The sequence below is a fragment of the Temnothorax nylanderi genome, unplaced genomic scaffold, assembly GCF_030848795.1.
Source record: "Temnothorax nylanderi isolate EJ_2023f unplaced genomic scaffold, tnyl_v1.0 TNYL_tig0311_pilon, whole genome shotgun sequence".
NCBI classification, from domain to species: domain Eukaryota; kingdom Metazoa; phylum Arthropoda; class Insecta; order Hymenoptera; family Formicidae; genus Temnothorax; species Temnothorax nylanderi.
The window spans coordinates 1-226181 of record NW_027249373.1 but is presented as its reverse complement, the minus strand read 5'-3'; the positions used below and the strand labels follow the sequence as shown (position 1 = coordinate 226181).

Sequence of the window (226181 nt, the reverse complement as noted above, 5' to 3'; positions counted from 1 at the left end):
TTTTTAGAAAGAAAACGATTTAACGGAGGTACAAACGGGTACAAACGATTCTCCTTCGAATGGCGTTGGGCGTTTTCTGATATCTTAAAGTTGGGGGCTGGCGTTTTTTCACCCCCTCTAACTCTTAACCTTTAGAAACACTAGCACCACAGACGCGCGCTTTGCGCGCGCTTTTAGCTTTAACCATTATGCTATTACTATTACACTATTAATTTCTTGATACACACAACTGTCAAAATATACGAACGCTGCAAATGAAGTAAGCGCAGCGAGAAACCAATCAGCATCGCGGAAAAGCGGCAACAATAAATTCGACTATCGACTTAACATGCCTTTTTTTTAGAAGAAAACGATTTAAACGGAGGTACAAACGGGTACAAACGATTCTCCTTCGAATGGCGTTGGGCGTTTTTCTGATATCTTAAAGTTGGGGGCTGGCGTTTTTTTACCCCCTCTAACTTCCTTAACCTTTAGAAACAAACGATTTAAACGGAGGTACAAACGGGTACAAACGATTCTCCTTCGAATGGCGTTGGGCGTTTTCTGATATCTTAAAGTTTGGGGCTGGCGTTTTTTTACCCCCTCTAATTCCTTAACCCTTTAGGAACAAACGATTTAAACGGAGGTACAAACGGGTACAACGATTCTCCTTCGAATGGCGTTGGGCGTTTTCTGATATCTTAAAGTTGGGGGCTGGCGTTTTTTTTCACCCCCTCTAACTCCTTAACCTTTAGGAAACAACGATTTAAACGGAGGTACAAACGGGTACAAACGATTCTCCTTCGAATGGCGTTGGGCGTTTTCTGATATCTTAAAGTTGGGGGCTGGCGTTTTTTTCACCCCCTCTAACTCCTTAACCCTTTAGAAACACTAGCACCACAGACGCGCGCTTTGCGCGCGCTATTTAGCTTTAACATTATGCTATTACTATTACACTATTAATTTCTTGATACACACAACTGTCAAAATATACGATGACAGCTGCAAATGAAGTAAGCGCAGCGAGAAAACCAATCAGCATCGCGGAAAAGCGGCAACAATAAATTCGACTATCGACTTAACATGCCTTTTTTTAGAAAAAAAACGATTTAAACGGAGGTACAAACGGGTACAAACGATTCTCCTTCGAATGGCGTTGGGCGTTTTCTGATATCTTAAAGTTGGGGGCTGGCGTTTTTTTACCCCCTCTAATTCCTTAACTTTTTAGGAACAAACGATTTAAACGGAGGTACAAACGGGTACAAACGATTCTCCTTCGAATGGCGTTGGGCGTTTTCTGATATCTTAAAGTTTGGGGCTGGCGTTTTTTTCACCCCCTCTAACTCCTTAACCCTTTAGAAACAAACGATTTAAACGGAGGTACAAACGGGTACAAACGATTCTCCTTCGAATGGCGTTGGGCGTTTTCTGATATCTTAAAGTTGGGGGCTGGCGTTTTTTTACCCCCTCTAATTCCTTAAACCTTTAGGAACAAACGATTTAAACGGATGGTACAAACGGGTACAAACGATTCTCCTTCGAATGGCGTTTGGGCGTTTTCTGATATCTTAAAGTTGGGGGCTGGCGTTTTTTACCCCCTCTAATTCCTTAACTTTTAGGAACAAACGCTTTTAAACGGAGGTACAAACGGGTACAAACGATTCTCCTTCGAATGGACGTTGGGCGTTTTCTGATATCTTAAAGTTGGGGGCTGGCGTTTTTTTCACTCCCCTCTAACTCTTAACCCTTTAGAAACAAACGATTAACGGAGGTACAAACGGGTACAAACGATTCTCCTTCGAATGGCGTTGGGCGTTTTCTGATATCTTAAAGTTTGGGGCTGGCGTTTTTTTACCCCCTCTAATTCCTTAAACCTTTAGGAACAAACGATTTAAACGGAGGTACAAACGGGTACAAACGATTCTCCTTCGAATGGCGTTGGGCGTTTTCTGATATCTTAAGTTGGGGGCTGGCGTTTTTTCAGCCCCCTCTAACTCCTAACCTTTAGGAACAAACGATTTAAACGGAGGTACAAACGGGTACAAACGATTCTCCTTCGAATGGCGTTGGGCGTTTCTGATATCTTAAAGTTGGGGGCTGGCGTTTTTTTACCCCCTCTAATTCCTTAACCTTTTAGGAACAAACGATTTAAACGGAGGTACAAACGGGTACAAACGATTCTCCTTTGAATGGCGTTGGGCGTTTTCTGATATCTTAAAGTTGGGGGCTGGCGTTTTTTTCACCTTCCTCTAATCCTTAAACCTTTAGGAACAAACGATTTAAACGGAGGTACAAACGGTACAAACGATTCTCCTTCGAATGGCGTTGGGCGATTTCTGATATCTTAAAGTTGGGGGCTGGCGTTTTTTTCACCCCTCTAACTCCTTAACCTTTAGGAAACAAACGATTTAAACGGAGGTACAAACGGGTACAAACGATTCTCCTTCGAATGGCGATTGGGCGTTTTCTGATATCTTAAAGTTGGGTGCTGGCGTTTTTTTACCCCCCTCTAACTTCCTTAACCCTTTAGAAAACAAACGATTTAAACGGAGGTACAAACGGGTACAAACGATTCTCCTTCGAATGGCGTTGGGCGTTTTCTGATATCTTAACGTTGGGGGCTGGCGTTTTTTTACCCCCTCTAATTCCTTAACCTTTAGGAACAAACGATTTAAACGGAGGTACAAACGGGTACAAACGATTCTCCTTCGAATGTCTTTGGGCGTTTTCTGAATATCTTAAGTTGGGGGCTGGCGTTTTTTACCCCCTCTAATTCCTTAACCCTTTAGGAACAAACGATTTAAACGGAGGTACAAACGGGCTACAAACGTTTTTTTTACCCCCTCTAATTCCTAAACTTTAGAAACAAACGATTTAAACGGAGGTACAAACGGTACAAACGATTCTCCTTCGAATGGCGTTGGGCGTTTTCTGATATCTTAAAGTCGGGGGCTGGCGTTTTTTTCACCCCCTCTAACTCCTTAACCCTTTAGAAACACTAGCACCACAGACGCGCGCTTTGCGCGCGCTATTTAGCTTTAACATTATGCTATTACTATTACACTATTAATTTCTTGATACACACAACTGTCAAAATATACGATGACAGCTGCAAATGAAGTAAGCGCAGCGAGAAAACCAATCAGCATCGCGGAAAAGCGGCAACAATAAATTCGACTATCGACTTAACATGCCTTTTTTTTAGAAAAAAAACGATTTAAACGGAGGTACAAACGGGTACAAACGATTCTCCTTCGAATGGCGTTGGGCGTTTTCTGATATCTTAAAGTTGGGGGCTGGCGTTTTTTTACCCCCTCTAATTCCTTAACCCTTTAGAAACAAACGATTTAAACGGAGGTACAAACGGGTACAAACGATTCTCCTCGAATGGCGTTGGGCGTTTCTGATATCTTAAAGTTGGGGGCTGGCGTTTTTTTTCACCCCCTCTAACTCCTTAACCCTTTTAGAAACAAACGATTTAAACGGAGGTACAAACGGGTACAAACGATTCTCCTTCGAATGGCGTTGGGCGTTTTCTGATATCTTAAAGTTGGGGGCTTGCGTTTTTTTACCCCCTCTAATTCCTTAAACCTTTAGGAACAAACGATTTAAACGGAGGTACAAACGGGTACAAACGATTCTCCTTCGAATGGCGTTGGGCGTTTTCTGATATCTTAAAGTTGGGGGCTGGCGTTTTTTTCACCCCCTCTAACCCCTTAACCCTTTAGAAACAATTCTTGATACACACAACTGTCAAAATATACGATGACAGCTGCAAATGAAGTAAGCGCGCGAGGAAAACCAACAGCATCGTCGAAAAGCGGCAACAATAAATCGACTATTGACTTAACATGCCTTTTTTAGAAAGGAAACGATTTAAACGGAGGTACAAACGGGTACAAACGATTCTCCTTCGAATGGCGTTGGGCGTTTTCTGATATCTTAAAGTTGGGGGCTGGCGTTTTTTTCACCCCCTCTAACTCCTTAACCCTTTAGAAACACTAGCACCACAGACGCGCGCTTCCGCCGCTATTTAGCTTAACATTAGCTATTACTATTACACTATTAATTTCTTGTACACACAACTGTCAAAATATACGATGACAGCTGCAAATGAAGTAAGCGCAGCGAGAAAACCAATCAGCATCGCGGAAAAGCGGCAACAATAATTGACTATCGACTTAACTGCCCTTTTTTAGAAAAAAACGATTTAAACGGAGGTACAAACGGGTACAAACGATTCTCCTTCGAATGGCGTTGGGCGTTTTCTGATATCTTAAAGTTGGGGGCTGGCGTTTTTTTCACCCCCTCTAACTCCTTAACCCTTTAGAAACACTAGCACCACAGACGCGCGCTTCGCGCGCGCTATTAGCTTTAACATTATGCTATTACTATTACACTATTAATTCTGATACACCAACTGTCAAAATATACGATGACAGCTGCAAATGAAGTAAGCGCAGCGAGAAAACCAATCAGCATCGCGGAAAAGCGGCAACAATAAATTCGACTATCGACTTAAATGCTTTTTTAGAAAAAACGATTTAAACGGAGGTACAAACGGGTACAAACGATTCTCCTTCGAATGGCGTTGGGCGTTTTCTGATATCTTAAAGTTGGGGGCTGGCGTTTTTTTCACCCCCTCTAACTCCTTAACCCTTTAGAAACACTAGCACCACAGACGCGACGCTTTGCGCGCGCTATTTAGCTTTAACATTATGCTATACTATTACACTATTAATTTCTTGATACACACAACTGTCAAAATATACGATGACAGCTGCAAATGAAGTAAGCGCAGCGAGAAAACCAATCAGCATCGCGGAAAAGCGGCAACAATAAATTCGACTATCGACTTAACATGCCTTTTTTTAGAAAAAAAACGATTTAAACGGAGGTACAAACGGGTACAAACGATTCTCCTTCAAATGGCGTTGGGCGTTTTCTGATATCTTAAAGTTGGGGGGCTGGCGTTTTTTTCACCCCCTTCTAACTCCTTAACCCTTTAGAAACAAACGATTTAAACGGAGGTACAAACGGGTACAAACGATTCTCCTTCGAATGGCGTTGGGCGTTTTCTGATATCTTAAAGTTGGGGGCTGGCGTTTTTTTACCCCCTCTAATTCCTTAACCTTTAGGAACAAACGATTTAAACGGAGGTACAAACGGGTACAAACGATTCTCCTTCGAATGGCGTTGGGCGTTTTCTGATATCTTAAAGTTGGGGGCTGGCGTTTTTTTACCCCTCTAACTCCTTAACCCTTTAGAAACAAACGATTTAAACGGAGGTACAAACGGGTACAAACGATTCTCCTTCGAATGGCGTTGGGCGTTTTCTGATATCTTAAAGTTGGGGGCTGGCGTTTTTTTCACCCCCTCTAACTCCTTAACCCTTTAGAAACACTAGCACCACAGACGCGCGCTTCGCGCGCGCTATTTAGCTTTAACATTATGCTATTACTATTACACTATTAATTTCTTGATACACACAACTGTCAAAATATACGATGACAGCTGCAAATGAAGTAAGCGCAGCGAGAAAACCAATCAGCATCGCGGAAAAGCGGCAACAATAAATTCGACTATCGACTTAACATGCCTTTTTTTTAGAAAAAAACGATTTAAACGGAGGTACAAACGGGTACAAACGATTTCTCTTCGAATGGCGTTGGGCGTTTTCTGATATCTTAAAGTTGGGGGCTGGCGTTTTTTTACCCTCCTCTAATTCCTTAAACCTTTAGGAACAAACGATTTAAACGGAGGTACAAACGGGTACAAACGATTCTCCTTCGAATGGCGTTGGGCGTTTTCTGATATCTTAAAGGTTGGGGGCTGGCGTTTTTTTCACCCCCTCTAACTCCTTAACCCTTTAGAAACCAACGATTTAAACGGAGGTACAAACGGGTACATACGATTCTCCTTCGAATGGCGTTGGGCGTTTTCCAATATCTTAAAGTTGGGGCTGGCGTTTTTTTTTACCTCCTCTAATTCCTTAAACCTTTAGGAACAAACGATTTAAACGGAGGTACAAACGGGTACAAACGATTCTCCTTCGAATGGCGTTGGGGCGTTTCTGATATCTTAAAGTTGGGGGCTGGCGTTTTTTTCACCCCCTCTAACTCCTTAACCCTTTAGAAACAAACGATTTAAACGGAGGTACAAACGGTACAAACGATTCTCCTTCGAATGGCGATGGGCGTTTTCTGATATCTTAAAGTTGGGGGCTGGCGTTTTTTTTCACCCCTCTAATTCCTTAAACCTTTAGGAACAAACGATTTAAACGGAGGTACAAACGGGTACAAACGATTCTCCTTCGAATGGCGTTGGGCGTTTTCTGATATCTTAAAGTTGGGGGCTGGCGTTTTTTACCTCCTCTAATTCCTTAAACCTTTAGGAACAAACGATTTAAACGGAGGTACCAAACGGGTACAAACGATTCTCCTTCGAATGGCGTTGGGCGTTTTCTGATATCTTAAAGTTGGGGGCTGGCGTTTTTTTTCACCCCCTCTAACTCCTTAACCCTTTAGAAACAAACGATTTAAACGGAGGTACAAACGGGTACAAACGATTCTCCTTCGAATGGCGTTGGGCGTTTTCTGATATCTTAAAGTTGGGGGCTGGCGTTTTTTTCACCCCCTCTATCTCCTTAACCTTTAGAAACAAACGATTTAAACGGAGGTACAAACGGGTACAAACGATTCTCCTTCGAATGGCGTTGGGCGTTTTCTGATATCTTAAAGTTGGGGGCTGGCGTTTTTTTCACCCCCTCTAACTCCTTAACCCTTTAGAAACAAACGATTTAAACGGAGGTACAAACGGGTACAAACGATTCTCCTTCGAATGGCGTTGGGCGTTTTCTGATATCTTAAAGTTGGGGGCTGGCGTTTTTTTACCCCCTCTAATTCCTTAAACCTTTAGGAACAAACGATTTAAACGGAGGTACAAACGGGTACAAACGATTCTCCTTCGAATGGCGTTGGGCGTTTTCTGATATCTTAAAGTTGGGGGCTGGCGTTTTTTCACCCCCTCTAACTCCTTAACCCTTTAGAAACACTAGCACCACAGACGCGCGCTTTGCGCGCGCTATTTAGCTTTAACATTATGCTATTACTATTACACTATTAATTTCTTGATACACACAACTGTCAAAATATACGATGACAGCTGCAAATGAAGTAAGCGCAGCGAGAAAACCAATCAGCATCGCGGAAAAGCGGCAACAATAAATTCGACTATCGACTTAACATGCCTTTTTTTTAGAAAGGAAACGATTTAAACGGAGGTACAAACGGGTACAAACGATTCTCCTTCGAATGGCGTTGGGCGTTTTCTGATATCTTAAAGTTGGGGGCTGGCGTTTTTTTCACCCCCTCTAACTCCTTAACCCTTTAGAAACACTAGCACCACAGACGCGCGCTTTGCGCGCGCTATTTAGCTTTAACATATGCTATACTATACATATTAATTTCTTGATACACACAACTGTCAAAATATACGATGACAGCTGCAAATGAAGTAAGCGCAGCGAGAAAACCAATCAGCATCGCGGAAAAGCGGCAACAATAAATTCGACTATCGACTTAACATGCCTTTTTTTAGAAAAAAAACGATTTAAACGGAGGTACAAACGGGTACAAACGATTCTCCTTCGAATGGCGTTGGGCGTTTTCTGATATCTTAAAGTTGGGGGCTGGCGTTTTTTTCACCCCCTCTAACTCCTTAACCCTTTAGAAACACTAGCACCACAGACGCGCGCTTTGCGCGCGCTATTTAGCTTTAACATTATGCTATTACTATTACACTATTAATTTCTTGATACACACAACTCGTCAAAATATACGATGACAGCTGCAAATGAAGTAAGCGCAGCGAGAAAACCAATCAGCATCGCGGAAAAGCGGCAACAATAAATTCGACTATTGACTTAACATGCCTTTTTTTTAGAAAGGAAACGATTTAAACGAAGGTACAAACGGGTACAAACGATTCTCCTTCGAATGGCGTTGGGCGTTTTCTGATATCTTAAAGTTGGGGGCTGGCGTTTTTTCAACCCCTCTACTCTTTAACCCTTTAGAAACACTAGCACCACAGACGCGCGCTTTGCGCTGTGCTATTTAGCTTTAACATTATGCTATTACTATTACACTATTAATTTCTTGATACACACAACTGTCAAAATATACGATGACAGCTGCAAAGGAAGTAAGCGCAGCGAGAAAACCAATCAGCATCGCGGAAAAACGGCAACAATAAATTCGACTATCGACTTAATATGCCTTTTTTTTAGAAAAAAAAAAAGATTTAAACGGAGGTACAAACGGGTACAAACGATTCTCCTTCGAATGGCGTTGGGCGTTTTCTGATATCTTAAAGTTGGGGGCTGGCGTTTTTTTCACCCCCTCTAACTCTTTAACCCTTTAGAAACAAACGATTTAAACGGAGGTACAAACGGGTACAAACGATTCTCCTTCGAATGGCGTTGGGCGTTTTCTGATATCTTAAAGTTTGGGGCTGGCGTTTTTTTACCCCCTCTAATTCCTTAAACCTTTAGGAACAAACGATTTAAACGGAGGTACAAACGGTTACAAACGATTCTCCTTCGAATGGCGTTGGGCGTTTTCTGATATCTTAAAGTTGGGGGCTGGCGTTTTTTTCACCCCCTCTAACTCCTTAACCCTTTAGAAACAAACGATTTAAACGGAGGTACAAACGGGTACAAACGATTCTCTTTCGAATGGCGTTGGGCGTTTTCTGATATCTTAAAGTTGGGGGCGGGCGTTTTTTTCATCCCCTCTAACTCCTTAACCCTTTAGAAACACTAGCACCACAGACGCGCGCTTTGCGCGCGCTATTTAGCTTTAACATTATGCTATTACTATTACACTATTAATTTCTTGATACACACAACTGTCAAAATATACGATGACAGCTGCAAATGAAGTAAGCGCAGCGAGAAAACCAATCAGCATCGCGGAAAAGCGGCAACAATAAATTCGACTATCGACTTAACATGCCTTTTTTTAGAAAAAAAAACGATTTAAACGGAGGTACAAACGGGTACAAACGATTCTCCTTCGAATGGCGTTGGGCGTTTTCTGATATCTTAAAGTTGGGGGCTGGCGTTTTTTTCACCCCCTCTAACTCTTTAACCCTTTAGAAACAAACGATTTAAACGGAGGTACAAACGGGTACAAACGATTCTCCTTCGAATGGCGTTGGGCGTTTTCTGATATCTTAAAGTTTGGGGCTGGCGTTTTTTTACCCCCTCTAATTCCTTAAACCTTTAGGAACAAACGATTTAAACGGAGGTACAAACGGGTACAAACGATTCTCTTTCGAATGGCGTTGGGCGTTTTCTGATATCTTAAAGTTTGGGGCTGGCGTTTTTTTACCCCCTCTAATTCCTTAAACCTTTAGGAACAAACGATTTAAACGGAGGTACAAACGGGTACAAACGATTCTCCTTCGAATGGCGTTGGGCGTTTTCTGACATCTTAAAGTTGGGGGCTGGCGTTTTTTTACCCCCTCTAATTCCTTAACTTTTTAGGAACAAACGATTTAAACGGAGGTACAAACGGGTACAAACGATTCTCCTTCGAATGACGTTGGGCGTTTTCTGATATCTTAAAGTTGGGGGCTGGCGTTTTTTTCACCCCCTCTAACTCCTTAACCCTTTAGAAACAAACGATTTAAACGGAGGTACAAACGGGTACAAACGATTCTCCTTCGAATGGCTTTGGGCGTTTTCTGATATCTTAAAGTTGAGGGCTGGCGTTTTTTTACCCCCTCTAATTCCTTAAACCTTTAGGAACAAACGATTTAAACGGAGGTACAAACGGGTACAAACGATTCTCCTTCGAATGGCGTTGGGCGTTTTCTGATATCTTAAAGTTGGGGGCTGGCGTTTTTTTCACCCCCTCTAACTCCTTAACCCTTTAGAAACAAACGATTTAAACGGAGGTACAAACGGGTACAAACGATTCTCCTTCGAATGGCGTTGGGCGTTTTCTGATATTTTAAAGTTGGGGGCTGGCGTTTTTTTACCCCTTCTAATTCCTTAACCCTTTAGGAACAAACGATTTAAACGGAGGTACAAACGGGTACAAACGATTCTCGTTCGAATGGCGTTGGGCGTTTTCTGATATCTTAAAGTTGGGGGCTGGCGTTTTTTTTCACTTTCTCTAATTCCTTAAACCTTTAGGAACAAACGTTTTAAACGGAGGTACAAACGGGTACAAACGATTCTCCTTCGAATGGCGTTGGGCGATTTCTGATATCTTAAAGTTGGGGGCTGGCGTTTTTTTCACCCCCTCTAACTCCTTAACCCTTTAGAAACAAACGATTTAAACGGAGGTACAAACGGGTACAAACGATTCTCCTTCGAATGGCGATGGGCGTTTTCTGATATCTTAAAGTTGGGGGCTGGCGTTTTTTTCACCCCCTCTAACTCCTTAACCCTTTAGAAACAAACGATTTAAACGGAGGTACAAACGGGTACAAACGATTCTCCTTCGAATGGCGTTGGGCGTTTTCTGATATCTTAACGTTGGGGGCTGGCGTTTTTTTACCCCCTCTAATTCCTTAAACCTTTAGGAACAAACGATTTAAACGGAGGTACAAACGGGTACAAACGATTTTCCTTCGAATGTCTTTGGGCGTTTTCTGATATCTTAAAGTTGGGGGCTGGCGTTTTTTTACCCCCTCTAATTCCTTAACCCTTTAGGAACAAACGATTTAAACGGAGGTACAAACGGGTACAAACGATTTTTTTACCCCCTCTAATTCCTTAAACCTTTAGGAACAAACGATTTAAACGGAGGTACAAACGGGTACAAACGATTCTCCTTCGAATGGCGTTGGGCGTTTTCTGATATCTTAAAGTTGGGGGCTGGCGTTTTTTTCACCCCCTCTAACTCCTTAACCCTTTAGAAACACTAGCACCACAGACGCGCGCTTCGCGCGCGCTATTTAGCTTTAACATTATGCTATTACTATTACACTATTAATTTCTTGATACACACAACTGTCAAAATATACGATGACAGCTGCAAATGAAGTAAGCGCAGCGAGAAAACCAATCAGCATCGCGGAAAAGCGGCAACAATAAATTCGACTATCGACTTAACATGCCTTTTTTTAGAAAGAAAACGATTTAAACGGAGGTACAAACGGGTACAAACGATTCTCCTTCGAATGGCGTTGGGCGTTTTCTGATATCTTAAAGTTTGGGGCTGGCGTTTTTTTACCTCCTCTAATTCCTTAAACCTTTAGGAACAAACGATTTAAACGGAGGTACAAACGGGTACAAACGATTCTCCTTCGAATGGCGTTGGGCGTTTTCTGATATCTTAAAGTTGGGGGCTGGCGTTTTTTTCACCCCCTCTAACTCCTTAACCCTTTAGAAACAAACGATTTAAACGGAGGTACAAACGGGTACATACGATTCTCCTTCGAATGGCGTTGGGCGTTTTCCAATATCTTAAAGTTGGGGGCTGGCGTTTTTTTCACCCTCTCTAATCCTTAACCTTTAGGAACAAACGATTTTAAACGGAGGTACAAACGGGTACAAACGATTCTCCTTCGAATGGCGTTGGGCGTTTTCTGATATCTTAAAGTTGGGGGCTGGCGTTTTTTTCACCCCCTCTAACTCCTTAACCCTTTAGAAACAAACGATTTAAACGGAGGTACAAACGGGTACAAACGATTCTCCTTCGAATGGCGTTGGGCGTTTTCTGATATCTTAAAGTTGGGGGCTGGCGTTTTTTTCACCCCCTCTAACTCCTTAACCCTTTAGGAACAAACGATTTAAACGGAGGTACAAACGGGTACAAACGATTCTCCTTCGAATGGCGTTGGGCGTTTTCTGATATCTTAAAGTTGGGGGCTGGCGTTTTTTTACCTCCTCTAATTCCTTAAACCTTTAGGAACAAACGATTTAAACGGAGGTACAAACGGGTACAAACGATTCTCCTTCGAATGGCGTTGGGCGTTTTCTGATATCTTAAAGTTGGGGGCTGGCGTTTTTTTCACCCCCTCTAACTCCTTAACCCTTTAGAAACAAACGATTTAAACGGAGGTACAAACGGGTACAAACGATTCTCCTTCGAATGGCTTTGGGCGTTTTCTGATATCTTAAAGTTGGGGGCTGGCGTTTTTTTCACCCCCTCTAACTTCTTAACCCTTTAGAAACAAACGATTTAAACGGAGGTACAAACGGGTACAAACGATTCTCCTTCGAATGGCGTTGGGCGTTTTCTGATATCTTAAAGTTGGGGGCTGGCGTTTTTTTCACCCCCTCTAACTCCTTAACCCGTTAGAAACAAACGATTTAAACGGAGGTACAAACGGGTACAAACGATTCTCCTTCGAATGGCGTTGGGCGTTTTCTGATATCTTAAAGTTGGGGGCTGGCGTTTTTTTACCCCCTCTAATTCCTTAACCCTTTAGGAACAAACGATTTAAACGGAGGTACAAACGGGTACAAACGATTCTCCTTCGAATGGCGTTGGGCGTTTTCTGATATCTTAAAGTTGGGGGCTGGCGTTTTTTTCACCCCCTCTAACTCCTTAACCCTTTAGAAACACTAGCACCACAGACGCGCGCTTTGCGCGCGCTATTTAGCTTTAACATTATGCTATTACTATTACACTATTAATTTCTTGATACACACAACTGTCAAAATATACGATGACAGCTGCAAATGAAGTAAGCGCAGCGAGAAAACCAATCAGCATCGCGGAAAAGCGGCAACAATAAATTCGACTATTGACTTAACATGCCTTTTTTTTAGAAAGGAAACGATTTAAACGAAGGTACAAACGGGTACAAACAATTCTCCTTCGAATGGCGTTGGGCGTTTTCTGATATCTTAAAGTTGGGGGCTGGCGTTTTTTTCAACCCCTCTAACTCTTTAACCCTTTAGAAACACTAGCACCACAGACGCGCGCTTTGCGCGCGCTATTTAGCTTTAACATTATGCTATTACTATTACACTATTAATTTCTTGATACACACAACTGTCAAAATATACGATGACAGCTGCAAATGAAGTAAGCGCAGCGAGAAAACCAATCAGCATCGCGGAAAAGCGGCAACAATAAATTCGACTATTGACTTAACATGCCTTTTTTTTTAGAAAGGAAACGATTTAAACGGAGGTACAAACGGGTACAAACAATTCTCCTTCGAATGGCGTTGGGCGTTTTCTGATATCTTAAAGTTGGGGGCTGGCGTTTTTTTCAACCCCTCTAACTCTTTAACCCTTTAGAAACACTAGCACCACAGACGCGCGCTTTGCGCGCGCTATTTAGCTTTAACATTATGCTATTACTATTACACTATTAATTTCTTGATACACACAACTGTCAAAATATACGTTGACAGCTGCAAATGAAGTAAGCGCAGCGAGAAAACCAATCAGCATCGCGGAAAAGCGGCAACAATAAATTCGACTATCGACTTAACATGCCTTTTTTTTAGAAAAAAAAAAGATTTAAACGGAGGTACAAACGGGTACAAACGATTCTCCTTCGAATGGCGTTGGGCGTTTTCTGATATCTTAAAGTTGGGGGCTGGCGTTTTTTTCACCCCCTCTAACTCTTTAACCCTTTAGAAACAAACGATTTAAACGGAGGTACAAACGGGTACAAACGATTCTCCTTCGAATGGCGTTGGGCGTTTTCTGATATCTTAAAGTTTGGGGCTGTCGTTTTTTTACCCCCTCTAATTCCTTAAACCTTTAGGAACAAACGATTTAAACGGAGGTACAAACGGGTACAAACGATTCTCCTTCGAATGGCGTTGGGCGTTTTCTGATATCTTAAAGTTGGGGGCTGGCGTTTTTTTCACCCCCTCTAACTCCTTAAGATTTTAGAAACACTAGCACCACAGACGCGCGCTTTGCGCGCGCTATTTAGCTTTAACATTATGCTATTACTATTACACTATTAATTTCTTGATACACACAACTGTCAAAATATACGATGATAGCTGCAAATGAAGTAAGCGCAGCGAGGAAACCAATCAGCATCGCGGAAAAGCGGCAACAATAAATTCGACTATCGACTTAACATGCTTTTTTTAGAAAGGAAACGATTTAAACGGAGGTACAAACGGGTACAAACGATTCTCCTTCGAATGGCGTTGGGCGTTTTCTGATATCTTAAAGTTGGGGGCTGGCGTTTTTTTCACCCCCTCTAACTCCTTAAGATTTTAGAAACACTAGCACCACAGACGCGCGCTTTGCGCGCGCTATTTAGCTTTAACATTATGCTATTACTATTACACTATTAATTTCTTGATACACACAACTGTCAAAATATACGATGATAGCTGCAAATGAAGTAAGCGCAGCGAGGAAACCAATCAGCATCGCGGAAAAGCGGCAACAATAAATTCGACTATCGACTTAACATGCTTTTTTTAGAAAGGAAACGATTTAAACGGAGGTACAAACGGGTACAAACGATTCTCCTTCGAATGGCGTTGGGCGTTTTCTGATATCTTAACGTTGGGGGCTGGCGTTTTTTTACCCCCTCTAATTCCTTAAACCTTTAGGAACAAACGATTAAAAGGCAGTACCTCTTTCTGGAACTCACATTGTCAAATTCGTAGTGTCAATTATACTCAATTTGAGTCATTTTGAACCACTCCTATAGGTCGCCACTGCTCATACTCGATATGTCGTTAATTTAACTAAGACAATGTTAATTTAACTAAACCAATAGAGTTAAAATAATACTGTTAATAAAATAATAAATTTTAATACACATGGTAATTAATAATAACAAAATGTTTTCCAACTTAGGATATTGGTTTAAATTTCATTCTTTAACATTTAACAGTATATGTAGAACTATAAATCTCTTGAAATCTGGCAAAAACTATGATGTGCTTTGGCCCTAAACTTTCGTAAGACAAAGTAAGACGTGAACCTGGCATCTCAGTTTGTTCTTAAGCAATTTCTTGCCTTAACGGCCAGAACTATATGTTTTAGAATTATTTGACATGAAGTTATTCTTAATAATTAACGAATTTCTGCGAAATAATACGCCAGTTTTGCACATGCGCGTTTCATAGAAATAAATCCGCTGAACAAGAAGCGGAGATTCATTTGAGGAAACCGCGATTCGTAATCGTTTTACATCCTGTGTACTGAAAGTAAAGTGGCTTTTACACGTCGCCGAGACCAGACGTGCGCGCTTTCGACGCAGACGCTATTACGCGCGCTCAGAAGTGCCGCTCTTCCGACGTGTTCGCTACGAAGACAGAGAGAAAACGCGCCTTTATCGGCTAAAAACGTGTTCCCTTTACGAGCCAGAAGGCGTATACGCGCGCGCGCGGGGTCTTGCTATCGGCATCCGGTCCGTCCATTTCCGTCCCGGCTCCGGTAACGCGGTGATGAAACATCTGTATCCTTCTCGTCGTCGTCTTGCTCGTCTCTTCGATCTCTCCCCTTCCTCTCTCTCTCTATTTCTTTCTTTGTTGCCTTTTCTCACTATCTTGTTCACCCGCGATTAAAGTTTTCACCGCAGTCTCGTTACGAGACGCGCGAAACAATGCGTTCTTTCATTGCACGCTTGTCTAATTTGTCCAGCTTATCGAACGTTGAACAAAAGAAATACATTATTAATTTGTAGTTATAACGTCGGGTTTAATGTCATTTACCGTGCTTCGATGTAAAAAATGCATTATTGTATCTCGGAACACCCGCAGAAAATTTGTCGAATTAAAAGACAGAAACGCGTATTGTTACGGAAAGTAGCTCGAGCCGTGAGAGATAACGAAAGAAACGTTTCGCGATTTCGCCATTTCCGCCGAGGGAACTGCGAGAAGGTACGCGATGTAACGTCATGTCTCTCTCATGTCATTCTCATTTCGGCGGGAACGAGCGAATTTGATACGAAGTAAGAACGCTTCAAAGGCGCAGGTAATCGTACGCTACGTCGTGACCGCATAGTTTCCCAATCACGTCTCTACCGTGACATCATCATTACTATCATCGCCGTCGAGGTCTTGCGGTTCTCGTCATTATCCGCCGGTTATCATCGCGACTTTCGCGACTTCGGAATCCGCGAACAAACGGACTTCGCATCGCGCGCCTCCCCGAGTCATCTCCCCCGCATTCTTCCTCTTTCGCGCGCGAGCTTCTCTTGCGGAAGTCACGAAATGAAACGTTGACGAAGAAGAATGGCTTAATTTCGCTTTTGTTATACTTGTCCGGGAGATTTCTCGGCGCGTGCACGTGGTTTAAATTAGTTGTGTCTGTGTTTTGGAGTCGCCGATTCAACAATGGTCACCTGCGTTTCCGCGATACGATCGATAGAGCACGAGGGGTGCGAGGGTGCGTGCCACGCTCGTCGCGTGAGGTCCCTCTCCGGCCTACGAAGGGTTCCTTTCTGGCCGAACCATCAACCAACCCCCGCGCTGGTCGATATCGTTCCTTCTTTCACGCGTGTTTCGTTCGGTGGCGACGCGAGCGATGGATGCATAAATGGTACTTAATTTTGAAACGAAATATTCGTTGAAAGAAAGTGTTAGAATGTTACACGTGATGTGTTGCTTTTGTATCGAGGATTTGCTGATAGTTTCCGGAAAAAGCATACATACAATATATATAAAAATGAGAAAATCTTATAATAATGTAGAAAAGTTAAAGAATTAAAATACCAAAACATCTTTCCGATTTTATTTCGGATGTTAAATTTCGTAATGTTAACGTTCATTCTTTTACTTTTGTGAATCTAGCATCTTTACTGGTTAAAAACAAATTCAGGTATATAGTGTAATTAAGTGCTAATTTATTACTCTACAGTCTCGAATTTATTGCTCCTGCCATTTTACATTAACGGTTAACACACAATTTTCTACATGTAGATTTTCTGTTACAAGCTACCCGTATGATATTACAATCATCTTTAAAGTCAGAGAATCACGTTATATATGAGTTTCTTTAATTCCTTACGTTTCAACAAAATTACTACTTCTTGAAAACTCGCAATGCTTTCGCAAGAGAGCAGAAATATATTTTAATTGCAGAAGTCGCATTAGCGTCTATAACAGGTACAAGTATAGATACTCAAGCAAATGTTTACTCGATTATAAACAAAGGTGCTCATACTTATGTATACTTCGTAACACCTGGCGATGAATTATAACTGTACATTGCTGGCGGGGTCCCTTCGCGATATAGAGGCATCGACATTAACCAAGTTACGTAATGGCCGATTCTCTATACCTTTCTCGACGAACGACGACGGTACCCGTGGTGCATGTCGTTCTCTCTCCATCTCCGCGTATTTGTCTACCATCTCGTTGTGTATCGACGGGCCCCGCGCTCGGGCCCCGTTCGCTCGCACGCGCGCCTCGCGCGGAGGAGTAAATCGCGAAGTACAGTTATCCGTTTGTAGGAGCGCCGTAGAGAGGACTCGGGCGATAGATACCCGCGGATCGCGTTAGCTCTTTCAGCACCGCGTCTTTGTATAGCGGGACCATGAAACATTACGGGAAAAGGATTAGTAAATTGTCGAAACCTCTCGCGCGATATTAGAATATCACTGGAGACATTCCGAAAAATTCCCGTGAAAATATCACGCTTATTATAGCTATTGGAATGTGGAAAGTTTGAGTTTTTGAAATTATAACACGCTTTGAAGTGAATAGAAAAACAAAACAAGTACATCTTGTTAAAGAAAAAGTAATCTTTGATGAGATTATGATAGATCGCGTTTCTCTCGTACAAATTTTCTACTCATGGTATTGTTCATGTTCCTTTACGATGTTTAATTTATTCTGTATCCTGATTTAAAGTTTAAAGTACGTGCTTGTAATTATAACGGGCATGTCCTGCCGTTTTAATTTTTATTGTTTATTAAGAGCAAAATGTAGCACACATTTAAAATTCCTCGCCAAGAGAAAATCGATTTTCAGACGTCGGAGTCGAGAATAGAATCATGCCACGTGTGCAGTTTTCTTTATCAGTCTTTAAGACTGCTGTAGATCAAATTAGAGATTATTCCGCAGCGAGCGTACGCCATGAAATAGTCTTTTTGTGTTCAGAAACGACGGTAAACCCGTTGTGCCCTCCGCGGCAATTAGCTTCTTTCATCTATTTCAATTTACGTCGACCCACTTCTGACGTTTAACAGAAAACTCGCTATGGACCGAACGGTTCATAAGTCGCGCTTCAGAAACGAGTTCGAATGCATGCAAATTGGCCAGACCGGGTCTCCCGTTTTTCAATTTTCCCTCCCGATAACGATCGCGGATTTAATTTCGAATTATTAAACGCATTACGACATCGCGTCCGCACGCTTTCCCAGAGTTTAATTGGTCTCGCATGCATTAGCGTGCAATAACATTTCGCGGTTCGTTGCGACAATTTCGCGAAATAAGAAGGAAAAAGATGAGCAAAAGGAGGAGATGCGAGAGCATATTAAGTGCACGCTCGGTTTGATGTGGCAATCAGACGGCATGATACGTGCTATTCGTCGCGTCGTGCGAAAGCGAGGCCGTTTCGCAAAAGAGGAAACGTTTAAGAGTTCAAGTATGGCAGTTCAAGTCCGATACGTTGCATCGTCATTTCAGATTGACGAATAGCATTGAAAAAACGAATCGGATTTCAAAATTCTTAGATCGAATTGATTCTGATTGAATTTATACAGGATTAATCTTATAGTCGTCGGAAAGTAATCCTATAATCAATTACTGTAAATAAGAACCTCCAAAAGTTTAATTTCTCCCATTTACCTATCAACTGCGTTCAATCACCGTTGCTAAAAAAAATTTGCTATTCAATCACGCGCCTACGAAATTGATTTAAAACAAAAGAAATTTGCGGTCGACACGTGTGTATTTATCTTTCATCAAAACGGCATGATTGAAAATTTTCGTGGATTATATCGTGCGGAAAGATTGAAATAGATTTCGCATAGAAGTAGATAGGCGAAGCGTTTATTGATCGTAAAATTTTCAGTCTGTTTAGTACGTACGTACGTGTGCGCTTTGTGATTTAAACAGGGTAACATATAGGTAGCGTAGCAGTAGTGTGCAATTTTCCATTTAATTACTCGTTACTAATTACCGGTGAACTAGTGGAATTATTTTCCTTCGGGCATGCTCTTAATTGCCGAGTATGAGTGCATTTTATTGTGTTTTTCAAGAGAAAACTGTTTTAGAGGGAGCATCCAATTTGTAGAGTGTATGAATCCTCGTTTTATTATAATATTGTACCAACGATTCGAAAGAGAAGCATTTTCGTTTCTCGCTATTCTATTTCACATTCGATGCCGTACATCTCTGAAAAAGCAAAAGAGAAAACAAAGAGAAATGAAAGCGAAAACTTTAAGCACAGACAGAAAGATTGTTTCTTCGATTTTCTTACAATGCTCTCGAGTCGAAAATACGTATCTCTTCTATAATCCCGCGTGATGTCGAAACGGCATATTTTAATTGCGAGGCATAATCGCAAACATCGTTGGATTCTCGAAGCAGGCGTTACGTAAATGAGCCGTAATAACCAGACAGTACGAATAATTAGTGTCTCGTCGGCTGTGAATTCGCTCCGAGTGTTTCTCGGGAGGGAGACGGGAAACCGCGGAATTAAGTTTCGCAAATTCACGGGCCTACCGCGCGAGACAAGGGGGGCGATCGTGCGCTTTCTCGTAACGACGTTCGCCCATCGCCCCCCTCGCGAATTCGTGCGGGATATCGGAAAGCAAGAGCCTTGCTATTCGGGCTAGTCCGATACAAGTTACATTAGACACGCCCAGTGACCAGGCCGGTTTATCAATCGATGCAGTTCGGACTTCAATTCGACTTTCGTCGCGTTAAAACGAACAATATTTTCTTATAGGTCACAAATCTCTATAGAACTTTACAATACAAGAGACAATACCTATTTCAGATCACACATATATTTTAAAGGATAAAACCGATCGTACGTAATGCAAAAATTATCGATCTCCCGATATAAATAATTCTTCGCGCAGAAGAGAAAGTACAAAATGCCATCGTCGAGGTATTTTCAGCGCGATCTTTTAATCAGCGTATGAATGGCGTCTGCATATCGTCGCGGCCGCGAGAATGACAAGTCTGAGCCAAGTCCGCTTATGACTTAGCAGGGGGACTTGGCGATTCCGTGAAGTCGCCGAGCGATGGCTATGCGCGATAAACACGTTTGTTCATGGAAAATTAATTTTGCTACGCTTTCACGTCGCACGTAAGCACGTTCACGTCGTGATTCCGTCCTGTCTGATGCGATTTGAGCGATGAGCGCATCGTTCGCATCAGGTCACCTCGTGAAGACCTTACATCCGTGACGTAAGGCGGCACTTATAGGCCGCGTTATGACCTTCTGAAATTATGCGCGTGATATCATCGGGATGTAATCGAATTTGACATTTACCGACGAGTGAAATTCTTGAGGAAATTTCGCGTGAATTTAACTTACGTAATGGAAAATATATATATGCGGACCTGATATGAGATGGTTCTCCGAGGCTCGAATATATGCCAATAAATGATTGAGACTGACAAATAATCGGCGCGCAGTTTGCTGAGTTGGAAAAAGTACAAAATTCACGCAAAATATTAAGCTACTGAGATCCAGCCCGACCGAAGATGGGCGACTTCTCTCTGCTTAAGTGATTGAGTATAGTGATATTTTAGTTAAATTTTAGTAGTATAGATTATAACATTTTTCTCATTTTCAATTGTGGGACGGGGAAGGTGCGAATTTACTTTATATCTTGAGATATTTAAGCAATTTTGTAAAATAATACAATACTACTGCAATTAATTAAATGAATGTATGTTTTGGATAAATATATATTTTGCGTTAAAGTGAATTATTTAAAAATGTATATTAAACATATATTCTATAATGGCACGCACGAAATAGGTTTCAGCTTGACAAAAAGAATACGGCTATCGGATAAACTTGCGATTGCCTCGCAATCGTATGTAGCCAATTGGTTATATTCAGAAACGACCTACTAGAAATCGTAGGGCGATAATTGCAACGTCGTATTATCTAAACATGGGAAAACGACGGTTCGCGTATCGCATTGCACACGTGCAAATGACACATGCGTGTGCGGGAGGCCCCGAGCATCTGCCGACCATCCGTTCGGTCTGCCAATTGTGGCTTGTTAATTTCACAGCGAGTCGTTGCCTCGCGCTAATTGAGCGCCTTGACGAATTTTAAACGGGACCAAGTGCCAAAAAGGCACGACGATCCGCCGTATTCGTTTAAGCCTGTTATTACGAGAGAAGGTCTCATTTTAAAAAATCGTATTGATGTCATATAAACGTATTATTTAACGGCAACCTTGACACCGAATTAAGTTAATTTCCTGAATTTATTTTCTTATTATCTAATTATTTAGTATATTACGTACATTTAGGTGTCTTTGAAGAAGTCCCTTGAGAACGCTCGGACTTTTGTCCGTCTCGCTGCCACTGCACATGGTGCATCCTCGCTCGCTCCATTACCGTAAAATTACCGTATGCAGAACAACATCCGCACTTACCTGACGCGTTTAGTGTTTCCCGCGTTTCGCATTTTACTTTTGCGATAGAGTCGTTGCAATCCACGGCTTATTGGCCTCCCCGGCGGCCTTGCAGCGGTGCTCAATCGGCGTACTCGAAAGTGTGTCGACTGTTCGAATATCGAGCAGGAGGTGAATGTACCTGGAGTGGACCTGTGCACCAGACGGTCGAAAAACCCGCGTACATTCGCATGTCACCCATTAAGGTGGGTGCACACCAACGAACGCAAATGTTCGCGTTCATGTTTGTTTCTTTTGCGTTTATCCCGAATTGCATTCGGCTAGATTCGGTCAAAATTCGGTATTCGCAGCTATCAAAGTATAAAAATATTAGACGGTACATTGATTATTACGAATGCAAGTTTCATTGCGTAATTACGGATTTAAATAAAAAAGGGAGAAAAGAAAGGTGAGAGTGAATGCCATTATTGTACAAAAGTCGTGTGCAATACAGAGGAAATGACCTAGTAACTGATTTAAAAAAAAAAGAATATGTAGAACAGTTTCGCAATTTTTGTAGAATATTTCTAAATAATTTTAAATTATTGTTACACAAAATTGTAAAATATTTAAGCAGAGTACAACGTAATTGAATTGTTTTCTTCAATCCATTCCCTCGTTTTAACTTCGCTATACACACGAAGAAGATTTATTATATGTACACCGCAATGGCGAACAAGCAAATATATCGTATTTCCGTCTACATCGCGCACGGACTTTCTTTGAAGTACCGCTTTATGAGTGAATCGATCCAAACGCGAATCGAACGCCGACGAACGTTGTGCTCGCATTCGTCACAGCGTACTTACACATCTTTCGAATTCTAATAGCGTTGTTCGTTGTATACGCTTGTTCAATGTGCACCCTTTAGATACACGTGCGAAAAAGCGTAGCCTTAGCATTTAAATCTGGAAACTATATAAGCAATATTTTATGAGTCTTTTAACAATTTCTAAGCTTGTAAAAAAAAACTTGGGAAATCCTTCAACAGATTTATAAACGTTTAACATTTTACTTGTTGAAACGTTTTTGCTAAAAGATGTTGGAATATTTTATACCCGTCGGAAATTGTAGTGGCATCGCTTGCATTATGATAAAACCTCACAATAAAAGTGAGCTGTTATTTCTTAGAAAGTAACAGCATCAATCGGTGTATCGTTTGTAGTTCACGCACATCTGATCTTCTATACGTGTAACTTTTATTGGGGAAAGTTTGATGCCACGTTTGAAAAGCACTGCAAAAGAAGGCTACATGACGAGCAATTTCGTGTTGGCGCTCGTAAATTGGTCAGCGTCGTAAACTATCCGTTTTACTTAAAAGGCGGTGAAAAGACGCTGGAAAGACTAAAACGCGCGTCGCGAATATAATATCACGGGATTATTTTATTAATATAGTGCACATTTATAGATAAGTGGGTCCGCCAGTTTCAAGTTTCACTTATATAATGCGCTGTGTGCTTTCGACGTAAACAAGGAACTAAAATCACGCGATATATTTGTCGGCTAAATGCACCGATTTAATATTTGCGGACGTGAAAAACGATCTCGCGTAATCCATATCTTCTGAATTGAATTATGACAGTTATCCGTCTTTGTCACTTTGAGTAACTTTAGCACATAACTCCTAAGAGAGGAGAGAAGCCGAGAGAAGCGTCTTTCTCTTAAACGGAAAATTCTTTTTAACTTTCCCGTCGGCATTATCCCCAGAAAGAAACGTCTTAAACAAACCTTCACATAATATCTTTAAATATTCTTCAATCTTCATAAAATTCGCACGTCAAAAAATGATTTTGAGGACGTGGCGGCTTCTTCTCATTTTTTCAAAGTCTCTTCTTCGCTGTTGAGTTCATTTCACTTTAGTCGAGAGTACATCCTACATTTTCACATGCATAATTTAATACTCTGCATCGAAGTAAATGATTCAGAGAAATTGCCAAAGGGAAAGTCCTAATCAGCGTATGTCGTCGTCGCAAGAGAAGCGCCAGCGATCTGGGTTGAGAGACTCTGACGTAAATCACTGCTAGTTCGTATCATGAGCGCTGCGCCAATGATCGGCAATAGTGCGTTCCGATCGTCGGTCGAGGGAGAAAGAGAGAGAGAGAAGTTTCACCTGGCCAGTAATGGTACTTCCTGATAGTCAGGTGGAAGTGCCTCGGTCCGACGCAGGCAGGTATAATACGAACCGTCAGGATATATCGGTCCCGACCGACCGCTGGAACGTAAATAGCTCCCAACGATCCGCGAAATATATCGCCGGAATTTGTTCGGAACGCAATGATATAGCGTTCGCCGATGGTTTTTGTCGTGCGGAAACCGCACGCGGAAGCATCGATCCTCGTTGTCTGCATACGTCTCGCGAACTCCATAACTCTCCTTTTTGCGGCTCACCAGTTCTCTTTACTCAACTAAAAACACATCAGTCTTTACTTTTATATTATTCCTCATGTATCTTGGAAATAAACGCGCGATCGACCGTGGCACTTTATACTGTTCTCCGTCCTGCCTGTGTCTGTCCATAAAAGGAATTTTTGAGCGAAGGCTTTTTATTTGGATCTCCGCGCAGGTCACTTCTCGACGACTAAGCCGGTGTTTGTGAATATTTCTACCTCTCTAGGCTCCTCGCTGTGGTCGCCTCTGGAAAAACTAGAAATACTGGAATAATTCTGGGCCTTTCCCGCGGACGCGACATCGGCTCCAAATTTGGAAAGCCTGGAGATACCGTATACACTGTTAATTATTAAAAGATGAAATTTAAACTAATGTACCTTGAGTTAAATAACATTTTGTTATTTTTAACTGTGTGTCGAAATTTATTATTTTAACACAAAACTCTATTGATGGTTTAAATTAACGACATATTTTGAGTAGGAGCAGTGGCAACCTATAGAAATGATTAAAAATAACTCAAATTGTATAATTTTACACTACGAATTTAACAGTGTATTGTATGATCGTACGTCCAACACTGACATAGTTCGTTCCAAACTCAATTTGAATTTCTTTGACGAATTAATCTTCAATTAAATTGAAGCAAAGATTTTCTTGCTCGATTATTCTAATTTAATTAGCAAAAGAACGGACTTTATTCTCAACTGCCTAGAAAATGGGGTGATATTTTAATTGAGGAAAAGCCGAAATTGATCAAAGTGTAAATTAAATTTCTGTAATATTTTGTATAATATCTCCGAGCTCATAAAATATCTCGTGTGTTAATACCTGTTTACGTACGACATGCGGAACTTTTTGACGGTTGTTAAACACCGTGACGAGACGGGAAATTTATGTTGCACTGCGGAGATATATTCTTTAATGTATGTCGTGTTCACTTTTTATCCATCTATCTAGACGGCGGTCGGATTTTTTGAGCCTCTTTTTATGCATGCTGTGTAGTACGTGTTCACTGTATGAACGCTTTGAATGCACTTTGCCTCTAATGAAACTTTTTATCAGAGATTACGGAAGACATGCACTTCCGATACTCGATGTCTATGCGACAATGTAGCTTCAATATTGCGTCATCCTCTTCGATCTCTGAGTACATGATGAGAGGGTAATTGTCTCGACAAGTAACTGCAATTTTCAGCCAATTTTTAACCAATATGTCCAATATTATCAGCGATTGCGTAATGGCAAAATAGATATCTTGGTGTATCACGAGTTACTCTTACGCTTATTGGATAATATTGCGCTTTATTATGTAATGAGTTCACGAATAGAAAGTGCAATATGCGGATTGCTTTATCCGGTGTCTATATATTCGATTGCTGTGTTTTCTTTTGCCTTATAGGAATGCAGTATACAGATATGAAACGCAATTTCCACTTACAACAATTCAGATTCAACTCATAAAATATAGTTTTTACTCTACATATTTATCTATTTATTTTTACTGCGTTATTTTTATTGTTTGTCTATCCTTTGTCACGTCTTTAATTGTTTAGAAAAAATTCAAAATAATGGAATTACGAAAAATTTCAAGTATTGAAAATTTAACGTGGCTCGAGCTAATTAATGCACGCTTCTTTTAATAATTTCGCGAAGAATATCAACGTCGAAAGCAACGTATTTGGCGTGGAAAGATTTAGGTCTCGAGATTCTGCGAATGTAGGTGAGGAAGAAAGAAAACGGAGAGAGAGAAATACGTTACTTTTAATGCGTGTGTGTTTCTTACAAATAGTATGTTCTAACGTAATATGAAGAATACAAGATAGAATTCCGCAAAAATTTAATTTGTAAAAACGACTTGCATTAGAATTTTTTATTTAATATACATATATAACAAAGAGATGTAACTTAAAAAAAGATGCTATGCAATGAATACAGAAGAACCGCTTTTGAAATCCAAAAATGTCTTACGCGTGCTTTTCAAGATTAATTAATCGTTACTTTATTTTATTAAAAAAAACAAATGTAATTTTTAATCGAAGAATTAATCATGTGATAATTTTGGAAAACGTAGATAATGTCGGACAATTTAATATTAAACACTGTAACAATAAATAACAAGTTTAAAGAAAGACATAATGCAATCATAATATAAAAGAATATCTCTCTATTAGATTCTGTTATCTCGTACAAGTCCACTCCAATTATCCAAGTCTTGCTCCGTGAAATTTACGTATGTCGTAAAAATATCATGAAAGCCGTTACTACATTTGTACTTTCGAAATACTTGGACTAAACAAGTTCTTTGATAAAACATCGAAACCCAGCACGATTTCAAGAAGAATCTTTTGCGAGTCAAAGAAGCACGACGATTTCATGGGAAACCTGCAACAATAATGAACAGGAAGTCATCGACATATGACAATACGGTAACGCATTGTCAGGAGATTCGAGCCTAGAAATGGGAGCCTTTAGGTCCCGGAGCATTTAGGGCCGTCGCCTTCGTTTCTTTAAGTACCCTACAAAAGATTCGAACTTCCAACTTCTCCATTCTCCAGGGCACGTATTATGGAACTTTTCGGAATGGATTCCGATCAGAATTATTCCGCTTGCTCTAGAAAACACAATAGAAATCTAATAGAAAGTAACTAAACAATTCCGATTGGAATTCATTTACCAAAGTTCCATAATACGTGCCCAGGTTCGATTCCACTTGAACGCACCACTTCGCTTCGTCTCACGATGCAATCGTACATATAAAAATAAAAATAAAGTTCGAAACTACTCGATCAGGTTCGCACCTACTTGCGCGATACTTAAAATCCCGTCTCTCCGGGTGTCGCGCGTCGGACGTGCGTACACCGCACACGTGCGTGCGTCGCGGACGCGAGTAACTGTACTCTCGCGCGTACCGGAGCGCATACGGGCGACTGACACACGAGCCTCGTGTGTGCTGTGCGCCCGAAAAGAGTCCATGCCCCGGGATTCGCTATGGGACACGACCGTGTGAATTTATCAGTCCTCCGTAATTCGGCGACGACGTTTACGGCGGCCATTAAATACCGAATGTGAATCGACGCTACGCACGCGAGCCGGAAAGTTTGTCTCTCCGCCGATGCGTATGTGGGTTAGTATTATAGAAAAGGCGTAGCGAAAAACGAAGCTGACGATGCGACAGGACGGGCGAGAGACCCACTTTAGTCGACTCGGCTTGGCGTTCAATAACGATATTGAATATCTTCACCGTTTCTACGTTAGACGTTAGATATCGTAAACTCGATCGCAATTGAAGCTCATCTCTCTCGTTTAAGTTGTATGATGTAATACTGATCAGTGTTATTTTTTGTATCTACAAAGGACGCGCGTTAAATTACATTGTATGAGGGATTATAACGTATATAATGAAACTGAGGTTCTACGTTTTAAGAAAATATCTCGGTTGCATAGGAAACGAGTTGAATTATACTGGAAAGTCGGCACACATAGTCACGTGTGCCTCGACGCGACATAATATCAAAGATTACTCCAGAACTTCAGACATATGAGTTATTAAGTGTAGAAACGTCAGCGGTAGACAATGGACGGTCTAGTTAACTACACTAATTAATAACGAAAACGAGTGCATACGTGCAGCAGCTCCACGGCTGCAAACATCCACGAGTTCCTTTGTAAACGGTTGTTCGTTACATCTCGTGAAATTATCAAGTTTCGTGCTGAATAAAATTCTCGATATTACGTTCTACTAACAAACGAGACGTTTTTCCTTCCCGGGGCTTTCCCGGGTAAAAAAAAACGACGGGAAAGACTTGTCCGCGGGGAGATGGAAAATTGCGCCGATTCGATCGCGTAGGCCGTTCGAAGCGGCGACTTCTCTCCTCGACCTTTAATTATCTAATTAAAACTCAACTCGTAAACCGACTAACAGCTCCCCGACGCGCAGATGGACATCACGGAAAGTCGTTTATCGATGGAGACCGATTTGAAAAACCACACGAGAATGTAGCGCGATTAATTTTAAATCTGGAATTGAAATAATCTTTAAGAATATGAATTTCTTCTGCGATCGCATTTTTGTTATTGTAACATTTTTATTTTACGTTAATTTTTCACTGTTAAATTTGTAGTATCAAATTATATCCAATTTGAGTTATTCTTAATTATTCCTATAGTTCACCATTGGTGTCTATTCAAAAAATATATCGTTAATTTAATTAAACCAATAAAGTTAAAATAATACTGTTTTGTGTTAAAATAACAAATTTTGACACACAAGGTAAAAATAACAAAATGTTATTCAATTCGAGGTATTGATATTGGTTAAAATTTCACTCTTTAATATTTTACAGTTCCAGTTTATCGACTCGTTCCAGTAACGCAAATATCCGTTTTTTCCTCGTCCCGAACTATTTATCGGCGGACTTTCAAAACTACGTCACGCATGACTTTCCATTAAATAATATTAAATTATCGGCAGTACTTTCCATCGAGATAGCGCGAGATAGAAATCGATCGTCGTTAACGCGAATAATAGTCATCCAATAATAGAACGTAATTTCTTCTTGCGATCGTAAGATCCTCTGAAAGCAGTGCTTTCGTCGACGAATCGCCCGTCCGGCACATTTTCCGAAGAGCTGAACCATCTGTCACGCGCGAGAAAAGCGCATAGAAAGTCGATTCCCCGGAGGGAATCGCGCGTCCAGAAGTGTTCCCCGTCATTCGTCGTCGAGGGAGTCGTACGATATTGACGATAAAATAAATAGGCGACCCCGTGATTTTTTCATAGAGCACGCCACGTCGGAGAAGGGGACCCCGCGGGGCTCCGACCTAGTGTTCTCAACTTGGAGAATGTGTATGACCGGCCGCGCGGTCGTGTGCCGGTCGTCTCGAAGTGCACGGAGCGGGTGCGCGCGCGTTTATAGACCCACATAATCGAGAAACCAGCAACCGCATTCCTCATACACGTACTAATGGACCGCGGTCTCTCCCCCTTGTGCAAGCACGAGGTCTTTCAATTTTCTCGCTCGCTGTCCATCCGGCACTCTAGCGTGACCCCGCGTGATGTATATCTGGTCACCGAGCATAGAGGAAGAGATGCAACTAGGAAGAGAAAGGGAACGAGAGACGCATACGGCCGGGAGAGGAGAAGATACGCCAGCGTGATTACGAATGAGCGTCCCGCAATATGCCGCGATAAAGATGTTGTTGAAAAGCGTATTAAAAATATCGGGGGAATACTGCGAAGTATATCTTTCTTCGGAAGCAATGTATAATAAACGATACTTAGAAGATTGCAACGTCTAAAACGATGTCCAGGAAAAATAGCAGAATTCCAGCGAGAAAAAGAAGAAACAAAGATATATTAAAAAACCTAATATCAAAGAAGTACTTAATTAGAAAGAGAAAGGGAACGAGCCGGGCCGAGACGAGAAAATACGCCAGCGAGATTACGAACGAGTGTCTCGCAATATGCCGTGATGAAGATGTTCTTGAATAGTATTAAAAATATCGAGGGTACTGTGAAGTGTATCTCTCTTCAAGAGCAGTGTAAACGATACTTATTGCCAAAAGATAATAACGCTTAAAACGATATTGAGCAAAAATAGCAGAATTTGAGTAAAAAAAGGAGGAGCAAAGATATTAAAATAATATCAAAAAAGTAACTAGAAAGAGAAACGGAACGAACCGGGCCGAGAGGAAAAAATACGAGATTATGAAAGAGTCTCGCAATATGCCGCGATGAAGATGTTTGTTAAAAAGTATTGAAAATATCGAGGAGTATCTTTCTTCAAGAGAGTAGTGTAAACGAATAAACGATATTGAAAGATGGCAATGCCTGGAGAACGATATCCAGGAAAAATAGCAGAATTCCATCGGGAAAAAGGAAGAACGGAGATATTAAAATAAAAACGTAATTGCGCCGATCGAGTGCCGCGGGGAATACGAGGAAAGTAATGTGCGAATCGAATTTCCGTCGCGGTCGATGATCCACAGCCCCGAGCAGTGGCCCAAATGCTTGACACACATAACGCGTAGCTGCACCACCTAGATACTTTTAGAGAATTTTATTAGTCCCCGGCCGAAAGATTTTCCTGTTTACAAACCATCGCGTGTTGCATTATTCACGACTCCCGTAATCATTTGAATCGTAACTCTCTATGCATTCTGAATGCGACGTTTCTGCTAAAGAAAAGTTGGCTCCAAATTGGCCGAAGAAAATCCGCGGGTAAAAAGTGATTCTCTCTAGGTCTCGAACATCCTGTATATTTAATTTGCCTTACAACTCGCGACGCAACTGCAATGCACTTATAGAAACATCGGAAGGTGTTACGGCGCTAGAAGGTCACACGTAGAAGGGATAGGAAATGGTAGTGTAAGGCACAGAGTAGCTACGCCACTCACACTTCGATCCACGTCTGCATCTCACGCCGTTATGTACTAAACGAAATGAGACGGTCGCAAATGGGAATGTTAGGCGATCGCGGAACTCTTTTTTTCCCTGGCAATGACCTATCGTGAGAGTGGCAGGGTACGTCGGTCAAAGTTGCCGAGTGCACCGACCTTTGCTAAGGCCAAGTATACGCTCGAAAGTTTAGCTAGTATAAGAATATCGTTCCCGGAGAGACTTCGCTCGCAGGTAGATCCGTTTGCGTTGAAAGACACTGTCAACTCCGTTGTATGCGGCGCAAACTTCCACCGCCGAGAGCGACTGCCGGAGAGTAAAACTCTAAAGTTTACAGTTTACACCGTGAGATTCCGACCCAAGTTAGGCGATCGTTAACGTCAACAGGAGCTCCGAAAAGTTTAGACAAATCGAGCAATTTCGAGCACGCGGTTCGGAAAGCTCGGCGAAATTCCTCGTAGAGGAGATCAATATTCTCGTTCGACATCTCTCTAAGCTATTTTTAAAGAACAATTCTTTACACGTTCCTCGAAAGCTCCCTGTTTCGATTCGATTAATAAAAGATTGCGTTTCACCAATTGCAGCTGGAGAATGCATCGAGTCCGAGACGGGATGCAAGAGATGCAGGGACGGGACGTGCGCCAGATGCGCCGTGCTGCTGTATCAGGGTACCTGTGTGCATACCTGCCCACCGGGCTTCGTCGCCGACTGGTCCACCCGGGACGAGTACATGGGCCGCATCTGCCGGGAGACCGGCTACATGTTTGGCCTCACCGGTAGCCAGGTCGCGATTCTGGTGGGGGTGGTCTCCGGCGCTACCATCTGCATCTTCATCATCCTCTGCGGCGCGATAGTTGTGCATCGGCGTAAGAAGAAGGCGGCGAAGCTGGCCCAGCAGTTCGAAGACAGGTACTTTTCATGATTTCTTCGTCACTCTGTCGCTCTGTCCTACGGCGACATTCATTGAGAGCGTTCCCGTGCATTTCAGCGCGGAGAGGAGAGAGTTTCTGAAACACCTGGCGACGCTCCGTGGAGAGGCCAATACTTTCCTCGCTATGCTCAACGACACCAGAAGACAGGTTCGAGAGTTGTACTATTCGGGAGGTAACGGAGACGGTGCCGTCGGAATTCAGGCCTACAGGTACAAGCGCAGTAGAGAAATCGGGTCATCGAGTATTTTTTCTAATTGTTACTCCGTTGAATCATTGCGGCAGAAATTAATCTGTCGCGCGTTAAATAAAATATTCTGGAAAAGTATGCTCGATAGTGGCTTGTATAATTTGATAAAAATGTATCATTAATACTTAACATTTTATGGTGGATCGTCTTAAAGAAAAAATTGAGAAAAAGAGAAATGCTGTCATTTTTCTAATAAAACTCTTGAATATATCTTTTTAATAAAAAATTGTGTATACGATATGCGTATACCCCTATTAATCTTCATTAATATTGTTGCAGACCAGTGCTACGTGACCTAGCGAGGATATTGGTCCTCGTGAACAGGAGAGATGATGAGATACCACTTCCGCCCGACGATTGGCAACGATTATTCTCGTGGGCAGAGCGGCTGCTGAGAAGATACAAAAGGCACAGTTCTCCAGAAGTAAGATCGTTATTCTCGCGAATATTTCTGCGTGAAACGAAAACGAGCACTACCGATATTATCTCACACTTTCAATTCTTTTTCACGCCAGTCTCTAAAGCACTTTGGTGAGTCACATACCCAGCTGTATGCGAGAAGTGTAGCGTTAGACGACAATGTTTCCCCGCGTAAAAGCTCCCTTCTTCCTCTGAACGGCAGGCTGTTTTCTTTGCATAAAACATGTATGAAACAACGTTCAGAGTCGTGTAATATTTATCGTCGTTTTATAACTTCAAGGTGGCTCAGCTCGTGACGTTCCTGCAGCAGCCGACGAGCAACCCCGTCCAAATGACCTCGTCACCGGCGCAACCGATCGCGGCGTCGCAACCGCCGCCTCATCAGCCCGTGTACGAGCCGCGAAGCACCCCCACTAATCTCACCACATTCCAAGCGAATGTGCCGCTCGCGACGTTTCAAGCTAGCGACAAGTCGAGCATCAGTCCGGCGAGTTCGAGCCTCGGCTACACGAAGGACTGCAGTCCCCTCGGCTCGAGTTTGGGTCAGAACAGCGCTTCTGGCGTTTACAACAGCGAGAAGCTCAGCCCGAACGGCTCGACAATCGGCCAAACGACACCCCTCGTCTACGGTAGTAACCTGAAGCGAGGAGAATCGAGGACGACGAGTGACTCGCATTTTCAGGAACTACAGACGATTTCTGCGTTTAATCGCAGTTACAATGGTGGCGCGCTACCCTTGGAGACCAACAGCATCCGTGCGTTGCACGACGAGTGCGAGGTGAACGACGGCCTGGACCGCGACTTGAATCCCCAATGGAAGTTTCAGAGCAGCCCCGTAGAGGCGGCCAATTACACCATCCTGTCAGACTGGTCGCCCGCTCGCGACTATCTCATCGACGACTTTACGATTCTTGGTTTTCGACCACAAGACGAAATCACCACGGAATTGTAATATCGACTGGTAGTGATACATATCCAAACAAGACTTGTATAGGGGTGGTTACGAATGCTCGCATGTTCCAAATGTCGTCGTTTAGACAATCGATTTCGACTTTCTTTTCCTCAACAATTTTTTGACAATCCTGTAATGGTGTTACGATATTTGTCAGTTGTCTTACTCGTGAAAAAATATCGTACGAAATAAAAATACCTGCTACATCTGGACAGTTTATACTCAATAATCGGCATATATTTCCTAATTATCGATATTACCGGTAATATCGATAATTAGGAAGTATATGAGTAATAAATGATTCCATGGTCAATGTTGAGACACAGATAAATATCGTTAAATGTACGAAGAACTCTCATTACACCACTGTGGAAGAAATAACCATATAAAAAGATTTGCCATCTGTAAAATCCAAGAGTAAACTCCAGGTCTCCATTTTATTTCTTTAGGACGATCTCACGTGAAATGTTGAGTATTAATGATACATTTTCATGAAATCTTGTTGGATTTCTACAAAACTGTATTTATGTTCTAAATATTGAATTATTTTACAAAAATTATATCTTTAATTTGTATATATTCAAGTACACTGTGCAATAGAAAAGATACAATGATACCAAATTGTAAGAGCTTTATATAAATATTGGTCTTTATTTAATTCCTCTGCATTGTACACGTCTAATAACAATCATTGTATATTATATAGTGTACTAGTCAACGTTTCCGTTTGTTCATTCGAAGCGCATCTTTGCGATTTTTATATTTATTTGCTTGCTTCACATCTGCATTTATGTATTTGACTATAACGACTCATTCGACTTTGTTCTCGTGACAAATTTGTAATTGTACAAATTTGTATGCAATCAATGACAATGGAACTGATCACAGTGTCATGTGATTTCCGATAATGCGCACTATAATGTTCATTATAAACTGCGTTTTAAGAACTCGTCACATTTCACTCGGGTTGCCGAGTGGATGCTGTGTAGCGACGACAAACATGATGACAAAGTGGGGAAAAGCGAATTTTACAGTTACAATTTTATTTATATATGAACGAACACATATATATACACTACACACACTATTGAGTTGAACGTGTCATTATATATACGTATGACCAAAGTGGTCACTTGTACAAATTGATGTAAATATTGATTAATATTTTAGTAATAAATATAAGAAAGAGTATCAAATATATATATTCTTTGCCAATGTTTGAGAGTTTAGATTCGTCACATTTGCGAACCTTCAGATTTAATTAAATTAAAATTTTTCGAATTTTTGTAATCACAATTTTTTGAATTTCAGCGACTTCTTACCTTATTATATATTCCTAAAGTTTTCTCCTAAAGTTATTTTTTAAGAATTTATATTTTTACGATTCCAAGACTTAAAATTCAGATTTAAAATTCTTGCAATTATGTTTCTTAGAATTACTATCTCTCACTTTATTACGTATATACTTTTAACGGTTTGCCAACTTTTAAAAGTTTCGATTCTTAATTTTAATTTTTAAATATGTAAGTTGTAAGATTCTTTTTGAAATTTTATTTAGCGTAATCTCTTGCCTAATTATATTTTTCTGATACTTGGAAAGTCTGAGAATTAAAATTCTTATCCGTAACTAAGAATCACAATGATTATCGTCAATCAGTAAAATTATTAGTTCCTTTACCGACCGTTTGTAATTATCTCAATTATATATATCTATATAATTACCGACAAAAATTCAATATATCTTAAAAGTATCAGGAGAATATAATCAGGCAAGAGGTCGCACTACTAAAAAGCCTAAAAATTTTCCGATTTGTAGACATTCTAAGAGCCTTCTAAAAGAACTGCAATTCTAGGAATTCAGGATTTCGAATCGCGAAAATCAAAAGTCTGAATAATTGACAAAGAACGGAAAATATAATAAGCAAGAAGACTGTATTATCTAAAATTGCAAGAATTGCTTACATATCTCCAAGAATTTTCTAATAGCGTTTTCTAAAAATTGGGGATGTTGAATCACGAAAACCAAGAGTATCGAAAATCGATAACAAAATATCAGTAAAATCAATAAGAAGACGCTATTATAAAATCAAGAATTTTATAAAAATTTCAAAAAATGCAATTTCGAGACTTTCTAAGATCTTACGTTTGTTATCTCGAATCGCGAAAATCTAAATTTTTAAGATCGACAAAGTGTACTTGATATTTAAGTATTATTATTGACGCATCAATATATATTTCAGGTTTTGTCTCCTTTTTTTCCATTCTTCTTTCTGTTAACACATTTGAAACTTTTCTTTAATTATGTCGTTGTGATATTGAAATAATACCTACAAAATATCAGTAGAGTACCAAAATTTAATATCAAAGAATGATATGACAGATATAAGAATTTCTTATGTCATATGTTCTTTCTGAAATATAATACAAGGCATCATAAAACAGACTAAGGTCTCGCTTCTGAGTAAAGTCCGTATTCCGTATAAAACCCAGCCAGACTACGGATTAAGATCCGAGTTTGAATTGAAATTTGAATCAGAGCAGTTCCCTAAACGTCAAATTAATTTTCTTTATTCCGATCGATTAAATTTCAATGCAATCTCAATCCCAATCCGTAGTGTGATACAAGCTTAACGAAGCAACGAGATTTCAACGCGCTTTCGTAATACGCGCGGTATTCCCGCCACCGGAAGTGCGCAATTCGCGCGCGCAATCGCGGACTGCGCGCGCAGCCACGGCGGGACGAGAGGGGGGCCAGCAGGCGCGTTTCCTCCAAGGAATTCAAACAAATGCGCGACTTTTCGTCGCAAAACAGGTCGCATAATTAATTTTTCGACATCGCCGAGTCCCCCCAGTCCCCCCCGCCGGGCGAAAGCCGGCCGACCGACCGGTCTCGCGCGACCCGCGCCTCGACAATGCCCCGCGCGCGTAAGTTCCTGCGGGGTGGGCGAGGGGCCGCCATGACAGTTGTCGTATTTTCTGTAAACCGCGAGCACACGTAGGCCTCGCCGGCGACGTTTCCCGTGAAATTCTCGCGCGACCTGGCATCCGCCGCGACCGAGAGCGACGGTCCCGCGTCCCGGCCTCGTCGGGCTGCCCGTCGCGGCTGTCGGGAGTGTCGGGGAAGACGGTAGCGAGGACGCGTAGCCATTATTCGGGATTTGCTTGTGGGCGCCAGTGGCGAGGTGAGACGTCAAGAGAGGCGGTGGACAGGAGCCGAGCCGCGGCGTGGCGCGGCAGGCGGCCCGTGCGGTGCGGGTCTCCCCCTTCCCCCGGTGATCGGTGACGACGACCAACCCCCCCCGCGTCCCTCCCCTCCGCGTGCCGTGCCTCTCCCCGCGCGTTCCCTGTTTCGGGAGGACGGGCGCGCGTCTCTCCCCCGTGCCGCGCGTGTGTGTTTGTGCCAGAGGAGGCGAGGAGGAGGCGGCCCCCGGAGCCGACGGAGAACCGAGATGCGAGAACCGCCGACGGCACCGCGCACCACGTGAGTTTCCAACCCCAAGCCCGCGTGTATCCGTTCCGGGCACCCGGGGGAGCTCGGGGCCGCGGCCGCGTAGCGCCGCGGCCCTCGCGGCTCCGCGCCACACCGCGCGTCCATAATCCCCCTCGCCCCGAGTCCGCGTAAGCGCCGTCCATCTTGTGCCGCGGCCCCTTGTCCCCGTTGCTTCGTTGCTTGTCCGCGGACACGAAGGAGCGAAACGAGGCGAGCGAGGCCAGCCGCGACCAGGCCGACGGCGAACGATGACGATGACGTTGCGCCGCGAAATCGGGCGACGCGGCGTCCGCCGTCCTTGCTGGTCCTGCCCGCGCGCTCGCTTCCGTCCTCCGTTTCTCCGTCGCAGCCCCGCGCCATTACCAAGACCAACGGTCCCGTTCCCGATCCCGCGCCTTCCGCGACCCGCGTCCCGTCTCTTCGACCTCGCGCTCGCGCCCGCGGCGATATCGGGCACAATTTTATTCTAACCGCGGGAGAGAAAAAGGGCGCGGAAGCGGGACGAGGGAAAGAAGTCGGGGCTAAAAGGGACCCCTCGAGTCTTTTCATGTCGTCGCGTCGCGCGACGCAGCGCGGCGCGGCATGGCGCGTAGCAGTCGTTAGCGGAGGATGACTCACCCTTTCCCGCTCGCGACCGTCGCGACGAGTCTCTCGAGCGGAGAAGAGCCGCCGCGCGAGGTTAAAATCGTGAGATCGCGTATATCGACGCGGCGGCGGCGGCGTTCCTTCCCGCTCGTCATCGTCGTCGTCGTCATCGGCGCGAATGGCGCCTTCTTCCCGCTTCTCGCGCCGAATGTTTACGCGGACTCGGGCGCGATTACGCGCGACCGCTCGCCCGTCGCCCGTCGCCCGCCGCCTCCGTGGCACGGCTGGACTTTTCGAGGTTAAACGGACGATAAGCACGTTTTTCGCGAGCGGTTCTCGAATGGCGCGACGGCCGACCGCGCCGAAACCCACGCTCTCTCGGAGTATCCGAGAGCCGCGGATTATCGGGAGCGCCGAGGCATCTTCCCGCGATCTAGCAATATGGTGCGCACTTGGATATCGTTGCGAATCGATATCGCGCGAGAAATAGTCGTTACAATACTCAATACGCCTGCCGTTGCGCATTATTTGTCTAATTAGCGCGCACGCCACTTTCGCACGCCAATCAAAGCCTGTGTTAAAGGTCGCCGATCGGTTCCTTCAACCTCGAGTAAACTCGCATTCACGTTGACCCGTTCCCCCGCGTTAGTCATTATTTTTCTCAGATGCAAAATCGATCCCGAGATTAATCCTTACATAATGCATTTTGCAGGATGAGAAATGAAGTATGTCAGACACGTTTAATTAATATTCTTCAGTGAGCGAAGATGAATAGTGAGCAGCATGCATTGCCAGCGACTACGCAGGCACAACAAGAGGTGAGGTACCTTCCAAGTCGCAAACAGGCTATACACCAAACTACAAATGCGCAAATGACGATTACACAGATGCACCATGCTGACGTTAGATATATTGAGACATTTGTATAATGGAGCTTTGTTGATTTACGGATTGTTTCACTTTCAGTCTGCTATGAAACGAATTGCGGCCCCCGTGCCAGAGATTAGATTTCTTGATTTTACAGAACTTTTTTGTAAAGCTCGCACACGACGTTTGGTTATTGTTTCAACGCAAAGTTTTTCAACGTTTTACGTTTCGTTGCTCCCAATTATCTTATCCTACGATAAATGCCTCTAGAGTATATATTTTTTACTTTTGCGCGGCTACACGAGTCAAACTGCTGTGATCTATAGCTCTTAGATTAGAAATGCTTGTAGCGTACATATATCCATATACAAGACGGCTTACGCTTTCTTCTCTACTCTTCTTTACTCTTCATAACTCTAATACATTTGCTTTTCTCCCGTTTTCTTCGTACGTAATATCTTAACGTATCGAGTTCTAACAGATTGCATGTACTTAAGTTTGAAAACCGAGTGCCCCTTTACGATCACTTCGTACGGCCCGACACAGGTGTGGATATAGAGCGTTTTCCTCAAGGTTCACATTCTGTATATAACACAGAAACACCACTGTCTCCGGTAGACCAAGTTCTTCGATAACGAATATCCGTGGAATCCTTCATGTCGTGCTAGAGAGAGAGAGAGAGAGAAAGAGAGGGAGAGAAAGAGAGAGAGAGAGAAAGAGAGAGAGGGAGGGAGAGAGCGAGAGAGACACGATCAAAAGTGGCGCATTTGTCGATTGGATTTCAGCCTGGTGCATGCCGCTGCATGCCCTATCAATGTTGTACAAATGTCTGAATGTATATCGGTAGGATGTAAACGCGGGTCAAAGTGGTCGTCCTTCATACCCAGGTGGTTTGGCTACTGCGACCGCGAGTCTTGGCAATGTAGGGAGTACTCCCCATTCATCCGCGGACCTGCGTGTAGGTACTGCCGTAGCGTTAGCCTCCTCGGTAGCCTCCTCGGTAGCTAAGTATTGGGTCCTCACCAATCTGTTTCCTCCCGGACCGCTACCTCAAGTCTCGGTCTACCACCATTCCCACCACAACTCCTCGCATAGGAGTGGTGGCGGTGGGGAGGCATCATCCTCCAAAGAGCCAGCCTCTTCACTGAACCAGGAAATGGCGTTGACTTCCAGCTCGCATCATCAGCAACAGTCAACAGCCGCGCATCATCATCATCAGCCTTCAGTTAGCAGCAGCAGCAGCCACCACAGTTCCCTGCAGTCGAATCCACAGGTTTGTTAATGTGTAGCGGCACGTGTTTTGTGTAACGACAACAATGACTGAATGCGGCTTACAGATTACTCCGATCTGGAGTAGTTAGATTTACGCTTTTGCAGGAGTTGAGGTGACACGCACCTCTTTTTTTTTATGGGGATGCGTGTGACGGCGCACATGTAGGTGCACAATTATAGGCAACTGTAACGATCGAAAAGCGCTCGAATATTGGCACTTCATATTTCACTTAAATTTCCATTTTTCTCGTAATTTTACAAAGAACTTTATTTTGTTATACATATTCCATTTTGTATAGTTTGTCACATCACATACAAAAACTACTTTTTAAATATTATTAGTTATTATTCTACTTGTTCCATATAGTATGTTTTGCGTGCGCAAATTATTTAGGCCTCTCTAATGAAGAATGCTCGATAAATTGTATATTTTAATGTATCAAAGAAAGCCGAACAAGTTTAATCCTACATGAACTGTTTATTTAAAACTCTTAATTCCTAATCGCACAAGCAAAGTGTATCATATAATTATATATAATTACAAATATATATATTTTAAATATTACGTTGTATTACATAGGCCTCTTTATGTATGTTTGGCAGATTCCTGTATCTCTTCCTGGCCTTAATTTAGACGGCGCACATATACCAGCGAGTGTCAGTCATCTGGCTGCACATGCACAAATGCAACAACAAATGCAGGCGCAAGCACAGCAGCAGCTGCATCAGCAGCAACAGCAGCAGCCGCAGCAACAGCAGCAGCAGTCTCATCATCAGATGCCGAATCATCAGAACGCTCAGAACAATGGGCCGACGGCGCATAGCCAGAACGCGCAGCGAGACGATAACAAAGTTAAGGACGAGGGCGGTAGTTGCACCACCGAGCGTTGCAGCGACAATCAGGTTCATTGTCAAGTTCAATGCGATCTGCAATTACAACCACCCCAAGATCTTCAACAGAGCTTGATGCAACAGCAGCAACAGCAACAGCAGCAGCAGCAACAGATCGGGGTCAACATCAGCGGTAACTCCACTACCGAGGGAGGAAGCCAGAACAACTCCGAGAAACCCGAGAAAGAGAAGGAGTTGCGACAACTGAATATGACCCAGTATGTGCGAAGACGTTTAACTTTTTTAGTCGTTATTGATGCTGGATAAATATATAACTGCTATTTTTATAGATTTCAAGTCCCTGACTTGAAACCAGGGGGACACATGATGGACGTGAGGACAGCAGACGGATCGGTTGTCAAAATCAGCGCAGGAAACGAGCAAGATTTGGCCAAGACTCTCGGCGTCGAAATGGTACAAAATATGTACAAGGTACGCGATATCGTGAAAATCACCGTAATAATTATATTTAAGATTATTAAGAATGTTGCATTTGTTTTCTTCTGCTCGATAGGTTAATGTGGAAGATATTAACCAACTCTTGGCGTATCACGAGGTTTTTGGAAAGCTGCAGAGCGAGATTGCAGCTGGAACGACTTTAGTGGGCAGCACTGTGCCTACACAGACAGTTACCACGATACAGAATGGCACGCCAATCGTGCAGCAGGTCCAATTGAACAAATTCGATATAAAGTCGAGCGACGGCGAAGCAACGCCTGGCCCGAGCGCATCGCCCGTGTCGGTTGGCAGCCACGCTTGCGAGATATGCGGAAAGATCTTCCAGTTTCGTTATCAGCTTATTGTACATCGCAGATATCATACCGAGAGAAAGCCATTCACGTGTCAGGTATACAACGCGACGAATCTTTTATGTGTGTAGCAATTCATTCGAAATACACAGATCGGTATTGAATGTATAACTATTTCAGGTATGCGGCAAAGCGTTCTCAAATGCGAACGATCTGACACGTCACGGCAAATGTCATCTAGGAGGATCCATGTTCACCTGCACTGTTTGCTTTCACGTTTTTGCGAATGCGCCTTCGCTGGAACGTCATATGAAGAGACATGCCACCGACAAACCGTACAATTGCACGGTCTGCGGTAAGAGTTTCGCGCGCAAAGAGCATTTGGATAACCACACGAGATGTCATACTGGCGAGACGCCATATAGGTAGGTCCTTTGTTCACTCATATAATTTATTCAGGTGCCAAGTATGATGATTGAAGCTAGTCGATAAATGTAGTAAATGACAATGTGACTTCTCAACAAAAATTGGCATAAAATTAGTAATTATATGCCGATATCATTAAAAGTCGTACAGCTTTGGAGATAACAGAAAGGAATATCCTGACATGATTCTTGCAGATGTCAATACTGTTCGAAGACATTTACCCGAAAAGAACATATGGTAAATCACGTTCGCAAGCACACTGGTGAGACTCCACATCGATGTGATATTTGCAAGAAGAGCTTTACTCGCAAAGAACACTTTATGAACCATGTTATGTGGCATACAGGAGAAACCCCTCATCATTGCCAAGCTTGCGGCAAGAAGTATACGCGCAAAGAGCATCTCGCTAACCATATGCGCTCGCACACAAACGACACGCCGTTCCGTTGTGAAATATGCGGTAAGTGGTCTGTCCTTCATATTTTTCTGCCCATAATCGTGAACGTAAGTTTTAAAATTAATTCGCGCGAACAAGAAAAGTTTCTATTGTATAAGATATAAGTAACGAGACAAATTACGATATTTGATGGGACGATTCCAGAAGCTTTCTGAATTGACGCGATCATTTTCTTTCTCTAAACTTCCCGCGAAGTCAATATTTAATCTAAATCGAAAAAAAAATTGATTGGTATTTCAGGAAATAAAAATAAAAATAAAAACTGATTAAGGCAACAAAATATGAGTCAGCAATCGCAAATATATGCAATAATACGCATTCAAACCATCGGCGATGTTGAAAATAACATTTTGATTCTTTCCGATTCTTATTTAGGACCTTTTTAACCGAAATACAGATGTTATTTTTATAGTCATCATGTATCACGGTTAAAGTAAAACCAAATAAGAATTCGATATTTCTCAATATTGTTGATGAAACTTTTGAGTGTATTATTGCAGAGATATCTGCGTTTGAGGTCTCGTTGACTTTACTCTTAGCTATTCAGATTACATCTTAATTTTCACTCCATAAAGGTAACACGTTTGCGTTCGACGTTAAAATTAGCGATTTATAATAAAATAAAAGATCGCGAATTGTTTTATATAGTATAAAAAGCGTGTTACCGTTATGACTATCGATAGATTGTCACCAAATACTTTATTACGAAAGACGAATATACTGAGATATGATCAATGTAGATTTAGTGAAATTTGAAGCATTAACAAGGTAAGTATGCGATATTATTTAATAATGTATTATCCGACAAAATACTATTTATATCATTAATCTATTTTCAATTATTAGTCAAGTGTAAATACAGAAAAATTCTTGAAGCGAAAATGATTTAATTAGAAGCTTAGATTCAACCTTAGAAATCTACAACGAATTCCCGCTATTTTCCGATTTGTTGCAAATTTTTGAAATATCTATTCTTACCATGAAATGTTTAACTGTATTTGCTGGAGTTAAAGTATTGTTAAAATTGCGATCTTGTAAAACTTGCCGAATTCTGATGCACCTAATGTTATTTCAGGGAACTTGGAGTTCTAGGGTTTAAAAAAGCAACTGGAATGAAAATTCACTAATTCTAAACTTTTTATGTCATGTACTAGATTCAATATAACAAATTGCTTATTATGATTTTTACATACAGACATGAAAAGTATACGCTTCTCAATTTACGTTTGCGTTGAAAAAACTGATACAGTGTGTACATTTTTTCAGAGAACGCATTGTAAGCTTCGAAGTACTGAGATTTCTTTTATTGCCGCATATATATTTTTTTGCGAATTTATCCTGATCAATATTAGATAATAAAACAGAATATTCGGTTATAGAGATGCACAATCTATTCCAAGGCTGATAAATTAATGCAGATTGAAAGAAAAACTATATTAATAACTGTGAAATTGTTACATTGCTCGAATATCTCTACTATTAAGCATTAAATTAATTTGATTTTACGCATCTATTAATAGATTCGTGTCTATTACAAAAAGTTTGTCTTTATAATTGGACAACAGAATTTCTAAATCAATTTCAACATTTAAGGTATCGATTTTAGTAAGAATCTCATAATTCATGCATGTGAGAGATTTCGAGTGAGGACCAAGGAGAGTTGTGCATCTCTGAGATCGTTGAGCTTATCGCGAGCGAACGATTTCCCCGAATCGCAAGAGCAAAAAAAAGGGAGAGAAATCGACGCTGCCGCGGACCGGCGTCGGCGTAGATGCGCGCGATCGATGAGATTTGACAAGTGTGTCTCTCTCTCTTTCTCTACTCAAATCGAGCACGCGCTCGGTAACGCGAGCGGATGCGACGCGGACGCGGGAGTTACGTCGAACGCGCTCTGTGCGCGCGTACATACACACGTGCGCGTGCACGTGCACACACATATGAATGTGTGTGTGTGTGTGTGTGTGTGTGTGTGTTCAGCCGCAGTCGCTGCCGCGGCGGTGAAATAAAATTCGCGAGAATTGATCGCGCATCGCGAGTAAGCCGCCCCCTCCTCGCCCGGTCGGCCGGCCGGCTCCCGCGGGTCGTGCGCATTCCTTCGCGATGGCGCGGAGGCGAGAGGAGGCGCGCCCCTCTAAACCTTAGGAGGAGAGAGAGTCGCGTCGCGTCGGTGCGCTTGCCCTCGCCCGCCCAATCGCCCCGACGGCGACGGGGGATACCCCTTTCTTCCTTCCTCAGTCCTCGGGAGTCGCGCGAGGCTCCAACCCGCCAGCCGGCTTTCTACAAGGGGGCCCTTCATTTCTCACCCAACGTCTGGCCGTGAACTGTGATGGCATGACTTGCTATTTCGTAAATTTAAGCGGTTCGTACGAGGTCTTTGCCTACCGCCTCTCTCTCCCCCCGTTTTATCAGTCAATTCGCTCGCGTGTCGACCTCCCGGGTCGTTTCCCCGATACGGATCACGTTTTGCGTGTGCCATTTTTATCGGCGATGCGTCGAATTTAATTCCGCCGGCAGATCGCCGTCTCGCGGTTTTCCAAGCGGCGCCAGGACGTTGGTTCTCGTGGAACTCTTCATACGATTTTGTTATCTTCGTCTGAAACCAAAATCGCGGTAGTTGTCCGCAAAGTGTATCGTTTAATCGTGTTGCTGAGAAAAAAAAAATATTAAAATCTTCGACGTCGCACGGCACGGAGCCCGATTTAATTCGTTCTTCCCGCGAGTGTCGAGAGTTCGATATTTGGATGCAAAATGTAATGTTCCAAGATACGCGTGGATCGTCGATTGTGTTGAGGCAGCGATTGGTTAATTGCGCAACGTGTTAATTACGCTCGTTGGTGATTACACCTCGCGCTATCGCGACGCCGAGCGGAAATCTCGCGTCCGTAAAGTGTGGCGAAATTCGAAATTTGTATTTTCGTTCTACGGAGTCGCAGGCATGCGCGCCGATCTATACATGTCACGTGACACGTGTATACGTACAAGCGCGCGTTGACCGCGGTCCGACGTTCGTTTTTCGAAATGGGAGAAACCTCGCGCACGACCACGATTTTGTTCGTCAAGCGCGCGCATTTCCCGCACGGAAAGGAATGGTTTTACTGGTGTCTAAAAATTTTGCTAGATACTAATCTGAAAATAATTTTGTCGCACAAAACAATTGTAGTAGAACCCTTCAGGTATAATGATAATGCGCTGCAAAAAGTTTTGATAATATCTATCAATCAATTTCAGTGTCCTACAGAATTATCTTTATAGTCCAACAAAATTATTTTCAGATCTGTACCTAGCTAAATTTTTAGATACTTCAGCAGAACCATCTGTCCGTGTGAGACTTTCGGATCGATGGATCTTAGACGAATGAAATCCGGGGCGTTTTCCAGCGTTCAGAGATACAGATTAGGAAATAATTTCGTTGCACCATCAAAATAATTATAGTAAAACGCTCAAGCTAGACAATAATGCTGCAAAGTCCTATATAATTATTTTGATAATTTAACAAGATTATTTTTAAATCTGTATCTATAGCTAAATTTTTGGATACTTGGACAAAATCGTTCTTTCCGTGTAAGACCTCCAAGATTTGTGGATCCGCGAGTGAAATCCGGGGCGTTTTCCAGCAAGAGCAAGCGTTTCCATCCTTGTTGTTTGGCTGTGAATGTTAAACAAGGATGAAATAATTCACTATGTTGCACTGTGTCAACTATGTCTCTCTTGCTGAAAAAGTTCCCTGGATAGTCTCGAGCCGCTTGGAACGTCAACCGAGATCTCGGTGATCTCGCGCTTCCTTGCAATTTACTTGTAATTTTAAGTAATGTTTGCTTCACCTTTCGAAGGATGTGGCTCGGCGTGATTCGGCGAAGATCAACCGTAACGATCGCGATGAGCACTCGCGCCTCGCGCGTGATTGATTATTAGTAATGGAAGATTAATTGCGAACAGCCCCCCGTGTCTTGGAATCGTCCCAATCGCGCGATTTGCAACGCGTCTATCATATAAGAAAAATCTCCCTGCGTGTCTGACAATCTAATGAAACGCGCCTGTTCTCGGTGCTTTTCTTTCTGTTTAACGCTGCCGTACGCAGGTAAGTCGTTTACGAGGAAGGAGCACTTCACGAACCACATAATGTGGCATACGGGCGAGACGCCGCACCGCTGTGACTTCTGCTCGAAGACGTTCACGCGAAAGGAACACCTCCTGAACCACGTTCGCCAGCACACGGGTGAGTCTCCACACCGATGCGGCTTCTGCTCCAAATCGTTCACCAGAAAGGAACACCTTGTTAACCACATCCGCCAACACACAGGTGAGAGCGGTTGGCAGATGTTCACTTCACGGGCAACCGATATAATCGTTGTTAAGAGTATCTCTATTAAAAGTAGTTGTGTTTTCGTGATCTTATTTATATATACATATATATATATATGTATGCATTGAGAAAGAGAAAAGAAGATTCAGACTTCATCTTGTCCTTTCTTCTTCTTTTTTTTTTTCTTTTTTTTTCTCTCTAGAGGCTAAGAGATCGATATTGTAGGGGAGGGACTGTGAGGGTAGTCACACCTCATATAACATCAGGCAGCGCATTTAGGTGGTTCGATCGAACGCGAGTCGAGACACGCATCTCTCCACACGCTTCCGGTTTCACACATCTGGCTTTACACGCAGGCTATTTTACTTCTACTGGATTCACGGCTTTAACGGCGCGATCTTTCGCGAGCTCTTTGGAGCCGTTTATCCCCTCGACGAGAATATCGTGCGCGATCGTTCCGCGTCTCTGAAGTAGAAACGTGAATTTGGATAGCAGCTCCGCTTGAAATTAAACGAATTAATATCGGAATACAATAAAAGCGAAATTATTTGATATTCTAAAGCTTGCATCGCGGAAGTCCTTCATTGTCATTCGCTAACTCAAAGACTGTATCACGGTTATTTTGAATATCAGACCTGTCGTCGTTACTTAAGAGATTCTATCGTTAACGATCATTGATCCGCTAGAAGTGGGACACCCTGTACCGTTGGCGCATTCAGCTGAGGTTCGGGACACTTGCATGGGAATTGATTTTCATTTAGACGGGATCGCCATAAAGTCTCGCTCGCTCATTCAGTCGCTCTCATCGTCACTTATCGTTTTACACCGTCGCGCGTTTACACCTAACACGATCATCGCATAAGCTCCCATCATCACCGAATCTCCCAGGGACATTTGCTGCAGTTCTGCCTAATACACCGCTCTCATTGCCACGCCTCCTATTAACAGTAGTACTTCAACGTTCATTTTTAAGTGTTCACAGCTCTCATTCCGCATTCCCGACAAAGTTGCCATATAAAACGAACTTTATATCTCACACTGTCGGAGACTTGTAAATAATATCCATAGCTTTTGTAACTTTGTCTTCATTATCGTGGGTGGCACAAGTCTCGAGTTCCGTTTTAGTTCAAATATATAGCTAATGTAGAATGTCAATTAGATTAGATGTGAGATTCAAGAGAGGAATCGATACGTACTTGCTTTTAATATAATCGCGAAATAGAAAGTTTCATGCTTAAAGTAATGGTAGTGTGATAGCATTTCAGTATTTGATACACGAAATTAGAGAGTATCTTATATCAGAGTACACTGTAGTATATTGCTGTACAAGCTGACTTTCCTTCGATGTAACGTAAGGACATGGCAATATCGAATATCTGTAAACACAGAATTTTTCCCCTGAGTAACAATAAAGATTCAATAATTTCTTGCAACGATGAATTGTTTAGTGATTCTAAGCAATTCAACTAGATATTTTAATGCTACATAAGTCTAAAATTTGTTTTTAATTTATTAAAAGAGACCACAAAAAAAAAGCAACACAACGTGCTTTTTGATTGATCCTCTGATCTTCATTGTCCAATTTTAGAAGGAATGTATATTAACTTCGATATAAATTTTATACGTTCGATACGTAGATTTATCTTTTACTTGGATGGTATCGAAATTTCTGCCCCGATTTCTATCCCATTCGATATTGTGCCCTCTCTATTGCGTTGCGTCAGGCAAAACTCGCCTTGTGCAGGATAACTCCACTGAGTTCTGAATGACGGAAACACATTTTTTTTCTCAAACCTTGCGAATTCGCTTGCAAAATGTGTACAGGGGAGACGCCCTTCCGCTGTTCATACTGTCCGAAAGCATTTACGCGGAAGGATCACCTGGTGAACCACGTCAGGCAGCACACGGGTGAGTCACCGCACAAGTGCCAGTATTGCACCAAATCCTTCACGCGGAAGGAACATTTGACCAATCACGTGCGTCAACACACAGGCGAATCGCCACACCGATGCCACTTCTGCTCCAAGTCATTTACTCGTAAGGAGCATTTGACGAATCATGTGCGCATCCACACTGGCGAATCTCCACATAGGTGTGAGTTTTGCCAGAGGACGTTCACTAGGAAAGAACATCTAAATAATCATCTCCGTCAACATACCGGAGATTCTTCACACTGTTGCAACGTATGCTCCAAACCATTCACAAGAAAGGTACGTTGGCTTCTTTATTATTATTATTATTATTATTTTATTAAAATATTTGATCATGGTTTACATTAATGGTTTACATGAAAGAGAGAAAGATAATTTTGTCTTATGATACTCGCTAAAGAATAAAATACTCAGATTTCTTTGTATCGCGTAAAATTTTGCATTATTTTTAATGTTATCATAAATATAAACCTATTTCATAACTTTTAATTGCGTCTCTCTCTCTCTCTCTATCCAATGAGTCTCCTTAATCATAGGCAATATTCATCATGTCCCTTTCTTAATTCTCTGTTGCAGGAGCATCTCGTGAATCATATGCGTTGCCATACTGGTGAACGTCCGTTCGTGTGCACAGAATGTGGCAAGAGTTTCCCGCTGAAGGGCAATCTCCTCTTCCATATGCGCTCGCACAACAAGGGCAGCAACGCCGAGAGGCCGTTCCGCTGCGACCTGTGCCCCAAAGATTTCATGTGCAAAGGACACTTAGTCTCGCACCGGCGCTCGCATTCAGACGAGCGGCCGCACAGTTGCCCGGATTGCGGCAAGACCTTCGTCGAGAAGGGCAACATGCTGCGACACTTGCGCAAACACGCGGCCGAAGGGCCACCGACACAAGTTAGCACACCGTCGGCTATACCGCAATCCGGTGTCCTGCCGATACCGGCAGCGGCGGCAGTCCTGGTTGGACATCCATTAGCACCGCCGGCACCGCCTGTTGTGCCGCAACATACGGTGGTCGTGCCGACACCGCCCGGTGTCGGATTGGCGTCGTACTAGATCGTCATACCGGAAAGAGACAGATAGAGAGAAAGAGGAAAAGGAAAAAAAACGAGAAAGACGAAAACTAAAAAAACAAACTAAGAAGGCATTTGAAGATGATACATGCTGTGTATACTTAATATATGATTGCGTCGAAGAAGTGTGAAGATTGTGCGCCATTCATCGTTTCCTTAAGGACCTGGATTACAGTGGATTTATCATGCGCCATTTGAATCAACGGTGTCTCGCGTGCTGATTCAATTCGCTTCGTGATGCCGCAGCAGCTGCACACCATTTTCGTTTCGTAAGATTCACAGTGAACTTCGTTCGGGACGATGTGGAGCGATTGCTCGTAATACGCGCATAAAACGCGCATTAGAACGTTGATGACTGTTTATTGCTACGGCGATTATTATCCATAACCATTATTATCCAAAGTTTGATTTTGCTTCGTTTATACTTGTACTTGATAAGTCGATTGTGGTAACGAGCATATTAATGTATTCGCTCCAAATTTGTGCAAGTGGGGTATCCTATTGTAAAAGAATTTTGCGACTATATGATGAACATGTAATAATTCTTCTTCGTTATTACTTTAGTAACCTTCCATAATTTTAACAAAGAGGCACTAATTATAATGTCAATATCTCGGATTATGTTTGTACGTTATTTTCATGCGAGGAATGTGTCTGCGTGCATTCGCCAATTAATGAGGTGGCATAGTAGTGTCGGGCAAAATATATTTGCAAGTAACGGAAATAACGACTTTAATTATATGTATATTTTCCTGTGAAAATATGTATTAGAAAATAATTATTTGCAAATATATTTCAGCCAATATTGGGACGTACAGGCGATTATCCAGATGCAAATCAAGGCGAATGCAGTTTAGCCATGATTATAGCTAAGATTATAAGTCATATTGATTGCTTTACATTAACACTGACGAAATACTATCAAAGACCATCAGATTTGGATCAATTACGAAAATAATTTCGTAATTGAAGAGAGTATAGATACCGATACTGCATCTACAGCGATGATTTATTTTTATATATATGCTTCATAAATAAACGTATTTTTGTTGCAACGCAATAATATAATGCTGTGAAATTACATTTCTATTCCGTAGTTATTATTTGTATGAATATTCAAACACGGATGACAATAGAAATGCAATTTTGAATAAAAACCTAATATTTCGTTATAATTATATGTGCGTATATCTATGAAACATCAGGATAAAAGTCAATATTACACTATGAACTAGTCCTCCAAATTTTATCAACCGAGCGAACTTCGGTCCTGTGATCACTGTCGGTCTTTAATAGTACATTGTTAGTGGCATTAATTATTGACTTCTCCGTAATTTTTGTATGAAAGTGTATCGTTACTTTCACAAGAATTTCATTCGATCCGGAGTGGTATTTCGAATTGTGAGTTTTATTTTTATATCTGCACAGATATACTTTTATATAGAGAGTATTATAAAATGCTTTTGGCGTTGATTTCTCGCGAGGAAAAAAATTACTACATGATTATATATTCACTCGTACGATTCTGAAATTCTAAACTGATGTTTCTTGTCTAAATATCTTGATGTTTAATAAAATGGCAAGCGTATAGATTTTGCTATCGTAAAATATTATGAAATTGTAATATTTAGCTGCAAGGCTGTAAAACGAAGGATTGTGTTCTATTTGGAAAAATATTGCATTTTTACTTTGGAAACACGATATATAAACACTTATGTCCAATCCTTTGACTTAAGCGTTATTCGCTGATTTTTAGTTTTAGTTATTATAATCGAGTGCAATATGGCTGAGCCGCTAATTTTGTTTAAGGAGGCAGAAACAACTGCAAACGAATACCACTGTTACCGGATCCGGTAAACCGGCAGGATAAACAAATAGTAAACTGATGTATGTGTGAGTAGAGTTTCACGCGTTACCGAGAGCAAATATTCACGTTTTAAGTTTCGTTATTAAGTTTAACTAATGATTATCTTTTTTACCATCTATCACGAGAAGGGAGGAACACTATCACTGTAGCGATCATCCTGTAAGGCCATGTATTTCGTATTTTACCGTTAAGCTAAAAGTAAAGAGAGATAAATAAGTGCGACAGCGCGGTAGACGATTACGCGCGTATACCGAGTCCCGTGTGAAATTTCAATCGGGTTTCAGTGTTCGGACATGCGGAGCGATGTAAGAACGGAGATAAAATCGCGTCTGATCGATCATCGCGCCGTCGCGTTTGCGTTAAATATATAATTATGTATAATATTAATAGTACCTATCAAATAGGCATTATATAAAGATGACGACAAATTTATTAATGCGCGTTTGGGCGTCACGCGTGACCCGCGTGCGACGAAAGTTCGCAAGTCGGTAGAAATCTAGATTATATTATATATAATGAATATATATTATACTATAAGCATATTGAGAAATACAGTTTAGATATCATATGTACTATTTAAAGTAACGAAACAGTGAAAAACTTGAGTGTACTGCAGGGTCATCTTATATATGAAATACCGTGCGGAATTTACCTACATTATGCGTAGACCTTTGTTATATTCTCGGGAAAAAAAAATAAGAAAGATAGGTGAGGGCGCGGTAATAGATAAGCATAGATAAAGAGAGAAAAGAGAGGACACGCGAGTCATCGCGGAACTTATACACTTATACATGGGATGGACAAATATATATGTATAATATATATACTGCTCTCGTGCTTATATACATTATGTATATATACTCTGTAACATACACAAGTGAGGCAATCGCCGGGGGAAAAACGACCAGAGCCATTTTTTTTTCCTCGGATGGGGGGAAACCATAACTCCGACGAGACACATACGTGTAAAGAAAGAGAGAAGGATGGAAGAAGAAGCAACAATTCCTCTGCAATTGACCTATGCATCCCGCGCGACGACATTGCTAAGAAGAATATGTAACAAGGAATAAATAGAAATAATGTTTATATGAATTATTATGATTATTAATAATGATACTATCATACGTTACGAGGATAAAAACTAAGAGTTGATTCATGCTTTTAAGAGGTTTAGTTTCGTGCTTGTTTAAAGATAAAGATGAAGATTAACGGCAAGCAGTCAGGATCCAAGCGTTCGACGTTTTGGGTCGAAGTGAGTTCGCACAATGCCCCGGTGATCTGGGCATCGTCGTTCCCCGTCGTCCTTCGTCGCGACGTTACGTTGCACCTTAGAAGTCGCAGCGCAACAACCTATGCGTCCGCAACGTACGAACGTAGTTAACGGCCGGCGCTTCGGCTCAGAGCGAGAAAAACGTGGTGAGGGAAAAAAAAAGATTTAAAAAAAATATTATTTACTTTAGATAGAACAAAAATATGTATAGAATTTTATTATGCACCATTGTAATATTATGTATCCCAGTTGTGACACAATATACACTGGTGTTATGTTAAATGTGGAAATTACGCGTACCAATCTTCTTTTGTTTGTGTGTTTCCCCAGTGCTGTCTCATCGTACTAACGACACTCGATATTCCATCAAATTAACAAACTGTGGTTTTTTCGTCTGTCATGCGTCGATGCGAGTAAAAGTTCGTCGAGTTCGTTCACGTCGTTTTTGTACAAGACGGGTAGAGAAGATATGATACTTGTCACATAGAAAAAGGTACGACGTGTGTGTTGTTTCCTACTTTTAAGAATAAAACTTACGTCAAGTCCTACACATCATTCTCTATAAGGAGGCTATTGCGATCGCTTTTCTTAAACATGTAACACTGCTGGAAAGACGAATTCCACAGCGCTGTGTAAGTAACAGGGTAGTTGTAGATCAGACTCCGTTCCTCCTCCTCTTTCGTCCTAAATTCGTGCGAATTCTTACGAGCTACGCAAGAAAGAAAATCAATGTTATCTCTTCTCCGCGCGTAACAAAATTCAGTCAAGTCCGATTGTCACTTACTCTCGTTAACGAAGAAATTGGCGAAGTATTGAGATGCTACAGTAGCATTGATCCCGTGAGGAATATTCTTCCCGGTCACCCATTCGTAAAGGTTCTTCTCCGGATGGAATTGCAATCCATAAAACGGGAATTGCCTGTGCTCCAGCGTGGAGACGAATTCCAAACCCTCTCTATCGCGATTCAGCGACAACACGTGAAATTCGTCGGTTAAATTGACACGGTGTAAATCCTGAAGAAGCGGAAAACGATATATGCACGTTAACTTAATACTGTAATGATCCTTTATAGAATTAACAATTTATATTACACGATTGCTTTTCTTGATTCGCGTTTTCCCAACTAATAATTTCTAAGGAAAATGCTTGCCTTCCTCGTAACGCAAAAACGATGATAATTCGCCGTGACGTACTCCTCGGCCAAGATCCCCAAGACATCCGGCGGAGCGTTCTTAAACAAATTGCTTTCTCTAAAGTCTGAAAAAGAGAAAACTTTTACATTTCTTGAAGAAACGGGTCTTTAAGCGGCTTTTGTTAAAGATATAACATTGTAATCCGGAAAGAATTCACCGATATTTTATGTGCAAAAGATAAAAGTGACAGGAAGAATAAAAAAAATTCGGAACAATAAATAGCGGAAGAGAATATGTGATTTCTGATATATCTCGAAGGAAGTGTTTACCATCTGTGAATTCTAGCGGAAGGGGCTGATTTTTACTGGAGCAATTCGATCTGTGCTCGACGCGATTCGCCGCGGCATACGTCAAGAGCTCGAAGCCAAGGCAGATACCAAATATCGGGAAGTACTCGCCTCTCGCGTTGATCTCCTTCGCGATTCTATCAACAAAACAGATAGGAAAATGTATAATCGAATAACTGAAGTCGCTTTCACAATCTTTTATTTTGTAGTGACCTGTAAATCACAACGCCCGCATCGGCGTATCCTTCCTTCTGAAAGAAATACGTCGAACCTCCCGGCCAGAGAACTCTAGAAAAATATGCGCATTTAGAAAATGATTATGCGTAAGTAAAAACAGCGAAATGTTTTAAAAGTAATAGAATACTGCGTACCCGTTGACTTTGCTCAGGATATCTTCGTAGTACGAATCGTTTCTGCCAATCCTATACAAAGTTTTACGTCATGTTTTGATCCATGTATCCATGAATTAAATCTGATAATACCGAGGCATCTTTTATATCTATGAATTATATTAATCTAAACCGAGATACTTTCTACAACTATTTGTACGTTTGTATTATACCAAAGACTCGTTCGATAAGCATTGCTTGCTTAATTTCGAGGCTCATTAAATTATTTTATTCATTAATTGTGACGAATTCATAATATGTCCTGTTCTAAATAATGTAGTTTTGTTACAAAGTTGATTTTTTTTTTAAAGTTGGATTGCAGGGAGAAGAGCATTTAAGCTGATCAAGTCGATGATCGAGGATAATGACAGAAATATTTGTGATTACCAAATCGGGACGGGTCGAGCGCCAGCACCCTCCACGAACTTCACGTACGACGCGGCGATGTAGCTGTGATACTGATTGGGAAACTTCTCATTTAATTTATAATCTATCTCCTGCGTCAGAATACCTTGAAGGAACAAACGAGGCACAATGTTATTTTAGCGCGAAAGATATATAAAATAAAAGATACTCTCTCTCTTTCTTTATTTTTGGTTGAATATAAAGATCAGACTATAAATCGCCTCTTTTTAATTTAACGTTACTAAAAAAAATGAAGGGTACTATAATTAATATATTTTAAAAAGTTTAATGTTATTATTACGATTCTTAAATTAACTGGAGTTTAATAAATCCCAATTCGGTAATCATGTATATTACATATTTTCTCTTCATTAACGGCAGAATAATGAGAATAATATGCCATTAATTAGATAAATGAGATTAATGAAATGAAATATATACATGCAAACGAGATTGCCGATTGGTTCACACATGGGCGTGGACAGTCCTTTTCTTGATGAGTTTCGGAATGTAAGAAAGTCGAAAGCTATCTCGCTGATAGTGCAGATTTTTATTTTTGGTGCGTCTGAGTAATTATTTCTACCGTATAAAAATACAGACAAAACGACTTTGGCGACTTTCTGATAATCTCCATGACAATTATTCGATTCGTTTTTTTTTTCGCACAAAAAACCGAATTCTCTCCACCTGGGCTGCGTTCGAAAACGTCACCCGAGTGCACACAAGTATACTCCCTTCTCTTTCTATCTCAGCGAGTTAGAAGGAGAAAGGAGTATACCCGGGTGACGTTTCCGAACGCAGCCCAGGAGGGAGAGAGCTCGGAGTTCGGAGACGTTCGTCTCTCGGCGAACCCTAACCTCTCCCTTTTCGCGACGAGACCAAAGGTACATTGGCGATTTACGTGAATTCCTTTGGAACGACTTACCGATAATGGGCCGATTGTTCGATTCTCCTTCAGTCCTCGCGACTGTAAAGACAAACGCCGTAAGTAGAATCGGCCACAGAACGCTCATCGTGAAACACATGATAAGAAATGATAAGAAAATCCTAGACATTCTCTCTAGCGACACTATCTCGAGGAGAAGGGAGTGGAAGGGAGTGCGCGCGTTCTCGTCGCTCCTAATCGAATAACGACAAGCTCATCGTGTTAATTAATTCATGCAATCGCGTTATCGGCCGTGTATTGTCGTGTCGTGCCTTATCGTGCACGCGTGTATCAAATCAGCGTAAACTGGTATAAACTATGCCAAGTTCATGCCAGTCTATGCCCTACCGAGCTCGCCGAGATAATCTCAATCGAAAAAAAAACTGGCCGTGCCGGTCGTGATGCCGCATCGTGGTCGCATCGATCGATCGCGTTTACTCGTGTCATATTCCGGAGAATTTGATGCAACGAGCGCACGGCATTTGCGACAATTTGCGACGGGGGTTTCTGAGAATTCTAAGGGCGAGATTCAATTCTAGGGCAGGATATTCACCAGACATCGAAAAGAATGGCTTCTTGAAATAAAACCGAGCGAATGTATACTCGTAACGAAGTTTCGTAATTGTCGCTGATTATCTCTGAACAATTTTCCTTCTTTTCCTTTTTTCACTACACTGCACCGCTGCCATCTGTTTCCCGATAATAAACAGCGTGAGGATAAACCCAAGCTTGTGTGGTAAATTTCAAGATCATATGTTTACGTATTGTTTATACATTATGTTTACATAACAATTGTAAATTATTAGATACATGATGCTAATATAGAAATATCTTATTGGTAATATGAGAAAATACCTTTTTTCAGTAAAATAATTTTCTGTATTTATACATATTAAAAAATGTTATAAAAGAAATTTAAATACAAGTTTAGAAAATTTAAACGCTAATTTTTTCGTGAAAAAGTTATATCATGCACTATAGAGACGGTTTACGTTTAATAAACGTAATCACATTTGTATTTAAGTAATTAAAGTATTTGTAAGATTTTAAAACTATTTAAAATATTTATAATAAAATTCTATCCTGAAATCTAATAGATACTATATAGATCGTCTAAAATAGATTTTTTAGTTAAAAAAAAATTATGTAATACTGTGTAATGAAAAAATCTCATTTTAAAAAACTTGATCATCAAAAAAAGAAAAAAAATCTGCAAAGTATGTTGAATTTAAAATTAAGGCGAAACTTCCGAAAACGTCCATGCTCAGATTTAGGTCAAACTTTGTAAATAGATTACTTTTAGATAAAAAAGACATATAGGTATGTCTATTTTATCTAAAAGGAACCTATTCACAAAGTTTCACCTAAATCGGAGCACGAACGTTTTCGGAAGAACAGCCGCGCAAGATCATTATTTTGAATCGAGAATTAATCGCGTGAGCTTATCAAAATGCGGACTGATTTATTTTTTAGAAACTATCCTATCAGTCCCAGTGTGTCAGAAACAGAAGTGAGACGAGAATGAGTCGTGAAAGATATCATTTTGACGTCAAAATGACGACAAATAACGTCAACTTGCTGCTTGACGAAACAGCTAGAGTGACATTTCGCGAGGTCGGCTAAGTATCGGCGTTTAATGAAGACCGGAACTCGTTCGACCTCAGAAAGATTGAGAGGAGGGAATCGCTCTAATCGGGGCAAGCAATTTTATAATCGAGAGAAATACCCTCTCTCGGTCACCGCGCGGAGGGACCACCGCTGGCGACGAGACACGGTACGACCAATTCAAACGATGACGTAAGCTCGTTCCGTCTTCCTCTTTCGCTCTCGTCCATCCTCCCACCCCTCGAGCTCGCGCAGCATCTTTTCGCCCGACGCGACGCGACGTAGCTGCGTGACGTTCGCTGATCGAACGAGAAACAGAGAGATGCGATCTCTCCTTTCTTTCTCTACCCTCTCTCTCCTCTTTCTCTCTTTCTCTCTCGCGTACGCGCCTACCCCTTTTTCTCCTTTCTTTCTCTCTTTTAACATTTATATCGCGCTCCATCTCTGTCTTATCGGCAATCATCTATCTCGGTCGTTTACCGTACCGGTCGCGCTGTAGCTATCTCCCTTCGACCCTCCCGTATTCTCTCTCGCTCCCACATCCCTCTCGCTACCTCTTTCTATTCCACAAATATACTCCACTCTCTTTATTCTCTCCCTCTCGTTTCCTTTCTTTGAAAAGCGGCTCTCATGCAGAACTCTCTTGCTCTTATCACTCCCACCAATTCTCGATCGCCTTATCGCTGTCTTTGTTCTTTTCGAGACTCAAAATGGCATATCTCTCTTTCTATCTCTATCTCTTTTTCTCTTCTCTCTCTTTCGACGAGTGTTTCTCTCTCGCGCGATTGGATAGTTTATCTCCGTTCAATGCGATCATCCCTCGCGCTCTCTCTCTCTCTCTCTCTCTCGCGCGCAGTTCGATCGTTCGTTTCCGTCCGACTCGGCCCGGCCGTTCCTCTCTCCCCTCCCACGCTCCCGTGTGAGCGACGCGCACTGCGCGCGCGCGCGCCCCACGAGGAAGCCCGAAGTGCGGCGCCGCGAGCCGAACCGAACACGGCCGTTCAAGTTTCAGTCAAGTCGTCAAGTGAAGTCAGTCTCGAATCTCGCGTCGGTTGGCGTCGGTCGTTACGGGTTTCTCTTCCGTGGCGCGTTCCTTCGCCGTCCGTTCTCCGCTCGATCGGACCCATGGAGAGCCGTGGGCCTGACAGGTGTAGTGCGGTGTGACGAATATAAGAGGACAGGTAGATCGGAAAAGATCGGGGGGTGGAGACGGCTTCGACCGAGCGAGGGATGAAGGATGGATGAGAGACACGCGCTCGCGACGCGGACGGCAACGACTCGATCGCGGTAATCGACTCCGACTTCTCGGCATATCAAAATATCCGCTCGACATATTTGTTTGCCGAACAGCACTCCGCTGCCTGACGTTCGAGTGAGAAGGAGGAGAAGTCGACGCGCAATCTTTCGATGATCTTTCCCGCACGATCGAGATCCCGATCGAGACGACTCTGAAATTCGAACGATTCGGAGGACACCTATCGCGCGCGAGGAGGGTGCCGTTCGAAAAGGTCGGCGCCGCGCGCGTGCGGCGTCGCCTGTGCAAACGATTCAGCTGATCGAGGGGGAGCAGCCACGTTTGGATAATCGGCTCGTCGCCAAATTGATTAGTTTCACGAGAAACGATCGAGATCGGCGCGTGGCCGCGCGTCAAGTGTACGGTATTTGGAGGAACGATCGGGGAGAGGAAGCTCGACGCCCGTGGGAGAAGCCGAGCTCGCGAGAAGCGGGGAAATTAGTGAAATTTTCGGGAGCGGTGCGGAAACTGAGAGGTGGCAATCCTTCTGGGATGTCGGCGTACGGTGGGTGGAGTCTGCGGCCGGCGAGGACGCGTTTTCGACACCTGACAAAATCGCCGACGATCCGTCGCGGCTGAGAGATCGCCCACGCCGGATTGATTCGAGGACGTTATCACGGCGGAGCTTTTCGACGCCTCTTCGACACCGTCTGTCGACGGAAAGGGATCTCTCGGTGTTGAGCGGTCGCGTTAAGCGGCGCTGAGTAATCCGGAATTGTTCTCGGGAGATTCGGGAGAAAAAGGTGCAGCAGGTAAGAATCATTTATTATTGCACAGCTACTACTGTCCGCAAAAATCTCGAATTAGATTTTAGGCTAATTAGATGTATAATTAGATATTGTTTCGAATTATGGGATATTTTTTCAATTATGAAATGTCTTTAAGATTAGGTAGTCATATTGTAAAAATTATTTTAAATTGTAGGATGTCTGTTCAATTATCAAATTTTTTGAAAATTATGGAAGTAGTTATATTAATTATAAAAATTAATATTATACTTTCTTATTTTATTAATGGCAATGTTATATTAATTTAGCAAATTATGATTTGCACTTTATAATAGAGATATTTATTAGTGCGATTAACTTGCATGCTCGTTCGATTCATATCCACGTGATGAATACTTTATAATTACGAATGTTTATAATAAAACGAATAAAAGAACTGAAACATTAAAATATTAAATCGTCGCAGAGTTCTGATTCACTGATTTACAGAATAACAGAATATTAAATCGACCTTAGATCTTCCAGGCGCTTCGACAAAGTATTTTGATTACTTAATTTTTTAAAATTGGTTAAATATCGGATCTAAATTATGGCGCGGTATTTCTTGAAAAAATCCCGCAACGATTACGTCGGCGGATGTTCAAGGGCGGCGCTTGCAATGGCTACCTCGATTAAAGTGATTAAAAGATAGAGTATAAAGCAACATATCCGCTATTAAATAGTTAAGAAATAATGAAGATTAATTTTATATTTCTATCAATTTATACCCTGATTTAATTGTGAATCTGATGCACATTATAATATACTTATTTATAAAAAAGCTTATATTTTAAATTTTATGCAATTCTCAACATTTCTAATTCTCTTTACAACCTCCTTAATAATACACAGCATTTTAGATATGTCAAGATACATCTTTTATTTATTTTTTTATTTATAAATGTTGCTATCTAATTCGCATATATTTCTTCGATTTTACATAAAGTCAAACTTTTTATAAAATCAGACAGAAAGAAATCTGTTCTAAAGGAATTATATTGTTTATATCGATCGATAAAAATTTTGACAATTTGGCATAGTCTTCGACATAATAAAAATAACTTTGCGAAATTATTGATAGCATCCCTAGATAAACGAATATCCGAAAGGTATGCGCAATAATTAATTAATGGCCGGATAGATAATGTCGCTTTAACGACCATTTCAATACATTAAACATTAAACATTAAACGTTATGCAACGGAAACGGGCCCAAGGTTTCGCCTGTTCGAGCTCATCGCGTTGTGGGCGAGCCTTAACCAAATATGTAAGTATCAAGGCTCAGATTCTACGAAGCCGTGTCGGATAAATATTACAAAGTTATATTATGAAGTTATCATGAATATGGAAAGCGAAGTTAGAGTGGGCTTATGGTGCGCAACAAAGTGATTGCAAATGCTCGATTTATTTTCCAAACGAATACGTGTTTATAGTGTTGACTTGTAGAATAGACGATAATTTTCCCGTTATGCAATTGAGGGTAAATGCGATTCGTGGAATGGGGCGAGGAGGAAAAATGCAGACTTATATATCGTTGTAGAAACCGCGGCATTGAAGTCTCCGGAAATTTCTTCATTTTGCGCACCTTGGCGTGCAGGCATCGACGTTTCCGGTGACTTTAACGCTTTGTGCTATATTTAGCACAGATATCTGGCACAGATCCGGCAGCCAAAATGTTCTTATATTAATTAACCCTTAAATGCCACACCTCTCAAGAATCTCGTAAATGACACATGGGGTCTAAAAGACCCCAGCATGAAAAATGTCTCCTTACTTATTGATTTTTTGATATTTAGTTATGAAAATTATTTTCAATGTTGTTCAAGGCTTAGAAAAGAGAATAAAATGCTTATATTGTTAAAATTTCAATTTCAACATAGTATAAAAAATTAAGATCGCCAACAGTTAAAATGTTGGCTCCAAAATCAAAAAAATAATAAATAATAAATAAATAAATATGAGCTCCATATTTGGCGGGAACATTTAAAAATATATCATTCTAAAGGGTCTGGGGTCCGCTGGACCCCGGGTGACATTTGAGGGTTAATCGTTTCACCTTTACTAATTTTTGGTCGTATTATTTCTGTTATGATTATTATTTCTAAATAATATTTATTCAATACATTACGCTGAATTGTAATATGTTTACGAATAATGGAAATATTAGATAATACGTGTACGTAAATATAGCTGGATTCATGTTTAAAAACAACTCGAGTCTTAATGAAAAATGCAATACATAAGTTACTACTATTTTCCCCGTAATTTTTTGAAAGAGAGAAGAAAATTTACAGGTGTGGAATTCCCACATAAATACCATTATACTGTCCTTGAATATTTCGATTAGTGATTCTCCCGCAGACGAACCGACACTTTAAATCACCTGCGCGACAGCTGTTTCCGCTGTCAAGATACCCGTCCGCATTCGTTGCTCAAATCATTCGATCTTGTTGGTATACGACTCTATTGATGTATCTATAAGATGTTTTTAAAAAGATTTTATAAACTATGCCAGTAGAAGAGAGGCAAATAATTTATTTTTTAAATAATTTTAAATATAATAATAACAACAGTCTTCCTCTCGGTAATAATCTGCTATCAATATATCATCATTTCGTTCTTTTATCTCTCTCGGAAGATGCACGTTGCGTTTTTTAAAGAAAAATATTTTCTCGCACCACGCGAGGAATCGCGCGCCACGAGGGACACGTCCCTGGCCGCGATCGCCGATCCGACCGGTGTGTCCTCTCCTCCCCGTACCGCAAGAAAGGTGGAAGCTGCGGGGACCACGGGCACATCCTCGCCGTGATGTCGATCTCCGGCGGTCTCGTAAATCACGCCGCGATACACATCCGGCGCCAGGCCATCGAAAAAGGGCTTGGCGCGCGAAAATGGCGGCCGCACGGCCGCCCATAGCCGACCATGGTGGTCCGGTGGTGGTCGAGGTCGACCGCGTGCTCCACCGCCGTCGCCGCTGCCTATCGTGGTGTACTAAAAAGTGAACGTTGCATCGTGCATCGCCGCCGCCGCCGCCGCCGCCTTCGCGAACAAGCGTGTCGCTTTCTCGACGGGCTGCGAGCGCCTGCACCCGAACGGAGCGGGGGGCTCGGCGATACTAACCCGCCTGAAAACGTTCACCGGCTACCTCGACGCCGAGATTGGCCTTAACCCTCGCTCGGGGTGACGTCACGATGCGGGGAAGCGCCGCGATTATTTTTTTTTGCCCGGCCGCAGCTACTCCGGACTGCGATTCGTGGAATGGGGCGAGGGAGGAATGCGAGAGGCTATATCGTCGTGTACCAAACTGAGTTATAGAACGGAGGAATGCGCTAGGTGTTTTTCTGCACGGGCCCCCCTTTCTGTATTAGATTAGATAGAACTGGTATGAGGATAGAGGATATGGGGGTACAATTGGAAACGAGCTCAAGGTCGATAGAGAGAGCGACAGGGTAATAAAGAAAGAATGATCCGGTTTGCGGAACGAAACTGTTTCACTGTTAGGTCTTTTAAAGTGTGTTTTAAATAAATAAATGCACAAAGCATCCGTACCCTTATTCTGATAACATAACATAATACAAGGAGTTTCTTATTCGAAAAACGGAACTTCAGAATCCGTCACACATCTTTATTACTATATATAATAAAATACTTGGAAATATTGTGTTATGTACAGATTCTACTATAATATTTAATAATTTCTTAATAAATATAACGTTTTTAAGATGTTTTCTTAAGAAGAGACTAAATTATATTAATAAATTTGTTAATTAATGACGTTAACTGCCGCGAATAGTATCGATAAGGGATATTTTTCGAACGAGCATGCAAGCTTGATAAGAAGCGGCGAATCTTCGAATCTGCCGCCTCTCGTGCGACGGAGACGATGTTTGCGCGATCGATCGTACCTTGCGCGAGTTCGACCCAGTTATTAATAAGACTTTCTCTTTTATTTTAGCCATGGACTGGAGGGGGTTCGCGCTGGCATTTCTGGTGGTGAGTAAACACAAAAAATTATTTCTTTCGACTGCGTGCAAGATAGCTCACCTTGAACGAATGAGATATCTTAACCCGGGCGACTTTTGATTCTTTTGCTTTCTTTTACCTCACATTCGCTCACATTTTTACAGAATACAAATTAAAATATATCTGTTTATGTTATAGAATTACATTATTGTATATAGAAACATTATTACTAAAAATTTTCATGTTATAAGAAAAAATATTGCACCAACATCTGGCTGGATATAGTTCGAATAAAAGGTCGCTCTTTTTTATTTTATTACGCAATGCTATTAAAGAATCAATAGTTTCAGTTTATTTTATTATATATTTAATCTAAAAATATATATATCAAACTTCTGTTCCTTCTCTTTTTCGCATAAAATACGCCTGCATAACGAATGTACGATATTCATCTTAAGTGTAATCGCTTAAATTAGATTTAAACGCAATTGTTCTAAATTTATTTTCGTTATGTAATTCGCGTGGAGGCGAAGCTGATATAACGTTTAATAACATTGTAGAAAATACTCGCTCAAAACGGTAACGTTTATCGTGCGATTCCATCATTAATAGTTCTGTTTGAAAAAACCGGTTGATGGATTATGGATTTGCGCTTGACTCGACAGTACTGAAGTCGAAGGGCGAGGGGATAATGTATAATCGAGAATACGCGGCTCTCGCCGTCGTTTCGGGTAGGCGCGGATTAATAGCATCCGTAATATGTACACACACTTTCTCCCGTACGTGCCGCGTCGTACACGCGTGTGATTTACAAAGATATGCGGCGCGTTATGTAATCCTTTGTTGGCGCACGACACATCCGAGAAAGGTGTCTGGTTGTGACTGCTGAACCGCATCGGCGCGCCAAACGACCGCGGATTCTTAATGCTCGGATCGACGCGTTCGTCAGTGGAAATTTGACAAACGAGCCTCTCGCGAGAAAGCAGCTGGACGGCTTTCGAGCGATTTTCAGGCATACAACGACGGAATACGCGTACGATATTTTCTCTCTAATCGCGCGTCGTTGCTTAGTTTTTCGAACTGTCAACGGAGAAGTAAGTCCGACTGATATTTGAGTCTCTCTCCTCTCGTATCAGATATTAATGTTGCTCTCGAAAGTTTCTTAATTACGGCAGAAATAGCATCGAGCATGAAAGTGTAGAAAACGACTGAAATAGAGAAGAAAAGTAAATTGCAAACGTTTTCTGGCTAATGAATATCCTGTTAATTAGTGGATAATTGCGTTTTATAACTGCAAAAGGGAAAGAGAGAAATGCCAGGGGAAAATTTTTTACTTACGATAAAGTATTTAAAATTTATAACGCAATATAACCAATTTTTAAAGCAAAAATATTTTACGATGGCATTGAAAGACGACGTCGAAGATAAACAAAAAGTGCGGTAATACAGGTATTTAAGTATGACGGTGTCTTTCACGGCGGTTTCGGAGAACGTTATGTCACTGTACCGACAATAGTCGTGGGATCGCTTTCTGGATGAGAGGCTGACGGATCTAATGTCGTTAACCCATTCAAGAGGCGGCAATCCCGGCGTTACGTAACATATAATAATTGACAATTACGCTAAACTTGGCGTTTACGTGTAGCTTAAGTTTCCACGACAGGAGCCTCGAAACGTGTGTCGTTAATACATGCCATAGAAAACAACCGAGTGCCACCGTTTATTATCACGGAACTTTTTATTGTTAGCACATATTACTTTGCACAAGACACGAAATCAAATCCCAAAATTCAAGCCGTCACAGTTAACTTTTTTATCTGTGTCCCAGTTAGAGAATGCCATAAAAACACATGTATATATTCAACAGTATGCAAATTTTAATGACTACGAATATTCCTCTATGGGAAAGAAAGATACATAAATTAGATTTATTTATTTTTTCCAATTTTTATTTATTGTTTCCAGTTATCATAAAAATATATCCCATAAAAATTATATTAAAATAAATAAAGAAACTGAAACCCCTTTTCTGACAAATTTATCAATTCCATTATTTCGAATGTGATTATCGAAAAAGCTTTCCTTAAATTATATAGAAACTCCTTTTTTTTCGTTGATGAATCGTTGTAGAATGCAGCGAATCCGCGTACCGAGCTTGATCGGAACACCCCGTTGCACGTAAGAAGAAAAGACAATCCGTTCAAAGTCGCCACGCCCACTTTTACTTCGCGTTCTTTTAAATATCGACGCGAGATCTTGGCAAGCCCGACGCTCGCTGGCGCGTTTCCATAAACGTTTCACTCCTCGGTCGATGGAAGACCGTCGATAACCGGAAACGTGACGCCGAATGTGCGCTTCGTAATGTTATGCGTTTTCGTCCGTTCTTTTATTTCTTTATTATATAAGTACAACGAAACGAGAACCTGCCGATTGAATTCTGCAAACAACGTGAAAATTTCGACATATATTACGTCATAATTTCGAAACAGGTTCCCTTGAAAGCGGAAGATTATGAATATTTCTAAATATTTTCTTTCAAAAAACATCAGGGATTATTCTTCGTTAATATCTTCTCGTCGAAAGGATTCTTCAAACAATTCGTGGGCTGTGCTCTCGCTTAAGAAATACCAGAAACGCAAATACGATAACGCAAACATTTAATATGACCAAGTCCAATAGAAACGTATAATGCCGATGAAAAGAGGAGAAAGTAAAAAAAACTCTCGTCCGACAAATCCTATTTCTTTCCGCGAAATAAACGTCATCCGATTTAAGTGTGTTGACTAAGAGATGTGAATTTACTCGTACGCCCAAATTAGGATTCGCTGACGCGAGTCATCCGTTTCGATTAGAGATCGGTGAAATCGCGTGGTATATTCGATCGATACGATTCGGAGGACTCGCGTGGGCGCTCGTTTTAAAGTTCGGAAGTCATTGCGATTAAGTCGAGTGCAATCTCTTCGCCCACGCGCGTAGCGACAGTCCTCCCGAGAGTCCTTCTACAGAGCTTCACGTCTACATTAAATGCTTAAATACCATCGTGACATAATCGCGGCTTTGCTCGCGGCGTCAGATCACGACGTCACGGGAGCACGCGCCGCGATTGCGTACGAAAGTGACTAACTAGCAAGAGTCGCGGACTGTGTGTCTGCAATAGCGAGTAATGGGCGGCGATCTCAAGGAGATCCCGGCCCACGTTAGATCCGTGTTGGATGACGGCTGTAGATCGTAGTCCGCCGCTCCAATTACCTATTGAACTACTTGACGTCCAAGGATCACGCTCTGTCGGGTGACGCGACATTAGTATCAATCTTAACTAGCATATGTTGCATTATTATTAAATTCATATGCTAATTAACATATGCATAACCGAGGAATACGTCCGAAGGCAATATCAGAGCTAATTTTAGCCAACATACGTCGTATTATTAACGAAAATTCTTATTTTAATTAAATCCAAGGATTACGTCTCACAATCAGTGCTAATATATCGTATGATTATCGGAAATTCTTGCTACAATTGAACGATTAATGTTATCAGTCATAGACGATAAGAAAATCGGCAATTAACCGATTATCAACATTGAAGATTTCACGAGCGATTTCTTTTCGGTTTATGTTAGTGAAGATGCGCGTTTCGCGAACAGAGCGAAGCGACGGAAGGAAGGTCAGTCCTCGATGGATTCCATCGGACGCGGAACGTCGCGAACCTTATATGGTCCGGTCTTGTTGCTGGCGGACCAACTCCGCGCACCGCTGCGCTTTATCGTGGTATCTCCGACTCCGCGTTTTGCGTTTGGATCACGTCCATCGCGTTTCGATCCAATTGTACCCGTGTATCGGGCAGCATCGATCTCACGATAATCTACCTCGCCACGGGCGCTCGTCAAATTAATGGGACACAGTGCTCCGCAATAAAAGACGGCCAGCAGCCGGTATAAAGCAATAGTTCTCTCGCTATCGCCTTCACTTTGGCGCTCTAGTATAAATATAGTCGCAAATATAATCCGCAAGAGAGGGAGAGAGAGAGAGAGAAGTGCAGGGGCCATGTCGTTCCGAGTATGTATACACTTGAATGGCCAGTGACTCGTTAGACCACTTTCATTGCACGGACGAACAAGCGCCGGCCATACTGACGTCAGCGTTCGCCGCGGAGACTCTTGTCGTGAAACTTTCCGTAGCGTTAAAGCGAACGCGCGAAGCGATTGTTTACCGCCGCTGTGCACGCAGGAGAGATAACTTTTATCCCAGTTACGCGCGCGCGAGATCGTCCCGCGTGGGAAAAAGAAAGGCGAGAGGCGCTTCGCGGGAGAGCTTCTGCGATTCTGCGATCGCTCTCGTAGGTCAACTATCGCTTTCCGATACACCGCTCCGTTGCCGCGATACCTAAATTGGAAACGACGTAAAGATAAAAGTGTGTCGAGGGGAAATTATACATGACGCGACGGCGATTGTCCTTGTATTATTTACTCTCGCGTTCGCCATCGCTCCGCTTACCGATGTTTCCACGGACTCGGGTAGATCAGCGAGAAGACGTGCGATCTCCGATCGGTCGCGCCGCTGATGAAACCAATGTATTGTGGGCGCGTAAGCGGCGATTCGCGCCGCTTACCCGATTAAATCCTCTCCTCGAGTCCGCGTGCCTTCCGCGTTGAAGTTACATTACGACCGAGCATTACGCATCGCGCGAAATTACCTGCGATTCACGCACCGCGGGAATGGATCTCGAATCAGATTGATGGAAGGCAATTACAGTACTCGTGTATCTCCCGTCGCTGTTAATCTAAAAATAAATTATCGCGACGTTATTGCGTTTCGCCGGATGGCATAATCGCGGGTGATTTTAGTCGCGGATACACGTTAATGACGTTAATGCGCTGCACGTCTTTTCCATTATCGGACCAGAGACTCGCACACGTCTTTCCGCGCCACAATGACTGCACTCGTCTCATTTACAAGCTTGCGAAGAGAAAAAGGCTGAGGAACTTCCATGTTTCACGCAAGAAATCAATCATCGTTTCATTACTTCATTTTCTCTCTTCATTAAAATGACGCCATCGTATATATGATTTTATTAAAAGCGACAGCGACCTTGCGTGCGCGGAACGATCTTTTCTTTCTGCTGCGAATGTCGCAGGCTGTTATAAACGACACATTCGTGCGAGTGATCATTAATTTTAATATTCCACGATGAAAATATTATTTTAGTCTTTTAAGAAAGCAGTTCCTCTGTTACGTGAATTTTTATAAAACGATGACGACAGTGAAAAGTATAAGAACAGTACGGTTCATACATTACGGAAAGTGAGAACCAGCGATAGGCGATCAACTCGGGCATGACATTCTCGCGAGACTTTCATATCGCGCACTTTTAATCGGGATGGCGATCGATCATCGCTCCAACGTCGATTAAATTAATACTTGGATGTGAGATATCACATACATAACGCGCTGCAAAAATGTTTAAAACGCGTTTGAAATTGGCAGTTCTGTAAATCATAGGACACAATCAATTTGTTCGTGAGAGGCGTTAAATGGGGGGAATATCGGTGCGGTGCGATAAATTTTCGCGTTTGCGGTTCGCGGAATATCATTTCTTTCCTAATCGTCGCAATTAAAGACACAACGCTCCCATCCTTTCACAACGACGCGACAGTTAATGGATCCATTACGGCAAATGGATAATGACACCGCGAATTTGTTCAGAAAGTTCACGGATGGGAGTCAAATTAAATCTTAATCGGGATAAATCATCGCTCGTTGCCGCGGGTGCACCGGCTCCGGCTGTAATTACGTGTATTACTTTAATGAACCACCGCGCACATATTTGTCTCAAAGCGTTTCATAGTTCTCGAGGATCGGGCACCTTTTTTTTTCTTTCTCCCGAGTCGTGCTTATTTCATCATTGACTTCACCGCAAACGCCGATGATATCACACCGCCAATTGTGGCAACTTGCTCTGTCACCGGGGAATAACCTGATCCCGATAAATACGAGCCATCTAACTGGTAAAAGTGACGGCGAGACACCGCTCTCTTTTTCCACGCCTCTCCCGGTGTTTCGTCTAACGCTGGATATCTAGAATTTTACGTAACTTTTTCCATGATTCCTTTTCCTGTTTTTTAAAATAAATTCTCTTTCCGCGTCTCATCCATTGTGTGACTAACGTTATTCCATATTCATGTCGCGAATCTCGCCGGTCGTACCTTAGGAGCAGCCTTGAGGGAACTTTCCGAAGCTTGTAAGCATGAGTTCTTACTTAAGCGTCAGGTATTTTAAGTACTTGCGCCACGCGTGTTACACTCGTGTTACAATATCGTGTGCGTTGCGCTATTCTAATTGCGTTTCGTGCGATACGCTCACCACCGACCGGCTTAACACGAGGCAATAGCGCGGCTAAGTCAGCGCTAACAATCCTATCTTATTAAGCGAGAAGATCTAAAACATTGCCTTTCCCCTATTTTCAGATCACAATAACGAGGCACAGCGGTAGCAGCACACACGCAGCCCAGATACCTCAACAGCCGCCGACGTGTGAGTACAACTTGCGAGAACTTACTTTCTAACCGTCCCGACGGCGACGACAACTAATTAGGGCGAATCAATTAGACCGTTGATCTCGCGTACGCGGAATCGGAAGGAATTCGCGATACACCTCACTGTTTCATCTGCTCTGTTTCTTCCTCGCTCGGTCGTCTCGAACGCGTCACGCGGCGCGAATTTTCTCCCGCGGAAAAATCGCAAGCGCGCAGTTCCCCCTCGTAAAGCCAAATTGCCGGATAATCAGATAAAAGTGGACGCTTTCCACACGACGCGCACTTTCTAATGACGGCACAATACCGCCTGATGACAATGATTCGAGATGGGATGCTTGTGGTAACGAAGTATAACGGTTCGGAAATAAACGTAATTACTATAGAAAGTAATCGACCTCTCGTATATACTTTCTTAACGCCCGACAGAGAGGCTCAATTAATTACTCGGGCTAATTACCTCCGTGCCTCAATCAATCAGTCACTCATTTGGATACGTGTACCCGAAGATTATCTCGAGACTTTATCTGCCCTTGACATTTAATCACATAATTTAAATATTGATCTCTTATCAATGTTGAAATTCCATCGAAAAGCAAGCTTGGAATATGTAAGTTTAAAAATTTTTCGGCAATCTTGTAAGTTAATCGCTGCAAAACCATTAGATAAATCTGTTCGTTATATAAATTAACTAAAAAACGATACCGTCGCAACGATAATTAATATTAGGCGAATTATTTGAAGGCTTTTCAAGGATCATATATTAATAGTTAATAAGAACGAAAGGAATATCTTTGTATCCGCCTCACCGTCGGAATCTCCGACCGGCTACAGATTTTTCTTACGTCAGCGAGATCGGGGAGAGCAATTAATCCAGCTGACGGGCGGATAATTTTAACGAAAGGGAAAAGCGTCGTCGTTCGGAAGAGAGTCTTTCCAGACGGGATCGAGCGACGACCTTCCTTGGAAGACATTGCTTTTGCTGGAAGGTGAACGCAGCCGTGCGACCTAGATTCTCATGTGGAAAGGAGCGGAGCCGCGCGCGCGGTACGCGGGAGGAACGGAGAAAGAGTGATACGAGATATAAACGGCATGAAACGAGATGACGATTATAACCGGGACGAACGACGAGCGTGCACACCATCGTGCATCGCGATATCCGCCGCGGCATGGCACATCGACGCGAATCGAAAGTCCCCGCCGCGCCGCGCCGTGCACGGCGTGCACTTGGCGGCGGACACTTTCAGCCTTTTACTTCACGCGGTCGAGCGACCGCAAGTCAAATTTCACCCATCGTATCGGCGGAAATGCGCCGTCGATGCGGACTCGCCTTTACTTGCTTATCGCAAATCGCAAAACCTGCCTTCGCAAACTCGTCTCGATCCTGCGCGAATCCGCTATATCGCCGCGATTCTCTTAATTCCGCTCGCGTGGAATTAATTGTAAGAAGGAAAAGTTGCGCGTGAAAATGAGAGTAATATTTTTTATTATTAGATATATTTTTTATTAGATATTGAAGTATAACTCGGCTAAGAATATATCCGTAAAATATTGTGCCAAGTGTTTGACATAAGCATGTTAAGCTGCACTCTTTGACGCAAATCAGCTCAATATTCCAGTCAAGTAGACTGCAAACTCGTAATCCCTCAAATACCTCTAGATGCTTCACGAGATGACGATTAATGAGCGGGACGAACATACTATTTTCCTCGTGACAATGATGAATCGAAAGTCTCCGTTGAAGCGGCCGCGGGCGCTTTCGGACTTTTACTTTTTGTCGTTTGTTCCGCCGGGGAGATGGAGGAAAATGAAATTGTTCCGTTCTGCCCTGATAAGAAACTAGGCACGTGTCTTGCACATCATATTATTATTACTTTCCGTTTGTTCTCTTTACAAATGATTTGGCGCCTATTCTTGAACATGCGTTTATGCGCTGTTTTATGCTGATGATCTTAAGTTATATCTGCAGGCTAATTTACTTTCTAACTGCTTCATGATCCAACCTGTAGACAGGCTTGTTTCTTGATGCGACATGCAAACAAGCTTTTATTGAATATTTCCAAATGCTCCGTTATGAGATTCTTACGTAATTATAATTAAATTTACTATTTATATATATGTATATTTCTAGATACACATACACACACACACACACACAATTAATTTTGTTTACTAAGAGTTCAGTTAAATTTTGGAGAGTTATTCTTGATTATCTTAACACTTTAATAATATTATAACATTTTAATAATATTATTGATGAGATCTTTAGATTTAATTCAAATGTTTTGATTTAAATTTTAAAGACAGGCACCTTTAATATTCTACGTAATTAATTCTTGTTTAAATTTTGAGTAATGTTATATTTGATCAAAGCATTTGCACATAAATTCTTGCATTTGCATAAGATTGATTTGAGTATGCGCAGATTGGCTTACTACACACACATATATTAAATCGGTTTAAATTACAAGCTATTAAAACTCGCAGACTCATTTCTTTTAAGCTCATTACTGCATTTATTGATGCTCATGCGCTCTTCAAATGATTAATTCCAATGTGCGCTTCATATAGCGGCCACCGTAAGGCATCTCCACTCTTTTGCTCTTAACGATTTAGAACCAATTTGTTTAACACTGAGAGAGAGAGAGAGAGAGAGAGAGAGAGAGAGAGAGAGAGAGAGAGAGAGAGAGAGAGAGAGAGAGAGAGAGAGAGAGAGAGAGAGAGAGAGAGAGAGAGAGAGAGAGAGATGGATTGTTACAAATTAAGTTATAGTTCGATTTTTTTTACAACTATCTATAGTATCTATACAGACGTAGACATGCTCTTGTGACGTAGATAATCTAATTTCTTTTCAGTGACAGCTTATTTCTTCGTTTCTTACTTATAATTATTTAGTATTTCCGCATTTAAATATTTATATTAGTACTGTTTTTACGTGTACGATACTTACACTTACTTTACATATCTTTTTTTCGTCTTTAAGTTAATCACATCATAATAAATGAGTAAACGAATTATTATAATATAAGTATAATTATAACCAATTTGTCTACATAGTTTTATTACTATACATATACTTTCAACATTTCTTTTATCACTCATTTCGTAAAGTTACATTAGAAATCTATGAACCAACATAATATTCCAAATTCGTATTTTGCACTTGCAGTCCTTTTTTGGTTGTTCTGGAGAGATTTGCATTCCGATTATTGCATTGTAAGGCGCTATCACTGTCGGGATCGAGTAGAGCATTGTTTAGTGCCTCTCAAACCGTTGTTTCTGCACTCTCGAGGAGAAACCGCGCCTTCGAAGAAAGCATTTTTTTTTTCGCTGCTACCTTCGCATATGCGAACGTTCGTTCGCTCTCGTGGAGGACGGAACTATTATTCTCACATGCATTACAATACCTGCAATCGCGTTTCCATATATATGCAGCCTGGTCGTGCCGATCACCACGCTAAAAGATTTAATCGCCACAGCACTCTATCCTTATTCCTCCGTCTTCCATCTCATTAAATGCTCATTACTTTACTATTTTATTAAATAAATACACCATAAAGAATTAGTACATTAAAAAGCAGATTATTCCGCTGATACAATTGACTAACGTACATTAAAAGCTCATTAAAAACGAGTTCTCGTAGAAATCATTTTTCGCTAGAAAAAAAATTACGATCTTAATTGGACGCGCTCTCCTATTTCATAAACATTCTAAAATCACGGAGTAGAAAATATTTTGCAGAAAGCGAACGATCGCGTAAGTTTCCAATTTGTCAGAGGCAGACAAATCTCTCTAACGAACATACGCGTAAGCAGCACTCGCAGATCGCTTAATTTTTGATGAGAATACGTCGGATTGATATAATAGAGGACACGCAGTTGTGCGATGCGGCGTGAAAAAAAATCCAGGTCGTGCGAATCGGATTGTCCGTGTTTAACGCGCTCTGCGCATTTGAATACGTCGTCTTCTTACGTCCCCGAGGAATTTTTCACACCGCCGTCATGTTCATGCGGGATAAAGTTGTCGCCAGACTCGTTAGTGCGCGATAATTAAAGGCCACGGGTGTTATCGCATCGGCATAATTATAAGGGGGGATTATCAAGAAGAAATCTCTAATTAGGGATATTTCTATTGATTAGCGTTATATTGTTTTGACGCTTCTTCAGAAGACGTAATTGTACGTGGAACTAGCGAGTTTTATTACTTTTATTTTATTTTAATTCTAAGAAATCCTGCCAGTTGAATCGGTTAATATGTCGCCTGCGCGAAACGACTTTCTGTTTTTGCAGGATTTTTGCGCGAATGACAGTGATTGCTAATAAACAATCTTTGTCTTTCACGATCAGAGCGACAATTCGTGATAATTTGTCTTGTCTACGTGGTCGGAATTTTTTTTTATGGGAAGAGAAGGACTACGGAAAATTATTCGCGGCCATAGGCGAAGCTTCGTACGATATCGTCGTCATTTATCACGACCTATCTCCGTCGATCGATCTTACGATCCGTTGCGTCGGATTAGTTATTCGCTTAACTTTACGTACCATTAATACACGATGTACAAGGCGGCTAATGTACTTCACGCTTTACCGTTGATTCGACATCATTATCTTTTAATCTGACTTTATCATTACGGCGCACTTATGTCATGGTCGGCGATCAATCCGATGCCTCGATAAATTAGACGTGATGACTCGGTGACTTTTTTCTAGAGATACAGCCATCCGTTCTATTTTTCTTGTCCGTGTCTTAGCCGAGATAACAAATTGATCATTACGTTCAAGCGACAGTTTTCTTCTCGACCTGTATATCTTCTTTTAAGCGACAATTAAGAAGCACTGCTAATGTTGCGTTCGATAGTCGGATTCCACTCCTCAAAACGTACCTTCGGCAAACAATTCAAGCAATAATCAAGTCAACGAAGTACAAATAATTATCGTAATTAATAAAACGACGTCGAAATTAGAATGTTGTAAAATGTCTGTATTAATGTGTCGCGATTAGAGCTCTTGCTTCGTAGATTGGAGAGACGCGTGTTACGATGCTCGCAGTTACGCTCTTCACTCTCGAGCTTCATGTTAATTCGGATGTGGTAATAAACTTAACTGGTTACCGTTGACTTCGTCGACCTTGGGTGATAAGTTCCTTTCCGTAATATAGCGACCGGTGAATATGCCCGAACGCGTATAATGTGTTTGCGCGCCGCGTCGCTCGTCCCGCTTGCGACCGCACGCTTGTAAATCGGCAATTACCGCCAATGACCCGGCGGGCAGCGTTACGGTAGGTACGACCGTAAATAGGATAAGAGCAGGAGGTTATAAATGATCCTGCCTAATGACGATTGCAGAATCGTTAAACGGTCAACCGACGCGGCGGCGGCGACGGCAGTTCCCCTTTCGTCTCCCGGTGTCCCGTTACCCGCGAATTTATTCCGATCGGTTTTCGCAATCTATTTACTCGCGAAAATCAACACCTGACACGTGCAATTACGATAGCCCGTAAGTTAGTTAACGGTCGCGGCCCCGTTAGTCGACCAATTAAAATATTTCCTCGATTCATTGAAGATTGAAGTTGTAGGAAGTCTTCTCCTCCGATTTAATGCTTTAAAAGAAGGTTTAATTTTTTTTAAGATATAGATTTACTTTATATATTCTTTTATATATCTTTTCTTAAATTTGACAGAAACTCGCATAGAAATTGCCCAAATTCTTCCCAACATAGCATAAATTCCGATCAAAATGCCTAAATTTGATCTAAATAGATATATCGCACTGCGATATCGATTAGGAAATATATTTTTATTCCAATTAAGAATTTGGTATTTAGAATCGAAACAGAAATAATACAAGAATTCGTGTCTCTTTTTTTCACGAATAAAATTGGCACATTTTTATGAAAATATCCTATTTTTTATATTAAGTATTTAGTTTAATAAAATAAAAAATAAAAGTTACATATACAGGTCGCAACATTACTTCATTATTTAATACTTACTACTAATTATTAAAAAATATCAGTTTATTTGATTGAAAGTTATGAAAAAATGTATTATACATTCTTATATAAACTTATCAAATCAGTGTTTCAAATCAGAGACAAATCATTAATTAGGAATAATAGTTTTTAACTCTTTATCAATGTAATAAAGATAAATATGTTTTTTCGGTTTTGATTTAAACATGATAACAATGTATTATTTTTGTTTTGACTTACAGTTTAAATTTTGAGGATAATATTTCATAATTGTTGCAAAAATTTATTAGATTTTTATATATTTTTTGCATTTCTTTCTTACTTTTGCATTTCTCAAACTCAGAAAGTTTTCCATATTATAGGAATAATATTATAGACTACCTCCTTGATCTTAATTTCGTCGATGACGATATAGTGGTAACATTGCGTTCCCACAGCTTAGACGCCGCTTTGTTTTTTTCGTCACGGTATCATCGTTCGGTCCGCGATGTAAGTCACGGGTAATCCGGGTGGTGGAGGCCAATGAATCGGTTGTGAAGCGATCGTCCGAGCGATTGTGTGCCTTGATCGAGGGGGAGATTCGCGGGCATCGATCCGCGTTACGGTCCGCCGCGTTTCTCCCCGGAAGCTCCGAGGTGTCGACAAACGGCCGTCAGAATTAGGGACGCTATCGCGCCATTTAACCAGGATCTTCGATCACAGGGAACAGGTACGCGGGGATATTGTCGAAGGATTCACGGCATTCGCAATGAGGGGCGGATGGGAAGGTACGAGTGCGAGTTCAACGCGCGCGAAAGAATCGCGCGTTCGGGGCCGCACCGCGCGCCGGGGGGGATATACCGTTCCGTTTACTTCAGAATGTCCGAACCGATAACGGTATACCTTATGTGGAATCCACGACAATTCATCTGTGCCACACGTCCGCGGCACATCGCCAGACGCCGTTTGCGTAAGAATCAATTTGGATGAGCGGAGCCGTTATAGAATCGCGCGAAACCATCGTGTCGAACAGCACTCTGTTCGACGTCTCTGTTTCCTACGATGTCCTAACTTCATAGAAATACAAATTTTCCTTTGAAAATTATTTTATTATATTTAATACTGTATTGATATTAATTTTTATTAATTAACATTCTTATTATGTTGCTCTTCATTCTTTATTTATATTTCCTTTGTTATATATCTTGATCTAGGATAGTCAAGGTTTACCTATTATTTTAATATACAACAATTCATCAATTACTTTTTTCCGTTTTACTCTTCGCACTGAGGTAAAAAAAGTAATAAAACAAGTAACTTAAATTGAAATAAATTGAGGATACGATCACATTGAAGCATCGATTACCGCGTCCTGGGTAAAGTATAACCTAATTGCCGTGCGCGAGCGAACGTATCTATCGATTAAAATATAAGATAATAGATCCGCGATATAAATTTCTTTTGTGCGAGAGATGAGCGATGGATTCTCACGAATCACGCGGAGGCATGCGAGAGACCTTGGGACCAATCCTGACAATCAATCGTTGGCTTCTTTCTCAATGATCCCTCGCGATTTCGCCGTGACTAGAAACAGACGCGACTGCAAGGGTCATTAATAATTGAATGAACATCACGTCGACACGGTAAATCGGCCGGAGCGAGGGGTTTAACGCTGGGCAAGCGATTGCGCCGAGAGTGGGAACGCGAGGTCTCGTGTGACGAATGGCGTCGACGGAAATATCACTGCACGCAGGAATCTCCACGCTGCGCACCGCCGCCGACCTCGGATAGTAAATCGAAGTAATTGCGCCGTACACGCGCGGCGATAATTCCGGCGCGGAGTGCGGCGTGCAATTAATATCGGCGTCGCGCGATGCTCCTCGCGATATTTATTATTGATTGAGGTTTTAGACGCGTTTAGTGGCGAATTTATCAGATGTACGTGTGTCAGAAATAATTATTATTGTGCGTGAAAAATTATCAGATCACGCAAAGTGTAAAAACGAAATAATTTGATGAAACGAGATATATAGACGAAAAATAGATGAAATATTTTTTAAATTTTTGATGCGTGAAAAGGGGTCCTTAGTTAGCCATAACTTCTTTAATGTATTTTGAGTATCACGTGTTAAAACTTCTATATCCCACACTCGTTCAAGAGAGACGGCCTTCTGAAAATAAAAAGCGAACGTAATTCGAACAATGGGTATTCGTCGTTACGAAGGCCGCCACCAACGCATCGCGCGAAATATGTAGGACGAGGGGTATACACATTACACAATAACTAGATAGTAATTGTACACACCAATCATCGTGTTTTCTTGTGTACAAAAATAATTAACCCTGTCAATGTCCTGTCAGTTGTTTTTTTTATTATATGTTAAAGGTTAAACCCTAATATTTTCAGCTAAAATTAAAAAATGTTTAGGAAAAATGTTATCCTTGCAGAAGTCGATAGACCAGTTAGACTATGCTTATTATTTTACTGTTCTAAGATTTTAATCTTAAAATTTCAAATTACTATTTAATAAAGAAGGAGAGCTGTTATAATGGCTAGAAGAAAACATACTGGTGAGAAACTTGTTCAAATTCTAAATTATTATAAGAACACAGCGATGAAGATTTCTGGTTATGATGAAGATTATGATGAAGACATTTATTATACTAGTGAATACAAAATTTCATTCTCCAAAGATAACAAAAAAGTCACTTTTGTTTAAAGTAATGTAAAACTTTAAGCCAAAGTTTTATTAATTTTTTCCCGTGTGATAATCAAACTTTATATTGAAATATTTATTTTGTAATGTTAATGTAGAAATATTTCTTGAAGAAGCTTTGAAGTACAAAACCTAAATGCTGTAAATTCTAAAAGAGATATATGAAATATAAGGATCAGTGATCCTGACGCATGATACTCCAGTGTCTCACAAGGGACAGTGAAAGAGTTAAGCATCCGAAAAAGGATTACCGATCTATCGTTTTACTTCAACGGTCGTTTTCCGCACGCCATTGTGAACGACAACCAGAGCAAGGAATCTCCTCCCGGTGTAAGGATGACGCCCGGGCGTCAAGGTTGTCAGACCGCAACCGTCGAAGAACCTTCGCGAAGAGACGGAAACGTCCGGCGGGGCGTCCGGCGTCGATTTACTATTATTCAAAATAAGCGACCCGACGTGGCTGGCAGCGTAACGAATGATAGGGCGTGCAGCGACTGTGGAACCGGCGTTGAAGGCGGATATAAAAGTACCTTCGGACTCCGCGACGAGTACGAAGATGCACCGAAGCGAGTCGATCGCGCCAAGGCTGCGGGAATCGTTCGATGTTGGAGAAAAAGGAGTCTTCGTTTTTCAATTCCTCGCGATGCTACGCAAGTGTGCGATCATGCGCGGCTATCACACCGAAAATGATAATGAATGATTTAGCGCGACACGAGTTTTGATACAAATTAATTTCGACTGTTTCTGCTTTTTATTTAATATAAGTATATCATTATCACGCAAGTCTCCGACTCTAATTCTGCTTCGGTAATGAGTTGAAAGATAAAATAGACTTAAACAAAATTGTGTTTTTAAAAACTGTTTTTAATTAGATATAAATATACATTATTTTTACCATAAACATGAAAATAAATTTGTTTGACATATTTTTAAGTTATTCGGAACTTACTGTGTGCGTTGACTTTTACGTATGATAAATATTTGCCCATTATTGTATTTTATTATTGTTATTTATAGCTCTAATTGAACTAATCTAAACTGACACAAGTGTCGTTAAAAGACACATAAATGAAAAGCACTCATAATATATATTGCTGATCATTAAAATTGCAACCAAGAAAGACACGAGATATTAAAGTGATATTTATATGGTAGATTATTTATGATATATGGGGTACATGTTTAAATGTTCAGCTCATTTTTATATTAAAATATGATGTCTATTTATCATGACCTATCCATCCTATAAGTTTCGATCCAATATGACGCGTTTTTTCCATTATTGCAATTTTAATGGCCAGCAATGAGCCATATGAAATTGAATGTTCCATTATTAATTCGTGTTAATTTTTTATTGCACGATAGCATGTTAATTTGCATCATAAGAAAGAAATCATGCAGTCAATATGGACAAAGATTTTTTTTTATTCACAAGAGCCTCTGTGCAACGTTAACTGTTAATTCTTTTAATTACGCAATATCCGTGCTTTTCGAAGAGTTAAACGGCGGATGGGGTCGTCGATGGGAGGTCGAGTAGCGAGGAAATCGCGAAGAGATAACGAGAGAGCCGGCCAGGGCCGCGCGGCGCGATGCGATGCGATGCAACGCGTTGATTCGCGGATAAGCATCGCGAGAACCGAGCGGGCAATCAGTGCCTTTGTTCGCGTCGGGAAGGACAAACCCCCGACGAGGAAAGATAGATCCGGCGCGGCGTTGTCTCGAAAGCACGAAAGTAGATCGGACCTCCTCCACTTTCGGCCGTCTAATTTCGCAGTCCGGATTACTAAATTGCCACTTCCTTCCGGCCCCCCGGCTTGCGTTGCCTTTCGGCCATTCATTTAACTGTTCAGCACACCGGATTTCGACCAAACGATATAACAGAACGTGCCGTGTGAACGCGCGATAAAGGCACGACTTTGCGGCGGTACCGTTTTCTGGAAACCGAATCGCTACGTTACCCGAGTTTCATATACCGTTTCTCGAATCAAAACGATTGTAGGGAACGTTTGTGGAGTGAGGCTGGATTGAAATCCATCCATCAGCCAACAGCAATCACGTTTACGGGATCAGATTTGAAGTTACGTTTTCACCGAGCAATCTTCTTCTATTCAATATCGATCCCGTTCGCAACGTTATTTACTTATAAAAAGTTTCGCGTAGTATCATCGAGCCCGATAAATATCTTCCGGGGATACTATCTTCCCGCGGACAGTAGGTATTGATCGAATACTTTTTGGATAACGTCGGCTCACACAATTCGCACGTTTTTCCAAGGTCGCGGCAATTACTCAGGTATCCCGGCACGAACAATTTCTTCAGAGCGTTGTTCGTCTGCCGGATTGCTCTTATACCGTTTCTCGTATTCCCAACGGGGTAGGGATCATCGAGATCGTGATTGCCCCGATACCTCTCAAACCTTTGCGTGTGAGAAACTGCCGACGATTTCGTTTCCTAATCCAATTTCGTCGGAATCTCCAACCGTTTTCTACCGATTCTCGCGTTATATCACTGTTTCGTGAATTCATGCTTTTGGCACAGCGAGTGGCAAATTATCGATTTACCACAGAGAATCTTCCAATCTTACATAAGTGAGCACAGCGAGTACAGTGAGCGCGATAGCGAAAAAAAGGCAATCTTTCGCCGGTCACACGTAACAAGATATTCGGAGGTAGTCCGCATAACGGATTGTGGGTCATAAATTACGTGATGTATACCGGTTACAACCTTGTCAGATGTAACCTTGCGCGTCTTCACGTACCGCATACGTAACTTCCTTACGTAACGCAATTCGTCGCGCGAATCGCCTATCATTTTACTCGCGGACTTTTCCTCTCGCGGTTATCCCATTAAAATTAATTGTTTTCCTTTTAAAATCACTGTGTGTGATAATTGAAACACGCGAGACGAGATAACATGGCGGGGGCCTTCTATAGATCGTGTTGAACTCCCGCGATTATCCGGCATCTACAAAGCGTCCGTAGTGGTCCTGGATCTCGCGTTAAGGACAGGATCTCCTGCTCGGTACGCTAGACACGTTCTGTTTATGCATCTAGGGCCGTAATCTCGATAACAGTTCAGACACTTACATTAGTCTCGCCGGGTTCGCACAGTCGCGTAACTGTATTATTTTGTTCATTTGAATTTCCGATTTCGCATGATATGAATTTTTAACATCCTTATCACAATAAGAATGTTATATTTTAATTGACATGAGTATAATTATAAGCTTAATCCTAGAACTGCACATATGAATTTATGACAGTCAGTGAAAATTTCAAGTTTAATATTTTTCTTAGGAACTTACAGTTTCCAAATTGACAATACTAAAACAAGTCACAAGTTGTAAAAACAAGTTACAATAAGTTTGGAAAGTAATACTCACAATTACAGTCAAAGATTTCTTTAGATCTTTTCGATATTCTAGAATTCAGTTAAATGAGTGTTTGGCATTCTGCTGGAATAAAAATTAAAAAGTATGCATTTTTATTTATAAAAACATTTGACTGGGTCTGAGAAACTCAGTGTATAGTTTGCGTATGATCCTGAGATTAATTACCAAGTTTCTATTTTGCTCTCCATCATAGACACGTTTTTCTTCATCTTTTAACCCTTTGTCTTCTTAATTATATTCAGATAACGGACAGAGTACAAATATAATTCACAATCTACGTCTTGTTGGAATTAAAGCCCGTTATGTATCAGCTCATGATTGATTACGAATTGCGGCATTAAATGATTAATTGCGTGGAAAGTAACGGACACGTTTTATTAAAATCTTTCTAATTACACCTGGCAAACGCGCCGTGGTCGCGACCATTATCTTGAATTATATTACGCGACGGTGTGACGAATAATTGCCGCGATTATCCCGCCGGGAGAAAGACCGAACGTCGCGCCTGTAACCTCCGGCTTAACGGAAAACGACGGTTCTTGGCACCGGAAGGGTGCACTTACGTACATGTTTACGCTCGGTTCGCCCGGTGCATCCTTCGTGGAAACTATACTTATGCGTACACTAACGTGCGCGACGCGTGCATCTCTTCTTCGAACGTTACTCGGAAGAGATCATCAAACGGAAGTGCAGACGCGCCTTAAGCACACGTACCTATAAAACGCACGCAATGCAAACGGTGGTGCGGTAAAAGAAATCGCTTTTTCGCAAAAGAAGTATCTCTTTATTACGTCCACGGCGATAAACGATGATATAATAAACGCGTTATATAACATAGGAGTTATAGTGTTTCCGCGTAGGAGAGGCTCCGCAGGAACGCCGGTGTCACTTCCGGTTGCTAGCGGGACTGCGATGCGGACGATGCGGACGCGAAACGCGTGCAATATGACAGTTATAAGATGGAGACGCGTATCGCGATTCTAACGGAATACACCGACCGATCGTTAGAGCCGGTGCACACCTGCATAATTCGTCCTGTCTAATTGCCGGTCGCCGATCAGAAACTACCGCTATTCACGATTTTCAAGAGCGAAACTGCTGCCTCGCGATATTACTGAACGATATAATTTCCTTCTCCCGCAAATGAGTTTTGCACGAAGTTCAAATAACAGACGGACGATTAAATTAATTAAAAGGAAAATACGAGACAGCAGTAATTAATTAATTATAAAAAGAATCAAGAGAAGAGCTCGTGTTTCAAAACAATTGTAGAAAGTTCAAAGGCCAATAAACGATCAGCAATCGTGAGATGTTAAATAAAAAACAAACCTCCCTATTTTTTTAAGAGATATTAAACTATTTTTGTTTTTAGATTTAACATCTCTTGTTTATTAGCCTTTGAACTTTCTACATTAGCGATAATTAAATTACAACTGAAGCTAGATGATGAAGTCGGTTTTATATATTTGACAGTCGGACGAAAGATGCAATTCTCCCGTAACGCAGCGGCGAATTAGAAAGTCGGACTGATCATCGGATGAATACGTTATGAAACTTGACGCTAATGCTAATATCTTCGCGATCTGAGGCGAGCCGGAGGATTTCAGCGGAATTTCGTAAAGATACATCCGGCGATCTCCGCCGAAAATCTTAACGAGCGTTACGACCTAGGTGTTTTACGTGGATGCTCGCTCACCGGGGTGCTTCCTCTCCGGATGCTCTCCGGAGCCGCCGCGCCGGCCGAAACCTTCCTTCGATTTCGCCACGAGAGTTCCTCGCGAGCGAGATGACTCGACAATTATGCAAATTAATCGCCGTTGATTTTTTGGATCGTTAACCCCGTTTCGCTGGACGGTCTCTCGCAATCGCGTCGCTAATCGTCCGTCCGAAAGTTTGCATCGCGAATCGTCTTGTCTCTATAGGATTGGATCGATTATCCGCGAAAGATCCTGCCGAGTTTACGACGCGGGTAATTACCGATTTCGACGAAAACGTAATGCTGCAGTTTCTACTATGTTATTCTTAATTGAGGAAGAGAAAAATTCCATAATCTTCCCGTCTCGCGCATGTGTGCACGCTGTAATAAAATCCGAATGGTCTATTATTCGCGCAATTTTCTCGCGCGTTTTCCGAAGAATCGCGTGCGCGATTTGCCGCGTGGCATTCCCCCGCGCGTAGTCGGCGAAGCGAGTTCGACGACAGGAAGCACGACGTCGCCCTGGCGTTCGGGTTGTGTTCCCGATATCTTATGCCACTCGTGTCCATCACACGGCGCATTAAAATCTCACGCACGAAAGGCACACCGGGGTTCTTGCATAACTGTGCGTGTCTGTACTGCGGCTCTCGCGGTTTACTCGGCGTTTCACCGTTCTTACGATCGGTTTCGCTAATTCCTCAATATATCAGCGTACATATATTACCCGTTCTTTACGACGTGAATAAGCTCTGTAATTCTCGGTTCCGTTAAGAAGCCCCATCCGTGTTGAATCTTACACGTACCTATTGTGCGTAATATCTTATTAAAGGTACTTTCATTATGCATTTCGCTTCGTATTTACATCACTAATTGTTATCCGTAATTAATTTTTTTGTTTTTCGAATCGTCTGAGGAGATTTAATTGGTGTAGATTGCAGCCGGTGGAACACAATGTAATTCGCAACGGCATTTACGGAAGATTGCTGTTAATTTTCTCTTATACATTTAAGCATCGTGAATTATGCGGCGTGTTCGCGCAGCGCGATTCAGATTAATTATACCGTAACCGCGGAGGTCGCTGAACCGCGAAAGAATTTAGAAAAGTATCGCGCTTTGCCAAAGGCACGGTCAGCCGAAGCGGATTTTTCACGCGCGAATCCGTGACACCAACGTATATAAAGAGGCGGTTACATTGTTGTGTAACTCATACGTATGTACAACGCACGCTTTGTCTTCATTCTTTATCTTGAAGGATCTAAGCGAGATCCAGTTAGGATATACGACTCGTTCCGCGCGAATGTGATTACGAAATACAGACGCTATTACGTCCGTTAATTCGTCTATTAAAAAAAAAACTGCATCCGCAGGACCGCAGAATTTATTATAATTGCATTTGCAGTTCTGCAGTTTTATTCGTGCACTTGGTGCTCGAAAGAAAAATCGCGACCACACAGAAAAGAAAAGAAGTGTTAAATCAAGACTTATGTGCTCGTATATATACGCAACAATCTGTAATCTTGAAATGAGACTATATGGCGTTAAAAGAAAACGAGATTATATTGCGTAAAGAAAACTTGCTTGAATAAAAGTCATTTATATATAGTTCAACCAAGAAAAAAAAGTTTGAATAAAAAGTTGAAATTCTTGTAAGAAGATTTATAGATTGTTGCGTACATACGAGTATAAGTGTTGATTTGACGCTTCTTTTCTTTCTGTGCAGACGTAATCGTGGGTAATCGAGGCGACTTTCAATTTACATCATCGTCGCTTTGTTAGGCTATTACTTGGAGGGCTATTACTCCGTATGGACGAAATGTAGAAGGGAACGTGCAAACGTCACGTGGCAGTCATTTCGTAACGATAACACGTTGCGCGTGCAGTCTCTATCCTCGACTCGATACTATCCGGTAATATAGTTCTCGTCGCTGGAACTGACACTGCGGCGCCGCTCTCTCATTGCGTCTCCGCAATCAGGGCGATCTCGCGGCAGGCAATTCTCGCTCAGAAGCGCGTAAGATGAAGAATTTCAACAGGATGGAAAAAAAGAACGCAGCGGGAAACGCGCGAAGGCGCGTTCCAACGCCGGAAGTCGCGTAGCGAGCGAGGCTCGCGTGTCGTTTGCAAATTGCGGGGGGAACGTCTTCTTCAGCGCGGCTTTGTTACGCCCTTCGGGAACCCGGCTGATTGTGAGTCAGAGGCGAGAGAAGAAAAGAATACCGCGCCCGTGTGTGAAAGCCCGAGTGACGTGTTATACACGTGATGTGCGCGCGCGCGCGCGGCGGGGAGGAGAGGCACACACGTCACACGGCCGTCGCGAGAGAAAGGAAAACCGAATAAAGGCGACGCGAGCGGGAAGGACTCGTTAAGCATTTTTACTTTATCTCGCGTCGACGAAATTCGGCGTACGTTTTCCGAGCGAATCGCGTTTTCAAGTCGTCCGGCACGAGAAGAGACGTCTTAAAGGTCAAGTACCTTCGACTTCCGGCCCGGCTTGGACCACGCGGCGCGACGGCGCGTCATTCCGCTCGAGAGTAATGGCAGCGCGCGAGATGTCGTGACGGAACCGCGTCATTAGGTGGTATTCTTAGGTATCTATTGTGAAATTGATTCTAGATGATGATACCGGATAATCGCAGCCTTAATGATATAATGATAGATTTGCGAGAGATATTTTTGCGGTCATATACGATTATCCTTAGCTTAAAGCTAACGCATCTTTTTGCGAGAATATCTCGCGCATTCGTAACATCCAACAAGAATAATATTAACGAACATGTCATTTATGCATTTAATTGAAGTAGGAAGATGAAACTATTTAACCATTTAACTAAGAGATAAGCATTATTTGCCAATATCGTTTAATCTCATGAAATTCGAGTTGCGACAATGGCTTTTATTCCCAAAAAATTGCGAATTCTCTGCAATTGTGCGGTGAAATGTGAAGAAGCTCGGGTTTCTTTCTTCCCTTCTTCGTCGAACCCGTTATACGTCGAAAAGCCAAAATAAATCGCGTGGAAGCGTGAACGTGGCCGGTCGTCGACCTCGCGGATTCCGGGATTCTCTCTCGACGGGTCCCACCTCGATATTTTCAACGGTGATCGGGGCCCAACGTTTGCGAGGAGCGGCGAGCGGCGGCATTTAGCTTTTCGCGTGCCGTTAATTGCTTCCCATTGCGATCGGGCGTCGTTCCTCAATTCAGTGACGAGGGAGGACACCTCAATAGCGTCAGGGAAACGTTCGTCAAATGTGACTTTTAAGAATTGGGACTTCCGTAATTATCCTCCTTGCCCAAGACGTGGACGCGAGAGAGGGACAGATGAGAGAAAGTAAAAAGTGAATATAAATAACGTACTTTCTCAATATAACAGCTTTCATATCGTTGCGTTTGATATTTATATTTAAACACCTCTTATTATGCTTCTTCGTAATTGTTGAGAAAAATTTACTTTGAAATTAGTAGTAACTTGAAAAAAAACATGGTAGAACATAACTTATGGAATATAATGCGTTTAAAGTTCAAATATAAAGAACCGCACTCGCGTACGGTACAGATGACAGAGGGACATTTCGGATTACTCTAGCGGAAAGTATCTTCTTTCGCGGAAGCAATCATTGGTAACTTCGTCGCGATACTTCCATCACGGATAATGGCTGGATAAGACATTTTGCGACAAGAGCAGGAAGAGAGCGCCGGGTATACCCGACGTGACTGCCTACAAAGTCAGCGAGTCAAGTTCACAACTCTCTCATCATTGTCTCCCCGCGGGCTGATAATGATAATCCGCCGATGATTATTGTCATTACGACTCGCGCTCGGGATGAGGCATATGAGGCATGCGAGCATCCCAATTTACTCACGCGGGTGCCCAGGCCGCGCCGCGCTTCCCGCCTCGTCGCCTCGAGGTGGCTCTAATGAATTTTCTGGAGCGATAATCCGCGGCCTCATTAGACGCGATGAATGTGCACGAGCGCCGTTTTAATCGCCCGCTGGTAATGGGCAGATTTGGTCGATTATGTTCCCCCGTCGCACTAACGAGAGGACGATTTTTCCGCGCGTAAATGAAATGTAATACGCGAAATAAATCAGACGTGTGTTTCGTTACGCCACAATGTAGTAACGATGTACGAGCCGTCGAGTTGTTGTTAATTATAATCATACATTTCGCTACGTGTTTAATTTTCATCGCTCATCAAAAATACCACGCGTGTCTGACTCTACAATCTCGCTCTGCATTGCCGCGGTAATACATTTAATTGAAGTTCTCGTCGTTGATCGTAATGCGATCGCGCGAAGTTGATGAATACGGAATTGCAACGCCAAGCGGCCGCCGCATGATTTCACGCTACAGAAGCAATCCTTACGCGTTTCGGTGCGTGAATCGCATTTTTATTGCTTAATTAGTCGCAAGCCAACGGCCACAAACAAGTTTCCATCGATATCGTGGAATTTCGCCACGGAAAATCGATTGACCGAAGAGAACGATTCGCTTTTCAGGCACTTTCGATTCGAATTATGTAAACTGTCGAAAATATCGTGAAAGCTGCATTTGCGGTTCTGCATTTATGTTTGAAAAAGTATTTCAAGAATATTGCTATAATAGAACTAAATAATCAGAAATTTTCACGTGAATGCGTGCATTAAATCACAATTAAATTATAATTTTCCAAAATATACAAGACGTTTCGCGTAATGTAAGTTTTCGCAATTGTTACCGAGATCGATGATTCGCGATATCCAGGGGAAGAGATCTGCGAGGATAATCGACAGTTCGCGTAAGGTCGACGAGGTCCGGCTTGTTCCTCGCGAAAAACGATTAAACGGAAAGCGATAGCTCTCGTACATACGCGTTGCTGCCGTCCGTCCGTCCGTCCATCCGTCCGACTGTAAAGATCGCGCGATCGGCAGAAGTTTTGCTCTTTTTCGCGTTTTATGATTCCCATAAAGTGCGAAATTGCGCGGCGCGCTCGCTTTCGTCTCGAATAATAATCGTTGCCCGCTGCACCGATCAAAGAATCTTCTCATCTTCCGATTTCGTTTTCCTTTGCGGACCGCGTATATACGCCTCGAGAGGCACTCTTGACGGCTACGGCGGGCCTATTTGTGCCGTTAAACCGGGAAGCAATCTCGTGGCGGAAATTTTAGTAAAAATCGTAAAAAAGCTCGTCGGACTCCACGTAATTGGACCCGCTTCGCGCAACAGAGCATCTGGCGTTGTTCGATTCGCGAGTTATCTTGAAATCGAGAGCGATTCGTAACAGGTGAACTGGGGTTATTAAACCCCGAGCTATTAACTGAGATTCGTCCGACGTGTCAGGCGTAAATAACGATAAATTACCGTACGCCGAGTACAATGCCCGGGCGATACGGATATACGGGGGATCGTTCGATGGGTGTATTCGATTCGTATCGCCGCGCGTCGTTGCTCATTCAAGTATATCTGGCGCGTACGAATATGGCACACGGATATCGAATTAATTAATCACGTGAGGTAATCACCGTTACGCTATTGACGCCTGGGAAATCGACACGATGTTCGAAGACGCCGATGTTAATTTAACATTTACAGTCTAAATTCGATTTTAGATATTAAATGCGATGATAAGATCCATCACTATATAGTTCAGACTTGTAATTTAGATTTATTAGTTTAATTTACTAGGATTTTACGGTTCGAATTCATAATTCGCTAACGTAATGTGCATATCTAATGCATACATATTCATATATGCATCTATATATTAATTATATTAATATCTAAAATATTTGTCGATCTTAATTTTTCAGCGACCGCGGCGATAGCGAGCACCGTGCAGATCGAGTGCGCGAGCGAGTCGATAATCGTTCACATCTCGACGGAGGGCAACACGGACTTCCACGGTCTGGTCTATCCGCGCGGCTTGTCGAAAAACAGTTCCTGTCTGCAGGAGTACAGAAGTCAGCCCGCTCCGATCACCTACAATCTGCCGCTCAGGTCCTGCAACACCATGCCCACCGAACTGGTGAGTTTTTTTTCCCTATAATCGAATCTATATTTGCCTCTACATCGTCAGAGATACTCCGTGTCTGTATGCGTGTGGTGCATGTGCGCGTATATTTCTTCAACGCATTCCAATTTCTTCAGATTTATCCTTAAGTTAGCCTTTAAGTTACCTTTTAGCTTTTCTAATTACTGATATCCTCCCGTTTATGGTATATACGTGCCGATCGACTGCGGCGTAAATTATCGTGTGCGAGCCAATTAGATTATTACCCATTATCTTAACAAGCGCCATGGAATTATCGCGCAGGAGGAGAGGCAACCATTATAACGTTGCATCACCCGTCCGCACCTTCGACCGATCGTTTTAATTCGGTTTATCGCCTTCTCCACCCGTTTAAGTGCCTCGCAGCAATTTCCCGGTATCGGTAGCGGTAATTACCCTAAGATTCCTGCTTTATGACAGACACGGATCGAAATTATCCGAAAGGCATGATTAGAGGGTTTGATTAGAGGTGGAAGTGGAGGCGATATCCGTAATCTTCGACTTGTGACGCAAGCCTCATTCGTTCTGTTTCCCCACTCATTCCGACACTCCTAACTAGGAACTAGACTTATCGCGCCCATTGTGACGCGGCATCACGATATTTCGGATCGGGATTAAAATCGCACTTGTTACGTACACTGAAAGTAAACTATAGAAAATTGCATAAGTTTAAAATTACATTTTATACACTATTTTTATAATGTATCGTGTGATGAAATCTCGTAATCTTTAATCTCTTGATGAAGGAAAATTAGAATATAATAAAAGATTCACTTTAAAATCTGTTTGTTAGAAATTCAACGACATTTCTTACATTAAAAGATGTATAAATATGTATGTATATAAGCAATAGATTCGTGACTTTCAGTAAATTGTAGACGATGACTCATAACATCACGATGGATCAGCAATTTAAAAGACCTTAGAATTAAACATTGTTATTTGTCGAAGTATAATTGTAAAGAGAAAAGGGTTGAAAGTCGTATATACAAGAAAATAAAAATTTATATATAAAAATTAACGATGAATTAGCTATGGATGACTATTCGAATTAGCTAATACAATTGTTGCTGCTAATATTGCGTGATAAAAATTAAGTAGATAAATAAAAACATTCGTTATAAAGATGTTGACGAATATCTCGAGGAAGGAAATCCTGTACGTAGATAGACGGTCCCGTGTAACAAGCGCGATATTATCGCAACAGTCACGCGAATAAGCGCTATTAACATGCCTAATGTTATCGCAACTATTGTTATTACGTCATTATGTCATTATTATTATTATCACAGCTACAATGTATACTCCGAGAAGGGAAGAAACATGGTTATTTGCGATCGAATATCTCGACACGTATATCGCGGTCGCTGCAACGATCGCGATCGTCCGTACGCGTTCGTCGGCGATGAGAAAAAAAGAAGAAAGGAAATATTGAGACGTGAATACACGCGCGAGTACACGCTCGAAGAAACGAGGCGCATCAGTATTGGCCGGGGGGATAAGCAAAGTGGTGGACGGAAATACGGTGGCGATGGTGTGATGATGATGGTGGTGGTGGTGGTGGTGGTGTTGGTGGAGTAGAGGACACGTTCGTGTAACGAGGGAATCGTGTGTCGAGGCGAGAGATCGTTTCCTCGCCATACCATAACTGGACCGTTATGTGACCGGACTTACGGCCTTCTTCTTGGGAGCGTTACGAGAGATATACAGGGTGTACCGGAATCAGAACGGGTGCTTTCAATCGCAACTCCAGCTAATTAGGCGGCTGTTTTGCTTGACGGCGAGCGTCAGGAAACGCCATCATGTATTTTCGATTATTTGCACCACAAGATATTTATGTAAGATCATTATATTATCTGCAATGTTTCGTATATCTTTGTAATTAGGCTCTAAATGATGATTCTGGCTTAAAACACATTTGAAATTATCCGAAATATTTTCTATAATTTGTTTTTTTCTCTCTTCTTAAACTTCATTTGCCAGAAGCAAATGCATTAAAGGTTTTTGTTGAGGAAAAATTATTTCCAAATTAGACAAGATTAAATCGATGTTCACTGATTTTAACATACCCTATACGCGCAATATGCGCGATTGAGTTCTATGTTATGCCTTATGTCAGCGCGCATGCAAAATCGTTTGTGTCTGTAACGGGCCGGTGCTCGATTCTTTATTTCCTTTACCTATAATAAACATTTAAAAATACGCGGCTTGACTTTACAATCTAATCATCGCGGCTTGTAAGTCCAACGCCGAGATGATTACGATATTACTGCGTAAATAAATTCACGTCCATTTCTTATTCATTCTCCCGGATCAAGATTAGAAACTGCATCCTAATAATATCTCGGGGACAAGTAATTAAAGTGTAGTCTCAAAATTTATCTCCTAATTTATACCTCTCATAAATGTATTCCCGCGAGACGTGAACGATTGCACTGGCTTAGGCATCGCGGTGTGACTTCGTTAGTTTAGAATAATTGTCTACGCCCTCCGGGTTGATATAATGGAGCAGCAAACATCTCGCGTGACGCAGAGACATGTGCTGGATTTTTAATCGTCGGCTTCCCCGCGAGCCCTCGCATAAATACACACAAACAGTATGTGTCGAACGTTTCGCGGACTTCTTGTGCAAGGACAGCTGTAATCGCCGGGTGTGTATGTAAAATGCGCGGCTGTGAATCACATTCGGCGTCTGACGCGACTAACGCGATATCTTCGGCAGAGAAGAAACGAGAGACGACTCGCAGCTGTCGTCCCTTACTCCTTTTCTGCAACGCAGATGCGAGGCACGCCGGAGTCGCTGACTTCTTAACGAATCGCTCTCGCTCTCCTTCGATCGGGCCGATAATGACGCCGAGCCGATCCCGAGGCGATGCGGAACCGCCTCGGTATCCTCTTTGGCGTATCGATAATTAGAAACGATCAGCGGCCGCGATAATCATGGTGACGATAACGTGCTTTTCATGCCGTGAACTCAATCAAGGATGCTGGAACTTAGAAATAGTAGAATAGAATAATGATATTTTTAACGTTTATTATAGCGTTGCTGAACCAAGTACGGCCGGAATGAATAAATAAATACGATAAGCATATACGATACGCGTGTGTGTCATGTTACATTAACAGGTCAATTTTGGCACAATTTTCTGATTTTAACACTTTTCTTTGAAAAACATTTTTAACATTTATAAAATTATGAAATTATGTTGAACAACACTATTATTCACCTAAAGAGCCTAATTACGAAGATATACGAAAAATTGCAGACAATAATGATCTTACATAAATCGTAATCGAGAAATATGTATATTTAATCGTCTGTACTCCTCGCTAAACTAATAACTAAAGTACACTGCGATTGAAACAGCATTCTTGCGGGTCTCTGTATCTCAACGAATTATTTGTTACGACGGATTGGCGCGGGCCGTCTGTATTAGCGGCAGATTGCATTATTCATTACTTTAACGAATTGAATTCACCGGACTCGCATTTGTCGTTGCATTCGTACCCGAACGTGAATCGCGCGATGCGCGGCGTCGAGAATTAGCTTTGGTGCAAGCGCACCTGAGCGTGCATTCGACAATTTTATTTTACCAACATACAATACGTCCCGCGTCACCCGCAGTCACCTCGGAAGGGCGAAGGTGCGACGACGACGATGACGACGGATTCCCGACGGGGGGAGGATACTGGTTTCCCTCTCCCCGGCGTCTAATGGCAGCAACACCTACCGCCGACACCGAGAGGCTGCATAATTTAAGGGCTGGCACGCCGAAGGGAACAATAATTCGCGGCCGGTACGACGCGGCCGCTCGCTCATAAGACGAGGTCGGATAAGGTGAGGGGGAGTCTTTGACCTCCGCGTATACGAGCGGTTCCCGGTGATTCTCGACGGATCTTTCACCCGGTGTGGGCGTCGCGAACGCGTACCATCGTGGGCAGTCGCGCCGTGGTACACGCGTCGTTCGTTTTCGCACGTGTGCGTTAAATCGACGTCATACAACTTCGGCGTTCTCGCACAAACTTGCTATGTTTGGACAAAAAAGCGCGAATGCAACGTTAAAGTACAATATTAGTTTTTACAATGCACTCGCGATTTTAATCTCAGACGGAATATCAGAATATCTTTTTGAAGTCGATTTTTCCTTGGCGAGAATGTCCGAAAATCTTCATCTTTTTGCAATTTTCCAATTTTTTCATGTATCCTTATTTTCGAATTAAAATTATGTTAAAGTAAAATACTACTTGATGTCTACTTGAAAGCAGATAAACAGTATAATTTTATTGTTTATCATTGGTTCGTTTAATGCTCCTCTTAGTTCGCAAGAATTTCTTCTTTTCTAGTCATTCATGACTCGAAAATAATCAATGTCTTGTTATTTTAAATGAAAACAAATCAACTTCAATTAGAGAAGCTGTCACTAAAATAGAAAACTAATAACAATTTTTGCAAGTATAACTTGAATGTCCGAAATCAGGTGCGGTTTATTTCCCTTCTTTGCGCAAGTAAGATGAGCTCCAGCAAAATGGTACACCCGAGAAGAGGCGGGCTATTATGGCGATCAAGCGTGATCCTTACGTAATTGTCTTCAAGTGCACATTCTCATGTACATATACACGTGATTCGATGTCTTCTTACGCAATAAAGGACTCCTCGCACAGAAAACCTACGAGCGAGTCATGCTATCAAATTCTTCCACGTACAAAATTCGATTATCATTATTGTCCGATAAATCCATCCACCCGAGGAATCCCGATTATAAAAAATTCTTGGATTAATACGCAGGAAGAAATTACAGACGCTTTCTTCAAATCTGCATTATCGCATATCAATTTATTCGTCTAGCTCTCACGAGACCTCCCGAGACTCTCTTCATAAATAATTTTGCGTTGGAGGCTGGCAATAAAATCCGCGAGGATTGAGATGTAAAATCGCCTTCTTATGAATTTTACGAGGCTTTACGTTTTTTTTCCTTCTCCATTTGCAAATTTACTATCGACTATGAGGACTTGGGTTGAACATCGAGTGGGCCGGTTTGCTATCTTAAAGGCAATGACGTGAGCTTTGCCCACGCCAGTATCGTAAAAGTAAAAGTCTGTGGCCGGGGGGGGGGGGGGGGCTTAATTTGTATCCTTGAGTGCATATTGGCATTTATATAAATTCTCATAGCTTTTTCCCGAAGTTCCGCGAAACAGGTTCATCATTAAGATATATGCCGCAAATATATGTAAAACATATGCGAATATATATTTTTGCTTTAATCGGCACAGGACGAGAAATAACTACATAAAAACATTACAACTATATATGGCTATGTAATGCAAAATAACAGTTGAAAAAAGTTGAATTTGTTATTAACCGAGACACAGATATTAATGTGAAGCAAAGTTTCTTATAATTTTAATGTGGTCGGCGAGAAATTTCGCCTCGCTTTTTAGCCGAGGGTAATCGTGTGAAATTTCGCTGAGAGGGAGCCTCGTCTCTCTCTCTCTCTCTCTCTCTCTCTCTCTCTCTCTCTCTCTCTCTCTCTCTCTCTCTCTCTCTCTCTCTCTCTCTCTCTCTCTCTCTCTCTCTCTCTCTCTCTCTCTCTCTCTCTCTCTCTCTCTCTCGCCAGAAATGGCTACGCGAGATTTAAATGGTCAGTCTGTCGAAATCGCAAACTTTCTCTCGGTTCTCAAAAAGGTGGACCACCTGTAGGTAGACTCGTTATTATATAATTTGATTTTTTCGAGCCTCCTTTCTCTACTTCTCGCCCGTTTTTTTTCTCCGAAATATATTGAGTATATCCTTGATTTTTACGGGCTGTTTGTTTTTCTTCGCTCAAGTTCTGTTTAATAGCTTTCGCCTTAAGAGGATTCGTATCACGGCCGATGATCTTTACGCACGTAAAATCAGCTCGGTAACTCTCTTCTAACCAAAGAGGATACCAAATCGCGGGGGAAAAATTCGCCGGAGGTAGTCAGACCAGTTCGACAATGCGTACAACGCATTCGCCGTTTATGCACCGCCTACCTGCGGCGCGCGCGTTTATTTTACCCGGACTTTATGCGCTTAATTTATCTGCTGACGTTCCGTTAGAAAATCCACCGACTAATTTATAACGCACAGACAAACTTCAACTTAACGAATGACGTTAATTTAAGGCATGTCGTTAACAAGAAGAAACGTCCACAAGATATACACACTCGTACGGCCGGAACGAATTCGATTATTTAAAGACTTTGTCTCGTTTATCTTGGCAAACGTAAAAATACTTAAATACATACGCTTAAAAAAAATACTCTCGCCTGTCATTTTCGTAATTATTTGCTGAGTGCAACATAATTATATAAAAAAGTTATGACTATGTGGTTAAAAGATCTTAAGTTCGTTATTACTCTGGAATTACTAATAATTGAGCTATTAATATTTAGAGAACAGAGGTGTGTTAGATATAATTGCACGCGAATAATGCAGGAATGCTTGATGCAATAATATGCAGCACCTTGCAATGTTAATCGCGCGATGCGCAGTGCCGGCTAAACGATAAATCGCATAAATTTTTCATCAGCGACATCGGTCGTCCGTAAAGAAGAGATATGAAAAGAGATTATGTCATCTTAATAACGGTGTCAATAGCGAGCGAACACGGTGCCGCCGTCGCTAAAATTAATCGGGATTAATAGTTACGGTGGCTCTTAATTGACCGTTTAATAGCCCCGGTAAATTTATTCCACGGACCCATGTAACCGTCACGTGTGGTCGCAGGCTAATTTTGATGCGATTCAATTATTGCCGCCGTCCCTCGATCCCCGCGAATGATACATCGCCGGGCGGCGTGTATCAGACTCGCGTCGTAAAAATCGTTAACGGAATCGTTGGGCGGCGGAATTATAGGACGGGGAACGGCGAGGATATCGCGGTCGTGCGTGGATATATACGCTAAATCATCATGGTGTGTCGCGTGTTAAGCGCGAATCGCGCGCGAATAAGCTCGCTCGCGGCATAGAGCGTCGCTGGCATCCCGTTCCGAGCGCAGCCTCGGCCGGTGTCCTTGACTACGGCCTTGCAAATGCATCGCGTTGTAGCTGCATACGCGCCGCAGACACGCGCTCGCGAGCGCGCGCGCGCGCGCGCGCGCCCGCGGTAGCCGGCGATTAATCGGACGCGGCCGAGTTTATTGCGATCGCGTAACGATCATCGCGGGCGACGGCCGCTTTCGAAGGGCTTCGCCGGGGAGTACGAGCTTCGCGTGGGTATGATTATCGCGAGTATCGCATTAGGCGTAACGCGTGTAACGACCTGGCGGTCTCCGCGGCGCGCGGCGCGGCGCGGCGCGGCGCGGCGTGGCGTTTAGCTTTCGCCCGATGGCGTCGAGAGCGCCGTTCTCACTCTCTCTTACCTCTCGTTCTCGTGTATCTTCACCCATAAAATCGCGATCTCGTTTCTCGACGGAAAGCCGCGCGCCACGGTTTCCCAGAAGTTTCGCGGAACGCGTTGCCCAACATCGAGATAACGATTTTCATTTCCATTTTCCCGCTCTCCCAGCCACCTAAGGGGCGTTTCTTTACTGCGTTTTTCCCACCCGGATGCACTTGCTTGAGAACGCCCGTCGATTCACGTTTCACCGATCGATGTCATTATTCAAATTAATACGATGTCGCGGACCCGAGACTGTTAGAGAGATAAGAGAGGAATTTTCTAAGTATAAGTTCTTTAAGCAAAAAGTAGCTGATTGTATAAAAAAGATAAGTGGATGACATGCGTCTACACGTAAAGAGCTATTCGTTTGATAAATAACCAAGTTTGCCGCGCGCACGCACACACGTCGTGCAAGTTATTGAATTTAATCTCTACACGTCTCTGCGGGGAAACGTAAACAGTGAGGTATGAACACTATGAACGTTGAATATTCGCTGATGGTCATCCATCCGGTTGGCGTGGCGAGATAATTAAAAAGGCCAATAAGTCTCGTCTGAGGCGTTGTTATTGTTCGACGGGAAGCAGCATCCGTCTCTTGCCGACGGAATCCGCCGGTATATCCCGGCATCGTATCCGTCTACGCAGCAGGCGGCACGTCCTCGCACCACCGCCATTAAGCCGGGGCGAACGGAACGGTGCCCTTGCCCGCGCGCTCGCGCTCGCGCGGGATACAGAAAGGCCGGATAATATCTTCCTAGTAGTGAGGTAACCACCGGTTACAGGCGAACCGCCATTCCTCTCCTCGAGGCCCAATTAAATCGTAAAATCGTAGCCCCGAGGCTTGGAAATTACACGCCGCTTTTACCCCGCTCTCGCTGGTCGCTTCCCTTAGCGACAGCCCTTTTTGCTTGACTTATCGTTTCTAAGGGTTGTATACTCCACTTCACGGGCGGCGCGATCGACGATTAAACTTGAAGACTCGGAAAGTTTCCGCGTTGAATTAATTCGCGTTACATACCGAAGCAGATTTTTCATTAATTCTAGATCGTCCGGGAGACATTAAGTATACGTTCCCGTAACTTGATTGTCCTTGATATCTTGAAGTCTTAAAATAAATCTTGATTTGAGATATTTAAACGAGATTGTGAATATCGTATGGAAACGGAAATTAGATATGGTAATTCCTGGTTAAATGCTTCATAGACGTCCGAACAACGTTCGCTTACAATTTTTCCGACGTACAAAGTACAGACTTTAGACATCGGAGATTACGAACGTGTAAGAGCGCGTGATACTCTGCAAAATGTACAAACAAAGTCTCTCCGAGGATCAACGTCACTTGAAGCATGGGCGGCTATAATTTTGCACCCTTACGCGCCGTATAATCATTGGCGTAAGGAAACGTCGTGAGAAAGGACTCGTTGATGCGCAACGTGGTCATCTCGCGATTACCTTGCCCACATGCCGTCGCGTCGGTGTATCTTTGAAACCTGGGAATTAATGGTCGACTTTCACTTCTTTCGTTTCGCCCGAAACTAATCGATCGCGACTTCTCGTTCCGCCCGTTAAACGTCGCTAAATTTGTTAATGCGCCTATTATTTTTCAGAATCTTACCGTAGATTGGAAAAGTATAGTCAATTACAATAGCTACAATTGGGACGCGATTGCGATAATAAATATAACAACACATAAAGTGCCCATTTAGCGTCAGTATCATATAATTGTACATCAATTCAATAATGGGAAATTACATTTCTAGCCTTGGCAAAATTACGTTTCACAGTTGAACAGTAATCAGTGCGCTGATTTGAAAACTAGTGAACGAAGTGTATGAAAAGAACTCGCGGAAATTATTATTATTAGACACACAAGTCCCGCCCGACGATATTTATCTGCGTGTTATATCGGTCGCTATTTATAATAACATAATATCTCAATAATCTCAATATTAACATAATATTTCTCGCAACGGTAAAGTTAAGTTTTGCTCCCTGATTTCGTAATGATTGTAATTTAACGATTCTATGATTAATGCGTTCCTTCTGCTTTTAACAGTTAGAGACCTCGATGCGTCAAGTGTCACAAGTAGACGCGGACGTAACGGGCATGCAAAAAGTATCCCGATAACGTCGCGTTGCGAGATGCAGAGTAATGACGAGACAACGACCGTCGTGACGGCCACTTTACGTATGATTTATGCGCCCGACAGATTCAGCTAACACAGCTAACACACAGCTAACGGACAGCCCGTGCTTTTTTTCCGTTTTTGATTCCCGTCCGCGGAATAAAATCGGAACGAGCTGTTACATCGAGGTATCTCGGCCCGAAGCAGCCGCGTGCACTCGAATGCGCTGTAACGATTCCCCTCCTCCACCCTCTCTTTTGCGCTTTGGCAAAAAAAGTCGCACGCGGCATTTTAATGCACGCCGGACAACGTTTCTGTCATGGTGCGTTACGGCCTCTAATAGTAACACCGTTACGCCGTCCGTTACGTTTTCACGACGGCACGGGTTCGCCGTACCCGCCGCGCCACGCCGGGAGGAAAAGACCGATTCACTTCACGATGCGTAAGCGATAAATGAAGATTGCGAGGAGTGACGAACGGAGATCCGTATCAGTCGTCGTATAAGTGCCCTCTCATCCTCTCCGGGTGACGATCATTGACGCTCGAGTTTCGCGACGCGACGCAAAATTGCTCGAACGTGACGTTCGGTCCCGATTAGGTTCAGCTTAAAAAAATCCAATTAATTTATTTTAATGCACGTGGACAAGCGGCAAGACGGTAGGAAAGGCTAGCGCGAAAAATGTGAATCAGGCACTTCGTGGGCGTCGTCCGAGATTGAGAATCACTGTTGCATACGTGACGACTGCAAGGTTCTGCGAACCTTGTAAGGGTCGGAGAAGAAGCCGCCCGCTTTCCGCACACGGCGGGTACGTAATGCCGAGAGGCGCTGCGTCCACTACGACAACTCCTCTTTAAACGATCCATTGTTCTGCAGTCTAAGTCGCGAATTTATATGCAGGATTGTAAACTTTCCATTAACCCGATGGAAATTCGACGTACGTCGCTTCGAAACGATTAGATCGACAATTCCAATTAACTTTCACTTATAAATCGACGTGTCGAATGAGCGACAGTGGCTCGAAGCAGCAGGCAAACGTGACATATTTTTATCTTAATTGCTACATAAATCATTGATCCGTGATAATTTAATGATAGAGATTACAATAAATCGTATAATAATAAGGCATCAATTTCTTACAAGTTTTTGAGGGAAAATTTTAGTTAAGGGAAAAGGTAGATGGTCCTTTCTCGATGAGAGCCACTAGCGTGCATAGGCACGCGGTGCTCCTGAGAGTGTATTGGATCAGCGTCCTCTCAACCTCGTTGACCTCTGACTCAGGGCGAGCAGGCACCTCGACTGACTTCTTTTTTTTTTCAAAGCCAGCTGAGGACGGCTGCTCGCAAGGATACACTCGCCCGTAACACCGCGGCGAGACCGGTCTCCTCTTTTACCGAAGAGACTCGGCGCCCCTTTTCTATCCGGCAGCGCTCCAGTGCCATCGATCCTCGTCGCTCCGACGACGGGTCCAGGGAGGGGAGGGGGAGGGGGACAATGCCGGCGCCGAGACCGCGAGCGTCGTGCCGCATTATCCGGAATACCGGACCCCGAGCGTCATTCCGGCGTTTTCTGCTTCTTTTTAAGGCCTTTATCTCTCACCGGACGGCTTGTACGCCTCTCGAGCGAGATCCTCGGAACGAGTCTGTCTCGCTTGACTCGCCCAGAAAATCGAACTTAAATAAGCACTTTATTATTTCGCGTTTATCATCGGGGAAATGTTGGCTAAACGATCGCTTCGGGAAAGAGCGCGTATCGCTGAGTTTACGAGGGTAACTCTACACGATAATATGCCCAAATAAATAGCGTTTATCCCTGAAATCACATGGACGACCCAGGAGAGGTTTTCATTCGCGCGTTAACGTTATCGGATACCCCGGCTCTCCCCGGGAAACGATCCATAGTTGTCGGTGTGATAGACGTTTCCCATAAATCCGCTATACGGATAGCCTATCCGGAAGATCAGAAACCTCGACCCGACCAGCCGCGGTCGAGGTTCAGGGATTAAGTTATACGTCGTGACGTTCATAGATGGGATTTATGCCTGATCTTGGGCGTGCAGGAAGTGCACAGTCAGAACGGGAGAACCGGGGGGACGTTCGAATCACGGCCGGGATCTCTCCCACGATTATTCAATACCGATGCCCGCGCGGACGGGGTTTCCGCGTGGTCTCCCGGTGGGGCATGCCGTAAATAATCGCGGGAACGGCCATTCAATCTCGCGGGCGAATCCCCCGGCGAGGATGTTTTCCGCGTAGAAGAAGGAGCCCGCTACTGGCATTCGCGAGCTCGTAAATGCGAGCTGGGAAAAGCGGGCGCGGCTCGTAAACGCGCGGCATAACTCACGGGTGCCCCCTCGGCTTCTTCTCGAAGAAGCACCACGCGTCGGATGACTCCGACCGGCTCGATCCGCGCGTTTGTTATCCCGAAGAATTCGCTCGCAGCCGCGCCGCGAGCGTCAGAAAGAAATCGCGCGGCGATAGAACGCGGAACGTTTATGGCGATTTTACCGAAGTCTTCCCCCCCGGCAACATGCTGCCTTCGCCGGTTTCCTTATTCGCAGAGTCCTTGCGAGGTTGCGCGCCAATCTTGCGTGGCCCAGAGCGAGGGTCTTTTAGCTTTACATAAATTGTGCTGCACAAAGTGCAGTAGTAAAAAAGGATCTACAAATGATAAATTGCTTTAGATATTTCAAGGAAAATAATGTACAGACTGTCCGCCACTTGCAAAAATTTTTCAAACGTATAGAAAAACTTTAAAAGAAAATTTTTTTGTCAGAAGAAATGTTAAAAAATTTCTGTCGAATTCGTCTCTTCGATTTTATTATTATTTTGAAAATGCTATTTTTTTAATATCAAAGTGCTATTAGTTCTCTAAATAAATCTTACTTAGATTTTTTAATGAATTATGTTTTATTGTAAAGAATATTTTTTCAGTACCTAAATATTTATAGTTTCCTTATTGACCTTACTGTAGCAGATTTTTCTTATTGTATTTTTCTGAAATAAAATAATAAAAATTTTACATAATATATAATGCCATGTCTATTTCTTTTTAATACTTTTCCAAATCTGATCTTAGAAACAAGCTCTTAACATTTTTCACGTATAAGTAAGAGAGAACTAAAAAGTTCAGATTATAACTAGATTTATTTTAATTTGTAAACTTGAATCAAAATGTTGAGAACATTAGAGAATTTTGTTTGTCAAGATTTGAATAGATTTAAGAAGATTATTGAAATCGCAGCGATACGAAATCTGAGGTTGGTGAATGAAACGCTAATAAAAATTGTTTTTGTAATTAAAAGATTTTGCAGATTACACTCCAGCCACTTGTACGTTCCCAAGGCATAAAGCACGATCGCATATAGAATAGCCAGGCGAACGTAGGAAATGAACGTAATTATTTTCACAGGTAAATCTCGTTCTCCGCGTGAGCTCATAAGCAAATCTTATCATCGTGCGCAGGCTCTGTAACAACGTTCGTTGCGGGCGTTGCATTTTTCGCGCAATTATACGAGCCCGCGTGTCTAAACGAAAAGTAGTCGCCGCTTAAATGCCATAAGCGTAGATAACCAAGGTCGTTGGTAACCAATCTCGTAAGCGTACTTTCTTGGACAACGAGAGCAGCGGCCGATGGTCGGGGGCGGGGGGGGGGGAGAGGAGGAGGGACCCCATAAACGCGCTGTCGAGTACGAGACGCGTTGCAAGTGTTTGCCTGCGAATGATTGCCCGCTACACTAAGTTACGAGGAACGTCGAGTGCTCGTTTGACTTCGTTTCGAAAAGAATCGAGTGTTTTTCTTGACCAGCCATAATGTTGGTCGCAGCTGTCGCGTTCCACGATCATTATTCAAGCGTTGGAATAACGGTAATCCGGTCTAATAATATTCATACGAGGACATCGCATAAAGACGTATTAATAATCGTGAGATCATCGACGTTTGCCTGCTAACAGGCAAAACACGTACATCTGTATTTTCATACATATTCATACATATTCATACATATTCATACAAGAATCACGCGTCATTCTGCTGAAAGGACGAGGCTTTAAGAAGATCCTGGAGGCGAATTAAAGAATCATCAAGCCGATCGCGAGATCCAAGCATGAGAAGGAAGGAACGGGGAGACGGACATTTACTCCAAGTATGCCGAACGGAACTGAAGGAGGAGGGGGATAGAATGTGAGAAAGGTGAGCAAAGGACGGAGCGAAATCGCGCGAGAGATATGTCATCTCGGAAAAAGCGGCGAGAAACGGAGAGAAAAGCGACAAGACTCGACAAAGAAGGAGAATAATCATCGCGACGACCACGCTGAAATCATTTCCCCCGAGCTTCTCGCGTCATTAAGCTGTGCGGCTCGCCGGCGCGGCGCGGTATCTCTCCCTTCGCGTTCCCCTTCCTTACTCTTCCTTTTCGTCGTTAACTCGTTTCTTGCCCTGAACTTGAATCCATTTTTTCCCTTCAGCTCCGCTTCCACTTACCTTCCGTGTTCCATGGACCTCCCTTCGAGGGAGGGAAGAAGGAGGAGGAGAAGGTTGTTGCGATGCCACGGTAGCCGTATTTACGCGATGACGAACTGCCCGTGCCTGCTTTGCTGCCTCGTGATAGGAGAAGGCAATTGGAAGTAAGGAGGATCGGGGGATTCAAGGGAATTGTAGTTTCGATGGGTAGCTCAGATAGGATGTTACGAAGTAAGGTATAATTAGATAATTATAACTGCGATAACTCGCCGATCAAGATGATATTTGAGGGAGATACGCTCTCAGTGCTAATAATCTCTTACACGCACCTTTCTCCGATCTCGTATGAAATAATATGTACACTTTTGAAAAAAAAAAGGTAATACCTTTGATAGGTAATTTGATTTACCTATCAAAGCTGTTTTATCAATGATTCCGAGTTTTGACGATCGTTTTTCGTAAGTCCATGAAGCGGCAACGTAGAGATATTCGCCCAGGCGAGCAACCACCATGCAGGTGCACGTCGAGCGTGAAAGCGACAAAAATACATTGCGTGTCGCGGCGACAAGGCCATTCCTCGGAAAGACGTCGGTCATCCAAAAACGTCGATGACGCCGACGTTTCGTTCAGCGTGAAAGCGCGAGCGCGTTGCAAAATCGCGACTTTGTCAGCTTCTCGATGGCAAGAGGCGGCTCGTGTCGAAACGTGGGTAGTTTAGCTTCGCGTGGATTAACCTCGCGGTATCTATAATGCCTTTCGAAGGGGGAAGGGGGCAGCGTGTTCCCCTGTGGAAGATCCGATTTAGGTATTCGCTCGAGGGGAATTTTCGACTGTGGGCGAAACTCGATTTCTTTTCGGCGGGCGAGGCTCGCAAGGACACGCGGGGGAGGGAGGTCGCGATGTCTCGTCGAGTAAAAAGACTACCCACGCGAATACCAGTTTTGGGACGCCTCGCCCACATTGTCGACGGTCTGACTTTCGTTTGAAAATTAGAATTAATTGTTTTCGTTGCTTCTCCACGCGAACATCCCTTCCCGGTTCCCGCCCACGCCTATCGCGGTAACACGATTGTTTAAGATTCATCTGGTTCGTTCTAAACTGCACTTCTTCGATTCCCTTTTAATGACTCTTAAGAGAGTCACATTTTTACTTAACGTCGATACGTGGGGCACGATAAAACGGCTGCCTCATTCCGCGAGCGCGCGCGCGCGCGCAAAACATACATTACGCAAGAAGTTATAAAAGCGTCTCTGCCGACGGACAACGGCCTCGTCATTTTCTTAGCGCGTCCTTACGTCACGACCAGATGTCACATGCACGTCGCGCATTGCGTTCCTACCTCATTGCATTAGCAGTCGTGAGCCACTTTTGGAATTTCATTGACATACTTCGCCAGTATGTAAAGCCAGACGGTTTTGCCAAACCGCGGTGTGGCAGGCAACGCCATACCGATTGCACCAAGGGAGACGCCCGTTTCTCTGCCGCTACGCATTACAATAAATCCCAAATCCCCGTCACGATTGAAAAACGTTGTTCCTTCTTTTGTCCGCAATATTACGCAGAAAAGAGTTTTAACACATGTTATGCTATTGCAGCAAATTTTATTATCTGTTAGGTATACAGAAGGTAGCAAAAAGGGGCTTACCTTTTTTGAAATTAGCTCTATCTCTTAAGGGTTCGATAATTACCAGAGATATGATTCTTTAAATATACTGGAAAATGTCCTTACATAATCGTGAAAGAGTTAAGTTGCGAATATATATATTATATTATTTTTTATTTTATATGCATTATTATAGTTTATATACTGTCTGTTTTTCTTTTTTGTAATAATGTCTTTACGCTTTAAGGGACTTTAGAGTGTCTAATAAATATAACGATTGACAATTCGATTCCCTCTCTTTCTCTCTCTTTTTCTTTCTCTTTCATCGATCATTCACACTTGCTAAACCTGTCGTGCATTTTTTCCGAGTTCTCTCTCTCTCTCTCTCTCTCTCTCTCTCTCTCTCTCTCTCTCTCTTTCCCGGACGGACCGCGCCCGATAATTATACAAGGTAACTAACCGGCCGCACGCGACCGTTAGCTCGTACCGCGATGCCAATGCTGATGCCGATCGTCGGCTTTACCGTGTAATTGACGCCGACGTTAGCAAGTAAGATAATTCCGCGCTGCGTGCCGCGGCGATACATCGGACACGAGCGCACCGTTCTCCCTCGGCGAGGATGAAACGAGAGTCCTCGGCGCCGCGGATTCCGCGATTCCCGGGTTCACGCGGGGCTATTCTCGTCGATGCGCGCATATTTCGAACGGGGAATCCCGAGTCGCCAACGCAAAAAGTCCGAGAAAAGGATCTCCGCGCGGGAATACGCGCGCGGAATATTCGATGAGACCGCGTAACGAGCCCCGTCGATCGCGGCCGATCCGCGGCATTTTTTCACGTTTCGCGCGTTTCCGTCCGCCTTGCCCGAGTCGCTCCGCCCGCCGCGTGACTTCATCTCCTGACGCACCGCTATTTCCGTCGACGTGACTGCCGAGGGAGATTTTTTTCAATTCGATTGGAAACGAATATCTCGAAGCGATTGACCAAATACCTAACAAGTTTTTCCGATTACTTTCTTTCCCAGTGGCTTGGGTCAAGCGTACCTTTGCGGTTCAAACTACTTCTCGCAAAATGAAGATCAAATATTCCCTCCTCAATTTTTATCAACCTGATTTAACGTGAAACAAAAAAAAATCTTTATTACTTAGAAGAATTTACACAGTTAAATATTGAAGGATGAAAATTAAACAAATACCTTAAGTTAAATAACATTGTTATTTTTAACTATCACACGTGTTGAAATTTATTAATTTAACTCCGTTAGTTTTTAGTTAGATTAACATTGTTTTTAGTTACATTAATGACATATTGAGTAGGAGCAGTGGTGACCTATAGGAATGATTAAAAATGACTGAAATTGACACTACAAATTTAACAGCGTATATAGGTCCCAAAAGTATAGTTTGCTGGATAATCGGCGTGAAGGTTACTCGCCCGAGGAAGTATGCGATAGGCCACGTAACGCGTTGTGTGTCGAATCCAACTCGACGTAGGACCGCAAAGGGTTAAAACGATCCCGGACCGCGCGCTCTTCTCACGCGAGAAACGGAGTCGCGCTGTGGGAAAAGTCGCAAGGTCAATCGACGATCAATCCAATCTTCTCGATGACGGACGCGTTACCTGTCGTGAAGGCGAAAATTCCAGGCATCACCCGGGGTTACCGCCGGTGTTCGTACGTCGCTGGCGTGAGAGGAAAGCGGGGGGACGAGCGAGCGAGCGAGCGAGCGGAGCGGCGCGGTGCACCGATGCACGCCGCGGCTGCAGCTGCAGCCGCATTCGGCCGCCACCGCCGCCTGCTGAACTGACCGGCCGTCGAACCCGAGAAATGCTCCGCGAGAGATGTATCGTAATAAGTGCACAAAGTGCCCCGCGGCCAGGGCGAGTCCGGACGGAGGATGCATTTGCATCCATCCTCTGACGGAACTTCTCTTCCGTTCTCTCTGTCTCTTTCTCTTTCTTTCTTTTTCTCTTTCTCTCTCTCTTTCTCTCTCTTAGGCACGAGCAACGTTTTGATAAATAACGCTAAATTCCGCACGCCCGGATTCCGGTCTCTCCCCGAGATAGTAGATCGGGCACCCGCAATAATTTTTCACTCCGCGCTTGCATCGACCGCGAGCGCAGAAAAACCCGTGATTTTCCAATCACGGGGTCCCGTTAGTCGCTCGAGGCACGGGGGAAACGATTCTCCCGGTTCCCGGTCCGCGGACGAGGGACATTAGCGTGCGGCACGATCGTCCCCTCGCGTAAATCATAGGCCGAAAGACAGAAGGCAGAGGAGGCCCCGTTTGCACGCATGCGAACATGCACGCGTCGTGTCTCGGCCTCCACTCCTGTCGGTTGCATCGCGTCGCGCGTCGCGGTTGCGGCACCGGGAAGGAAATTGCCTCGGCTAATAAGAAGTTTAGCGGCTTCCTGGTTTACGTTGGAATTAGCGTTACGGTATACATACATTTTTATTGCGCCCCGACGGGACGTAAATATAAAGCGCGGTGTAACGTATGCACCTTGCGCACGCCATCGGACCGCTGCATCCCATACACTGTTAAATTGGTAGTGTCAAATTATACTCAATTCGAGTCATTTTTTACCATTCCTATGAGTCGCCACTGCTCCCACTCAATATGTCGTTAATTTAACTAAACCAGTAAAGTTAAAATATTGTTTTATGTTAAAATAATAAATTTCGACACACATGATCATTAAAAATAACAAAATGTTATTTAACTTAAGGTACTGATTTAAATTTCATTCTTTAATATTTAACAATGCATATATTTGCGATTAAGCTTAAATTAAAATTTGATTAGGAGAGGAAATGTGTCGATCGAAAAATTTGCAGTGGAAGAGACATCCGATAGTTTCGACAGGTCAATTTGTACTTATCAACAAATAAATTTCGACACACTTGCTGGTTAAAAGTAACAAAATGTTATTTAACTCAAGATATTGGTTTAAATTTCATCCTTTAATATTTAACAATGTAATGCGGACATTTATATGCCGCGCGCGCGCACTTTTCACCCTTTACCTGCGGTAAAGGTGCCGCACAATTTTTCCGCTTCTTACGCCGACCGATCCTTTACCCACGCAAAGATACGGGTGGCTTCGTTAACGCGAGACACTCGTAAAGTCGCTTTAATATCTTCCGCGTTTATAACTTCCGTTTCTAGACGGTATTCCATTCCGTCGTGTACTTCGACGACCTTCGTCCAGCGGCTTCCTGGTTCGCGATCGCGAATTTGGCCAGACGCCAGTCGCCGCTGACGTAATCCTTGTAAGAGGCGCGTCGTACTCTGTTACGAACGTTCTGTTAGCGTATGACCGACGTCATGAGAAATGAACGGAACCATACGGCACGGCGGCGATGCAACGCGGACGGCGGGACTTCGCCGTGACAGTTTACTACGTGCATGAATTATAATTACAATATTTCGCAGCTTCCTGGTCGGCGGAACGGCTGCATGTAGCTCGGCGGCGGCGGATGCAGGCGAGTGAGACGACGTTTTAGCATGCATCTTCCCTCGGGTGCCGTTAGCCCTCTCCTGTTTTGCTCGCCTCTTCCGAGAGGTACCTCGGACGTGTATACAAATGCGTAACGATATATCGTGCCGTTGTGATAAAAAACGCACGGAGGAAAAGGATGTTGCCATCCCGTGCAAACCGTAGCTTGCGCATTCCACGCGAAGACCGTTAAACTTTTTAAACGATTATTTTACACTGCATCGAAATTTGTTTGGTTGAAAAATTTTACCGAATTAAATTTGTTCAAAGAAACATGAAATATTTATTTTTTAAGCGAAGCATAGAGTCTGTGCCATATTAGCTGATGTTTTACTTCGCCAGTAAATGAATAACATTAATGACTTTTTAATTCGACCAAACTGACTATCTTTATTTAATATAATTGTCACTGAAATGTCGTAACAATTATATTAAATAAAGATAGTAAGTTTGGTCCAATTAAAAAATCGCTATTGATGTTTGCAACGAAATGATCTACTTTCGGAGGTTTATCTTCGGCAAATAAAATTAGTATCTTCAACAAATTTTTTAATTATCTATACATATAATAAATAATGATATTCGCTGACAGCGTAAAATATGCCGTGTCAGTTTCTTTTTTCTCTGCGTAACATTTATATTACGATGTACAGAATATAATATTCTATGTGGTAGCGCTTTTGCGTTGGAGGAAGATTCTGAAAACACAGATATACATCTTAGAATGAAGTTGAAATAAATTAGGATCAGCGAGTCAGGCGCTTTCTCAGGATTGCCTCTTTAATCAAATACGCTCGCAACATTACGAAACTATCTCGCATTAAGGCGCTACGGTAAGTATCACGTGCGAGAGACTCGCGAGAGCATTAATAATAATGACGAAAAGGCGGTGCTGATGAGTCGGTTGATGAGCCAATTTGCATGAGCCTCTTAGCTACTGTACCCTCTATTCATGGCCGGAGGGAGGCAGGGAGAAGCGGATACGTCCGTAATGGACGTGCCGCCTCCCTCCCGAGATAGCCTTTAAGCAGATCCACTCTCGCGCAGGTCGAACGATCCCGGCCGCATATAGACAATAATGACCGCTCCGTAAGCAAGTGGTGCGCTCTTTAAAGTACCTAGAAAAATTCACCTTCATGCGGAGAGGAGCCTTTAAAACGGCTGCGACGGCAGCGGCCCGAGAAACTGATGGCGGGACCTCTTCGCGAGCGAGGGGTCACGCGATTTCGCAATCCGCTTAATCGCAGCTCGAAGTAGCCGCTTCGCGGCCCTAATGAAAAGAGGGGGCAGGGGAAAAACCGCTAAAAATACCTCCTATTATCATCGATAGCTCTTGAGCGACGCTAATGACAGCGAGAAGATGATACCCTTCGCCACTCTCGCGAGCTAGGGATAACGACTCATCCGGGACCGTGTGAAAAAAACGCCGGCGATTTCCAGCGTTTTGCGTCGCTCGCGGTGCATCGGAACGACCGTCTCGTGATTTATTTTCCAAAGTATTGAAGTTCGAAACGACAGAGAGGGATCGCCGCCAGGCGCGAGTCAAGTATAGGCGTCAAGTGATACCCGGCATTAGTAATCTTCGCTCTTGCATGCACTCTCGTGCGCATTACACGGCCGTCACGTGTATTACATGCATGCATGCATGCGTGCGTGCATTTGCCCTGCCCCAGATTTTCTCGACTCTTCCGTCTTTTTTTACATAATTTTTCTCGTACACGTTGGGTTCTCCGTTGAGTTCTCGAGGGTTTTGCTTAGCCGCGCCGAAACGAATCTCCGAGATCGATCAAGGATCCCGCGGTCCAGGAAAAATCCCAACGTCTTTTAAGATACGTCGGGAGGTGCGAGATGAATCGCGCCGAAGAGCAAAGGCCGCGACACGCGAAACACCTCACGACGCGACGGTCTGATGAGATCGCTGTTGAGGAACGCTGATTCACGCGCGAAACGTGCGTGCTCATCGATCGTCGATCGTCTGAAAATGGATATGTACATATGGTAATGGATACAGCTCGGAGGGATGTCCATAAATTGCGTACAAAGCATGCATTTGCGCAAAACGTACTTCACCGTGCGTACCGGACCTTTATTACTTAAGGATACTTTGAGTGCGGTCATATTTCGATCCCCGCGAATAAATCACGCGTGTACACGTGCGAGAAAACGTGGAAACGGTCTTTGCGGCGAGGGATAAGGCGCAGTGATCGAAACCACCGCGAGCCAGTGCTAATCAGCGTTATTACATAATATCACAGCTAAAAGTATTTATTAAAACTTTGGAAAAAAATTTTAGGAGAATTTTCCGACTTTTTAGACATTTTTATTTTAATTTCCAGGCAAAATTATAGTATTTTTAGTTACAAATTTTAAATAAATTTAATTATTTGATCCTCTTCTTCTTCTATTCTCATGATTATGGAAAAAAATTGAATGTTAGATTTGAAAAAGTACCGAATAGAAGATTCTTCTAAAATAGACATTGTATAAAATTTTATCTTTTTATATTTAATGCTCTTTCCCAGATTAAAAAATGCTTTTACACGAGAAAAAAGAATCTGTCATAAACACAAAAAAAATCAATTTAAATCAATGCTTAAATATCGAAAAGATTAAAACAAAACTTATCTAAACATGAAAAATTTTCAAGCAAAGTTTATAGCACTTTGATACTAAAAAAAATAGCACTTTTATAATATTATAATAGTATTTTTGTATTTGACTTACAAAATAAAAGCAACTCCTTCGAAGAGAGTTGCGACAAAAATTTCAGTCGATACAATTTTTGGATAATTTCCCGGGCAGAAGAAAATTTTCTGAAAATTTCAGATTTTTTTTCCTAGTAATAAGCATCCTGCGTCATGTATCGAATTAATCGAGAAGTGTCATATATCGGATTAATCGATTAAAAAATAATACTTTTATATTTACAAAATAAAAATAAAATCTTCGAAGAAATAATTTTAACCAAATTTTCTCAAGTCTCGATAAATTTTTCTGATAATTATCCAAATAGAAACGAATTAGACGTCCTGTGTCGTGTGTCGGATTAATCGAGGAGAACCCCGGTGACCTCATCCGCAAGCAATAAGCATCTGATAAACGAGGCAACGACGCGGTAGACACAGTTACTGCATAGCCGACTGACCTTCGTAATAATGATTCTCGCAATTTGGCTTAATCGAAACGCGGTGGAGTTCGTTCAAGGGTCACTGGCCGAGTCGGAATTCCGCGATATCACGACCGTCCCGCGACGTTCGCTGAAAGCAGTTGGAAGCAATACCGCAGTTGAGAAAACAACTAATTTTCTGAGGATGGATGGCGCTCGAGAATATGTACGTTTGAGATGTGTTGGCTATCGAAGTGAACGATCTCGCAACGGGCGCCGTGGTGTACCACACGAGGCAACGCAATTTATCGCGTCTCCGCGGGAGGAGACGAGGATGCACCGGACAGGAATTCAATGTCAAAAATACCGTCTCTCAGCGCTTCCCCGCTCGGGAAGCCGGCATCTCGGACCTTATATATCTTTATCTTATGTACTAGCCAGGAAGAGTGGTCGGGAATGCAGAGATGTAAATGAAATGGAAATCCCTTCTAGCGTGCTGAAATACCTGCGGAAAATCATGATTTGTAGACAACGTAACGACGATCGCGAGAGAGTCCTTCCTGCAGAGAGGATCCCTCCAAGTCCCGTCTTATTATTGCAATCAGAAATTGCAAATAAAGTAAACTTGTTAAATTATGTTGCTTACAAAGAATTTGATACTACGAATTAAAGAAAATGAATTAAAATTAGGAATGTGGCTTGTAGATGTGCAATAATTTGCGACTTAATTGGAAAGAATCTTAGATTAGAAATTGTCATTTCTCGCGATGTCTAGAAAAATAGATCGGAAATTACGAAAGGCAAACCAAAATTGAAACAATTTAATTAACTTATCAGCCTATTATTCTGGCGAAGTAAAAAATATTTTTACACACAGTATAAGACTTGAAAGAGACAGCCCAAAGAAACGAGCTATCTTTTACCAGCGAGAAAACATGAAAACGTGAACTTGAAGTATACTCGACGACCGGGATGACGAAGTGTAAGACCGAAGTGGTTGGTCTTCCTTTTGCCAGCCCGTATCGCGTGGCAGTGTCTTGCTATTGATGGCATGCGGCAGGAAAAAGGACCGGTCGGGATTGTGACTGGAGACACTGGGATCCGCCTCGCGCGCGCGATATCCCCCTCTTTCCCCCGCTCGGCCGTAATAAAGCTGCTGCGGGATCCTCGGTTCGCCCGTTGCTAGGTGGGTGTGTGAAACGTAAAGTCGGCGATCCGACGTCTCCCTGGGCTCTCTCGGGCCGATGCACCGCAGATTGCGAGTATCCTTGCTGAGGTCGAACGCTGCGATGCTCCGTCGAAGGTCGTTGCCTGCTCGATATACCCGGTGCTCGTCTAGGAATCCGCGCCGCTCGGTTGCCGCGAAAAAGTGACATTTAATAAAAAGGAAGCGAACTGAAATTCGAAAAGCAATTATTGAAGAATGTTATCTTAATGATGATAAAGCAGGACATTTACATCTTATAAATCTTGGAATTGTATCTCGAAGATACAAATCTTTATATCTTCGTTCGATTTTTTCTGCGGCTTTAATAAACTTTCATTAATTTGATGCAGAACACGAGCGCCTGTACACATGTAATATTGCCGATATATCTGATGGCCGTGGCATTTTTCACTTGCCGATATCTAATTATTCAGATCGCATAAATTTTACCAAGATCGGTTAAAAATGCGCGCGCATCAATTTCCTATGCAAATATGTAGGCAACGGCAATTTCCATGTCTCTACATAACAAAGACGAATGTACCGCACGGATATGGCCTGTAGTTTGGAATATAGGAACAGTAGTTTCCAAGCAGAAAATTAATTCTACCGTACCATCATGTGTTTCCTATCGAATAGTCGCCGTGCTCAAGTCGGAGACCTCCTTTCGACCCTCCTCGAGGACGATCGGCCTCTAAGGACGATGATTATCCGTTCGATTACATTCATTGTCCGCGGAAATGGCAGGAAATTCTTCGACTACGGATTACTACCCTCGTTAATGACCAACGCTGGCCATTAATGACCGTTGTCGAGGCGACTACTGAAATCCGATCGGTGGTATCTGAAAAATGACTTGTTCGCGAAGGAACTTCAATCCCGGGATGCAGAAAGGCATCGTGAATCAATCACGATTGAAAACCGTGTCCAAGTGAGATACTTGCAAATCGTTTAACGACGGGAACCAGAAGTGGAAATGGAATTTCATTCGTCGAAAAAGGTATTGCGAGATGAGATATTGAATAACGACGGGAGGCTAATTATAATCGATCGAAAAGAATTTTCAGTCAGCGCGACATCCAGAGATAATGTAATTCCTACTTTTCGTGAAGGACAGGCAGCACAAGTGCATTTTTTAACGCTGTAACAGAGAGACCGATACCGCGAATGGAATAAAGATCGAAAAGAATATATAATTCTTCGAGCAAAGAGTTCCCGTAAGGAAAATCCGGGAAGAAAGAACGTTTAAAATAGCGACGAGTACAGGTACAATCCACCGGAGAGGAAACGGCGAGAGAGGGAATGTAAATTACGTGTAAAGTAAATATTCCCTTTCTCGGGTATCTCGGGCCAGCGAGACGGAATCGACGAGAGGAGAGAAGGAGCGCAGCGCCCGTTCGGTCCGGTTTTTGCTGGCGGGGTGCAAGGACAGGCGACGACGGTTGCTGTGCAGCAGCAACAGCAGCAGCACTGAAAGTGGTCAGAGAAACGTGGCCGCGTGCACTCGCGATTACTATATATACTCCTTGAAACGATAGTAAAACGTGGGGTCCGGTCCGCGCGGATTGCGACACTCGTGGCACGGATACGCGGCGGTCGAACAATGACCGGTGATTCTCACACCTTAATTCGGCGTCGTTTCAGCGCTCATCGTGACTCGGCTTATTTATTTGTTCTCGGATAAAAGGCAAATTGATCGGCCCTGTAATAATGTATACATGTATATACATTACGCGTAACACTAAATAACAGGATGTCTTTGTGGGATCTCACGTTTCTTTGTAAGCTACTGAACGGAGCACCGCTCGTTCTGAAAGCAAATTTAATTGCTCGAACCACATCGTACTTTTTACGGAAGATTTAAAATAGTAATTGTGAATGAATCTTTTTATTTAATAGACATTTTTTGCTTGCCACTTAGCACTGCTTAAATAACTATGTTAAATAATGACATCAGAAACTCTGAGGACATCAGTGTAATGTAAATCTTTTTCTTGCACTTTATGTTAAAAAAAAATTGATTTTTTATTACAATGGAGATTAGTAAAGTCTACCGAATATTTTCTCTTTGGACAATGTACCAAAAACTGTATATAAATAAATAAATAGATAAATAAAAATAAGTGAGAATAAAAATATAAAGGTAGCATATATAATACTGTTCCTCTATTTCTCTCACGACATTTATCCTCGGGTTATGGCGATTGTAACGGAGAATTTAAAACCGACACTCACTCGGCTCTGTCGCCTTTGTTCCAGGAGGACGGTGGTATCGAGTACTTCAACACCATCGTGGTCCAGCCACACCTGAAGCTGGTCACGAACCAGGGCAGGGGTTTTCACGTGAGATGCAGATACCAGACGCGCGACAAAGTCGTAACGAACGATCAGACCCACGTGTCCATGATGCAGTCTCTGCCGTTGCAGGTAATGAAGCGTTCGACTGATAATGGAATATGAGAAATCTCTCTGGAAAATTAATATTAGACCTCGTCAATCGATTAAAACATTTAATACGTGAAATTACGCCGATGATCTTCGCAGTTTATTTGCGAAGACACGTGTTATTCGTCTATACGTATATACTTATTGACTTTCGGATAAGCGAATGTCGAAGAGGTTTGAAGTGCAAAAGTAAGCCGTCGTGAAATATTTAAACCGCAAACTGCCCGCAGGCGACCGCGCCGATGCCGGGATGCACGATGAAGATCTTCAGTGGCGATCCAACGCAGCATCACGTGGCGGAGAATGTGAAGATCGGCGATCCCTTGACCCTGGTCATTAGCATCGACAAACAAGAGATGTTCGGCTTGAAGATCTCCGATTGCCTGGTACGCGACGGCCTCGGGTGGGGCGAGCAACGGCTCATAAACGACGAGGGGTAAGTCAGCTCGTGGTGAAAAATCCTTAGATAGGAAGATTTTAGTAAACAAAGAGACAAGAATAGTAGCGATAAACGAGGCGAATCGTTTCCGACTTCTTCCTTTCACGATGAAATCACTCGGCTTCGTCTGTTCGCAGTTGTCCGGTCGACGGCGAGATAATGGGACAGTTCACCTACAACGAGGACAAATCGGAGGCCAGGGTGAACTTCCAGGCGCACAAGTTCCCGTACACGGCGAGCGTGTATTATCAGTGCAACGTTAGGCTGTGCGTCAAGCATGGCGGAGGATGCAGTAATACGGTACCGCCGTTATTATTATGATACACGAGCGCTAGCTAGCTTGAATAATGATCCCGCGAGGACTACCAAGTACTACGTTTATAATAATCCTTTAACGATTTTATAATGGCTACCTATCGTTCGAAATTATCGGGGTATCCACCTCGCTGGCACACTATTATCCGATTGAACTTGCTCACGTAGTATGTTATACAAACGCACGCGAGGTGTTATGTAATATCTGACCCTGAGAAGGAAGACCCCGAGTCCCACACCAACCGTTCCTCGAAGACTCGCGCCGCGGAATATTCATCGCTTATTTTCCGCTTGCAGCCGCCGTTGTGCAATTCGATAGCCAGACGACGTAGGGATACCGCAAATGAGGACGAGGTGAAGGGTGTCGAAGACCTAGACGGCACCCCGGCAACGATCGAGGTTTATAGTGGTCTTTACGTCAACGAGGCCTCAGACGTTGGCTCCAAGTCGGACTTCTCCGACGACGTCTTCCGAGAAAGGGTAATTCGAATTTAATTGATATCCGCTGCGGAGGCAAAATTAATAACTTTGAATCACGAAATGATTTATTAGACTCTGACGTATTTTCAAATATTAATCCAATAAGCGAGATTTTAACGGTACTAGTAGTTTATTTGGCCATCCAGGAACTTGAATAACAGAATTTCTAAATAAAATGAAACCAAACTCGTTTCATTTCATTATTTTCCGGATTTTTCTTTCAGGCTCTTGACGACCCAAACACCATTTGCATATCGCAGAGGAGCTTCGCTATCGGGATTGCCGTCGCCGGTCTCATCCTCATGCTGGCGGTGGTAGCTGCCATCCTGGTACTGCTCGCCAAGAGACGGCACAAGAGCGTATCCACGACGGGATCGTCCATCTACAGTGGACCGTACACGAATACCGCTTACAGCCACAGTAGCTAAGCCCGCCTCGTTCGGCGCGAGATTGAGATACCCGAGACACCTCGACCTGGAAGATACCCACGTTCCGCCGGCTTCTTTCTCTCCGTAGCGACGCGGGATCTCGCGGCGGGTCTTCTCGGGCAGGCTCGATCGAACGAAGATTAATTAGATTTTAATTGCTTTCGACGCGAGGTCGATTCTGAGGCGACGATCGAAGTCACCGCGCGCCCGAGGTTCGACAGAGCGAAACGAACGAAACGCGGATCTCTTGCTCAACTATTGACGTACTGTTGTACCCCTTTCGACGCTTCGCACGACGACCTCGGCGATGTTTCAAGGTATTTAGGGAACTGACGATATAGTTCGATCCTGGATATCAATCTCCTATCTCTTCCTCCCTCTCCTTTCGAACGGAAAAGTTTTACAGCGGTTTTTATAATTCATAAAGTTGAATCCATAACGAAGAATAATTTACGTTCAGTTTCAGTGGTGCAATATTTGAATTAGATAAAAGTAAAAAGAACAAGTCGAAAGGTATAAAATTCCTCGTGTAATAAAAATTGTAGCACGTTGCAAGCAATATCGTAGAACAAATTACACAATTATATTCTTATAAAAGAAGAAAGATGTACTTTATATACATTGGTGCTTTATGTGCGCATTATTAAGACCTATCTCGAACAAGATCGCTTCGAGAACAATCCGTCCAATTTGCTACTTCAGTCGTGATTGAAGTAATAACTATTCCGTCCGAGCTATATATATATATTAGCGAAACCCTTACTATTTGCTCCGATCGCGAACGTCTAACGAATCGACATGGCTCATTCCGTCGAGAGTTGCATCATTCTAATATATATATATCTAATATACTATGCTGTACACTAGTCCGGTATACACTGTCCTACCTAACACATATCTATCGCACTAAACACACAGTCGCGCGTACGCGAAAACACCAAGTCGCGGTTGTCTCTCGACGATTTAACACGATTGTCGCGCGCAAACTCACTCTTAACTAGATTTAAGTCTAAGTCAACGCTACGCGTGAACTTCTCAAATAACTCAATCAAATACTCCGGTGATCCCCGCGTGCGATCGTTGATGTTTCCGACGCCGATATCTTTGCGCTTTCCTAATACGGTTTTCAACTTGAAACCTTTCCTCGAATGAAAAACGAATCTACATGCGTGCGTGCGAACACTTTAAATCATTCACACACACGACGTAATACGCATAGAGAACAATCCAGCGTTTTCGAAAATCGCAAAAACGCAGCAGATTGTTACAACTCATATTTTTAGTTCTTCTTGAATAGATAAATCAATAGCAATGACAGCTTGCTAATTGCATTATGTACAACTTGCTGCAAATGTATCAGCGGCAACGGCTCAACTCTGAAAGCGTAATCGGAAATGCATCTGCGATGAAGCTTAAAGAAAATTGTAAAAGGACGCAACCAAGATCTAATACGATGTGTGCATGTGTCGGTTATTATAAGCTTCCGATAAAGCTGCGTGTGAACGGATCATCGCCCGTCGTAAAGACGCAAAGTAATCATAATTAACTGCTGTAGAAACAAGTCAATTAAAAATCCCAGATTACCTACCCCTCCATATAAATTATTCCGACGTCTACGACCATGCGATACTCGAATGAATGCGACGTGTGCGAGCGCTCAGTATATTCAGATTGTAATTCACTTATAACGCTTAAACATTAATGTTAATTAGTCTAATTGAGACGAGGCGCTGCTCCAACGTCGGTATGTCCCGGATTGTTCACGAAGCAAGTAGCATCGAGTTTTCTCTAACGATAGATGCGCGCTTCGAACGGTTCCAATCCGAATCCGGCTTATCCGGATTTAATTAAAACATAGGAAAATGTAGCAGGAACGCCAGGAATATACCGACGTCGCGGCAGCTCGGGGCGTTTAGATATTAATTGACGAAGACAAGGAAGCTCTACTGCCAACGCAGTCGCGTAACTGGGTCCAACGTGGTGGTGGGTACATGACATGTAAAATTTTACATTTAGAGAGAAACCAACACCCGTAACGTAACTCGTTAACTTCTCGTCAAGCGCTAATATGCTACCGTGCAGGAACGGTGTGTTGTGGTATAGTAGTTCTCTGGAAATGACAAATGTATTGCGACAGCTGTTCCGAATGGACCCTGACGTGTCGAATAAAACGCAACGCTTACACGCGACGCTTACACGCTTTAACGAAAGCGGACGAGGCCCTGGCCGGTCTATACAGTGATGGGCGTTAAATCCTCCTTTTGAAAGTTTTCAATCACATTATGATTGAGTTGCTTTGAATATTATTCGCAATTGGAAATTTTTGAATCGTGAATGTCCACAAAATCTGTCCTTAAAAACATTTGAACATTTGAAACATTTAGAACCTTTAAAAATAAGATTGTTATGTCTATGAAAGTGGATTGAAATAACAAGGTATTGTAAAATAAAGTAATTTTCGATGCATTCATGCATTTCAGGGATCTTTTGGTTTTGAATAATGTTCGAATTTTCGTTACATATTGTAAATGATTGAGCCCATCGCCATCCGTTTTATGTGCGCATAAACAGCTCTATGCAAAGCGTCGTTAAAAGAAGGTGTCTTAAAAATCGCTACATAGCAGAAAATTATAGATTTTAACAAACGACACGTAGTAGATGCGTTTCCCAGCGTTTTCTCGAGTCTCTCGAGAGTACCTCGCGTACGTAGGTGCGGGCCTTCGGATGATACGCACGAATTTACGTTTACGCAGGGGCAGGATACTATTATTTCCATTTGTACCATAACGAAGTACGATAACACGGCAAAATGGCTTCCAGTCCTTCTAGTACTATCCCTCTCGAAAAGTGCAATAACTTCGAAGCGTCCCGTGGGTCCCGCGGAATTTCTGTCGAGGGTTGGAATCGCTCGGCGAACGGATCGCGCGTGATCCCTCGCCGCGCCATGGCACTGGTTCATAGCGATCATTGGGGACGAAAAATACCTGTATAAAATTTCTTTGTTTCTCGCGTTACGAGGTAACGCGGGGTCCCGATGCTCCCGCAATGTTCCTCTGGACCCTTGTCAAAAGAATCTACAACGAATCTGTGTAAATAACGAAAAACCTAATAAAACTGGTAATTGTAAGACGACGTTCTCTCAATGTCCCTTCGTCGATCCTCCTGATGCGATACTCCTGGGTGAGTCCTACCGGTCGTCTAATCTAATAGATTACGATTAGGTGATTAGGTAAAATCTGGAATGGGGAACGGGTGTCTCTCGAACGTCACAAAATAATCGACGCGAGCTGGCAAATTATCAAACGAGAGTGTCTTCTTTTTTTATTGAATTATATATATAATTCGTTTTTGGAAAATATGATATAATATATATATAATATATATATGTATATAATATAACAAGAAATATAATTAGACTGACATGACTTCTATATCAAATTTCTTTCCGGCTCTCTATGATGTTGTGCATTTCGGATGAGTATAATATAGCTCTTTTATTAACGCCGCAGAATTGTCAATTGCTTTGCCTTTTCCCTTCTCTCGTTGCCCCTCTCTCGTTACCCTAGATTATATTTATACACAGATAATTCAGGTCGATTTTTTCCTCTCCTCGTTAACCATCCTCTCCTCAACACTTCTCTTTATCCCGTCCTCTTAATTAAGATTACACGTAGCTCAACGCGCTTGTAGCTCTCCCCATGCAGCCGAAAAAAAATCGGTGGACATGTCCGAAATATCCGCTCGGTTTTTTTCACCCCCCCGGAGATCCTAACTTTGTAATAAATATAAATTATATATTTATATCTCTTCCTGAATACTTGTACGCATTGTGTTATGCATGCCCGATGACCGACAATCGGAGAAGTGGCGAGTGAGCGCGAGTCGTCGCTCTTTGTCGCAAGTAGGACTAGCAAAACGGGAGAGAACGCGATCACGGTGAGGTACGTTGCCCATAAGCGCGGAGGCACAGCCACTGTGATTTAATCCCTACGATATACCGATACGCCACGTCGGGGAGATGAGCAAAAAATATATATGTATATATCGGTACACACTCGCAACTTGTCCGTGTTTAGCCGAGCGACTTTCCGGACCGGTCTCATCGGCGTCGTTTAGGCGCGATCGGCTGAATCTTTCATCTCCTCACCTGTACCGTGGCCGAAATTAAGGTAGTTCATCGGTAAACCCATTTTCTTAGGAATTTTGTAAAATTTGAACGGTGTATCAATGTCAACACGATTTACACGCATGTGCAACTAGAAAAAGATTGACTGTACCGAAGTTGAAATAATGGAAGTCAAAGTTAGCACTTTTTACACGTATCACAGGTACGAAACCGGCTTTCGGTATCACGTTTCTAATTGTAATGACCAAACTACTGTTACGATTTTAATATAAAAAAAACAAAAAGACGATAAAAGAGATTTGTAAAAATATTCTTACAAAAATACAAGACCTTTGACCGTCTAGTTTTTCATATTTCCAAAGTTTAGCACAGATTCGTCGGACTTTTTCGTATTATATCAATCATACTTACTTTTTTACGGTACTGTCACGGATCAACTACCTTAAACCAATGTTAACGTTTGCGATTTTGCAACTGTGAAAATCCATTTCTATATCATCGCCGTCCTACAATTGCTCAATTTCAACAGTAGATTCGAATAAAAATAATGAATGAAAAACATTTTGAAATTCTGAATACTGCTGTCGGCCACGCGGAAAAAAAACAAGTGTCAAATCAACACTGATATACTCAATATACGCAACAATATACAACCTTCTTGTAAGAATTTCAACTTTTCATTTCAACTTTTTTTTCTTGATTGAACTATATATAAAATGACTTCGTTCAAGCAAGTTTTCTTCGTTTAACGCAATATAATCTCATTTCAAGATTTATAGAGTGTTGCGTACACATATACGAGTATATAAATGTTTATTTGACACTTCTTTTTTTCTGTAGTATTATCTGCATCGCGATCCCATGTATAATTGCAGAACATGAAAGATTCGTTCGCCAATCTGTTTGCGGGGACTAATTGACCTGCCGACGCGACCGGCCTTGTAAAGTGTCGTGTCGTGTTCACCGTGATTCTCGCTCGCTCTACGGTCTAAACGTAAGCAACGGTAGTAAAAAGATAAACGACTTAACGGCAAGATACGTCGCTTCCTGTAACGCTAAGATAACTCCGTCCCCACGTCGTTCTTATATCGAGAAGCAGCGAAAAAACGCAGGGTGTTCTCGCTACTTCTCGCAAGCCGTCTCTATCGTATTATACAACAAATGAAGAAACGAACAATTTTCCGCACGACTTGTTACGCAGAACAACGTTTCAGTTTATCATTAAAGGGACGCTCAAATCAACGGAAGGACTCCGCCAAACGGTCAGGAGAGAGAAAGAGAGAGAGAGATGACGTTCTTTCGTGTGAGAGTCGATGTTACAGCTCGCGTGTAAACCCTTTCATTTAGATCGCGATCGTTCCTTCTGCTCTCTTCCTGTCCTGTCTTCCACCGATTTATTGCTCGCCGTTGTCAATCATCTTACGTCGCATTACAAAAATAGTAGGAAACGAATGTGTGAGGTCTCGCAAGCTTATATTACCCGTTCTCTTTAAGAATTGTTCGTAATTCGGTGCGATTGGGAGGTTGACTGAGTCCTGGGACTGTCCGCGTTTCTTCCCCCCCCCCCGTCTCTTCGTTGAATCTCTAGAATGCACGAAGGGGAAATTACAAAAGTCACTCGAGAGCGGTGGTAATGAAAGGTTCGTCACACCTGCTGTGCATGCGGTAACTCGATCCCTCTTTTCTGATAAAAATCCGAGATGAATGTTCCTTGAGAATAATACACGTCGACAGTAAAAATGCGATGCGACGAACTTAAAGATAGTCGCGAAAATCTCTCTTTCGTCACATCCAGCACGAAATAAATTCAAATATAAATACAACGATAACAATCTCATGCAGGCATTCTTTAAATAAGAATAAATTCTTTTAAAAAAAATTTCGAGTGCGATGACGCGACGCCGAACAGGTATATATCGAATACATTCGCGGTAAAGCGTTAATTAAAACGAAACGAGGAGACGAGTAAACGCGGCATCGTTCGCTCGATCGTTACGTGACTTTTTTTGGTTCGCCAAACTCCATCGGAAAGGAGAGAAGCCGCAGCCTCACGACGAATGTAACGTCCCACACGACGTTGTCGCACCCTGACACAATTCCTCCTTTCGTTTCTCCTCTCTCCTCCACGCCTTTCCCGGTCCCTCGCGCGTTAGAGATACTCGGTAGATCACATGAATTGAACGCCTACGAAATATATGGTGCCGCGAGGTGTCGGACGATTACTTGATGGCGATCCCGCGTTCGACGGTCGATGAGTTCTTTCAACGTTGTATCGCCTCACCCCTACCGTCATTATTATCTTAAAGAGATGCGTGAACTGCTTTTCTGCTTAATAGGTATAATTATGCTTCTGTTTTTTTTTTTTCTTTAACTCACTACGACGACATTAGGTACAGTTTAATACTATGGTTGTGCGCCCATCTCTTTACGAATCGAAGTGCGTCTTGGTGCCCACATCTTTTTACATCCGCTCGAGTCTCTTGTCTTTTTTTTTTCTTCTCAGCCTATAACAAGATTAAAACTTTTGTCACATTTCCTCGTGAAGAAAAAGTAGCGGTCACGTTTCGCGTTTAACGGCTAAATAACATATTTATATCGCATGCTCTTTCTCGCTTATTTGAAACGTCATAAAGAGATAGGCACACCTTCACCTACGTTTCTGAAGTACAATCACCGTAAGCGAAGCTTCTGGATGGATTCCACTTGGTTTTCTTTGTGTGTCGCGGAGCAACGCGGGCATCCCTCGCGATCGCGATCTACACTACGAGGTAACGATTAACGATCGATGGCTACTTTTTCTTTTGGCGACTACTCTACTTGTTTTGCGAGAGTGCGTAATAGTCTAGTCGCGCGAGACCTGCCCGCGCCGCTCCGCCTAGTTTTTTCACAGACGGAGACGTTATTAATTACCGCGACCGCGTGTCACCATCACCCCCGACCGGTGTAGTACATATGTATCGCATATACATATACATATATATCGCGTATGTCTCTATTTCGTTGGAACGATTGTGCGAGAAAAATAACATCTGTCGTGTGATATATATCTATATATATGTATGTACGTATGTATATATGTACGTAGATACATCTGGAGCTTGTGATTTTATATATATAATATCAAATGTTAATAACATAAATTTATACAATTTATGTATGTATATATGTATATATATATATATATATATAAAATATCACATATGCAACAGATGTACTCTATGTACAACATACATATAAGCACACATATGACACACACACATACACTCATACACACATTCACACGCATACACACGTGCGCGCGCGAAAAAATAATAAATTTTTCCGCGAAATTCATGAAGCGTGCTCGCATACTGGAAGACGAATCATAGTGATACAAAAGAACAACTTAACTTATTCCGAACTTTCGAGACTGAAGAATGATTACAAAACAGACGAAATCGCCGACAGTGATCCGTGATCGGTGTCAAACGCAAGAGAATTATCTGTTATTGCAAAAGTAAGAGTACGGTAGTTTCGGACCTTCTTTCTCTGCAAGTACAAAGCGCGGATGGTGAATTCAGAGGCTGTGATGGCTTCACGCTACTTAACTACTGCTTGAAACTAGACATAAAGATTATGTACTGAATACGTTTACATATTTATAGTCAATGACACACACTTAACCGTGAATTGTGACTGATTAGAGACATAACTAGTTGAACATCGTAGAATGTCGCGAAAGTGTAAAATGTTAGATTTCGTATCTTTTCGGGGTGATTATCATTTTGTTTTCCCTTGCAAAGTCGATACATGTATAGCGTTTTGTAAAACACAATAGAAACTTTCAAGATACAAGAAAATGAGTGAGAGAGTGAGAGTGAGAAGGAGAGAGAGAGAGAGAGAGAGAGTATACGCTTGTAGAAATTATATGTAAACATTTTTGCGAAGAGTGTAAGAAGTTCTCGTTATTCACGTACAATAAATACGTGTTAGAGGAAAGCGTAAGGGCTGGCATCGTCAACGCGCGGCCAACTTTTAGAATTTTCATAGATATTACGCTGAGGTAGCAGACAACTCGTTCAAAAAATGGACTCGGAATGGGCAGCGACGTTAACGCAACATTCGTTGACCGATGCGATGGCAGCGAGTGTATCAAAATTAGCGGATAAGATAGACAATGGAACGTCCTTTTTGGATCGCCACTAACGCTATGCCGAAAGACTCGCGCGCCTTGTAAACGTACTCAGTAAAAGTGTACTCTTTTTTTTTTTCGTTTTTCCCCGTACATTAGTTTAATCGTCATACATGTTCTCCCGGCGGTCGGAAATCACCGTGGCGACCACCTCGAGAAATTCGTGTGTTTATTTGACCTTAACAATAATGCTCCTTAAAAGTAAATCTCACATTCATATAGTATCTCTGTAAAACCGCAGTTAAAATATCTTCAAGTATTACATATGTATATATGTATATGTATATACACACACACATACACACAGATACATATATATACACACGTACAATAATATTGTAATAGTAATTAAAATTTTGTCCAGTAACTCTCTCTCTATTCGGTGCACCACTGATCCGCTCGTCTGGGCACATACTCGTGATCACGTTTTGTCCTTCTTCTCCTCGTCTCGCGCTCTTGCATTGTCATGGTGATTCAGTTGTACTGTGAATTCAGTGCGATTGAAAGTCTCTCGAGTAAGGGTTAAATTTCATCTTTTGCGTTATCCCCTGCTTTCCGCCGAAAAAAAAATCAATTCGCATAACAGTATGCTAGTCTTTTTCTCGCTTGAGATGTACGTGCACGCGTGTATTCTTCTAATAACGTCTCTCTTGCTTCTCTTTAAATAGATATTCAGGGTAATAATTAATATGGCATGTTAGGAATACGTGTCTCTCTGAACAGTAAAGTAAGCCAAAAGCTGCCAATCTCGATTGCTGTTCATAATCGAGACTGTGACATCGCATTATTAGCGATGTTATCCTGCCGATCCGTTTGCTCAAAATACCTGATTCCGACGGGTGATGGTCACCTTCACCGTTCCTGGAAAGAAACGTCATCTCTGAGGACGGAACAGAAGTCATTATTCCCCCCGACATGTAATACGAGTGAGTTAGTCTGAAGCAAATAAATGGATGTCATTAAAGCAAAGAATATATAGATATGTCAACTGTAATTGATTAAAAAAAGCTTCATACATAAAAGCAAAATATGTTTCCTAAGAAAGAATGATTCATACAACGAATTTCAGCCACGCGTGGTCATAGTTGACGTGAAAAAGAGTGAGAACAACAATGTGTTCCCCAACGTCAACTTGGCGAAGTCGATTAAATGATATTATCTGTATCTTGTCGATTCGAGTGCGATAATAAGCATGAAAAATGTACGGTAGGTGTAATGTAAAAAAAAGTTAGAAAAAAAGTGCGCAAAGAACACATTCAGTGTCATCATGACGAAATGTCTACAAGGAAACATTTCAGAACCGTTTCTCCTCAATTTTCGAGTGGACAACATCGAGAAATATGCATTTTTATAAAAAAGAAAGAAAGAAAGAAAGAATTAACATCGTTATGCGAAAACAGTTCTGAACGTTTCCTTATCAGTCAAGAATATTATCCCGTGCGCCTTGCTGTTTAAGCGTACGGCGCAACAATAAAATACATGTGCAATGAAAAGATATCTTTCCTACTTTCTTCCGTAAGAAAGCTTTTAGCTTTTAGTTCTTCGCACAACCTTTAAACGAATTTATATTCATGGCAAAACGTTAACCGTAACAATAAGAGCTCAAGAGGACCGAAATTGGCTCGAGAGACAGTCACTTATAAATCTATGGAAGTAGGAATCACTTTCCAGCACGTTATCGTAAAAAACCGAAAAAACGACAAATACTAAAGATGAATCAACGCACGTGAAGAAGCCTCTATCGTACAAAGAAGACACTGTGTTCTGTGTAGTATTTTATACTTAAGTTCTGTACCTTATATCATACTGTCTTCCACAGGTTTCGCTTTTAAAGGGAGACAAGAATGTGTCAAAATCGTGTTTATACTTAATCCTTCGTAAGCAAAATGAAAGCAGAAAATAACTAAATCTTAAGCAACGTACTGAACGCGAACATCAAATTTCTCTCTCACCCTCTCTCTCTCTCTCTCTCTCTCTCGCTCTTTCTCTCTATGCTTGTTGCCAACTTTTCATACCTTCTCTGATGTCTTTGGGTACGTTTGATGAGAGCGATGACATGGAAGGTGCCTGATAGAAATTGGGTCGTGCGCCGCTCGGTGGCAAAGATGTTACTTTGGACCTGAAATCAATTGTACGAGCGTATAAATTCACCGAAAAACAGAAAATAATGTTTATCAAGAACACACAGAAATCACGAAAGATCCAAGATTACCTCTGTTTGCGAAATTTCTGATTTCTACCATCGAAGGAAGTCGGCGTGCCGGCCCCCGAGGTGTTAGACGAAGGCGGCCTATACGGCCGCGGGCAACCTTGAACAACAGGCGGTGATGATACTGGTGCATACTGCAACCGGGGGTTGGGTGGTACGCCTGGATGCATCAATCTCATGTCCCCTGCAGCGTTTAACGATATTTCAACGATCGTTTAAAATACGATTTAACATACGCTGCATTTATAAGTATCACCTTGCACGATATGGACACCCTGATACATTGGCAGTGGGTAACGTGGTTGAGATTGTGCGCTTCGATCCCCGCTCCCACCTCCAAAGAACTCGTGCGCTGGAGTTGGAGACCGACTAGCTCTTTGGGAGTTACCTGGCGTTGTCGCCCGCACGCTGGGAACGACCTATTAAAAGAAAAAAAAAAAAACATTTTCTGTTATCCCGTAACGTAACAAGTAGTCGACGATGGTCGTTACTATCGCATTCTCACAGGAACATTTTGTCTGAAGACGAGATTGGAAACCAGCGTGGGCGTCATGTATGCGCTAGGCGGCGCCGGAGACGTGCCGTTGTGGGTGACCTGGTGTCCGAACGCTCCACCAGTCACCATTGTCGGAGCTGCGTAGCTGTTCGAGTTGACGTACATCAACGGCATACCAGGTATCTATTAATTACATCATATACACTACATTAGCTTTTTAATATTATATAATTTTATGCATTGACGCAGCCTTTTATTATTTGAACTTTAACGCTAATTAATATTGACAATTAATTACGAGTAATAATAGATTAATAATTACCTGACTAGACGTCGGCGTGTTCGGTGGCGTGGGTACTCTGTACATCACAGGCGGCGGTTGCATCGCTGGCTGCCCCGGCGGATAGTACGTAGGAACCATTTGGACCGGAGGTTGATACGTATAGTCGCCAGGCGTCGGAGTCACCGCCGGCACCGAATTGAAAGGTACCGGGTAACTGCCGACGTAATTAGCTGAAACATGCAACGTTAATTATTGACAGATATATCGCAGAGAGAAACAAAGAGACGGTAATATAACGTTCGCGTTCGATACAACGTACAACTTGCTTGGCTCGGAGGAGTCATCGTTTGCGCGTTGAATGAGTAATTCGTTGGAAACCTTTGCTGCTGATGTAGCTGCTGCCTGTCCCCCGGATTCTGACCGACGGAGATTGCCGTTCCAGGTGGAGGCACGAAGTACATGGTCTGCTGGGGCTAAAAGGAGTTATTTTTTCAGAAACGTACAAACGGCAATCGGAGAGTGCGAACCGCGTGATATGTTCTTCTTTCGTACCGGTATTTGATTCGGCGGCGGCTGCCAATAATTCGGCTGTATCGACTGCACGTTCTGCACAGTCTGATTCGCGGAGGGCGGCGGTGGCGGATACGTGGAATGCGGAGGCGTGGGGTGGCTATCCCCACTACCACGCTGATCGTAAATGTTCATCCCCAAGAAATATCCGGACAACTCGGCCATATCCTAAACATCGGTTACATCATTATAATTGAATTATTTGAGAAGCGACTATACGACACTTTTTACAAGTTTATTCGATTGTACGATTGTTTATATCATGATGAATCACTTGCACAGATAATTATTAAATTAGATATATTAATTAAATTAGACTATTAAATTCGTTAGTCGGAGGTAGAGAAGCGCTTGAATAGATATAAAATCTAACTTGATGAAAGATTAGATTTTATTAGATTAGAACAGATTAGGTAAAATAAAGTGAGATAAAGTTAAGTTTGCGTATTAAGGTAGCACGTTTGATGTTTATCTGTTATCTTTGGCCGGCGAGTTTAACTTATTTAGATATGTTCACATTCTCGGTCGATTTAACATTATTACAAGAGAGTTCTCACTTCCCCGATACACTTACCCCTGACTGTGGTATTGGTCCTTGGTGCATAGGTACCGCGTAATTAGTGTAGACCTGATTCTGGTTGAAGAGAATGTCCCCCTGACCACCGTTTTGCATGCTCGCTTGACCCTGAGTCGGATGAGGCGCCATCATCACAGTCGGTTGCCCCATGGGGGGCGGATAGACACCCTGATTATACGGTTCTGAGGTAGGTACGTAGGTCGCGTACGGTTGTTGAGCTGTTTGGTTAGTATGACTAAACATCGGTAGTGTCGTTGACGATTTGACTAGACTTTGCTGCTGCGGCTGCGATTGCTGTTGCTGCACTTGCTGTTGCTGCGCTTGCTGTTGCTGCGCTTGCTGTTGCTGCGCTTGCTGTTGCTGCGCTTGCTGTTGCTGCGCTTGCTGTTGCTGCGCTTGCTGTTGCTGCGCTTGCTGTTGCTGCGCTTGCTGTTGCTGCGCTTGCTGTTGATGCGCTTGCTGTTGATGCGCTTGCTGTTGATGCGCTTGCTGTTGATGCGCTTGCTGTTGATGCGCTTGCTGCTGTTGCGGAATGGGTAGATTTTGCGGGACAGAAGTAGGAGGAGGTGGAGGTGGTGGCGGTGGCGGCGGAGTGAATGGCAGGCTCGGCGATGTCGCTGTGTTCGTTACTTGGGCCCCGGAAGTCGCCCCCGTGACGTTGATCCTCGATTGTGGCGATCTCTGTTTTCTGCCGTCGTTTTTGTAGTTGCCATTCGTCGTTCTGGACGGCTCGGAAGGCAATTCCATGTGTTGGTGCTGATGCTGATGATGATGATGATGATGATGCTGCTGCTGCTGCTTGTTAGCTGCGGATAGCGTCGCGCTGCTATTCTCGTTCTCCATAGTGAAGAATTTTGGCGGATTGTCTGGGTCGTAGCGGTAAATCGTGCCATCCGGATTCGTATATGGCTGATTGGTCTGCGGATTTATTATTATGCTACCAGGTGGCACGCTGGACAAACTGGTGACTGCCCACATGACCGTCTGGCCGCCGCCCGACTCCGGCGAAACTAAATCCTGACTAGATACTTGAGTGTGGCTACACGTCATGGGGGCCGGCACGGGAGAGGGTGACAGAGATGGTGATATCGTTGCATCGCTGCGCTGACTCTGCGATTTGTAGCCACTGCTCGAGCGGCTCGGGCTCAAGCGTGAACACATACTCGCCCCCGAATCTACGACACATTTGCAACGTGATATTAGGATAAAGAGAGTAAAAGCACAATAATGCAGCAAAATATTGCTATACAGCATACTGCATTAAAATCTTTTCATTGCGATTTTGATCACAACATCGTGTGGAATTACGAATAATAACTACCTTGCTTCATGAGGCGAGCTCCCGCGCTATGTGTGGACGTGACACTGTCCCCCCTCGACAGCATGCCTTTGGTGTATCCACCGAAACTGAATGACTTAGAAACGGACGGACGCAACACCGCGCCGCGGAACGAATCCCTTCCGTCAAAGGATTCGCCCTTCAGTAATCGATTTGGCCTGCAGATGCATAAATAAACCAATGATAGTATCGGGGGAGCAATATATTCGATTAATATTTTATAATTATTGTTACGCGCGGTAATCATTAGAAGATCCAGATGCGATTTACCTGACTAGGTGATCCGGGTGTAGCAAGCGAAATCTTGCCGAGGCATCCGAGCTTTCCGTCGAGGACCACGGCCAAGACGTGATTTCGCTACTCTCGCCGCTGCTGTCCTTGAATATCCTCCGTCTTGCGCGCTCGTATTCCTCCTCCCGCTCTTCGAAGCTCTTGCTGCGCCGGCAGCAATCGCCCGACAGTCTGTCAGGCGATTTGAAATTGAAGCTATCCTCGAACGAGCTCGAATCCCGTTTCAGGATACTTCTTCGCGGCTCTTCCGATAGAATCAGATCGTCCCTGATGTGCTCCTTGAAGCGAGTGTCCGGTATTCGCATGTTCTTCGTCCGCGTGACGATGACGCTCAGACCCGACTGATCCACGTTGTGCTCCATCCCGAAGTAAGCTGCCACTCGATGCACTAGCATCCTGTTGTACGACGACATGTTCGGGAACTTGTGAGAGACCTTCTGTCGATCCTTCGCGAACTCGATTAAATCCTTCTCAATCTTCAGCAACACTGTGCGATCTTTCTGATTCCGATTTATAGTCTCCGCAATGAACTGCTCGAGATCTATCCCGGTGCTGTCCGTGTACAGCTCCGTGCTACTGTCTGTAAATAAATATAGAACTTGGTATAACAGACTGTGATATAAGAATCGAAAACAGAATTTCACGCGTGATTGTTTAGGAATGTAGGATACCTCGATAACAAAACAGTTGTCTGTCGAGCAAGAGATCCGGGTTCGATTCCCGGTCCCACAATCCCGCATATTTAAATAAAATTATTTCACTGTTATTCCTTCACAAATTGGAGATTACAAGTTTCAAAAATATAAACAGGCCAAGGTTATTTGAGTTTGAAGATAGGAGATTATTGACACATATTGAAGAAAAATCTGTGAAGGAAGGGGAAGGATTGGAGTCAATTACAAAAAATTTCTAATGGAGAAAAAAACATTGAAATATCAGATTCGACTGGAATATCACCATCATTATGAGGTTGAAAAAGATATTTAAGACAACGAATTATGAAAATTATTACTATATATATTGAGACATGCTGAATCTTTCATGGATTCCGATCAATACGTATACTGTGAGCTTGTATAATAGAAGTGAATTAAGGAAAAAGGTGAAGAGCGCATTGTTTGAGCAACGTACCGCGCGAGAGGCATGGTGACGCGCTATCGTAACTGCCCTGAGACGAATTCTGATGTCTCAGCTTGTGCCTAGATCCGGGCCTGCTAACTGATAGCGTGTTGCCGCATTGTGCCGAACACTGATTGTTACAGATGTTCAACGTGTTCGGCCTTCGTTGCTCGGATCTGTGCTGATTATTCTGACCGCACGGAGCAAGATTGGTACTCTTTGGCGAATGTTGCAACGCTTGGCCGGATCTGATGGGTGATATCGGAGTCTGCAGTAGACCTGGCCGTTCATTCTGATTGTTCTTCACACAGTTATTGCATTTCTCAATGATATTCGCGCTAGCGAATTTGGAGCGATGGTTCTCCAATTTATTGCTATTGGTCGGAGAAGTGATGCTCTTTGGTGAGTGTACCTGAGAGGGACTAGATTGACCTGCGCGGCAAAGTCTCAGGGTTAAAATTTTTTTACCTTTGAAGCACAGCGGAGGGAGAAAAGGGAAAATTGCGCTTACCATTTCGCGACGGTGTCCGACAGGTCGGCGAGGTCGCTGTGTTGCGCATTTGCTTGGGAGGTTGAGCGGAACAAAGATTGCTGTTGTACATGGACTCGTTATTGTTGAGCTTGGCACCGGTGGAGTTGGGCGAGAGGCTACAAACGATCTTCTTTTCGCCATCCGCCGATTGCGGACTGTGCGGCGACGGTGGACCGTTGCCGTGCGGTTCCCGCGGTGGGGACGTCGATTCTCTCATGGCATGGCTTCTGACTAACAGCTTCAGTTTCGTGTTCGTCTGCAACATCAAGAATCCTTTACGCACGTTCGGCGCGTCGTCGTAATATCGATTCGTCGATGTAGCACTTCCAATTCGCGTTTGCAATTCGATATTCACATCACAGACGTAAATAAAAAGAAAATAAATATATTTTTTTATGTTAACTTATACGAAACATTTATAAGAACATCAACGTCAACATCTACATATCTTCTGAACAATCGCTAGCTTGACACGACTCCTTCCAAATGTACCTTGAAGTTTCTAACGAGGGCGAGCGAAATGGGGAGACAATGAGTAATGGAACACATACCCGATTGCGAAAGTTCTTGCTTTCAGTGTCCGATTTGTCGGGCGGCGGGCAGAGTGACGCGGGACGGTGGAGCGAGTTCGGTGCGGGGGTGCTGCCGACGTTGGGGTTGGCATTCCCGTCTATCATATCCGACTCCGAGGCGTCCTGGTGAGGTGCACCACCACCGGAGCCACTTACGGCGAGGCCTTGCCTGGAGGACGGCAGTGAGGGCATTCCTCCTCGCACCACCACCGTGGGACTCTCAGGTCGGTCCTGCGACCTGCTTCCTTTATACACCACTATGCTCGGTACTGGAATCATCAAGCGCACGTAAGTCGCGATTACATTGCTCTCCCCGTCCCAGTCCCAGTTTACTTGGCCGATTTGGAAACGACCTACTCTCAACAAAAATGTCAAGTCATTGCTAAAAGCTAGAAGGCTAGATTGCCTTTCAATCTTTCGATTTTTTTTTTTAAATCGCAGACTGTTAAATTCGTAATGTTAAATTATATTCAATTTGAGTCATTTTTAACTATTCTTATAGGTCGTCATTACTCCTACTCAACATGTCGTTAATTTAACTAAAATAACGTTAATTTAATTAAACCAGTGGAGCTAAAATAATACTGTTTTGTGTTAAAATAATAAATTTCGACATACATGATAGTTAAAAATAACAAAATGTTATTTAACTCAAAGTACTGATTTTAAATTTCATTCTTCAATATTTAACAGTGCAGCATATATTTGTGGCTGAGCTTTAAATTAAAATTTGAGAGAAAATTATGAGAGAAAACGCGAAACTAATTAAAAAATACAATTACGTCATTCATTTTTTTTCATACTTAATTGTTGATCATAAAATTATAGATGCTTGGTGCATTTTTGCTGAGACAAAATCGATTTCAAGTCGATCGAAGAATTTGCAGTGAAAGGGACATCCGATTGTTCCGACAGGTCAATACGTTTTACTTATCGCTTCTTCGTGTTTTATGATCTAATAATTCTCTATATTAATGCTTCTAAATGAAAAAGTGCAGAATAAGCAACTTGTAATCGTCGTCCGAGCGCGTAATTAGGAGCAATAGCAGGTGATATTTCTACAGCAGAATTGATCAATCTCTAGCATTAATGAACGATGAGATTCCTCTCATTTCCGACGTGCTCTCACGCGACCCTACCGTCCCGTCCCTTCCCTGTATAAATGTATGTGTACGTGTGAACCGTTTTCCGCGATGTCGGACGCGGAAATAAAGCGAGACGAAAGACTCTCCGCGAGAATGTCGAGGACACTTGTGAAAGAGACACTTACTCTCCAGGCGGGCCATATGTGTTAAATGTAGTCATGGGGTTACAGTGCAGTACACCCTGCAACTGGTGGGGGTTTCAACATACACACGCGCGGGTGCGACTAGCAGTTAGTATGTGAATCTTTCGGGTGGCGTGCAGCACGAGGGGCTGATACTAGGTGCCAGATCACTGCACGTCCACCTTCCGACATCGTATATTCTGTAAGCAGACACAACAACGCTCGTAACGCTCTCATTGCGGACAACGTAAACGTTCGCTCGAATTTAATAATTTTTGTCCATAATTTGAATATTAAACCTCGCCTCTATCCCTCTTCGGGATACAAAGAAGAAAATAAGCGCGCGCGAGGAATAAATTCATACCGCGCGAGCTTAATCATTCTTTCAATCGGTCACTCTTATTCGATTCGCAGAATCTAATCTGGGATATCTGCTCAACCTTGAAAACCAATTCCCTGGAATTCTCCGATCCTTCAGACATTTTTCGTTAAAATTTTCAGGCAAGAGTTAAATACTTATACGTATTTTATCCGGAAGGTATAAAGGTGCCCGGTTCTTCTTTTCTATTTGTAAAATCATGAGGAAAAAATTACTCGAGGCATCTCGGATCTGAGAAAGTATTAAAAAGGGCGGAAGAACACTCATAAAATAGGCATAAAACTTTCAAGAAGTCTAATAAAAAAAGTAAGACCGTGAACAAAGAAAAATATTAACACTTAAATATTAAAGGGATCGGTTAAAACAAACTTATCTCACGACACAAAACTTACGTAGCGCTTTCGCGTTGAAAAATGTAGTTCTCCTACTCGCGAAACAAAAACAAGTTTTCGCGGGGACCGTTTCGATAAAAAAGTTTCCCGAGAATTGCAGATTTTTTCCAGGTGGCAAATACCCCTCGTTAATATATCGCGCGGATGCGATAGCGACGCCGTATATTTTTACAATTTATCGCACAAATCTTCCGAAGGTAGTCACGCCATTGTTAAATAATTTCGTTACTGCTACGGCAATTGTTACCTGTTGAAAGAATAAATGGGCAAAATTTTGCGATTATTACGTAGGAATCTACAGAGAGAGAACCGTTTGTTATTAGATATAAAAGAGAAGTGTCACGTTGTCGTCGTATCTCTTTATGCAAAGAGATAATTATTACGTAGCAAAGGTAAACGTTGAGCTATGAATCACGAGCTTCTATAGGTCAGCGTTACACCATGAGTCATTTATTCGCGCGACGTTATTGGATTATTAAATGATGGAGCCGCTTCCATAATGATGCGCGTATCACAATACACGCGGCAGATAGGAAAGTATTCATCGGTGGGTTATAAGTTATTACGCATCATCATCGTGCGTAACGAGATGTTATTACGGAAGCAGCATTACCCGTGACGTTTAATCGCGTTACGAAGTTAACTGTCCCGTGAAATAAACAAATTTCACATCGGGCATAATTAGCGCTAGTTAATGCACGATGTTTTCCCCCTCCCACCCCCGCGTTTCTAGAATTAATAACCCGACCGTGTGGGTGGATGCTTCAATATCTGGCAAATTGCCTCGGATTGCCGATGTAATAGCTGTGTAAATAACGTGATAAATATTTCGCGCATGAACGAAATGAGCGTGTTTTGCACGAGTGATAACGCAGGCATCGGCATGCTCTCGCAGTTGTTAACCATCGCACAGAATATTATTTATCGCTCTCTCCATTAGGTAACGTCTAATTCGCGATCTAATCACCGTGCGGGGGCCATTATCGCCGATTACAGCTAGCAGAGATTACGATCGTCCTTTACGTAGCCGACGAAATCTCCGTTAGCTGTAATTAAAGCTCACGGGAAAACGACGCGTAGCGAGACTCGACAAAAATGCTGATTGCAACGAAAAGGCGGAAAGCGGATAATTAATTATCGATCTCGCGATTCGCATACAGGCAAGCCAGGCGACTAAGAATAACTCTCTCTCTCTCTCTCGGTCCAACGAACCTCCAGTTAAATTCGGTAGTCTCCATAGCGACTAATTGCGAAAGCGCACGTATCATCGCGTTAAATTTAAACCGGAAATGCGACTGCGGTGTTCCGCGGTGCTCGTGCCACTCTTCCTCCACGCTTCTGCCGCATTCCTCCTCGCGACGCGGATAAATTTATCCTCCATTCTCGGCGACGACGCGCCGATCACGAGCCGCTTTCGATCGCCATCGATCAGCCGCGGCTCGCATCTTTCCTCAGTGCTCTCTTTCTTTCTCTCTCTCTCTCTCTCTCTCTCTCTCTCTCTCTCTCTCTCTCTCTCTCTCTCTCTCTCTCTCTCTCTCTCTCTCTCTCTCTCTCTCTCTCTCTCTCTCTCTCTCTCTCTCTTCCTCTAGTTTTACTCTTTCTCTACGTCTTTTTAATCAACGAAACAACGTCCCGTTCGTACTCAATGACTATTGATCGCCATGCACATCGCTCATCCGTTCCCGCTTCCTCCCACCGGTCGTTTTCATTCAGCTGAACTTTTACTTGTTCCCCCCTGGTCGCATCACATCGATCGACTCGATTCTTCGTGTTTACCAGCGCGACTGGCTCGCGTATTCCTCGTAATTCTCTTCTTCTTCTCCGATACCAATCTTATCTCGAGTGCCTGAAGTGATTTCGCGGGGTACGATCGACCGTCCGCGTGCGTTTTAGCGATCCGAAAGTTGTTCGTCGATCTGCAGAGCGCGAAGATCCACGGATGATAGATTTTTCCTTCCTCAGTCTCTTCTCGTCGGTTGTCCGGCTGTTATCGCCTGAAATACCCCCGAGTCTCGCTCGTAAAAGCGACCGCGAGATATCGTCGTCGGAACGGCCTCCGCCGCGAGCAGGAAGTATAATGATCACCGGAAAAGGCCCACCAGAGACGTGGTACGTCGATGATGGCACCGTTATGGCAAGAAACGCGTCGGTCGTCTCGGGATCACGGCCGACCATCCAATTTCCCGTTCCAGTCCGTGGCGATCTGGTTGTCTCCAACGATATTAAACAACAGCTTTACTCCGGGCGTGAGATTAATTAACCAGAAACTATCGTCGATCGGATTAAACCAGAACTACTCTCGAGGCAAACCTAAGAGAATAACTCCAGATTATCACAATATTCCGATCTCCTTATCGTTGATCGCGGGACATCGCGGGATGTTCAAACCGAACAGAAAGGGTTTACGGTCGGCAACGAGCTCCGGATAACCGCGATCGCGCTACTCGACGGATCGATCGGCGATCCCGGGTTCGGACCCGATCCGAGCGGAAATGCGGGCTACCGCCGCGGCCTTCCGGCCGCGATTCTCGCCGTCCGCGGGTCGAGGAGGGCACGTTTTGGCAAGACCTCGCGGCGTCTCGAAAATAGCAGAACGCTTCTCTCTCTCTCTCTCTCTCTCTCTCTTTCTCCCTTCCTTCCCTCTCGTTCCTTCCGCGCGCGGGAGATCTGGTCCCGTCGCACGTTTCTCTTCCGTGTGTCGTACTCGTGTTTCCGCGGAATTCACGGAACGGAAGCGCGATCCCCCTTCAAGCAAGACAGAAACGGACGATGGAGGTGCGAGTGACGGAAAACGGAAGGTGCGAACGAGCGACGCCGACAAGAGGAGAAAACCTGGTTCAGCCGCAAGCTCTGCCGAGCTTGTAACGTCGCGTCGCTGCGGCACCGCTTTGCGCGAGAGACTGAGAGAGAGGCGCGCGCGGCGCGCGGCTCACCCGGGTCGAGGGAGAGCGGCGAGGGGGTAGCTGGCACTTCGGAGGGAACGAGAGCGTCGAGAAGCCAACGAGAGAGAGAGAGAGAGAGAAAGAGAAGGAGAGGAGCAGACGTAGCGAGTCGGTAGCGCGAGAGAGACAGAAAGAGAGAGAGAGGCAAAATCCCTACGAGAGCGATGGAGCCGGAGGATCTCGATGAGCGACGAGGGGATGAAGACAGAGACGTCGCCATTACCGGGGGACATCACCGAGGAAGATGCAGAGGCAATAGAGGGAACAATAGGGGGGCAAGAGCGATCGGAAGGAGATGGAGAAGCGCGGAGAACGGTGGCGGAGAACGGAGACAGGTGATAACGGCCGAGGGAGATAAGAAAGGGATGAGGGGAGAAGGGATGTATATTGGCCGAGTACACGCGTGCGCGTGTCCATGTGTACCCGGTGTACACGGAGAAACCACTGATCTGGGGAACCCCGGGTTGGTTTCGAGCCTGGGAATTATTTCGGCGAAATGTAAATATCTCCTCTCTGCGGCCATCGTTCATTACACGAGAGTGTCTACTTACCGCGAAAAAAAAAAACGGAAAAGCTCGCGTTTCTCTCCAAGGCAACAATGTACACACGCGCGCGCGAAACAAAGCGGAGCTTCCGACGATATTGATCGGGCGATCGTTTTGACAATGGTTTTTGGGGAAAACGAGCGCCGCGGCGAAATCGGAGTCGGCCCGATGAAATCGGACGCATTGCCGCGCAATAACCATTTGTTGTTCGAGTGACGATCAGGTGAAACCTTTCCGATAAATGTTAAAGGTATCGCGCGCGTTCTCGGGGGCAATGTAGTTTACAACGTGGAAGTCTGTGTTTGCTTTAAACTCCAGACTATCGGCGAGCACTCGAGCTAAAGCCCTGTCACAATCAAGTTTTACGGTATTTGCCGGCTGTCAATAGATTCCCCGCCTCGCTGAGAGACGGACGTTACTATCGCTGCTTCTTTTTTTTTTCTCTTTTTCTCTCTCTCTCTAGTTACAGTCGCGATACGCGAGATTGAAATAGTTTTTGTATTTCGCACGCAAACGACAACGTCAACGTTATTCCGTGAATTTCGCACTCTCAACTGCGAATTAAAAAAAATTAATAAATAAATTGGAGGCGCAAACCCGTTCTCCAGATTCTTAATTCTCGAATTTTAATCGAGAAAGGGCCGACCTTCGTGGCCGGCGTTCTCGCAACGTCCCATTCAATCGTTAATCGCTGAGAAACGGCGAAAGCGGGGTGAGAAAACCTTCTTGCCCTACATTCGTGAGTTGGCTGCTCCCGTGAACCAGTGCACAGTCGGCACGCGTGAAGCGTGTGCGCGCGCACGTGCAACCGAGTGCGAATGGTGTCTATGACCCATATAACACGCCCAAGCGTAACTAGGTCGTGCACCCCTGTGTTCCCTGGAATAATACAGGGTGTCCCGCTCGAAAAAATATGTCAGGGTGTATCGATTCGCGGGAGTCGTGTGCGTACGATCCGGTCTAAAAAAAAAAGCCTCGCTCGAACAAAAATGAGAAAGAAAGCGCGGCACCGAACAAGCTTGGTAGTAGATCGTTACGTTATCTAAATTAATTAAGCCCGAATAAAGAAGGTATTAATATCGAATAGATAAAGTTGCGTCTTCGGATGAGGTGACATCCCGGAAGATGCGATTAAAAATTTTCTCCGCGAGCAGAGCTTAAATTGCCACATATCGATCCTCGTCGACGACGTAAGAGACGGTATCTCGGACGGTATCGGAGTCGGATATAAAGGACAATATTGTCCCGCGCGAGGTTGATTCTATCAGGATCCGTAGGGCGCGCGAGTGGGAGGCGCTCAGTTTACCAACGACAACATCCCGGTTTTCCCCGCGCAAATATCTTCCCCGTGGACCTAAAAACTCTCCCTGTGATAGAAATCGATCGCAGGCGAGAGCGACCGCACGTTTACGCGACGCGGGCGGGAGAGAGGAAGAAAAATGAACGTGATTTCCCGTCCGTCGCAGGAGGTGAAGTCCGTGATTAATTGGACACTGGATAATTCTGTCACGATTAATAACCGACAACGCCAAGGTGTTCGTCGAGATGGTCTTTCGAAAAAATCGTCGTTTTCGATTTAAAAGTAATACTTAATCTCGGAAACAAAAGGAATAGTTATGAATTTATACAGTGTCCTAAATCTCACTAATCTTCCTATATTTACAAATTTTTTAAGCGACGTGGAGTCTTTTTTAAAGAAAACTCGAGTTCTAAATCGCTCGAAAACTCGAGAGATTTTAGTTTGTCACAAATTTTTTGTCAGATCCTTCAAACTAATCGTCATTTTAAATTAATCCATCTAACTATGTAAAGCCCATTTTCGGAATTAACGAAGAATAAAAGTTTATCCATTCGCACTTCTGAAAACACCTTCATTTTCTATCACTTTACGAACTCTTGGTTACAATGTTTCTTGTTAAATAAAAGTCAAGTTCAAGTTCGATAGATCTGAAATAATCTACCCCTACTACAATAATCAGAATAGAAAGTAAATTAAAGTAAAATTAAATAATTATCTACTGGTCTTCTGAAACAATAAATGTCTCAAGTGCAAGAAAGATTACTTGAAAATAAAAGATATGACTCTAATAATATATTATTATTGTATTTATTACCGTAAATACCGCGATAGCTAACAGTAACATCACATTCCCCTCGAAACGTCTCTACACGTCGGCGGATTCGCCGGCAGAGTCAGCGGCACCTAATTCCGAGGTCTAACCCAATTTCCGCGGGATGACCTAGGGTGCAGATACACAGGAAAGCAGGCAGAGAGCACAAGCACAGGTACGGCAGGATATTCCGCAGGAGGCGTGGGATGTATCCGCGGGATGGGAGAGAGAGCGAGAGCGAGAGGCTTTAGAGGCCGTCCCGTCAGGAGAGGGAAAGGCGTAGGCGGAGGAGAGGGAAGGGGTACCCCGTTCAGTTTTAGCGATACCAGTGCCAGTCCGATGCACCCCCTTGTCGCCATGGAAACGACCTACTCTCCCTGGACGGACGCGCATCGGGGCACCCTCGCGCGCGCAAGTTAAACATTCGAATAAGGATATCCGCTCGGGCGCCCTTTGAACTCTTCCTCCTACACCCCGCCCCGATCTCTCGCAGCAACCGCTGTGTGACTCGGACCGTTATATCCCGACCAACCCCGTATTTAACGCCGGCGGCCACCTGTGGATAAATACTTGATACTCTGCTCGACTGGCTACGAAACCCAACGAGTCCAAATGCGGTCAAAATGTTGCTCTGCGAGCAACCCCCTCGGTCTTCCTCAGAGATTTGTCGATTCTTCGCGTCCCCCGTTTCGAGAGTTTCCACGGAAATCTGCGGAACTTTCGGATCTCAGACGAGCGGCGAGCGCGTCAACCTACGAAATATATTTCAAGAGCAACGACACGACGGACGCGTCGTGCGCATCCGTTTAAAATTGGTGCGACCGTTTGTTTTGCAATGATCATTCGACGCGACAACAGTTGTGTCTCGGCATTGTCTGCCCGAAGATTACGAAGTGCGTAACGCGCGTCGGATGTCGTCACGAAACGAGATGAACGGTCTGCCTTCGTTCCAATTTGCAGATGCGCGCGCGCGTCTCGCTCTTGGGATGAGAAAGAGAGATCTGAACGATACGTTGCAGACTCCAACGAGATATCGCGACATATATAATATACTTTGATACACAGTTGTCCAATTAGAGCGCCGCGCACTGCCAAGCAAGCTCGTGGCACGTTCCCCCCAAAATATATAGCTGACAGTTTGAAAATCCGGAACGTCTCCAAATTGTTTCGTCCACGAAGGATCTACGAGGCCGAGAGGGTAGATGACTCATGCCGTAAATTCGCGCGAAACATCCCGCGAAAAGAACTTTCAGCAAAGGGAACAAATGAGACAAAACGCGGTCTAATCACTTCAGGTCACCCGTTATAGCGGTCGGATACTCGGGTACCGACCTGGGTTGCTGAACTCCATGACCCATATATCGACAAATAGGTCAGAGAATAAACGACGAAGACATTTACGGAGCTCATCCCCCGCGACCGGGACTGCCTTTGTGGGTAGTCCGCTTTCGGTTTTATGGAGAGCTTTATGTTTCGGTCCGATCGTAAATAACCGTGGAAAACCCTCATGGTTCTCACGTTTTCATCAATTCCAGGCCGAGTTCCACCGGAAATTAAACCGGCAACGAATAAAATATAGACGAAAGTCCGGCGGACAAGTCATCGAGGATGAGGAAGTTATTTGTTCCGTCGAAATTTTATGGAACGCGCGAGTTTTACGGAGAAATCCCCTTAGCTTCTGACGCGAATAACCCCCAGTACTTTCCGCTGCAAAAAGGATTAAAACGACTCGTTCGGCCGTGTCGTTCCAATAACAAATGTGAGACGAGATTGTGAACAAGTTGTGGAGCGTGAACGTGTTGATGTCATCTCTTGCTCGACAATTTTCCGCGACAAACGAGAAAAAAAAACCGAGTTTCTTGAATGTAATCCAAGCGTGGTTCTGTTAGAATTCTACAAATCCAACGTCCCTTGAGAAGGCAATTTACGAACAAAACGGAATGTCATCCTATATCAATAATTATATTCTCGGTTAGTTTAGAGATCGGTATTACACTCGCAACATAAGACACACATATTTCTCTCTCTAATTACATATTTAAATATTTTTATTATATTGTTATGTATTAGGTTAACATTACCATCTTTATGGGTTAAAATATAAAAATGCTGCATTTTAGGAAAAATAAATTTTATATCAAGATGAGTAACGTTAACATTATAGGATTTAAATCCACCTCGGGATTTATTTTCCAAATTTCGATTATCACAACGAAATTTTTAAAATTATTCGAATACACCTTTTGCCAACAGAACTCTCGCCGATGGCAATATTATTGTTTCCATCTGAATGAACTACACCATTACGTGCCACTTTAAACTCATATAAAAGAAGCATGCTTTTAAAGTCTTTCAAAGATCCCATTATTTACCTCTGTAAAGAAGCTTTAACAATAATAAAGACAATTTAATAATCAAAAAGAAAATTGTAGATAATAATACGTAATATTATAACAATTCGCGCAAAATTCTTAAAGTACACTTCCTCTCAACTTTACTAATCAGTTTCCGACTAATCGAATACCGACCTCTAAGCTATTAAGGAAATAGAATATTACTATTACGATCATCATGAAAAAGATGATTTATTTTAGGCGCGAAAAGAGGAATTCTTGGCGAAGAAGCAGCTTGTCGAAAAGAGAAGAGAATCTCAGTCCTCCCGTTCGCTTTACGTCCGGGGAAATCCGGCGTTAGACGAAGGTCTAACCCCGGAGCGTTCTTTGGCATTCAGGACCGTAAGATCAGCGAGCGGAAGAAGACTCGCTCGCGCCTTCCGCGCCGACCGATCCCGCCGCGCCCGCGCGGTGGTGTTGGTCGGCCGCTATTTATAATGAAAATATTTTCGCAACCATCCCCCCCGCCGCGCGCCGCACACCGGTCCGACACACCGACCGACTGCCCACATATCCATCGACGGATACACGTCTCGGCGCGCTTTTAGCGCGCCTACGAGCGTCGATCTCTCGTAACGTGACGTCTTTTTCTCTCCCCTTCGCTCGTCCTCCCGCTCGCGCGGCAACCCCTTCTCGCGTGCAACGAGCGCGGCATCGCGTCAAACGGTATTAAAATAAAAATTATACCGACCGTTCCAAGAGACCTATTAATTATTAATTAAACGAGCTAAATCCCATTATTCTTTCTGGAAGTCGTTTCCCCATCTTTTCTTACATTCTCCCGATTAAGACCTTGGTCATTGTAATCGTGTCGCTAATAGCGCCTCGCGAAAATTATCGGTTTATCGTAAAAATAAGCGAGAAGGATACGCGAATGCACCTTCATCGATAAGGTACACAACCGTCTCTGACGTCTTTACTCTCCCTCTACCCTCCTACCGTTCCCCGGCCATTCGCGGGGTGATTATTAATCGGCCGGTGTTATTAACGCGATCCATTTTTCCATCGCGCCTGGCGGCGTTGTTTCGCGGATTTCCCGGATACGAGATTTTTCCATTGGCTCTCGATTGGACCGTGTTTTTGCAGTCGTCATAAAAGTATTGTAAAATGCCTACAATCGTCGAACGTCGACGACGTTATATTTTTTATCGTTCGGGCGGAAGTTCGGTTTCGCTCCCACAGGACGGAATTCGGATTCGATTCTGCTGAATTTTTTTCTATGGCCGTCGGGGGAAAAAAAATGATCGGGGGACGCGATGGAGCGTTGGTTGGCGTGAAACGTCACTTCGCGGGCGACCGCTCGGGAAGAATGCGCCGAAATTGGAAGCAGGCTGGCGAAAAGGTGTGCGGTTTCCGCCGCGCGCGGACCACAGCGCCCGCGGATCAATACCGGCCGCGTGTCGCTTTTCTCTCTCTCTCTCACTCTCTCTCTCTCCGGCTGACAAGTTGCATTTATACTGTCATCCCGTGATCCGACGTTGACAGCCTCGCATTCAAAATCCATTAAGCTCCGAATGTGAACCGGCGCGGGCGCGCGCGCGCGATTTGCGTGAATTCTACATGAGATCGAATTCTTCCAAACTTCAACAACGCCTTATTTCGAGACCGAATAGTTTCGACGAACGAAAAATGGTACAAGAAAATGCACTTGGTACAATTTGAAATTGAGCGAATAATGAAAAAATAGCTGAAATAAAACACAATCAGCTATTCCGCGAAGAATCCTTGAAAATTGAGAAATGCTCGAGCCAATCCTTTTCCGTAGAATTATCGTGTCACTCGATAATTTAGTGGCGGAGATTAAGCGCTGCTCGCGCGGGAGAGCGACGGGAATTAAAACTGACGTCTGACACGCGAGATGTATCTACGCGATCTTCCGCAGAGCGCTCGATAAATCGGGATGTCTCGGGAAGGGACTTAAAAAAGAAGACTCTTCAAAAATAAAATTCAATTCGCAAAAGCATTCGCGTCAGAAGCAATAATATGTTAAAACAAAAACGCAACATTTTCTAATAACAATTCTCTTTCCCTCCCGTTTTTCTCCCATAAGACGCAATTATTGTTACATCTCCTCGCGATTAGATTATCACCAAGTTTCCACGAAGAAATAATCGACCGCCTATCATTTTACCGTTCGCAAACCGCTCGAGGGAGATTGAATAACGTTGGTTTATATCTCGGGAAGAATGATCACTCTTGGCGCGCGTTCAGATCTACGTCAAGATGATCTCTGACGCCAGCATCAATGAAAGAACGAGTGGATCTCCAACGGCCGAGAAGTTATATCTCTCTGTAGGCTTGACCAAAAATACCAGACGTGAGTTAAAACGTCAACCTGACTTTCGCAACTTCTTGGCAGCGCGAGCAAAACAACTCTCACCATAATCGGCATAATTTTGATCTGAAGACAAACATCGATCATATAATCAAAGATTCTTTCGATATTTGTATAAAAAAAACTTTGGTAATTGTACGAAAAGTAAAACCTTACGGATTTTATATTAATTTTGATTATATTATAATTCTGAATCGTCAAAATATTCTTAAACGTTATAAACTCGGGAAACAAAAATATCCACTGCAAATTATGCAACTTAAGCAATTACGTATCTTTTTGAAAAGCAACTCTATGTGTTTTCTTTACACTAATTAATTCATCTTATTATTCTGCGGTTAAAAATATTAAAAGGCAATTATCAAAAAATTAATGTGTAAAATAGATTGTTTATAATGGGACATCTGTGTGTTTGTATACGTATATATGTATGTATGTATCAAAATGAAGGTAGGTAATCTATTTTCTTTTGTAAATAATTACCGAAAATTTTTATAACTTTTAATCATTACAAAAAAAGATATTAGCATACATTAAAATTTCTCGTTGCTTCTTTTGGGTACATTAACGTTTGCCAAAATATTTATTGCACAACAATATATAATTTGATTTGAGATTTCATAATCTCTCGAAGAATCCGAAAGATTGAAAATTACTTTTGAGTTCATCAAAGAAATAAACCGGTTCATACTTGTTTCATGCGCATTCCGAGATATCTAGAAAAGTGTTTTCGCCAAGAAACTGTCGTAATTTTTAATGGGGGAACTTGACGGTGTTCACGGAAGTCTATCCGTTAGCTTACGATAAACGCCAGTAGAATGTAAGTAGCTTGCAAGTTGCGTAGTCTTTACATCTTTGCAATATTCAACTGTTTTACCGCTCTCCCTATTGACTGGAATCGTCGAACGCACGTGACGAGAGCGTAAAGAAGAGCCGGACACGTGCATTATAAAAGTAAAGCTCCTTTCATAATCGCGAAAACCTAAAGATCGTTGGTACATCTCCGAAACAAAGAACAACATTTAAAATGCTAGGTAAAGTTCTGATATTAGTTGTAAAATCGCGATAAAAGCGTAAGTATTTCCGTAATGCGAGTTTCCCGCATAAAGAGCGATAAATCAATGCCGTTGTGAGAAATTCCTTAAGCATATGTATAAACGTCTACGAAGAACAAAGCGGTGCGAACGGTGGTATGTCGTACTAGCCTATATATCATTTCCCCTAACAATTATCTCCAAGATATGTCGATTGTCTTCTAAAGTATTCATACGGAAACGCACGCCAGCCGCGCGCGCGGTCGTTGCATCCCAAGAGCAAAGACACCGAGGTCGAGAGGCGAAGCCCGTTATTTCACGAGTGCGGAAAAGTTCCTGTAAGTTCTGCGGTTGAACGACCGGATGTGCGCGTGTAAGAAACGTCCGAGGAAATATGTGGCAGGTAAAATGGACGCGAAGTGTTTCTCAGAGCTGAAGCGAGGCAGGCGAGGCAATTAATTAATAAATTAATTGCCGCAAGATATCCGTTATATCAAAATTGAACTCTCGTGACTGAAATCGTCGTTTTCGCGATAACTTTACGTTCGCCGGATCTCTCGTGAACACGGCGAAAGGTTGAATTCGCAAAGGTCTATTGATACGATCACGTGTTTCCCACAATTCCTCATACCTGATCGAAAGCTCGCCCTTCGTAAACAACGTGCACGCGATAATAAATGCAAATGCGAATCCACGTGCACGCGATAGAGTTAGTGCGAATTCGCGAATTGATCTCTCCGATATCCCCCCCGATATCTCCCAATATGATAACGAGATATCTCGACGGAAAAAAAAGTTAGATCTCCGAAAGTTCAGAAAAATGATGAGAGTCGCGATGGACCGATTCTGGGATATCGTATGATATATATATATATGAGTAAAATATCGCGCCGCTCTGCTCTTTTCGCTCTCAATTCCCCAGGCTAGTGGCATTTCACGGATGAAATCCGATGAACTATCGGCCTGGTTTTTCTACCCGCCGGTCGTCAGTATAATGAAGGAACAATGTAATTTATCTAGCCTGTCGGATGACTCAGAATTCAAACCTGAGAAACGCGAGGTTTCTTATACGCCGTACTGTACGACCGTAAAATTATACGTAACGGCGAATAACACATATTTGTCAATTATAGTTGAAGGGAAACTCAGGTCTGACAATCCAGAAAACTCAAAAGTGGAAGGAGGTGAGTGAAGACCCGGGAAGTTACCGAAAATCGCTAATTATAGAAGCGCTAAATAATTAAATCGCCAAGATATATCCTGGCGATGTATTTAACAGTGACGTGTCGAAATTAATATACCATAGGTCAAACTGCTCGAAATACGTGTTACTTTTGTCACCAACTAATGGATGCAATTCGACCCCACAACGTTATGACTCAGTGGCTCATATCTAGGAAACACCAACGCGCGTCCCACGTGCGTATATCGGTCGGCTTAAATAATAGCCGAGTCATATCGACGATAAAATTATAAAGTCACTCGATCTTATCGGGGTATATACCGGTTACCGTGCTGCAGGACTTACACGTAATTGAGAGACGGTCATTCGTAAGATCAACGGACGCAATATCAATGACATATTCTAGGTCTAATCCAAAACTTTCTTTTAGAATCAAAATCTTGACAAGTTTACACGCAAGAAAAATGAAATCTGTCGTCAGAGAGCAAATAATCCTCGCCAAATTCATTGTCGGCAAAAAGTCTATCTCGTCAGAATTAGATTGATAAATTAATTTTGTCAGAGACAGCAGAGATTTTCGGTTTTGATAATATAAGATGATGTATTTGCAAGTCTGTCGTATGTCTCTTTTCGCACAAATCGATCCCTCCCGTCATTCTAAACGTATAAAAATATTATAAGAGTATCGAAAAGTGAATACTCTTTCAAATATTTCATATCTTACGTCAGAATGTCTCAGATAGAAATACTTCGTAAAGCATTCGCTTTGATCGCCTTACTCTGATACTTTTATATGCAAAATCACTAGAATAATCACGAAGAATCAAATGTACAAACAAATCGTCTACATTACTGAAAATTGCTGGATTATCTCTGGTAAAATTAATTTTTCGACCTATATTGATTAGATTTTCTCACTCAGTTTCGTGATACTATCTGCCCTTTAAATCCTAAACCATTATTAACCATTCAGTACGATCAAATCCAATTTATATATTTAAATATATATTTAAATTACATTTACATATATACATATATACATATTACATTTGTATAATTAAATATAATATAATTATATGTATTTATATATAAATTTCTTTGATTATAGAGGCATTTAATCATGTAAATTTTAATTAGAGATACAACACACAATATATAAGTGTCAAAAAAATTACTTCTCCCCTTCCCTACACAGATCGTGACTCCGCGTGCCTATCCCCGTTACTGATAAATTACATACGCCACGCGACGGAATCCCCGCGAAAAGGGGGGCGGGGGGGGGGATCGAGACGCGCAATGATCTAAATTGCCCCCCTTGCCACGGCAAAGCGAGATATCCCGTGAGATATATCGTAATGGCGGGTAAATCATCAGATATCATCGATCGGTGACTGACGAACTTGACCTTCACCTCGGCCGAGTACCTTCGATCGAGTCCGCAGGGAACGGGAATTCCCTCGAAGGACAGTTTATCGGGGGTACCTTACCCCTTTCACGGAACACGCGTGACGCTGCCGTATCCCCCCACGTGCCACATCACGTGCGCCGACATGATAACGGGAAACAAGAAGGGAGCGGAGAAGGAAGCGGGGGGCTGCAGCGGAGTCGCGTGCGCCTGAAAAAAATCGGTTGCCTACCTACCCCATTCCGATCGCCGAAAATTCCGTAATTCGCCCCTGACGCAGCCACACGCGCGCGCGCTGCGGATCGATCCGGCCGCGATTCAGCGAATCCCGCGTGTGAGTCATCTTGCCTCGCGCTGCTGCCTTCGCTCGCTCCGTCACGATGACCTTGAGGGAATAAAGATATCGGCCACGCGCGCGGATTATCGATGTAATTCGTACAAACGGCGCGCGCGGGGCGATAAGGCGGCCGCGTTCCCCGAAATTTCCCTGACCGCTCAAACGGGGGCCACGCGATCCAGAAGTACAGGGGTAGTACGGCTACCTTCCGCGGAACGAGTTCGCGACGGTGCGACGGTGTCGGTAACGAGCTCCGCGAAATAACGCGAGTATCGAGTATCGAGGAGATAAAAATCGTAACACATCGAGAAAATAATATTTTTTACGCGTTTTCTTAAAACGCATAAAAAAATTACACGGTTTTTATACGTTTTCTTAAAAAGCGTGAGAAGGGGCAACTTATTTTGAGATCCTGTAGATAACGCTAACTTCGTAATTGCATCTCGATTCTTCATCTGTTTTATACAACCTGCTACAATGGTATCGCGTTATTGGATTCTTGTCGCACGAAATGTGCTTTTGTCACCTCATAAAAGCTCGCGGGTCCGAAATAGAAGATAAATTACGCTCGCTGACATAAACGAAGTTGTTTCAGCCGCATACCATAGATATTCTACAAATAGTAATGTCAGTGAGCTTGTATAAGAGCAAATATATACCGTTAAATACCGTATCGCCGAACAGAAATAGCGTCTGCATATAACAACGCTTCCCGAAATATGTCGCGTAGAACTGCGACGAGTAAACGTCCTACAAATAATGGCTGCTACGTGTAGTTAAATACATCACGGTAAGCCCATAAACGAGATTCTTTTTCACTACGTCATCGCAGATGCGACGACACGGTTATCGCTTCTTCATCCTTCGTGTAAAAGTTTAGAAATATTCAAACATTTCTGCATAATTAATAATATAATATAATTTAATAATAAGAAAAGTCAAAGGATCAAATACGAGGAAATGAAAGATGTTACAGTTAAATGTTACGTGTAAAGCGAGCGTTTACACTTACTTATTTATAATTTAATAATCATATTATTTAATTTTGCAGAGACAAAATTCCATGTAATCTATCGATATCATTTACATACGCTGAAATTAATATATAAATTTCGTAAAAACGTTTAAATACACTCAGAAAGGAATAAACGAGAAAATATTCCGGCGATGCGGCAGGAATTACCCCCTTGGGGAAAATCTCGCTCGGTTATCCTCCGGAGAAAGGAATTCCGCTCAGGACCGTGCGCGAACGACGGAAATGAGTCATAGTGTCCGATCAGGCTTCGTTCGCTACTACTCGCGCGGAGTTGACGCGCGTACGATCACAACGCGATCGCATCACTCGCGCCGCGTCCGACCTCACGTCGAGTCGCGTCACTTCGTCGCGCAGCGATTATATTAGCGTCCCGCGAAACGCCGAGGCGACAGGATTGCGAGGATCAATTTACAGGGATGCGACGGATTAAAGCGCCGCTGAAATACCGAGAAATACGCGGCCGCGACAAAACGCGCCCCGGCGGACCGTTCAGTTTCGGCGAACCGTTAAAACTATCGATTGCTGCGATATGCTAAAAAAAGAAATCTCACCGCCACCGGTCACGCCACACGGCGGTAATTTGTTTGACAGCCGATACGCGGTATAGTAGGAGTGTAGTGCTCGCAAGAGTCAGACGGCTGACAAGGCCGAGCAAATTGCATCTCCTCTACTCAAGGATTCGCGCCGCGAATCGCGCGATCGTCTCCTCGGCCAGTCGCGACTTAAAAAAACAGCTCGTCGGCAGGTAGAATGCATACGTATACATGCATTAACGTGATGCACTTCCGTTTCAACGCGAAGTAAACGAGGATAAGGGTACGGGGGAGGAGAAGGAACGCGGAGAATCGTATAAATACCGCGCGCCGGGTTCGGCACGCGATGGCAGCTTGTAAGAAGGGGGAGAAAAAGGTCTCGTCCCTGCGAAGGTATATCGCGCCCCTACAGGGCCCTCAAAAATAAACATCCGCCACCATGCAGCCTTGATCCTCGTGCACGCGAGGCCGGCGCATAATGTTCTGTTACGGAGCGATTTACGGGCCCGGGAAGGTCCGCGATTTACGACCGAGATTGCGTATTCGAGTACGCGCGAGCGGATGGCATACGTACGCATCTCTCTCCCCCCCCCCCTGAAATTAGCGTGTACCCGAGCTCGCCGAACGCGCTTTTCTCACCGTCGAGCACCTCGTTTTCAAATTGCAGCGCAAACCAGTTTTTGAAGTAATAACGACGGAAAATAACGGGGGGGGGAGGGGTCTTCTCTCGCGAAATATACTGGAGGAAGACGAAAAGATGACGAGACAACGCGCGCGCGTGCCTCCTCTTGAAGCGGCGTGTACATTCCGCAGTTTTACGAGGGTACGACTCGAAAATAGAAAGAAAAGGACTGTTACCTCGCGTCGGCGGGATCCTCGCGCCGGGAATTACTCGTCCTTCGGAGTCGCGTTTATCACTAAATGCGACGTCGAAAACGAAAGGTCAAAACATGATCTCGCGCATTTAACTGGTGATTTGACTGCGCATTTGACTTCGACTCGCGATGCTGGGCATTTTCCCAGCGCGAATCTCTCTCTCTCTCTCTTTCTCCCTTTCTCCTCGATACGCTGACACGGCAGGAGAAGCGGACAGCCGTATTTGGTGCTAAACGCATGTCGGCAATACCGTATCTCAGCTCCCGAGGGGCTGGCCGCATCCCCTGAGATTCGGGTGACTCGCCGCGCTCCCTTCCCTCCCCCTGCCCTCGCGCGGAAGCCTGGCAACGGTGCGCCTCCTGCGCATCTCCTGCGCACCTGCAGAAGCGAGCCCTTTCTCCATAAGGGAGCGGACGCGTCCCGCAACCCTCCCGCGCGCGTCCGCCGGCCGTGATACGTGACGTCGACGGGAGAATGGCGGCCGGAGGGGGACGGGCGGCAGTCGAACGGGGTGGCAGTGGGGTAAAGCCATAAAACTAGGGCAGTAGTGCGGTAGAGCAATCAATAGAGGTTGGATCATGGTAGGGCGAGTGGGGAGGAGGGGCGACGGGAAAGGTGGTGGGGAGGGGGGGGGGGGTTTAAAATCGGAGTGCAAATTTGGTGACGCGCGTGGAGGGAAGACAGGTGGGAGGGGATGGGGGTGGCCAAACGGAGGTGTCCCCCTTCACTCTCTCCCTCGGCGAATTCATTAATCCTTATGAACTGCTGCGCGAACGAGCGGCTTTGTAAAAGACTCGCGAATAACGCCGATCCTTCCTCGCGTTAACGCACAACGTCGCGGTTGTAATATATGGAATTTTGAGAGAGTCCGCGGGAAATTTACTGTTAGGGAATGATTATTTTTATTCGGCTTCTCAACTCCCCGGGGAGATATCGGGAGTAGATATCGCGCTGCGAAATGATATAGGCATACAGAATTCCGCGGCTCGATCGCGGAATCGAATGTATCTTGACCTTTTAAAAGGTCTCTTGATCCTTCAAAGGATCTCGTTCACATACGAATAATCGCTCGAGCGCTTCTCTACACTGAGAAAAATCTCTCGGAAAAAGTTAACACAATATTGTAGACCTTATTTTGTCAGATAAGTAACTTTAAATTGTAATGTAATAGAAAATATGAAATACACCGATTAACTACAATTTTGTAGCAAATTTATTTTGTCACATGCAAACACAAAAACTATGATTCTGTGAAACAAACGCGCGAATTAATATTATAATATTTTACAATCTTAAACAGTTTGTCAATTGATTTCAGACAATCTGAGAATAATTTTTTAGAACAATTTTTTAGACTCATTTACTACAATTTATCCCTGTCCCTATTTGTACTATTATTTGTAGAAAAGATCTTCACAATTGTACTATCTGATGCTACACTTTTTTCTGAGTGTAGAAATATTTATAGTATGATGTTATATTCAAGATCGTCTCAAGTCACAGACGGCCTTAAAATTCCATCCAGCCGATTAAATGATTAACATCTCGAGATTATACTCGAGACGATCTTGAACGTAAAAGATCGGGTAGTGATATTGTGAATATAATCCGGAAACGGAGGTTCTCTCTGCCGCAGTGCCGATCGCAAATTCGATCGGGAAAATTATGTTTATCGATATGCAGACTGATGCTTCGTGCCTTTCGCCTTTGAAATGATAAATGTACGTGTATGTACAATTCTAAATCTCATACCCTGGCGCGATCGATCAATGTCTTTATAATGGTTCTCCTTTAAAACGACCGATCCTTATCCTCAGCGCCCTTTAAATCTCGGCAATCGGAAGATCTCTACACGAATCTACTCTTATCGTATATATATATATATATATATATATATATATATATATATATATTTCTAGTAGAAAGATATGCGTGATCGAATAGCTCCGCATTTCGGACAGATCAATCATGACGACTGACTGAAAAAAATATGAAAATTCTGATCTAAACCATTATCGCAATTATATGTTTCGCGGAACGCTCTTCCTCATCTTCTCGTTCTCTCTCTCTCCCCCGCATCATTACAATATATTATCGCCCTGAACGCTCAGGATCGCGAGAAAAATCGGAGAACGGACTCCGTTTTGGAAACGAGGATGAAAGCAGACTTGAATCTCGCTCGGCGCCCAAAACAAAAATCGGCCGAGCGGACGACTCGTCTGGTAAATCGTCGCGTATATACACCTGTCGTGTTCGGCACGACGGCGACGACAACGACGACGTCGACGACGACGATGACGACGAGGAGCCGGGACGGTACGTGCGTGTACGTCCGTCCGTCCGTCCGTGCGTCGCGAAACGATTCGGGGAACTTCGTGCACGTCTCGCGCCGGAGAGAGAGAGAAAGAGGTTATGATGCACCTGCCGATACGGCGACGCGACGGGACGGAGCGTCGAGGCCGAGATGCGTCGATCGGGTCGGGGGTCCGGACGATCGTCCCCGGGAGCCTCGTCTCGTCGCCGGCCAGGCGACGCGATCGCCCGGAGAGACGATCGCGCGAAGCAATCTCTCGCCAGCGGCCAGTGTTTCCCCTGTACGCGGGGGGGGGACCCAGATTCGCGGAAAGGATGGAGTTACGAGCGCGACGCCACGAACGGACACTGTCCCGCGGCCTCGTCCTTCCCTCCCGGTAACGCTATCGTCGACGTTAGGGTATGCACGATAACGCTACTCACCTAACTCCGCGTACGCCCACGCCGCAGCATCACCATTTCGACGATTTTCATCGCGCTCGGCCGTGCGAGTATTGTTGTCCTCCTGCGCTTTTTTGAAACCGCTCGAAGCGATCACTAATGCTATCTGTCGACGATCGGGCGAAGAATGAAAACTCGAGAGAGAGAGAGCCAGTGGGAGCTCTCGGCGAAGGGAGCGGGGGGCTCTTGACACGCCAAAATGTCCCTAGGCGAGTTGCAAATTTAATTATTGGCGCCAAATATCGCAAATTTTAAATAATTCTTGGTTACTGTTTATTACTACCATATTGAGGATTATTTCATTCCTTATTACGTACTCTTGTTATTATTCTGAAATTATTTGATTTTTTTTCTTGTAAAAACGGTTAGTCTTTGATAAATCTTTAATCAATCTTTTTTAAGACTTTATCAATTGAGATAAAAAGACAAACGTTTCTTTAGAGCATATAAATAAATAAAACGATATTTTCTTCGACAATGTGTTGAATTATAACAGGCACATAATTTTTCTAACATTTATTCTCATATATAATTGATTTCTAATTATATTTCTTTCATATATATATTTTCGCATTTCTGAATTTCCTATTGTCTCCATATTACATGTAAATTTAATAAATCAAACTTCTCAGATATGATTTAGGATTATTTTTAAACTTTAACCTACTTTCTCGCAGATTGTAAAAAAAAAAATTTTGTTGAGATTTATATATTATAACAAAGTAAGTTTAAAACTTAATTGCATGCATACTTGAATTAATGTATATTTGTGTTATTAAGGCTGCGGTCCATTTGACGCTACAAATGCTTCGAAGCGTTCTTCTTCTCCTTCTTTCTTCATTGAAAGAAAGGAGAAAAGGAATGCTTCGAAGCATTTGTAGCGTCAAGTGGACCGCAGCCTAAATAATATTACATTAATTCCGTTTTTACACACACATGTTAATTTTTTCTCAAATTAACAATATCAGTAAAAATAACTACAGCATTTTTTTACACATTGTCATACCATTAATACCTCGCCGGAATCATTATAAAGTTTTTTAATTCTTCCAATAATACTTCAATTTACCACCGAAGGTGAAGACATAAACGCAACTTCAATAGTTTTCGGTATTACGGTTATATTTTTCCAAGAAAAATTATTAGAGTATTCTTTATACATGTGTGTGTAAAATAATACATATCAATAGGAGAATAGGAATTAATTTAAAAGAAAACAGCTGTTTTATAAAAACTTTAGATTAAAGGAATTCGATTGTTCTGTTTAATAATATCGAGTTGATTTTGGGATACAAGTCTACATTTCCGTTCGCACGACACGAAACGCGGGTTGATTTTGTAAAGAACATAAAATTGTTTATTGAATATCAAGTTTTACAAATATTATCACACACTTGTTATGAATGTTTCATCTCGCGGGGCGGGCTTTCTTATATCGTATATCGTACAAATATAAGAATTATATTCAATTGTAATATATATATAATATATAATGGCTATATATATATATAATATATATAAATACTTGATCATCTCTTATATAAAGTGGCGGTGTTGTTTCTTTTATATTTATGTACATCGATAAGCCGGCCGTTCCCTCATCGCGATTATACCGAGTTGAATTTTACGTTTGAACGCTAATCTAGAATAATCTAGATAATCGATTTACCTAACTAATTAAATGCAGATGCGGATGATCGATTCGTTGATGAGTAATGAGAATCGGAGGTGTATTTCACGCGACGCGACGGTCGGATGCAAGCCAGCCTCTAATGTCTCGCGTAATTCGTCTGTATCCGGAAAAATCGGCGCGCGCGCACACAAGTAAAAAAAAAAAAAAGAATCAATAAATAATATTAATCTTATATAGATAAATATATACGCTATCTACGTAGCTATACGCTAATTATACTTTTGTGGTAAAATATTCTCGCAGGCCTTTCGAGTAGGCTTGTCTTTCGATTAAAAAGTACCTTTGACGCTTTTTCTCGCCTTTCAACAGCGCAATATAGATACAACTTTCATATATATATTATATATACTTAATGTACAAGCTGTTCTCTTTATCGGTTCCTCCACTCGCGATTGTAAAAAGCTTGCGCAAAGCTCGACATCGTCAACGTAAAAAAACAACAACGCGGTGCAAAACATTAGGCGTTTCTCTGAGAAAAACGTAGCGCGCGTTCACTCAACAACGCATTCTCTTTTACAGCTAACTTGTACATATTAAAAAAGAAGTAAAAATGTAACGTTTGGCGAAGCCCGGCACGATCGAACGCTGGCAATCCCCTCGCAACGTTCCCGTCGACTGCGGAAGAACTCTCGCTCGTTCCCCCGCGCTATAATCGCGCGTATCGGGCGGTATTATCTACGTGTTATCGCACCGGCAAGTAATACGCAATACTCCGTACATTACGATACGAAAATTACTCTCCTCGTCACGCTCGGAAAGCTTCGAATCCCGTCAAAAAATTTAGCAGCGCCTAACACGCCTAGGAGAGTATCACCTCTTACTTTGCGGTCCGCATCCGGAAATCGAGCCACGCGAGTTGCTCAGAATTCGAGTGTTAATTAATGAATACGAGTAATTAATCGTAGCCAAGAATTGCGGCGCTTCTCTTAATTTAATACAAGTTCGTCTTCGGTATTAATTTTGCCTCGATGAGAAGACGAGCTTGATTTACTATCACTCGAGTCCGTTCCAACTCGCGTCGCGTACAACGTCCTTAATTAACATACAAAATCTTTGTACAACACCTCGAACGCTATGAAAATACAAAAGTGTCCCGAAAGAGTGGTCGAGTACGATTCAAAATTCTACAAGCATATTGTTACTTCGCAGAAGCAGCGACGATCGTTGTATTTCGGAATTCGGACGCGCTTCCGCGCGTCCCGTTAATGTTTCATCGGATGAGAGTCTTTAGCGATTGGAAGGAAAACATACGTGTGTACTTCGATAGATATGCATTAATCAATTGGCAGTAAATGGCTTATATAAAATGTGTCTGGATAGAAATATGGACATATGTATATATATTATCTCGACGATTCTCATACGCGGGATTGAGCATTGCGTTTATAAGTTTATAAAATTTCTCCTAAGAGCCGTTCCTGATCCGAGTAAGTAAAAGTCCACATACAAAAATCCACATACGAAGTATGTATAATATATCCCGCTAAAAATATTTGTATACAACTTTTTTTTTCTTCCTTTATCGATAATACTTTAACTCGCAAGGGCGACACGGGGGTAGAGAATAAAACTTACTTTACTTAAGCGGACCGTGTTTGTCGAATAACGCAATCTTTTACCGCTCGCAATGAAATATACGAATTCTTGAAGCACAGCGAGAGACAGATCGGCTGCTAAATTCCGCGGAATCGTTGAAAATTTCCGCGTGCCTTTCGCGACCGATCTTTAAGAGTCGATCATTGTTACACCAAACAGCCTATCATATAATACCCATAATTATTCGCCTGTAAACGATTAACTCTAAAGTAATATTTTCCAATGAGATCGTAAAATATATATATTAGGCGATTGCTTCAGCAAAGGATACGCGCACGAAATCGTCTTTGAATACGAGCTGCCTGGGATGTCAAGTAGAGCGACTTAACACAAGCACATCTTATAAAGGCCGTCCGAAACGAGTCACGGAAATCTCACGGTCCACAAAGCGTAAAACCAAGTGTCGCGCTTACATCGAGCTAGTCGTCAGTTTCACGGCGAAACCGGTCTCGCCGGATGTAAAAGCTCACCCCGTTTCTGAACAAATTGATCCTGCGGAAATACGAAATGCGAGCAAGCTTTGCCAGAAGCCCCCGAATGTAAGACGTGCACGATAAAGCTCGTCGCGAACCGATAATATATACAAAAATAGAATGAATATCTCTACTCTCCGCCTATATCGTCTTGGACCGTAAATTACTTGACCGAACGGCTCACGCCCTGTCTTTTTCAAGCGTAAATATGGCATCATTAGCGAGTCGACGTAGAATATAATTATACGAATAGCGGTGAGCGACGCATGAGCTTTTTCGCCAGGGCAACAAAGCGATTTTCTTTTTCTCCCTTTTAGGCAAGACCGCTCGGATCAACGCGCATAAAAGCACATATACTCAAGGAGTGTCGTTCGGTTAAACCACCCTGGGTCTTTATATAAATGACAAAGAAAAAAATATGACGAAGACAGTCGCGACGTTCTTTGCTCGCGCGACTTGACTACAATTATTGTACATTGACTTTCACACATCGTAGAAAAACACGCCGGAAAATCGATCGTGTTAATTAGATAATTTATGTCCCGATCGGTATACGCGTCCAGCACATTTACACGCGATTACATTGTAACGTCTATAACACGAAAGCGGGCTCATCGAGTTCCCTCGAGCGGCCGATTGCGGCACAATACTTGCCTGTTCGCGTTATCAAAAATACGCCGCAAGAACGCGACGCTGTCAGATTATACATTGGCAAGTACAATATTGAGTTTTACACTCAAGACGAGCAACGCTAGTACCGGAGAGAAGAGAAACGTGACGGTATGATTTGGCGAGCCATTGATCGCCGTGTCCCAATTAAACCAAACGTCTGGGTCACGCATTAATTGCGCCGTTCATCGACGCTAATTAACTATACAATATTCGTTTTCCATACGTGATCCTGATAGTAATCGTACAAATTTATTGCGGAGAAATTTGGCAAAAATGTGACAATTTAATTTACCTCTCAGGTACTAACATCGAGAATGTGGCGTTGCAGTCTATCCATCAGTTAGGATGGCACAAGGCTTAGGAACCTACTTTAGCATTCAAATTCCGATGCTGTTATGGCATTTAGATCTTTCATAAGACCCTCTAAGTTGGCCATTTCCTGATTCAATTCTTCGGTGCTGTACGAAGGCTGCAACCATAATTAAGCTTGATTAAGACACAATCGCGCAAAGTGGTCGCAAATAAAGTAATATTGTATTACACGAGTCAACACATGTTACACCCAACATACACGGACGTACGTAAAAGACCTGTGATTTTTACCTTTAACCGTTCAACTTCCTCCGAAGTATGTGCCGGATTTGACACAGAGGCTAAGCGATTCTTCGTTAATTGCGACGACGAACCTTGAGGTTTTTTGTACGGACTCCCGGACATCGTTGGCCTCACTGTCACTTGTGACACTGTAATTACGGAAAATAATAATTGTCAGCGTTCAACAGCTTAATAAAAGAAACACGAAGAAAAAAATAATCATTCTTTGTAGATTTTTAACTTCAGAAATCTTCTAATACAATACATTACAATCGCGCAGAAAGATTCGAGATCATCAGATTGAATTTTCAGCCTTTGTTATAAATTTTCATTTGTTATAAACTTTAATTATAAGTTTCTCAACATTTTGCTAAAACATTTTAAAGACCAACATAGTTTTTTATCATAGTTTTTAGTACCAATAAAATTATGTAGAATGATTCTCTCTTTCATTTTTTAGGGCGAGGTAGGTTGAAAAAAAGATATTTTGGATATTTTATATTAAATTGTGTAATCAATAAACAGTACTAACCACCGTGCTTCTGTTGCGCCGGTGTCGAAGGGGCACTCTGCGGCGGAGGAGCCGGCACGCTGAAGCTCTTAAGAGGATGCCCTTGCAGCCGCTTGCTAGCATTGCTCTCCACCCCAACGGTACCGCTCATCGGTTGAGTGCTATTGCCATAATGACCGGGGGTGTATTGAGTGTTACCGCTGTACGATTGCCCGCTCGTACCATACGATAACTGAGGAAATAGGAAAACAATGCACAATCTCGCTATCACGCCGTCAAACAATTGACGCACGTACTTGAGATCCTACCTGACTCTGTAACGGCTCGTACGAGCTAGGCATATTACAAGAATCCGGGCTGGACTCCGGGGTTGGTTCCAACGTGACGTGCGCGCGATTTAAGCTATACTGCGCGACCGTTCGCGGATAGTTTTGTCTCACCGACGACGTATCGCTGCACGAGGTGTGGATGGTCGGCTGCGACATGCTGGTATTCACAATCGGCGTAGCCGTAGCTATAGCTGCAACAGGTCAGAAACTTTGACATCCAAATTGCAACGGTGATAGCTGATATGAATTATGCGTTTTATCGCTGTGTACGTTTGCTTTGTTGTAAAATAATACTTTAAATGGTTTGACCGCTTGGAATATAAAAAGGCATGTGACATCATTACGGATATTGTGCAAGATTACGAGTGACAACCCTACTACTACTTACGCTGATGCAAAGGTGCACTGTCAACGGGGAGTGTAATTAATTTAGGTTTGTGGCTTCCACGACTGTGCTGCCTGCTCAGGGTTGAGCACTTCTCGTCAGTGTTACCTGATAGGAAATAAGTAAAAAGCAACCAAATAACAAAATCAGGAAAACTGCAAATTAAATGTATGAGATCTCTCTCTCTTTTCTCTCTCTTAAGTGCATTGTGCATGGGAAAAATTGAAATAATTGAAATACGCGATTCAAAAGTAAAATTACTAAAATAGTATGGTAACAAAGAAATTATGTTATCCTTGCTTATCCAAATCAACTAAACGGGACTGCTGTTAGTTTCGCGATGTGGAATGTTTCCTGTGATGTTTGATATTGCAGCAGTGTATTCCCCGACGACTTACCCATATAACTTGGCACGTAAGTACGCTTATCCAGCGAACTGGAATTCCCATGTATATCTTGATTATATTCTGGATTGCTCGACCTAGGTAATGTATTACTGGTGACGCCGCTGGTGGAGGCTTCACCATTTAGCGACGATTTCTCAAGCGCTTTCAGCTCCATTTGATCATGATGAATCCACAAATCCGGCGGCTTGATATTCGTCTTCTGATTCGAATCTTTCATATATCTAAAGGATATAAAAAAATATGAATTATTGACACATTATATCTTATGATTAGAAGTGTTAACATGTAATTCGATTACTAAGACATACCCCTTCTTTCGATCTGGCGAGCTTGGATTACGTTTACAACACACTACGACCACTACCGATATGGCAGTGATAAAGACGATCGAGAGACCTACTATGATGTAAATTAATAGATTCGAAAAGCTTCGTCCATCTGGAAAAAGACAATTATATATTTTACTAGATGATTGAAATTATTATCCTATATTTTCTTTTTAAAACACAGAGATTATTTCTTATTTTATATTCAAAGAGATTTAATTATAAGTTTTGTAACAAAACATGCTTAGACATGCATAATTAGGATGACAGAGGAAAAGCAAGATTGGGACAATGTCTTACCTCCATGCAATTCATCATCCATGCCATTGCCTACCATAGAAATAAAAAATAAACATAATAATTAACGCAGTGATTTGTGAACGGACAACGGAATGCAACATAAAGCGGATAGAAATAATATATATGCGGATAATGCTACGCAATCATTTATGGTTAAATTAATGCAGGCATTATCCTGTATATATTACAACTGTACGAACATAATCTTTAACATCAATCAACATCGATATGATAAATAAAAATCGAATTATTTACTTTGTGGTGTTTTAAATGAGACTGTCGTAGAGAATGGTCCGTATCCCTTAGAGTTACGAGCTTGGATTTTGAAGTAATACATCGTGTTAGGATGTAGACTCTTTACGATGGCATCCACCTTGTCGCCAATGACACCTTCGACCAACCAATCGCGATCCCATCTCGTGTTGTCAGTGGAATAAATTATGAGATATCCTAGAAATTGATGTGGCTTAGTAAACGTATTTTATTTTTCAAATTTAGGATTACCAACCTGTGATTTGTCCATTGGGTTGCTTAGGAGGTTGCCATCGCAGCAGAACGGAGGTCGGACGATCCTCGACGGTTTGAATGATCAGATCCCGAGGTGCCGTGCTAGGTGCAGCCTCTTGCGTTTGATTTAGAACGACCATACTCCACGGCGAGCTTCGTTTACCCTGTGGAAATGATGCTTATAAGATAATAGTCTTCCTTAACTTTATTAAGCTGTACGTAATCCACATGTCTCGTACCTTGACCAGCTTAACTGTAAACTCATACTGCGTATTGGGTTTCAAGTCGTGAATCATACAGTTGAGATCGGTAGCATTGTAATATTTGTATCTTGGGCTACTGCTGTGATGGTAGAACGTATAGCGTACCACATAGTATCGACTATCGGTGATATACTAAAAATAAATGTTCTCGTTACAGATATTTCTGCCTGACCTCTTCCTTACATGCGTCACACATCTTATGAGGTTTTATAATACAGTACGATTATATATATATATATATATGGCGTAAACGTACTTGACTTTTCGATAAGGTCGTGTCTGTCCAATACAGTACAACGGTAGAAGCCGAGAGCACGATAGCTTTAAGGCCAACGGGTGGTATTAAAGGCACTGCGGATTCAGATACAAAACGTTCGGGAGTTCTTACATTCGCGTATGCTGGCTGACCATCGCCAACATTATTCGTTGCTCTTAAAGATATCACGTACTCCGTTGTTGGTTCTAATATCATGACGGAAGAAAGGGATTAATAAAAATTAAATTGCAAAATATTTCGTATCAAAAGTAGAACATTTTGGTGTATTCTTTTTACCTATAGGCTTAATAGCGTAAGATCGTTGCTTTCCATCAAGAACCTGTATCTCAACATCGGGGTAGCCTTTGCCCCAGCCTAACTTATATTTTCTCACTTTGATGCTTTGATCTTTCGGGGGATGCCACGATACTAGTATAGAATCCGCCATGGCATTCGCTGTAATAACAACGCACGAAGATGATTTGTAACGAATTAACAATTAAAATGCCATCCTATATTTCGCACATGGATTCTCACCTCTCAGATTACTGGGCGCATTAGGTACTTTCGTCTCGTCCAAATCGTTCTCGTATGTCTCTATCTTTGTCCATTCCGTCCAAGGCCCAGTTCCATTGACGTTGAAGGCACATATGCGGACTTGGTACACAACGTGCTTCTCGAGCCCATTTAGCACGTACAAACGTTGATTTCCTTCAGTTGTCACCGTGATCGGGGATCGCCGATCCCCGGATCGAGGATCGTGCGGGTATCTGCGGTACCGTATTCTATAACCCGTGATTATCCCATTCTGTCCCTCGAGTGGAGGTTCCCATCTTACGATAATACTCTGGAAAACAGACATTTAGTGAAACTCTTTGAATTCTCTGCATCTATCGATTTAAATTATTTATTGTGTATAATCGGATATGTGGTATTACCGTTGAACTAGCTGCTTCTAAGGTAACGTTGTGCGGCGGTTGCGTCGGTTGTGCACTGTGAGTCCGAATTACGATATCCTTACTAAACGCGCCCGGGCCATTTTCGTTGACCGCTTGAACTCTAATACTGTATTCCGTATAAGGCACGAGATCTACCAATTCATACGTTGTACTAGTAGTTTCACGCGTTATCTCTTCACCGTCGCCCTGAGACAAAATTAAACGGTTAGTAACGTTTGACATTGTCAGTTCAACATTAGCCGTCTTCAGAAAAAAGTTTGTATACCTCCATAAATGTAATAATATATTTAGATATTCGTCCATTAATAACTTGTGGTTCCTCCCACGACAAAGTAATACTCATGCTGCTTGTCGCATGACCCTCCAGATTCATCGGAGGCCCAGGAACATTGGCCTCTATTAGCGTTGTAATTTGTAATACTTCACTAGGAGCACTGGTGCCTCGAGAATTTTGCGCGACCACATGGAATTGATACGTCATACTGGGCTGTAAACCGCGTATCATGGCCTCCAGTTTCTGCTGCGTGTTGACAACTCTCTCCCTACGAATAGACGATGATCGGTCATTTCACACTCACACGTCCTCATTTACTTCCATAGGATAATTACCTCATGGCCCCTTCCTGTTTATAATGTATAAAATAATTGAGAGTATCGCTGTTCGCGTTTTCCGGCTCTTGCCAGCGTAGCGTGACGAATCTCGCGGTAACGATGACGAGGCTCAAATTCCTCGGTGGAGAGGGTACGCCACCCCCGTCGAACGCTTCCAGAGTATCTGTGTCATCTACAAAACGGGATTCCGGGTCGTAAAGGGAGTTGGGATACTTAAACGAGCTCGGGAGGAGATCCGCGGGATCGTCAGAGGGACTGATTGAAAGTGGAGGACTCGGCATGTGCGACGAGAACGTGTGTCCTAAGAGAGTACTCGGGTGTTGCCATGTCTTATTATACAACTGCCGGTGTAGCAATAATTTTTTCTTAGGAACTGTCTTGGGAGTTGTTGTTCTATGGGGATTTGCTTTCTCTGCATACGTGACGTTAGCATGCAGAACAGTTAATTAACGAGGAACACGTGGGGGAGAGAAATAAATAAAGACAAAATTAAAATTCCAAATAGAAATAAACGTAAAGAATAAGAATGTAATTTTTTAAAAATATACAAAAGATTAATATGAACAAAACAAAAAAACTTCGATATTTATCAACCAACAAATATTAAAAAAAGAAAGTGTATGCGTTTGAAAAACAGGTTTTATCTACAGTTTATCTCGCGAAACTCACTGGGCTGGTTAATTGTGAGACGTGCTGAGGCTTGAACACTACCGGCAGGATTCATTCCCATGCACTGGAAAATTCCTGCATCTATGGGTAACAGTCCATTGATTCTCAGATTGTATCTGGAAACGGAAGTATTGAAATTTTGAAATAACTTATTGAGCACGATTTCGCGAAGAATTTCTTCAGCGAAGTAAGAACATTCTCTAAACACACACCCATTGACAATTTGCCAATACGCGCTCAACGTGATACGCTCGCCATTTTTCAGCCAGGTAATTTTCGGCTCCGGTTTTCCATAAATCTCGCATTCGAATTCTAGATCTTGACTCTCGCTCGCCACTTTATCCTCCGGCTTCTTTAGAAACCTCGGCGGAACTGAGGGTCAAATCAAATTAAAGCGTCGTACTTTAATATCACAGCAGGGTAATAACTAAAAGACTTCATGTCCAGAAAAATACCTTGTACGCTTAATTCAGCAACTGCATCCAGAGATTCGACCTCGTTTTCCGCGCGGCATTGATACGAACCGTGATCCGATTCTCGGACATTTATGATCATAAGACTAGATGCTGCGATCTTTCGATATCTTGAAAAAGATGCACCTCTCGTAAATACCACATTCAGATTCGTATCTCGTTGGTTACTCGAAGTTAATTAACATACCTAGAGTCGAGTGACGTCAAATCGAGAGCGACGCCGTCTTTAAGCCAAAGAATCGTCGGTTTCGGATAGCCGTTGGCGGCGCATTCCAGGGTCACGTCAGACCCTTCGGTGGCTATTTGTTGCAAGGGTTGTGCAATGAATACTGGAGCGCTAGATCCCTCATCTGTGCGGCCGAATAAAACACCCGTCAACTTGACCGTGTTCCATTGACGTGTTTAACCCGTTTATTAGTTACAATTAGCGAAAAGACTTACCGATGTCACTAGATAATAATCCTAATTGTGCTTTGTTGCTCAGTCTATATTGGCCGTAGCCGCTAGCGTTACATCTGTACGATCCTACATCGTGATACTGAACATCGTCGATTTCCAACGCGCCTGTGGGAGGATCAGCGAGATAAATTTTATCAATGACGATAATTAACGTGAAAGAAAATCTTAAATTAAAAACCGTAGACGTCCATCGTTACCTGACGGCAGGATTGTCATTCGACTTTTATTGAGCACTAAAGGATGTTCGTCCTTTAACCATTGTATCTTTAACAAACTCGAGGAAGCGGGTAGCGCACAACTCAAATATGCAATCTGTCCCGCGTAAACCATGGTGTCCTGAGGTTCTCTTTCGAAGCCGGGAAGGCCTTCAAAGAAAAAGTCAATATTACATTTATCGTATAAGTGCTACCGGAAGTGAGCGATCACTTTTCAGAGCAAAGAGGATTATCTTATCCCTTATCTTCTGTCTAAATTTAATCATTTAAGATATATTATAGTTCAAGGAATTCCAAGATTATCTTATATCCGATATTTACCATATTCGCGAGATTTTTGGAGATACGCGCTATTAAATATTAGCTTTTATATAATATCAAGTAACAAAATTGTAATAATATTTAGTTAATAATATATAACATCAACTTTATTACTTTTTTATATTTTTCAAATTGTGTAGTTTTTAAAAACTCGTAGTTGTAAAACGACAAGTGCAGATAGAAAATCCAGCGCGATTGGCGAAAGCGGATCTGTGCGCGCTTTTAGAATTTTTTTATGCTTCAATTGCACTTCGATGTTGTTTTCGATATCGAAAAGCTTCAAAACATATTCCAAACCTTGTTTTAAAAAACTCAGTTTTCTCTCGACACAAATATTAAAAAAAACACAAATGTTTATAGCATTTATACAGACTTGCAAAACAACAAATAAGTTATTCTTATATCTGTTTTATAAAACAGATGCTTTGAATCTTTATAAAGATTTGTAGATAGAAATGGACTTTCTATCATTTAACGTTTCATAGTTATAAATTTTTAGAAGCAATTATAAAAACTTTTAAAAAATTAAGCAACAAAAACTGTCAAAAAATCGTAATTTAAAAGTGCCTATAATACATTTTGCAAATAGATTTTCCTTAGAGTTCGTTGAACCACACTCTCAGGATAAGTAAAAGCCCAAGGAGTCTCTTTAATGAGTTAAGTTTAAGGAGTTATCTTTTCTCCAAAAAGTGATCGTTCGCGCATCAAAGTGATCAAGCATGATCAAAGGCGTCAAGCATGATCTTTCTCGGGAAGTTTTCAAGCACGTGTCACTACGAAGAGCTCGGATACTAACTTGCTAGTTTGATTGTGGCTGTCCGAGAGACAATCGCTCCGACATTGTCTATGGAGGCTAAGCACTGATAACTCCCGGTTAATTCTGCACTACCAGCGTACACGCTATTTATGTACAAGGACCCGTTCGCTAGCTTTGATCTACAAAAACAGAATCGGGAATCGTTCCGTCAGAATCTGGACGGTGAGGGCAGGTGGACGTAGCAATGGGGGGGGGGGGGAGGAATCTCTCCTAAGAGATACATCACGCGTATTACCGGTAACTGTCCCCGATAAACGTGATCGGCTGACCGTCGTCCGTACGCCAGTGTATATTCGGCGTCCCAAAGTCGCTCTTCGCCTCGCAGTCCAGCCTCGCGGGACCTCCTTGTTCCACCACCACATCCCGCGGCTCGATGATGAAGTCCAAGCCTCCCGCGTTGACTGCAAACAGAAAGGGGAGAGATAATTTATGACGGAGGAAGAAACGGACAATCGTCTCCGTATAACGAGATCCTGCAACGAGAAAATCTCTATCGTCCCCGCGAGCCGAAATTCAATTTGTCAGATAGAGCGATTCGCGCTTCCGGATAAGAGTCGCGACGATATCCCCGGGGGGTTGTCCCCCCCACTTTCGAGAGTGTTTACGAAGGGGGATGTTTAACGATCACACCCGGTACTCCCATGTTAGAAGCAGCAGTTATTGCGCTATCGAATTTCGGACCCCACCATTGTGCGTCTCGTGACCCATTCGTGGCACAACGCGCGCTAGTTAGGGGGTGTAGATGTTAAAAGGGGGCGGAGGAGGAAGAGCCGCGCGTATCGGATGGTTCGTCTAGAAGGGAGAACCGGCTGCGAAGAAAAGGGGGGGAGGCGGGGGACCATCCGAACAAAGGGTCGTCCACCCTATATAGGGACGGACGCTTCTGCTTGCCCTGCCAGCTTAGCGAGACGCGGCCGAATGCCTGAATTCTCTCTCTCTCTTTGTTTCTGTCCTTTCCTCGTGTGTGACCCCTAGTGCGATCGCGTTATCGCGATACGAGACGATTTAACATCGTGAATCGACCGCGAAGAGGGAAATGGAGACGAGAAAAGCGAGAAAAAGACTGCTCGCCGTTCGCCGACGTATTTTTATAAGCGACGTAGCGAGAAATCGCCTCTGAGAATGATTCTTTTTCTTCCGAGAGGCTGACTCGATATTTTTCGACAGTACAATACTGCGAGATGTTCCGAGAAAAAGGCTGAATAATGACTCTGCTGGAATATGGTCTTTTATTTCCCAGGCAATACTACACTGTTAAATTCGTAGTGTCAAATTATACTGAATTTGAGTCATTTTTAACCATTCCTATAAATCGTCATCGCTCCTACCCAAAATGTCATTAATTTAACTAAAACAATGTTAATTCAATTAAACCAATAGAGTTAAAATAATACTGTTTTGTTAAAATAATAAATTTTGACACAAATGGTAGTTAAAAATAACAAAATGATATTTAGCTCAAGACATTGATTTAAATTTCACCCTTTAATAATATTTAACAGTGTACACGATGGTTACAGAAAATATTTCATATTATTTTATTATTATATACCAATTCCATATATTCATGAAAAAATATGTAGACTTCTAAGATGTGACTGATAAATCTAGAAGAGATACCACCACCGTATTTCTAAGTTATAATTACGCTATTTAAAAATATACGTAAATTTTTCACCAGTTTAGAATCAAGTTATTCTTAGCGAAATAACGAAAATAATTAATAATTTTGAATTAATTTCAATAGTTTGATTTAATAAAATTCTAATTTAAGATATAATTACACAAACATATATATAAAAATAAATTAAATATGAATATAAATTTATTGTAACCTATATTTTTGTAATTATTTTTATTACTCTCTTGGCGTTTCCGTCGACTTAAGGGAAAAAAACAACTTTTAATTAATCAAAGAAAGCATTGAAAAATAATGAGAGAAAAGTGAAACACTTTTCTGTATGCGGAACAACTTTAAAAGTAACATCTCTTAGATTTATTCTTTCGCTGGCTGATTTTTGTACAGCAGAAGTTTTGTGCAAGTACAAAAGTTTCATTGTAAATTTCAACGATTGAAAACACTTCAGAGGAACCCTCCTGAAATCTCCTTCGAAAATTTATAGAAAAAGAGCGCTTATGGGCGTGCGATCTCCCTTTTATTGCGACGTAGGGACGTGCCGAGGCGGAAACGCGAAGGTTTTATTTATTCTGCCGCGCTTGGAAATCGCCTCGAACGGCGCGTGACTAAATTGGAATTCTGCCGGCGCGGCGCGGCGGACCGTCTATACCGCCGCGGACTTTCCTGAAAACGCGCGTAAAACGCAAAGAAAACGCACCCGGCGCGATATTATTCCAACATTCTGCCTCAATCGCGGCAGACGCTGAAAGGCCACCTCGCGGGACCTTTGGTCCTCTCGATCCTCGCGGGCAAAAACGCCCGGGGTATTCAGGTCCCGGTTTCCTCCGGGAGGTACGGCTTCTAATCGCCGCTTCTTGTTTTTTCCTTCCTCTCCTTTGCATCCCGACGCGATGCCGCGCATCTAGGATTTTAAACGCTCGAGGCGCGTATGTCATGTCATCTCTCTCGGGTATTTGGAATGTAACGCGTAAAATACTGCCGTCCGCGCGCGGAACGTTCCGCGCTCCGAGAATGTCTCGGAGTAGAAGCGAAACCGCATGCGCTCGCAAAAGAGCCGACGTCGCCGGAAAACGGAATGCATACGCATCATCATTTTTATCCGGTAATGCACCAGACTCAAGGTTGAGGTTCAAGCGGCGTTTGAAGCAGCGTTAGATTTTTTTTTTTTTTTTATAATTATTTCTCGCACGGTCTCGGAATATCGTGAGAAATTCCGTGTTGCCCGTTCGCGTTGCTCGTGATATTTCTAGAGGCTACACCCTCGATTCCGCGAACATTTCGATTAAACAGACGCGTTCGAATTAAAACGACCGCGTGCCGTTCGTTATCGGGTAAACGATACCTGCGGCCGATTAATCGAGTATCGCACCGACGGCCATATCGGAACCGTTATTCTCATCTAACGTACGTCGGGACAAATGTTTTTGCGGGGGACCAGACACACGTTGCGGCGAGGAAAAAAACCGCGGGGACCTTGGCGAACGCGTTTAAACGAAGGAGTAACAGGTCGAATTACCGATTATAACGGTACGGTAATTGCGAGGCGGGGTAATCGATAATAATCTCCGATTAGTGTAGCGCCCGATTAAGCGGGGCACAACACGTTCTCCAGAGAATGGAGAACGGGGTATGCGAGAAACAGAATCCGGTGTGATATCGGACGGATTCCGCTCCGATTTTCCGCGCGCGTGGGAAGCGAGAGAACGATTTTTATTCGCGGCCTAAAAACGAAAAGTGGAACATTTTTTCCCCCGCTGTATAAAATAGCCGAGCTTCGCGGAATACTGATCGCGCTCGATCGGCCGATTGAGCGCCACCGATAGCGGATTATTGGATTATGGGCTCCAATCGGTGAACATTTTCCCATAACCGCAGCATCGCGGTGATGGAAGCCCCCCCACGAGATCCCGCGCTCTCACCGTATCAATCGGCCGATTGAGCGCCACTGGCAGCGGTTATTGGGTTACAGTTTCACGCTCACGGTGGTCTGTCACCTTCGAGCGTGCGAGAGTGAGCGCGAGAGGAGGTTCCGATGGAAGCCGCCCGATGATCCCCGTGGATGACCCGATCCGCGCCGTCAAACGCATTTTCCAGCGACAGAAAAATTAAATCCGGGAAAATCGGAGATCCTTCGATCACCGCGCCGCGTTTTATCAATCTGCAAACCGAATAATGTATATCGCTCGAATTTTGTTATTATAATGGAACTGGTCGTAAGTCAATCAACGAGCATGAAGATTAAGTATGGGGAAAGATATAAAATATAGAGAAAAAAATATAGTAGGGTCGAAGAACTGAAAAATTATGGGTGTGCATAGAGCACAAATGAAAATACGTATAACTTTATTTCATTCGTGTGGCAGCGCGTAAGATATTACGGGAGATAAATATCCATCACAAGCTGGACAGCGAAACGCATTAGGAGGCAAAATTAGAAGTAGTATTGTCAATACTCGTCAATCTTCATCATGTATTATTAGTTGACGAATAGGGTCAACGGAGGTAATTGTGACAGCGGGACGTGTGTGACAGTGCAATAACTTCCGATAAGATTAACGGGAAGTAATAGCATGTGTTTTCCTAAAAATACACTCCGAGCTTCATGAGGCCTAGTACACTTTCGGAATTTTTATTTAATTAATTAGATTTATAGATAATTAGATTTCTAGATAATTAGACAAACAATTTAAGGATACGCTTCAAGCGTTTCCCGCAATTAAGTGTAAAAAATGGAAATTTGAATATATAAGAACCTTCATGTCTTGTACAAAAATTGTTCGTAATATTTTTTTATTTCAAATTTTTCTCGGAGACCTGACATTTTTTGAGAGCTTGAGATAATTTCTTGATAGTTTCACAACTTGCCGGAAACACTTTATGGACCATATCAGGGACTCTAAAACTATTTAAGAAAAAGCCGGAAGTCCATTAACTATATAGAAATTCTAAAAGTTTTTCTATATATTTTATAATTTATTTCTTAACTCAATATCTTTCTTAATTCATGTATTATTAGTCCCTAAAATCTTATTTATACTTTTCTTTTTTTTTACTTTCAATTTATTATTAAACTTGTTAAACTATGATATTACATATGTGACATTAAACTTACATAACATTCTAAGAAAACTTTAGAATATATTAATAAGTAATGTATTAAAATATATTCTGTACGTTCTTTTCCATTCAATTTCATTTCGCGTTTTACTCTCTCATGACAGTCACGACCTCCGTATATTCCAAGTTCAGGGACTGCCTACGCTCTGTCATTCTTACGATCTGCGCTTCGCTGGTCAAGATGCCGACAGCTTTTCTCAAGAAAAAGACGAGGGGAAAAGGGGAAAAAGAGGAAAAGAGAGAGAGAGAAGGAAAGGAGGAAGGAAGGAAGGAAGGCATGATTCGGCGCTGCGATGCCGGCAATGCGCGCTCGAAAGGAAAATAAACTATTCGGCGTGCTGTACCGTTTGATTTACGAGTACAAGCGACAACCTACCGCACGGGATACTGAAATAGACCGAGTGAACTATTACGGTGTGTGTATTGTATATATACGGGGTAAATGGCGCGCGCGCGCGATCACCGCACCTTGCGACCGATGCACCGGGTGTTCGGTACAAATACGTCCGTCTGTATATGCATGTGTGTGTTTGCGCACGCCACGCGACTGTAAGCTATGAATTTATGATTCAAAGTGATGGCCATGTCAAGATGCAATCGTAAAAACTAAATTAAAACCCGATTAACAGCTACGAAGATATGTTATCTACAAAAAATTGTCTTTTTTTTATCTCTATGTTACACCTGCAACTTTTATTTTTTGAATTTGTGGCGCTGCGAAGAGTACTATAATATTAAAATATGAAATTTAAGCCTTGAATTTTAACATTTTGTTATTTTTAACTATCACGTGTGTTGAAATTCATTATTTTGTCCATTTTGGTTTAGTTGAATTAACATTGTTTTAGTTAAATTAAAGACACATTGAACAGCAGTGACGATCTACAGAAATGATCAAAAAATGACTCAAATTGAGTATAATTTGACACTATAATTTAACAGTGAAGAATAATCTGATTGCGAGATGTTTCATGTTTAACTTTAACGACACGCGACTGGAACGATATAGGTGGAGAGAAGCCGCTATCGCTACCGAGCTTATACGTATCGGTTTTACGGGCACACAAGATTCGTTATCATGTCTAAATGTTTGTTTCCGTTCGACCGTCGCAAAAGTCGTCTCGTCGTGCGTAGTTGACACGCGGCCCCGTCAGTAGACGAGATATCGGCAAGATAGAGCACAGCCGTGACTTTTCACGCCTCTGTACATTTTCCGTAAACGAGCAGCGTACTTTTTTGCGAGCAAACGGCGGAGTAGATAGCATTATCTGCTTGTTACGCAACGAACAAATGTTAACGCTAGAAAAATGTTTGAAAACGGATTAGAGAAACAGAACGCTGTATAACGGTATCTCTCTATCGAACCGCCGTCAAAATGTTGGAACGAACATGACGGCATTAAATAGTAAAATTAGCAAAAAATAAATTATTTAACTGCTTAATTATTTATAAAATTATTTGCCTGATGTACAGTATTATTTATCAGAAGGAGGCCAAACAGATTAAAGGGAAAACGATAAATGACAAACTAGAAGACAACTTAAATGACAAAAACAAAGGAAACGAGATATGACGAGAATAGCGAATTCCTCACGCGTTTGGAGGAAGAAAGGGGGAGGATTGCTACGCATTTAAACGCACTCGCGCACGCATTTGCGAGTGCACGCCGCCCGTACACGATTTTTTTACGGGACGATAAATCTCAGGGATTTTTCTCGCGACGAGGATTAATATGCGCGCAAAACTCCCGACGACAGGCTCCGGGCGCCGCGTGCTCTCCTCCCTGCCTCTCCCATCCCCTTCCCGTGTCCCAGTCAGGGGAGAGAATGTTGAAAAAGTGCGGTAAAAGTACTCGACATGTGACGAACAGACCGTGAAGGAAGGCAAGGTACGCGACGCGTGCGAGTCAGGCGTCTACAGGGTGTCTTGTAAATTTCGACAAAAGGGGGAACGGAGGAGGGAAAAGGGGCCGGAAAAACGTCGTGATGTTCCCTTCGGCGAGGATCAATTAATTCGACCGAGCGAGACCGACATCGGACCCCCTTGCCGCCCTCCGAAGAAGACGGACAACGTTCCCTAATCACGCCGTTCGCGATCGATAAGTAAAGAATTCGGCAAGTATCTCTTTCCCGCTCGTCGCTTTCGCAGTCGCCCAAGTCTGTGCTTTTCCTCCCTCCCCCCCTCCCCCCCGACCGCGACGAGCTTTCACGAGAGTTCTATGGACGATTCATGATAATACGGAGATGTACTCCGCGAAAGTTTCCTCACGTTCTCTTCGAGGAAATCCCCGATAAAGTTTACAGCCCCGAGTTCTCCGAGCAGCATTCCGTAAGATCGGATTTGCGCAAAGTCACTATTTCTCGGAACTTTAAACTTATCGTAAAATCTTTTGTTAACAATTCACCCACAAACATAATACACAAATCTTGGGAAAAAGCTCCCCGGAAATTCCTTGACTTTTCAGGAATTTTCGTTCGAATTTCCAAAAATAAAGTTTCTTTTTAGATGGATATTTAAAATATTTAGAATTCAGCCAATGTAAATCTAAATATCCAAATAGAACGTATCAAAATATTTAGAAGCTTCAAGTAGAACTTGATACAAAAACATAACACTTTGATATTCGTAAAATAAAAAACAAAATTTTCGAAGAAAAATTTTTCAATAAAAATCGTCGAGTTGGACGGAATTGCAATCCAGAAACTTACAATTCTGATCGGAATCGCAAATAGTTATGTAATAAGTTTCGTGATAAAATTCCCCGATTTCTTCGGAAAAGAATTTTCTGAGAAGTCAAGATTTTTCAAATATCCTGATAAAATTTCCCGATTTCTCTACACGGAAGAAACTCTCTGAGAACTCTGAGATTTTTCAAATTGTCTAGGTAGTAAACATGTTGTTCACAATGACCAATATAATAATAATAATAGACATGGGGTCAAGTTCATTATGTACTTAAAAATCCAAATCAAATCCAATAACCAAGTTTCATTTTCTAAGATTTGAGTAATATTCATAAGACATAATATTTCACATTATACTTGTGAAGTAATCAATCTCGACTAGTTAGTTTCGAATTTTAGAATGAGTACCTGCAAGACTCGAAATGTACTTATAAGTAACTTCCATCATAAAGAATCGACTACAAGTACGTAGTACACGAACTCTAAGAATGAAGTTGTTATTTCAAAGAATGTATAAATGTAAAGATTTTAAGTAACGTTTATTCTATATTTTTAATCATAATTTTATTATATATAATCTCAATGATTGATAATTATAATCTAATATTTGTAATTATCAAAAAATAATTATTGCTTCATATAAATGTTTTGATTCGACGGAACGTAAAATTTCTAATAAAGTACTCATAAAAAAGATTCGAACATATTGTTCCAGGTTCGAGGGTCCATTTGGGAAGTAATACTCTTGTTTTTCGAGATACTCATAGATAGAGGATTCGAATCCATTTCGCTTGAGTCTTGAAAGCACTGCTTTTATTTTTCAGTAACCATAGATAGTTGGAAACAATGCCAACAGATTCGAATCTACTTGTAAGATACTTAATCACTAAATAATATACAACTTGCATAAGAAATTCTGTGGGAATTCTGTGGAAGAACGCGGAAACGGGATATATCTCGCGATCCGTTCGCGATTTGCGTTCCGATTTGCGAGACACGACAGATATCTCGCGTGACCCGCGCGCAATGCGTTAAGGGTTAAAGCGATCGCGATTCGGTGTGCGTGCACACGCGGGAATCCGGCGTGCAAGCCGCGTGGGCGTCGATCGGTAGTGTGCCGTTGTTGTTACGACATGTATATCGCGCGTGCGATACACGGGTCCCGGCGCGCTGGTACCAGGTTTACGCGTGGACGTGTGTACCACATATGTACGCTAATGGTAACTCCTTTTTCAACATCTCGATAATTCGGGACTATCCATACGTATACGACGAAATAATATTAAAAAAAGATTTAAAAGTAAATATTTTTCAATAAAAATTAAATTCAATTTGTTGCAGATTTAGCAGCCTGAAATTGGACAAATAGGACTTCAGTCTTCTGTCAATTTGAACGCTCTGGCATTGGCATTAGGATGACGTTTCAGAGGCCTCGCGGGCTGAAGACGCCTCCGCCAACACCTTTTTTAGAGTGGAGCAAGCATTCCTCCAAGGTGTAATGGATTTCTAAAAAGTAAACTCTCAAAAAGTTACATATCGATGTTATATGTTCACAATTTTAATTATAGCACTTATAATTATTTTTTAATTATTTAGTTTAGAACAGGTGGGCAAAAATGTTCGATAATATTTATTTACTGCGGCAACGGAGAATCTAAATATTTATTTATTTACTGCAGCAACGGAGAGAATCTAAATATTTATTATGAATATAAAACCGGTAGGTAAAGACACCTCGCGCGCCGCTGTTATGCAGGTAGTATCGTGAACCCGTAGCGCGGGATCTTTTGTATAGATCCGACAGAAAGGGACGGGCGTACGGACGGACGGGGATCAGGATCAGACATCGGCACTATTGTGTACCGTTTAGTTTATAACGTTCTATTTGTACGGCTCTCATAATTATTCCGCGGTGTATGTTGCACGTCGGCAGGACAAGTTCTCTCCCGGCGGGGATAACAGGTTTGTTTGAACAACAAGCAGCCCGCTGCCGAGAATCCCCATCGTAGTTGAAAATTTCACGACCCCGATCAGGAAACGGGTTAATTGAACATGGACACTGGTAAAACAGAATGATATAAACACTATGCCTTCTTTGTCCAAGAATATAACATTTTGCAAAATCACGAGGAAGAGTAATAACAACAGATTATTTCGAAATAATAAATAATTATAAAATATTATTTCTTTTTAAATAACGCAGAAACTTTTAATACTTAGAATTTGATTTAATAAAAGTATAAATGTAAAAGTAGCATAAAAAGAAAGAGATATAAATTTGGTACAAAAAAACTGTGGTTATGTATGGTAATTATCTTACACATGTCCTATCCATCCTTGGCACTTGCAGTACAGATTAAAAAGATACTCGTTTCAAGTGTAGTCTCTGGATCTGATCCGGTTATACAATTTTTATTTATAATCCTATCGAAATATATGACATGTGCTATGAACATGTGTTTTTTATCGGAAAGTTCAGAATTCGATTGAGATAGTATCATTAACAGTCGTAAAAATTGCTAGGAAAAAAACAATGTTCTTTTCGTACCAATTGTTAAAAATTTCGCTTGTTTTTCAAACCCAGCTCGACATTACTCCGGTCAAGGCATCGCCAAAAAGCGGCAGCAAAGATTCGTCAGCGCGCGGATGGTGAAACGTAACAAAGAACGGTATTACATATATCACGAATATCACGTAATTCAACATTTAGCACTAAGCGTGCGCGCGCGTGCAGTCCTCGGTGAAATAATTCGCGAAACAGGCCGCAACTTTCACCGATACCACTACGATCGCACGAGCGGTCGACGAAACGATCTCGAACGCGCGCGAAAAAGCAATACACAAAGCCAGTTGGCGGAGGAAATCTAAAGAGCGTCTCGTACGAGCGAGATGAGTTTGCGTGTCGAATTTCGAAACCCGGGCAACATCTCCGACGCTTTGTCGTGGCGAATCCGCGTCTGGAGAAACGATTTCTCGTAACCGTCTTTAATGTGAGCCGCTTTAATCGCGTTACAAATCGACCCCTGTTGAGCTGCCCCCCCCCCCCCATGTAGAAATTAAAGAAGAAGTAACGTACAATTATGAGCTATTTATAAGCTTTCATATCCCGTAAATTAAAATTTTTGAGCTCGTCACACTGGGCAGGCTGAGTCAACGTTGATGTAAATAAAAGTATTAAATTCCTGCCCAGTGTGACGAGCTCAAAATTTTTAGTTTGCGGGATATAAAAGCGTAAATAAATAGCGCATAAGTGTGCACTACTTGTTCTTTAATTTCTGGAAGGTGAGGAGGGAGGCAGCTCAACAGGGATATTTCTTTATCTTAGATATCTTTATCTAAATAATTTGCACGTTTAACATGATATTGGATATTGCTTGTATGTTTCTAGCTGAAATATATTCTAAATTCCATTTTTCTCATTCTTGCTACAATAAATATTACTGCAATAACAAAATGTCTTTAAATCTAATAATAAGATATGTCTGTTAATTGCTAAAAGTAGCTAATTGCGATCTATACAGATCTTTATGGAGTAAAACTAGCAAACAGAACAGAAAAGCAACAGCATATAAAGTTAAAAAAAGTAATTAGTAAACCGTAATAAGAGAATAAAATTAAAATAAAATCAAAATTAGAATACAAATGTGACATATTAGCGTGTGCTACTTCGCGATGGAGAAAAAATACACTCCAGTTTATTAGCGTTTTTAAATACAATACTCTGTTTTGCTAACTAATGCTATCATACTAATTCCCCGTGGGAGAGCATCGTGCAAATCGCCGTTAAAACGGCGCGGCGCGGGCGACGTGAAATCACGTAGGGCGCAGAAAGAGAATCGTGGGTTCGATTCGTGGGTCTCGTAGAGCTCGACGCTCGAATGCGCGAGAGACTGGTATCGCCGAGATAGGCATCGCGGACGGCCGAGAGTTCGGATGTTTACTGCGTGCGATTCGCGAGCGCGATAAACCGTACAAACGCGCGCTGGGCTCCGGAATGTTTCGCTCTGTTCCCCGCCGCCGTTGCCAGACGCGTGAAGTTATTTTAGCCCCCCCCCCTTCCCAATATTAGAAATGATTGAATTTTTATACTTGATTCGATTGTTCATTGTTCGCACAGGAATGCCTTGTATTTTTATTTTTGTTTGCACATTTACGTACAGTTAAAATTTTTGTTTGCAAAAGAGAAAGCAATATATGTAAACGAAAATTTACACTGTAGGTATACATAAATGTGCAAACGAAAATAAAAACAAGATATTTATTACAAAAAACAGTGAACAATCGAATCATCTATAAAAATTCAATTATTTCCAAAATTTGGGGGGGCTAACTTCACGCGTCTGCGATCGTCGCCCTCGCCGCCCGCGCCGTAGAACCTCAATGAATCCTTACGAGATGCTGCGATAACTTGGGCGCGAACAACAATAAGGGTCCCATCTCCGTCCCGAATCCGAATGATGTCAATTTATATCGCCGACACGTACCGAAGGGCCACTGTGTTATCCCTGTTTTTAGTTTTACTTCTATAACCTTTAATAAAAATCAAAGGCCTCACAAGATTATCAACTTTTATATTAACGATCAAGATATGACGAAAACTTAACTAAAAACTAATGAAACAATTATGATATCGAAGTTGTTCCACGCTATTAATTATGCTACACAGACTGAATTGAGTGAATTATCTCTCTACATCGTATATATTATGACAAATAAAAATCTAGATAGACAGATAAGTTTATTAAGTCAAACTTCATTTCGTAGTCATTAAACTGTAAACAAGGTGTCAATTTGATTTCGCGGATTGATTCTCCAGCATCGCGATAGAAAGTACATCCCGAAAGGAGTCACCCCAACGCTCTCGTCGGCGTAATCTTCTCTCTCGCTGCCTTCCCCGCGTTCTTTTTTTCTCCCTTTCTTCCTTCATCTCTTTCTCTTTTTTCTCCCTGCTCTCTGCATCAATAATAGTCACCCCATGCGCAGGGTCTCTCAACTCGATTTTCTCCTCCGCGCGAGGTGCGTCTCGGCAACGCACGACCGAATCTCACGCGAATTTGTACCTCTGTACAAACAAACAGAAGCAACGTAACATGCTTTTCCAACGATTCCCGAAAATGACTTCGCGAGAAGTGTAATACACGTTGTTACGTATCGCGTGCCAATGCATTTTGATTATATGGCAACTTCCTCGGCTTTGCGAAACATCACGTAATTTTCGTAAGCAAGACGAATATGAGCGAGACGAGGGAAGAGTGTTTAGTGCTTCGGAGATGACGACGTGTTGAGTTCGAAACTAAACGCGAGAAGCGAGAAAACGGAACTACATAGGAGGTCGAGATTAGAGAGAAACAAAGGGGGAGAACGGTCCTTGTAAGATGAGGCTGAGTTATCGCTTTATACGCGATCTGAGTAGACGGTGCGCGTCCCTAACGAATATTAAAGACATTATTAAAGGCAAGGCGCGACAAATCGATTCGGAACTCGACGACAGACGAATAATTCTTAGAAAGCTGGTGCTGTACTGCTGCAAAGGCGAACGGAGGATTCGATACTCGTGCGACGTGTTCCTCGATGTCTCTCTGAATTTCGCAAAAGTCCCGACAAATTTCTGAGCTCTCATCTCATCTCGCTGATCCAATTAAAGGAGTTCAATTTCAAACAAAAATATCAAGTTTTTTAGTTTAAAAACGTAGATTAATTCTCGCACATTTTGAGCCGCATGAAATGAATTTTGGATACATCTAAATATCTAAAAAACGAGGTGGTGCATATAATTATTTCGCAATCTAAATGATTAGAAGTGGATAATAAAAAAAACACAATATTAAGAAAATTGTTTTGAAATTTTTATCTCATCTATCACCACACTGTTATTGCACTTTCTACTTTATTTGAAATAGACAAAGAAAAAAAAGATAAATCGTCGCAAGCGATGCAAACAACGTCAAAACCTTTGAAACTCTTCTGTAAAGTCATGTTTTTTTATCTTCACCTACTTTTTTCTTGAGAAATACATCGAATCGATACTTTTATAACTTTCTTTAATCTTTTCAGAAATAAATTGTCTGTGATTTGATTGTAATTAAAAAAAAATTACAATTTTGTCAGAGCTACAAAAGGGACCGCTTTTTTCGAATCACGACTACAAACCGGACAGAGCTGATTTCAAAAAAAAGCATCAAAGCGCGATCAAGATAGAACCAATCGTACGAAAAAAAGAATAAAAAAAAGGGGACGATTCGAACACGTCGATGAGACTCGGCGAACGTATCTCGTCTCGGTTTTCCGCACACCCGCCTTCAGTCTCGCGAATCATTAACGAGCCCGTTTCCTCCATGGTCTAAAACGAATGAAATTAACATTAACGTACAGACGAAATAAATTGAAGACGAAAGCTAGAATTGCGAAACGGACGCGGCGGCGGCGGCATGCTTCCAGCTCGGGGAACGAGAGGAATGAAAATTGGCGAACCTTTGAACCCTTTCTGTATCCGTTCGCCGCCAGTTACATGCCCTCCGCGCGCACTTTGTTTCGCTCTTCCCCCCTTTTCTTCCCCCCCATTTTTCTCCCTACTCGCCTACGCCGGCCTCCAGACGCAGAGACGTGCATAATACGTGGCGCGCACGGAGCCGAAACGGAGGAGGATCGTCGCGTTTATTCTGAATCGGTTCTATCGATTTTATTCTATTTATTGTCGCGCGGGGCGGCCGAGAACCGCCTCCGCGCAAATCGGCGCCTCCAGCATCACCGTCGCCGTCGCGCGCTCGTTGACAGGTCGATCGTTCTCCCGGCGCGGCGGCTCTCCCGGCAGTCCCGGCTGCTCGCCTCCGCGCGGACGCGTCCGCGCGGAAATTTCCCCGAAGGGCCCCCGATTGAAATTTCAGACGATAAAACGAACGAGAGTACGCGCGGCAGCGTTTCTGTCCCGCGCCAGGCGGCGCGCGAGCGTTCTCTCTCGCGTTAAATTCAATCCTTCATGTCCGTTTCAACGCGATTAAAGTTAATCGATGCGGATTAGCTTTAATCTCGATTTAACACGCATTTTCTACCTTCTTCTCATTCTTCGAGCTAGAAACAAAATAAAAGACCGAGATCAGAGTTAATCTAAATTGGTAGAAATAAACGTCAAGCGAGCCTTCAAATTCAATCCGCCCGCGCCGCCGGGAATCGGGAAAAGAGGACTATTCTCTCTTTTTCTTCTTGTAGCTCTCCGAACCTGAGGTCGCTGGTGCCACGGTTTGTCGGGGATCCGCTAGATCCGGACGGTGGTACAGGATATGATTACAAATCTATAATACAGTTGAAGAATCAGCTTGCGTGCGACGAGAGAGAGAGAGGATAATAAATCGCGACACGCCGCGCCGTCGATGCCGAGAAACGAGCCGCGCGCGCCGGGACGACGAGCGGGCGAGAGGGAAAGACGGAAAGAAGGCAGGGGAAAGGGGCAACTCACCTCGTGCGAGCGCTGTCAACAACAAAGCCAGCAGGACGGCGAGGGGACGCGGCTCCATTTGGGTCGGCAGCAGGTCCGTCCGCACACGCACAGACTCCGACGCGCGTCGCCGAGAGTAAAGGCCTCGGGGATCCGGTAAACTTCCCCAATCCCCCCCGAGATCTCTCACCGCCGTCGCCGTCGCCGCCGTCGCCGCCGTCACCGTCACCGTCACCGTCACCGAGAGGAGAGACGACCACGACCACCGCCGTTACACGCGCGCGCGATGTGCGAGCCGGAGGCGCGGGCGCATGCCACTCGGCGCGTCCGCCGTCGCCCTCGCACGGGCCGCCCGCCTTACCGTCGTCGCGGCCGTTCACACGACAGCTCGGCACTCGGGACGCCGTTCGCGGCACGCATTTTCGACGTACGACAAGCTGCACGCTGACCGTATCTGACTGTAAAACATGGCTAACGCGGACGGACGACGGAGCGGAGCGTCCGGGACAACCAGTGATGCCAGTATCGCCTCGCCAGTCCAACCATTCCAACGACGAGAATCGTGGCGCATGCGCGGCCGCGGATATTGCGCGGTCGGCGCGGTCCGCTTCTCCGCGCTCTCTTTCCCTTTCCTCTCTCCCGCCCCGTCTTTTTGGATCTCTGTCTGCCTCGCGGATGCGATGTATCTTTCTCTCTTTCTCTTCTCTGACAGATTGACCGATCAGCCAATCGCCAATGGCGCAGCGAGCTTTCCTTTATGGAAAAAGAAATTCAATGCAAATGTATTTATTATGCTTGTTGCATGCTAAAATGAAATAGATGTATCGTCAGATGCTAAAGAGAAAAAAGACGAGGGCTGATACAGGTACATCAGAAAAAGAATTTAATTGTATTATTGTATATAATAAAGAAAAAACTTACACGCTGCACCACAGATAGTTCCGTTTCGTTTGTATCTTCTTCATTTAGTTTTTCGCTTTTCCATTCTCTCGAAAGTATCACCGATGAGATTAAAGATAATCCTCGAATTATCGTGATCAATGAAATTTTATTCTGGTGGCCTGGAGCAGCCTGGAGCAGCCTGGAGCAGCCTGGAGATAATTGAAGAGTATCGGTATTATCGACTATCGATGTCAATTTTATATATAAAGATACAAATGTTAGATTCATGATTTGGTATTTTTTTACAGTTGTCACTCGTATGTATGGGTAATTAAACCTGGATGACAGCAATAGAATTGCAGTTTTAAGTATAAAAAGAAAATAAAAATGACTTGAAAAAGGAATAATTTGAATAACCCCCTAAACCCCCGCAATGGCATTCCGCACCACACGATCATACTACACGTCTGCTCCTTATAGCTGCACTTTCCGTACTTTCTTGCAGTCCTCGTCTTTTCGCTTCTTTCTCGAATATACGAATGCTCATTTCATTTCGAATGAAGGGAACGTAATGTGATAATAAATAAATAAAAGAATAAATTTCATGATTATTGTTGCACGGAAACGCTCGATCTTTCTCTAATCTCGTTTCGTACATAACCTCTTTATTGGTGATTACTACTTTGATAAAGAAAGTGTACTCGAGCCAATAAAGAAGAAAAACTTAAATGGAACATAATATACAACTTTGTTAAGAAGACACGAAGAATAATCTAAAAGACTAGCTATATGTATTTACAGTGGATACAATAAAATGGGTTCAATATAATTTAAAATGGAAGACTGAAGGTGCTTCGGTCCTCAACTGGAGAGGCATTTCAAAAGAAAGGATTGCTATTATTGCAATTTCGTTCGCGTATAGTTTATTATGACATAACGCCCAATGTATCCTCGACTCTTGTTGAACCTTTACAAACGATCTTTATATCGTGCCTCGAGCAGCATTAGACTCAATTCACTGAATATTAAAACATTGAGTCATGCCGCAACGAAAAAGAAAAGCGAAGAAAAGCAACAGGCGGAAGTTGTCTCCGCGAGGTTCCCCGATTATAAAATAATCTACATATTTCCTTTTGTCAAGCAAGTTTGCGGTATAAACGTTGTAAAACGTCGGCTTACTATATTCGCTGGAGCAGCCACGCCTGTGATCATTGGACTTCATCTGGCCGGTATCTTGCCTCTCGACTTGACTGTCGTGACAATAACAACTGGTAAAATTCTTGTAAACTTACTTTAGATTTCTCTCAAACGGATTACGATTCCTATAGACATTTTCTGTTTTCGTCCGCAGGAGCTATAATGACACTATGGTTGCATACCCTTGGACTTTTCTGCAACAACCTTGTAGGATACGTATACTTGAAACTGGATGAAAAGAAAGTGATATTATCTTACATCGACTATTGGGGGAAGAGGATAGACTTGGAAACGCCTCTCGACGAGATCTTTCCCATGTCAGATAATCCGATCAGCATCACCGATTCTCTATACAGAAAAATAGTGTTTGCCTCGCAAAAGCCGAACTTAAAGATAAATATGAAGTTTGGACGGATAGTCGACGTTGAAAATTTTAGATGCGTTCTGGGAATGGTTTAACAGTTTTGTTGAACTTGTATAAGATACTTCTATATATATATATAAAGTGTCATTACGTTTCAGAATTATTTTATTTATGTATACGTAGAACCTATCTTAACTACATCCACCTGAAGTGCGCGTAAGCCCGATTAGCTTGGCATTTCTTGTTCAATTCTTGCTTCCATTTAACCGCACGACCCTGAGACAATAGAAATATCATTGTAATACATGTATCTCGTGTATAGTATGTGTATTGAGATAGAAGCAATTATATATTTCTATTAGAAGATGCTTACGAACCTGATTCTGAGAAGCTGCTATTAGTTCTTTGGCTAGTACACGATAAAATCTCTCTTCGTCGTCTTTCTCCTTCGCAGCCTGTATTAACCACAACATGGACTTGTGCTGTGCCATCACAGGTGCAATTGGAATAGGAACCTGAAAAGATCCATTTTTTAACCTTGTCCGCAGCTACATAATTAACACAGTTAATAATGTATTACCGGATACGTGATTCCTCCTCTTCTAAAATTCTTTAATTGTAGAATTGGTATGCAATTATCAACAGCACGGTGAAAAACTGCAAACGGATCCAATTCAATATTTTCTTTCGCCTCGCTCGTCGTTGCCTTGTGATAGCGCTCCAATTGCAATCTTTTGACACTCTCGAAAGTATTAGTTACCAATGCTGTCGCCAATTTTCTATTTCCGTTCTTCATGAGGGTATTAATAAATTTCCTGAACACAATTGGGTAAGTTAGGAGATGGCACGACAATCTGTATTAAAGAAAATTGGAACAGTTTCTCACAGCACTCTTTTGTCATAAAATTCAGAGCAAGTGTCCATGACTAGTGCTGGTTTCACTTGCTCGTGCACTATCTTTTTCGCTTCATCGCTTTGAAACAGAGCCTCTTGATCTTCTTTCCTGGGTATCGGTTGAATATAATGTGGCGGAAAGACGCTGTATCCTCTTTTAAGACTGGTCAAGTAATATCTGAAATCATTCAATAAATGTATGAAAATTGTATAGGACAGCAATCGTGGAATATGTTGAAGAAAATTGTTGGAAAAAGAGATTATTAGAAAGAGGAATTACGGTTTATAGTAATTTTTTCACCATTGTACCTTGCCAATCCATAATTGTTTAATGAACTCACAGCCGAGGCGACAAATAAACGCAAATTAGCCATTCTTCTAATCGTGACGGTTCATAACAATCTCACGTTCACCGTACTCCTGTACTCTTCACCTACACTCGCTACACTTCGTTACACTACTCTATATTCTTTACGGCCCAAAGTCTGCGATTGGAGATTTGCGGCTGGCGGACTGAAGATAAGAATTTGACCAATCAAATAATTTTAATCTTAATCCATTTTAATTGTGTTTCTGATTGAATTCTAAAATCTAATTTTTTTTAAGAAATACGAGTCTAGAGAAATTTTTAAGAAAAATATAAAAATTTACATCTTTGCAGAATTATTAAGAAGAAAATAATAGTGTTTGTTCTAATTTTTATTTCGCATAATCTTTAATCGCCAATGCAAATAAATTAGAATAGAATTAAAGTTATTTTTCATTCTTTTATGCAATTAATTTTTTAACAATTCTTCAAAGATGTAAATTGTTATATGTTTCTCTCATAAAATTCCTCTAAATTTCATATATTCTTCCAAAAGATTCTCGATGCGAACAAAATCTTCCCCAAATTCGAGAGATCCCTAACTTGGTAACATGGCGCGCACGTCAAATTGACGTATGTACATACGCGTAGAAACTGGTCGTTAACCTTCTGTGTACTACGCGATTCCCGTGGCCGTGGACTGGTGTATTCCGTGTATTCGTGTATTTGAGTGATCGGTGTATCTGTGTATATACCGTGTGTGTGAGTGTGTCCGCTGCGGAGTGCGGAGCGTCCGAGTGCTCGTGACGGGTTTACGGCGAGTGCAGGCGAGTGGCGAGTGGCGAGTGGCGAGTGGCGAGATCGTCGCGCGAGGATTAACGAATTCCACTCGGCGGGCGAACGTTATCGGGCCACGGGCCACGGAACGCCAACGCGGTGAAGGGAGACGGGATCGCTGTTGCCGCTTCCGGATCGCGCGAGACCGTACAAATACTACAAATGGTGCGACTGCCGCGCAACGCATATGCCAGACTGTTGAGATCCTGCGAGAAGGTCTCCTAAGAGGAGCGCCTTTGACGGTTTACCGTGCGGTCGCGAGACGCGAGCCTCGTGGGCGATCCCTGCCTGCGGCCCGGAATGGCGGAGAATCAGGGCAACTCGTCCGGTCAGACCGGCCAGGGTACGTTGCCGTCGACCGCGCGCACGCGATGCCGTTCGGCGAGCGATCATGGAAAACCTAACCTGATCGAACGCGGTGCGATTGCGGCGAATCTCGCGAGAGGACCAGCTTACTACCAGGGTTGTCCTCCGTTTACCTTCTAATCGAATCCTCGACGTTGCAGGTTCCGGCAGATCCTTCAACTTTCCACGAATGGACTTTCGAACAAACAATGACGTTCAGAACGAGATGTCGGGTACGTTGGAAGTTGCGCGATCTCCGAAAACGAGAAAGAGAGAGAGAGAGAGAGAGAGAGAGAGAGAGAGAGATCTTTGAGATGTTAGGACAATTTTCCTCGTTATATTCTTTCTACTTCTTCCTTCTGTTACAGAGAGGCGAAGACAGCTGAAGCTTAGTTTCCAAACGCAGGGCAATAATTTGTCGTTTGCCAATTCCACAAATTCCTCGTTGTCGAATTCGACAGGAGCCACGGCGTGTCCACCAATGTGAGATTTTTAGCAAGCAAAATAATTTCATGTTTGTCACTTCCACGTAACAAGACTGACTTTTCCGTTCGTGATGTAACAGAGCCACCCGCCCAAGTCTGCCTTTATCTCTACCTAAGCTGCCAGCCAGACCTCGCAATACGTCGTTACAGCAGCAAGAATTTCTTCCTGATAAGGCAAGGTATGGAATTAAAAACAGAAAGGAGACATATCTTTTGAGATAAATTACAATGGAGCTTGTTTGTAGAGACAAACTACGAATGTGCCAGTCTATGCAGTCTACTGGTAAATTGCAGTTATCTACAGACGTAGTGTATGATTTCACAAGCGAGGATCTACAGGATCTCGGAGAGATAGGAAGGGGAGGATTTGGAACTGTAAATAAGATGATTCATAGGATAAGCAATACCGTTATGGCTGTGAAGGTAGGCGGCGATTTGATTCTCACTCTTTCGCACATCTCACCCAATTCTATTCAAACTAGTTGGTAGAACTTGTAAAAGTTATTTGAATTTATATTTCAATTAATTATATTAATTATATTATACTTGTATTTCAGAGAATTCGCTCTACCGTGGACGAAAGAGAACAAAAGCAACTGTTAATGGATTTAGAAGTTGTGATGAAGTCAAACGAGTGCCCGTGTATTGTGCAATTTTATGGGGCTTTGTTTAAAGAGGTATGTGTAACTCGACGATATCGTTGGTATCAATGACGCAAGACAATTGAAGTTATTTTCTCTTTTCACGCACAGGGGGATTGTTGGATTTGCATGGAACTTATGGACACATCGTTAGATAAGTTTTACAAGTTCATCTATGAGAGATTAAACGAGAGGATACCGGAATGTATTCTAGGCAAAATCACAGTGGCCACTGTGAAGGCGCTGAATTACCTCAAGGAGAAGCTGAGAATAATTCACAGGGATGTGAAACCTAGTAATATTTTATTGGATCGTCGAGGTAATATAAAATTGTGCGACTTCGGTATATCTGGCCAGCTTGTAGACTCGATCGCGAGGACTCGGGATGCTGGTTGTAGACCGTACATGGCTGTAAGTTTTACAGCGGGTGAAATTAAATAACCCTGAAACGAGATAGCTATTCGTCCGTGCTTCATAAATATCATTGTATTTATTTAGCCGGAAAGGATAGACCCGCAACGCGCACGTGGTTACGACGTGCGGAGCGACGTGTGGTCATTAGGTATTACGATGATGGAGGTTGCTACAGGATACTTTCCGTACCCAAAGTGGAACTCTGTCTTCGAACAACTTTATCAAGTAGTGCAAGGTGATCCGCCGCGGCTTTCCCCCAATGAGAACGGCAATCACTTCACTATGGACTTTGTGAACTTTGTGAATACATGGTAGAGTAACTTCGTATCTTCCTATCCATCGAGACAATCGAGACGATTCCTTTCGGAATTAAAATTGTTTTGTATTGTCTGTTAAGTTTAATTAAGGAGGAGACGCAGCGACCGAAGTACAATAAACTGCTGGAGCATCCGTTCATCAGGCAAGCCGAGGAAGCGACGATTGACGTCGCGGCGTACATCAGCGGTGTTCTGGACAATATGGCTAATAACGGAGTGACACCGTTCACTACCAATCAACCATAAGAGTCGGTAATTAAAGCGGCGGAGCGACAGCAGGGCATGTCACACGTCAGTACCTCGGTTTTTGCAGTCCTCTTCAGACTTTCACCCTCCGAATACCGTGTATGAACGGTATTGTCGCACTCCCAACGATCTAACGTAGATAGCGAAACCGACCGATTGTTTTTGTCGACGTGCGTCGTCGTCTCACTTAGAATTTGTATTCTCGTGGTCGTGGAACCACTGTATACACGATAGAACGAGTATCGAGATGTACGTCGGCGAGCTGGCATTTGTTAAGTATCGAGTGGTGATCGCGTACGTCCTTTTCTCCTCCTCTTGTTCCGTCATCCTCCTTTCTCGTCTCTTTCTCGCTCGTTCAATATGATTCCTAGATCCACGTCGCGCCCCGACAGCATTTCCCTCAGTTCATGTAACTCTCGCGATAGCGCGACTTATCCAAGTGAATTTCCAGCGGATCATACGTATGCGTATGCACGTACGTATGCACATATGTATGCGGATATATGTGTATATATACCTGTGCCCCTGTACCTGTACAGCGGACCGCAATTCGTGGTACATACGAAAAAGAAGCGATTCATGTATAGATAAGTCGAAAAAAAATATGACATTTTCGTACATGAAGCAATTTTTTTGAGAAAATCAGATTTAAAAATTCATCAAATATCTGCCTATTGTTATTTCTATTTGTATCAGCAAATGTTCATAACGATTTACTTTCTAAAGCGATTCTACTAAAATTTCCTCAAGTTACAGTATAATACAAGTAATAGAATATCGAGAACTTGCGATGTGGCAATAATAGATGTTACAAAGAACAATTTCCTAACTGCCGTTATCATCAAGATAAATAGTGCGCGTTCAACTCTACAAATCTGATTTCTTATTGAAAATGACGCTTCATAAAGAAAAGAAGGCGTTTAAACGTCTTATCCGATTTATTTCTACACAGACAATCGCTCTTTTCGTCTTTGCCTCACGAGTTACAGTTCATCCTGTATATACGCATAATTACATCTTGCCTAAAGTCCTGATTTCCACGATCTTTTGTAAGGAGCGTTATAAGAGTGCTCGGCGGACTAGTCGCCAAGATGGTAAATCGAGGATACACCCGCATTGGCTGTTTTTTGAGGATTTTCTTAGGACAGATTTAAATACGAGTATCAAATGTTAGGAGTGCTGTAATGTAATGGAAATAAATCATCGACACTCGCAGCTCTCTTCTCTCTCTCGTATCTCTCCTCGCCCGAGTTTCCCCGGCTTGGCGTGCGCCAAGTTTACGCCTTGCTAATTCCTTGTGACTCCAACCGGCGAGTCCCTCTTATCTTCCACGTGGCGGCTCGTCTACCGGCAGGTTCTAAAAGCTGCGGGTCCAGGTGTAATTTCGCCGTTGCGAATGCGGTAGGGGACTGCCGATTATCACACTTTCCTCCTTCGATCCTATCCGATCAAATCGTTCTTCAAAATATTCACTCGAAACGATTAAAAAAAAAAAAAAAGAAAAGGAAGGATCGCAATTTGGTGCCGCGAATCCACAAATCTACCTCTCGCGAAAGAAGATGTTCTCTCGACAAAATAGGGGTAATTATGTGTCACAACCCTCGCAGATCGTTGTATTTAGGTTCGTCCTGGGTCGAACTGTCTCGTCGCGTTTCCCGCGCGAGAGCAAAACTTCGCCGGAGCGAGGTAATGACTGTGATCGATAACCCTGGACGATCGTGTACGCGCACCTGCCGTACCTGTCGTAGTGGTACCGTTTGCACAGGTAAGAAGATGGCGGTAGAATGGTGCTATGGTGGTTGACGGTGCCAGTGCTCCTCCAGTGACCGGTCGTTAGTTCGGACAGAACCACCGCGGCCAATTCGCTGAAACGATCTCGGATTTTTGCGAAGAGGTGACGAACGAAATCGCCGAGTCGTCGACGCAGAATTGTAATCAATCGAACAAGAATATTCAGTTAATATCCCGATAATTCAGCGTCGCGCGTGACACTGACAGGTAGTGTTGCATTGTAATTTATAACGTATGTAAAACATCGCGAGGATTGATAAAATATTCATCAATTTCGAACTGAAACAGACTGAAATAATCCACGGACGATATTTCCAAAGTGATGCGAGGACCGTCCGCCGTTTGACAATTCTCCATCCCCGTCAGTCGTCGAAGCCTATATAATTCGAAAGAAGCAGTAGCTTGCGCTAATTCGAATCAGGGTGAGTAAATAATTTTATGTTCCTTTGGACTGTCAAAAAGACGTGGAACTGCCGTGAAAACCAGCGCGATAAAAAATTACGTGACAAAAGAAATGCGCCACAGCGATTTTCTAACGATTAGTTGTTTTGTTGAACAAATTCCGAAATCTAGCGAGAAAATCGAGAGAAATCGCCCGAAAACAAAAAGATCGTTTCGAGAGGATTATTAAGAAATAATATTGGGAATATATCTCTCGATGGCAACAGGATAATTTTTTAGACGACGCCGCGACGGCAACCGTTGCTCGGTAGTTTTCTTCTTTTTCTTTTCATATCTGTACCTTAGAAATCGAAATTCGAGAAAGAATCGTATCTCCATTATTATGAATTCAGAGAAAACAAGGTTTTAAGTAATTTAACTAACGTATTTAATAGTACAACTGTCAATAATATGCTGTACCTGACTAAAATTAAGACACTGAAAATTTTCAATATGACTTTTTCCAAACATTGTATTTTAGGAACTAGTAATAACAGACGTAAGACCTTTTATTATTAAACAATTTAAGTTCCTGGTATATTGAAAACGGTATATTGTATAATTAATCTGGTATATTCTATTAACTCCATTTTAACAAAACCTACAATTTTTTACCTACAGGTACATCTAAGGTACATCTAAGGTACAGATACATTCTTGAGTGAGAGAGACGATTAGAAACAGGGAGAGTGTTTCGAAAAAGATTGTTAAAAAATAACATTGGGAATATATCTCTCGATAGAGCAATAGGACAATTTTTTAGACGACGGCAACGTCGCTCGGTATCTTTCTTTTCTTTTTTTTTCTTCTTCGTGCGTCCTTGACGCCGAGAAAGAGAGACAATTGACCGTAAGGGTTTCACGGCTTCGCGGACATACATTGGCGACGATTATCGCCGTGAATAGTCGTAGATTATGCCTGCTGCTGCTGCTGCTGCTGCTGCTGCAGCTCGCACTGCCCCGGAATCAATTCTCTTGAATATTTGATGCGCGAGCCGTTCCGCCCTCCCGGAACTCCGGGCGCCCGTCCGCCTCGGAGAGTCTATATCCGTAAGCCCTCCCCCTCCCCCCTCGACCGCGCGATAGACCGTCCGGTCTTTTAAATCGCCCACTGAAATGCGACCACATCATTCCTATTCGCGATGACCCGTCACATTCTCGGGAGGACGCGCGACCGACACCGAGCCCCCCTCCCCCCCCCCCCGCGTTTTCCCAAGGAGACCCCTGTCGCGCCCCATCCGTTCGCATCCCCTGCGGCGCGTATCGTTTTTTGATTCGGCAAAAAGCGTATATTCGACGTTGATTTCCGCAAGAAGCGGAAAAAATCTCGTATCGTTGCAAAAAGTCGACGGAACGCAGCGAGAGCAAGCGCCGCTTCATCGCCCGCTACCCCCCCATTTCCCCATCCCCCTTGAAATTCATGATCGACTTACAATAGTTACAATCGCGTTATATTCGACGTAATCGAAGCGCGGTGAACGTCAGCGGAAATAGATCGTCTTGCGACATTGCGAATCGATTCGGAACGCGGATAGTATAACGCTATACCGGTCCCATTTACGTCTTTTTACATTACGCGGCGCATAATGTTACGTTGTCGCACGTAATACGTCGCTTTGCGCGAAAGCGTGCAGCGACGCAAACGTAAAACGTAAACGAAACGTGGTGGTAGTGACTCACACGACCTGCGGCCGGCGCGCGCGGGGAGAACGCGGCAGGTGCACACGCTGCCGCCGCGGCCGCGCCGCGCCGGTTGCTGATACTGGGCTGGGTGCTGCTGCTCCGCTACCACCACCTTTTGCCTTCAGCGTGGTGGCCGGCCAGCCGGGTAACCCACGGCATGGCAGACAGGGGGACGTTCCCTCGCGTCCCCCGCGCGGATGTTCCCAGGAGATTATTGATCGGCCGCGCAGATATTTCCACTGACGACGATGTAGCCGATGATGGGGCCAGGTCCTCGGCCGTCGGCGATGGCGTCCGTCCGAATTTCTTCTCGGGCCCTCCTTGCTCTTCCGGCAAGGTCCTGTCCCTGCGTGAAGATTCTCTCCTCGGGTTCGGACTCTTTTCTTTCGTTTTCGACCGAAAAACGACAAAAGTTCGGTTTTACGTTAAATCGCGAATATATATCTGTACCTTAGAGGTAAAAGAATTGTATCTCCAGTTTTTGTCAAAATGGAGTTAATATATTTTTTTAATATACCACGAGCTTGATTTGTATAATGGTAAAGAACCTTATGTCTATTATTACTAGTTCAGTTGTACTATTGATAGTTGTACTATTAAATATGTCAGTTAAATTACTTTATTATTACTTTATTCCCTGTTTTCTCTACATTTATAATAATGGAGATACGATTCTTTACCTCTAAGGTACAGAATGGAAAGTACAATATATAAAATTCTGTCGCTAAAGAGCTGGCGGTATGTAAAATAAGAAGTTGAATTACATGTACACCGAAAAAGACAGCGCCTCTCAAATGCTACATGCGATTATAATTCAATTTCAAATAATTCTTTAAAAAATATGTATGTTTTATATGTATCGAGTCTGAAATGATATTGGACCAGGGTGTAGCAAATTATTTTCTCTAGAAGTTTTAACAACGTAAGAAAATGTTGATGAGTTACATCGTAAAACATACAGTAACGATAATATTTTGCTTCTCTCTTGGTTGCCAAATTTTATCGCACAGGCAAATTGGATTCTTATATAACTAACAAAATTAATTACTTAATTAATTACTAAAACCTCGCTTTTCCTGCTGTCTTGTCTAAAACTTTATGGCATCAATCTGAAGTAAATTATCCCCTAATTCGCGTAACTAACGAACACATTTCGAGATACATCTCTTCAGAAACTTGATGAGTTTGATAGCGAACTCTTCGCGAGACGCGTGACGAGAATCCAATATTATCCTCATCACGAAAGAAATGTGTGTTAATAAGAAAATTATGTTTTGCATTTAAGGGCTACTGTTGGCAGGAAAAATTCGTCGCGCACATTTCGAAGTCGGAAGCGTCCACCTAAAATTCAACGTTTTATTGCAACGATTGTACTTTTCCGTGGATGATATTTTCCCTACCGCTCCCGGAAGGAGGGCCCGTCCTCCGTAGAACGCCCAAAAGCGTCAACGTGTACGTGTCCTGCGTCTGTGTTGATTCAGTAGGACTGACAAATCTCGTACTAACGATCCCGCATGGACGCCGACCAATGATGATGAGGGTCCGGGGTGAATCTTGCGCGCCATTCTCTCGTCTCGGTCGAATGGCCGTGGCTCCTACCCCTCTCTCACGCCGGCTTTATCGTAACTGGCGGTCGCTGCCTCCCCCGATTCGATCAATGGAGGCCGTCTGTACCAAGGCGAGTGGGCGAACTGCGTCCACCCCCGCTTACGGCGCAGACAGAACGAAAATACGCGTATACCGCCTCCGTTCGTTCGTTCTCGGATGACAGAAACGTTCCCGCGTAAATGGTACATTCGGAAAATCTGAAATCAATTGTGGGAAGCCAGGAAAATTATGTAAATTTTATCGCGTTCGAACGCTTGGATATGAATATAAATAGCAGCGATTATACAGAGAGCTTTAGCCTTCTGCTAAAATAACTTGATAAGTGTCTCTGCGTTAATCAATATAAAAAACTGTTTAACATGTATTCGCGTAATTAGATCGAGACCGAACGATATTTGTAAATGCGACTACAATATATATATATATATATATCAACATTTATCCATTTAAATCGTGTTCCTTCAAAAGAGCCGAATATTTTTTTATCAAATGATTAGTTTGCGATAACTTAAAATTAATGATGGATTCAAGACTCGTTGAGTTATTTTGAAAATGTGATAAGAATTTCGGATTTTTCTAATGTCATTCGAAACGGAAGCGTCTTGAAAAGTTTACTTATTTTAAAAGTCTTGAATGTGTTGGAAGCTTTGAATGTTTTAAGAAAGAAAAATATATTTTTTTCCCTTACAACACACCGTTATTTTTTACTTCAATTTATTCTCTATTTTACTCGCTAACAAAAATTCATAAACACTTCAGATTTTAATACGGAAATTTTCTAGACGTTTCAAGAATTTCAAGACATTGAAAATTTTTAAAAAGATTCCGGTTTCGATATTCGGAACAATTGGATCTGTGTAGGTATCCAAATATTTATAAGAAGGACTCAAGGCGCTAAAACGCTAAAACGTGGTGTTACGCAAGCGACGTATCTCTTAATTCAATTAATATAATCGTTTTATCGACATACGTCATCTGCGAGCTGAAATATTTCGGCGTCCGTCGCCGCCCGTGTTCGTATACACGCCATGATCGGCATCAGGAGGGTGAGCTTCCCCCGTTGCTTTTAGTTAGGGGAGGGTCGACGAAAAGGAAAGAGGGTCGTCGGCGGGTCTGGCCGACGCGTGTGCGGTGTGCATGGTCCACCTGTGCGAGAGGGAACCTAGCACCTGTCACCACACGCGCGCACTAAGGTGCCTCCGTCAGATCGCAGGTAGGCACTAGCCAGCCAGCCAGCCAGCGGGTTCCACCCCTTTGCTACCACCAGTCCAACTCGCCCGACCGTACCGTGTGCGCGCCACTCTCTCGCAGTCAGTCGTCGTTAATCGCTCATTTCGCACATACGTGGTGTATACCTGGGTCGCTATCCGGCCAGGAAACAAGTGCGAATAATAATTTCAATTTCGAGTGTGGTACTACGATTTTTGGTGATCTTTCTCTCTCTTCTCCCGATCCAAACTCTCCAACCCTCGCGGGATTGTGATCGATGTTGCGCCCTTCGGCGAACGAGCGTCAACGGGTGACGCATTATCTGACGCCGTTTGCCTCCCGAAGAGCGCTTCGGGTTCTCGGTCGTGGTTTGCGTGAAAATCGGTTCGCAGGACGCTATTCACACGCGTGTAATACCAGCGCGTGAGATGAAATGAAAGAAGAAAGGTGAAAGAGAGAGTTTTACGCCGAACGGTCGTCGTCTCTGTGACGTCAGGAGACATTTCCGCGAGCTGGTGAATCACGGAGTTTCCAGGTACCGCGTGAGCGGTTCCGGAAACCAGTACAATCGGAATTCAACGTCGAACCACCCCCTTGTATCGCGAGCTTGCGAGTGGACAGAAAAGTAGTGCCATCATCGAATTGCCTTCCGAACAAAATTATTTGCGCCCTCGTCACCTATTTACGAAACCCAACTCGAACAATTCGATCAAGCGATACCTCTAAAAACGCGAAGAAACGCTCCTTCCGAGCAGAAATTAACGCGGAAACGGGGAACCGTTGGTTTTTAGGCGCTTCTCGCGCTGGCACGCTGGAGCGGGTGATGAGAGACGGCAAAAATGAGGATCGACCTAGCGGAAGTTGAAGTATCGACGGAGGACAGCCCGCCTGCCGCCATCGCCGTCGCCGCCGCGGCGGACATCGGCAGCATGGACAGCACAGACGACTACGACGGAGTCGAGGCCGAATTAACGAGCCTCTCCTGGTTGCAGTCGCTGGATATCACCAGCGCGTCCGGCCTGCCGACGCCACCCTGCTCGCCATCGCCACCGCCGCTCGCCCGCCAACCCCCGAAGAAGCTGTCGCCCTTGGTCAAGGCCGAACTAGGTAACCAGGTTTCAAGGATTTAAACCCGGAACCGGAGAACCGCACGCGTGCCCTCGTTATTATCGTTATACACTGTTAAAATCATAGTATCAAATTATACTCAATTTTAGTCATTTTTAACTATTCCTATAGGCCGCCACTGCTCCTGCTCAATATGTTGTTAATTTAATTCAAACAATGTTAATTTAAATAAACCAATGGAGTTAGAATAATATTGTTTGTGTTAAAATAATAAATTTTGACACACATGATAGCTAAAAATAAAATGTTATTTATCTCAAGGTATTGGTTTAAATTTCGCTCTTTAATATTTAACAGTGTACGGTAAAATCTCGAAAATTAACAAAATAATTTGAATATAATTTATAAAATAAAATTTCTTATTACATTTTAATCTATATTAAAAATTTAGGAAAATTGTTTGGAAACTTATCGCCTATTTAAAAAAGTGCTGTCCAAGAGATATACAAGTTATAAAAATGTGTTTGTCTCCTGCCTTATTTCTCGCTGTATATTGAGAACCTCGATGAAATTTTTAAGTCGTTTGATCAATTTTTTGCGGATAATTGTGTCTAGATGATATATCGATCTTCGAATCGCGGAATGAGAAGATTGCTAAAAATACACCCCGTAATAATGTCGCACATGTGTACAATTGAGCGGGTAATTTTCTTTCGATTTCCCTATTTTTATTAGATCTCGCGGAAAATGCCGACAAATATCGAACGGATCCCAACGCGAAGCCGCCGTTCTCCTACGCCACAATCATTTGTCTTGCGATGCGCGCCAACAATAACAAGGTCTCCCTTTCGAACATCTACGCGTGGATCCGAGAGAATTTCTTGTTTTACAAGTACGCCGATCCAGCCTGGCAGGTAAAGCGGACTTTACGTTTGTAATTCCCATCTTTCTTTTCTCCTCAAATTAATCAACAATTAAATATACCTACTTTATCTAATTTGTATAAGTTTTCGCTTCACTTGCTTTCTGACTTTGAAAAGGAAAACTTTTGGCTCTGCCGCTTCAGTGCCAAACATCGTTAAATTGCTGATAATAATCTCTATCGCTTATCGCGAACAGAACTCGATCCGGCACAATCTCTCGTTGAACAAGTGCTTCGTGAAGCTGCCGCGCTCCAAGGACGAGCCGGGCAAGGGCGGCTTCTGGAAGCTGGATCTCGAGAGGATGGAGGAGGGCAAGCGGTCCAGGCGCCAGCGTTCCATGATCTCGCAGCGGTCTCGGGGCACCAAGAGGCAATCCCCCTCCGCGACGACCACGACGACGGCGACGACCACGACGGCGACGACGACGCTTAACGCTCTTAATACCGGCAGCAGCTGCACGCCGCCCACCAGCTGCCTGTCCAACACCCTGTACGAGACTCCGCCTAGTAGCGTGTCACCCCCCATCCCGGACAGTCTGTCGGAAGTGCCGGAGTCGACGCAGGTGAGCCTGAGCGAGGACGACTTCACGAGCCTGCTGATCGCTGGCTGGGACGAGAATAATCAGCTGGAGCTTCTCGATCTCTTGGACACCCTCTAAACTCCCTCTAAATGCCCCCGCCCTTCCCTCCTCCCTCTCTCTTTCCCGTCTCTCAGGAATCATCGGTTCTTCGTACGGAACGGAAGCGTTCTTGTTCTCTCTGCATGCGTCCCTCGATTTCCCGTTTCACACGGGATGATGAATTTCGGCGTGAATAACGGCATTTTCCGAACTCCGAGATAGACTGAGAGAAATCTCAGTTTTTTTGTTCTATCGGAATTCGCGAGAGCGTTCCATTCCGTGGTTGCGATATAACGCGCGAATGGCAATTATGTCGTTAAACTATTTTACGTCCAAGAGCAGGCAGACGCAAAAGTTTGATTCGATCGTGTATTTGTTATATAAAATGTCAGATATTAATTTGCGACCGAGGTCGAGGCGAGGTGAGAACAGAAGTGCCGTTAGGGAAGAAAGGCCAGAGAGAGAAAAGCGAGCGTATCTTCTTTCTTCTTCCTTAACAGTGAGTTAACAGGCGTAAACGATATAACGAATGAATTGTAACGTCGCAATTTGAACGCGCTCAGGCAGATGGTCTTAAAGCTCCTGTTTCCTCATTGGAACCGCATTGAACTGTGACGCGAGAAGCGAGAGGCGAATCGCATGGCACGTGAACCTTTTTCCCTTTTCTTTCCTCTTTATACATTGAAGTAAATTAGCTTTCTCGTATATTCGCGTGCGTTTATTATTCTGGATTGATTCGATCTTTAACCCACTAAATTCTAACAGACCTCCACGCGCTTTTCTGTTTTATCCTCGTAACTTGGATTCTAATTCAAAATTTTTAGACCGCGATTGATATTTAGAGGAGCAAGTCATTTTACCCCTAAATACTAATTGTTTAGAAGTTTTGATTAGGATCCGAGTTACAAGTTTAAAACAGAAAAGCGCGCAAGGATCTCGCAGGACTTAATGGGTTAAGTCAATCATATATGTATATTTCAACGAAAATTAACTTTAAGATAGCCAATCAAAATTTACAATTGTTTATTAATCAAGAGAAGAGAATCCTTGATACATTTTACCGATTGTACTGTTAAACGTGGTGTGGGTGTGCAAGAAAATTAATTTATTCCGACGCGTAGTTACGTAGCGTACGTAGTATGTATATATGACTAATGTAACGTGTAAACTTGTGTGAAAAAAAGATTTACATGAGCCCTCGTGCCTGATGTCGTAGTACAATATGGCTGCAGAGAAAAACAGTAGAATTATCGCCGTCAGCAATCGCCGTTACGTATAACCATAACGTATATAGCTGATATATAATTAATGCCGAGAAACGGCTACTCATGACGGAACATCGTAATTCGATTGAAGCGATTATTAGATTATGCCGCGAAATATTCGCCATAATCGGTGGTGTTACACGGATGAGCAACATCAGTGCTTTTGATATATTTCATGAATTTAGAGACATAAGCGGCATCCTTTCCGATGTAACGAGAGAAATTCGTTATTTCTATAAATATAGATACAGTTTCTGCAGTTTCGTATAACAATTCTTGATATTTATTTGGACATTTGTTTTCTCGCCGCATCTCTTCATTTGTATTCAACTCGCACCTTAGCCATTGGTGATCCATTTCGATTTTCTTTCTTGATTTCTTAATCGTCGAGTCTGTTTTGGAGTTTCATTCTTTTGCACCGATATTCCTCCTTGCCTGGAGAATGACCGTACTCCTTGCGGCAAAACAATTCACGCATCGTGCCTTGGAATAATTAGAAAGTATCCCTTGTGTATTCTTAAGCAAAATGCGTTATATATATATAATGCGATAAAAATCGAAGCAGGAGACACTGTAAAGTGTCATTTAAATGCAACGATAGAAAATATCGTATGCATTACGCTAATCGATCGATCTGACATATATATAGATATTTTCTATCGTTGCATTTAAATGACACTTTACAGTGTCTCCTGCTTCGATTTTTATCGCGCAAGAGGAGAAAATGTATAACACGCATCTTAGAAGAGACGCATCGCAATCAATCAATTGCGAATCAGTTGCGACAAGTATTACAAAGGGTTCATTGACACTTTAATCCTTCCGGAATCTAAAGATACAGACAAGTATTTAAACATAATGCGCCCGATTGAAAATAGCATTTCTAGATTCCGGAAGTTAACAAATCATTATAAAACATTAAATCTTAGTACACGACGTACACCCAAGATCATTAATGTTACCTTAATACACAAATTTAAGTGCTCATCAAGACACACGCACATATTGCACATTTGCTGCAACATCGACATAACTAAAAAAAACTTTCCAGAAAATGAGTATTTTGAATCATTACAATTTTGTAATATCATTCTTAAAGTATGTATCTAGCTATATATTAACTTTTCATTCAGTGTATTGAATTCTCGCCATCCTTTTGCAAACAATTAAAAGATGACAATCTTTGAGTTATGTCTTTGTTGTAGCAAATGAGTGATATGTTCCGATATGTTCATAAATTTATACGTTAAAGTATTAATAACTCTGTATATATCGAGCAGGATACACAGCGCAACTGCGGTTTCTATTTTATTATCCCTATGTCGTCCCTCCCTCCCCCCCCCCTCTCTCTCTCTCTCTCTCTTTCTGGACGATTAGGAATTATTATTACCATAATTAGTGATATCGTGATTACGGCGATGTTTCGTTGTATGGAACCATAGTACTTATAGATGAAACGTAGAAGTATGCGTTAGATTCCTACACTGTTGTAAGTGGGGTGTCTCGAGAAATGCCACTCGGCGATTGAAAGATTGTTCAACGTATGTAGAATTCTACTCTAAATCATGTTGGGAATATGATAAAACAGGCGATTTTAAAAACAATACGTACAAAATGTCAACGAAATAAATCAAAGCTAGATTTAGTTGCAGTTTTGAGAGCGCGAGCTGTTCGCCTCAGCAGCGGTCATTTTACCAAATGCAATACAAAACGAACAATTCTTCTCAGTGCTAGCAAAGCGCGTCGTTAATATTTTCTAAACAACTTAATTACGAATAAAATAAGAGTACTTTCTAAAAAAAAGTTTAAAGGTAATTCGAAAAACAAAATTCCAGCTACGAAATAAATTGTTGGCGAAGAACGTCGATTGCGATTCTCAATTTGAAATTTTGATCGATTTTTTGGGAATTTTGTTAGTGACGAAAGAAGATCGATTAGAAGAAAGTAGAGTAATGATAAAAGAGAAGTTTTCGTGACGTCGCGGTATTTTAAGCGACACCCCGCACATAAGTCTCGCGTTTTATTATCACGTGTACGACTACACGATAATATTAGAGTACAATTGTCGGAGGCGATACTAATTACGCTGGTGTGTGATATAATAACTAATTTAGTTGAATTGGTGTGTCAATTTTTACGCTCTAATTCACGCCTTTTCAGAGTCCGTCCAAGTTCGTCCGTCCGGAGGGCAGTTTAAGGCTCCTTCGTTTCTTCATTGCAGCCGTATTGAGTTATAACGTCAAAAGCGAGAAATCAGTCTTTTTGAAGGAATTTTCTCTCATGCACATTAAGAGAGATTGATTTTTTTGCGTCAACAACCATGTTCGATTACGATTTGATAAAGTAGATGTCTCCTTTTCATTATATCATCAATATAATTTAATATAATAATATAAATCCTGTATTTCCGTCGAAAATCAATCATACGATAGTTAGTCAAGATTTATAGCTGTTTATTAATCCACAAGTTGAAAAGGAAACTTTTAATCCATTATCCAGTAAAGAATGGCTATAATAATAATATTAATAAAAATATAAAAAAAGAAGAAAGATGTTAGGAGTATCTTTACAAATAAAAATATTATAATATATTTCATCAGTCTATAGTCTATAACATGCGGCGCGTCCCAGGTAGCAGCTGACGTTATTTGTCGTTATTTTAATGTCCAAATGTCGTTACCTTGACATCAAAATAACATCGAATAAGATCAGCTTGCTACTTAGGATGATGTAAAAAAGTTAATTTATGTCTACGTATAATGCAAGAGAAAGAGATTCGTAATTTCTCGCTTCTCACATCGTAACTCGATATACGGTTGCAGCGGGTAAATAGGAATTTATACATCACGTTCGCAATGCGTTAATAACGGGAAATATGAATTTGAAGATTGATTGTCGAAATACGAAAGACGACAAACAACAACAGAACCAACGCGATCGCGAACATATAACTGTATTGGATCGCGATTAATCGCGAGTAGAGTGGATATGTGCCTTGAAGTAAAACTAAAAGTACAGTTGTGTTTTCTTTTTCTCTTCTACCTAATTATTTATCCCCACGATATATACATATAATATATAAGGGCTCAGTGCAACGTGTGGTTGTCTCCATGATTTGTATCCATATTATAATTTAACATGTAAACTCTCTACGAGACATAAAAGAAATAAATATCGGAGGAACGTCCATTTTATCTCGGGATATTTTTTTCTCTCCTTATTTTCCATACAACTTGAAAATACGCATTGACGTTTACATAAGAATGTAATATATTAAATAATTGTAATTAGGTGCGTATTCGTAATTCATAATTTTTGGATTTGTAGCACGGACACGCACCACGGACAATCGTATATGTCGATAATATCGAAAAGCAGATGCGGCTATGTAGTTTCACGTCTGCTTCTCCAGTTGGCGCTGATGCGCGGAACATCCGGATTATAGGTTACGTTCCGATATTTGCTTATTTGTTACTGTCTGTACTGAAAATCTACATTTCACGTCGCGTACACTATAGATTTTCAACGCTGGCAGTGAATATCGGAACGCAACCATGAAAGTTTGATAAATTACTGATAAAGTACTGATAAATAGTAGAAAATATTGTCAACAGTGTCAGTTGTAAAGTGCCTTACATAATCCTTAGCAGAGAGAAGGATGAGAGTGGTCATGCCCGCATTTTAGGTGGTCCCCGTCCATGAGCGCCTCTATGTGCACAAAACGTGCACATTGAACTACGTAGCCATGTCCACGAAAATTTCTGATGGGTAACGCGTTATGTGCACGCTCTATTGGTTCTGTTCCGTGCTATGTGCACGATCTTTTGGTTCTGTTCCGTGCTATGTCGAAAGCGTCGGTAATGCATAATACTTGTATGGAGGGGATGTGCTGGCCGCGGCGGCCGCGCTCGACGCTCGGCAACACTCGGCAAGCTTCGAGCCAGTTCGAGCGAAGAGAGAAGGACAGACATACGATCTGCTGTCTCCTTATTATGATGTAGCTGTAGCTGCTTAGCACGCATTTCGGGTATCGCGTCTCGCGTCTCACCAAGCGTCGAGTCTCGAGTTGGCAAATCGACGATGCGTTGCGTTACATTTAACATTTGACGACTAAATTTGTTAGACTTGAAACACAGCTCCGGTTGGAGTAGTAAAATCATCCCCCCCTTCACCTAATTAAATCGATTCGATTTAATTTTTGATGCTATATGCATCTAAATAACTGTAAAGAAATCATTGCGAAAAATATTACCTCTGCCAGGGGGTTCGAACCTGGAACTTCCTTCCAGGTTCTGTGTTTCAAGTCTGGCAAATCTAGTCGTCACGCAGTCAAAGGTTGGAAAATATGTAAAATAAAAATATAAATAAAACTTTCGCGCATCATTTACCGCGCTGGTTCTTAATTAGCCCGGTTTCTATATTCATGCGGATTTCGATTGGAACCTATACTTCGAATTCAAAATTAATAAATTCCTATAGGAATTTGCACATCGCTTCTTCACCATTGTTAAGTGTGCAAATTAAGAATTTGCACGTTGCTTCATCAACCATTTGATTTCGCTCACTCATAAAGCTTCTTCTATGAGAAAGCTCTTGTGTTTTATTTGATGCATAATAAGTATTTATTAATTTGGCTTTCTCATAGAGGAAGAATAGAACTCCGGTTAATACTTTCCGAGATATAGCCGATCAAAGTTATACAGTATCGAACGAAAAATAAATTTTTGTCACACAACTGTCATAATTTGAATTTATCGATAAAAAAATGTTTGAACCCAGAAATAGCTTTCCTATTTTACCTAGTTAAGCCTTGAATTTTTTGAGAGTTTTCATTCAATGCTAAAGTATTGATATTGAATTTTACAACTAACCAGAGCTAGCGACTGGCGAATTCCTGATCGCGCGACTTCGGCTCATGTCTGAGCTATTAATTTTACAAGAGAAATGCCCTCCTCCCGGATCTTTTTATAGGAAATTTAATTCTCTACAAAATTATCTTTGTGCAATTTTGCTGTATTTCGAACGGTTTTCGCAGCGTTTCGAGTAAAAGGTCGAAAGGGACCAATTTTTTATAATTTATATTTTATTATTATTATTTTTTTACAAAGCACAAAATTGATATGTTTATATCTGCAGTGCCATTTACTATATCGAATGGCACATAAATTAAACTTCCGAATTCAAATTCGATTAAAACCGTAAATTGACTGGCCTATGAGGCTACATGCTGCGGACGATATTGCTGGTCCCTCGTTTGTAGAAAAATGTCGAAAATGTTGAACGTTTGATTATGAAAATCTTGCAATTGACATTACGCTTATAACAGATGAGCGTGCAAAAATCTTGTCTGTATTTGACATATCACACTTGTGAAAGATAAGCTTGTAAAAAATCTGCAAAAGAAATGTAAACGTGCAAAGAAACTTGTCTGCAATAATACATACGATACAGACACAGAAGAAAATGTAAATATATTGTAAATAATTGATTTCTTCATTATTGCAATAATTTGAATATTGAAACTATTTTGTACTATATGCTTTCTAATTACTTACATATGAATTACCAACAATATATATTAATAACAAATAATAAATTAAGGAAGTATTTTGATTTGAAAGTTCGTAAAAATAGGTATTTTTCATGAATTTTTTGTAGGAAACGGAGAAAGCGAATAACATTAAACTTTTCATGTTCTTTTAACATTATTTTGAGAATATATTTTTATTTTTTAAGTAACAAAAATGCTCTATTTTCTATGTTATATCCTGGTCACTAGAATAAGGTATAAATGAAAGACGATGTAAATGATTCCAACTGTTCTAGGTATCAGAAACGCAAAAACCAAAATTTTTCTTATTCAGAAGAGAAGTGTGACTATCGTCTGAACTAGAATAAACATTATACGTTTATTAGTTTTTTTTTCTTTTAATAAAATACTTCCAAAGTTTCGAAAAAAGTTATAATATTTTTAATAAAAAGGCCGCCAGAATGGAAATATTAGTTCAGTTCTAGTTCAGACGATAGCCACACTTCTCCTGAATAAAAAAATTTTTGGTTTTTGCGTTTCAGATACTTAGAACAGCTAGAATCATTTACACCGTCTCGCGTCTGTCATTTACACCTTCTAATGACAGGATATAATATGGAAAAGAAGAGCATTTTTATTACTTAAAACTAAAAATATATTTTCAAAATAAGGCTAAATAAACATGTATATACAGTTTAGCGTTATTCGCTCTTTTCGTTTCCCTGCAAAAAATTCCTGAAAAATATCTTTCTTTATGACTTTTCAAACCAGAATATCTCCTTAACAATTTTTTACATTTTTTTCTGATGGAAGAGATTACCTTCTTTACTTCTCAATATAAATAAATTTTATAGTTATATTGTCATCGTTTTATTCGATTATTTCTGCGTTTTTATATTTGTGATTGAATTAGATTGTTTATTTTATTTATATTATTATTAAGAGATTGTTTAATGTTTTAAAATGTTAACTTAAACACGTTATCATGTTTTTTGATATTTATTTTCTTCTTTCATAGCAATCCGTTCCGAAGAAGACTATAAGTACAGTCGAAACGTTAACCGTGTGTATTGTTTGTTTAATAAATTGTTTCTATTTTAATCCAATATCTCTCTTTTGGCGCTCGTGATTTGGTCGTTTAAACATGGATAGCTAAAATTATATACTTAATAAGAGTAAAAACAACACTACAATTTTTTTCTCGATAGTTAATATTTATTTAATTATTATTATGCATTTAAATATTTTTAAATATTATGCTATACTGTGCTAAAGTTAATGTTTTTAATGTAGGACTTTTTTCAGATAAAAAAGCGTATGGGCAAAAACAAGGATTGCTATTTTTATACATTATCCTTACAAACTTTAATTTTTATGTTTGTTAATATTTATTTAATTATATTTGTAAATTTTATATTTATAAATTTCATATATAATATAATTAAATAAATATATATTTATAAACATAACAATTAAAATTCGTAAGTGGAAACATAAATGTAACGCAACGCATCGTCGATTTGCCAACTCGAGACTCGACGCTTGGTGAGACGCGAGACGCGATACCCGAAATGCGTGCTAAGCAGCTACAGCTACATCATAATAAGGAGACAGCAGATCGTATGTCTGTCCTTCTCTCTTCGCTCGAACTGGCTCGAAGCTTGCCGAGTGTTGCCGAGCGTCGAGCGCGGCCGCCGCGGCCAGCACATCCCCTCCATACAAGTATTATGCATTACCGACGCTTTCGACATAGCACGGAACAGAACCAAAAGATCGTGCACATAGCACGGAACAGAACCAATAGAGCGTGCACATAACGCGTTACCCATCAGAAATTTTCGTGGACATGGCTACGTAGTTCAATGTGCACGTTTTGTGCACATAGAGGCGCTCATGGACGGGGACCACCTAAAATGCGGGCATGACCACTCTCATCCTTCTCTCTGGATGTAGGAAGACAAGTGTAGCACTGCGCATAATGGCGGCCGAAGAATACGACAGCCAATCAAATTTTGGTCAGGAACATCGCGCTACAGTAAAGCCCCTTGCACAATGCCTGGCAACAGGCAATAGGAACAGGAAATAACCAAAAAATCGTTAATTACAACCTAAAAAATTCGAATACTATGATTGGTTGGCAACAGGCAATAGGCACAGAATTTCCAACGTGATGGAAACTCTGTGTCTATTGCCTGTGTCACTGTTTATTCTGCATTTAAGCCCCTTGCACAATGCCAGGCAACAGGCAATAGGAACAGGGAATAGAAATCAGAAATCATGTATAAATGCAGAATAAACAGTGACACAGGCAATAGGCACAGAGTTTCCGTCACGTTGGAAATTCTGTGCCTATTGCCTGTTGCCAACCAATCATAGCATTCGAATTTTTTAGGTTGTAATTAACGATTTTTTGGTTATTTCCTGTTCCTATTGCCTGTTGCCTGGCATTGTGCAAAAGGCTTTATACATGATTTCTGATTTCTATTCCCTGTTCCTATTGCCTGTTGCCTGGCATTGTGCAAGGGGCTTTATGTTCTCTTTCTTTTTCTTACCAGAGACAGAGAGAAACCTGAGAGAGGCCATCCCGCCTCCCGGCCTTTTTCTTGGGGACGCATTTTCCGACGCGCCGCCTGAGAAAGTGCAACTCAACTACGTCGTTTCGCTCGGTAACTGCACATGGTTTGCGTCCGTGCTAATGGTTCGTGTCCGAACTAGCCAGCTGGAGCCGCAACCTCTTGCTCATCATGCTTCCCGCGTAACAGGAGTGATTTCTGAGGAATTACAGACGACTCCAAACTCGAGATTCTCGCTTTTCTCACAATTTAAAATTCTTTTCATAATTTTTATCATCTTTCAAGCGTGTCAACGAATGCATAATGTATTTTACTTAATAACAATTTAATACTAATATGTATTGTTCATTATATTAACATGTACTTATTAATAACATTTGCTTATGTGTGATACATATGTATAAATAATTCACGCGTACGCATAAGCGATATATACATATGTATATTGCAAAATTAACAATAAAATGATAACAAATTGAAATCAACTCCGGCGTGCGTTCAATCCACCGGCCATCCTCCGTCGTGCGCTAATCCATCGGCCATCCATCAGCCATCCTCCGGCGTGCGTTTAATCCACCGGCCATCCTCCGGCGTGCGTTCAATCCACCGGCCATCCTCCGGCGTGCGTTTAATCCATCGGCCATCCATCAGCCATCCTCCGGCGTGCGTTTAATCCACCGGCCATCCTCCGGCAAGCGTTTAATCCATCGGCCATCCACCAGCCATCCTCCGGCGTGCGTTCAATTTACCGGCCATCCTCCGGCGTGCGTTTAATCCATCGGCCATCCATCAGCCATCTCCGGCGTGCGTTTAATCCACCGGCCATCCTCCGGCGAGCGTTTAATCCATCGGCCATCAACCAGCCATCCTCCGTCATGCGTTTATTCCATCGGCCATCCACTAGCCATCCTCCGGCGTGCGTTTAATCCATCGGCCATCCACCAGCCATCCTCCGGCGTGCGTTTAATCCATCGGCCATCCACCAGCCATCCTCCGGCGTGCGTTTAATCCATCGGCCATCCACCAGCCATCCTCCGGCGTGCGTTTAATCCATCGGCCATCCACCAGCCATCCTCAGGCGTGCGTTTAATCCACCGGCAATCCTCCGGCGTGCGTTTAATCCATCGGCCATCCACCAGCCATCCTCCGGCGTGCGTTTAATCCACCGGCCAACCTCCGGCGAGCGTTTAATCCATCGGCCATCCACCAGCTATCCTCCGGCGTGCGTTTAATCCATCGGCCATCCACTAGCCATCCTCCGGCGTGCGTTTAATCCATCGGCCATCCACCAGCCATCCTCCGGCGTGCGTTTAATCCATCGGCCATCCACCAGCCATCCTCCGGCGTGCGTTTATTTCATCGGCCATCCACTAGCCATCCTCCGGCGTGCGTTTAATCCATCGGCCATCCACCAGCCATCCTCCGGCGTGCGTTTAATCCATCGGCCATCCACCAGCCATCCTCCGGCGTGCGTTTAATCCATCGGCCATTCACCAGCCATCCTCAGGCGTGCGTTTAATCCACCGGCCATCCTCCGGCGAGCGTTTAATCCATCGGCCATCCACCAGCCATCCTCAGGCGTGCGTTTAATCCACCGGCAATCCTCCGGCGTGCGTTGAATCCATCGGCCATCCTCCGGCGAGCGTTTAATCCATCGGCCATCCACCAGCCATCTTCCGGCGTGCGTTCAATCCACCGGCCATCCTCCGGCGAGCGTTTAATCAATCGGCCATCCACCAGCCATCCTCCGGCGTGCGTTCAATCCACCGGCCATCCTCCGGCGTGCGTTTAATCCATCGGCCATCCACCAGCCATCCTCAGGCGTGCGTTTAATCCACCGGCAATCCTCCGGCGTGCGTTGAATCCATCGGCCATCCACCAGCCATCCTCCGGCGTGTGTTCAATCCCCCGGCCATCCTCCGGCGTGCGTTTAATCCATCGGCCATCCATCAGCCATCCTCCGGCGTGCGTTTAATCCACCGGCCATCCTCCGGCAAGCGTTTAATCCATCGGCCATCCACCAGCCATCCTCCGGCGTGCGTTCAATCCACCGGCCATCCTCCGGCGAGCGTTTAATCCATCGGCCATCCACCAGCCATCCTCCGGCGTGCGTTTATTCCATCGGCCATCCACTAGCCATCCTCCGGCGTGCGTTTAATCCATCGGACATCCACCAGCCATCCTCAGGCGTGCGTTTAATCCACCGGCAATCCTCCGGCGTGCGTTGAATCCATCGGCCATCCACCAGCCATCCTCCGGCGTGCGTTTAATCCACCGGCCATTCTCCGGCGAGCGTTTAATCCATCGGCCATCCACCAGCCATCCTCCGGCGACGTTTAATCCATCGGCCATTTACTAGCCATCCTCCGGCGTGCGTTTAATCCATCGGCCATCCACCAGCCATCCTCCGGCTTGCGTTTAATCCATCGGCCATCCACCAGCCATCCTCCGGCGTGCGTTTAATCCATCGGCCATCCACCAGCCATCGTCCGGCGTGCGTTTAATCCATCGGCCATCCACCAGCCATCCTCCGGCGTGCGTTGAATCCACCGGCCATCCTCCGGCGAGCGTTTAATCCATCGGCCATCCACCAGCAATCCTCCGGCGTGCGTTTAATCCACCGGCCATCCTCCGGCGAGCGTTTAATCCATCGGCCATCCACCAGCCATCCTCCGGCGTGCGTTCAATCCACCGGCCATCCTCCGGCGTGCGTTTAATCCATCGGCCGTCCATCAGCCATCCTCCGGCGTGCGTTTAATCAATCGGTCATCCACCAGCCATCCTCTGGCGTGCGATTAATCCACCGGCCATCCTCCGGCGAGCGTTTATTCCATCGGCCATCCACCATCCATCCTCTGGCGTGCGTTTAATCCACCGACCATCCTCCGGCGTGCGTTGAATCCTTCGGCCATCCACCAGCCATTCTCCGGCGTGCGTTTAATCCACCGGCCATCCTCCGGCGTGCGTTTAATCCATCGGCCATCCACCAGCCATTCTCCGGCGTGCGTTTAATCCATCGGGCATCCACCAGCCATCCTCCGGCGTGCGTTGAATCCATCGGCCATCCACCAGCCATCCTCCGGCGTGCGTTTAATCCATCGGCCATCAACTAGCCATCCTCTGGCGTGCGTTTAATCCACCGGCCATCCTCCGGCGTGCGTTTAATCCACCGGCCCTCCTCCGGCGTGTGTTTAATCCATCGGCCATCCACCAGCCATCCTCCGGCGTGCGTTTAATCCATCGGCCATCCATCAGTCCTCCTCCTTACTTACTCGGTTAGGAGGAGCGCGTGCCCCGAGGTCGTGCCCCGGCGGTCACGGTGTTCTACAGCCAAGCGTGTCAGAGTGGCGTGAGGCCTCGCGGCCGATCGCCGTTAATACTCCCGCGTGATCCGATTCGAGGGACGCCAGGGTTTCGTTTTAATGTCTGCACTATAGTGTAGACATTATGTGTAGCCATGGCTCGGTGTTTGGATAACGTCAATGAAATTAGAAGTTGTATCGTTAGATAATGAAGATATGGAAGGTGTTGAAGATGTTGTGGATTGACAATTTGTTGCATTGAAAGAACCACTTTTGTAGCAGTATCTTTAAGAATGCTTTGTAAATTAGGTATGAATAAAATTTAGTTTATTATTAGATAACTGATTAAAATTAGTTAAATATTTCCACCAATGGCTGCCGAGCCATAGTTACAATAGGCGGCCGATAAGTGGCGGCGGCGTCACTTGTGAAATGATTAATTTGTTAATTTTTCAATAAAAATGCAATAAATCATTAAAATAATGATGGAGCAATAAGGAGCAATCGTTCTATGCCGGATTTAATTGCATAGAGTTATTAGAAATATGTTTTTGAGTGAAAGTTATAAATTTTACGTTTTTTTAAATATCTTAAAAAATAATAATTTTAAAAGGGGAGCAATTGTTGATTCTGAGGGAGCAATTAGGGAGCAATCGTATGAGCTATAGTTTATTAAAAAATATGAACTTCCAGCGCCAACTTATTTCCGGTGATTTCAGCAGTGATGTCAGATGCTCGACGCTCGGTCAGCCGCGAGCCGGTGAGAATCGTGCTAGGCTTCTCGACGCTCACGCTCGCGCGCGCGCACCTAGGTCTTGTCGTACTTATTAATTACTTATGATATTTATTGATTTTATATATATATATAAAATAAATAAATAAATAAATAAATAAATATAAATATATATAATATATAATATTAAAAAATAATATATATATATATATATATATATATGAAGCCGAGACCGAAGATTAATGAACAATACTATTGTTATTATATAATAATAAAGAAAACTTATTTTGTAATTTGAAAATAATTTCTTATTTTTTTATTAGCAAATCGTTAACTTTTCTAAAGTTGTTAGAAAATATGCGAATAATTTTAATGATTGTCAAATAATTTTCCTAGTTTATATGTATTACATAACAACTCATTGCGAAAAAACCCTGACTGAGATAATATTTTTTCGCAATAAATTCTTTACAGTAATATTCGGGGAAAGGGGGGATGTTAGATACGATTTGTATCAGCATCAAAAATTAAATCAATTTGCGATTTATTTAAGTAAATTTACTGTTCTAACGAAAAAACTGTGTTTCAAGACCGACAATTCGTTGGCGCGCAGTTTAGTTGGAAATAGTATTAGAAATTCACACGGAAATTATTTGCTACTTAGATCCTAGCTCGGACTTGATGGCGTTCTTATATTATATTAATTTAATGTCAAATATACAGTCTTAATAACTAATTTTTGAAGGAAATTTATAGTTTTTAGAGAAAGAAAATTCTCGAAATTATCGATGATTGTACGTGATATAAAATTTGAATATTCCATTTGTTTTCAAACTTTGTGCGCTCGCCGCAGTGACTATTGTTAAAATGCAATGCATTCTGCGCTCGCCGCAGTGACTACTGTCAAAATGCATTCTGCGCTTAGCGCTGTTTATAATGTGCAAATAAAATATACGCTCGCTCATCTATCTGCATTAGTGTCATCTTGTGCACTGTGTTCATACAAGAATTCGTGCAAATGGAGTAAATTGCTACCCATATGTGCACATGGGTGCATTTATATCTTACCGTTTAGAGTACAAAATATCTATTCTCTAATGGGTAGATATGATTGCAACCCGTCTGTAATACACAGCAGCGTGTTTATAATCCAGTAAGTAAATTAATAGCAAATTGTTGCCAATTTGGCATTAAACTCACTTACAAAGAACTTTGCCCATTTTTATAAAGGTTTTAGGCCCCTCGCGTTTAGTAACAAGATTTAAAATGAAAGATTATTGTTGGAGAATCGAAATATTTCTATATAAACATAATCCTTTATTGTAAGTTAATACCGTTCAGAGATACACTCTTTGAAAAATTAGAAAAATGTACGAAATGGCTTTGTTTCATTCGATTTTTCGACATCCTAGGCACCTCCCTGTGATGACGGATAATAAACTATTTTAATATATCAATTGAAGTACTTTATACAAATAAATTTGTTACTACTGATCCAGCTAATTGCAAGTTTCTGGATGTGAGTCAGGGATATTCAAAATAATGGATTGTAACCATTACCACTATCACCACGGAGAAAAGTCCTGGATGCCGAGAAATCAAATGAAAGAATGCTATATAGTATATTTTTCTAATGTTTCAGAAAGTGTATCTCTAAACAATGTCGACTTAGAGGATTATGTCTGTAGAATATTCTGATCCTCTAACAATAATTTTTTATTTTAGCAAAGTCTCGTTGTTAGACGCGAGGGTTCTAAAATAGCAATTCAATTTATTACTCGATTAACTGGCGCAATATATACAAAAATGCACAACGTTTCGGCTCTATATTCGAGCCCTTTTCAAGTGCGAACTGAAACAGGAACAGCGAAAAAGAAAAACAATATAAATAAATCGAGACAATATTAAGTTAACGACGTTATTAAATATTGAGCAATACCTATCATCTATTGACTCGTCACATAATTAGTACAGATTCCTGAGTTCACGAGCATGTTCCCGCATGGCCCTAAAGGTCAGCTGTGGACCAATCTTAATTTGTAGCAACAATGATATATGAGGAGAGAAAGCGACGATCAAGAAAAACTTACGAATCTCATAATAGAATTTCGCGTATGACTAGTTCTTCGTTGCGACATGTTACATGTATGCGAGTACTTGGGAGACTGAGCGGACAAAGAAAGAAACAAGGTGTCCCGAGGTAGAAATATAAACAATCAAACTGACATGATGACACTGTCGTATATCGTATTTAAATTCTCCGTATCTTTTTTTAAATTGATCGTGTTCTTATTTTTCTTTATAAAGAACATTTCAGCGATCTCTCTCATTTTCAAGTGAGGTTCTTTGTGTAATATTTTCGGATCTGACCACTTAAAATTGTGGTCATTCTGTATCCGGTGCTTGCTTACGACAGAGAAATTGCTGTCATGTTTTTTAATATCGCTGAAATGTTCTTTCACTCTTGTCTCGAGATGTCTCTTCGTCTGCCCAATGTAAGACGCGTCGCAATTCTCACAATCAATTTTGTAAACCACATTAGTTTCCTTGTTAGTCGCTAATCTGTCCTTGCCCCTCCTGATGACAGCACTGAGTTTTTTCGGTATCTTATATACCACGTCACAGCGGACTCTCTCAAGAGTACCCCGTATGCCCGCGCTTAAGCCCTTCACATAAGGGATCACCACACATCTGCGTACATCAAACGTGCTGTCGCGTTCGGAATTAGTACTCAAGTCCCTTCTATTTTCTAATTGTCGCAATCTATTGTTAATATGCTTATTAACCTAAAATAGTTCTAAAATAGACAGGGTTTTTTGTGGCAAATCCAATTATTAATAAAGTGAAACGTGATATAAAATAATGTAAAATCTCATAAAGTGAGAGAATGTAAATGTAATGTTTTATTATAAAATAACAATAAATATTTTAAAATTGAAAAATCTTCCTATACTTATCTTCCCTATAATCATGTAATGGTCATCACCTGCGATGACGTTTAAAATTTCCAAAGAACTTTGTTCCCAATTGCAAATAACACTTAATATAATACTAAAAAGCAACGTACATTAAAATATGTTTAACGCATTACATTTGTTTTGCTTTTTCACTTAACTTTTGCATATACCCTACAATAGATTAGGCAGTAAAAATAATCAATAACTCAATAACATAAATGTTTTGTCGTTTATAGATCTTCACAAGTTCGAATTCCATTTCAACAATGACAAAATCTTTTCCTGTTCATATTTTTTATTGTTTCTATCGTATATCGACTGATATCTTTCGGGAGGTCGTATCTTAAAAACTGTCACTTTACAGGATTCGTAAATTTTTGTTTTGTTGATAAGCGACAAACAAGATAGTTTGCTTTACTTTCAAAAGTATAGTGATTTGGAATTAAAATACAGCTTTATTGTTTAATTTGATATTATTCGTGGAAAACAAACGCAAAAACGCAATTTTTATAGATACGACGTACTTTAAAATTGTAATCAAATAAACAAGTTACGACATATTTAGTTTTAAATAACATTTATTATTGTTATTTAAAAATAAATATGTCGTATCTTGTTCATTATTTGATTATAATTTTGAAGTGCAAATTTGTCGTATCTACAAATACGAGAAAATACGAGAAAATTTTGACAACTAATTCATTTTTGGTAATCTATTTCAAGATAGGATGTAGACATTTAGCTTCGGGGTTGCCTGACTAAGCGTTTAAGCAGAAAAACCGGAAATTGTGTAAAATCGACCTCGAATTGTGTAAGATACGACCTCACAGCTTCGCAGGATTCCCTCGCTGCTCCGATGTCACCTTCTGCGTCGTTATTTTCTGAAACATTCAAATGAACGATTCGATTAAGTAAAGACAGAAGAAATAGAAAATTTGTGACATAAATGACATAGTACGTGAAAATCAATTACACTCACCACCTTCTTTTAGGCTGCTCGGGATGTCCCTCGTGTTCCCTCGATGCGAAGCAACGTTGCTCCTTCCCGCGTGGATATTTTCTGTAACATAAAAATAATCGAATCGATTAAATAATTGTCACACGCATCGAACATCTTATTCGTTATTCAGATTAATATTATATTTTAAATTACTTCTTCGAAAAAAATCTTTACGTTAGAATCAACTTGAATCAAATTTTTCAAAATATTTCTTTTTACTAATTTAAATTTCGAAACACGATTTAATGTAACAACTGAATAAGCACAAACGAAAAAAGAGATTCTATATCTTTAGAAAAAATAAAAAGTAACATTTACCAGAAGTGTTGGTACGCCGATGCCCGATGCCTATCCTAGGCCTCCTTCTCCTCTCAGGCTGCTCGGAATGTCAGCTACGCAGGATTCCCTCGCTGCTCCGATGTCACCTTCTGCGTCGTTATTTTCTGAAACATTCAAATGAACGATTCGATTAAGTAAAGACAGAAGAGATAGAAAATTTTTGGACATAAGTGACATAGTACGTAAAAATCAATTAAACTCACCACTTTCTTTCATGCTGTTCCGGCCGCAAAATCCACCTCCACCTCTGGGTCAGATAGGAGTCTCGAGCCACATTGAGACTCGTGGCAATGCAGTTTGACTTCATCCCTTAAGCAAGAAAAATCAAGAAGCATTTCAGCTATATTGCATTAATTTTACAACGTTTTTGCAATATAGTCGAAATGTTTCTTGACTTTTCTCGCTTAATGGAAATGTAATTGCTGAAAGGAATTAAAAATTATTCCCTACCTGCGTTTTAACTAGGTCCTTTTTTTTTTTTTATTTTACGTGGTGGAAATCTTCCATCACTGGAATCCCCACGACGTCCTGGAGGCAACCCGTCAGCAGTGGCAACCAGTCACGGTGGCTGTGCCACCGATCGGGGAGCACCACTGGTCGGGGAGTGCCTCCATTCTTCCGGGGTTTGAGTGACCAGTGACCCCCCTTTCGGGAGGAAGACTCCCCCTTCCCCGGGGCGGGGCGGGGGGAGTGCCGGATTCTGCAGAGAGCAGAACATTAAAGTTCCGCCATTTCCCCGCAGCCTACCGGCTAAAACCACCACGAGTGACCCTAACGCCGCGTGATGTCGCCGAAGGCAGACAGGAGGAGGATTTACTTTTTACACGCTCACTACTGGAGAAAAGCGTGATGTCGCCGAAGGCAGACAGGAGGAGGATTTACTTTTTACACGCTCACTACTGGAGAAAAGCGTGATGTCGCCGAAGGCAGACAGGAGGAGGATTTACTTTTTACACGCTCACTACTGGAGAAAAGCGTGATGTCGCCGAAGGCAGACAGGAGGAGGATTTACTTTTACACGCTCACTACTGGAGAAAAGCGTGATGTCGCCGAAGGCAGACAGGAGGAGGATTTACTTATTACACGCTCACTACTGGAGAAAAGCGTGATGTCGCCGAAGGCAGACAGGAGGAGGATTTACTTTTTACACGCTCACTACTGGAGAAAAGCGTGATGTCGCCGAAGGCAGACAGGAGGAGGATTTACTTATTACACGCTCACTACTGGAGAAAAGCGTGATGTCGCCGAAGGCAGACAGGAGGAGGATTTACTTATTACACGCTCACTACTGGAGAAAAGCGTGATGTCGCCGAAGGCAGACAGGAGGAGGATTTACTTTTTACACGCTCACTACTGGAGAAAAGCGTGATGTCGCCGAAGGCAGACAGGAGGAGGATTTACTTTTACACGCTCACTACTGGAGAAAAGCGTGATGTCGCCGAAGGCAGACAGGAGGAGGATTTACTTATTTACACGCTCACTACTGGAGAAAAGCGTGATGTCGCCGAAGGCAGACAGGAGGAGGATTTACTTTTTACACGCTCACTACTGGAGAAAAGCGTGATGTCGCCGAAGGCAGACAGGAGGAGGATTTACTTATTACACGCTCACTACTGGAGAAAAGCGTGATGTCGCCGAAGGCAGACAGGAGGAGGATTTACTTTATTACACGCCCACTACTGGAGAAAAGCGTGATGTCGCCGAAGGCAGACAGGAGGAGGATTTACTTTTTACACGCTCACTACTGGAGAAAAGCGTGATGTCGCCGAAGGCAGACAGGAGGAGGATTTACTTATTACACGCTCACTACTGGAGAAAAGCGTGATGTCGCCGAAGGCAGACAGGAGGAGGATTTACTTTTTACACGCTCACTACTGGAGAAAAGCGTGATGTCGCCGAAGGCAGACAGGAGGAGGATTTACTTTTTACACGCTCACTACTGGAGAAAAGCGTGATGTCGCCGAAGGCAGACAGGAGGAGGATTTACTTATTACACGCTCACTACTGGAGAAAAGCGTGATGTCGCCGAAGGCAGACAGGAGGAGGATTTACTTTTTACACGCTCACTACTGGAGAAAAGCGTGATGTCGCCGAAGGCAGACAGGAGGAGGATTTACTTATTACACGCTCACTACTGGAGAAAAGCGTGATGTCGCCGAAGGCAGACAGGAGGAGGATTTACTTTTTACACGCTCACTACTGGAGAAAAGCGTGATGTCGCCGAAGGCAGACAGGAGGAGGATTTACTTTTTACACGCTCACTACTGGAGAAAAGCGTGATGTCGCCGAAGGCAGACAGGAGGAGGATTTACTTATTACACGCTCACTACTGGAGAAAAGCGTGATGTCGCCGAAGGCAGACAGGAGGAGGATTTACTTTTACACGCTCACTACTGGAGAAAAGCGTGATGTCGCCGAAGGCAGACAGGAGGAGGATTTACTTTTTACACGCTCACTACTGGAGAAAAGCGTGATGTCGCCGAAGGCAGACAGGAGGAGGATTTACTTTTTACACGCTCACTACTGGAGAAAAGCGTGATGTCGCCGAAGGCAGACAGGAGGAGGATTTACTTTTTACACGCTCACTACTGGAGAAAAGCGTGATGTCGCCGAAGGCAGACAGGAGGAGGATTTACTTTTTACACGCTCACTACTGGAGAAAAGCGTGATGTCGCCGAAGGCAGACAGGAGGAGGATTTACTTTTACACGCTCACTACTGGAGAAAAGCGTGATGTCGCCGAAGGCAGACAGGAGGAGGATTTACTTATTACACGCTCACTACTGGAGAAAAGCGTGATGTCGCCGAAGGCAGACAGGAGGAGGATTTACTTATTACACGCTCACTACTGGAGAAAAGCGTGATGTCGCCGAAGGCAGACAGGAGGAGGATTTACTTATTACACGCTCACTACTGGAGAAAAGCGTGATGTCGCCGAAGGCAGACAGGAGGAGGATTTACTTTTTACACGCTCACTACTGGAGAAAAGCGTGATGTCGCCGAAGGCAGACAGGAGGAGGATTTACTTATTACACGCTCACTACTGGAGAAAAGCGTGATGTCGCCGAAGGCAGACAGGAGGAGGATTTACTTTTACACGCTCACTACTGGAGAAAAGCGTGATGTCGCCGAAGGCAGACAGGAGGAGGATTTACTTTTACACGCTCACTACTGGAGAAAAGCGTGATGTCGCCGAAGGCAGACAGGAGGAGGATTTACTTATTACACGCTCACTACTGGAGAAAAGCGTGATGTCGCCGAAGGCAGACAGGAGGAGGATTTACTTTATTACACGCTCACTACTGGAGAAAAGCGTGATGTCGCCGAAGGCAGACAGGAGGAGGATTTACTTATTACACGCTCACTACTGGAGAAAAGCGTGATGTCGCCGAAGGCAGACAGGAGGAGGATTTACTTTTTACACGCTCACTACTGGAGAAAAGCGTGATGTCGCCGAAGGCAGACAGGAGGAGGATTTACTTATTACACGCTCACTACTGGAGAAAAGCGTGATGTCGCCGAAGGCAGACCCTTAGGAGGATTTACTTATTACACGCTCACTACTGAGAAAAGCGTGGTGTCGTTCCGCAGACAACGCGACGCGATTTCTTACACGCTTAACGTTCTAAGCGTGGTGTCGTTCCGCAGACAACGCGACGCGGGAGTCTGGGTGGCCGAAGCCAACGACAGACTCCTAAGCAGGGCAGCCGGACCCCCGGTTTTCTGTCAGGGTTTTCCTTCCCTTAGGTCGGTTAGGAGAGCCTAAGCTCCTCCCTCACGGCTCCGACCAGCCGAGCGGACTTTTTATAGAGGCCGCTTACCTCGCGAGTCCTTTAAAAGGACTCCCCGGTCCACGACAGACCCGTAGGGCTGCCGTAGATTGCGGTACTGGTGTGCTCGGGTACTCCGGGTGCGCAAAACCCGTAGTGGAGGGCTCCCCCGTGCCCCTAAAGGGTCCGGGAGGACTCCCCCCACCCCCTGGAGGGAAGATTTATTACACGCTTAACTTTATCAGCGTGATGTCTTTAGCAGACAAAATTTTTTACACGCTTAATTTTTTTCAAGCGTGATGTCTTTTGCAGACAAGATTTTTTACACGCTTAACTTTATAAGCGTGATGTCATTCATAGACAAGATTTTTACACGCTTAACTTTATAAGCGTGACGTCGTTTATAGACAAGATTTTTTACACGCTTAATTTTTTCGAGCGTAATGTCATGAGTGCCGGATTCTGCAGAGAGCAGAACATTAAAGTTCCGCCATTTCCCCGCAGCCTACCGGCTAAAACCACCACGAGTGACCGTAACACCGCGTCGAGCGAGCAAGGGGGGAAGTCGCGCCGCGTGTCACTGCCGCCGGTAGACAACGCGCCTATTTATACGGTCGAGCGAGCAAGGGGGGAAGTCGCGCCGCGTGTCACTGCCGCCGGTAGACAACGCGCCTATTTATACGGTCGAGCGAGCAAGGGGGGAAGTCGCGCCGCGTGTCACTGCCGCCGGTAGACAACGCGCCTATTTATACGGTCGAGCGAGCAAGGGGGGAAGTCGCGCCGCGTGTCACTGCCGCCGGTAGACAACGCGCCGTATTTATACGGTCGAGCGAGCAAGGGGGGAAGTCGCGCCGCGTGTCACTGCCGCCGGTAGACAACGCGCCTATTTATACGGTCGAGCGAGCAAGGGGGGAAGTCGCGCCGCGTGTCACTGCCGCCGGTAGACAACGCGCCTATTTATACGGTCGAGCGAGCAAGGGGGGAAGTCGCGCCGCGTGTCACTGCCGCCGGTAGACAACGCGCCTATTTATACGGTCGAGCGAGCAAGGGGGGAAGTCGCGCCGCGTGTCACTGCCGCCGGTAGACAACGCGCCTATTTATACGGTCGAGCGAGCAAGGGGGGAAGTCGCGCCGCGTGTCACTGCCGACGGTAGACAACGCGCCTATTTATACGGTCGAGCGAGCAGGGGGGAGGTCGCGCCGCGTGTCACTGCCGCCGGTAGACACACGCGCCTATTTATACGGTCGAGCGAGCAAGGGGGGGAAGTCGCGCCGCGTGTCACTGCCGCCGGTAGACAACGCGCTATTTTACGGTCGAGCGAGCAAGGGGGGATAGTCGCGCCGCGTGTCACTGCCGACGGTAGACAACGCGCCTATTTGTACGGTCGAGCGAGCAAGGGGGGAAATCGCGCAGTCGCGCCGCGTGTCACTGCCGCCGGTAGACAAACGCGCGATTTATACGGTCGAGCGAGCAGGGGGGGAAGTCGCGCCGCGTGTCACTGGCCGCCGGTAGACAACGCGCCTATTTATACGGTCGAGCGAGCAAGGGGGGGAAGTCGCGCCGCGTGTCACTGCCGCCGGTAGACAACGCGCCTATTTATACGGTCGAGCGAGCAAGGGGGGAAGGTCGCGCCGCGTGTCACTGCCGACGGTAGACAACGCGCCTATTTATACGGTCGAGCGAGCAAGGGGGGAAGTCGCGCCGCGTGTCACTGCCGCCGGTAGACAACGCGCCGATTTGTACGGTCGAGCGAGCAGGGGGGGAGGTCGCGCCGCGGTCACTGCCGCCGGTAGATAACGCGCCGATTTATACGGTCGAGCGAGCAGGGGGGGAGGTACGCGCCCGCGTTGTCATGCCGCCGGTAGACAACGCGCCGATTTCTTACGGTCGAGCGAGCAGGGGGGAGAGGTCGCGCCGCGTGTCACTGCGCCGGTAGACAACGCGCCGATTTATACGGTCGAGCGAGCAGGGGGGAGGGTCGCGCCGCGTGGTCACTGCCGCCGGTAGACAACGCGCCGATTTATACGGTCGAGCGAGCCGGGGGGGAGGTCGCGCCGCGTGTCACTGCCGCCGGTAGACAAACGCGCCGATTTATACGGTCGAGCGAGCAGGGGGGGAGGTCGCGCCGCGTGTCACTGCCGCCGGTAGACAACGCGCCGATTTATACGGCGAGCGAGCAGGGGGGGAGGTCGCGCCGCGTGTCACAGCGCCGGTAGATGATATAATGTTGCGGTTGATTACGAATCGTTGCGATCGTTAATAAGCGCGCGTTAATCATATCGGAAAAAAATAAACAACTACGTTGGATCGTTAATAAAATCTTAATTAAGTGACTTAATTTTGCTTTTAATTTTACAATGATACGCGTAATTAATGTATTCGTCCAAGAATTAATACACAGCAGCAATGGAAAGTAAAACAGAATTATATATCAAGAAATGAAAGAATTTTATGTTAATCGCGTTCTAATAAAAATCGTCGTGATTATATCTTCCCGGAAGAGGAGAACGAGCGAATATAATTTTCTAGCTCTACCGGGAATCGAACCCGGGACCTTTGGCTCAATAGACCAGTGCGCTGTCTACTAGGCCATGCTCGTCCTCAATAAAATATACACAGAGAAAAATACTGTTGTATCAACAGCATTAGTCTAATTGGAAATAATCTTGTTTATTTCATTAAACCAAAAGCATAATGTATTGAATTAACAAGATTATTCCAATTAGACTCAGGCTGTTGATACAACAATTATTTTTTCTCCGTGTATATTGCCAAATTTAAATAATTGCCTATAAATTTCAGGCGACTGGTATACTTCGCATGTTCTGCGATACAAATAACATTAGATGCATTAATAAATAATGCAATCGGACATAACGTATGTGCTTATGGATGCATTCTCCCGTAAGCACAATAAATCGATAAATAATGATGATGCTCCAGGATTAATTATTTAGCTAGTCTGATCTAGTCTATCCATTTTAGAGCAACGAATTTGTAAGAAGTCGCATTTATCTATAGTACTATTATGTGGATACAATACATACATATATCTAATATAGGTCTCACAAATCGTTACCCCCATACTATTGTAAAAAATTCGTCACTCACCGATCCGATGCGCAACGGGCGGAGTTAATTCGGCCACGTAACTACGAGATACTGTAACAAAAACGAAAGATATAAATTAAAGAGGCGCTGAAAATGATAAATGTTTCAAAAAATACACATAATTTACGCGCATCTAAATTCGTCTTTCAATTAGATTCACTGATATAATTATCTATTTCCGGAAAAAATATTTACAAAAATAAATTTTTATAAAATTTTAAATAATTTCTTTTTTTCTAATTAGTTTTAGCTTATCGAAATAAAACTCCGAATAATGAGGAAAAACTATTAATTTTATGCAGATAAAAGGATGATACTTACCCCAAGGTTGCTCCGCCGGGGCCCGATGTCTCTCTCAGACCTCCTCCTCCTCTCAGGACGTCAGGCTTCCTCCTCTCATCGCGCACAGGACACTCGCGAGAAACACTCGCGGATAATAAACTACAATCGCGCGCGGACTAATTTCATTAAAAGTCTTTCTCGCGCGATACTGTACGGCACTCCCGTTTAAAAAAGTCCTTTAGTCCGATTATACTTGAACGGCACTCCCGAAGCAAACGCGACGAACCGGCTGCGGTTCGTTTATTCAATTAAATCGGCGGACGAGGGTACGTTAGCTTCCCCGTCTTTGAATTTTTATCCAAGCAGAACAAGAGTTTTGCTTGGGTAAAATCCTCGTACTGGGTACTGGGCCTTCCCACTCGCCAAGGTCGTACCCATGGGAAGGAAGTACTTTACTCTGTAGTAATATAAAAACAGGTAACATAGATTGATTAAACAAAACCACAATTAAGATTGAATATCGTATGCACATTACGCCGCGGTATCGAGCACGTAAATCTCGCGAAGGTAAGTACTATTAATGCATGCTTTGCACGATAAGGAGTCGCGATTATACGCGGCACGAAATACACGAGTCACAAAAATAAGAAATATTCACGAACGAGCGTTGTATCGTTGTATCACAGCGTGCTATTTACTTGAATCATTTACTTGAATCACGATACGATTTCACGTTGTCACTCGGCCCTCTTCCGCTCTTCGAAAAGAATCGGGGATAATCGCACGACAATTCCGGCACAGCACACAGCACGTTCAAAGCACGACACGATTCGAGATATGCCGCGTAAATGAATGCCACGCACATTCGATGGTCCAGCGACATATGGCGGCCGGGCCGGGACGAGCGATTATCGCCCGCGAATATCACGACGAAACTACAAATCACTCACGACACGTCACGACTCGCAATTGCCGTACGAGGTACCTTCGCCTCGACGCCCTCGACATCTCCGTCTCGAGCGAGCGACACATTAATTCATTCACGACACTTGATACACACTTGATGCAAATTATTGAGCGCCTCGTCGATTATTCCCGCGAAACGAGGAGCAGGAATGCCAATCGCACGAACGAGCGCGCGTTCCGAATCAGCACCCACGGCACGGAGCACAAAACACTTGACACCTGTTCGAAATTTATCGGGAGAATGACTGATTGTGAGTAATATCCGCAGGTGAGGGTACTCCGAGCGTCGGCAAAACAAGTATCAAGGCTGTGTCGCCGATGGAAATGATCGTCCGCGCGCCGACTTTGCACGTACGTTGCTGCGAAATCGGCGGACTCATTCAACGGTCGCGGTCGCGGTATTGCGACTGCCAAGGCCGAGGCCGAGGTGCCGACTGCCGAGTGCCGCGTGCCGCGTGCCTCGCCGACGACGCGCCGGGCGGGCGGAGAGAGCGGCCGAACGTGATTCGGCATTCGGCCGGATTCGAAGGCTCCCGGCTCGACTCGCCGCGCGGCGCGGCGCGCACGCAAGTATTAATACGTTAACGCGGCGGTCGCGGCGAGACGTTGTTGCTCGTGTAATTTCTTTTTCGTGAACGAAAGAAAATCTCACAGGTTACAGTGTGTGGTGTGTGGTGTGTGTGTGTTGCAAGTTGAATGTACGCCGAATATTCTGATTCTGTTTCTTCTCGTGTCGACTGCAAAGTCTGCAACGAGTGGGATGGCCGAAAGGACGCCCGTACGTCGTATCACCCTCCCGTTCCTCCGGCTGTGATTTGACGGGTCTCCTGCAATGTGCCGTGATCGGTAAGTGAATGTGCATGAGAGACAAATGATTCGAAGCGCGACACATCCGAATCTTTAATAGAATCGTTGTCCCGCGTGTCGCAGTGAGACGAGTGAGACGATAACCTCGGAATTCGTGTCGTGTCTCTTGCCTCCGTTTCGATTTCTACTTCGCGAATGAGTGAATCGCGTGGAAAGACGCTTCGGTGAATAGCTCGAATCTCTCACTAAGCACGGGAATTATAATTATTAAGTAATTAAAGAGAATGATCGCGCGTTGTTTACAATGTTTCAATTTTATTTGTATGTGCTCCTAATAAACTTTGTAGAAATTAACATTAATATGTTCGTAAAGCGATCGTTTGTAAAAATTTCGTCGCGATCGTTCTTGCAGCGCGGTGATCGCGCATACCATAAATCCATAAAAGACGATTAAACCGTCGTCAAGATACTTAAAATTTTATAAAACATTCCGTGCTGGTTCCCCAAATATTATTCGTTTTGCTTACAAAATTGTCCATAAAGGCCTATATTGTCTCGTATTCGGATCTTTAAATTGATAGGAGATACATAATCTTTATTTGAAATAACTCAGACAACATACATGTCAAAAGGGGGTCTTTCAGATGTCTTACGAAAAGATGGCTAAAAGACGTCTAAAAGACGTCTTATGTCCGATTTTGGATATTGTGCTGTCTGGGAAGTGTGAAAGGTGAAAAAAGAGAAAAAGTGAGAGAGGGGAGATGAGGGCTATTAGATATTTAACATATAATATAAAATTTTAAAATAAGTTAATATTTATCGAACATGTAAGATATTCTCGATTGTAATTGGTCGAGGATCAGTTTATATTATATCTTACATGTATCGATAAATGTTAACTTATTTTATATATTTATATTATCTGTATGTTTAATATCTAATAGTGATAGCCTCTCTCCTCTCACACTTTCTCTTTCCGACACTGCCGATAAAACATCATCTAGTGCGCGTCCGTGTACATCGCAAATGTTATGTAATATAGATTTATATATATAATATAACAACAAAA

The 226181-nt window shown here is 42.8% G+C and overlaps 10 protein-coding genes and 3 long non-coding RNA genes across 34 annotated transcripts; 7 read left to right on the top strand and 6 right to left on the bottom strand.

Moving 5' to 3' along the window:
* Window positions 1-30414: 30414 nt before the first annotated feature.
* Window positions 30415-34063, top strand: T48 (FU domain-containing protein T48). Its single transcript, XM_071719822.1, has 5 exons — window positions 30415-30628; window positions 30897-31221; window positions 31301-31453; window positions 31771-31915; window positions 32192-34063. Exons 1-5 carry the CDS (start codon window positions 30415-30417, stop codon window positions 32861-32863), a joined length of 1509 nt encoding a protein of 502 aa, XP_071575923.1. The 3' UTR covers window positions 32864-34063.
* A 1751-nt stretch (window positions 34064-35814) lies between these two features.
* On the top strand, window positions 35815-51866 carry LOC139781021 (uncharacterized). Of its 15 annotated transcripts, none has more exons than XM_071719806.1 (11): window positions 35815-36045; window positions 37651-37756; window positions 38653-39078; window positions 39681-40186; window positions 40259-40400; window positions 40483-40815; window positions 40898-41142; window positions 41338-41603; window positions 45679-45900; window positions 47728-48113; window positions 48411-51866. In XM_071719806.1, the coding sequence occupies exons 2-11, from the start codon at window positions 37706-37708 to the stop codon at window positions 48888-48890; spliced, it is 3057 nt and encodes a 1018-aa protein (XP_071575907.1). In that variant the 5' UTR covers window positions 35815-36045; window positions 37651-37705; the 3' UTR covers window positions 48891-51866. The 15 variants fall into 15 exon arrangements, with proteins under 15 accessions (XP_071575907.1, XP_071575913.1, XP_071575911.1 ...); XM_071719812.1 differs by having other exon boundaries at window positions 35817-36045; window positions 38979-39078; XM_071719810.1 differs by lacking the exon at window positions 35815-36045 and adding an exon at window positions 36053-36344 and having other exon boundaries at window positions 38979-39078.
* A 380-nt stretch (window positions 51867-52246) lies between these two features.
* Window positions 52247-55535, bottom strand: LOC139781023 (gamma-glutamyl hydrolase A-like). The gene is made up of 8 exons (XM_071719821.1): window positions 55244-55535; window positions 54301-54424; window positions 53896-53946; window positions 53738-53812; window positions 53507-53661; window positions 53195-53301; window positions 52829-53057; window positions 52247-52753 (listed from the first exon to the last, which is right to left on the bottom strand). The coding sequence occupies exons 1-8, from the start codon at window positions 55371-55373 to the stop codon at window positions 52590-52592; spliced, it is 1035 nt and encodes a 344-aa protein (XP_071575922.1). The 5' UTR covers window positions 55374-55535; the 3' UTR covers window positions 52247-52589.
* A 3183-nt stretch (window positions 55536-58718) lies between these two features.
* On the top strand, window positions 58719-119818 carry Pio (zona pellucida domain-containing protein piopio). Its single transcript, XM_071719820.1, has 9 exons — window positions 58719-58894; window positions 62865-62902; window positions 69340-69406; window positions 88945-89159; window positions 114844-115011; window positions 115260-115465; window positions 115606-115768; window positions 116081-116263; window positions 116488-119818. Exons 2-9 carry the CDS (start codon window positions 62867-62869, stop codon window positions 116689-116691), a joined length of 1242 nt encoding a protein of 413 aa, XP_071575921.1. The 5' UTR covers window positions 58719-58894; window positions 62865-62866; the 3' UTR covers window positions 116692-119818.
* A 168-nt stretch (window positions 119819-119986) lies between these two features.
* Window positions 119987-137918, bottom strand: LOC139781020 (uncharacterized). 3 transcript variants are annotated; one of them, XM_071719800.1, is made up of 17 exons: window positions 136227-137917; window positions 134247-134443; window positions 132956-133245; window positions 132384-132660; window positions 131885-132304; window positions 130733-131333; window positions 130445-130620; window positions 129121-130298; window positions 128529-128714; window positions 128296-128449; window positions 128016-128206; window positions 127703-127876; window positions 127454-127616; window positions 127201-127381; window positions 127004-127107; window positions 125815-125849; window positions 119987-123321 (listed from the first exon to the last, which is right to left on the bottom strand). In XM_071719800.1, the coding sequence occupies exons 2-17, from the start codon at window positions 134260-134262 to the stop codon at window positions 123193-123195; spliced, it is 4275 nt and encodes a 1424-aa protein (XP_071575901.1). In that variant the 5' UTR covers window positions 134263-134443; window positions 136227-137917; the 3' UTR covers window positions 119987-123192. The 3 variants fall into 3 exon arrangements, with proteins under 3 accessions (XP_071575901.1, XP_071575903.1, XP_071575902.1); XM_071719801.1 differs by lacking the exon at window positions 119987-123321 and adding an exon at window positions 126784-126813 and having other exon boundaries at window positions 125141-125849; window positions 136227-137918; XM_071719802.1 differs by lacking the exon at window positions 125815-125849 and having other exon boundaries at window positions 123187-123321; window positions 136227-137918.
* A 17676-nt stretch (window positions 137919-155594) lies between these two features.
* Window positions 155595-182911, bottom strand: Fra (neogenin protein frazzled). 5 transcript variants are annotated; one of them, XM_071719823.1, is made up of 26 exons: window positions 182229-182911; window positions 167571-167736; window positions 167315-167454; window positions 166180-166347; window positions 165965-166087; window positions 165711-165873; window positions 165506-165633; window positions 165263-165422; window positions 165051-165166; window positions 164379-164793; window positions 164035-164311; window positions 163749-163955; window positions 163348-163657; window positions 163108-163266; window positions 162811-163016; window positions 162531-162686; window positions 162293-162455; window positions 162040-162234; window positions 161785-161814; window positions 161467-161596; window positions 161150-161379; window positions 160755-160859; window positions 160346-160557; window positions 160059-160269; window positions 159536-159675; window positions 155595-159401 (listed from the first exon to the last, which is right to left on the bottom strand). In XM_071719823.1, exons 1-26 carry the CDS (start codon window positions 182284-182286, stop codon window positions 159303-159305), a joined length of 4467 nt encoding a protein of 1488 aa, XP_071575924.1. In that variant the 5' UTR covers window positions 182287-182911; the 3' UTR covers window positions 155595-159302. The 5 variants fall into 5 exon arrangements, with proteins under 5 accessions (XP_071575924.1, XP_071575925.1, XP_071575928.1 ...); XM_071719824.1 differs by having other exon boundaries at window positions 160346-160551; window positions 182229-182894; XM_071719827.1 differs by having other exon boundaries at window positions 164379-164553; window positions 182229-182891.
* Window positions 182912-183532: 621 nt separating this feature from the next.
* LOC139781031 (transmembrane protein 186-like) lies at window positions 183533-184810 on the top strand. Its single transcript, XM_071719832.1, has 2 exons — window positions 183533-184360; window positions 184441-184810. Exons 1-2 carry the CDS (start codon window positions 184033-184035, stop codon window positions 184743-184745), a joined length of 633 nt encoding a protein of 210 aa, XP_071575933.1. The 5' UTR covers window positions 183533-184032; the 3' UTR covers window positions 184746-184810.
* On the bottom strand, window positions 184798-186010 carry Mrps7 (mitochondrial ribosomal protein S7). The gene is made up of 5 exons (XM_071719831.1): window positions 185854-186010; window positions 185537-185722; window positions 185231-185465; window positions 185028-185165; window positions 184798-184926 (listed from the first exon to the last, which is right to left on the bottom strand). Exons 1-5 carry the CDS (start codon window positions 185916-185918, stop codon window positions 184846-184848), a joined length of 705 nt encoding a protein of 234 aa, XP_071575932.1. The 5' UTR covers window positions 185919-186010; the 3' UTR covers window positions 184798-184845.
* A 514-nt stretch (window positions 186011-186524) lies between these two features.
* Window positions 186525-190351, top strand: LOC139781028 (dual specificity mitogen-activated protein kinase kinase 4). Its single transcript, XM_071719828.1, has 9 exons — window positions 186525-187031; window positions 187195-187266; window positions 187402-187516; window positions 187599-187697; window positions 187764-187941; window positions 188076-188195; window positions 188271-188570; window positions 188658-188884; window positions 188971-190351. The coding sequence occupies exons 1-9, from the start codon at window positions 186989-186991 to the stop codon at window positions 189134-189136; spliced, it is 1320 nt and encodes a 439-aa protein (XP_071575929.1). The 5' UTR covers window positions 186525-186988; the 3' UTR covers window positions 189137-190351.
* A 101-nt stretch (window positions 190352-190452) lies between these two features.
* Window positions 190453-202936, top strand: LOC139781029 (uncharacterized). The gene is made up of 4 exons (XM_071719829.1): window positions 190453-191349; window positions 196659-196974; window positions 197671-197849; window positions 198055-202936. Exons 2-4 carry the CDS (start codon window positions 196707-196709, stop codon window positions 198514-198516), a joined length of 909 nt encoding a protein of 302 aa, XP_071575930.1. The 5' UTR covers window positions 190453-191349; window positions 196659-196706; the 3' UTR covers window positions 198517-202936.
* LOC139781032 (uncharacterized) lies at window positions 192785-203468 on the bottom strand. Its single transcript, XR_011720401.1, has 3 exons — window positions 203379-203468; window positions 194451-194855; window positions 192785-193433 (listed from the first exon to the last, which is right to left on the bottom strand). It is a non-coding gene; the product is annotated as an uncharacterized lncRNA (long non-coding RNA).
* A 533-nt stretch (window positions 203469-204001) lies between these two features.
* Window positions 204002-208330, top strand: LOC139781033 (uncharacterized). Its single transcript, XR_011720402.1, has 2 exons — window positions 204002-207287; window positions 207828-208330. It is a non-coding gene; the product is annotated as an uncharacterized lncRNA (long non-coding RNA).
* A 4077-nt stretch (window positions 208331-212407) lies between these two features.
* Window positions 212408-217178, bottom strand: LOC139781025 (uncharacterized). Of its 2 annotated transcripts, XR_011720400.1 has the most exons (5): window positions 216627-217178; window positions 216380-216485; window positions 216156-216280; window positions 215817-215897; window positions 212408-215718 (listed from the first exon to the last, which is right to left on the bottom strand). It is a non-coding gene; the product is annotated as an uncharacterized lncRNA (long non-coding RNA). The 2 variants fall into 2 exon arrangements; XR_011720399.1 differs by having other exon boundaries at window positions 216380-217178.
* Window positions 217179-226181: the final 9003 nt, after the last annotated feature.

Coding starts and splice junctions, on each gene's coding strand:
- LOC139781020 (XM_071719800.1), bottom strand. Junction 132,305..132,383: donor TCGGACACCGTCGCGAAATG/GTAAGCGCAATT, acceptor TTTGCCGCGCAG/GTCAATCTAGTCCCTCTCAG. Junction 123,322..125,814: donor CCATCACCCGTCGGAATCAG/GTATTTTGAGCA, acceptor ATCTTGTTATAG/GCTGAGAAGAAAAAAAAAAG.
- LOC139781028 (XM_071719828.1), top strand. CDS start 186,989: ATGGCGGAGAATCAGGGCAACTCGTCCGGTCAGACCGGCCAGG. Junction 187,032..187,194: donor GTCCGGTCAGACCGGCCAGG/GTACGTTGCCGT, acceptor TCGACGTTGCAG/GTTCCGGCAGATCCTTCAAC. Junction 188,196..188,270: donor ATGGGGCTTTGTTTAAAGAG/GTATGTGTAACT, acceptor TTTCACGCACAG/GGGGATTGTTGGATTTGCAT.
- T48 (XM_071719822.1), top strand. CDS start 30,415: ATGACCTATCGTGAGAGTGGCAGGGTACGTCGGTCAAAGTTGCCGAGT. Junction 31,454..31,770: donor GTCGGAATTCAGGCCTACAG/GTACAAGCGCAG, acceptor ATATTGTTGCAG/ACCAGTGCTACGTGACCTAG. Junction 31,916..32,191: donor AAAGGCACAGTTCTCCAGAA/GTAAGATCGTTA, acceptor TATAACTTCAAG/GTGGCTCAGCTCGTGACGTT.
- Mrps7 (XM_071719831.1), bottom strand. CDS start 185,918: ATGGCTAATTTGCGTTTATTTGTCGCCTCGGCTGTGAGTTCATTAAAC. Junction 185,466..185,536: donor TTTTATGACAAAAGAGTGCT/GTGAGAAACTGT, acceptor AATTGTGTTCAG/GAAATTTATTAATACCCTCA. Junction 184,927..185,027: donor TAGCAGCTTCTCAGAATCAG/GTTCGTAAGCAT, acceptor CTATTGTCTCAG/GGTCGTGCGGTTAAATGGAA.
- Fra (XM_071719823.1), bottom strand. CDS start 182,286: ATGGAGCCGCGTCCCCTCGCCGTCCTGCTGGCTTTGTTGTTGACAGCG. Junction 164,312..164,378: donor AAACAGGAAGGGGCCATGAG/GTAATTATCCTA, acceptor GTCTATTCGTAG/GGAGAGAGTTGTCAACACGC. Junction 161,380..161,466: donor TCGCCAGATCGAAAGAAGGG/GTATGTCTTAGT, acceptor TATATCCTTTAG/ATATATGAAAGATTCGAATC.
- Pio (XM_071719820.1), top strand. CDS start 62,867: ATGGACTGGAGGGGGTTCGCGCTGGCATTTCTGGTG. Junction 62,903..69,339: donor TCGCGCTGGCATTTCTGGTG/GTGAGTAAACAC, acceptor CCCTATTTTCAG/ATCACAATAACGAGGCACAG. Junction 115,012..115,259: donor TGCAGTCTCTGCCGTTGCAG/GTAATGAAGCGT, acceptor AACTGCCCGCAG/GCGACCGCGCCGATGCCGGG.
- LOC139781031 (XM_071719832.1), top strand. CDS start 184,033: ATGTATCCTCGACTCTTGTTGAACCTTTACAAACGATCTTTATATCGT. Junction 184,361..184,440: donor TGTCGTGACAATAACAACTG/GTAAAATTCTTG, acceptor TTTCGTCCGCAG/GAGCTATAATGACACTATGG.
- LOC139781029 (XM_071719829.1), top strand. CDS start 196,707: ATGAGGATCGACCTAGCGGAAGTTGAAGTATCGACGGAGGACAGCCCG. Junction 196,975..197,670: donor CTTGGTCAAGGCCGAACTAG/GTAACCAGGTTT, acceptor TATTTTTATTAG/ATCTCGCGGAAAATGCCGAC. Junction 197,850..198,054: donor ACGCCGATCCAGCCTGGCAG/GTAAAGCGGACT, acceptor TATCGCGAACAG/AACTCGATCCGGCACAATCT.
- LOC139781023 (XM_071719821.1), bottom strand. CDS start 55,373: ATGTCTAGGATTTTCTTATCATTTCTTATCATGTGTTTCACGATGAGC. Junction 53,813..53,895: donor ATCCTGAGCAAAGTCAACGG/GTACGCAGTATT, acceptor ATATTTTTCTAG/AGTTCTCTGGCCGGGAGGTT. Junction 53,302..53,506: donor TCCGCTAGAATTCACAGATG/GTAAACACTTCC, acceptor TCTCTTTTTCAG/ACTTTAGAGAAAGCAATTTG.
- LOC139781021 (XM_071719806.1), top strand. CDS start 37,706: ATGAATAGTGAGCAGCATGCATTGCCAGCGACTACGCAGGCACAACAA. Junction 39,079..39,680: donor CCCTGCAGTCGAATCCACAG/GTTTGTTAATGT, acceptor TATGTTTGGCAG/ATTCCTGTATCTCTTCCTGG. Junction 41,143..41,337: donor ACTGGCGAGACGCCATATAG/GTAGGTCCTTTG, acceptor TGATTCTTGCAG/ATGTCAATACTGTTCGAAGA.